Below are 288,358 nucleotides of genomic sequence, written 5' to 3'. Positions count from 1 at the left end.
TGTGAATATTGGTGATATGAACATGTATGTACAAATATTTCTTTGGGATCCTGCTTTCATTTCTTTCGGATATTTTGTCACTGTTCAGTTGTTGAGTCGTGTCCTACTCTTTAAGACCCCAAGGACAGTGGCTCACCAGGTCCTTCACTATCACCTGGTGTTTGCTCAAATTCATGTCTATTCAGTCAGTGATGCTATCTAAGCATCTCATCCTCTGCCTCCCCCTTCTCCTTTTGCCTTCAATCTTTCCCAGCATCAGAGTCTTTTCCAATGAATAGACTCTTTGGGGTATATACTCATGCTATAGGCTGAATGTTTGTACCCTCTAAAAATCATGTGATTAATTCTTAATATCCACTGATGATATTGCGGGGTGAGCCTTTTAGGGGGTGATTAGGTTATGAGGGCTCTGCCCCCATGAGTGAAATTAATATCCTTATAAAAGTGGTCCAAGAGAAATCCCATGTCCCTTATGCTGTATCCACATGTGTCTCTTTATTTCCATAAGTTTTATAATGAGAAAGGAACCATATTTTCATTGGATTTTTATGGCCTTTTGACAGCTACTTGTGACTAGTTATGACTGGCAAATAGAAATTACCTCTGGTAGTGTTAGGAGAAGTTGACATGGAAAGTGAATCTTTTTTTGTAGAGGAGGTTTTTGTTTTGTTTTGTTTTTTATGATTTACTGTATTATGCCCTTATAATAGTTGAGTTTGCTATTTCAACTCAAAGTATTTACATGATTGCATAGTACTTAAGTCACTTTCACCAGTGGAAATGAAAAATACTAAAGGCTTGCTATTGGTTGGAAAAGTTGGCATTGTATGAGGCAGGGCAACATATTTTTGCCACTCTGTTTCAGACCGTGCCTTCAAGGCATTTTAGACATGTCATCAACATTAATCTCCAAAGCAACCCTGTGAGAGGAGTGGTGCTAATTTCACCCTATATGTAAGGAAATCGATCAAGAGACATCAGACCTTCCTGCAAATTACCAGATCTGTTTCACCTGAAAGTCTGTGAATTTTCCACAACAAATTGCTGGCAGAAGTCCACTCATGAGATGTTGTCTCTGCCCTTCATGTGCTCGTGTCTTCAGGCCAGAAAGGATTTTTGGGGAAAATGAAACATGACCTCATATCTGATACAAAAAAACAGTGGGACTGCTTTGGCAAAATGTGGTGGACATATTTGTTTGATCCATTTGTAAGGTATCTTCATGCTCATCTGCTCATTTAACCTTAGGACACCCCTAGACCATGAACCAATCTGGTTAAATACAGTTTCTAAACCAGGCCTTAGTATTCAAATAAGTTGTTTCTATATACAATCTTTGGGTAGCAAAGAACACTTTTTTCTAATGCTCCAACTCTAATCCTACAAAAAGAGCCTTCTATAAATAAGGCCAATATTTCATTTCCACCATAACCTAAATGTTTTTCTAATAAAACAATACATAACCTATCATAGAAACTAAAATCTACATATAGTATTACAATCAAAGCAGAAATAGAAACAAATTTTACTTTTACTTACATTTTTAGTTGTTTTATGTACTTTCTTTATGTAAAGTCTATATTTACACAGCTGAAAATTCAACTAGATTTTTATTGTCTTTTGTTTCCTTAGATTTGTGTGATAGGTATTTTTGCATGTTTATAAATTCTTTACAAACCTCAATTTAATGGCTACCTGGAATCCTTTAACATGGATATATGCAACTTCAGTTATTTATTCCTCAGTTATTGTGTATTTAATGATTTCTATTTTTGTGAATCTAAACAAAGTTGAAATAAGTGTCTTTTATATAAATATTTCTCCTGATTTCACAGTATGATTATATATATTATATCTATAGATAAAGTTTCTGAGTCAAGGGGAAACATGTTTTATTTGTTCATGGAAATTGTTCATTCTATAAAACTGTGGGTATAAATTTTAGTTTGGTATCTAAAAATTAAGCTTTGACATGTTGGAGAGTGGAGTGGTAAAAACTCAACAGAGAAAATGAGGTTCTCTGAGGAAGGGATAAATGGATAAGTGACACTGGTCTTCTCCATAACCTTGAAATCTGCAAACTTAGGCAGTCATCTGCCCTATCTTATGAAAGAGGTGAGGTTGCCCAGGACAGGTCCTGGTATATACTAAGAGTAAAATCTATTTGCTTTGATTTTTTCTTCCCTGTCCCAACAACTTGTATCAGACAACGCCATTGTCCCAGACAGCACCATTGTCCTGGCCTTCTGTTCTTAGCTCAGACCTCCCTTTCGCCTTCTAGAAGTGCATGCTGAGCCTCACTTTCTGTAGACAATCAACAACTGCCTTCTCTCCCTTTAGGGGAATTGCTTTGCTTTGCTTTGAAATTGCAGGAAAGCCTTCATTTAATGTTTGCATTTGGTTGAAAAGCCTGAGAAGACTCAGCAAGGACAAGCAAATGAATATAAAATAGGGAGGAGAAAGGGGACAGAATAAGAAATAGGATTCAGTGGCACTGCTTTTTCTTTTTTTCTTTTCTTTTTTTTTAAATTGGAGAAATAGACATGCCACCCACATGTGTAGGTCACAAACTCAGAAATTCAAAGATGATGATTCTGAATATCAAAGTAAAAGTTACTGAGACAGAATGCATATGTTTCTCATTTACATGGGTGATTTCTCTGACTTGAAATGCTGACTATCTTCAGGACAGTTCTGTCTTCAATTCTCTGTCCATAGGTGCAATTATAATGAAAAGGAAAACTAGGAGAGACTATTTGTTGTCACAATTTGCCATGACTTTCAGAGAAGATAACCCATTTAATCTTTATGAAATCCAGAATTTCTGTTCTCACCTTTAGGCAAAGAAATAGAACTATGTTAAGTAAGTCACCCCAAATTTTCATTACTGTCCCCGGTACTTTTAAAAATATTAGCCATGTAGTAATATCTAGCAAAAACATTACTTGTAGGCATATATTTAGAATAACATATCAGAGATGTGAGTTACAGCATTGTGTTTCATAACAAAAAGCAGAAAAAACAAATATACATTAGTTACTAGTAGGATATGGATTTTAATGTATGAGATATCCATTGACTAGAACCCTGTGCTGAAATTAGAATGTGTAAACTGAAATTATATGAACCAACTTCCTCAAATTATACTGTTTACCAAAAAGCAAGATACTGAATGATTTATGCTGTATGATAATGTTATGTGAAGTTTGAGTACATAAAGATGGTTGTAAACATAGATTGCTACTGCTGCTAAGTCGCTTCTAGCTACTTAAATAACACTAGTATAGCAAATATTTATAGGAATGGAACAGAAAAAAAATCAGGAAAGTGATTAATTTTGAGTAGGGAAATGTGAGTAGAATCAAGGAAAATTTACAAAGAAAATCTCTATTCTGTTTGAATAACCATGAAGCCAATGCTAAAATCTTGCAATTTTATTTACTTAGGCTGTGGCACTCAGACATTTATTGTATTATTATTTTCAAATAATTATTGAGTGCATAAATGCTTGGAAATAAAGCAATGAGGGAATGTAAGCAATATTTCTCAAATATAAAATAAACAATTTGAATCTGAATTATATTTTTTCCATTAAAATGCAGATATCTTGATTCCTACCCTACATAAAATAAGTTGTATCTGTGAGACTAAGCCTAAGAGAAAGAACTCTAATGTGCACACACACATCACATACACAACATCATCCCTGAGATGTGTTCTGCATGTTTGTATGTTGCATACTATGTTTTGAGAATCTTTGGTCTGGAAGAACATTTATTGAATTCTCTGGAGCCAAATAAAAATAAACATTTCCCCAAGGATATCTTGGATTATCTACTCAACCTAATTAATAAAACAAAGTGATATGAAGAGAACAAATAAAAACTAACAACATGGTTTTGATGCTAGCTTTGGCTTTAACTTGCTGTCCTGAGTAGACGCTTAAATTTTTCTCCCCAATTTCCTGTGCATAAAGTGATAGCAATGGAATAAACCAATATAACACTTTCTTTTAATGCTCTTCCAGCAAATCTGAATTATCCAGTTTCTTGTAATATTAAACAGTGATTATATCAGATCATTCATTTAATTGAATACCTTTGACTCTTGAACAACAGAGGATTTAGGGACACCCACCCTCCACACAGCCGATAATTAATAGTTGGACTGGCTATCCCTGGTTCCTCATATCCCTGGTTGTGCATGTGTGGATCTGGTAGTACATGGTATTGACTGTTGTAAAAAACTGCACATGAGTGCACACGTGGAGTTCAAACCCGTGTTATTTAAGGGTTAACTGGATTTATTGAGTACCTAACACACACCAAGCATTATTTTAAAGCTCAGTCCAGTCCTGACTTTAGGCCTGCCCTAGGGCCACAGGTGGGATTATGTGGTGCTGATCTTCTCAGCATTAAAGAAAGGCCAGAGTATATAAAAGTCCCATACATTATGTAAGACATAACCACAACAAATTATTGTAGTAATCTAGAAGACATAAACATGTATCTCTTCTTTATAGACAAGGCAGCTGAGGCTCAGTTATGTTAAATAACTGTTTAGTTATAAAGCCATAATATGGCAAAGCCAATATTTTAATTACATCCTGCAAGTTGTAAACCCAGGCCCTTTTTTTGTGGTTAATTAGGGGTGTAGTGGCCTTAATAATTTCTCCCAATCTGATACTGATGGATTCAACTGTCTGGCAGTTGTCATCCTCTGGTACCAGGCTGGGGCCTTAGTTAACCACAACGGAAATGCCATGCTCTTTGAAAATATTTCTGATATTTCCATTGTTTGACATTTTGAGTTTCTCCTCCCCCAAGAGTATCATGTTGGACTCTGATTCAGCGTTGGCTAAGATATCCTCTGTCTTTGTGGAATGAACACCTTGCCTCAGAATTCTTTATTAATCACTAGATTTGTATCCTTCAGTTACATTTGAAACAGAAAAATCCTAATTATGACCCCAAGTTGTCCTTTCAAAGTAACAAAATAAAACCCTAATCCTTGGAGCTCTCACTCTAATATGGGAGGGAATAGTATATAATTCCTGGCACAAGTCAGGGCATCAACGTGGTCTAAGGCACAGGGTCGGAGTTCCTTCCTTTTAGTCACCCAGGAAATTGCTCAGTATAGCTAGTTTGATCCTCTGTCCTACAGGGCATGCCAACATTGCCCTTTGTTCTCACCATTATAACATTCTTGAAAAGCTGTTGATTTCAACTTGGCCAGGAGAACTCAAGGACTCTTAATGGATCTGAGAAACCAGGGAGATTATGATTTTGAGGGAAAAAAAAAAATAGTGAAAAAAGCCACAGCCCTGTCCACACTGAGGGTTATTTCCTCATGCCTGGCCAGCATCTTAGTTCTCTCTTTCCTGTCAGCTGGCTACAGGATCTCAGCCCATCCTGGTAGTTGCTCCCATTCTCATCTATGTTATCTCCCTAATTATCAACTTAGATGTGGAGTCTCCATTATTTTCCAGGGGAGAAGAAAAGGAAGTGAGAGATTCTTCCCCCCCATACATAAAACATCTAAACATTCCAAAACTTCACCCAGATTTACACCAGACCAAATTCTACCCATTTTTTGCCCTCTTCAATAAATAGTAACTATCTGTGAAGATTTCCACTATCATGCTTAACCATATCTATTGCACCTTATTGTAATAATTGTGTTATTAAACAGTTTGTTTTGATGCCTCCTTTCTGAACTGCAAACATTTTGAAAACCAAGGACATGTCTTATGTACATTCATGACCTCAAAACTAAATATAATGCAAAAAAGATTATACATTTATTTTTGTTGAGGATTTCAAAGCAACCATCATCATTTTCTCACTTATAAAATATGCTTAATGGAAAATTCACACACATCCATTTATGTTGTGTAGACAATTAATGCTTATAACCTCGAAGAGACAAATTTCAAGCAGTAAAAGGATCATATATGGATTAGTTATACATTTTTAAAAATTTAACAAAGATGTTATAAGTGTATTCCCTGACTTCGTAGTAAAGAAAAAACCTTCAACTTCTGGCTTCTGCTTTTAGTTCTTGGGATGAATGCCATAATCCTTTAGTTTTGTTTCCAGGATACATTTCACCTATTTTCCCCCACTGATACTGTAACTCCTTCTATAATTCTGGCCAAGTCTGTTCTCATTATAAAGGGACCATTTGCAATTGGAGACATTTTTTGGTGACATTTCACTGGGGCTCTACCTCTCAGAATAAGCACACATTAGGGGATTTTAAAAAAAACAAACAAACTGCATCTAATAGTAGTAACTAAATAGATGTCTTAAGGCTTTCTCAAAATAGCATATTGAGGACATGAGAAATCACATAAAATCCTTCTGCTGTGCCAAAAATTGTGTAAAATACCACATACATTTTCTCTGTTTCTTGTAGAGCCTTATGATATGGGGCTTATTAAACTTACTCTACAAGTAAACTGAGATTCAGAGTCAGTTCAAGTGATACTCTAAGACTAGATGACAAAAAGTGGCAGAACTGTGAACATTGTTTGGTTTTCTTGCAGACTGAGGTTAAGTACTTTTTATTTCTCATTTAGGTCTAAGCTCCAGAAAAAGTCACTCTCCTAACCTTACAATGGTGGCAGTGTTGGTGGCCACAGTCCAATAATGACTGCTGGGGAACAATTATTGGCACCCTGAGACATAAGAGAAATGAGTAACAGAGCTTATGATGGGAAGCCACTCTGGTGTTTTGCTGCAAGCTGACTCTGGTACTTTCTTGGGTGACCTTTGTTGGCTATGCCAAGGGGGTTCCTTTTTAAGGCTGCTGCTAAATGCCATTAGTAGCAACAGCTGTGATTTTCTGTCACTCTCATTAACCTCAGGAGAGAAGTTTGCAAGGAACCTCTTCTAAGGAAGGTCACTGGCTCTTTCTGTCATCAAACTACCAGTGTGTGATTAGAATAGTAAGGTAGGAAGTCAAAGGAATGGTAAACTGAAAATTTGGAGAATTAAATTAGAATTAGGCTTCCAGACCATGAAATCATAAACACTATGGACCAGAAGGCAAGTGATGGGGGTGGGAGGGTGCCACACTAGTGGAGAAGAGGGAATGTTATTTGTTTCCCTTTTCCATGAGAGAGACAAATTAAATCCTACAGCGTTGTACCAGATATTTTTTGGTATTGATGTTGAAATCCGTGCTTGATGTTTAAAATGACAGAAAAGAGATAGGTGTAGGGGTGAGGAATCTAAGCCAGGTATATGGCAGAATGCTCTTTTATCAACAGTGATTTCAGAGATCTCCATGAAAGTGGCACACAGTGTGGATATTAAAGGTATTCTGATGTTTTGGGTCTTATATGCAGTATCTCAGACATTCTCACAAGTCACAGTGCATCTCACGAGGCATTAGTTCCTCACAGCGCCTGTGAGATTGCCAGCTCGCTGAAAGGGAAACATTTATGTTCCTGGAATTGATGCTGTGTGAGCTCCCTCTACTGCCCCTCCTTAATTTTAAAACCACAAAGATTTGTTCTGGGGAAAGCTGACACATTCAAACATGAAGTTCCTATGGGATTTTCCTGATGCAATAAAGTAAGAAAATATGTGGAAAGAATGGCTTCAATGAAAGGGCACTTTTTCATGGATAATATATTATTGTGACCATGGAAGGGGATGATGGAAGTGGGTGATGGAGTTACGTGTTAAGGTCTCACAAGGCTTAAGGACCTATGTTGCTAAAATTATGCTTCATTTTTAAAAAAGGTCACTGTTAAATATATATTTGCCTTTAAAATTCTTGCCAGTTCAAGCTATTCTTGGCATTTTGATCTCTTTAGGGGACTTCTAAAGCTGAGAGGAAGCTTTATATATTTCTAAGATTTCATAAAATTATGAGCAAAATTTCTAAAATGCAGCCCCCTGTCTAACAACTAAAGGAGAGACTTACATTTTTCATGTTCATCTGTTAAAATATTGTTTTATTGTGAGCCCTACTATGTGACAGACCCCTTAAAGCTAGAATCAAGAAATATTACTGATAAGCTTCTCTTCCCACCTTTCCTGTCTCTCCAGCAAGACTTTTCAGTCTTCTTTATGTTTCCATTGTCCACTGTTTATAACCTAAAATAGTATGTAACTAAATTTCTCTCACTGACTGCAATCTCTTAAAAGTCATTTCAGGAAGAGAGACACTGGTCCCTTCATAGACTTTGAGCCAAGAAAATCTACATCAGGAAGGACTTTGATATGATCAAGAATTGTTCAATTTCCCTTAAATACCAAAAGGGTGACAATGAGAAATGAGCTGCTACTGAAGAAGTAGACAGAAGATGACTCATACTGGTCCAAAAGTCTGTGTTCATTTTTAATTGAAAAGCAGTGTAAGGCCTTGGATAATATGGCCATTTTAACAATGTTAATTCTTGCAATCCAAGAAACAGAATATATCTTTCTGCTTGTGTTGTCTTCAATTTGTTTCATCAGTTCCCATAGGATATATAATAGAACACAAAGAATATAGCCAATACTTATAATAAGTATTAATGGAGTATAACCTTTAAAATTGTGAAGCACTATACACCCATAGCTTATATAATATTTCACATCAACTGTATTTAAATTAAAAAAAAAAAATCAACCCAGGATGAGAAGGGTAAATATCTTCCCTACTGTGATAATCTCAGACTTGTTATTGCTCCCAACAATAAAGACTTAATTTTTTTTAATGAATAATAATAAAAAGGAATGTAAGGCCAAGGAAGGCTTCTTTTCAAGATTCTTTGGTAGTTGTCAAGAGATGAAGGCAGACAAAAATTGGTGAAGGTTCTAAATAATGTTTCTAGTCTTGAAGACACTTTCATTCAGATAACTTAGAGATCATGTATAAAACCAAGTAAATATTAGATAATAAAAATTTTAATTAAGCATTTCATGTTGACATAGTTGTAGATAGATATGGAGTTATAAGTAATAGTATATGTTATTAAGGTTTTATAAGCAATCTCCATTGGGGAAACTATGTAAAGAATATGTGAGGTCTTCCTATAGTATTACCTAATTGCATACCAATCTACAGATGTGTCAAATGAAATGCTTAATTAAAAATTCTATTTTCTAACCACGATCAATATATTGTTAGTTACACAGACAGCATGGCTTCCTTGGTGGCTTGGTGATGAAGAATCCGCTTGCCAATGCAGGTGGGTTGAATCCCTGGATCAGGAAGGTTTTCTGGAGAAGAAAATGGCAACCTACTCCAGTATTCTTGCCTGGGAAATCCCATGGACAGAGGAGCCTGGCAGGCCAATCAGACACTACTTAGAACTGCACAATAACAACAATAGACAAGATACTGAACATTTGCTTCACCCCAAGGATCTCTCAAATTGCTCTTTTCAAGCCACATTCACTTACCCCCGCCTCATCCCTTATTTAAGCCCTGACATCTATTATTTTTCTTCTTCTCTATAGTTTTAAAATTGCTAGAATGTTATATAAATGCAATAATGCATATGTAAACTTCAAAAAGTAATTTTTGTCACTGAGCATAATTTTGGGGAGATTCATCTAGATTGCTGCATGTGTCACGATTTTAGTAACTTTTTATTATTATTTACTAGTATTCCATTGTGTGGATGCACAACAGTTAATGTCACCATTCAGGCATTGAAGGATATCTAGGTTATTTTCAATCTTGGGTCTGACAAATAAAGATGCTAAAAACATCCATGTATGCATTTCAGTGTGAACTGAAGGCTCCCTTTTTTGTATGTCCAAGATTATAACCATTAAGTCATGTGGTAGCTGCATCTTTAATTATTTAGGAAATTGTTTTCCAGAGTGGCTGTGCCATTTTAAATTTTCACAAACAAAATATGAGCAAATCAATTTCTCTGCACCCTCACCAGCATTTGCTGTGATCACTACTTTTTTTTTTTTTTTTATTTAGCCTCCTTTTTAGTATTCATTTAGGGATAACTCATGTTATTTTAATTTGTATTTCCCTAATATGTATACAATTTCAATTGATTTATGCACATTTACTTGTATCCTGCAAACTTATTGAACTTACTATTACTATTTAGATAACTTTTTTTTTAGTAGATTTCTTGGGATTATCTATGTCAATAATCATATTATCTGCATATTGCAAAGCTTTTATTTATGATCTGCATACCTTTAAATTTCTTTTCTTGCCTACTGTAGTGCCTAGAACTTTCAGCATTATGCTGAATAAAATGTAAGAGTGGACATCTTTCCCTTGTTCTTGCTTGTGGTAAGAATGTACTGTTGTAGTAAGTAGTATGTAATATTAGTTGCATTTTTATGCATGCTCCTTTTCAAGTTAAAGTGTGTTCATAATTCTTTGTTGGATCATTTTTATGATGTCACTTTCTAATCTTTGTCAGTTAATTCTAACATATCAATCTTCTCAGCATTGACATCTACTGATTCTGTTTTTGATTCAATTTGTGGAATTATTAATTCTTGGTATTACAAGTGATACCATGTGGCGGTGGTGTTGGCCTTGTTACCACTTGGTGATGCTGAAAGTGGTAAACTTCTGCTGGGTCTCCTTTGATAACATCCCTGCTGGGAGGGAATGGAATGCCTTGATACTGTTGGGAGACTAGGGTCTGAAAGTCTAGGTTGGTCACATTGTTTCCTTTGACACCATGTTGTGATGTGGGTATGAAAGTTACCATCTGTCAAGGGGAAATTCTAGACTTTACATGTCCTTCTTTGACATTACCCTGGTGAGGATGTTGGAACATTTCATTAAAGCCTGGAAAGAATGGAAGTCTAGACTGATCACTCAGCCATTCCTGGTATGGAAGGCAGTGAACCCCCCATTTTTGCTGTATGTTTGAGTAGAGTGGATGGATCGTTGTCTAATAGTTTTCTCTCTTGATAGGCTGACCTTTTGCTGGTCTCTGGTTGGACTTGCTGAGCAAGTTTATTGGTAAATTTTGGCTGTGCTCATTGATGTTTCTGTGGGGCTGACTTCTTCAGCTCCAAGTCTGGGTTATACAAGGCTAAAAGGGAGGGAACCCAAGGAACTCACCAACATGACATTCCTTGGGCCCTGAGTCCCCTAGCTCACCTGTCTTCTTGTCTCAATATTTGGTATAAAATATCCTAGGATTGTAGTTGTACTTAGGAGGAGAAATAGGAAAAAGTACGTCTACTTTGTCTTCCCAGAAGTAGAATTCTCAAGAATATACATTTTCATGAGGTACCAATTCATTAATGGGAACTATTTGAACACTGACCAATAAGGATGGTCAGTATTAGGATGCAAGAAAGTGAATAAAGGGATGTGTTTGGAAGAATTCCAAAACAGCAAACATTCTGAGAATCAAATATTAGTTTATAAATGTGCCATATTGATTACAAGCAATGTGTAAATTTCTGTGATAAAGTTTACCATGATTTCATAAACTTAATAATGTGGTTCTTGGTTTTGTTTGCTTGTTTGTTTTATCAAATCACTTTAGCCCTGATACTAAATATTACGCTGATTATTACACATTGATCATTTTGGAAACACCTTTGAAACAAAAGGGATTATAAAACCATGGACTTTACTGAGCTGATATTAAAAAAATAAGGATAAATAGCACAGTCAATAAATTAAAAAAAAAATAAAAGTCATCCCTTTAGGGAGTAATGCAATGATTGACAACATAGTCTATGGATATATTGCAATGCACAAGCATAAAAGTTTAACTCTAGTTGTGTTTACACATCAGTTTTATCACAATGGAATAATAATATATCACAGAGGACTAAATGTTAATACTCTGTGTTTTTCGTGAGCATATCGTGCAAATCTAGCTATTTTTAAAAGCCAGAGTTGCAGAGTCAATATAGTGCTGTGCTGGTTGATTCTAAGGGAGGTGAGACTTGTCAAGGTAACTCCCAAAGAAGACCTAATAACTGTACTTAATCAAGCCAGATTTGACTTTTGGAAGGCTTTTGAATTCTGTTCACTCTCCAAGGTCTCTATCAACAAGTGAAAAAGGAAAAAAAAAAAACATAAAACAATTCAGAATGTAGAGAAAGTGTTTGGGGCCTTGAATAAATTTGTAACAGAATATGCTTTTTAAAATGTCCACAGTTATATTTCAGTGTCACATGCTCTTCTAGTACCTAGGGAATGGGAAGTTTATTTCTCTTCTTTAATGTTACCATGTTAACCAAGTTACTGTAGCAGAAGTGATGCTGTATGGTATTCACAGCTAGGTCACAAGAGGCACTGCACCTTGCTTCTCTCTCTCGCTTCCCTTGCTCAGCCCTCGATATCAGGAGATCATGTTGTAAGGAATCCCAGGCTACACCAGAAACTGTCTCTGTTCCAGTTAACAGATCCAGCTAAATTTTAAGGACACCACGAGAAAGTAGTCAAAAGAAACCATCAGGTCTGTGAGTGCATGAATCTGTAGATGATTTCCACCTTCAGCCCGCCAACCACTAGAGCCTATGCCGTGTGACAAGCTTGTGGGAACAGAATATCATTGGGGGTCAAAGCAGTCCTATGACAGGAGGGAAAATTATTTATTCTTGCCGAGCCTTTGTATTTAATACCTTCTACTAAAATGGGTATATCTGTCTCTGTTAGTTAAATAATATCTTTGGTTTAAAATCCTGTTAGAGGGCTGTGATTATGCTGGCTCTAACTAAACAAAGCTGATATTGCATCTTATTTATATACGTGAATATAGCCATGATGCTTGAAGTAATTTAAACATCCTGATGATTGAAAATGTGAATTTCATCGGGAGTACTTAGATAGTTCATATAAATAAGCTTAGGGTTCAGGCTTCATGGAAGGAAATAGTACATTTTTTACAAGTTTTGATGTTACTAAGAGAGAAAATGAAGTAAGAGACAAAATTCTTGGGTGGAAATGTTGCAGTAAATCAGGGAAAAAAGAGGCAAGAGAAAATTTTAAATTTTTAAGGAAATAAGAGAAAGAGAACAGAAACTTGGTTTCATCATGTAAGTCTGGATCTGCAAGACACATGATTTCTGTCCTGGGATTAGTGCCTGAAGAAAAAAAAATGCATTGAAAATCTCATTTTTAACAAAAATAGGTAAAGGATTGGTTGACCAATTCTAGGACCGCAGTGTTGATATCTTACCCCTACCCAACATACATACAGTGTGCTGAAACACTTAGACATCTTTTCCATTCTGGTTGTTACAAGTGTTTATTTTGGATTAGTATCCTCTTCCTAATCTCTGGAGCCACAAAAAAAAAAAAAAATGTCATTCTTTCTCATGAAAACTTTTGTGATTTTCTAAGAGAGTTACAATCCCTATCCAGTCTTTTTCTTGTTTCCAATAAAAAGGAAAAAAAAAATTTTTTTTGATGGTTGTTTTGTAGGACTCACTTGGAACTCTCCTCACATCATGATATCATTCCTTTGGACATGCTCTGTTTACTCCAAGCTAATTGAGTGACATGAAGCGCATGTGAGCTTTATAAGATATAAACAGCAGGAATTATAATTGTGATTTTCAAAATGTATTCAGTGTAGGTTGTATTTGTTATGCATAAAGTTTATATAGTTCAGATTTTGTGCTTTCAAAGTACAAATGGTGAAGACAGTTTTGTGATTCACTTATAAGTGTATAACAATTCTATTAAGTGTAAACAGAAATGAATATAAAATTACTATGGAATAGTTGGGAGAATTTATTTTTCTGATAAGTCTAGAATAATGAAAACTCTCCCTTTTCTACTAATGGACAATGACAAGAAAGGGCTCCTCTCGTGGTTCAGTTGGTAGAGAATCTGCCTGCAATGCAGGGGACCCAAGTTAAGTGGTTACCTGTGCATGAATCAGTGATGTAATTTTGAACATCGTTTCTTCAAAACTCATATGATTATTTTACAATAAAAACAAGGAAGAAATTAAGTTGCTAACAGTCAATTATTATTTGAGAGATGATCACTTGAGAAGCATCATTGCCATATCCTAGGACTTTACAAACCTTGAGAAGCTGATTGACTTAAATGAATCTTACAGTTGTAATTAAGAAATGAAACTTGCAGTTGTAACTAGGAAATGACTGTAATATAAGAAGATCTCACATTTTTATTGACTCATTTCCCCCATCAACACAGTTTGCTCATAAATGTTTCCTAATACAAATATGAGAAAAGAAAAGACTGCAGTCAAAATACAAAAGACACTTTTAAGGTGTTGCAAAAAAGGTAATTATCCAAGGTCTTTGCCAGACGAGTAGGCGAGCTGAGTTTTGTGAGGCACATCTAATATTAAACCTATTTTCCAGTATGCTGTTATGTTTAAACATGTCTGTTTCCTTACTGTAGGAAGATCAGTAATAAAAATGTGTTTGAATTGTTTTTATTTAAATGTCTATAATAAAGAAATCATCCTTTCTTTGGCCATTCAAATACCAGATTTCAGATAAACTACAAGTAAAAAATACAAAACAAAACAGAAATGTAAAAAGCTAAGAGTATTACTAAACACTGCTTATTCAGCCCCAGTGTGCTTTAGTCTCATAGTTGAAGGAGCTCATTTTTATGTACTACAACAGAAACAAAAGATAAGAACAGAAATATATGTTTTAGGATACTTCATATTTATTTTATTGCCACCACTGGACGGGTACACCATAATTATGGAAAAGAGAATATGTTTTGACTACAGATATCCCTGAATTAGAATTCAGACTTCATTTATTTATTAGCTAAATAAATTTAATTTATTAGCTGAATTGTTTATTATTTGGGGAACTTAATTCTCAGACTTTGTATTAGGCATAATAATGCCAGACACCTACCAAAAACAGATTCCTCTCACAGAAGAAATACAAATAAAATGTTGTTTTCCTAGAACTAGCATTTAAAGATTCTTTATAAAGTTTTGCTTAACACAGTATCAAATGAGAAGGGTGTTCATTCTCCTTTGTGCATTCTTTTCCATTTTGAATTGATAATAACACCGGCTTCTCTAAAAGGCACAAAGAAAGATTCTTATTGATGGAACAAAATGTAGAGAGGAGAGATACTGTGTTTTCATGGTGATCAGATCTGCCCTTTTGGCACCCTTAGATTATGAGCTATAGTTAGTGTTTAGAACTGAAACGTAACAGAGCCTACGTATATCATTTTCAAGCAAAGTAAAATGTAACCTGGCATTATATATCTATAATTTCAAGCCCTTGTATGTGGGGCCAGTCAATTTCATTAACATTTAACGCTAGGCAGTTTATTAGAGTTCTTCAGGCTTGTTCATTTTATTTGTTCACTTCAAAAACATTCCTTAAACACCTGATATACACGGACATTAGATGAATAACAAAAGATAACTACTGTGTGACAACTTCTAGAATGGCCCAATCTAATCCCCTATGAAATGGCTGACACTGGTGAAAACTATAAAAAGTAAACTTTTAAAGTATATAAATTTTGTCTTAGAATTGCGGCAAATGAAAAAAAAATATATTTAAGAACATTTTATAAAATCTTAGTGAGGTAACAAGAATCAATAAAGTTGAGCTGCGATTCACTGCCTCCTCATTTTCTTCCCAAGTCAAAACAATAGAAGCTCAGCTTCAGATAGTGTGGCCTAGAGGATAGGGTTTCTTCACCCAGCTCCCAGAATTGCTGAGAGGAATAGGTCACCCTCCCAGCTGCAGATGAAGAGGCTAAATTACAGGCGACTGCAGCCAGGAGTTCGCGGGCTCTCTTCCTTTACCTAGTCTCTTATGTGGTGAGGGTCTCTTCAAGAAATGGCAGAATGAGATTTCTGTAATAAAATGTGAAATGTATTACTCATGATGAAAAATATCCTCAGTTCAGTCAGTTCAGTTGCTCAGTTGTGTCAGACTCTTTGCAACCCCATGAACTGCAGCACTCCAGGCTTCCCTATCCATCACCAACTCCTGGAGGCTGCTCAAACTCATTTCCATAGAGTCAGTGATGCCATCCAATCATCTCACCCTCTGTCATCCCCTTCTCCTCCTGCCTTCAATCTTTCCCACCATCAGGGTTTTTTCCAGTGAGTCAGTTTTTCGCATCAAGCGGCCAATGTATTGGAGTTTCAGCCTCAGCATCAGTCCTTCCAATGAATATTCAGGACTGATTTCCTTTATGATGGACTGGTTGGATCTCCTTGCAGTCCAAGGGACTCTCAAGAGTCGTCTCCAACACCACAGTTCAAAAGCATCAGTTCTTTGGTGCTCAGCTTTCTTTATAGTCCAACTCCCACATCCATACATGACTACTAGAAAAACCATAGCTTTGACTAGACAGGACTTTGTTGGGGTTCAAAAGTGGATCTTAACTGAAGAAATACTCAGCAAACTTAAAAATAGATTAATAGGAAATATGCAATCAAAACAACCATAAGACAAGGAAAGACTAAGAGAAAAATCTTGAAATCAGTAAGGTATAACCAATTAATTATGTACAGTGGGACTCTGAGAAAATCAAGATTTGGCCTTGCATTACACAAAACAGAAGCCAAAAATAATGTTAAGGCATATTCAAACTACTATAAGGAATGGAAAAAAATCCACCCAGTAAAAATATCTTTTGAAATGAAGATTAAATATATTTCATAGTACAGAAAAACTGAATGTGTTGCTACAAGACGCAACTTATAAGATATACTAAAGAATAAAGGTAAAGGAAGTTGTTCCAGTTGAGATAAGGAATAGCAAACAGTAATTTAAATCCACATGAGCGAAAAAACAAAACCACAGCACTGATGAATGTAATTACATAATTGTGAAAGATTATTTACATGAATATCTTTCTTCTCTTAACTGATTTACATATTAAGTATATAAAATATTTATAAAATAATCTAGGACCTATGTAATATAAAAAATATAACATGTTATAGTAACAGCAAAACTTGATGGGTGGAAACAAAGATGTCCAGTGCAAGATATGATGTTCAATTTTAACTAAAATAAAGAGAACCTTTGAAGATAAATATAAAGACAACTTAGAGGTGAAAAAATAAAAATAATTTTAAAACTTTACAAATATATAAGCAAATAGCTAGTACCTTATATAGTAATGGGATACTGTCCAATCAAAATGTTCTCAGCTTTTATTAAAAAACAAGATTTTACTCTGTGTTGTCTTGCTTATAATTTCCATTGCTATGCAAAAAACTTTTAAGTTTCATTAGGTCCCATTTGTTTGTTTTTGTTTTTATTTTCAAGCAGTGTACTGCCTAAGTTTTCCTCTAAGACTTTTATAGTGTTTGGCCTTAAATTTAGGTTTCCAATCCAGCTTGAGTTTATTTTTGTATATGGTGTTAGGTAGGGTTCTAATTTCATTGTTTCACATGTAGCAGTCCAGTTTTCCCAGCACCACTTATTGAAGAGACAGTCTTCTGTTGTAAATTCTTCCCCCCTTTGACATAGATTATGTGACCGCAGGTGCATGGGTTTATCTCTGGGCATTCTCTCATGTTCCTTTGGTCAGTATTTCTGTTTTTGTGCCAGTATCATGCTGTCTTGATAACTCTAGGTTTGTAGTACAGTCTGAAGTCAGGGAGCCAGATTCCTCCAGCTCCATTTTTCTTCCTCAGCATTGTTTTGACTATCTGGGGTATTTCGTGTTTCCATAAAATTTATAAAAGTCTTTGTTCTAATTCTCTGAAAAAAAATCCATTAGTAATTTGATAGTGATTGCACTGAATCTGTAGATGTTTTAGGTAGTATAATCTTTTTTACAATATTAATTCTTCCAATCCAAGAACATATATGTGTGGAACCTTAAAAAAATGAACTCATAAAAGCAAAGAGTAGAATGGTGCTTACCAAGGGCTTGGAAGGGTGAGAAATGGGGAAATTTTGGTCAAAGAGGGCAAAATTGCATCTCTGTAAGACAAATGTCTACAGATCTTATCTACAGGCATGATAAATATAGTTAGTAATACTGAATTGAATACTGGAAATACGCTAAGAGAGTAGGTTTAAAATTTCTCACCACAAAAATGTAATGGTGACTATGTGATATGATAAGTTGATTAGCTTGACTATATCATTTCAGTTGTGTATATGCATATAAAATAATCATGCTGTATAAATATACATATATAACTTTTATTAAATCTATGTATTTACATATAAACATATAAGATTGGTAGCATATATGGATATCCTACAGATACACCCTTTCCCCCACTTGTTAGCTTCCCAAATTCCAGTCATTCTGAAAATGAGATTCTTAGATTTTCAATATAGAACACAGCATTACCTGGATTTTCATACTTATGAGTTTTCCTGTTTTGTCAGCCATGCATCCTTTCTTATTTTATATAGCCTGTGACATAAACACCAAGAGGATGAGGAACGTATTACTCCTGTCCTCTGCTGTCTATTCTAACATAGCAAACAGATACATAAACACACACACACACACACACACACACACACACACACACACACACACACACACACACACAGAGGCACACAATCTTTCTAGACCTTACCATGTTTTCTTCTGGATCACTAGGGATTTCTTAAGTAGCTATGTATGATTTTTAAAGTAAATATATAAGATCAGAGTTTAAAAATTGCGTTTTTAAAATATGCAATATTTTTTGTTTTTCTCACCCATCACACCCTGAGCTCTATCACAATTGCATAGCCAAGTACACTCCCACTGCTTTATATTTTCTATATCCCTGCTTGGATATGAGCATGTGGATGTCCAGACAGGCTGCTGCCCTTTCATATTCCTCTGTCACTTTCCTAGACCTGCATAATTCTGAAAGTCTTTTTTGGAGGAAAATATCAATACAGTGATTTTTGGAACACCCAGAGAATATATATGTTCAATATTTATGGACTTAACATCATGGAATAGTGATATATTCAAAACGTATCTCACCCTTACCCCTCTCAAATAACAAAAAATCTATAGCAATAACGCTCAAAATTCTGTAGTAAGCAGAATGTTTTGCAAAGAGAATTTATGAGCTATTGTTATCATTTCAAGATTGTGTATTATCCCCACAACTAGGACACCTGGACAAACTAAAACATGAAATATGTGTTTGTTTTTTAAGCTGAAATCATAGTGACTTAGGAATTCTCCAGGCAAAATACTGGAGTGGGTAACCATTCTCATCTCCAGGGAAATCTTCCCAACCCAGGGATCAAACCCCGGTCTCCCACATTGCAGGTAGATTCTTTACTGTCTGAGCTACCAGGAAAGTCCAAAGAAAGAAGTGATAACAAAGTAAATTCTTATGGTAAACACGAATATTTATCCAAACCAGTTTTTAAAAAGTGTATCAAAAGTCAGATTTACTCTACAGAATGTGTGAAATTTAATAGAAAAATTAAGCAACTTATTTTAACATATGTCTTTCTGGGAAACCATGTTGGTGAAGAATCAGTGTCATTTCAAAAAGGTCTTATAAAAAAACGTTCAATGTTAATCTTCGAGTTTTAGTGCCTGTAACACCTCAGGGTAATATTTGGATCCACAGCGCTCTGTTTGCTTCTCTCAACATTAGAAAATTTAATAGGCAGAGAAAAATCTAATTCTGCTTCTTGTTCATTAGCATGCCTGAACTTATGGATATTTGATTTTATTCTGGCAATTAAAATATGAATCAGACACATTGTCACCATGAGTTTCTCCATGGGAGACATATCCCTTACTCCCTTCTCTGAGAAGAACCATTTGCTATACCATCTCCTTCAGCTAGAATTTCATTTTGCATTTATTCAGGCATGAAGTGCATCAAGCTACCTGACACATGGCAGTAAAACATTTTGTCTACTGTCAGTTCCAACTTGTTGAACGGCTATTAAATATTTCAGATGGAAGAAGTTATCCAAATAGAGTGTTAGTTCCTACAGTGGAAAAATTGGCACCCAAATATACCGTATTTATCTCATATTCCCAAACTTTCCCAGATACTCCCTGAGGGCCTTAGTCTAACAAGCTCTCTATGAATGTTCTTGTCTGAACGTACCTGGGATGGTCAACTGTTTATATGAACAACTACCAAGTTTCAATATTGTTTAATAGTTTCCTCTCAGCTTCTTGAAAAGTGGCACAAAAGTGGCATATGGTTAGCCAGGCCTAAGTCCTCAGAGGAAACAGAAATCACCATCTGCTATCCTCAACTGAATTATTGCTATCTTGGTCCCAGAAATAGTAAGGCAGAGAACGACTCATGGATTTATATATCTAAGTTTTTATTCATCCATTCAACAACCTTTAATTGAGTACAGTGATATCAAAATTAGAATGAATGCTACATACAATCTTGTTTGTATATTTAAGGAGTTTAAATTTTTGTAAGGGAAACAGATAAGAGAATCAATGATAAAATATTAAATTAAAATCTCTGAATAGGTACAATGTTATGTGACGTGAAGGAATAAGATGAGGGAAAACTCCCATCCTAGTTAGGCTTTTCCCAAAAGGAGGCACTAAGATAAGGTCTTGAGTACAGATACTTCAGTTGGGAGGTGATCAAAAATTACAAGGGAGGGCGGGAGTAAAATGAGATAGAAAAGAAAGGTAATAAAAGGTTCGTTAGTTCCCGCTGTGGGTAACTGGAGCTCAAAGACACTGAGGACCTGTTGAGAATCAGCGTGAAGCATGCTCAGCATTATAAAACCAGAGAACTGGAGATTGAGCCATTTATTCAGCAATTCCCACTCCCTAAAGGCAGAGGGTTGCCCCCAGGTGTTGATTTCCCACATTTCAAAATAAGGAGCTGCTTTCAATTTAGCAAACCTCAGGGGTGCTGGAGAAAACTCTTGGAGAAGTAGAGCTGCAGATGCTTGAGTTAGGGAGCTATCAGTATTAATGCCTCTATTTTACAGGGAAAAAAATTATTTTTTCATTGTGTGAAGGCACATATCCCTACACACACACTCCAAATCACAAATCACGTCTTAACCCACCACTTTTGATTCTGAAAGGTTTTGAGTGGCAACCTACTTTAGAACTTTGCCATTGATCTGTGAGTACTACTAAAAAGAAGTCCTTATAATCACATATCTTTTACTGGTTGATAGATATCACTCTTCTTTTGTTTAGGACCATGACTAGACTCCTCCCCTCTGTTGCTCCTAAGCTGTCCCGTGTCCAAGTAAAGGGAAACCAACATGATCCTTCAGTGATGCATAAGTCCTTCCCTGTTAAGCTATGGAGTCAGTGCATCTAGCACTAGATTGTAAGACATGCTGAACTCTCTCTGACCTTGGGGTAAATGGGAAAAGACACTACATTTTTAACTGGATTCAGATAAGTAGCTAGGTTTGCTTCATCATCCAGTTCTGTGTTGACTCCTTTCTTCTTGAGGCAGAATTCCTCAGAGCCTGAAGCTGTGCCTGCCCCCACCCCCCTCAGCTTTTCCATCTCTGCTCTCTTAACAACCTTATGCCTGAGTAGAGAGGAGCTGGGACTCTGCATGCTGGGATTGTCCCTAATCATCCTTTGCTGGGTGACTTTGATACACAGGCCTTGGCTTAGCACCTACCTCGTAGTTTGTTAAATGGATGAATGAATGATCAGTGCTTTCCCAGATAACCACCTAGATATTGTCATCAGAACAACTTAAGAATAAAGTTGTATATTCCTTGCTTTGCCACACTTTGGTGATATAAAGATGAAACAAACAGGCACAGCCGAATTCTGTTTATCTAGAGGAAATGAATTTGAAATTGGCATTACCCCTCAAGACATACTCATGAATAAGCAAGTAATTGAACAAGACTGAAATATAGGGTTTTTTTTGAAAGGAAACAGACATATGTTAGGAAAGGCAGAACCTGAAGTGCTTTGTCTGGCTAAAAAGTAATAGGGAACTACTGATTTTTATCCGCCGGGATGAGATTTCAATCTGGCTGATCTGTAGTTGATAGATTTTGCTGTTTTTGGATGAAATGCATGTAATAGATTTAGCCCAACCCTTCGTTAAATCCTACTGGAGATACTTCTGAGATTAGGAACTTTTCTGGACTTTTCTGGTGAATTCAAGATTCTAAATATTTTCCTTTAGCCTAAATGATTCCCACTGGAAACAGGAGATATCTGTGAAGTGCTTAGACAAATGTGGTTAATACAGCCTATCATTAATTTGTCAGGTCTAATTAATGGTATCAGTTACCAGATGCAGAGAGAGACCATTACACTTCCTGGGAGTATAAAAAAGGCAGTCAAGGAGGCTTCTGAAACCTATACTCTCCTTGGATCACTGGAAGTAATGGGGTAAAAAATGGTTGAGCTAAATAGAATACTTAACAGACTTGAGGATGTATATAGTACTGACCCTCTGTTCAACTGCGATTCTGGCTGGGCTAAGGATAATCTCAGCAATGGATTTTCTAGACTGTGCCAAACTGAGGTTACAGATACTGTATTTGAATTTACCCTATCCTCTTGTATCTCCATCACATTGATGATTAGTTGAACTGATGGGGCACTAATACATATGTATACATGTAGGTATATAAATGCATATATATTAAAATCAGGGCTTCCCTGGTGGCTCAGATGCTAAAGAATCTGCCTGCAATGCAGGTGACCCAGGTTTGATCCCTGGGTCTTAAAGATCTCCTGGAAAAGGGAATGGCTAACCACTCCAGTATTCTTGCCTGGAGGATATTTAAACATATCGATTTAAATATACAACACACATATACACATGTATGTGTATTTGTATACATAATGCTTTACATATCTTAAACATGCAGGTTCAAGTTAACTTCGATGCTTCTGTGTCAGTCTTTCTTTCAGTGTTCCATGAAGCATTCCTCCTTTGCACACTTCTCCAGTGTCTTTTCCCAAGGTGGAACTAGCTAGACAAAGTGTAGCCCCATCTCCAATGACTTGTTGTAGTTTTTACAATTACAGTGCTGGTAACAAAGCAGGAACCCTGTTGACAGAAACACAGCAATCAGACAAAGAAAGGCTTGCTTTAAAGGCCACTTTTATCTCTTCCTGGTCAGATTTTTTACTATGCTTTTAGTCATACTGACTCATCAGTTTAATAAAGTGCAAATCGTAGTCAGGTCGGCTTTCTCCCACCTTTTCTTGTCCTTTCACTCCCATAATAATTTATATACTTGCTGTAGTCTCACTAATTGAACAATATTTTTCTGTAAATTTGCTACCTTAAATCTTGTTGTTTACACTACTGAATCTTGACATAGGTCCCTTCATAAATCCCTTAGTGATTGATATATGAACATATGCAGGCATGACTTTGATATATTTGTGTTTGTGTGTTTCCACTACTCGCATTTCTGCCCTTTCCTGTTGCTTTAAGCCACTACTATCTTGATTCAAGACTCTTATCATTGTTCAAATTCTTGGAGGTTTCTCTGGACTTTGTTTCCTCTTTCAATCCTTGCATTTTACGATCATTTGACAGACCATGAGTCAACTATTAAAAACATATTAACTAAAAAAAAAACAAAACATATTAACTCCCTGCCCAGCTGTCAAGATCTTTTAGTATGTGGAACAAATTTCACCTTGTTGGCCCCACCTGTCACTAGACCCTATTAGTGTTCTATAAGAGAGTTCCAGGAAAATATCTACTTCTACTTTATTGACTATGCCAAAGCCTTTAACAGTGTGTACCACAACAATCTCTGGAAAACCCTTAAAGAGATAGGAATACCAGACCACCTGACCTACCTCTTGAGAAATCTGTACGCAGGTCAGGAAGAGACAGTTAGAACTAGACATGAAACAACAGACTGATTCCAAATAGGGAAAGGAGTACATCAAGGCTGTATATTGTCATCCTGTTTATTTAACTTATATGCAGAGTACATCATGAGAAACCCTGGGCTGGATGAAGCACAAACTGGAATCAAGATTGCCTGGAGAAGTATCAATAACCTCAGATATGCAGATGACACCACCCTTATAGCAGAAAGTGAAGAACTAAAGAGCCTCTTGATGAAAGTAAAAGAGGAGATTGAAAAAGTTGGCAGAAAACTCAGCATTCAGAAAACAAAGATCATGGCATCTGGTCCCATCACTTCATGGCAAATAGATGGGGCAACAGTGGAAACAGTGGGAGACTTTATTTTTGGGGGCTCCAAAATCACTACAGATGGTGATTGCAGCCATGAAATTTAAAGACGCTTACTCCTTGGAAGAAAAGTTATGATGAACCTAACAGCACATTAAAAAACAGAGACATCACTTTGCCAACAAAGGTCTGTTTAGTCAAGGCTATGGTTTTTCCAGTAGTCATGTACGGAACATGTGAGTGTTGCGCTATAAAGAAAGCTGAGCACCAAAGAATTGATGCTTTTGAACTGTAGTGTTGGAGAAGACTCTTGAGAGCCCCTTGGACTGCAAGGAGAGCCATCCAGTCCATTTTAAAGGAAATCAGTCCTGAATATTCATTGGAAGGACTAATGCTGAAACTGAAGCTCCAATACTTTGGCCACCTGATGCAAAGAACTGACTCATTTGAAAAGACCCTGATGCTGGAAAGATGGAAGGCAGGAGAAGAAGGGGACGACAGAGGACAAGATGATTGGATGACATCACCGACTCAGTGGATATGAGTTGAGCAACCTGTGGAAGTTGGCAATGGACAGGGAGGCCTGGTGTGCTACAGTCTATGGGGTCACAAAGAGTCAGACGAGAATGAGCAACTGAACTGATCCACATGAAATTTCTAAACCTTTGTCTGGGATGTATCTAATTTTTTTTTCAGACTGAAGTACCCCCCTTTTTCATGTTCACTGATAGGAATTCTATTCATCTTTCAAGAATCACTGTAAATTTTCTCTGAAGTGCTCTCATATAATATCCTCCCAAAAACGTAACTGATCACTCAATTATATATTCCCAAATTAAACTTTGGTTGTCTACAACATTGCCTCTTAATTTTGTTTTCTAATTCTCTGATGTCCTGGCTTTATCTCATAACCCCTAAGTATTAGCTTCTTCTTTATCTTTTAGTATTCATCATTGAACAGGTCACAGTGTTTACACACATAAATCCTTTGTACAACGGCATTTACACAAACCCAGGCTGGTGAAAAAGGATCATCTATACTGTCTTTGCATGCCTTCTACTAGACAAACACATTGAAAGATTTTACACACATTTTCATAGTACATCCTCAAAACAGCCATATAAGTTTATCATGTTTATTGTCCAAACATGGATGTATTTTAGAATAGAAGGTAGCACTGTTAATAATATCACCAGAAAAACAGAGATGAACCGAGTATTTCCTGGGTAAACCAAGACATATAGGCATCCCACCTATAATCCTCTGATATGCAGTTTTACTCTTATAGAGGCAAAACGTCTTTCCTAAGATCTTGAATGTTCACCCAGGATAGTCTGAGTCCAAGTGTGTGGGTATGCATGCATATGTGCATGTAATGTACATATATGGGCTTCCCTGGTGGCTCAGCAGTAAAGAATCTGCCTGCTGATGCAAGAGACACGGGTTCAGTTCCTAGGTCGGGGAGATCCCCTGGAGAAGGAAATGGCAACCTGCTCCAGTATTCTTGCCTGGAGAATCCCATGAGCAGAGGAGCCTGGCAAACTACAGTAGATGGAATCACAGAAGAGCTGGACACGACTTAGCAACTAAACAACAACAATGATGTGTGTGTGTGTGTGTGTGTGTGTGTGTGTACACTTGTGTGTGTCTGTATATATATACCTTTTTTCATCAACCTGCATTTGTTCAAATGACATTGGGCAAAGAATTTATGTGATCAGTGATGAATAATAAAAGAAAACCCAATTCTTAAGACTCATGGCATACAGTTAGAACACCAGAAACTTAGAAAACAAAAATTGAGCCACAAGATATAAGTAAGTATATATACATGGCCATTCTGCTTCCCAATGAAAGACTATTCTGAAATTTCTGTTACATAAAGAACCTTTATTTGTATTTTTGAAGTTAGGTTTGATTCTAAGATGTCCCATAAAAGCCAGGCCTTTAGTGTGTGTGTGTGTGTGTGTGTGTGTGTGTTAATAATATTGCTTATTGAATCAAACACTAATCTAGGCACTGCTCTGAAGGAATAATGGAGCTGTGACTAAGGTCTGAAGTCAGTCGATCCTATGATAAGACTATGCTGACCTAAGTAGGTGAACCCTTCAAAAGCAGAACATCTCTTCCAGCTGGCCCCAGAGGAAGGCCTTAGAAATAAACACATTGCTGGCTTGAAAGAAAGCAAATGGTCTTATTGTGAACTTCTTTTAGAGACTATTTGGCAGGGAATTATGGGCAGCATTGGGCTCCCCCAATGTCTCAGTAGCAAAGAATCCACCTGTAATGCAGAAGACACAGGAGACACAGGTTCAATCCCTGGGTCAGGAAGATCCCCTGGAGGAGGACATGGAAACCCACTCAGTATTCTTGCCTGGAGTATCCCATGGATGGAGGAGCTTGGCAGGCTACAGTCCCTAGCATCACAAAAAGTCGGACATGACTGAAGCAACTGAGCATGCATACATGCTCAGGCGGTATTAGAAACTGGTCCCTGCTTAGCACCTAGGAAGAGAAAAGCTCCCTCAGTATCGCAACTGCAAGGAACTCAATTCTGCCAGCAACTTGAATGAACTCCTTTTAGGACCCTGAGCCTCTAAGATGAGCAGTGTTGTGGGCAACACTTAGACTGTAGTCTTCTGAAACCTTGAACAGAGAATTCAAGTACACCAAGCCTAGACTTCTGATATACAGAATACATGAGGTAATAAATACATAGTGACTTAAGCTGCTAAATTGATAGTAATTTGTTATATAGCAATAAACTAACACAATGTTTAAATTATCTGAATAAATGAATGGCGGAGTGCTTGAATATGGATGAGACCACATATTTTATTTGAAAGTGAAAGAAAGTGAAGTCGCTCAGTCATGTTCAACTCTTTGTGACCCCATGGACTGTAGCCTACAAGGCTCCTCCATCCATGGGACTTTCCAGGCAAGAATACTGGAACAGGGTGCCATTTCCTTCTCCAGGACATCTTCCCAACAGAGGGATTGAACCCTGGTCTTCCACATTACAGGCAGACGCTTTACTGTCTGAGCCAAAAGGGTAAATATTAATTTATTAATTAGCACATTATTCACTAAACTGACATCTAGAGGCTAGTCTTCAAAGTAGGGAATTCTGTTACCCAGACATTTAATATATGCCTACAAAAGTGTACTAAGTGGAAGATAAGAGTGGAAAGCACTTATTGGCTAATTCAAAGGCAAAGCACTTTATTATAGATTGGTGACAGAGGCTAAAAGTGATTATTTCTGAGGGGTTTGGGTCAAATGGCATGTCTATAAAGTTGGCTTTATTCTGCAATTTCGCTTGAACTGGTAAGCTGTAAAATTAATGAAAGAAATCTCAGATAATATCTATATATTGACCTTTCTTATTTTGAACAGCTTAATTCATGTTCCATCTAATTTCTTACACATCAAATGTCACTACGCCCAAAATAATAGGGTAAGAGTCACCTCATTCTACATGGAATGTATAAGCCTCCATTATACTCATTAACATTTCATTTCTAAAATCACTGTCAGCATATTATTTTCCAACTATTCTTTTCTTCTCTGACCCTATTTTATATACATTTTTATGAACTCCAGGGCCACCTTTTTTGTCATTCTAATTTTCAATTTCTATTCTAATTTTAATTGTAATCAGCACCATTATTTCAAGGGAGCAAATGTCAAAATTGCATTTGAATCTCTGGATAGCTCAAGGAAAAGTAGTTATTTTCCTGAAAATCACCTGAAGCAAGGAAAGGTATGACTCTCATAGATTTCCAAGTACTTTGAAACATGATCCTGAATAATAAATGGAAAACAGAGTCAAATTAAAGATGTGCCTTTCTGAGTGTGAAAGATATACTCCACTGTATTCAGTCAGTAGATATTTATTTATTTTACAAATAAAGACTCTAATCCATGAGCATAACTAATATTTTAAATAACACATTCTGTTTTTAATATACATGCAGTACATAAGGAGAAAACATTTAAATTGCTGCAACAGATGCTTGTTTTTATGTATTTAGTACCATTATAAAAAAAAAAAAAAAAAACAGCCTAGAGAATACACGACTGAAGTTTCTCATCTATATGCCCAGTGCTGAGGGAAATGGATTTTATTTCTGGTAATTTAAAGCATCTAATCACTGTCATTAAACAAATAAGGATTCATTACATGAACCAGGGGGAGATGCTTTGAACACAGTGCAACTTGGAAATAAATGTGGTCTAGAACCTAAATTTCTATGCATATCTTATTTAAGCACAATTTATGTGGGAGGTTTATGATCTGTGACTATTTTCCAATTTAAGATGACTAACTACTGCAAAGGTAGGTCTCAGCCACTTGCATAATTGGAATAGAGAGGGGTCAGCTGCAGAGAGAAAGAGGCATTGCCTTTAAAATTCCACATGGACACACTTACAGTTTGAGGTACTGACAGCTTTAAGAGAAGATGGTTCACAGATATAATGGCCCAGCAGCTTGAGACAGACAGAAGCCACCAGGGCGGGCTCTGGGACAAACAGCTGTTATAACTACCAGTTGTTACGCAGAAATGACTTTTCATTGGAAAAGCCCCTGATGCTGGGAAAGATTGCAGGCAGGAGGAGAAGGGGATGACAGAGGATAAGATGGTTGGATGGCATCACCGCTCAATGGACGTGAGTTTGAGTAACCTCTGGGAGATGGACAGGGAAGCCTGGCGTGCTGCAGTCCATGGGGTCGCAAAGAGTCAGACACGACCTAGAGACTGGACTGAACTGAGGTAGAAACCAGCCAGATGACAACCAATGGTTCCTCCAACTGTAAACAGCCCTCTCTTCTTCAGTCTGGTAGAAATAGTGAAGACTTTGGAAATGACAAATCTGAGGTAACCCTCAGCTCCATCATGTGTGAACTTCCTAGCCACAGGCACAAGCTAAGTCTTGTAGCCTAGTTTTATCTTCCTTGAAAGTGATTTCATGATTCTCCCCTCCAGATATTTCATGAGGATCGACATCTATGAAAATTGATGTTAAGTTACCGACAGTTTGTCTTTTTAATCCATAATTTTAATAATTAATGAATAACTCATTTTAATTAGTAAAGAAACCCTCAGAGGATATATCTAATAAGAATGTGTAGCTTACCTTATAACAGGTATATGGCAAACCTAAGATTATTCATAAAAATGATAACGACTTTTGTAGCCTACTTGAATGGATTATTATAGAATTTTAGAAAAGATTGAAAGTGTCCAGAAAGTTCATGAAAAGAAAAAAGTTATTTTAAAAAAAGTTATTTAAAAATAACCTAACAACAACAAAATAACAGTTTTGATAATTTTTTTTTTTCTGGCATATTTGTCATTGTTCTAGAATCTGTAGTTAAAATATGGTCTACTGCTGCTGCTAAGTCACTTCAGTCGTGTCCAACTCTGTGCAACCCCATAGACAGCAGACCACCAGGCTCCCCCATCCCTGGGATTCTCCAGGCAAGAGTACTGGAGTGGGTTGCCATTGCCTTCTCCGAAAATATGGTCTAAAGACCTAATAATATCTTCTGAGGGAGATATATGCATGTAGGAACCAAATTGCAATGAAATGATCTACTAGTAGCTAGAATCTAGCTAGTGTCTCTGAATATTAAATAAGGAAATGGGTGGATGGAAGGGCTGACAGATGGATGAATGACAGCTTTGGCCCCAAATCCCAATTTTAGACTTCTAATATGAGGGTTGTAGTGACTTGTGAGGAGAATTGTATTTCTCTATTCTGTTGCTATGTAGTTCCATGCCAAAGAAAAATTCAAAGCTGATTTCTCCATATGCTACTAGTGTACACTTCTGATTCTTAGATTCTCATATTTCTCTGTTCTTATATAAATATTTCCTCTAGCTTTAGAATTGCATTCTCTCTTTTTCTCTTTCTCTCTCATAGTTGTAAATAGAATGTAGATATAAATTTAAATAGATAAATAGATATATTTGCCATTAAGAACAGACGGCAAGAAAGAACATATTCCAGAGAACATGTGAATTACTTGACTGATAAAAGATTCATGTTTCTCTGAAGTGGCTATCTGAATGGAGAATAGTTGAAGTTTGCACAAATCCTTTGACATAGAAAATTTTTTAAAAAATGTAATACAGAGATCACCGTATATAATGAAATTGGAAATGAAAAGTGAAGGTGAAAGTGAAGGTCATCTGACTTCAAAAGAATTTTATGTAAACTAAAAGGTGCAAGAGAAAGAAAAGCACAAGCGCTTTCCCCACCATACTCCCTTCTTGTTCAGTTTAGTCGCTCAGTAGTGTCCGACTCTTTGCGATCCCATGGACTGCAGCATGTCTTCTTATAGGAGACATGTTCCCTTCATGTTCCTTTCTTTTAGGAGAACAAAAGAAAAAAAAAAAAAATGTGCTGCCAAGTATCACTCAATGAGAATCCAGGAGCAGAGAGAAAGACCAATGTGGTTACTATCTGGGGCAGAAGACTATCCCGGATTTCATCTGACCTTGGTTATACCTCCTTCCCATCATCTGGAAGAAGCAGAGCTTAAGTGTTTTATAAGAACTCTGAAAAACTAAGAAGGGATTGCTCTATCAGCACATCAAGAGCCACAGCTATTGTATCAAAAATATGTCAAGTGGTTTACAATGTTTTTGTGATTTGAATCTGCAATGTCCGACCTGAGACTTTTGACAAGTCAATGTTTGCCTGTTCTAAAAACCCTTCTATGTGATTCTGGACAGAAGGTGTCATCAGAGAATGGACCCAAGTGACTCTGTATCATCTTCTGTGGACACTGCTTAGTTCATTCAGTTAAATTCAACCCAAATTGTCTGACATATTCAAAATGGTGTCATCTCTGGTGGAAAATGAGGCTGAGAATTCCATCCTTTCAGAGGAATAATGAATGACACTACAAGTCAGAGAATAGAAAATGGGAAGGGAGCCCTCTTCTAAGCCTAAACCTTCTCATATGTAAAACAAGATTTACCACCCTTTGATTTGCTTATTAGATAATATATGAAGAAAAAATACAAAAATAAACCCACCAAGTAATATTTTACGACAAACTATCTCATGAAGATTAGTGTCGAATATTGCAGTCATGGTTGCTTAGTAATAAACATGAAATTTAAAGACAGTAATTATAACTTCTATAGACAAGATCCCCGAATTTTGAACTAGACTTATCTGTGTTCAAGCTGTGTCACCTTAGACAGCTTACTTTACCTTTCTCAACCTGTATGTCCTCATTGGGTTGTAACGGCCTAATATTTCAAGGGTTTTAGAAACTACGCTTGACAATACAGGTAAAACACTTAGCACAAACCTCATTATATGGCAGTTCTCTTCCTTCTCTGTTTTTCCAGTTTATTACACTCTGATTTCAGCGTTGTCTGTAAGGTCATTTTTTTTGTGGTGATATTTTGAAACAATCCCACTTTCTTCTATTTGTCTTGGGTGGCCAGAGTTGTCTTCACTAAACGCCTAGTATTTCCTGTTCCACTGGGTGGCTCTCATGTTCCATATTCATCACTTGGAATATATGAATATTCTTATATGATAATTCGGATTGTGCTTCTTACTTCAAATGGAAGTCAGAAATCTGAACACAGCATGATGGTACCCTAGGAGGACTGAATAAATATTCCTCTTCAGATGATAAACAGACAAATAAGTTCCAAACATCCCTTCAGTCATTAGTTTGTCCATGACTATACTGTACAACTAGAGCTTGTGCACTTGGCAGTGAGGAGGACTCTGCAGTGCATTACTGAGACCCACCCTGAGAACTGGGGCACCCATTCTCCTCGTAGCTGGAATTCTTGAGTGCTGAGTGCTACTGGTTGGGTAGTGTTGGTCACTCAGTCACGTCTGACTCATGCAATGCCACGGGCTGTAGCCCACCAGGCTCCTCTGTCCATGGAATTCTCCAGGCAAGAATACTGGAGTGGGTTGCCATTCCCTTCCCCAGGGGATCTTTCCAACCCAGGGATCAAACTTGGGTCTCCTGCATTGCATACAGATTCATTACCATCCGAGCCACAGGAAAGACCAAGTGATTGAGTACTTCCCATCTGTCTTCATCAGAAATAAATGCTGTTCACCTTCCCTGGGGGCAGCTCATTTTCACTAACTGCAAGGATATCAGAGCCTATTTTCTTTCCTCAGCCTGCAACATTTCTGAAAGACCATCCAAACAGTGACAGTGAGTTGCTTCTGTAGAATTTTCTGTGCCTTATTTTTGTTTTCTATTTAAGGTAATATTGGTTTCCACCTCTTGTACTTATTAGGCAAATTATACAAACTGCTACTTCTAAAATGTTTAACGTAGTTCCTAGAACATAAAAATTACTCACAAAATGTTAGCTAAAAATCAGTTAATTTTTATTATTGATAAACAGCTGAAGGGGGCACTTTATAAAGTTAATCATGTTTATGACTCCTTCAACTGTCGTTAAAGTGATATGGGTTATGGTTATTTTCCATGTTATTTAGTAAGAAAATACAAGGCAGAATTGGAGGAGGGTGTTATTCATCAGAAAGTATAATACCCTCTCTTCTTCACTGATAAAAAACACTTTGTAACCATTGGTTCTGGGTTCATTGTTTCAATCAATTTATGACTCCATGTGTAGTCTTCTGTTTCAGTCTTCAAAATTAACCTTGAGATTGTTCTTAGTAAGGAAGATGGCATTCTTAGATGTAATGATAACAGTCTCTGTAGTACCATCCAGGAGAAACACCCCAAGCCACAGTGACTTAGGGTGGCATATGGGAAAGTGCAGGGGGTTGTCTTTGCTACAATCAAGACAAACTCAGATTGGACTCTGGCCTCTTGAACCTCAGTGAGTGAGATGAGATGTCATTAAGGACTGTCTCTAAGGCTCTCCAAGTTTCCACTGTTGTTGTATCCCTATACCTTACCCCCACTTTTGTTTTAAAGAAATAAAGTCAACACTTATTTTCTTGCTCTGCTATGCTGGGGTTTTCAAATGTTGGACTAAATCTGTGTAATTTCTGTAGGACTCTCATGGGTTATATCCATTTCTCTGTGTTTGATCCTATATGATAGATACAAAATCTCAGACGTGAGAAACAAAATGTTTTCCAAGTAATTAGAAAGCGATACTCAATTTGATGTTTGGTTTTATAAAAGACAAGTTATAGTCACTGTCAATATCAGGCTTTGGGCACTGTACAAATGTAAATAAAATGAGAAATGCCTAGGAATATGTATCTTGTATATCAGGACAGCTAGCCTTAAGCATATACAGTTTTCTCCATTTAGAAAACACCATTATTCATCCCTGTTAGTATTCATAAGTAATTATTGATCAATCAAGCCCACTTAACATTTATTAACTGAAATCTAAGCCATTAAAAACAATAATTTTAAAACCTCACATAGATGTCCTATTAATGAAAAACAGGGGATAGAAATAGAAAAAATCTTTTTTTTCCCCAGCTTTACTGAAATATAATTGACATAAAGCATTGTGTAAATTTGAGGTGCACAATGTGTTGATTTGATACCTTTATTTATTGCAGAATGTTTACCACCATAGAAATAGGGCCATTTTCTATGTAATTTCTGAAACCAAATACAAACATGCATACAAGTGATTAGGTATCTAAGGCCCTTTACTATTGAAATACCCAAAAGTGTTCAAAATTTAATTGATGAATAAATGAATTGTTCCTTAAACATAGAAGGTATCTTAATGAATATGTATATTCTCTTATTGTTTAGCTTTTTATGATTATCATCATCTCTGGTCCACATTAACAGAATACATCAGTGTTGTTTTTAGTATTAAATTAGGTAAACTTAGAGGAAAAACAAAATAGGACTCGGAGGTTCTGAAATCATGATACTTAAGTGCAGCAAGTTTCTATAGACTGTGATCTATTTGAAAAATTGTGTAGTATTACAGTAAAAAGACTGACACCATTGGCTGTTGGACAACCAGAAGAATACAGCTTAACCTGGAGATTAAGTTTGGGAAAAGAAAGTATAAATTACATAATCTAACTGATCTAATAGGAATCTGGACTTCCTAATGTGCATAGCACTACCAACTTCCCCCCAAATGATGGGGACTAGAGCGAGAGAGGAGGTTGAAATAAACAATGTAATTACATAGCATTTAGATTTATATTTAGAAACCGGTGACTCCTGTACCCGTCACCTTTCTTCTCCCAAGAATCTTCTGTGAAGGAAGGATCATGTGACCTCTTGGCAGAGGGTGAGTTTAAGTGGCATGCTGTGGATCTCATCTGGTCTGCAGAGCAGTGTCCCTTGTGTGCTTGATTTTTCCTGTCATGACTGGCTGATTTTTAGTTGGTAGCTAATTTAATTCATGCTTTGATCTGGATATGGTCATCCTCTATTTGTCTCTTGCTAAGTTATAGAAATGCTCCGATTTCTGTAACACTTGTTCCTGAAGTTTTCCTCTGGGCTTTGCTGACTCCAAATGCAACATCCATACCAAAAGACACTCCAGAGAGACTGCAGATTTTGCAAACTTCTCTGAATTTCAGCTAAATCATCTACAAAATGATGTTTTTTCCTTCCAGAGTAGAAGTGAATATTAAAAAATAATAAATAGCATTTAAAATCACTTAAAACTGTACTGTTATACAGTTAAAATATATTAAACATGTTTATAACAAAATAATAAAATGACAAGGGAGATGAAGAGAAGGGGTCACTATTATTTATATCTTAATACTTTGAAAAGAAACAAAAGCAGATGAAAATGGGCATTAGAGGACTGAGTTCAGTTTATCTCATTCACACTGTATATCCTTCAACCAATTTTTCCCTCCTTTGGGGAAAATTTTCAGAATTTTCAACTTCCTTTAATACTGTCTCCAGTAAATTCTCCCTAAAGTCCTGATATCTATTTTGGCTAAAGAAGATCAAAACAGTGATTTTCTGCCATGCAAACTTTCAATGTCTCCTTGAGTGCTCAACAATACAACAATAGAATAACAAAAATTCCCTCATCAAGAACTTGTATAGAATATAGTTCGGGATATTAAACTCATTATCTTAATTAAGTCTTAATGGTCTCCCAATTCATTTTCATGGTTCCATGTGACGTAGAAGTTCTGCCCATCATGATATTCTTGATACTTTATTCAGACTTCTAGTTCCTCACAAAGTATGGCATTCTAAAGACTAGAAGCTAAAATTATCCCCACGAACATTACTGAGAGAAACTAATGTCACAGCCCTGCCGTGGATATGTTGGTAAGATTCAGGTTACTCATTTCTTCTTTGTGCCCTATTCTTTGTATCAGTTTGGCCCAGAACCAAGTAATTAAGAAGGTAACATCAGCTTTCAAAAATAGTAATTTTTAATAGCCCCTATTACTGCATTAAAAAAAGAAAACTCAGCTAAATGAATTTTGGCACCCAACATATCCTAATAAACATATTTGATATACTGTGGACTCCAAATACACTATGGAAGCATGTTTTTCTGCTCCTGAGAATGAATAGGCTGTGATGTGAAGCAATGGATTTAGTATCGCATTCTGGCTAATTAGAAATGACAGGTGACCAAATAGTTATCAATTGCTGTATCTCTCATTGACTAGCATTTCCACTAAGACATTATATCTCTGTGAATGAATAAATCTGTTAGTTCCTTGCTAACTGGGACATGGTCAATGCTGTGCTAGGCTTGGTGAGGATAAACAGATTTATACAATAGATTGGAGACTGCTAGGAGCATTCAATAATGCTTATCAGTTAAGACTATGATCTCTTAATCTTAGCTCCACTCTTACTTGTTCTATGACCTTGTGCCAAGTATTTGACTTTGGAAACCTAGTTTTTTCTATTTTGGAAATAAAGACAAACACTAATAGAATTAAGTGAAGTATTGTATGTTCTTCTAGGACAGCACACTGAGTCAAATATTTGTTGCTGTTCAGTCACTCAGTTGTGTATGACTTTTTGTGGTCCCACGGATTGCAGCATGCCAGGCTTCCCTGTCCTTCACCACCTTCTGGAGCTTGCTCAAATTCATGTCCATCGAGTCAGTGATTCAATCCAACTATCTCGTCCTCTGTTAGCCCATTCTTCTCCTGGAGAAAGACCCTTCAATCTTTCCCAACACAAGGGTCTTTTCTAATGAGTCAGTACTTGGTATCAGGTGGCCAAAGTATTGGAGCTTCAGCATCAGTCCTTCCAACGAATATTCTTAATTGATTTACTTTAGGACTGACTGTTTTGAACTCCTTGCAGTCATGCATGAAGTGGCTCAGTTATGTCTGACTCTTTGTGACCCCATGGACTGTAGCCTACCATGCTCCTTTGTCCATGGGATTTTCCAGGCAAGAGTACTGGAGTGGGTTGCCATTTCCTTTTCCAGAGGATCTTCCCAACTCAGGGATTGAACCCGGGTCTCCCACATTGTAGGCAGACACTTTACTGTCTGAGCCACCAGGGAAGTCATACATAGTCCATAATAATAAATACTAGTTGTTGTTATTATAATTATGAAATTTCTGGGTTGGAATGTTTAAAAGTTGAGATGTTCCCACTCACATCATTGATTTTACTTGATTTTCAGATCAGTTCTCTGAGTGATACTTTACTATTTCAATGTATATATGATGAATTCACAAAAAATCAAGACCACTATGATCATTTACAACATAATGAATTATTTTCTGTTATACAAACCATGTCATTTCTCAGCCATAATTGAGAGCATATGCTTTTTCACCACATGTATTTTTTGAAGTCATCAAAATTAGTCATAATTTTGTCTATCACTATGCTACAAAAGCCTCCTGTGGCCTTACCTGCTATACTCACTTTTTTTTAAGCACTTAGCAAAGAGACAGAAAGATGTTTATGAAGCATCAGATGAGGGATAGAACAATGAAGTTCTAGAGACTGCAAGGGTCACTGTGCACTGAAACTCTATGGGGTCGCCCCGGGGTGGTTGAAGGCTGAGCTGATATAAATGATAGACGGAAGTTGTAACAGTGAAATCTGTTCTCCCAGATTTTAAAATCTTAGGGGAAATGAAGTTATGAAAGAAGGATTAAAATAGACTATGTGAGTCCTTGAATGCCATTGTAAACAAACTAATAGACTATTTTACTTTCTAGGTCAGTGTTTCTAAAAATGGATTTTCATGCTATCACTTGGAGTTATGTATGTAAATACAGTGAAGAAAGGTTCTGTAGTTAAATATGATTGGAAAATTCTGGGTAAAATAAAATATCATTATTGAGGATTTATTTCTCAGAATTGTGAATGCTTAAAAAGAGAATATTTTGTTTCAGGGAGTATTTCCAAAATATAAGATGCAGGATAATGAATTATGGGAGGGTGGCCTAGTACTGCTCAGAATATAATTGGGGATCTATGTTCTGGTGAACACGGCATGATTACAGGATTTTGTATGAAATTCTTATGTGCTAGTTAAGTGAAGAGATAGTGGACAGAAATAGAAGATGACATAAGCCACCTTTCAAGTCCTTCTTTGCTTATGCTTTGATTGGGACAGAGATTCCTATTAGACCTCTGACAAACTCAAAGATTTCAGAGTTAAATGCAAAGTAAACATATGTGAAGGCATCACTGATAGGGCTCTGCAAAGGCTTGATATGCTTCGAGGAATTGTCATAACACTTGAGTGCAAACTGGCTCTTCTTTGTTGTTCAGTTGCTAAGTCGTATCCAACTCTTTGCAACCCCATTGACTGCAGCACGCCAGGCTTCCCTGTCATTCACTATCTCCTGGAGTTAGCACAAATTCATGTCCATTGAGTCCGTGATGCTATCTAACCATCTCATCCTATGCTGCCCTCTTCTGCTTTTGCCTTCAATTCCTTCCCAGCGTCAGGCCAACCAACTTTTCCAATGAGTTGGTCCTTCTCATCAGGTGGCCAAAGAATTGGAGCTTCAGCGTCAGTTCTTCCAATTAATATTCAGGGTTGATTTCCTTTAGGATTGACTGGTTTGATCTCCTTGCTGTCCAAGGGACTCTCAAGTCTTCTCCAGCACCACAGTTTCAGAGTATCAATTCTTCAGCACTCTGCCTTCTTTATGGTCTAATTCTCACAACTGTATATGACTACTGGAAAAACCATAGCTCTTACTATATGGACCTTTGTTGGAAAAGTGATGGCTCTGACAAAACTGTCTAGGTTTCTCATAGCCTTCTTTCCAAGGAGCAAGTGTCTTTTAACTGCATGGCTGCAGTCACACTATCCACAGTGATCTTAGAGTCCAAGAAAATAAAATCTGTAATTACTTATACTTTTTCCCCATTTATTTGCCATGAAGTAATGGTACTGGAGGCGACGATCTTAAGTTTTTGAATGCTGAGTTTTAAGTCAGCTTTTTCATCTCTCTTTTCACCTTCATCAAAAGGTTCTTTTGTTTCTCTTTGGTTTCTGCCATTAGAGTGGTATTATCTGCATATCTGAGGTTGTTGTTTCTCCTGGTAATCTTGATTCCAGTTTTGGATTCATCTAGCCCACCATTTTGTATGATGTACTCTGCATAGAAGTTAAATAAACAGGGTGACAGTATATAGCCTTGTACTCCTTTCCCAATTTGGAACAAGTCAGTTCTTCCATGTAAGGTTCTAAACTATTGCTTCTTGACCCGCAAACAGGTTTCTCAGGAGAAAGGTAAGATGGCCTGGTATTTCCATCTCTTTAGGAATCATCCACAATTGGTTGTGATCCACATAGTCAAAGGCTTTTGCAGTCAATGAAGCAGAAATAGATTTTTTTTTTTCTAGAATTTCCTTGCTTTCTCCATGATCCAACAGGTGTTGGCAATTTGATCTCTGATCCCTGTGCCTTTCCTAATCCCAGCTTATACATCTGGAAGGACAAGTAGTTTCTTGCCTTCTTGTTGAAAAGAAAAAAAAAATGTTGATTTCGGCCATTGAAATGTTTGTTCAACAACAAAGTACTACTACTGTGTGTGTATGTATTTCTACTAGTCTGCATTTCACAGAAATTTGTGCACATGCAATTGTATATGTATGTATGTGTATATACATGCAAGAGAAAGAATGAAAGATCATTTTGGAGTATTTAGAAATCTTATAATTCTTAATAATTATATTATTTTAAATATAATTATTTATATATGTATATATTATGTATGACATATGTCATACTTTGTATGACATGTGTCATACTTTTAGGATTATTTAAGGATATTATACACATGCATACAGACACATATGTAACACAAGAGGTTTCTACTGCTCATGGAAAAAATATACTCCCCAGGAATGAAAATTTTCAGGGTAACATCACAGTATATTAGAGGCAGTACATTCTTTTCACTCTATCCTTCTACCCACTGTACATCGCCTCAAGGAGACACTCTCTGTGACACATCAAGGGCAGATGTCACAATGAAGCCACTTTTGGAAACCTCCTCCCCATTCCTTCCTGCTCTTGTGTAATTTTTGATGGGATAAAAGTAGAGGGGCAAAATTTGTTTCTTTCTCAAATGCAATCTCTTTACTGTTCTTAAAAAAATTCATGGTGAATTTGAAAATAGTCTTAGGGAAGATCGTGTGAGAATATCTGTGTTCATATGACTCCAAACACACAGAACAAATATAGGAGGAGAGGAGAAAGCAAAGAACTGTGAGACCTCAGGTTCACAGGAAAGAAGAAGCGAAAGCACATCTGGATTTCAAATCTGCTACAATGAGTGCTCAAACATGCAAAATTAGTCTTGCCAGCTTCCTGTTTCAATGATTGAGGATAAAGGTCCAAACTCCTAATCACCGCACATGAGACCTTTCCTGGACCTTCCTTCATTTTCTTGGATAGTCTTCTTTTACCATCTTAAACTGTTCTCATGGGAGAGTTGAAAACGAATTCCCAGTACACTCCACTTTTGTCCACTTCCCTCTCAATCTGACCAGTTGTATCTGTATATTTTTTCAGGCAGCATGAACTATTTGGAATTGCACTTCCTGGTATGCTGTCTAACGCCCTCCTGTTATTCTGCTTGGCAAATGCCTACTTGTGCGCCAAGAGCCAACATCACAGTATGGTGATAATTTCTATGACCAGATCAAGTATCCTTCTATGGAATTCAATGATTTACTCCACTGTAATGCACTTGAGCCTTATTGTAACCAGAAGTAGGTTGTGAGCACATTTACAGAGTAGACTGATTTATTTTTGAATATCTTGTATCTCGTTTGTGTCCACAATATAGGCCCTTAGGAAATATTTACAGAACTAATAAATCATTATCTGTTTAATAAGTCAGAGAGATTTTGCCAAAGAGTATTCCTATAATGTATCCAAAATGTTTTATATTTCCCATGTATAAATATGTTATTTTTCTGAGAAAACTAGGATATCTGATTGAGTTAGAAGAAGCAATTCTGTAGACTTTTATTTAGCCCAGTCATTTAAAATACTCACCAGGGAAACATTTATAAAGTCTAACTAATACATGAATAGCTTTTACTATAGGCCAGTTCATTTCTTCTTTCTGTTTTCTCAAATTTAACTCAAATAGATTTTGATAATGCCGCTGTTAAATCAGTTTTAAGGCAGGGTATGGACTAAACTAATAAAGACATGAATCAGGAAAGCCATAAAGTTTTGGATGTGAAACAGGAACCAGGGTGGATATGTGGAAATTCCATATAGATTGCATTCTGTCTTTGTATCATATTTAATATGTCCATAAATCTTTCTAAATGCTGACAATAATGCTATTTCAGGCTGATGGAAATGGCAGTCATTAAATAACTGTGTCATTCAAAAATGTGTTCTAACATGTATTTTTTACTGTAATTATGAACAGGTCCCAAATCATCAAATTAAGCAGTCCGTAAATCCCTAAGAATTCTAGATGGGATATTAAGTTTACAATTATGGCCCCAACAGTGAACAATATTTTTCAAAGTTAAGTAAAAACTGCTTGAGGTTGAGAAATGCTTTCTCAGCAGGTAAAATTAGAGTTGGTGATAAAAATAAAATCTGTTTTAAGTCTGTGTGTATATATATGTATTTATATTATGATTAGCATTTATATATAATTATAACTGCTAAAAGGGAGACAGTTTTCCTTTGTAAACAAACAGCATATATAAAATTTAAAATTTTTAACAAGTGCAGTATTAATTGCTTATTAATAACAAACTTTATACTCTCTGATTAAAGGGATAATTTAGAAAGCATATCATGTACCATACTGTTTGTTTGATAAACTTAGATATGTGATCTCCTTGAATACCTTTGAAAACCTAGAAATGTGGACCTAACATTAATTTTTATGAGGGATTTGGAATTAACATGGACCTTGGGAGAATTTATCAAAACTCAAACAGTAGAAATCCAGTGTCCTGGATGGGTTGACTTGTCTATGTTATCAGCCTCAACATTGTTTTACATATCATGATTTATGTTTCATCTTATAGTCAATCAAATGAGTTATAACGAAGGTAAAAGTAAATGTTTTGAAGAACATTAATGAAGAGATATTAGATTATTTCAGGTTAATAACATTTCTATGCTTTATGAGATTAGATTGGAATATATAAAAGAAATTACTTTTTGAAGTGTTAAGTGCTATATAAACACTCAATACTTAACACACAGCCTGTATCCTGCTGAGTACCTGTTATCTTCCAGACACTATCCTAGGCTCGAAGGTTAGAGTAACAAAGTATACCTTGTTATGAAAGTATATTGTTCTGTTATGAAACTCCTATTTTAGAATGGAGAATCAGGATATAGGGAGACAATTAAGTGAATGGGATAATTCTTAGCCTGATGAATGCTATAAAAAAAATATGATGTAGTAAAAAGCAAGCTGCGGGAACAAGACTGGTGGGAAGCATGGTATCTCTAGACTGAATGGTCACCAAGGATCAAATGTTGGGGAACCATGACTTAGCCTCTGGGAATAGCATTACATAGAGAAACACACCCATGCACATGCACACAAGTATGCACACACACATATATAATGCAATGTGCACAGAGTGCTCAAATGGCAAGAATAACCTTGAAACTTTCAAGGGAGAAAAGGAAGGAGAAGTCACTTTGACTATATTCTGGTGGGAAAAAAGGAAAATGGAGTGAGACTTTTCTCACTGGAAATTCAAAGAGAGCTAGAGACAAGGTGAACCTCTTGGACTGAAAGATTTGGAGAGCAGTCAAGTCAGTGAGTCTCAAACTAGCTGGAGAGAAGGACAAGTTGTTTGTTCTGTTTTATCTTAATTTCTAACTCAGTGTTAGGCTGATTATCTTGTAAAATCCAATAAAAATTACAATGAGACTAGTATCAGTATCAGTCAGTCGCTAAGTCATGTCTGACTCATTGCGACCACATGAACTGGAGCACTGTCAGGCCTCCCTATCCATCACCAACTCTCAGAGTCCATCCAAACCCATGCCCATTCAGTCGGTGATGCCATCCAACCATCTCATCCTCTGTTGTTGCCTTCTCCTCCTGCCCTCAATCCTTCCCAGCATCAGGGTCTTTTCAAATGAGTCAGCTCTTCGAATAGGATGGCCAAAGTATCCGAGTTTCAGCTTCAACATCAGTCCTACCAGTGAACACCCAGGACTGATCTTCTTTAGGATGGATTGGTTGGATCTCCTTACAGTCCAAGGAACTCTCTCAAGAGTCTTATCCAACACCACAGTTCAAAAGCATCAATTCTTCAGTGCTCAGTTTTCTTTATAGTCCAACTCTCACATCCATACATGACCACTGGAAAAACCATAACCTTGACTAGACGAACCTTTTTTGACAAAGTAATATCTCTGCTTTTTAATATACTGTCTAGGTTGGTCATAAATTTTCTTCCAAGGAGTAAGCGTCTTTTAATTTCATGGCTGCAATCACCATCTGCAGTGATTTTGGAGCCCAGAAAAATAAAGTGTGACATTGTTTTCAATGTTTCCTCATCTATTTGCCATGAAGTGATGGGATCGGATGCCACGATCTTAGTTTTCTAATGTTGAGCTTTAAGCCAACTTTTTCACTCTCCTCTTTCTTTCAATTTCATCAAGAGGCTCTTTAGTTCTTCACTTTCTGCATAAAGGTGGTGTCCTCTGCATATCTGAGGTTATTGATATTTCTCCCAGCAATCCTGATTCCAGCTTGTGCTTCTTCCAGCCCAGCGCTTCTGATGATGTACTCTGCATAGAAGTTAAATAAGCAGGGTGACAATATACAGCCTTGAAGTACTCCTTTCCCTATTTGGAACCAGTCTGTTGTTCCATGTCCAGTTCTAACTGTTGCTTCTTGACCTGCATACAGGTTTCTCAAGAGGCAGGTCGGGTGGTCTGGTATGCCCATCTTTTTCAGAATTTTCCACAGTTTATTGTGACCCACACATTCAAAGGTGTTGGCATAGTCAATAAAGCAGAAATAGATGTTTTTCTGGAACTCTCTTGCTTTTTCAATGATCCAAAAGATGTTGGCAATTTGATCTCTGGTTCCTCTGCCTGTTCTAAATCCAGCTTGGACATCTGGAAGTTCACGGTTCACGTATTGCTGAAGCCTGGCTAGGAGAATTTTAAGCACTCCTTTACTAGCGTGTGAGATGAGCGCAATTGTGCGGTAGTTGAGCATTCTTTGGCATTGCCTTTCTTTGGGGTTGGAATGAAAACTGACCTTTTCCAGTGCTGTGGCCACTACTGAGTTTCCAAATTTGCTGGCATATTGAGTGCAGCATTTTCACAGCATCATCTTTCAGGATTTGAAATAGCTCAACTGGAATTCCATCACCTCCACTAGCTTTGTTCGTAGTGATGCTTCCTAAGGTCCACTTGACTTCACATTCCAGGATGTCTGACTCTAGGTGAGTGAACACACTATTGTATTTATCTGGGTCGTGGAGATATTTTTTTGTACAGTTCTTCTGTGTATTCTTGCCACCTCTTCTTAATATCTTCTGCTGTTGTTAGGTACCTACCATTTCTATCCTTTATTGAGCTCATCTTTGCATGAAATGTTCCATTGGTATCTCTAATTTTCTTGAAGAGATCTCTAGTCTTTCCCATTCTATTGCTTTCCTCTGTTTCTTTGCATTGATCTCTGAGGAAGGTTTTCTTATCTCTCCTGGCATTCTTTGGAACTCTGCATTCAAATGGGTTTATCTTTCCTTTTCTCCTTTACTTTTCACTTCCCTTCTTTTCACAGCTATTTGTAAGGCCTCTTCAGACAGCCATTTTGCTTTTTTGCATTTCATTTTCTTGGGAATGGTGTTGATCCCTGTCTCTTGTACAGTGTCACAAACCCCCATCCATAGTTATCGGGAACTCTGTCTATCAGATCTAGTCCCTTAAATCTACTTCTCACTTCCACTGTATAGTCATAAGGGATTTGATTTAGGTCATACCTAGAATTTGATTTAGGTCATACCTAGGATTTGATTTAGGTCTAGTGGTTTTCTCCACTTTCTTCAATTTCAGTCTGAATTTGGCAATAAGGAATTCATCATCTGAGCCACAGTCAGTTCCTGGTCTTGTTTTTGCAGACTGCATAGAGCTTCTCCATCTTTGGCTGCAAAGAAATCAATCTGATTTCGGTGTGTAGAGTCTGGTGATGTCCATGTGTAGAGTCTTTTCTTGTGTTGTTGGAAGAGGGTGTTTGCTATGACCAGTGCATTCTCTTGGCAAAACTCTGTTAGACTTTACCCTGCTTCATTCTGTACTCCAAGACCAAATTTGCCTGTTACTCCAGGTGTTTCTTGACTTCCTACTTTTGCATTCCAGTCCCCTATAATGAAAAGGACATCTCTTTTGGGTGTTAGTTCTAGAAGGCCTTGTAGATCTTCATAGAACCGCTCAACTTCAGCTTCTTCAGTGTTACTGGTTGGGCTATAGACTTGGATTACCGTGATATTGAATGGTTTGCCTTGGAAACAGAGATCATTCTGCTGTTTTTGAGATTGCATCTAAGTACTGCATTTCAGACTTTTTTGTTGACTATGAGGGCTACTCCATTTTTTCTAAGGGATTACTGCCCACAATAGTAGATATAATGGTCATCTGAGTTAAATTCACCCATTCCAGTACATTTTAGTTTGCCAATTCCTAGAATGTTGACATTCACTCTTGCCATCTCCTGTTTGACCACTTCCAATTTGCCTTGATTCATGGACCTAACATTCCAGGTTCCTATGCAATATTGCTCTTTACAGCATCGGACCTTGCTTCTATCACCAGTCCCATCCACATCTGGGTGTTGTTTTTGCTTTGGCTCCATCCCTTCATTCTTTCTGGAGTTATTTCTCCACTGATCTCCAGTAGCATATTGGGCACCTACCAACCTGGGGAGTTCATCTTTCAGTGTCCTATCTTTTTGCCTTTTCATACTGTTCATGGGGTTCTCAAGGAAAGAATACTGAAGGGGTTTGCCATTCCCTTCTCCAGTGGACCACGTTTTGTCAGAACTCTCCACCATGACCCGTCTGTCTTGGGTGGCCCTACATGGCATGGGTCATAATTTCATTGAATGAGACAAGACTGTGGTCCAGGTGATCAGATTGGTTAGTTTTCTGTTATTGTGGTTTTCAGTCTGTCTGCCCTCTCTCAGTGCGAATGTCTTACTTGGGTTTCTCTTACCTTGGACGCGGGGTATCTCTTCATGGTGCTCCAGCAAAGTGCAGCCGCCGGTCCTTACCTTGGACATGGGGTAGCTCCTCTCGGCACACTGAGCACCGTTGCAGCCATTATACTGATGGAAAAATACTATAAAACTGGTAAACACTTGCTCTCATTGATCTAGTTGTGGACTAGTAATAAAATGTTCATAGATTAGACATGTTTCGGAAATGGTATTTTTTAGCTCTCATTGAGAGGGTTTGAAACAGAATAGCAAGCCAATCATATATAAAATATAATATAAATATGTATGTATGTGTGTGCATATGTGTAGTGTCACCATTGAACCTTATAGCCTAGGTGATAAGAAATATATTTCCCTTTGGTTCCTGGACAGGATTTGTTACCACCCCCCCCAGGGGTATCAGAAACAGCTCACATTAAAGTTTGATTTTGTCTTGTAGTTAAATAATAACAAAATGAAACAAAACGTAATGATGAAGTCAGAGAAAACAGTGCTTCTACAACATTGCAGAGCTAAATTTTAAATTTAATAATGCATCTAAACATAGACTCCTATATGTAAATTAGTATTTTTAGAATCTGCTCACAATGAATCTATAATGATAATATTTGGATGAAAAACCTCTCTTGTTTTTGTCCATCAGACTATAGAAGAGATTAACTCATAACAAAGAAAATTTTACTTAAAAAAGAAAAGTCCTGAAGTGCAAAGAGGTTAATTCTGCCCAAGTTCTTGCACACAAGAAGAGGTAGAACTGAGAACAGGGTGGGTTAGTTTGTTTGGGTCTTACTTATTACATGTAATCCAATAGTTCATGATGTGAGCTTGATACTAGGTTAGAATAATGTAAGTTAACTTCTCTCTCTTTATATTTTAATTCATATTTCCTGAATTCATATATTTTTATGCTGTCAACATGTTGTAAGTACTATATCAAGCATATTTCAGTCAGATTTCTTAAAGAATCAAGTCATTTTTCTAAGAGATGTTAAAATCTACTGAACTTTAATCATGAATTTGGGGAGAAAAAGACACTTAAAAGTACAGATTATACTTGAGATCCTCAGATCTGACAGACCCTATTTTTTCACATCAAATGCTAGAACTGTCTACATCTTAATAAAAGTGGATTTTACAAATGAAATGCTTTAAAGGCATTAGAAAATATGCATTGAGTAACAAACGTGTGCCATGTTGTGCTTGCATTGAGCTTCCCCCTTGAAAGGATGACATAAATTATGAGAATATGCAGACAAATTATGAGGACACTCTCAGTGTGGCTAATAGAATCATTAATATGAATAGCAAGGAAGACAAACGGCACACAGCATACAATAGTCACATGCCAGTGCTCACAACCAAATGTCTAATCAATTAAAACCTCCTTTTGTTAATTAGTACTAAATTATACTTCACAAGAGAGCCGGATGATACAAGCAGATTTTTACAACTGTAAAATTATAAATAAATTGTTCATATCAAAAGTGGCCTGTATATTTAAATGCTTTATTTGATTTTGGGTACACAGGCCGTTTACCCAAATGTGTCCCATGCCCAGCCAAGACCTACACCTCGCCTTTCAGTCAAGGCTCCTCTCCATTTATGAAGCCCTGATGTCTGTCAATGACCATTTCTACCTTCCGCCTTAGGAAAGACTTGTCTCTAATGTACTTTTTATTTTTGTTGTTGTTATTGCTGTTCTTTATTTTTGCCTGTTCAGTCATTTTTCATTAGATATAAGGAACACAATGAATATGTATTTTTATTATTGAATATTTTGGAAATTTTGTTATGCTCTGGGAAGATGCTTCCTGTTCTCAATGAAATCCTAAGTTAGCATCTCACAGATTTCTTAAACATAAAAACACTAAAAGGCAGATGTTGTGAATCTAAGCATATTCTAAAATAAAATGTTTATCTAATAAAATAAAAATAGATACTGAAATACCATAGTATTAGTATCCCAAAGGTTAAGCACGAGGGTTTTGTTATATCCCAGCTCAGGCATTTAATAGCAATGAAAAAACTTTAACTTTAGAAACATTATATAAACCTCTGTTTCATTATTTCCAAAGTAAAAATGATAATAGCAGTGATGAAGAAGATTAAACTCCTACCCTCACTGAAATGGGAGTACTCTACAGTGACTGCAAAATACCACTGCTGCTTAATGTGTTAATATGTATAAAGCTTTTCAGCTCAACATGTAGCTCACAGTGCCTACTCAACAAATGTTGTTATTGGCACTACTAGTGGTTGTAGAAGTAGAAACAATAGTAATATATTGCTACTACCACTTCTTAATACTCTGTGATGGCAACATAATGAATGCTGAATAAATGAATGTATAAATCAATAAACAGTTTAAGCTTTGAACCTTTTTCAGAAAGGAGTAATATATATGACAGTGGAGAAGTAAAATTTGTACATGAATTCTCATTCCAAAGGATTTGGATCATACAACTTAAAGCTACTTAGATGATCAGCTGGTTCAATTCTCTCATCTGTGGAGAAATATACTAAGTTCAAGGGAAACCTAGTATTCTGTCAAAAGTCACTAGCTCTTGGCAGATTAAGACTCCCTTGGATTTAACTATGTGATGGATCAAACATTCACATGCATACCAGGATGTATAATATCTTTCTCATAGTGGTGAAAGTGGTTAATATATAAACTATAAATATATATGTATGTGTATATTAAACATATAGTGAGATTCTGTATAAACTCTGCTAAAGGTGTAATTGTCATGGAAAGGAAGATGAATATATATCCATTAAAATTTGTAAAGTTTGCTTTAAAAATAGAAATAGTAGTAATAAAACATTGTGTTATGACTCTGCGACTCCATGGACTGTAGCCTACCAGGCTCCTCTGTCCATAGACTTTTCCAGGCAAGGATACCGGAGTGGGTTGCCATTTCCTTCTCCAGGGGATCTTCCCAACGCAGGGATCAAACCCAGGTCTCCTCCATTCCAGGTGGATGCTTTACTGTCTGACCTACTAGGGGAAAATTTCATGTTGGTTAAAAAATCAGTGAAGTACAGGGAAGTAATCAGTTTCATTCATGCTTACATTGTCTCTAGTCTCAAACCCACATGCCAGTTTCCTCCAAGGGAGCCCAGGAGTATTGACATGACAGCTGCCTGTGGAGATTTTGCAATGCCTTGGCTTTAGTTCATCTCTTTCCATCAGAAACTTCATGACCATTAGAATAATTCCTGATCACTGGAATTACATTTTCCATTCAAATTTTCTTGATTGTTGGCTTTATGTTCTTATGAACAGACACTTTGCAAAAAATATAGAAATATTTTTGCCAGTACTAGCAGAGAAGAAGATTCCTGTCTTCTTTTTCTTCTAATTTACAATCCTTGTTAAGAAGAATGTATCAGGTCTTAACTTACCTGGCCAGATTCCTTAATTCTTTCATACATTCATTCCATAAATTCTCATTAAATGCTCTCTCTGTGTTTAAGGCACTAGGAATACAAAGGTTGATAAAGTTTCATACTATTCCTCATGGAATTTATGGTCTAATGGAGGATATAGGAAAGTGTCCAGTCATTGGTGATGAATGAATGTCATCACAGTGGTAGGTGCACTTTGAGAGCATAGAAAGACACCCACATCAGACTTGGAAGACTATGGAATGCCTCTTAGGAAAAAAACATGGCTTTGAAGGTGATAGCTGGAGTAGAAATGAGTAAAGTGAAGGGTATCCCAGGAAGAAGGATCAACATGGGGTAAAGTCAATTAGCAAAAAGAGCATGGGGTATTTCATAGAACTGAAAGGAAGAAAGAATAAAACAGGGGAAGCTGTGAGAGGTATTGCTGGAGAGAGAAAGAGGAATTCAATGACAAAAGATTTAAGACATAATAAGGACTCAGATTGTGAGAACTAGACACACGTGTGTGATGCACATGTACACACACACTCATACACTCCCTCAGACTCTGTGAACATATAGCACCTGCTAGCTCATTAGCAGTTATATATACAGAAGCTCAATCATGGATTTCTCATGACAGATTTTATAATCATCTCCTCCTCTTCATGCACTGTCTTCATTTGAGTTTGAAAACACTTTTGAAGAATCTATTTTCCACAATGCTTTCTGGCTAGACCTTTAAATGTATTTCAGATGCATTTTTCACATTTAATCTTGAGAGAAACTGGCAAAATGGGGAATCAAGTGAAGACTACAATTATTGCTCATGAACTTTTGATAATATTATCTGCAAAGGTCTGTTCACATTCATATATGAGCACAAGCCTGCCAGAATATAGAGACATATTTTTCTTCCATTTCAAAATTGTATTTTTCAATGTCTGTTTCTAAGGTCAGATTAACTATGACAGCATGTTGGAGAGCATGCTTGTCTAACGTGTTTGCAATTCCATGAGTTGGAAGGCCCTTTGTTTCAACAACAATTATTTATGGAGAAATGCTTTCTTAGAATCAGACAGCACACAAGGTGTGTTTGTTAGAAAGAGATATAAAGACAACTTCACTCCGAATTAATAAATTCAGTTTGTATTTCTCTGTGCAACACTAATGGACAAAGTGTTGGGCAAAGTAATGGGCTATCTGCCAGTGTAGATGTAGAGAATGATAAGATGCAAACAGGGAGACAGATTTATGTTCATGTCATGCTTTAGTTTCTAACAGGCGTCACAGCTCTCCCCCACAAAGCTCTGTGTAGTTGTTAGGAAAGAAGTTCTCATCCCCATTTAACATATAAGGAAACATCATTTAAAATTGTTATGTATTTTACCAAAGACCAATTGAAAGTAAATTACATAGCCAGGGTTAGAACCCAGATCATCTGACTCCCATTCCAGACCTCTTTAAAATGATCTTGCCCTCTCTGTGGAACATGGTTCTTCCCATCTACTTAACTCATTGCAAAGCTCAATTTTTTCCCCCCCACATAACTGTCACAAAATTTCTCAAATGTGTGTACCTAAAATATGCTGATTAAGGAAAGGAAACATTAGTTTATAGATTCACCTATATAATATTGTAACTGACTAACCAAACCCAGCAGAAGTAACTTTATCACACTGTACATCATCTTTCAACTTTACTTCAAATCACATTAGGCTCATTGCCTAATGAGGGAACAGTAATATGGGTAATATGCTTTGTTTCTGAGTTAGAGTATCTCAGTGTAGGAAAGATCATGACTCACTATTCCTACCACTGCTCAAATACAATTCCTTGATTCTCACACATCATAAATGTGGATAGAAATGTGCTATCCACATGTGCTAAAAATGAAGTTATACACAAATATAAAGCCTATATGAGGATTTAATTCATTCTGTAAAAGTTTGAGATTAATAATAATTATACAATAAATTTATAGAACATATGTTGGTCTACTTTATGATAAATGCCATGTCAAGAAAAGATTTTTCACCTCTATGAAAAGTATATTGCTAATTTATGTTTCTTCCTTATTCTTTGTTGTATATATCTTGTTTATTCTTTATAACCAGAGTTTCCCTTATTTATTATTTAATTATTTCCATTTCCTTCCTACAATGCAGAAATTTTACTTTATTATAGCTCTTTTTGAAGAATAATATATATCTGCAGAGGTAATAAAAATTACAACTATGAAGTTATATTGTTCTACACACAGAAAATAGCAATTTCAAAATGTCACCCACTGGTTATGTTATAGTCTAGTATACGTGTTCATCACCTATATCATTTAAACTAGTAAACCTTTTTATACAGCAGTTTCATAGTCTGTAGCAATAACTATGATGATACTTTTAATTATCAATCAGGTTATTCCATTATTTTAATTCACCTAAATGTATAATTCAATGAAAGCAGAAGCTATGTACAGTAGTTTGAACAATGCCAATTCTTTGGCATTGCCCTTCTTTGGAATTGGAATGAAAACTCACTGTTTCCAGTTCTGTAGCCACTGCTGAGTTTTCCAAATTTGCTGACCTATTGAGTGCAGAACTTTAACAGCATCATCTTTTAGGGTTTAAATAGTTCAGCTCCACTAGCTTTGTTCATAGAAATGCTTCCTAAGGCCCACTTGACTTCATACTCCAGGATGTCTGACTCTAGGTGAGGGACCACACCATGGTGGTTATCTAGGTCATTAAAATCTTTTTTGTATAGTTTCTATGTATTCTAGCTACCTCTTAATCTCTTCTGCTTCTGTTGGATCCTTAACCATTTCTGTCCTTTATCATGCCCATCATTGCCTGAAGTGTCCTTTGATATCGCTAATTTTCTTGAAGAGATCTCTAGTCTTTCCCATTCTGTTGTCTTCTACTTCTTTGTGTTGTTCATTTAAGAAGGCCTTCTCATCTCTCCTTGCTCTTCTCTGAAACTCTGCACTCAGTTATCTTTCCCTTTCTCTCCTGCCTTTTGCTTCTCTTCTTTCCTCAGCTATTTGTGAAACCTCCTCAGACAACTACTTTGCCTTCTTTCATTTATTTTTCTTGGGATGGTTGTGGTTCATACATGATCTCTAACTCCATAATGCTTTCCCTCCCTTAAGTAAGTAAGACAGTTGCTTGCTCAGTTGTGTTTGACTCTTTGTGACCCCATGGACTGTAGCCCGCCAAGCTTCTCTAACCATGGAATTTTCCAGGCAAGAATATGGAGTGGGCTGCTACTTCCTTTGCCAGGGGATCTTCCCAAGCCAGGGATGGAACCCACATTTCTTGAGTCTCCTGAATTGGCAGGCAAATTCTTCACCATGTGCACCACCTGGGAAGCCCCTTCCTTCCATTAATTCCTTTATTATTTATTGTCCATGCCATCAGTCAAGAGAGCTCACATTCCCATGCAGTGTATGCTATTATTATGATGGTTAATTTTACAAGTCAATTTGACTGGATCACAGATGCCCAGGCATTTGGTCACAGAGTATTCTAACTGTGTCTGTGAAGGTGTTTCTGGGTGAGATTAACATTTGAATCAGTAGACTTGAGTAAACATGGGTGGCCCTCATCTAATTGATTGAAGGCTTGAGTAGAACAAGGAGGCTGACACTTTTGCCAGTAAGAGGGAACTCCTACCTGACTTCTGAGCTGGGATATTGGTCTTTCTCTGCCTTTCTATTTGAAATGAAACATTAGCTCATTTTGTGTCTTGATCCTCCTAGCTTTTAGATGGGGATTTACACTCTCCCAGGCCTTTGGACTTGGACTGGAATTACAGCTTACTGATTGCAGAGTTTGGGACTTCTTAACCTCAATCATCATCTGAGCTAATTCTTGATAATAAATATCTTCCTATGTAGATATATCATGTTTGCTCTATTTCTCTGGAGAACTCAGACTAACACAACTATGTATGCAAAAGTTTATATCCAACGGTTAGCCACATGAGTTCAAGGCCAATGACTTATGTGTTAATAAATCATATGTCAAAGTGTATAGACATTGTTTTTCTTAGAAGTAGTTTGTTGGATCCTTGATTGTTTTTCACTACCATTTGTTCATACAGTCTGTAGTCTTAGAAGTACTTGTGAGTTTGGTTAAATAAAATCTACAGCAAGTCCAGTGCAGAGGCACTGTAGTAATTGCTCTTTGTGGGCTTGATATAAAAATGTTAAAACAGAATTTCTCCTTCCAGACATTTCAAAATGTCTTTTAAATTTTTTAGTTTGCTAATTTGAGCTTTACTAATGTGCTCTTACAGAGGACATAATCACAGGTGACTTCCTTTTTCATTGAATATTATGAGAATAAGTTTACCCATTTTTTGTAACCTAGTTATTCTATGGTTGTATACTGACTCCACTGAGTCAGTATATCATAATTGAATCAACCATTTCTAAATATTTGTTTTATTCTAGCTCCTAACAATTATGAACAAAAATCTCTAAAGTTTTTACCTAGATATTTCATTGTAAGATCATAAATGATATAAATGCTAAAATTTGTGAAATAATACAAAAGCTTTTCTTAAAATGATTTTACCATTTTATACCACTCTATATTTTTTCATCCAACAATATTATCAGATTTCCACTTTTTACTGACCTATAGAGTGTGAAATTGATTGTAAGTTGCATTTTCCTAACACCTGTTAGGTAGTTAGAATAGGAAAAAGGAGTCCAAAATAGCGGTGGCTAAAAGACAAAAAAAGGAAAAACCCTGCAAAAATAGAAAAATGGAATGTCCCAGGACTGGAGTGAGAACCACAGGTGAAAAAAACAGCTCTTCTGGTTAGCCCAGTTTACATAGAGCAGGCTCAGGGGGAGGAGAGAAAACATATAAAAAGAGAAGCCAAAATTGAGTTATGTGAATTACTAAGGTAATCCTTTTACTTCCTAGAGACAATCTGAGTATTCTTCTATGTTTTATTGTAAGGGTTTTAGGTGTTTGGATTTATGTTTAATTTCTTGTTTCATTGTTGTGTGTGTGTGTGAGTGGGTTTGTGTGTGTTTCATGACATAGTGGTCCGGTTTAACTTTAAAATATGTGTAGCCTGTTCTTTCAGCACTTTTATTTTTAATTTAAAATCTTTATTAAAAAAAATGTCTCTTTATAAAAAAAGTTCCCACTGACCCAGCAATCCCACTTCTGGGCAGACACACTGAGGAAACCAGATCTGAAAGAGACACGTGCACCCCAATGTTCATCGCAGCACTGTTTATAATAGCCAGGACATGGAAGCAACCTAGATGCCCATCAGCAGATGAATGGATAAGGAAGCTGTGGTACATATACACCATGGAATATTACTCAGCCGTTAAAAAGAATTCATTTGAATCAGTTCTAATGAGATGGATGAAACTGGAGCCCATTATACAGAGTGAAGTAAGCCAGAAAGATAAAGACCAATACAGTATACTAACACATATATATGGAATCTCTCAGCACTTTATTAAGTGGTATCATCTTTCTCCAGTGATCGCTGTGCTACATCTATGACTTGCTAAGTTTACCTATCCCCCAAATAAGTGTCTATTGTATCTGTTGTCTTGCTTTGGTCACTTTATCAATCCTTGTGTCAATACTGTAGAATAACCTCTACTTCTATGTTTATGCTTTTTCATATACAATTTTGAACTACTTGTCAAACTCCTCAAAAAATCCCATACATTTTGAACTTAATTGCATTAAACCTATGATCAATTTGGTCACACTTCTCATTGGTATATTTAATCTGTCTACGAATATCTCTTTCTTTAAAGATTTTCTTTATCTGGGTATCAACAGTGCCTAAAACTATGACTGAAATGTTAATATTTGCATGTAAATATGGCTAAATGGAAATATTTGAATGTAAGTCTAATGGAAATATTTGCATGTAAACATTAATATTTGCATTTAAATATGTCTAAATGAAAAATATTAATGGCATTAGGACCGATGTTACCTAAAGAAAGAAATAAGTTAAACCATTAGCTGACTTTAAAATTCTCTTTGCAACATTCCATCAAAGGTTTGTCTTATCTCTACTTGGTACTACCATAGAGAGGGCACTTGCTACCTGCTGAGGAGGTTTCTGAAGAATGAATGCTTTTTGTTGCTGTTGTTTTTAAAATCAGTTTCTCAGCTTGCTCTAAAATTTCCCATTCAGTTCGACTTATTTATAAAATTTCACATATTTCCTTTCAGATTTTCATTTAACTAGCTCAGTTTTTCTTTTGAGCTGCCATTTCCTTAACCTCTTGACTTACTGATCCCAGGTTTGTTCTTCCTTTGTAATTTATAGAATCCTCTTACATGAAACAGAAGCACCGTTTATCAGAGGTTTCTGTGTGAGTCCATGCGTCCAGTTTTGTCGTTTGTATTTTCTCTCTCACCATTCATTGAGATACTGAGATCATCTTCTAAACCTGTATGTTTCATATTCCAAATTTTATGATATACACAGCCTTGCTACAAACCCATCAAAGCCTTCGTTATTCCCCATTTATATGACTCTGTAGGAAACATTTGCTGTCATTTATTAATATTTAAATAAGCCATTCTTTCCTACATTCTTGTATATTTTAATGCTATAACACTCTCTACTTTGTCTTTCCTTTTCCTTGGTAATTAAATTACTTCAAATTTCTCCCCATATACATGTGAAAAACTAAGGCTATGCTTATGATTTCACCTATGCCATAGGGGACTTTTCCAAGGCGATCGACAATTTTAATTAATCAAATGGGTGAGGATGGAATCTGCCTTTGAATCCCAGCTTCCCTCACTCAAGAAAAAAAAATTGTAGAATCATAATTTCATAGCTTTTAAATAAATTTAGGAGATGAAGAACTTGAGATCAGAAGAAGCCAGTTCATATCATGCTTTTGCTCATTTGCTTTAGAAAGTATTTCAACTTAAAAAGAATGAATGTCTTGAGTAAGGCCAGGAGTAGCTCTCCTGAGACATTCTGTATTTTCCATTCTTGTTACTTTGCTGAGTGCAATATAGATGCTCAATATATTTTTATCAAACACATTTACTGATAGAAGGTATTTTAGAAACAGGACTACCTGTCAGGTCTGATATTTCTTTTAGAAGAATTATAAATGTAAAAAAAAATGCAATTGGCAAATAAAAAGGTTCCATGATTTTTATTGCAGATGATTTTTAATAAAAAGGAGAATTACTGCATGAGAGGATCCAGCTCTATTAGCATACATTTAAACATTTTCCAATATTAGCACTGCATTCCATTGTGACCTGCCCCTGGTTCTGATCTCAGGCAGCGAGCTGAGACTTCTACCTTTGCTCAGCTAAGCCCTATGAACACACACTCTCTCTCACTCCTTCTCTCCCTCTCCCTCACCTTCGCTCTGTCCCTCTCTCTGTTTCACGTCTGAGTCCTGGACCCAATCTGTAATTTGCCCAGAGCAGCAGCCATTCTCATTCCCTTCCCAATAATTATACCAAGGACAGAAAATGCCCCTAAATTAATCCATCACACTGGCACAGATTCTAATGAGTGGGAAATGCCAAAAATGATCCATTATCACTGCAATTGGAAAATCATAATATCATAGTTCAGCTTGAGCAACCAGTAAAGGAAATCTCTGAAGCACACAGGGAAGGCTGGGTGTGGAAAGCAATCTCTGGTCCCGGAGCTGCCTCGGTGGGACACTAACTGATTTATATGTCCACACAGCTATGCCCATCCACATGTACAGACATTACCCCAGAGTACCCTTGTGTGCGCATCCTGGGTTTTGAAAAACTAGATTATTCTTCCCCAGTTGAGTTTTAAAAGGTCATTTGACCAAAATGCAATGCCACAGTGCCCTCCAGTGGCATAACATATTTAGAATAATTATTTCTCGGTGGCAGGATTCTTGCTTCACCATAAAATGTTTAAGAGAAGGTAAAAGATATGAACAATGGCAGCAACAAGCTATTTCTGCACCTACCCACTCTCATTTTTAAAAACTGCTCTCCTTTCTGCATTGTCTGATCTCACTTTTCTCTGCATCCTAACGTCCAATAGTTCTGTATTCCTCTAGTTCACCTTGCAAAGGTGGCAGACCAGCCACTCCAAGGTCTGTACTGTTAGTGTAGTACTCAGATGAGTCAGGGAAACCATTTTCTCCACTTCTCCTTCCGAATGGGGGAGGTAATATGAGCAAAGTGGCCAAGGAAAGATGACCCAACCCCTCAAATGTGAAGATAATAAAAATCTTTACATTGGCCTCTGGCGAATTTATACTTTGTGCATAACTAAATTTCAGGAATATTCCTATCAGTTCTGAGTTTTACTGTGGGCTGCACATACTAAAATGCAAATATCCTGAAATCGTTACTTTATTTGATTAATCAGTTTAGCAGTTATACATTAATAATTTAAAATTTTTTATTTCATCATAATTTATGTATTTCCCCCCCAATAACCAGGTCTCACAGATTCCAATATGAAAAATATGGTGACAATTTTATGCATGGCATTTGGGAAGTAAGAGTTAGGTGTACCATTTTTCTTTATTTGAATTTTAAACCATTGTGCAATTCCAATTAAGTGGGGAAGAATCATTTATCAAGAAGTTATTATCAAAAGGAAAAGTCTGAATGTCATGGTTGAATGGTAGCAATGAAATAAAATAAGTTGGGTTGGTAAATTTTTTTGTATGTGTAACATATACTCATGTAACCTGTTTTGTGAAACAAAAGAAAAAATAATAACTGCAGAAAATTTACATTGTAGTTACCACAAAAGTGAAATTCATGAGAACTGAATTTGACTAAATAGAACACAGAACCCAGGTGGAGATGAAGGCTGTTTGCAATATCCCCATTTACTGAGCCATGAAGCTTTCAACCGATGAGAATGATACTAAGAAAAAATAGCATGCAAACATTTAAGGAATATTTAAGCAGATATTACTCTTAGCCCTTATTTTCTTGGCTATTCTTCCAACAAAAAAGGAAAGAGTTGTTTTTATTCATGAGGTTAGGAAAGGAGGAAGTTATGCAGTGTTGTTACCTTTGAGCTGGGTTATGGAGACAGCCACCCTAAGTAGCATTTCAGAGCAAAAGCTTCAGCCGTTACACAAACCAGCTACAGAAGTCCAGACTCTGAGACCTTTTGTCCACGAGTTCCTGTATGACCATGAATGTTGTTTCTTTTTAAATCAGTCTGAGATTCTTCCTGCATAAAATGACGCTACTTAAGAATACCTATATCATAAGGTCATTGAAATAATTCAAGGACACAATATCTGTATTTGTATAAACATAAGAAAAAAAACCTAGCATATATCTAAGGCAATGTGCCCAGCATAGTAAATAACCAGCCAGCTTAATTTAAACTTAATTTATTTTTTCTTATTTATCAACCATTTCAGACTACAGAAAATGTGTAAGCAATCCACATACATTGTGAGCCTGGTTAAGTAGTTTCCAAAATGCTTCAATTACAGGAAAAAATCTGCAGTTTAGTTTTATTAGATCCAGGTCAGAGAAAATTTGAGTAGTGAAGAATTACTATTCTAAAATGACCCTAATTTCCACAAATAATTAATGATCTCATAGTTTACTTGGGTCTCAGTGCTGTCACCTTAAAAATGGGAAACATAAATTTTAGGTCATTTCAGTTACTAAAATATTCAATATATTAATTTAACATATACTAAAATATTTTAACATATATTAATACTATAATGTAGCAAAAATCTGTCACATTACAAAGAAAGAATTAGCTCAGAGTACAGCATTATGCTAAATAAGCAGATGTAAGATCTTGAAAATCTCATATTTTCCCTTCAATGAGGCCTGTAATTATAGTTACAGTAAGGTATGACCAGAAATCTTAAAAGGTACATATTATATGTGACAGATTCTCCTAATTTTATAAATAAACAGACAGTGATTGATGGTTGTGGGGAACTTCCCTGGGTTTTAAAGAGTTGTTTGGTCACAGGTTTTACTTAAGCGTGTTCTCTAAGCATGACGACGTGTCACCTGTACAGTCTTCCCTTAACCTCCAGCAGTGGGCAGATCTGAGAAGTGTGTTCGCAGACCACGCCAGGCACTGCACACTGGTTTCCCTCAGATCTCTTTAAATGCATCTCCCACCACTTCTGTCTCTGGCCCTATAGCCCAGCCACATCTCACATTTTATCTCTGTCTGACCTTGACGGGTCATTTAATGGCTCAAGTCGTTGCTCTTCCTGTCCTGTCACCCACATTGCCACGCTCTTTTCATACCCAGAAACATCCTGTTATTTGCAGCACTCATCCTAACTCTGATGTCGACTTTTCAAATCTCCTCCTTCAGAATTGATTGCTCCTCGCTTGCCTTCTTAGATCATTGGTGCTTTTTGCTAATAGTTATTTTGCTTGGACTTAATACAAATGACTTTATCCGTCCATGCATCTATCCATCATCCCAATCTAGTGCTGGAGATACATGACTGACAGTAGGTAGGAGAACAGTCTAAGGGTTAGGAATTTGATTTCAGAGAAATGTATCATGTGCTCTTTCTCTTCCACTTACAACCCTGGACAATTGAACAGCTTTCAGGCTCAGTTTATTCATCTGTACGATGTAGGCCAAAATCAGTGTACTGGCATTACAGGTCTTTGAGAAGATTGGTTGAAATGGGCTTAAAACACTTATCCTGGATCTAGTAAGCACTCAATACATGCAGTAGCTATTATGACTACTCTTATTACTATTATGTCTTTCTATGCCCAACTGCCAATTTTATATCTATCATCAAGGCCTCACTCCTGAACTTCAAACATGTACAGGCACCGTCCTCTAAACATCCCAGTTTTAGTATCTAAGTGACATGTAAAATTAACCTCTCAAAAGCTGAACTGCTGGTGAGCCCCCAAAACAAAACCTTTCTTATTCAGTTGCTTCATTTACATTTCTCTATATATATAATATGCATAATGTTATACATAAGTGCATGTCTGTAATGTTTATAACATATGTATCTAGATCTCCCCAACACGGTGATTGAGCCTGGGTCTCCTTCTGCAGATTCTTTACCATCTGAACCACAAGAGAAGACCATATAATATTATACACATATGTATTTCATATACACACACATATATATAGTTAATGCTCAAGTTATTTTGGAGTCCTTTCTCTCTTTCATACCCAATATCCAATCTATTAGAAAATCATACTGGCTCTTCTAACAAACACCTAGAATATTACCACTATGCTCTACCCCCCAGTGTTTCCATATTGATCTGAACCACTGTAATTCCTTACGTGTGCTACTGAATTTGCTTTTCTGGGTGGAATCCTTGCTTCAGCCTTTGTCTTCCTTAACATGTGCTCTCTGCTTAATTGCTCAGTTGTGTCTGACTAATTGTGACCCCATGGACTGTAACCCACCAGGCTCCTCTGCCCATGGGATTCTCTAGGCAACACTGGAGTGAGTTGCCATTTTCTTCTCCAGGGGATCTTCCCAACCCAGGGATTGAACCCAAGTCTCCTGTATTGCAGGCAGATTCTTTACTGTTTGAGCCACCAGGGAAACCCCATACATAATTAGGTATTTTAACATAAAAATACATTTGTAAAAGCATCACAAAAATCAGTAAATATACCCATCACCCTCAGAGGTTTCCACTTGGTATTCTCCTCTTTCCTTTCTTCCTTTTCCAACCAATCACTGAATTGATTTACATCCTCAGATCAGTTTGCATTTTGTAATATTCCATGCAAGTTGAATCATACAGTGGGTGATTTTGTATTCAAGTCTTCACATGAAGACATGCCATTGTTTCACTGAGTAAATATCAGAATGAGTGGAGAGGCTAAATCTTATGGTTGTGTACATACAGCTTTTTGAGAAAAGCTAAAAAGTTTCTAAGTTGGTTCTGTTGTTTGTTATGCCCACTGGTAGGCTTTGAAGGCTCCAGTTGCTAAATATCCTATGTAGCATTTGGTATAGCTAATCTTCCCAATTTTAGGCATTCTACTCTGCGTGCAGTTGTATTTCATTGTGGCTTAAATTTGCATTGCTATAATGATTAAGGAACATAATTTTTGTGTTTATTTGACATTTGTGTATTTTATTTGGAGAAGCCTCTTTTCAAATACTTGCCATTTTATTGTTTTCATGTTGTTGAGTTTTGAGTTTTACATATTTTTGCTTTCCTCGTAGCTTAGATGGTAAAGAATCTGCCCACAATGCAGGAGACCTAGGTTTGATCCCTGAGTTGGGAGGATCCCCTGGAGAAGAGAAACGCTACCCACTCCAATATTCTTGCCTGGAGAATTCCATGGACAGAGGAGCCTGGAGGGCCATAGTGCATGGGGTTACAAAGAGTTGGACACAACTGAATGACTAACACTTTTTCACATATTTTACATTCAGTTCCTTTATCAGATGTGGGCTTTCCATAGTTGTTCTCTCTGTCTGTTATTTGTCTTCTTATTCTCCTAATCGTGTTTTGAAGATAAGCTGCCCGATTTCCCAATTTCTTATTTTAAGAGCTGTGCTTTTGGCACCACATGTAAGACCAAAGTCCTACAGATATATCCTATTTTTTTTTTTTTTAAATCATGGTATATTTCTGTAAATTTAGCTTTTCTTCAATTTCTTATATTTTTTTATATTTCAACAATTGCTTATATCCTATAAACTTCCTAAACTCACTTATTTTTCCTACTGACATATTGTAGAGTTCATTAGTTTTTTCACATAGACAATCAGGTTGTCAGTGAATACTGACAATTTTAATTCTGTTTTCTTTTTTTTTTAATTGGTGGAAAATTCCTTTACAATGTTTTGTTGGTTTCTGTCGTTCAACAATGCAAATGATAGTTATCCCCTCCCTCTTGAGTCTCCCTCCTGTCTCCCATCCCACTCTCTTATGTCATCACAGAGAGTTTTAATTCTTCCTTTAAATTAATTTTATGTATTTATTTATGCTGTGCTGGGTCTTTGTTGCTGTGTGGGCTTTCTCTCTTTACAGGGAGCAGAGGCTACTCTCTAGTTGCAGCGTGCAGGCTTCTCATTGTGGTGGCTTCTCTTGTTGCAGAGCACGGGCTCTAGGCCACACGAGCTTAGTAGCTGCAGTTCTTGGGCTCCAGAGCACAGGTTCAGTGGTTGTGGTACAGAAGCTTAGTTGCTCCACAGCATGTGGGTTCTTCCCAGACCAGGGATCGAGCCCATGTCTCCTGCACTGGCAGGATTCTTGATGAGCCATGAGGGGAGCTCAGGAGTTTAAATTCTTATTAATTTAATGTTAATACTTTCCATTCTCAATCTTTTTTGTTTTATTTATTGCACTGAGTAGAAACTCTAGATCAATGTTGAATAGAATGGATAACATTTTTACCTTGTTCCTGATTTGTTGTTGTTGTTAAGTTGCTCCATCATGTCTGACTCTTTCCGACCCCATGGACTGCACCCCACTAGGCTTCCCTGTTCTTCACCATCTCCTGGAGCTTGCTCAATCTCATTGTCCATTGAGTCAGTGATGCCCTCCAACCATCTCATCTTCTGTCATCCCCTTCTCCTTCTGCGCTCAATCTTTCCCAGCATCAGGGTCTTTTCTAATGAGTTGGATCTCTGCATCAGGTGACCAAAGTATTGGGGTTTCAACTCCAGGATCAGTCCTTCCAATGAATATTCAGGGTTGATTTCCTTTAGGATTGACTGGCTTGATTTCCTTGCAGTCGAAGGGACTCTCAAGAGTCTTCTCCAACACCACAGCTCAAAAGCATCAATTCTTTGGTGCTCAGCCTTCGTTATGGTCCAACTCTCACATCCATACGTGACTACTGGAAAAACCATAGGTTTGACTAGATGGACCTTTGTTGGGAAAGTGATGTCTCTGCTTTTTAATATGCTGCCTAGGTTTTTCATAGTTTTTCTTCTAAGGAGCAAGTGTCTTTTAATTTTGTGGCTGCAGTCACCATCTGCAGTGATTTTGGAGCCCAAGAAAATAAAGCCTGTCACTGTTTCCATTATTTTCTCATCTATTTGCCATGAAATACTGGGACTGGATGCCATGATCTTCATTTTTTGAATGCTGAGTTTTAAGCCAGCTTTTTCACTCTCCTCTTTCACCTTCATTAAGAACCTCTCTAGCTCCTCTTCACTTTCTGTCATAAGGGTGATGTCATCTGCATATCTGAGGTTATTGATATTTCTCATGGCAATTAGAGGAAAATAATGAAATTGTTATTTTTCCAAAATAAGTAATTTAAGTGTTAACTTTGACTTAACACTAATCCTTCTTTAATAATTATTAAAATATCCTAAAAAGTAAAATAATTTAGTTTTAAGAATAATGTCACTTACAAATTACCTTTATCATAATTTTTTAAGAAGTTCATTTCTGTTCCTAATTTTCTGAGAGGATTTTTGTTGTTTTTTTTTTTTTAAGAAATTGATGTTGAATTTTGTCAACATTTTTCTGTATTAAGATGTTCTTTTATTGTTAGTTTTAATTATTAATGAATTAAAATGAATTACATTATTAATTTCCAAAGCACAACTCATCTTTGCATTTCACTTGATTATTATGTATTAGTCTTTTATAGATTATTGGATTCAATGTTCTTGTAATGAATTTGTTTGGTTTTAGTATCAGTGTAATTTCAAATGAGTTGGAAAAAAGTCACTTTGTTTAGATATCTGAAAAAGTTTTTGTAAATTTGATATCTTTCTTCCTTAAATGTTTATACATGTAGTTATCATTTCAATTGTCCTCATTCCTGTTCATAGATTTTTGCCTTCATCTGATGATACTTTCCTTCTATGTGAATGACTTTTTAAACAATGTTTGTAGTATAGGTCTGCCAGTAATGAATACTTATGTTTATCTGAAAAAGTCTTTTTATTGCTCACCTTTAGGAACTATATTAATATTTCAACTGGGTATAGAATTCTAGTTTATTTTTCATTATTCCAAGGTTAAAATATATTCTACTGTATCCTCATTTGAATTTTTTCTAGTGAAAAATTGGCTAATCAATTGCTATCTTAATCTTTGACTCTCTGTGCCTAATTATATCTGGATGTTTACAATTTTTAAATTTTCATTGGCTTCTAGAAAGTTGAAAACTATGTGTCAGTATAACATTTTATAACATTTCTCTCTTGGGTTTTACTGTGCTTCTTGGATTCATTGCATTCTACATTTTATCAAATTTGGAAACTGTAGGCTTTTTTGTTTTCTTGATTTTCATATCCCTTTTCCACTTTAGTGGAACACTTTACAAATATATTGGGTCTCCTGAATTTTGCCATAGCTCACTGATGCTTGGTCCAAGTTTCTCAATTCACTGAGCTATTGCAGTAGCAGGGCTCACCTCATTTGTTTTCCACTGTTTTCAGTGATCACTATTATTGCATTGTGTCTAGTGTTGTAAAGTTCTTTGTTTTATGTATTATGATGATGATTTGATAATGATTATCTACATTTTGGGGCAGTGGAAGGTAAACATGACCCCTTTTCTACCATATTGGTCCCAAATGCTAAGAGTATCCCTAGGTAAGAAAGGCAGTCAAAAAAAAAAAAAAAAAAGAAAGAAAGAAAGGCAGTCAAGCATTTCTCTAATCAAAATTGAGCAATGACTCACTTTCCTCATAGACAAAGTCAAGTTTGTAATAATGGCCTACCAAGCCTGTATAGTCTTCCCCTGCATTACCTCCCTGATCTTATTTCTTCCTATTCCTAAGTTTGGTCCAGCTACATTGATCTTTCTTATGTCACTCAAACATTTCAGTCACTCTGTATTCTTAAGGTCTTCATACTAGGTAATACCTCTATGTGGATGTTATATCCTTCCTCTCCAACTTGCTTGGCTCATACAACTCCATGAAAGGTTTTCTTATGTGTCACTTCTGTGAGGCTTACCTTCACACCATCTTATTTAAAATTGCAAACTACTTCTCTCTTGCTTTTCTGATTCATATTACCCCACCTCTACATTTATTTTTTCCATAATGTTTATCACATTGCAACACATTAATTAAAAACACTAATTACTTAGTCATTTCTCATCTTCACTCTCATGACCACTGTACTGTTGCCAGAAGGTAGGTTCTATCAGGGCAGGATTCTGGGTTTGTTTTTTTTTTTTTTTTTTTTTGGTCTGTATGATGAACACATTTGTTGCAGCTTCTTCTTGATAGTTACTGATTAAATTAGTAAAACCTACAATTTAACGGAGTCATTGCAGTTTATTACAAATGCAGAAGACTATCTTAACCATTGCTAGCAAAGATTTAAAATCCAGTGTAGGAAACTGAAAACTCAACCAACAATAAGATTACAGTGTAGGATATTTGTAAATTCTATTCCACAACTAGGATGTGTTTTTCTGTTTCTTTGAAAATCATTAAGTGAATATATTTCCCCTCAGGATTGGTGATTTGTATGAAATAAGTGCCTGGAAGACCTTCAGGTAGTCGATCAGTCATGTCGCTCAGTCTTTGCGACCCCATGGACTGCAGCACACCAGGCCTCCCTGTCCATCACCAACTCCCAGAGTTTATTCAAATTCATGTCCATTGAGTTGGTGATACCATCCAACTATCATCCCCTTCTCCTCCTCCTGCCTTCAATCCTTGCCAGCATCAGGGTCTTTTCAAATGAGTCAACTCTTCGTGCCAGGTAGCCAAAATACTGGAGTTTCAGCTTCAGAATGTTCCAATGAACATTCAGGACTGATTTCCATTAGGATGGACTAGTTGGACCTCCTTGCAGTCCAAGGGACCCTCAAGAGTCTTCTCCAACACCACAGTTCAAAAGCACCAATTATTCAGCACTCAGCTTTCTTTATAGTCCAGCTCTCACATCCATATATGACTACTGGAGAACGCATGGCCTTGACTAGACAGACCGTTGTTGGCAAAGTTATCTCTCTGCTTTTTAATATGCTGTCTAGGTTGGTCATAACTTTTCTGCCAAGGAGTAAGTGTCTTTTAATTTCATGGCTGCAGTCACCATCTGCAGTGATTTTTGGAGCCCAAGAAAATAAAGGCTGCCACTGTTTCCACTCTTTCTCCATCTATTTGCCATGAAGGGGTGGGACCAGAGGCCATGATCTTTGTTTTCTAAATGTTGAGCTTTAAGCCAACTTTTTCACTCTTCTCTTTCACTTTCATCAAGAGGCTCTTTAGTTCTTCTTCACTTTCTGCTGCAAGTGTCATCTGCATATCTGAGATTATTGATATTTCTTCCAGCAATCTTGATTCCAGCTTGTGCTTCATCCAGCCCAGCATTTTGCATGATGTTTTTGCACATAAGTTAAACAAGCAGGGTGACAATATACAGCCCTTTCCTATTTGGAACCAGTCTGTTGTTCCATGTCCAGTTCTAACTGTTGCTTCCTGACCTGCATACAGATTTCTCAAGAGGCAGGTCAGGTGATCTGGTATTCCCATCTCTTTCAGAATTCTCCACAGTTTACTGTGATCCACACATTCAAAGGCATTGGGATAGTCAATAAAGCAGAAATAGATGTTTTTTCTGGAACTCTCTAGCTTTTTCAGTGATCCAAAAGATGTTGGTAATTTGATCTCTGGTTCTTCTGCCTGTTCTAAATCCAGCTTGGACATCTGGAAGTTCATGGTTCACGTATTGCTGAAGCCTGGCTAGGAGAATTTTAAGCACTACTTTACTAGCATGTGAGATGAGTGCAATTGTGTGGTAGTTTGAGCATTATTTGGCATTGCCTTTCTTTGGGGTTGGAATGAAAACTGACCTTTTCCAGTGCTGTGGCCACTACTGAGTTTTCCAAACTTGCTGGCATATTGAGTGCAGCACTTTCACAGCATCATATTTCAAGATTTGAAATAGCTCAACTGGAATTCCATCACCTCCACTAGCTTTGTTCATAGTGGTGCTTTCCTAAGAAAAGGAAAGATACACCCATTTGAATGCAGAGTTCCAAAGAATAGCAGAGAGATATAAGAAAGCCTTCCTCAATATGTAAGACGTTAATGTACTTATTTTATCCAATGTCTTATAGTCTTTTTGCATTTTATGATTTCCATTCATTTATGAAGTTTCTTAGAGGAAGAGAGAAATACATAGGCATAAAATCTGATTTTTAGAAGTACAATTGGTATGAGTAGGGATTTAAGCAGTAAGCATTAAGTTCCAGGTATAATTAAGAATAAGTGGTTGAGGAAAGATTATAGCAATACAATCCTACCTCAAGAAATAAAAACATCAAACAGACAACCTAACTTTACACCTAAAGAAACTGGAAAAAGAAGGGGAAAAAAAACCACAAAGTTAGTAGAAGGAAAGAAATCATAAAGATCCAAGCAGAAATAAATGAAAAAGATATGAAAGAAACAATAGTAAAGATTAATAAAACTAAAAGCTGGTTCTTTGAAAAGAAACAGAATTGACAAACCCTTAGCCAGAATCATCAAGAAAAAAGAGAGAAGAACCAAATCAACAAAATTAGAAATGAAAAAGAAGAGGTATCAACACAGAATGCAGAAATACAAACGATTATAAGAGACTATTATGAACAGCTATATGGCAATAAAATCGATAACCTGGAAGAAATGGCCAGATTCTTAGAAAAGTTCAATGTTCCAAGACTGAACGAGGAAGAAACAGAAGTTATGAACAACCCAATTACAAGCACTGGAATTGAAGCTGTGATTAAGAAAAAAACAAAAGCCCAGGACCAGATGGCTTCACAGGAGAATTCTATTAAACATTTAGAGCAAAGGTAATGCCTATCCTTCTAAAACTCTTTCAAAAAATTGCAGAGGAAGGAACACTTGCAAACTCATTCTATGAAGCCACCATCACCCTGATACCAAAACCAGACAAAGATAACACGACAAAGGAGAAAACTTCAGGCCAATATCACTGATAAACATAGATGCAAAAATCCTCAACAAAAATTGAACAAACAGAATTCAGCAACACATCAAAAGGTTCACCCACCATGGTCAAGTTGGGCTTATTCCAGGGATGCAAGGATTCTTCAATATACATAAATCAATGTGATACCCCATATTAACGAATTAAAAGATAAAAACCGTATGATCATCTCAACAGAGGCAGAAAAAGCCTTTGACAAGGTTCAGCAACTATTTATGATGAAAACTCTTCAAAAAATGGGCATAGAAGGAACCTACCTCAACATAGAAAAGTCTATATATGATAAGCTTACAGCAAACATTATTCTCAATGGTGAAAAAATGAAAGCATTCCCCCTAAGATCAGGAACAAGACAAGGGTGTCCACTTTCACCACTATTATTCAACTTAGTTCTAAAAGTCCTTGCTTTCAGAGAAGAAGAAAAAAAAAAAAGGAATCCAGATCAGAAAAGAAGAAGTAAAGCTCTCACTGTTTACAGATGACATGATACTGTACATAGAAAACCCTAAAGATAGTATCAAAAAATTATGACAGATAATCAGTGAATTTAGTAAAGTTGCAGGATACAAAATCAATACACAGAAATCGCTTGCATTTCTCTATACTAACAATGAAAAATCTGAAAGAGGAATTAAGGAATCAATCCCATTCACCACTGCAACAAAAAGAATTAAATATCTAGTAATAAACTTACCTAAGGAGACAAAAGAACTCTACATAGAAAATTATAAGACACTAATGAAAAAAATCAAAGATGACATAAACAGATGGAGAGATATTCCAGGTTTCTGGGTAGGAAGAATCAATATTGTATAAACGACTATACTACCAAAAGCAATCTACATTCAGTGCAATGCCTATCAAATTACCAACAATATTTTTCCCAGAACTAGAACAAAAAAATTTACAATTCATATGGAAAAACAAAAGACCCTGCCAAAGCAGTCTTGAGAAAGAAGAATGGAGCTGGAGGAATCAACTTTCCTGACTTCAGATTATACTACAAAGCTACAGTCATCAAGACAGTGTGGTACTGGCACAAAAACAGAAATATAAACCAATGGAACAAGATAGAGAGCCAAGAAATAAACCCATGCACCTATGGGTACCTTCTTTTTGACAAAGGAGGCAAAAATGTACAATGGAGCAAAGACAACATCTTCAATAAATGGTCCTGGGAAAACTGGACAGTTCCATGTAAAAGAATGAAATTAGAACACTTCCTAACACCATACACAAAGATAAACTCAAAATGAATTTAAAACCTAAATGTAAGACCAGAAACTATAAAACTCTTAGAGGAAAACATAGGCAGAACACTTGATGGCATAAATCAAAGCAAGATCCTCTATGAGTAATGGAAATAAAAGCAAAAGTAAATAAGCAAGACCTGATTAAACTTCAAAGCTTTTGCACAGCAAAGGAAACTATAAGCAAGTTGAAAAGACAACCCTCAGAATAGGTAAAATAATAGCAAATGAAACAACTGACAAAGGATCAATTTCAAAATATACAAGCAGCTTATGCAACTCAATACCAGAAAAACAAACAACCCAATCAAAAAGTGGGGGAAAGACCTAAATAGACATTTCTCCAAAGAAGACATACAGATTGCTAACAAACACATGAAAAGATACTCAACATTGTTCATTATTAGAGAAATGCATATCAAAACTACAATGAGATATCCCCTCACACCATTCAGAATGACTCTAATAAAAAGTCTACAAACAATAAATGCTGGAAAGGGTGTGGGGAAAAGGGAACACTCTTGAACTGTTGGTGGGAGTGTAAATTGATACAGCCACTAGGGAAAACGGTATGTAGATTCCTTAAAAAACTAGGAATAAAACCACCATGTGACTCAACAATCCCAGTCCTAGGTATATACCCTGAGGAAACAAAAATTGAAAAAGAAACATGTATCCCATTGTTCACTGCAGCACTATTTACAATAGCTTGGAGAAATAAACGGCAACCCACTCCAATATTCTTGCCTGGAGAATCCCAGGGATGAAGGAGCCTGGTGGACTGCTCTCCATGGGGTCGCATGCATGCATTGGAGAAATAAATGGCAACCCACTCCAGTATTCTTGCCTGGAGAATTCCAGGGATGGAGGAGCCTGGTGGGCTGCCATATGGAAGCAACCTATATGTCCACCAACAGATGAATGGATGAAGAAGTTGTGTTACATATACACAATGGAATATTACTCAGCCATAAAAAGGAACACATTTTGAGTCAGTTCTAATGAGGTGGATGAACCTAGAACTTATTATACAGAGTGAAGTGGGTCAGAAATAGAAAGGTAAATACCATAGTCTAACACATATATAACAGAATCTAGAAAAATGGTACTGAAGATTTATTTACAGGGCAACAGTGGAGAAATAAAGAGAATAGACTTATAGACATGAGGAGGGGGGAGGAGAGGGTGAGATGAATGGAAAGAGTAACATGGAAACTTATATTACCATATGTAAAATAGATAGCCAATGGGAACATGCTGTTGGGCTCAGGAAACTCAAACAGGGGCTCTGTATCAACCTAGAGGAGTGGGTTGGGGAGGGAAATGGGAGGGAGGTCCAAAACGGAAGGGACATATGTATACCTATGTCTGATTCATGTTGAGGTTTGACAGAAAACAGCAAAATTCTGCAAAGCAATTATCCTTCAATAAAAAATAAATTAATTTTAAAAAGAATAAAAGGTCACAGTCACAATGAATTGGGGCCTCCTGACCAATGGCAAGCACCAATTTAACAGCCATCTTAGAATCAGACCCTCCATCCTCAGTCTGGCCTTCAGATGATAACAACCCAACTGGCATTGTAATTTCAATTCATGAGAGACTGTAGTTAAATCAGCCTAGTTAAGTTGCTTCCCAAATCCTGATAATATAGAAATCTATATTTGCTTTAGGACACTATGTTTTGAGGTAATTTGCTGCACAGCTATGAATAACTAATACATTTTAAAAAATGAAGAAGAATATTTGAACTACTAACTTCATTGTATTATATGAGCCTAGAAAATTCCATGGACAAAGGAGCCTGGTGGGCTGCAGTCCATGGGGTCGCTAAGAGTCGGACATGACTGAGCGACTTCACTTTGACTTTTCACTTTCATGCACTGGAGAAGGAAATGGCAACCCACTCCACTGTTCCTGCCTGGAGAATCCCAGGGACGGGGAGCCTGGTGGGCTGCCATCTATGGGGTCGCACAGAGTCAGACACGACTGAAGCGACTTAGCAGCAGCAGCAGCAGCATGGTAGGGGAGGATTACTCCTGTTATTGTTGCTTACTAGTTTCTACCCAAAGCCTAGATTGTTGAAGGACTAGAGTGAAGATAAATCCACTGAGATAGAAGTAAAATAAATGTATTAAAACCATATGCAGTAAGAAGTAGAGCTGGATATTGGATGGTACTTTTGATACCACAGGCAACAAGTGTACCAGGTACAAAGGGTTTTCACAGTGTTGTAGGTAGGTCAAAATATTTACAGCCATATTCTTAATAATGCACTTATTAATTGTGCAAGCATTCACAGAGTGTGTAACATGTGTTGGGCTCTCTAAAAAGCACCGAACAACGCGCTGTGATGTGAGAGGTGCACTATTCGTGACTAACAAACTGTCAAATCTGTACTCACCACGTTTTGAATAGTTGAAGAGACATAATATCTGCTTAACATGGCATGGGTTAACTTTCAGAGACTACCTTCATCTCTGCTTGCTTCTCCTGGGCTGAACCTGTATTTTAAAAAGAGAGAAAGGACATAGTTCCATGTTTATTGCTTTAACCAGGTTCTATTCCATATGCTTAGAAGAGAACATCTCATTTTCAGAGCACATGCAGATTGAAGACTCAGTCACATTGATCTGGTCTTGTGATTTTTGCTTTCCCCTACAATATGTTTTCTTTGATTGCCTTCTGGACTCAAGTATGAAAGAGGGGGCAAGTCTTCATAACTTACTCAAATAACTTTTCCAAAGTGTCATATACCATTTCATGATTCTCAGAAAAATGAGGGAAATGCGAGATGAGGAAGGCAAGTCAAAACCAAAACTCAAAATATTTAGTTTAAAAAAAGATAAAGTATCAAGAAAAGAAAGAACTGGCCAGATATTGTTCTGTTGTTCTGGGAATATAAAAGAATAGGTATCTTTTATAGAGACCTTAGCTTGGACTTTCAGGCATAATTCTCAGTGACTTTCATTTATTAAATCCTTTAGTCCTCACAACAGTTCTATGAAGTGAGATTTATTCTTATCCTTAATGCCCAGATGAGAAAACATAAGGAACCTGGAGGCTAAGTAATATTCCTGAGATTATATATATATATATATATATATATATATATGTATATATATATATATACATATATATATATATATATATAAATCTAATATATATAAGCCTGATATCTCAGGATATGTGTGTGTGTGTGTGTGTGTGTAAATCTCAGGACTATATATATATGATATATATATATATATAGGGCTTCCCTGGTGGTACAGCTGGTAAAGAATCCGCCTGCAATGCAGGAGACCTGGGTTGGATCCCTGGGTTGGGACAATCCCCTTGAGAAAGGAAAGACCACCCATTCCATTATTCTCACCTGGAGAATTCCATGGACGGTATAGTCCATGGGGTCGCAAAGTCCATGGGGTCCATGGAGAATTCCATGGGACCATATAGACCATGGGGTCACACACACACACACAATGCAGTACCTTCACAGTCTGATTGCAGAGTCGTCCTGCTTAACTTCATGTTTAAAGAAATCTGACATGCTAACTGTGTAGTTGTAGGAGTTTGCAGTGCGTGGAAAGGAGATAGATAAATCAGTATTTTGCTTCCAATGATTATAAATGGCATGAATGATGACATTTGTAGACATAAGTGTGTGTTTAAACTATCATTCACCTGTGACTATACCTCCTTTTTGTTTCCTCTTTCAAATGAAATATTTACTTTGGAGTAGGCTTTTAAATGTCATCTGTTTTATAATCTCTGCATTAGCCTTAAAATTCATGCTACTTGCGACTGAGCAAGGGATTCTGTGTTGGAAAGTTGAACAAGAATAGAATATTGAATTAATGAACTGGAAATTGGCATTACTGTTAGAAATAATTTGGTGTTTTGGTACTTTTGGTCATTTCCTACACAGTTAATCTATTTTTTTAAAAAAGATAACAGGCTCATTCTAGCATGGGAAATGAGATCAAGATAGCAAATAGGTACTTATCTGCTATGTTTCTGAATATATTTTGGGTAAAAGTTTCCATTTACCTTATTGTTATTATTTTTAAAACCAGCTGCAAATGAGACTCTTATTCTGCAGTGTTAGTATCAAGAATAGATAAAGAAGATAAAAGTTCTAGATTCAGTTTTTCCTCCAAAAAAATAATTTGCAGGGCTGAGTAGGTTACTTCCTTCTCAGTTTACTTATTTTTAAGTAGGCCAGCAGAGTATAGACTGGGGAGACATAACAGAATTCTAGCAACCCATGCAATAACCATCTAGTGGTAGACAGAACAATTCACTTAGTTGTTGCTAGAGACAGGTGATTAAAGAACTATTAGCCACCTTACTTTCCTGATTTAGGCTTCCCTGGTGGCCCAAATGAATCCTCCTTCAGTGTAGGAGATCTAGGTTCTATCCCTGGGTTGGGAAGATCCCCAGGAGAAGGGAATGGCTACCCACTCCAGTATTCTTGCCTGGAGAATCTCCATGGACCGAGGAACCTGGCAAGCTACAGTCCATGGAGTCACAAAGAATCAGACACAACTGAGCGACTAACACTTTCACTTTTTTTTTCAACTTCTATGGCAATATCTGAATAAATTTTAATGATGACGTTTATTGCATAGGATCCTTTCTAGTTTCTGGCATTACATTGTTAGTGCTTGTATTTCAAATTTAAGTGCCTTATTTTTATTAATTTTTTCCCTTTTAAATTTGGGAGACACTACTTTGGAGGTGAATCAGTTGCTTTGTTGAACCAGAAACCCATTATTTTGTTGCAATAATGAGTATTAATATTTTCAATATTATCTGATATTTTTATACTCTTGTGATATATGTATATACACACACACTCACTCACAGAAATTAGTGATATATTTTATGAACAAAGTCATGATCTGCTTTTTCTGCTTTGGCATTAACATTTATATCCCTTTTTTGACCAACATCCTGGGAGTTATCACATGACTCACAAATTTTAGAGAGACAAAAATGCTTTCTAATATTTCAATTCTGATAATGACCCTTTTCATGCGATAGGGGATTGTATATTTCAAAGCCATTGACAGGTGCCTTATATCTGATTATCTTTAAAACAATTCTGCACTAAGGGCAACACTTGTGATATTGTGTTCACTTTACAGTGCGGGGGAAGCAGACTCAGAAATAACTAAAACGTTCCCTAGGTTGCTGAAAACAGGCTAGGGTTCCTGAACCCAAACTTGGTCTTCCTCCAGTGTGCTGTCGAGCCATTGTTGAATGGTTTCAAACTTGGAAAAAATAAGAAATTTAGTGTTAATAAACTTCTATTTTCAGATACTCCTGCTATGGAAGGCATATGAAGAGATGACAAAAAATAAAACCAATATTCTGCAAAATTCCAATTTAATATGAAATAGCTCTTATAGCCTAATAGAGATAAGAGCTCATTTAGTGCTTCTAAATTATGGAAGGAAAAAAGTAGAATAAGATTTGTACTTCTTATGAGTCAACAGTAGGCATAAGTTAATCACATTAATATGTTTTGATTATAAATGAAGGCTATTTGTTTACTGGTTGGTGACAGCATTCCCCTCTAACTCTGTCTCTATTCACACGAAGGAAGTTTGAAAAAGTATGAAAATATAAAGTCAAACAGTTTGAAGCTCTATTTTATGGCAAAAATATACACATTGTTTTTTGCATAGAATTTAGAAGCTTGCTTGAATTGTTCCTTATAAATATGTATCTATTTTAGAAAGCATGTTTAACATTCAGATAGTATACAATGAGGAGTTTAATTTGTACCCTAAATGATGGAAATATCATTTTCTACTATTAGTTTTCAACTGTATCAAATCACTTAAAAGCGCCAGTTGTCTTTTTCCTTTGTCACTTTATGCCAAAATTCCACAGAAGATTTTTCCCTTAATGCTTTTTTGAATGTGTACTACCCTCCACTTAACACTAATCTAACCGTCTCAAAAGACTTCTCAAATTCCATATAAAAAGAAATGCTTGCAAGGGCATAACACTGTAAGGATATCAGACTTTAGAAAAGTCTAATTTTGTGGTGCTAAAAAATGTAATCAACATAGAGTATTGGGTAAAATTATTAAAAATCAAAAGTGTGAAAAATGTAGAGTATCCTAATTAAAGAAGCACAGATGTTGATTTATATGAAGATAAGAATGCAAAATAAGGAACATCTACACAATTATGCACAGATCAGTTCAAGGAACCACAGGCAGAGAAGAATTAACTCTTGGATTTCAATTACAGTCTTTTTAGATCTTGTTATATGTTAAGTGTCTGAAATTAATAAATGTGCCTGGTAGCAATTTCTATTTCATAGATATGCCTCCTTGACTATACCCCAAATATATTTTCATTTGGATTAAAATTTTAATATAATTTAGGAGTTGAATTGTTAGGTAATTTTATCAGTAGTTGCAATATCCATTTTAATTGGAAAGGTAAAGAGAATGACCAAAACATTATAAGATTAAAAAATTTTAACGTACAACTTTAGTTAATGATTTGGTGCATTGAACAAAATCATTTGGTCATGTCTGTGTGTGTGTGTGTGTGTGTGTGTGTGTGTGTGTGTGTGTGTGTGCGCATCGAGGCACAGTGAATATGTATTATCTGGGGAGCCTTGGTTCAAGTCCTAGGAAGAAAGAAATCCATCAAGCACAATCGCCTATGACTGTAGCATCATCAGATAGCTCAAAAGCTATGTCACCCAATCAGAGCACAGAGGATGGTCTCTCTATAAAGCCTATGATGTTTATTGTGTGTCCTCAGTCATATCTGACTGTTTGCAACCCCATGGTCCATAGCCCACCAGGCTCCTCTATCCATGAAATTTTCCAAGCAAGAATACTGGAGTGGGTTGCCATTTCCTTCTCCAGGGGATCTTCCCAACCCAGGGATTGCACCCACATCTCTTGCATCTCCTACATTGGCAGAAAGACTCTTTACCACTGTGTCACCTGGGAAGCTCATGATGTTTGTTAAATGTTTGCTAAAGAAGATTATTCTTGAAAAAAATAAGAAGTCAGGAAAGGAGACAAATATGGAAGGACATTTATGGTAAAGAGACTATCATTCCTAAAAGTATGATTGTATGGTACAGTTTTTGGTGCATTCAGTGGCAGTGATTAAGATGGCATTCCTAGGGTCTGGGAATATATTACAAGCTCACTGTTGATGGTTAATTAATGCCAAGACCTATACAGAGTATAAACTAAGGACCATGCAAATACTTTCAAATACACTAAAAAGGAGATAAGAAGCCACAAAGGCATTTTATGCAGCAGAGGATCATGTTCACGTTTGTAATGGGTAGAACAGATTCAAGGGATGGAAACTGGGATCACACACACTGGTCAGTAGGTGAGTCAACAAGGATCCTTTCTCTGTTGCAATTGCCAGAAAAATCCACTTCATACTAGATTAAGGAATAAAAGGAATTTATTAATGAAAATAAAATGTCAAAGAGCAACTGGATTCAGAGATAAGCAATACCATTAAGAATATGATTTCTTTCCTGCTAAATTGGATAAGGTATCAGCTTTTAATACATGACAAACTACCCCAAAACTTAGTGGTAAGAAGAATAAACATTTGCACAGCTCATGATTATGTAGGCCAGTAATTGGTCTGGCTAGCTGAGGGGTTCTTATCTCAGCTAAAGTCATCTTTTGGTCATAGTTACATTGTGAATCTGCTGGGTACACCAGTTGCTGGCTGTCTGCTGAAGTTAAAGGAATGACTGAGCCATATGCTCAGCATCCAGCAAGCTAATCCTGGGCTTGATCACATGACTCTGGCAAGGTAGCAAGAAGAAATAGAAGTCATCTTGAGGCCTAGGATGAGTGTTGAAACTTGGTCCAGTGATACTCATACCACATTCTATTAATCAAAGAAGGTCACAAGACTAGCCTACATTGAAGGGGTTGGGGATCATTGAAACCTGTTGATTGTGGGAGTGGTAAAGTAAAATTACAAACAGGAATAGATACGGGGAGGAGCATAATTTTGGCCATTTCTGCAAATAAAGTGAAACAATAGTTTCACCTGGCACCTTCTGTGACTTTGTCTGATAATGGTAAGCTGGATGTTTTAAGTTCTGACTGCAGACCTTTTCATCTCTGAGTACTGGTCTATTTTTGCTAAATATCTTAATCTGCTTGAGCTGATAATAGCACAGATTGTGTCTCTTAATGAGAAATTTCTCTCTCACAGATCTGGAGACTGGGAAGTTTGAGATCAGGGTGTCAGAGTAGTCAGGTTCTGGTGAAAGCCCTCTTCCTGGTTTGTAAATGGATGTCTCCTTGCTGTGTCCTCATGTGGTTGCATGAATGAGAGAGAGGAAGCACACTCTCTCATGTATCTCTTTTTTTGTTTATATTTTTACTTTTCTATATTTTGTTTTCTTTTAATTACATCTTTAATTGGAGGACAATTGCTTTACAATATTGTGTTAGTTTCTGTCATACATCAACATGAATCAGTCGTTATTATACATATGTCCCCTTCCTCTTGAATTTCCCTCCCACTTCCCACTCCATCCCACCCCTCTAGGTAGTCACAGAGCACCAGGTTTGAGCTCCCTGAGTCATGCAGCAAATTGCCACTGGTTATCTATTTTGCATATGTTAATATATATGTTTCATTGTTATTCTTTTAATTCATTCTTCCCTCTCCTTCCTTCACTGTGTCTACAAGCCTATTCTATCTTTATGTCTGCGTCTCCATTGCTGCCCTGCAAATAGGTTCATCAGTACCATATTTCTAGAGTCTACACATAAGTGTTAATGTACAATATTTGTTTTTCTCTTTCTGACTTATTTCACTCCTTATAATAGGCTCTAGGTTCATCTACCTCATTAGAATTCAACTGTGTTCTTTTTTATGGTTGAATAATATTCCATTGTATATCTGTACCACAATTTCATTATCCATGTCTTATAAGGATACCACACTTGTGACTTAATTGCCTTCCAAAGGCCCTACTTCTAAATATTATCATATTGAGGATTAGGACTTCAACATAGGGGGAAACAAAAATATTTAGCCAATAGCATTGGACTATTTCAGAACATATGTCTCTGCCTGAATCAGACTTTGATTCTCCAAATGTGGGTTGTGTGCTTCTCTTAACTGGAGTGGGGATGGCAAGGGGAGGAAAACTATCTCAGATTCCATGAACTGAGGGTAGATGAGTTGTTAGACTGGTAGTGATAAACAGGTCTTTTTCCAAATATAGCAGTATGAAAATCAGGTAAGTAGTTTTTTAAATATGCATCAAGTGATCTAATGGGGAAATTCTTAATTCCTGCATTTTTATGCCAGGTAATTTCTATTTCCTTGTTCAATTAGTAAGAATAATAGAGCATCCACTATAATCTAGCACCTGCAATTAGGAGATTTGTTCTAAGATTCTGTGTTGACATTTTGCTAATTCTAATCATATTTGTGTTGGACCTCTAATGTTTGCCTTGCTTTATACTGATAAATAGCAAATCTTTGAGCCTTAATCAGTTAACAACACATAGGAACACATTGGTAGGGATAAGGCTATAGTGCTTCATAAAGAGCCTGTGCTTCTTACCTGAAACGCAGCATGTATTTCATAATTTACTTTCTCTGGCTTTCTTGCCAACCCATGATTACTACACATCTCAGATGATCTGACATTTTAAGTCCATTTGTTGGTGAACCTCACTATCACCAAATTTTAATTTTGTGCTAATATATACTTGATCTGAGGGACATCTCTCCCTCCCTACCACCTGCACTTTATTCTTAGATAGCTATTTCTTTCTTACTGATGACATTTAAAAGGTATAAAACTATCAGAATTTTTCAGTATACCAGCATTTTTAGATTCACATTTAGAATTTTTCAGGTCTCTCATACCTGAGCTGGAGATAAATTTCAGTCACTATTGCTCTAGTCTTCAAATCAGACTAAATATTTAGTACTTAAAACAATGGACTCTGCCAAGTGGATGTTCAATAAATGTCTGAGGAATTGACTTGAACAAAGGATTATGGAATTATTAAAAAAATGGTTGTGCTCCATGAACTTAATAATTCTCTACTACTGAGGAGAGTGTATTCTGATCAGTCTTTAGCTATAATGTGCACAGAGAGAAGATAATGTTAAAATCCATTTCATTGTGAGCTAAGGTCTGTAATTAATGTGATATGGATTCAATATTGGCTGTTCATGTATTAAGATTTTTAGGGAAAATTTTAAGGTAATTTGTCTTAGCTCTATGATAAATATTTCTATCTAAAATGATGTGTATGTATTTTGACTTTGTTTTTACCCCACTAAGAGTACTTCATTTGATTTTACCCGAATATAACTAAGGTTTCATATACTATGTTTTTTTTTTTTTTTTTTTTTTTTAATATTATTTTATTAGTTGGAGGCCAATCACTTTACAACATTTCAGTGGGTTTTGTCATACATTGACATGAATCAGCCATATAGTTAAAAATAGATTTTCAATTAGAAAGTCATAGAGAAAATTTGCAAGAATTCCATTTTTAAAACAGTTATCAAAACATAGTATATGAAACCATATACTATGTTTTGATAACTGTTTTAAAAATGGAATTCTTGCAAATTTTCTCTATGACTTTCTAATTGAAAATCTATTTTTATTTTGTAAAGAAATCTTTTCTTGATATTTATTGTTCATCAATGATCCATTAATTTCATGAAACACATGCTGTATTTTCTGTGTTTTGATTATTTTGTATATATGTAATTATTGTTGCTCAGTTGCTAAGTCCCTATCATCCACTATCTCCCGGAGTTTGCTCAAATTCATGTCCATTGAGTCAATGATGCCATCCAACCATCTCATTCTCTGTCACCCTCTTTCTCTTTTTGCCTTCAGTCTTTCCCAGCATCAGGGTCTTTTCCAGTGAGTCATCTCTTCACATCAGTAATACACAACCTAATCTTCTCCTCAAGTATTTAATTTTTTATTGTGTCAGTATCTATGTTAAATGATGGGAAGAGAATCAAAAGCAAGTTAGTCATGGTCTTGGTTCTTGTATCTTTATAAGAAGACTAGTGTGACAAGGACTCTGTCATTGAATGAATGTACCATATTATGAAATTATAAAGCTAAATGCAAAGGTTCCAATATCACAAAGAAACAGTTTATTGTGAACCTGAAAAGGTCAAACAGGAGAGTTAAAAAAAAAAGTTTTTTTTGGATTGTTCTTATCTTGAAAATATGTGTAGACCTTGTCAAATAAGATAAGGCAGAGAAGAGCACCACAATAAAATGGATGCATATTTGTCATTCTCTGTATGTGTGAGGGAGTGAATATACTTTTAAGATTTAGTGAAATGAGATGGAACTAGTTATGTTTCTAAGTTTGTCAGCATTCCAATACTATAGAGCCTCACAAAATAATCAGTGAAGAATTTACCCTAAAGGTAATGAGACTTTGAAAGAAATATTTCTTTATCATACCAGAAACTGAGTAGATATTTCAAAGTTTACTCCCTTGATAAAGTCAATATTAGAGAACTGACAACCCCTTCTCCTTTCAGTTACACTTTTTTAGATAAAATGTTCTACATAAGGGGTTCCTATCAAGTAGAAGAAAAGTGATAATAAGTTCCCAAACAGTTGGTATAAACTCGAAGTGAAAGTGTTAGTTGCTCAGTCATGTCCAAATCTTTGCAACCCCAGGGACTGTAGCCCACCAGAATTCCTCTGTCCATGGAATTCTCCAGGCAAGTTAGTAGAGTAGGTAGCCATTTCCTTGTCCAGGGGATCTTCCTGACCCAGGGATTGAACCCAGCTCTCCTGCACTGTGGGAAACCCATTTGGTATAAAGAAGTAGCCATTACAAATGGAGAAAATGTTACTGGCAACAAATATCCTGATAACTATGAGTCACTTTAGATAGTTCATTATAAAAAACAAGAATAAATATCTACAGCAGACTAAGAAAATAGAATGACAAGTAATGAATTAATGATGGGTATAACTAGAAAAGGTCGAAATGAATCACTATGGTTAGTAAATGATAAAATGTGTAATACCTATTGATACTGAATCAATGCTCCTTGAATCATTAGTCTGTGAATTCCCAGATTTCTCCACCACTGAAATAAATGCTTTTACTACTTTGGAGCATCAAGTTCAAACCAATGGTCCATTAATAATGTCTGAATTTTAAATTGTATAAACAGATTTGTCTACAGTAAGTCTATTGTCTTGAAAGAAGGCTGTGGGAATAAATACCAGAGTTTTCAGTATTATGAAAATTTGCTTCATTAATCAAGAGAGAAGAGCAGTAGACTAAAGAAAAAGAGGATACAACACAAGGGATTTATAATCAAATAGCAGGAGTAAAGTCCTTATAGTTCTCTATCTTGAAAAATAGAAGAAAAGCGAGGAAATCAGAGTCTTGCTTATACCAACCATCCCTGAGGTCAATTCTGTACATACATAATTTGACTGTGCTCAGTTAGACAGTTTTTCTTATAATTGTGGCTGGATTGACTCATGTATTTGCCTTCATCCAATGATCAAAAGTCTCATTCAAGTATCTACAATTGACTGGCAAGTGGCGGGCTGCTGGCCAGGGAAGGAGAGAACTAGGTCATACATCACTCATGCTATAGCAGAATAGCGTGTTTCATGCAGAGTTCCCATGAGCATCAAGGCTGGAAGTTACAAGGTCTCTTGACACCTAAGAGTACCATCTATTCCTATTGACCAAAGTAAGTAACATAGCTAGCCCAGATTCAAGTTTAAGGAACACAGACTCCATTTCATACTGGAAAGAGGTAGAGAATACTGTGGCCATAGCTTTTACTGCCCTTTGCTATTTCATTTTGGAAGGCAACCTTGGAGGAGTCAGCAAGGACCAGAAGAGAACAATCAGTCTGGAGCCTCCTCCCTGCCTTCAGTGCAAGGAAAATATCAAACCTTGTCTAGTCCCTGATTAAATCAACACATACCAAGGCCAATCAGAAGGAAAGACATGCTCACAGTCATAAAGATGAAAAAACAATATTTACTTCAGTATCTACTGCCATATACCATATTCTTAAATTAAAAAATAAGATTATAGGCATATAAAATTATGAAAAACCTAACACAGGGCATCTAAAGCTAATATCATATTCAATAATGAAACACTGAATGTTTTTCTACCAAGTTTAGTAAATAGCAAATGAGTTCTCTCACTTCTCCTATTTAACATCACACTGGAAATCCTAGTCAGTATAATAAGGAAAGAAAAAGGAAAAACAGATTGGAAATGAAGAATAGAAACTGTCTCAATTTACAAATACCATGTTAGACTATGCAGAAAATCTGCCTTTGCAAGTCTACATAAAATGTTCCTAGAACTAAAGAAACAAAACAAAAACAAGTTTGTGCAACTGTGGTGGGAGCATCCAGGGTTTAATGCACACTGAAAAATGTATCTAATTTTATTACACAATAGATGCATACTTAGAGGTAAAGAAGATAGGCACTAACCTAAATAAATTTGAAGTAGTGTTTCCTCAAAATATAAGATTATTTACAAAAAGAACTTCACATCAACATTCTAATATACTTATTTATCTGTTTTTCACAGGGTACTATTTAAAAATTCTGAAATGGCTTTATAAAAAAGCCATTGTTTTTATACTATGTTTAAGAAGAGGAGTGAATATAATGTAGCTACTGAGTGCTAGATTTCCCACTGTCAGAAAAAGACATCATATAAGTAAGGAGACTGTTAGAGTAAATAATATGTTCATGAACGGTCATATATATATAAACTCATATTTAATAGATATACAAAGAAATGAAAAACTAATATTTGTGTGTGTGTATATATATACACACCTACACATTTTTCCTACATTTATTCTCTTAGAGGTCCTAGAAGGAGTGATACCTCAGAACCCTTGAGCATACCCAATGTCTAGATTGTGGCTTCTATATATGATTCTTTAATAAAAGAAACAAATACTCCACTTTGATCATAGACTTAGGACAAGAAAAATTACAAACTGAACTTAAGCCAGCATCTTCTTGCATTGTCAGTAAATAAAATGCTTTAAAAATGAGCTAGATTTAGAAAAGACTGAGGAACAAGAGATCAATGCCAACATCTGCTGGATCACTGAAAAAACAAGAGAGTTCCAGAAAAGCATCTACTTTTGTTTTATTGACCACACCAAAGCCTTTAACTGTGTGGATCACAACAAACTGCAGAAAATTCTTAAAGAGATGGGAATACCAGACCACCTGACCTGCCTCCTGAGAAATCTGTATGCAGGTCAAGAAGTTAACAGTTAGAATTGGACATGGAATAACAGACTGGTTCCAAATTGGGAAAGGAGTATGTCAAGGCTGTATATTGTCACCCTACTTATTTAACTTATATGCAAATTACATCATGCGAACTGCCAGGGTGGATTAAGCACAAGCCAGAATCAAGATTGCCGGGAGAAATATCAATAACTTCAGATATGCAGATAACACCACCCTTATGGCAGAAAGCGAAGAAAAACTAAAGAGTCTCTTGATGAAAGTGAAAGAGGAGAGTGAAAAAGTTGGCTTAAAACTCAACATTCAGAAAACTAAGATCATGGCATCTGGTCCCATCACTTCATGGGAAATAGATGGGGAAGCAATGGAAACAGTGAGATGCTTTATTTTGGGGGGCTGCAAAATCACTGCAGATGGTGACTGCAGCCATGAGATTAAAAGACACTCCTTGTAAGAAAAACTATGACCAACCTAGACAGCATATTAAAAAGCAGAGATATCACTTTACCGACAAATGTCGGTCTAGTCGAAGCTACGGTTTTTCCAGTAGTCATGTATGGATGGGAGAGTTGGACTATAAAGAAAGCTGAGCACCGAAGAACTGATGCTTTTGAACTGTGATGTTGGTGAAGATTCTTGAGAGTCCCTTGGACAGCAAGGAGATCCAGCCAGTCAATCCTAAAGGAAATTAGTCCTGAATATTCATTGGAAGGACTGATGTTGAAGCTGAAACTCCAATACTTTGGCCACCTGATGCGAAGAGCTGACTCATTTGAAAAGACCCTGATGCTGGGAAAGATTGAAGGTAGGAGGTGAAGTGAACGACAGAGGATGAGATGGTTGGGTGGCATCACTGACTCAATGGACATGAGTTTAAGTAGGCTCCAGGAGTTGGTGATGGACAGGGAAGCTTGGTGTGCTGCAGTCCATGGGGTCGCAGAGTCAGACATGACTGAGCAACTGAAATGATATTAATAAGACATAGGAGCTAACATGGAAGAGTCCCCAGTAAGCAGATCTAGGGAGTGAAACAGAGCAATGCAATAAAAATTTATGGTACTGAATTAAGAACAGAGAATAAATACTTATAAATCAGTAGTGATTTAAATAATTAGCTAAGTGATTAAATCAGTGATTGAGACAGAATAAAAAAAAATCAAAATAACAAAATTCTGAATATCCTGTAATTTTAAATTTCTCTGTACTTTTCCTGTCATCTCATACAGAAAAGAGATTGGGAGATATAGAGCAAGATGATAGCAAATATTCTTTGATATTTTTTTTTTTTTTTACATCTGAGTTGTGATATGTAAAATTTCTCCATACACCATAGAGTGACTGGGGCTTTAAAAAGATACATGAGGATATTTGTTGCTATAATACAAAAGATATTCCAAAAACATTTGACACTAAGCTTGCTTTTGGGAGAGTGTGCTTTTTCTTTTCTTTCTTTCTTCCTTTCTGTTTTGTGCTATAGGTAGAGATGATTTTATTGGTAGCACTCAAACTCAACAAGATAATAGACACTATGATACCTCTCAGAAAGCTATAGGGAATAGGTTTCTTGAGTAAAGTAAAAAAGCATGCATTTGTGTGTGTGTGTGTGTGTTCTCTAGGAACTAAATTCTGGAAAGAGGGAGAACTATTAAAAACCAGTAACTGTGTGATTTTTATTCCCCAAATGTTTATCTAACTATATCTGCAGGTTGATATGAGATGTACCAAATAATCTTTGTCAGGTACTATAGTGCCTGTAATTCCATGAAGGATACTGAAATTTTATATTGTATTTAAAAACATACTTTTGAGAATACAGCATTTGAAGATGCTGAAAACATTATGTAAAAATATATATCATTAGTTAATGTTTATACTGTTCTTTTCTACCAACACTCACTAAATACATTATAGTGTTATATGATGCCCATCTAATTTTAATAATTGGACTAGCATAAAATTACTGGTTTTAAATCATTCATGTAACATAATTAAAAGAGTTTATTGGAAATAACAAAAAGGAAGGGGTATTTGGGTGGGATTTCTTTCAAAAATAAGTGGACATTTCTTTTTAGAAAGCATGATAATATAATTTTCTGATTTAATCAAAATACCATACATGAAACCATCCATTTCTAATGTTATTATGTCTATATTTTAGTTGGTCTAAAGTCATTAGGGTATTGAATACCTCAGGCAACCTGTAAAAAGTGGTGTGTGTGATAGATACATTGTGTTATTTGAAAATAGCTCATCCATGCAAAATAGCAGGTGACATTAAAACTTACAGAATTCAAATAAAAGGATAAACTGCCTTTTCATGATGATTTTGAATATAAACCAGAAATGTGTATACCAGTTTGTGTATACAAGTTTAAAAGTTGATGATTTGATGTGATACACATTAATAAATTGAAAGATAAAAACCATATGATTATCTCAGTAGATGCAGGCAAACCATTTGACAAAATTCAACATACATTTATGATTTAAAAAAAAATCCCACCAGAAAGCAGGCATAGAAGGAACATACTTCAACATAATAAAAGCCATATATGATAAACCCACAGCAAACATTATCCTCAATGGTGAAAAATTGAAAGTATTTCCCCTAAAGTTAGGTACAAGACAAGGGTGCCCACTCTCACCATTATTATTTGACACAGTTTTGGAAGTTGTAGCCACAACAATCAAACAAGAAAACAAAATAAAAGAAATCCACATTTGAAAAGAAGAAGTAAAACTCTGTTTGTAGATGACATGATCCTCTAGACAGAAAACCCTAAAGACACCACTGGAAAACTAGTAGAGCTAATCAATGAATATAGTAAAGTTGCAGGATATAAAACTAACACACAGATATCACATGCATTCCTATACACTAACAATGAAAAAACAGAAAGAGAAATTAAGGAAACAATTCCATTCACCATTGCAACAAAAGAATAAAATACTTAGGGATATATCTACCTAAAGAAACAAAAGACCTATATATGGAAAACTATAAAACACTGGTGAAAGAAATCAAAGATGAGACAAATAGATGGAGAAATATACCATGTTCATAGGTCAGAGGAATCAATATAGTGAAAATGAGTATAATACCCAAAGCAATCTATAGATTCAATGTAATCCCTATCAAAATACCAATGGTATTTCCCACAGAACTAGAACAAATAATTTCACAATTTGTATGGAAATACAAAAAGCCTTGAATAGCCAAAGCAATCTTGAGAAAGAAGGATGGAACTGGAGAAATCAACCTGCCTGACTTCAGACTATACTACAAAGCTACAGTCATCAAAACATTGTGGTACTGGTACAAAGACAGAAATATAGATCAACGGAACAAAATAGAAAGCCCAGAGATAAACCCACACACCTGTGGACACTTTATCTTTAACAAAGGAGGCAAGAATATACAATGGAGAAAAGACAATCTCTTTACAAGTGGTTCTGGGAAAACTGGTCAACTACTTTGAAAAGAATGAAATTAGAACACTTTCTAACATACACAAAAGTAAATTCAAAATGGATTAAAGATCTAAATGTAAGACCAGAAACTATCAAACTCCTAGAGGAAAACATAAGCAAAACACTCTCTGACATAAATCACAGCAGGATCCTCTATGACCCACCTCCCAGAGTAATGGAAATAAAAGCAAAAATAAACAAATGGGATATAATTAAACTTAAAAGCTTTTGCACAATGAAGGAAACTATAAGCAAGGTGAAAAGACAGACTTCAGAATTTGGAGAAAATAATAGCAAACAAAGCAACTGACAATCTCAAAAATATATAAGCAGTTCTTGCAACTCAATACCAGATAAATAAACAACCCAATCAAAAAATGGGCCAAAGAACCAAACAGACATTTCTCCAAAGAAGACATACAGATGGAGAACAGACACATGAAAAGATGCTCAACATCACTCATTATCAGAGAAATGCAAATCAAAACCACAATGAGGTACCATCACATGCTGGTCACAATGTCTGCTATCAAAAAGTCTACAGGCAATAAATGCTGGAGAGGATGAGGAGAAAAGGGAACCCTCTTACTCTGTTGGTGGGAATGCAATCTAGTACAGCCACTATGGAGAACAGTGTGGAGATTCCTTAAAAAACTGGAAATAGAACTGCCATATGTCCCAGCAATTCTGCTGCTGGGTATATGCAACAAGGAAACCAGAATTGAAAGAGACATGTGTACCCCAATGTTCATCACAATGTTGTTTACAATAGCTAGGACATGGAAACAACCTAGATGTCCACTGGCAAATGGATGGATAAGAAAGCTGTGGTACATACACACAATGAAATATTACTCAGTTATTAAAAGGAATGCATTTGAATCTGTTCTAATGAGGTGGATGAAACTGGAGCCTATTATACAGAGTGAAGTAAGTCAGAAAGTAAAACACCAGTACAGTATATTAACACATATATATGGAATTTAGAAAGATGGTAACGATGACCCTATATGTGATACAGCAAAAGAGACACAGATATAAAGAACAGACTTTTGGACTCAGTGGAAGAAGGTGAGGGTGGGATGATTTGAGAGAATAGCATTGAAACATGTATATTACCATAGGTGAAATAGATCACCAGTCCAAGTTTGATGCATGAAACAGGGCACTCAAAGCCGGTGCACTGGGAAAACCCTGAAGGATGGGATAGGGAGGGAGGTGTAAGGGAGATTCAGGATGGCGGACACATGTACACCCATGGCTGATTCATTTGAATATATGGCAAAACCCACTACAATATTGTAAAGTAATTAGCCTCCAATCAAAATAATTATGTTTTTTTAATAAAAATAAATGGAAAAAATTGATTTGTTTGGTTTTCATACTATAATTATTTACCATTCTAACCTAGTTGGAATATATCATGGTTTAGCCCAAAGAGCTAAAATATAAATCTAATTCTAATGCAATAACCTTGCTATTGTTTGAATGTTTCTGCTCCCTCAGAATTCACATGTTGAAACGTAATCCCCAGTGAGATGATATTTGGAGGTGGAAAATTGGGGAGGTAATTTGGTCATGAGAATGAAACCCTCATGAAAGAATCAGTGCCTTGATAAAAGAGTTCACTCATCTCTTCCTCAGTGTGAAGACACAGTAAGTGGGCCCTCACCAGATAGTGAATCTGGATTTTGGACTTCTCAGCCTCCTGTACTGTGAGAAATAAATTTCAGTTGCTTAAACCACCCCAATCTATAGTATTCTGTTATAGCAGCCCAACTGAAAAAATGCAGTAGCTATTTGGACTAGAGAACTTCTCTGAGGTTCTGATTCCCCTTTGGTGAAATAGATAGGGAAACAAAAATGTCACACTATATTAGAGTAATAATTAGAAAAAATGTATGATGAAAAAGCACACCATAAAATGCAAACCATTCCTTCATAATAAAGGATAAAGGGATGCTATCTTAGTCTAAACTAAACTTTACAAAAGAACACAAATCTAACTTGGTGCTGAATACTACAAACTCCCAAAATAGAATAACAATGTAAATAACTACTCATAACCAATAAGCTAAACTAATTCTACAAATCTTTAATACTTTAATTGTTTTCACTTTTTTACTTGACAAGCATTAATTCACTCTTTACTAGGAACTGTGATAATCTCTCAGTATTTCAAAATAAATACAACAATCCTCTGTCTTTCAAAAATGATGATTTGGTAGGTCGAGAATTATAAAGTTTTCTTTTATCTGTAACATTGTTTTGAATCCACGTATGCAAAATAATACTTCTATACTTTTCTATGACCTCTCCATGATGAAAATGTATAGATATTTAATATTTGTTTAATTTACAAAATATACATTTCCTGTGTTTTCTTGTTGCTGTTCAGTTATCACTACTAAGTTGTACTGATAGTTGAGCAAACTCTCTCTCAGAGTTGCTCAAATCCATGTCTGTTGAGCTGGTGATGCTATCTAACCATCTCATCCTCTGCCGCCCCTTTCTCCTCTTGCCTTCAATCTTTCCCAGCATCAGGGTCTTTTCCGATAAGTTAGTTCTTAGCATCAGGTGGCCAAAGTATTGGACTTTCAGCATCAGCACCAGTCCTTCTAGTGACTATTCAGGCCTGATTTCCTTTAGGATTGACTAGTTTGATCTCCTTGCTGTCCAAAAGACTCTCCAAGAGTTTCTCCAACATCACATTTCTAAAACATCAATTCTTTGGCACTTAGACTTATGATTCAACTTTCACATCATACATGACTACTGGAAAACCATAGCTTTGACTATATGAACGTTTGTCAGCATTTTTAACATTTCCTATGTTAAAATATTTTTAAAGATTATGCTTATATCCAAGGTAGACTTCCTCATATCTAAATTATTTAAAAGTACTATAGTAATTATGTTATTAGTAGTTGATGTAGAATAGTAGGGATAATTTTTTAAATACTTCTATATGGAATGGAGATTTAAAAAAAAAAAGAGGAAGGAAGGAAATGAGAGAAGGGAGGGTCAGAGGGAGGGAATGTGTCTTTATCAAAAATAGGTTGATTGTATTTATGTGACTTCATATTCTGTTAATCTATGTGTGTGTGTTTTCACTAATACCACACTCTCTTGATTACTGAGTCTAAAATAAGTCTCACAGTTGTGGAATACGAGTCCTCCAACTTGGATTTTCTAGTTCAGTATTTGTTGAGTAATAATAGATTTTTGCCTTTTCATATACATTTTAGAATCATTTAGTCAATGTATACAGAACAACTTGCTGGCATTTTAATTGGGATTTCATTAAATCTGTGTATGAACCTAGGAATAACTGGCATTTTAACAGTATGGACTCTTCCATTGCATGAACATGGAATACCTCTCCATTTTTTATCTCTCCATTGTGTGAATTTTGGTAGACTGTTGAGAAATTGATCAGCTTCATCTAAACTATAAAGGTTTTAAATACAGAGTTCATAGAATTTCCATTTTCATTCTTTTAGCATCTAAAGCATAAGTAGTGATGACCTCCTCATTCATTTCTAACATGAGTAAATTGTGTCTTCTGTATTTTTTGTTGTTGTTAGCTTGGGTAACAATTGGCCAATTTTACTGAGTTTTTCAGAGATTAATCAGGCTTTGGTTTCACTGATTTATTTTTCTCTACAGTTTTCTAATTTTCAATTTCATTGATTTCTCCTCTAATTTTAATCTGTCTTCAGCTTGATTTAAAATTATTAGCTCTTTCTTTAGATTCATAAGGTTTGTTGCTTATTCATTTGAGATAGTTATTTTCTTCTAATATAGTAGTTCAGTGCTCTAAATTTCCCTCTCAACACCACTTTTACTGCATCTTACATTTGAAAAGGTGTGTTTTCCTTTTTTATTAAATGTAGAATAACTTTTAATTTCTCTTGAGACTTTTTCTTTGACCCAAGAGTTATTTCAAAGAGTGTTAACTTTCCGATATTTGAGGTTTTTCTAGCTATCTTTCTTTTATAGATTTTGTTTTTTGTTTAATTTCATTGTGATCTTTGAACATACTTTGTTTGATTTCTATTATCTTGAACTTGTACAGGTGGTTTTATGGCACAGAATGCAGTTTTATCTTGGTGATTGATCCATGTAAGATTGAGAAGAATGTGTATTTTACTGTTACTGGATGGAATATTCTGTAAACATTAATTAGATAAATTTGACTGACAGTGCTGTTCAGGTTTCTACATTCTTACAGATTTTCTGATTTATCTATAAATTATTGACAGACAGCAGTTAATACTCCAACTAGTTTCAATTCACTAGTTTAGTGAATTTTTCTATTTCTCTTTTAAATTCTACTCATTTTTGCTTTATATGTTTGACACTCTGTTGTTGGGTGCATATACCCGTGGACTCATCATGTCTTCTTAGAGAATTGACCTCTATTGTCATGGCAATGCTCCTTTTTGTGTTTAATAATCTTCTTTGTTCTAAAATCTGTTTTTTGTTTCTTTTTTTTCTGACATTAGTATAGCTACTCTTTTGATTAAGGCACACCTGATACATCTTTCTCCATATGCCTTTATCTTATCTGAATATTTACATTAAGTAGATTTTTACTTGGACTTTATTTTTGTTCTCATTTTTGTAATCCAATAGGACAATCTGTCTTTTAATTTGTGTTTTTAGGACTATTTGTGTTTAAAGTCATTGTTGATATAGTTAGATTAATGTCTATGTTTCTAGTTGCTTTCTAAATGTGTCCATGAGCTTATTCTCCCTTCTCTTTCTTCTTTCTCTTATTTTAACTGAGCATTTTATATGCTTCCATTTTAACTTATGTTTGCTGTATTAACTCTACTTGTTTTATTTATTTATCTACTTTTTAAGGAACTGCTGATGGCTTACAAAGAAAGTTTTATCAAACCTAAGTGTACCTTTAAATATTACTCTACTGCCTCACATTTTGTAGAGGATCCTTATAACAGAGCATCTCCTATTCTTCCCTCCTGCCCCTTGTGAAATACAGTTTCCGAAACTGTATCTGAATACAGTTCTGATGATTGCTTTGTCTCTTCATACACTGTTTGTGTTGTTTTTCTCTCTGCCACTCAGCAAGCCATACACTGTTCATGTTCAGTTGTTTGGTGCAGTTTGAGGTGCTGGAGCCTTTGCATTCCTGTAGTTTCTGCTATTAATCTTGTTGCTTGCTCTGTGTTTTGGCAGGGAGTGGGGAGTCTCCTCCTTTGCCTTTGGAATTCTCCAAGTACTCCTCCTTAGTGAGAGTCTGTGGCCTTCAGCTCTTTCATCTGTAAACCACCCTTATCACTTTGGAACCCCATTGGTGTGGTGGTGTCATGGGGAAAGAATGAGAGCACTCTACAACCTTATGATTTTCAGTATTTTAGACAACCTGTGTTTTGGGGTTGTGATTTTCACAAGTGTTTCCCTAGAGATATGGCCTCAGGTGGGCTAATGCTGTGGAAAAGACTGTATTCAGAAGAGTGGACCCTTATTAAGAAGACTTAATATATTTCACAGTGATTATTCTTACTCTTTCTTTGGTAGATCCAGGAGGGAACTATTCTAGAATCTCCATGGTGAGAATTTGATGATATTCCTAGGTGTAAAGTCTAGGAAAGTGTCAGTTCAATTCAGTCGCTCAGTCGTGTCCAACTCTTTGCGACCCCATGGACTGCAGCATGCCAGGCCTCCCTGTCCATCACCAACTCCTGGAGTCTACTCAAACTTATTCCCATTGAGTCAGTAATGCCATCCAACCATCCCATCCTCTGTTGTCCCATTCTCCTCCCACCTTCAATCTTTCCCAGCATCAGGATCTTTTCAAATGAGTTGGCTCTCTGCATCAGGTGACCAAAGTATTGGGGTTTAAACTTCAACATCAGTCCTTCCAATGAATATTCAGGACTGATTTCCTTTAGGATGGACTGGTTGGATCTCCTTGCAGTTCAAGGGGCACTCAAGAGTCTTCTCCAACATCACAGTTCAAAAGCACCAATTCTTTGGTGCTCAGCTTTCTTTATAGTCCAACCCTCACATCCATACATGACTACTGGAAAAAACCATAGCCTTGACTAGAAAGACCTTTGTTGGCAAAGTAATGTGTAGAGGTCCTCTTAATACTGAATTCCCCAGGAGTCTCTCTTTGTCTCATACTAGTTCACATTTAGCCCCAGAAATTCATCAAAATAATTACATGTCTTTCTGTCGTTGTCCAGTCTCTAAGTTGTGTCTAAGTCTTTGTGGTCCCATGTACTGTAGCCCCCCAGGCTCCTTTGTCTGTATGTGAATCTATTAATTTTGACCTGATAGGCAGGGCTCTCTAGAGGTGCCTGTTTCTCCAGATTACATGAAGATGGTTTTCCCTGAAACTTTAGGTCTTTGTGGGTCTGAGAAAAGTTGTTGATTTTTCAGTTTGTCCAGCTTTTTCTTACTGTAAAAATGGGAGGTTCTTTACATGTTGGAGCTGCAACTTTAAATCCATTAATTATTTTTTAAGCATACAATGTTACCTATAGTTATAGCTCAAAAGTTATAGATACAGGACTGCTGTGGAATTGGAGGCGGGACATTTGGGAGGTAATTAGGATTAGATGAGGTCGTGAGGGTGGAACCCTCATGAATGATGTTAGTGCCCTTTTAAGAGTTTTAAGAAAGCTTGATTTCAACCTTTGTTTTTCTACCATGTGAGAATACAACTAGAAATCAGCAGTCTGCAGCCTGTAAGAGGGCAGTCACCAAATTCCAAATATGATGGCACACTGATCTTCGATTTCTAGCCTCCAGAATCGTGATAAATAAAATTTCATTGTTTGTAAACCACCCAGTCACTGGTAAGTTGTTATCGCAATCCAAACTGACTAAGACAATGGCCCATTGCTTTCTCTCCTAAGTATCCATTTACTGGAAAATAATTATGCCTTTATAGATTTCAATGAACCACAGAGATTATGGAATCAAATTGTTTTTGCTATAGGAACATGAGCTCTCAAACATTTCCAAGTACTTGCAGATTTAGAAACAAGATTTAACTTTTTCAAGTTGTCTACTTTGAATGGATATATAATTATACCATTTTTTGAAAGAATGCATATATTTAGTCTGAGGACTTGGGTATCTTTTCCTACTTAAAAAAAACAAACAAAAAACAAACAAAAAAACCCTCTGTGATATTGATTATTTTTTCATACATGGGCTCCCGAACATAGGAAAAAAATATTCTCATAAATAAATGCTGACAATGAATTATTTCTAATGGGTCCTGCAAGGACAGTATTTCATGTTTCTCTAGCTCTTCTGTATTTTTCTTCTTGCTTTTAGGAATGTACAGATTTAGTTTATTTCAGGATGTAGACACTGGGCAGGGTTACTCACCAATCTTCTTCACAGGTTCAGAGGAAGATGATATATCCCATTCTTCACTGAAACTAGTTTGGGGCCATGTTATATATATTATTTATATATAACATACATGTATAACATATATATCTATATATTATATATCTATATATATAATATATATATATATATATGTTATATATTTTGACCAGAAAATAGTTTCTGGCCAAAAAACAACAGTAGAAAGAGTGTGCATAACTGCCATGCATGTCACATTTTTAATAGGGTGTCTTGGTACGCTATAAATGCTAACAATTATATTACTATAGCAGAATAAAAGATATGTGAATACATAAATGTATGTGTGTATATATGTGTGTGTGTGTGTGTGTATGTGCATATTAATAATTTCTTCCAATTCAGTAGTACTTTAAAACATGTGTGTTTCCTCAAAGTATAGCTTTAGGGACATCTTTGTCAAATTCACCTTGAGAGATGATTTTGAAAGATGACTACTTCTGAAGTTGGTGGATCAGAATCTGAAATTCTGATTTTATGTGAATGGAATTCCAAACTGCATTTAAACAATCCATCTACTTGCTAAATTTGGAGAAAGAGTACTTTAATTTTGCAGGCTCTTTAAGAAGAACTATTTTATTTAATCTACATGTAAACTGACTTGATTTACCAGGAGTTTTTTAAATGCTTTATTTATTTGCACTTATTTATGTCCTTCCTTATTCTAATACACACAGGGGAAAAGGGAGGATATCAAAATTTATTTAACAAAATTAATTTTGTCAAGAAAAGTTAGTTAAATAGGTCCAATAAAAAAGTATGATGAAGTCAATTAAAAGGTTAATACTTAAAATGTATGGCAGATGGAAAGCCCTTTCAGCCCACCTCAGGGTTCCCCCCCCCCTCAGGTTTTAACAGGACTGACTGTGAGCTTTAGCTCTGACCAGCTGCAGATCTTCAGATGCCATGTTATAACACTCCAAGGCCTTTGATTTAACCTTAGGATACAGTCCTTTGTAAATCCATTCAGTTTCAAAAATTGAAATTTCTATGTGAGTTTCTAGAGACTCACCCCTTACCTTAGGGGCCCCATGCCTTTAAAGAGAACAGATTATGGTTCCCCTTTCAAACCAAGAATCAGCCTGTGCAATGGTCCCCTGGAGGAGTGTGGCTTAAAAAAAAATACTCATGCTTCTGTTGCCTGCTTTGCTAATAAATAGCAGATTACATTCTCTGGGGCCATGCTAAATTTATAAAGAACACGTTATGCCAGACAAACTTGATTGCTTTTTTGATAAACTCACTAAATTAGTGGATAGAGGAATAGAGTGGATGGAAAATATCTTGATTGTAATAAAACAAGTTGATAGCAATTTACAAACACACATACAAAAAAGATCTTGCTGAAAATTTAATTCAAATTACCTTAGCTGCAAGGACTGTCACATAGATTGAAAATTGAATGAAGAATGACCGCAAAGAAAGGGAATGAAAATTGCTAACAAAGAAATCTATCATGGGCATTTAAAATTTTAATGAATATTATATAAAAGAGGCTAGAGCCAAGACTTTAATTTCTCACATCGTCTACTCAATTGAGAAGCTTTGTGGATAAAAACCCAAGGAGCTGTTTTACTTTACTACTTGAAAGCATGTCATATCTAGAAAACCTGTAATTGGCTCATGCAACTTTACTTGATTTTAGATATTAATTTTCTTACTCCAGAATTTTAGCCAAAGTTCAAGTCTAAGAAAATCCTGACAAGTGCAAGGGACAGTTTATTAATTCCTTTTACACTGCTGCATATAGGGGCAGGTGAAAGTGAGTGAAGTGTCTAGAATTGAAATCATTGTCTTGGTACAGTATCTTGAACCCTCATTTAAGATAGGCCAGCAAAACCACACAATTATTCACATAACTCACTATGCGGAACCTCGTCCACAGGATTCAGGTGCTGCTGCTCTTGTTTATAGCTGAAGTCTCTAGTTCCTTGTGTCAAGTGGCAGTTGTGCATTAGATAAGAACAGAGCTCTGAGTCCTGATTCACCTCTTAGAAGCTGAAGACACTTGAAAATGTTACATAACCATTTTTTTTTCATTTATTTTTATTAGTTGGAGGCTAATTACTTTACAGTATTGTAGTGGTTTTTGTCATACATTGACATGAATCAGCCATGGATTTACATGTATTCCCCATCCTGACCCCCCCTCCCACCCATAACCATTCTTAACTTCTGTCATCTTAACTGCAACTTGATGATGTAACACATAGTTACCTACCTCATTGAGTCTATGACATAGGTGTACAAAACATAAGCTGTGGAAAATGTTGAAGGATATTAGAAGTTAACATGTAGATGGTTGGAGGTATTAAAGGGTTTGTGGTATGTATAGTTATGTATATAGTTCAAAGATACTATTCTTTATCATCAGATTAGTGATGATAGTGGTCATGGTTCAGATGATGTTACTGAAACTGAAATTAGCCTACCTGGCTAGGATCCTGATATTCTTTTTTTCTTTCAACAGAAAGTTGGAATCTGTTTCCCTTTCCTCTATTAGCTCCATATGGTCACGGTACCAAAATCTGTCTGATTTTGTGTGTCACAGGTCCTGTGTTCAACCTACTTAATTAGACATTTGTGAATTCTACACATTAGTCATTTTCCTTAGGGTTATACACATCTCCTTTCCCACGGCCATTGACAATTCTGACTTTTCACTCTTAATCACTGAACTCTACTGGTGAGGATTAATCAGTCCTTCCCAGTATGAAACAATAGTCATAGATACAAAAAGCCAGCTACAGGAATGCCAATAAGCAATAATACACTAATTGACCACCTTTCTAATGCTCAATGTATGGCGGTAATGCATACAACTATTATTTGGAATATACTGAATAAAATTTCAAGATATTCAATGTATTTATACTCTTCTATTCTTTGACAGGTACTCTAGCTTATATCAGTATCCATTTCACCTGTAAAATGGCAATAATGTTCCCTACATTTCCCACCACATAAGATTGTTATGAGAGTCAAATTATTATATGAAAGTTCTTTGAAACCCCTAAAGTGCTGTAGAAGATTGAGGAGGTTGTTAAGTGATCCACTTATTGAGCGAGGAAGAAGAAACTCCAGCTCTCATTAGTCTCTTTATGAGACCTAAGGAGGGATTTTTTGGGCTCTGGTAAAATTTTTATTTGCATCATAATTAGTTTCATTTTGGAATGCTAATGAGCAAACAAGAAATAGGATAATTATGAGACAAATATAAGGGGCTACATTTATGTTAGATACCATCAAATTTGGAACATTAACTCGTTATTTCAAGTTCTTACCTTTCATAATATTTGTAATGTTAGAGAATTTTCATCTTGTAAAGAAAATAATAAAAATCAATATTGAGAACAGCTTTTCTAACAGTTGGGGTCAAATGTTGTCATGGTTGATTCCAGGAAATAAATGTTCAAAGCCTGCAAAGAGCACAGGATTTGGGCAGATAAACTGAACATTTGAATGAACATACTACATGTTCTTTCCTTCTATGTAAGTTACTAGCAATGGAGGCCTTCAAATCACTTAACTTCTTTTTGGTTTGCAATAATTTATGTACTAATTGAGATGATTAATATTTTATATATAATAGGCTATGTGATGATATATTAGTAATTTCATTCAGTGCTAAGTTTTAAGTAGGAATCTAACTAAAGATATCCTAATATGTGTAAAGACAAGCTTTCTATAGGAGCTGTTGGAACAATAACATATATGACCTACTCCTACCAATATGAGGAATCATAGAATGATTGTGCATGTTTATATTTTTCTGGAAGTGGGGGATGAGAGAGTTAATTTTAATTTTAATTTATTTTTTTAAGTCAAGGCCTTGTATTAATACAGTTTTTTAAAAGAGGTATAATTGCAGATTAAGAAAATCTACTGGCTGAGTAGTAGATATATTTCCACCTGAGACAATTCAGGAAATTCAGACAATGCAGGAAAATGCTAGTTTAAAGTCAGAAGGATCAGCTACATAATAATCATGGTCTTTGAGAAACACTGCTCTCTTTAAGTTTCAATTCCTAAATTTGATAAGTAGGAACAATAATTTTACCTCATAATAATGTGAAAATTTAATAATGCATATAAAATTTAAAAAGAATATGAGGACCAAATTAGTTCCTATTGCATGTTAGTCCTTCTCCCTCGCTGCCATAGACTTGGTTACCCCTTAGAAAGAAGAACCTGAGTCAAAGAAAGCTATGCCAGGAAAGGAGATTGAGTGACTGGAAAATATGAGTCAGGAATAAGAGCCAAAATAAAGAGGCATGAAGGAGGTTGTTTGGTGCTGTTGGTGACTGGAATCTCATCCCTTTGAAACCTTTTGAAGAGCAATAAAAAGAAATAGTTTATGAGATTCAAAACTTTTCTCCTGATAGAGGAGAATTATATTTATTCAAAAATTGATATCTCTTTTGTCCAGGGATGTCATATTCATTATCCAATGCCCTGTGTTTCCACTTTGTGAAAACTTCAGTGCCAAGTGAGAACCTAGAAAACATGTGTCCAAAATTTCAGTACCAAACAAAGATGCTCTGGACTGGAGAGCCCTGGCTGCAGTTACAGTGCTAAGGTTACCTTGAGCAAAGCCAATTGCCTTAGCGATCTCAAAAGTAATCTGTGATCCAAGATGATGTCAAGTAGGAATGTGATTGGGCACCATGGAAGTAAACAATCTTAAACTGAATATGTCCTTGAATACATAACCACTTGGCACCACTCACCCTCTTCCTCTATTGTTCTTTATTGCTTTATTTAAGGATACATTACTGAGGTATAGGGGCTGCTCAGGTGTTCCTAGTGGCAAAGAATCTGTCTGACAAGAGATGCAGGTTCAATCCCTAGGTCAGAAAGATATCCTGGAGTATGAAATGGCACTTCACTCCAGTATTCTTGCCTGGAAAATTCCATGGGCAGATAAACCTGGCGGGCTACAGTCCATTGGGCCGCAAAGACTTGGATACGCCTGAGTGACCAAGCGCACACACACACTGAGGTATAATTTACATATACTAAAACTCACCTTTCCGGTGTTTTGACAAATACCTGAAGTATTGTTCTTGCCACCAGTCTCTTTGTCCCTCAACGAAGTGCTTTTATTGTTAGATCAACATGATGACACCCAGGATAAATTCCTTGCCATTTTATGTCTTTTCTTTGATTATAAACTAATAGCCTTAAAGAGAAAGGGGATAGAAAAACATTTTGTTTCTGGAAATAAGCAGCAAAATGTATAGTGAATTGGCAAATATTCTTCTTTAAATTTTTTTATGGAAGTAAAGTTGATTTATGATACTAGTTTCAGGCATACAATGTAGTAATTCAAAGTTTTATAGATTATGTTACATTTAAAGTTATTATCAAGTATTGTCTATATCCTCTGTGCTATACAATATATGTTTATAGCTTATTTATTTTATACATAGTAGTTTATACCTCTTAATCTCCTACCACTATCTTGTCCCTCCCCTATTCCTTCTCCCTGCTGGTAACCACTGTTCTTTTCTCTATATATGTAGTTCTGTTTCTGTTTTGCTATCATCCTTTGTTTATTATTTAGATTAAATATATGTGATAACATACAGTATTTACCTCTCTCTGCTGATTTATTTTTCTAAGCATAATACCTCTCAGGTATTATGCAATAACCATGTTATTGCACATGACAAAATTTCATTCTCTTGTATGGCTGAGTAATACTCCATTGTGTGCACACATACATATGTACATAGAACCCACATCATCCACTGAGGGGCATTTGGGTCGTTTCCATGTCTTGGTTATTTTAAAGACTGCTGCTATGAACATTAGGGCACATAAATCATTTTGAATTAGTGTTTTCATTTTTTCCAAATATATTCGCAGAAGTGGAATTGCTAGATCATATGATGATTCTATTCTTATTTTGTTGAGAAACCTCCATGCTGTTTTCCATTGTGGCCCCACCAATTTACATTCCCACCAACAGTGTATACTATGGTTCCCTTTTCTCCACATCCTTACCAGCATTTGTTATTTGTGGTCTCTTGGATGACAGCCATTCTGATGTATGTGACGTGATATCTCATTGTGGTTTTGCTTTGTATTTTTCTTATTAGTGATATTGAGCATCCTTTCATTCACCTATTGGCCATCTCTATATCTTCTTTGAAAAAAAATGTCTGTTTAGGTCATCTGCCCATTTTCTAATTTTTTTTAATATGGAATTGTATGGACTATTTATATATTGCATATATTAAACACTTGTCTTTGATATCATTTGCAAATATTTAGCCCCATTCAGTAGGTTCTCTATGCATTTTATAGAATGTTTCCTTTGTTGTGTAAAAGCTTTTAAATTTAGCCGAGGTGTCACTTAGTTAGTTTTACTTTTGTTTTGCTTTAGGAGACAGATCAAAAGAATTTTTTTGCTATAATTTATGTCAAAGAGTGTTCTGCCTATGTTTTCTTCTAGGAGTTTTATGATTTCTGGTCTTATATTTAGGCCTTTAAACCATGTTGAGTTTATTGTTGTATATGGTGTAACAAAATGTTATAATTTAAATCTTTTACATGTCATTTTCCAGTTTTCCCAGCACTGTTTATTTGAAGAGACTCTCCTCCATTTAAGTTCTTGGCTTAGCAAAATACTTTTCAGCATTGAAGTAGCATTAGGGCTCCATGTGTTTTCTTTGAACTCTTCTGTCTATGTTTATATATGATTAAATACATACACACAAAGACATCTCCATCATCTTAGATCCTACCTATAAAAATCTCTGTGCATATTCACTAAAATATTTAACAAAATACTCACATCTACAAAGTAGAAAGTCTGTGACCATAGGATACCCGACAATATGCGAGAGTGAAGGAAAAGTCACTGAAAAAATAGTAGCCTAAATGCAACCAATTCAGAATTATTTTTTATCCTACTTTTATGAAGAGCTTATAGCTGAAAATGTTTTTCAAATGGTGACATTAGTACCTTATGCAAAGATGTACCCATTTATTTGGGCCAATCTAGATTTTAAGGCAATTAATAATCTAGGTATAACAATGAACAGATACAGTTCTCTTAACAGACAGATTTTGGGGAGTTCATTGAGGAAAAAAAGATGAAGATTAAAAAGACAAATGGTCATAGCCTACAGGGCTTGCATTTTGTAAGGGTCCAAAAGTAAATTTACTTAGTAGTAGCCACCTTCTAAAGAACTTTTGGCTTTATTTATTTATTTTTTAACTTTTATTTGTTGGAAGAAAAAGGACCCCCAATTTTGGACGACAACAGGATGCTGTCGCTTGTACACAATGCAAGGAAATCTGAAAAGTTTTGAGTTACTATGTATGAAGGAGACTCCTAATTTTCAATTGATAAAAATTCCATTTTTGCAGTGTTGTTTTTTGTTTAACTTAATCTCATACAATTCTGAAACAACCCTAAGAAGTCATAGGGGTATGCAAGTTAAAACACAAGAGCTCAAGAAAATTCATGAACCCATTACCTCTCTTTTTAGAGAAACTGAGGATCGATAGTTTTGACTTGACCGTGTTCAGTCAGTTACTAAGAAGCAAGCAAAACACTCAGGCCTCATAGATCCCAGTCTCGAACTCTTTCAGCTACATATAGGATAGATGTAAATATAGAGCCACATTTAATACCTTTTAAACATTCTCTGTATATATTTAGATAGAGGGAGAGGGTCAGAAAATTTGTTCATTCAAAAATGACTGAGTCATTGTGTTCTGTCATATGCACTCACTTGATGGAGACTATGAAGTCTCTAGCATCCTTTTCTTCTCTTTCCCATATAACATATTTGACACTCCTACAAAGAGTTATGCTTCAAATAAAAAGGGGAAGACTTGTATTGTTACTTGATGAATGTAGAGAATAATAGTGGATGAATAAAATCTTTCTCTCCATTTGGAAAAGAAAGAAATGATCTGAGATTACCAAAAGCAAGTAGCCACATTACAAATATGATTCATAAAAGCAAACAACAGATGAGTAAACACAAACTAGATCTGTTCCTAATGGTTGACTAATTTTGAAACAGATGAGCTAATTAGAGACTCTAAAAGAACAAGAAATACCCATGTCCCAAAGGGGAAATAAGACACATTTTGTTCGACCAAAAATAAGATTTAAAGCTAGAGAAACAACTATTACTCTGAAAGGACAGTGAACTTAAAAGAAATCTGCTTAAACTGAAATGGGAAATGAAAGTTCCCACTAAGAATTAAATTATTTCAGACTATAAGCATAGCTTGAATAAAATAGGACCTCTGTTGCCAGCCAGAAAGGTCTTATGGCCAGTCAAAAGTGTCTTTTCTTTTTAAAAGAATCTGAACAAAATTTAGCAAAACTGAGTCAAGGCAGAGATATAATCTTAGAACTCTTACAATGACCATGATATCAAAAGTTTTGTGAGATATCCATGTTGTCTTCATATTGCTATTGTAAGAAATAGAACTGGCAATAATAAAGAAATCAAAGTTTCTCAAAGAAGCTGACATAAACTGAAAGAGGTTGAAACACAAGTCAGTGAATTGACTGTCACTGGAGCATTCAAATATGTGTATGGTAAGAATTTAAATTTCATAGAGGAATTGGAGTCATTGACTTCCAATTTCCCTTCTAAATGCTTGGATAGCATGACTTGACTATATTGAGCCCTCTTTTCAAAAAAATAAACACAAAAGTTATAAAAGAATATAATCTTATAAATATTCTCCAGATGGTACACATAAAACATTTACTTTTCCTAAGTTAACACATCCATGATTCATCCCATGAGGAAAAAATGGTATTTTTCATGAAATACTTGCCAAGTTGTATGACAGTTTTCTCAGAAATGTCATTCTACCTGTTCTAGTTATTACCACTGACAGGTTATATTTGGAGGCAATATGTGAAGACATTGTTTCTGTAACTGGGTATGAATAAATAATGAGGCATTTAAGTAATGTCAATATAAAGGCTATTACAAGTCTTAGTAACTTTTTATTTAATTGTTCTAAACTTCCATTTTTAACATCTATTTAGTGCTTTCTCATAACAGATATTTAAGATGTATTGATGAATTAACAAAGGAATAAATTAATGTACATGTAATCCTTGGTAGATGCACATTTATTTACTTATTTTTTGAGATATTATTGGGATTCCACTTGTTCCATGCCCTAAGATGGAGGGACATGAAATGATTTTTTAAAATATATAATAAAGAAAGATATAAGATTTTCCCTAAAAGAAATACTCGTCAAGCAGGCATTCAGAGAAAAGTGAAAGTAAGACAACATTAACAAGAATAGTTAGAATACAAAGCGGAAATAGTAAGTGCCGCTAGAGAAATTTTTGGAAAAAGTGAGAAGTCAAGAAATAGATGATAACCCCACCTCTGAAATAAATTGTGCTATATGGTGACTATTCTGATTATAGTGTTGATTATTGTATGATTGTTTTTCCAGTTTTTTTTTTTTTCATCTTAAGTTTTTATTTAGAAATGGGGTCATAATTCTAGTCTTTCCCTTTACTTTCTCAGCAATAATATATGATTTCTTAGAAAACAGCTATTTGGTACTGGACTAGCATTTTAAAAATTATGTTAAAAGTGTGTTAACTGTGCAACTTGCATATATACAATTTCTGCCAGATATCAGGGGGATCAAATTCTATCTGCTGAACTAAATTACACACAGAGGCAAGAAGGTCTGGGTGTTTTTTTGTTTTTTTGTTTTTCTCTTGTCACTACACACAAGTCCTAAAATAGCCTCTCTTTCAGGTCAAAATAGTCACAATGGAGGTTTTCCAGTTGCTTTTCAGGCACGTATCACAGTTACAGAAGATTTTCACGTAATCAAAGTTGGGTATTTCTAGAGAGACCAGAAGAGACGGTGAAGTGGAGAGCAGGTGCACTAGTCTTCTTAGAGGATCTGAGAATGCAATTAATCAGAAAATGAGCCCTTGTAGAACCAGGCTTCCCGAACAGATGAGCACAACAAAAGCCAATGAGAAATGATGTGGCCAAGGGCCACTCATGAATGGAATGTGCACATGGGCATCTGCCCCTGCTCTTTAACTTTAGGATGAGAGGGAGGATTCAATAGAGACAGCAGAGTCAAAACAATTATGCAAATGCAGGAAACTCAAGGAGATGAAAGATAAGACTGCTTTCACAAAGGCTCTTGTAACAGTACAAATTTTCTCTTTCTTTCTCAATAGCACCAACCTAGGGCTGAAAAAGATGGAGAGCAACAGGAGCAACTCAAGCAAAGTTAAAAAGCATCATGGCTTAGTCACTTGACATTAATATGGCAAATTCAAAAGCTACTTCAGTGGGGGATAAAGTTACAGTCACGCAATTTTCTTAGCTTTGTCAATTATTTGTCAGTGTGTGTGAGAACCAGGTACTTAAACTCTCTGACCTTGTAATCACTTTTAAAATGCCAATAATAATAATAGTTGTAGTAGTGGTAGCAGTAACGATAGTAGTAAAACATATATTCTTAAAAATACACTTTCTTTATCGAGCTATTATGAGGATTAGTGATGAGTGGATTAACCACCTGGCTCATGCAATGGATTTATTATGTAATAGCTGCCATCAAAAATCCATGTAATAATTTATTCACCAAATATGTGTTAAGCCACTGAGTATGCACAGGATTTACAAGGGTGTCATAACCTCTGCTCTCAAGGAATTTATATCTTGCAGGAAAGGCCAGATAAGTTAACGGGAAACACAGGTAGGTAGAACAGGTAGCCCAGTCCTATGGCTACTTGAGACATCTATTACAAGTAGCGCTTGGATTGCTGGTGGGAATGAAAGGTGAAGGGGGTGGAAAAGACATTAAGTAGCACAAAGTTTGTAAAACATCATGTGCTGACTCCTGGAGATAAGAGTATGGCTAAACCATACCACTGTAGAACAAGCTACTAAGCCTGTTTTCTAGACCTTGATAAATATTTGTTAGCTGCATGTCTTTGGGAGAGTAATTTTGGGGCATAGTTTTACTATCATTGAAAGGGGTATATTAATCCTAAATTAAAGAGTTATTGAGATATTAAAAGAGACATTTTATATAGTGTCCCTAGTAAAATGTTAGTTATATTATTATTGATATTTTACCACTATTAGCACTGTTACTATTAGCATATCATTATCATCATCATACAGGGAACTATATCACATTTTGGCTGACAAGGAGAGTGCTTAATACAAAATCTCCATACTGACTTGACACTCCACATTTGTTCATTATGGAAATGGCATTCATCAACCTTACTTGCAGAAAAGGTCAGATTGAGTCCTGATTCTAAGACCTTTGCAAAACTCAAAACTATATATATGTGTGTGTGTATCTATATATGTGTATGTAACACATATGTGTATATGTGTGCATGTATATGTGCGTGTGTGCATATATAATTCCCCACTACTCAAGTGCTGGGAGGGAATATGTGAGAAGTCTGATGACACTGCTTAGGACTCCTGGCACCTCTCACATACACCACAGTGATGTTTGCACTTACAAGAATCAATCACATAACTCTCTACTGTCAAGACCAGGCACTGATCCCAGGCCTCAAGTTAAATGGGGGATTTTCTACTCAGGCTCCAAAGATCTGCAAATAACACTTTCACACATTGAACAACATAGCAAGTAGCTAAAAGTCTACTTATTTAAATCAGAGAGAGAAACAAATTAAAAATGAACTTGATCATTTTGAGACAGAGATGGAAGGGCATAAGCATTTCAATTCTGTGGACTGCTTTTGAAAACTAGTCATTATTCTTGAACCGTTGTTTAGTTCTCAAAGAATTTGGGTACTTTAAGAGCCATTATATATATTATCTCTTTGAGCGTAATTTCTATCCATCCATAAAGATCAGTTCAGTTCAGTAGCTAAGTCGTGTCTTACTGATTGTGACCCCATGGACTGCAGCACCCCAGGCTTCCCTGTCCATCACCAACTCCCAGAGCTTGCTCAAACTCATGCCATTGAGTGGGTGATGTTGTCCAACCAACTCATCCTCTGTCATCCCCGTCTGCTCTGCCTTCAATTTTTCTCAGCATCAGGGTTTTTTTCCAATAAGTCAGTTCTTCAAATCAGGTGGCCAGAGTATTGGAATTTCAGCTTCAGCATCAGTCCTTCAAATGAATATTCAGGACTGATTACCCATAGAGTTGACTGGTTTGATCTCCTTCAGTCCAAGGGACTCTCAAGCGTCTTCTCCAATACCACAGTTCAAAAGCATCAATTCTTCGGCGCTCAGCTTTCTTTATAGTCAAACTCTCACATCCATACATCACTACTGGAAAAACCATAGCCTTGACTAGATGGACCTTTGTTGGCAAAATAATGCTTCTTCTTTTTAATATGCTGTCTAGGTCATAGCTTTTCTTCCAAGGAGCAAGCATCTTTTAATTTCATGGCCTCAATCATCATCTACAGTGATTTTAGAGCCCAAGAAAATAAAGTCTGTGACAGTTTCCACAGTTTCCCCATTTATTTGACATGAAGTGATGGGACCAGATGCCATGAACTTCGTTTTTTGAATGTTGAGTTTTAAACCAGCTTTTTCACTTTCCTTTTTCACTTTTATCAAGAGGCTCTTTACTTCTTCTTCGCTTTCTGCCATAAGGGTGGTCTCATCTGCATATCTGAGGTTATTGATATTTCTCCCAGCAGTCTTGATTCCAGCTTGTGCTTCATCCAGTCCAGCATTTAGCATGATGTACTCTGCATAGAAGTTAAATAAGCAGGGTGACAGCATACAGCTTTGACATACTCCTTTCCCAAGTTGGAAGCAGTCTGTTGCTCCATGTCCAGTTCTAACTGTTGCTTTCTGACCTGAATACAGATTTCTCAGGAGGCAGGTAACGTGGTCTGGTATTCCCATCTCTTGAAGAATTTTCCAGTTTGTTGTGATCCACACAGTCAAAGGTTTTGGTGTAGTCAACAAAGCAGAAGTAGATTCTTTTCTAGAACTCTCTTGCTCTTTTAATAATCCAACAGATATTGGCAATTTGATCTCTGTTTCCTCTGCCTTTTCTAAACCCAGCGTGAACACTGGAAGTTCACATTTCAAGTACTGTTGAAACCTGGCTTGCAGAATTTTGAGCATCACTTTGCTAGCATATGAGATGAGTGCAATTTTGGAGTAGTCTGAACATTCTTTGTCATTTATTGTACCCATCTTTGCATGAAATATTCCCTTGATATCTCTTAATTTTTTGAAGAGATCTCTAGTCTTTCTCATTTTATTTTCCTCTATTTCTTTGCATTGTTCACTGAGGAAGTCTTTCTTATCTCTCCTTGTTATTCTTAACTCTGCACTCATATAGGCTTACCTTTCCTTTTCTCATGCTCTTTACTTTCTCTTCTTTTCTCAGCTATTTTTAATTCCTCCTCAGAAAACCATTTTGGTTTTCTACATTTCTTTTTCTTGGGGATGGTGCTGGTCACTGCCTCCTGTACAATGTCACGAACCTCTATCCATAGTTCATCAGGCACTCCTGTCTATGAAATATAATCCCTTGAATTTATTTGTCACTTCCACTGTATAACCATAAGGAATTTGATTTAGGTCTCATACCTTAATCATCTAGTGGTTTTCTCTACTTTCCTCAATTTAAGTCTGAGTTTGACAATAAGGAGTTCATGATCTGAGCCACAGTCAGCTCCCAGTCTTGTTTTTGCAGACTGTACAGAGCTTCTCCATCTTTGGCTGCAAAGAACATAATCAATCTGATTTTGTTGTTAACCATCTGGTGATGTCGATGTGTAGAGTCTTCTCTTGTGTTGTTGGAAGAGGGTGTTTGCTATGACAATTGCGTTCTTTTGGGAAAATTCTGTTAGCCTTTTCCGCTTCATTTTTGTACTCCAAGGCCAAATTTGCCTGTTACTTCAGGTATCTCTCGACTTCCTTCCTTTGCATTCCAGCCTCCTATGATGAAAAGGACATCTTTTTTAGATGATAGTTCTAGAAGGTTTGTAGGTCTTCATAAAACCATTCAACTTCACTTTCGTTAGTATTACTGGTTGGGGCAGACTTGGATTACTGTGATAATGAATGGTTTGCCTTGGAAATGAACAGAGATCATTCTGTCTTTTTTGAGATTGCATCCAAGTACTGCATTTCGTACTCTTTTGTTGACTATGAGGGCTACTCCATTTCTTCTAAGGGATTCTCACCCACAGTAGTAGATATAATGTTCATCTGAATTAAATTCACCCATTCCAGTCCATTTTAGGTCACTGATTCATAAAATGATGATGTTCACTCTTGCCATTTCCTGTTTGAGCACTTCCAGTTTCCCTTGATTAATGGATCTAATATTTTAGGTTCCTATGCAATATTGCTCTTTACAGCATCGGACTTTGCTTCTATCACCAGTCACATCCACAGCTGGGTGTTGTTTTTGCTTTAGCTCTGTCTCTCCATTCTTTCTGGAGATATTTCTCCAGTGATCTCCAGTAGCATATTGGGCACCTCCCAACCTGGGGGGTTCATCTTTCAGTGTCCTATCTTTTTACCTTTTCATACTGTTCATGGGGTTCTCAAGGCAAGAATACTGAAGTGGCTTGCCATTCCCTTCTCCAGTGGACCACGTTTTGTCAGAACTCTCCACCATGACTCGTCCGTCTTGGGTGGCCCTACATGGCATGCATCATAATTTCATTGAGCCATGCCATGTAGGCTAACTCAATGAAACTATGAGCCATGCTGTGTACATAAACACAACCAATTGAAAATTACCTCTAGTCCCTGGCAACTTGTTCCTCCCTGCTTGGTTTTCAGTAAGATAAATATTTGGAACTTGACTAATCTACCTTCATGTTATATTTACAAACTTATATTTTGTGAACCTGTGGTTCACTCATTTGCTGAATAATCCTGGACCTGGCACATACTACCTCTGTGCCTTAATTTTTTTTTCCTTAAATTTTTACAAGTGTTTTGTATTGCACTGTCATGTTTATAATATTTTGGTAGCTTCAGATATACAGCAAAATGACATACACATACATATATATAGAGAGATATATATATTCCTTTTCAGATTTTTTTCCATTATAGGTTATTATATTGAATATAGTTCTCTGTGCTATACAATAAATCCAAGTTTTTTATCTTTTTATATTTAATCATGTATATTTGTTAATCCCATACTTTTAATTTATCCTTTACCCCACTCCACCTTTGGTAACCCTAAATTGTTTTCTGTTTCTGTAAATCTGTTTCTGGTTTATAAATAAGTTTATTTGTATTATTTTTCAGAATCCACATATAAGTGAAATAACATAGTATTTGTCTTTCTCTGTCTGACTTAATTCACTGCATATACTCATCGCTAGGTCCACCCATTTCTTTACCAAATGGGGAGAATAATGATTCTTGACTTAAAAAAGAGCTCAAACATTGAGTTAGTTCATGTCAAATATTTATACCATTCCCTAGCACGTGGTGAGCTAAATATGATTATTCTATTTCTCTGGATAGGTTATTCGAAACTATTTTCCCCCATCGTAAAAAGAGCAGTAAAATATCTGCCTGCAGAGTTATTGGGAAGAATGCAAATTATCTGCAGTTAGTGTCATTTACATCTGTGAGTACATATAGTCAATGAATGTTAGTTTGCTTTATGAGCCACGTCAATATTCTTGGCTAAAGTGATATTTAATCTGAAAGTCATAGTTGATAAAGTTCCAGATTTGGATGTTAAATACTACTTAAAGAAAACCACACTATTCTCAAAACTTAATGGGATACTATTAATACAAAGTGAGGAGATACCCCACGTCCAAGGAAAGGGAAAAGCCCCACCAAGACCATGAAAGAAAATGAAGTCGCTCAGTCATGTCTGACTCTTTGCGACCCCATGGACTGTAGCCTACCAGGCTCCTCTGTCCATGGAATTTTCCAGGGAAGAGTATTGAAGTGGGTTGCCATTTCCTTCTCCAGGGGATCTTCCCGACCCAGGGATTGAACTCGGATCTCCTGTATTGCAGGCAGATGCTTTACCATCTGAGCCACCAGAGAAGCCCAAGACGGTAGGAGGGGCAAATTCGAATTTAGAATCAAAGCCAGTTCCCACCACGGGCGCTCAGGGGGCGCAAAGGAACCTTGTGCGCACCAGGACCCAGGGACCCCACAGAGACCGAGACAGAGCCGTGTCTGAGCATCGCCTGTGGAGGCTCAGGTCGGCAGTGGACCGCCACAGGGACGGGGGCTCTGCGTGCAGCAGACCTGGGTGTGGCATGGCGCTCTTGGAGGAGGTCGCCGTTAGCCCCACCACGGAGCTGCCAGAACTTACACATGACTGGGAATAGACTCTTGGAGGCACAGAAAGGACCTTGTGTGCACCGGGAAGGATCCAGGGAAAAGGAGCAGTGATCCCAAACGAGACTGACCCAGCCTTGCCTGGGAGTGTCCAGGAGCCTCCAGCAGAGGCGTGGATTGGTGGCTGTTGGTGCAGGGCTGGGGGCGCTGAATGCAGCAGTGCATGCCTGGGACCTCTTGACAGAGGTCACCATTGTCTTCTTACCTCCACCAAAGTCTGGCCCCAGGTAACTAGCAGGGAGGGAACACAGCTCCACCCATCAACAGAAAATTGAATTAAAGATTCACTGAGCATGGCCCTGCCCATCAGAACAAGATCCAGTTTCCTGCTCAGTCAGTCTCTCCCATCAGGAAGCTTTCATAAGCCTTCTCTTCTCCATCAGAGGGCAGACAGACTGAAAAGCACAATAACAGAAAACCAACCAATCTGATCACCTGGACCACAGCCTTGTCCAACTCAATGAAATTATGATCTGTGCTATGTAGGGCCACCCAAGATGGATGGGTCATTGTGGAGAGTTCTGACAAAATGTGGTCCACTAGAGAAGGGAATGGTAAGCCACTTCAGTATTCTTGCCTTGAGAACCCCATGAACAGTATGAAAAGGCAAAAAGATAGGACACTGAAAGATGAACTCCCCAAGTTGGGAGGTACCCAATATGCTACTGGAGATCACTGGAGAAATAACTCCAGACAGAATGAAGGGACAGAGCTAAAGCAAAAACGACACCCAGCTGTGGATGTGACTGGTGATAGAAGCAAAGTCCGATGCTGTAAAGAGCAATATTGCATAGGAACCTAGAATCCATGAATAAAGGCAAATTGGAAGTGGTCAAACAGAAGATGGCAAGAGTGAACATCGATATTTTAGAAATCAGCGAACTAAAATGGACTGGAATAGGTGAATTTAACTCAGATGACCATTATATCTACTAGCTGTGTTCCCTCCCTGCTAGTTACCCTTAGAAGAAATGGAGTAGCCCTCATAGTCAACAAAAGAGTCCGAAATGCAGTACTTGGATGCAGTCTCAAAAATGACAGAATGAACTCTGTTCGTTTCCAAGGCAAATCATTCAATATCACGGTAATCCAAGTCTATGGCCCAACCAGTAAAGCTGAACTTGAATGGTTCTATGAAGACCTACAAGACACTCCAAAAATATGTCCTTTTTATTATAGAGGACTGGAATGCAAAAGTGGAAGTCAAGAAACACCTGGAGTAACAGGCAAATTTGGTCTTGGAATACAGAATGAAGCAGGGCAAAAACTAGTAGAGTTTTGCCAAGAGAATGCATAGGTCATAGAAAACACCCTCTTCCAACAACACAAGAGAAGACTCTATGCATTGACATCACCAGACTCTACACACTGAAATCAGATTGATTATATTCTTTACAGCCAAAGATGGAGAAGCTCTATACAGTCAGCATAAAGAAGACCAGAAATTGACTGCGGCTCAGATCATGAACTCCTTATTGCCAAATCCAGACTTAAATTGAAGAAAGTAGGGAAAACCACTAGATCATTCAGGTATGACCTAAATCAAATCCCTTATGATTATTATACAGTGGAAGTGAGAAATAGATTCAAGGGATTAGATTTGATAGACAGAGGGCCTGAAGAACTATGGATGGAGGTTCGTGACATTGTACAGGAGACAGAAAAAGAAATGCAAAAAAGCAAAGTGGCTGTCTGAGGAGGCCTTACAAATAGCTGTGAAGAGAAGTGAAAAGCAAAGGAGAAAAGGAAAGATATTCCCATTTGAATGCAGAGTTCCAAAGCATAGCAAGGAGAGATAAGAAAGCCTGCCTCAGTGATCAGTGCAAAGAAATAGAGGAAAAATAAAGAATGGGGAAGACTAGAGATCTCTTCCAAAAATTAGAGTACCAAGGGAACATTTCACTGAAAGATGGGCTTAATAAAGGACAGAAATGGTATGGACCTAATAGAAGTAGAATATGTTAAGAAGAGATGGCAAGAATACACAGAAGAACTGTACAAAAAAAGATCTTCATGACCCAGATAATCACGATGGTATGATAACTCACCTAGAGCCAGACATCTTGGAATGCAAAGTCAAGTGGACCATAGGAAGCATCACTATGAACAAAGCTAGTGGAGGTGATGGAATTCTAGCCAAGCTATTTCAAATCCTAAAAGATGATGCTGTGAAAGTGCTACACTCAATACCCGAGCAAATTTGCAAAACTCAACAGTGACTACAGCACTGGAAAATGTCAGTTTTCATTCCAATCCCAAAGAAAGGAAATGCCAAATAATGCTTAAGCTATCGCACAATTGCACTCCTCTCATATTTTAGTAAAGTAATGATCAAAATTCTCCAAGCCAGGCTTCAATAGAATGTGATATGTGAACTTCCAGATGTTCAAGCTGGTTTTATAAAAGACAGAGGAACCAGAGATCAAATTGCAAATATCTGTTGGATCATCAAAAAAGCAAGAGAGTTCCAGAAAAACATCAACTTCTGCTTTATTGACTGTGCCAATGTCTTTGACTGTGTGAATCACCACATACTGTGGAAAATTCTTCAAAAGATGGGAATACCAGACCACCTGACCTGCCTCCTGAGAAATCTGTATGCATGTCAAGAAGCAACAGTTAGAACTGGACATGGAACAACAGACTGGTTCCAAATTTTAAAAGGAATACAAGTCTGTATATTGTCACCCTGCTTATTTAACTTCTATGCAGAATACATCATGAAAAACACTGGGCTGGATGAAGCACAAGCTGGAATCGAGATTGCCTGGAGAAATATCAGTAACCTCAGATAAGCAGATGACACCACCCTTATGGCAGAAAGGAAAGAAGAGCTAAAGAACCTCTTGATGAAATTGAAATAAGAGAGTAAAAATGTTGGCTTAAAGCTCAACATTCAGAAAATGAAGTTCATGGCATTTGGTCCCATCATTCATGACAAATAGAAGGGGAAACATTGGAAACAGTGACAGACTTTATTTTTGGGGCTCCAAAATCACTGCAGATGGTGACTGCAACAGGAAATTAGAAGACACTTCCTCCTTGGAAGAAAAGTTGTGACCAAACTAGACAGCATGTTAAAAAGCAGAGACATTGCTTTGCCAACAAATGTTCATCTAGTCAGGGCTATGGTTTTTCCAGTAGTCATATATGGATGTGAGAGTTGGACTATAAAGAAACCTGAGCACCAAAGAATTAATGCTTTTGAACTGTGGCATTGGAGAGGACTCTTGAGAGTTCCTTGGATTGCAAGGAGATCCAACCAGTCCGTCCTAAATCAGTTCTGAACATTCATTGGAAGGACTGATGTTAAAGCTGAAACTCTAATACTTTCGCCACCTGATGCGAAGAGCTGACTCATTTGAAAAGACCTTGATGCTGGGAATGACTGAGGGCAGGAGAAGAAGGGAACGACAGAGGATGAGATTGTCGGATGGCATCACTGACTCAATGGACATGAATTTGATTAAACTCCAGGTGTTGGTGATGGACAGGGAGGTCTGACATGCTGCAGTCCATGGGTCACAAAGAGTCAGAAGGACTGAGTGACTGAACAGAACTGATCAAACAATAATGTCCTTCTTTATCCATATAGATTTAATTATCAGACTCAAGTTCTCAAGTTTCATTAGTAATTTTATAAATTCACACCCTTGCCATGGTCTCATGGTACAGAATACACATACCACCCTGAGAGTCTGTGCTCAGCCATGTGAATTGTTTATCAAATTGAATGTTAGCAAAAGCAGGAAGTTTATCTACACATTTTGACTTGCTTTCTTGAGCCTTTAATATATTCCTTTTAAAAATATCATGAGTAGCTACTTCTCCTCTTACCTGATCCTGACAGTTAAACACATGGAGCATAGCTACGCAGGGTGTCCTTTACACCTATGAACATGTAACAAATTGTATGGTACTGAGTATGTCTTTATTGTGCAGCATTTTCTGACAATGATTAACACTTCCACATCACTAACAATGTGTATTGCTTCAACTTCCCAGTGAGTTGTGTATACATTTTTACTAAGATTACACTCCTTCATATTATATATTAAAGACTGCACTCTGAATCAATTTCCACATGCAATTTTGCCCTCAAAATCATAAAGAGAAGCTAACTCATAATTCTCTCAGGGTAGCAAAGAAACTAAAGAGCAGAGTGAAATGTTTCAAAATGTTGTAAACCAAAATAACAACCCATTGTCACTAGAGGCAATATTGAAATTGAGGTACACTGAAAGCTGGGGAGAGATTTTCTTTCGACTTCAGGTCATTGGCAATCAGATGTATATATCGGGAAATTTAGAAGGGAATGTGCCTACTCACAGCAAGACACATGCATAGAGAAGACCTGAGAAGTTAAAGAGCTTTGACCTCTGGTTGGTCTTAGAGTAAGACCAGTAAGGGAATAAGCAGCAAGGGAAGGCTAAGACTGAGTTTAAAATGGTCTTTGAAGTACTGAAGTAGTGTCCAGATTCACAGTCAATCTACAAAGACCATGAAAGACGGATGGGTGGATGTATCTATGCAGGAATCTATTTGACTATTCTCTTTGACTCTCTCCTTCTTTGTTTTTTGACCCCCGATATACAGAAAATTCTCTGTCAAAACACCAGCCAAACACAAACTAGAGGAAGAGAAGCTTTAAAGACCACATATAGGAAGGAGCCAAGATGGCGGAGGAGTAGGGCGGGGAGACCACTTTCTCTCCTAGAAATTCATCAAAAGAATAACTGAACGCAGAGCAAACTTCACAAAACAACTTCTGATCACTAGCTGAGGTCACCAGGGGCCCAGAAAAGCAGTCCATTGTCTTCAAAAGGAGGTAGGACAAAATATAAAAGATAAAAAGTGAGACAAAAGAGCTAAGGACGGAGATCCGTCCCGGGAAGGGTCTTAATAGAGGACGTTCCCAGACACCGGGAAACCCTCGCACTGGCGGGCCTGGGGGAAGTGTTTGAATCTCAGAGGGCAACCTGACTGGGAGAGAAACAATAAATAAAACCCACAGATTACGAGCCTAAAAGCAACTCCCAGCAGAAAAGTACCCCAGACACCCGCATCCGCCACCAGCAAGTGTGGGCAGAACGGAGAGGAGCGGGCAGCATTGCTTGGGGTAGGGTCTGGGGTCTGAGTGCCCTGAGGACAATCAGAGGGAGCTTTTGTGAGTTCCCAGCTTGAACTGTGGGAGAGCAAAAGAGAGAGAAAATTAACCGGCCCGAACACACTGTCGGCTGTTCGCAGAACAAAGGGACTGAGATTCCAGATGGTCGACATCCGCCGGAAGGGTCGCGGCGAGACACAGGGCGCAGGCACCCGACCGGCGCGGGCGGGCGGGGACTGCGGCTGGGGACGCGGAGGGCAGAAGGCGCACGCACCGGACTGGCGCCGGCGGAATCTGAGACTGGGACCGCGGAGGGGAGTGGGCGCGCGCACCCGGGGAGAGTGCGACCGCCAAGCCCCTGGCTGCCTGGACCGCTCTGACGGGGAGGGCACAAAGAGCAGGCGCAGCTTTCCGTTCCGACCTTTTGTGGAACACCCGAGGGCTGGAACCGCTCGCAGTGTGGGCGCACTCCATATAGAGCAGCCAGAGCCTGAACAGCGCCGGCCTTGTCCCGCAGCGCCAGCCCCACCCTGCAGCTCTACGGAACTAGCTACCTGAATAAGACTCCACCTCCGCCCGCCTATGTCAGGGCGGAAATGAGGCCCTGAAGAGACCGGCAAACAGAAGCCAAATAAACAAAGGGAACCGCGTCAGAAGGAACTGGTGCAACAGATTAAAATCCCTGTAGGAAACACTGACCACACCGCAAGGGGCCTGTAGATATCGAGAAGTGTAAGCTGGAACGAGGAGCTATCTGAAACTGAGCCGAACCCACACTGACCGCAACAGCTCCAGAGAAATTCCTACATATATTTTTACTTTTTTTTTTTTTTTAGTAAGAAAAAAAAATTAATTTTATTTTATTTTTTATTTTTTCTCTTTTATTTTCCTTTAAAATTCCCTATTACTCCCCCATTACTCCTTAACTTTCATTTTCATAAATTCTTACGATTTTTTTAGTTAGGGAAAATTTTTTTTTTCCTCTTTTTTTCTCTCTCTTTTTTTTTTTCCTTCTTCTCTTCTATTTTCCATTTTTCTTTTTCTCTTATTTCTTTTAAAGTCCTCTAGTACTCCTCTACTGCTCCTTAATTATTCATTTTCAATACAATATAACCTTACAAAGAAAAAGAATAAAAAAGAAGAGAAGCCCTATTTTTAAACCGAACCTCATATATATTTCTAAAATTTTGGTGGGGGGGGTGTTTTTGTTTTTAATATAGTATTTTTAAGAGTCTAACCTCTACTCTAGATTTTTAATTTTTGTTCTTCAGTATATGATATAAACTGTGAACATTTAAGAATCCAATATTCAATTTCCATTTTTATTCAGGAGTGAGAGATTATTCTCTCCCAATCTTGACTCTCTGTTTTCTACCTCAGAACACCTCTATTTCCTCCTTTCCTCCTATTTCTGTTTTTGTTTTTAATATAGTATTTTTAAGAGTCTAACCTCTACTCTAGATTTTTAATTTCTGTTCTTCAGTATATGATATAAACTGTGAACATTTAAGAATCCAATATTCAGTTTCCATTTTTATTCAGGAGGAGAGATTATTCTCTCCCAATCTTGGCTCATTGTTTTCTACCTCAGAACACCTCTATTTCCTCCTTCCCCCTTCTCTTCCCAATCCAATTCTGTGAATCTTTGTGGGTGTCTGGGCTACGGAGAACACTCTAGGAACAGACGACTGCGTAGATCTGTCTCTCTCCTCTTGAGTCCCCCTTTTTCTCCTCCTGCTCATCTCTATTTCCCTCCTCCCTGTCCTCTTCTTCATGTAACTCTGTGAACATATTTGGGAGCCCCTAACGGGGGAGAATCTTTTCGCCATTAACCTAGAAGTTTTACTATCAGTGCTGTATAGTTGGAGAAGTCCTGAGACTACAGGAAGAATAAAACTGAAATCCAGAGGCAGGAGATTTAAGCCCCAAACCTGAGAACACCAGAAAACTCCTGACTACATGGAACTTTAAGTAATCAGAGACCGTCCAAAACCCTCCGTACCTACACTGAAACCAACCACCACCCAAGAACCAACAAGTTTTAAAGCAAGACATACCACAAAAATTCCCCAGCAATGCAGGAACATAGCCCTGAAAGTCAACATACAGACTGCCCAAAGTCACACCTAACACATAGACCCATCTCAAGACTCATTACTGGGCACTCCATTGCTCTTCAAAGAGAAGAAATCAAGTTCCACGCTCCAGAACACTGACACAGGCTTCCTTAACCAGGAAACCTTGACAAGCCAACCGTCCAACCCCACCCACTGGGTAAAAAGTCCACAATAAAAAGGAACCACAGACCTCCAGAATACAGAAAGCCCATTCCAAACACAGCAATCTAAACAAGATGAAAAGGCAGAAAAATACCCAACAGGTAAAGGAACATGACAAGTGCCCACCAAGTTAAACAAAAGAGGAAGAGATAGGGAATCTATCTGAAAAAGAATTTAGAATAATGATAATAAAAATGATCCAAAATCTTGAAAACAAAATGGAGTTACAGATAAATAGCTTGGAGACAAATATTGAAAAGATGCAAGAAATGTTTAATAAAGACCTAGAAGAAATAAGAGAGTCAATTAAAAATGAATAATGCAATGAATGAGATCAAAAACACTTTGGAGGGAACCAAGAGTAGAATAACGGAGACAGAAGATAGGATAAGTGAGGTAGAAGATAGAATGGTGGAAATAAATGAAGCAGAGAGGAAAAAGGAAAAAAGGATCAAAAGAAATGAGGACAACCTCAGGGACCTCTGGGACAATGTGAAACGCCCCAACATTCGAATCATAGGAGTCCCAGAAGAAGAAGACAAAAAGAAAGGCCATGAGAAAATACTCGAGGAGATAATAGCTGAAAACTTCCCTAAAATGGGGAAGGAAATAGCCACCCAAGTCCAAGAAACCCAGAGAGTCCCAAACAGGATAAACCCAAGGCGAAACACTCCGAGACACATATTAATCAAATTAACAAAGATCAAACACAAAGAACAAATACTAAAAGCAGCAAGGGAGAAACAACAAATAACACACAAAGGGATTCCCATAAGGATAACAGCTGATCTATCAATAGAAACCCTCCAGGCCAGAAGGGAATGGCAGGACATACTGAAAGTAATGAAAGAGAATAACCTACAACCTAGATTACTGTACCCAGCAAGGATCTCATTCAGATATGAAGGAGAATTCAAAAGCTTTACAGACAAGCAAAAGCTGAGAGAATTCAGCACCACCAAACCAGCTCTTCAACAAATGCTAAAGGATCTTCTCTAGACAGGAAATGCAGAAAGGTTGTATAAACGTGAACCCAAAACAACAAAGTAAATGGCAACGGGACCACACCTATCAATAATTACCTTAAATGTAAATGGGTTGAATGCCCCAACCAAAAGACAAAGATTGGCTGAATGGATACAAAAACTAGACCCCTATATATGCTGTCTGCAAGAGACCCACCTCAAAACCAGGGACATATACAGACTAAAAGTGAAGGGCTGGAAAAAAATATTTCACGCAAATGGAGACCAAAAGAAAGCAGGAGTCGCAATACTCATATCAGATAAAATAGACTTCCAAATAAAGGATGTGAAAAGAGACAAAGAAGGACACTACATAATGATCAAAGGATCAATCCAAGAAGATATAACAATTATAAATATATATGCACCCAACACAGGAGCACCGCAATATGTACGACAAATGCTAATGAGTATGAAAGAGGAAATTAATAGTAACACAATAATAGTGGGAGACTTTAATACCCCACTCACAACTATGGATAGATCAACTAAACAGAAAATCAACAAGGAAACACAAACCTTAAATGATACAATGGACCAGCTAGACCTAATTGATATCTATAGGACATTTCACCCCAAAACAATCAATTTCACCTTTTTCTCAAATGCACACGGAATCTTCTCCAGAATAGATCACATCCTGGGCCATAAATCTGGCCTTGGAAAATTCAGAAAAATTGAAATCATTCCAGTCATCTTTTCTGACCACAGTGCAGTAAGATTAGATCTCAATTATAGGAAAAAAATTGTTAAAAATTCAAACATATGGAGGCTAAATAACACGCTTCTGAATAACCAACAAATCATAGAAGAAATCAAAAAGGAAATCAAAATATGTATAGAAATGAATGAAAATGAAAACAAAACAACCCAAAACCTATGGGACACTGTAAAAGCAGTCCTAAGGGGAAGGTTCATAGCATTACAGGCTTACATCAAGAAACAAGAAAAAGCCAAATAAATAACCTAACTCTACACCTAAAACAATTAGAGAAGGAAGAAATGAAGAACCCCAGGGTTAGCAGAAGAAAAGAAATCTTAAAAATTAGGGCAGAAATAAATGCAAAAGAAACTAAAGAGACCATAGCAAAAATCAACAAAGCTAAAAGCTGGTTTTTTGAAAAAATAAACAAAATTGACAAACCATTAGCAAGACTCATTAAGAAACAAAGAGAGAAGAACCAAATTAACAAAATAAGAAATGAAAAGGGTGACATCACAACAGACAACACTGAAATCCAAAGGATCATAAGCGACTACTACCAGCAGCTCTATGCCAATAAAACGGACAACTTGGATGAAATGGACAAATTCTTAGAAAAGTATAACTTTCCAAAACTGAACCAGGAAGAAATAGAAGATCTTAACAGAACCATCACAAGCAAGGAAATCGAAACTGTAATCAAAAATCTTCCAGGAAACAAAAGCCCAGGACCAGATGGCTTCACAGCTGAATTCTACCAAAAATTCAGAGAAGAGCTAACACCTATATTACTCAAACTCTTCCAGAAAATTGCAGAAGAAGGTAAACTTCCAAACTCATTCTATGAGGCCACCATCACCCTAATTCCAAAACCAGACAAAGATGCCACAAAAAAAGAAAACTACAGGCCAATATCACTGATGAACATAGACGCAAAAATCCTTAACAAAATTCTAGCAAACAGAATCCAACAACATAATAAAAAAATCATACACCATGACCAAGTGGGCTTTATCCCAGGAATGCAAGGATTCTTTAATATCCGCAAGTCAATCAATGTAATACACCACATTAACAAATTGAAAGATAAAAACCATATGATTATCTCAATAGATGCAGAGAAAGCCTTTGACAAAATTCAACACTCATTTATGATTAAAACTCTCCAGAAAGCAGGAATAGAGGGAACATACCTCAACATAATAAAAGCTATATATGACAAACCCACAGCAAGCATCACCTTCAATGGTGAAAAATTGAAAGCATTTCCCCTGAAATCAGGAATAAGACAAGGGTGCCCACTCTCACCACTACTATTCAACATAGTGTTGGAAGTTTTGGCCACAGCAATCAGAGCAGAAAAAGAAGTAAAAGGAATCCAGATAGGAAAAGAAGAATTGAAACTCTCGCTGTTTGCAGATGACATGATCCTCTACATAGAAAACCCTAAAGACTCTTCCAGAAAATTACTAGAGCTAATCAATGAATATAGTAAAGTTGCAGGATATAAAATTAACACACAGAAATCCCTTGCATTCCTATATACTAACAATGAAAAAACAGAAAGAGAAATTAAGGAAACAATACCATTCACCATTGCAACAAAAAGAATAAAATACTTAGGAGTATACCTACCTAAAGAAACAAAAGACCTGTACATAGAAAACTATAAAACACTGATGAAAGAAATCAAAGAGGACACAAACAGATGGAGAAACATACCGTGTTCATGGATTGGAAGAATCAATATTGTCAAAATGGCTATTCTACCCAAAGCAATCTATAGATTCAATGCAATCCCTATCAAGCTACCAACGGTATTTTTCACAGAACTAGAACAAATAATTTCACAATTTGTATGGAAATACAAAAAACCTCGAATAGCCAAAGTAATCTTGAGAAAGAGGAATGGAACTGGAGGAATCAACCTGCCTGACTTCAGACTCTACTACAAAGCCACAGTCCTCAAGACAGTATGGTACTGGCATAAAGACAGAAATATAGATCAATGGAGCAGAATAGAATGCCCAGAGATAAATCCACGCACCTATGGACACCTTATCTTTGACAAAGGAGTCAAGGATATACAATGGAAAAAAGACAACCTCTTTAACAAGTGGTGCTGGGAAAACTGGTCAACCACTTGTAAAAGAATGAAACTAGAACACTTTCTAACACCATACACAAAAATAAACTCAAAATGGATTAAAGATCTAAATGTAAGACCAGAAACTATAAAACTCCTAGAGGAGAACATAGGCAAAACACTCTCCGACATAAATCTCAGCGGGGGCCTCTATGACCCACCTCCCAGAATATTGGAAATAAAAGCAAAACTAAACAAATGGGACCTAATGAAACTTAAAAGCTTCTGCACTACAAAGGAAACTATAAGTAAGGTGAAAAGACAGCCCTCAGATTGGGAGAAAATAATAGCAAATGAAGAAACAGACAAAGGATTAATCTCAAAATTATACAAGCAACTCCTGAAGCTCAATTCCAGAAAAATAAATGACCCAATCCAAAAATGGGCCAAAGAACTAAACAGACATTTCTCCAAAGAAGACATACAGATGGCTAACAAACACATGAAAAGATGCTCAACATCTCTCATTATTAGAGAAATGCAAATCAAAACCACAATGAGGTACCATTACACGCCAGTCAGGATGACTGCTATCCAAAAGTCTACAAGCAATAAATGCTGGAGAGGGTGTGGAGAAAAGGGAACCCTCTTACACTGTTGGTGGGAATGCAAACTAGTACAGCCACTATTGAAAACAGTGTGGAGATTTCTTAAAAAACTGGAAATAGAACTGTCATATGACCCAGCAATACCGCTTCTGGGCATACACACCGAGGAAACCAGATCTGAAAGAGACACGTGTACCCCAATGTTCATCGCAGCACTGTTTATAATAGCCAGGACATGGAAACAGCCTAGATGCCCATCAGCAGATGAATGGATAAGGAAGCTGTGGTACATATACACCATGGAATATTACTCAGCCATTAAAAAGAAATCATTTGAATCAGTTCTAATGAGATGGATGAAACTGGAGCCCATTATACAGAGTGAAGTAAGCCAGAAAGATAAAGAACATTACAGTATACTAACACATATATATGGAATTTAGAATGATGTTAATGATAACCCTATATACAAAACAGAAAAAGAGACACAGAAGTACAGAACAGACTTTTGAACTCTGGGGGAGAACGTGAGGGTGGGATGTTTCAAAAGAACAGCATGTATATTATCTATGGTGAAACAGATCACTAGCCCAGGTGAGATGAGATGCATGAGACGAGTGCTCAGGCCTGGTGCACTGGGAGGACCCAGAGGAGTCGGGTGGAGAGGGAGGTGGGAGGGGGGATCGGGATGGGGAATACGTGTAACTCTATGGCTGATTCGAGTCAATGTATGACAAAACCCACTGAAATGTTGTGAAGTAATTGGCCTCCAACTAATAAAATAAAATTTAAAAAAATGAAAAAAAAAAATAAATAAAGACCACATATAGTAAAAGGCTTCCCTGGTGGCTCAGATGTTAAAGAATCTGCCTGCAGTGCGGAGACCTGGGTTCGATCACTGGATTGGGAAGATCCCCTGGAGAAGGGAACAGCTACCCACTCAAGTATTCTTGCTTAGAGAATTCCATGGACTGTATAGTCCATGGAGTCACAAAGGGTTGGACACGACTGAGTGACTTTCTCTTTTCTTTCACTGAAATTAAATAAAACTTTTTTTTCAAAAATCATACACACACAGACCAAAAAAATAAAACAGTAAGCCACAAAAAGACAAACCCTGAGGAAGGAGAAGTATATGTTTTGCACAGTTAACACATTATAACACTTTAAAGTTTGTTTTCAACAGCTAGTTATGAAGTATGCAAAGACAACAAAGTATGGCCCAATCACAGAATAAAGAAATAGAAATGGTCCCTGAGGAAGTAATGGAATTAGACTTATTAAAAAAATACTTTGAAACTAGTATCTGAAAAATGCTGAAACAGCTAAAGGAAATCATAGACAAAGAGCTAAATGAAACAAGGAGAATGACAGCCCAATAAATAGGGACTGCCAGTAAAGACATGGAAATGATGGAAAGAAATTTAAATTCTGGAGATATAAACGTACAATAATGAAATGAAAATTCACTATTCACTTGAAGGTTTAAATAGCATATTTTAGCAGGCAAAGGATAGAATTTGTGCGCATAAAAATAGGCCACTTGGAAAGATCAAGTCTGAGGAGTAGAATGAAAGAATGATGAAAAGTTAATAGAATCTGAGACCAACAATATAAGATCGTGTGTACTAATGTACACATAATAGGAGTCCCAGGAGGGGAGACTGAAAGAGACAAGATGAATATTTGCCAAAATAATGGCTAGAGATGTCCTAAACTTTATAAACTACACAAAATTATATACCTAAGGAACTCAATGAAATTGAAATACTTTGATATAAATCTAACAATATAGATATAAGATCTGTATGAGAAAAAAACTATCATATTTGATGAAAAAAGTTAAAGAATTAAGTAAATGGAGAGATATTCCATGTTCACACATAGACTCAGTATGGTCTGATGCAATCTCAATCAAAATCTCAACAACTCATATTGTGGATATCAATGAACTGATTCTAAAGTTTAAATGGAGAGACAGAAGACCCAGAATAGCCAACACAATATAGAAACAAAAGACCAAAATCAGATAGCTGATGCTACTGGACTTCAAGTCTTACTATAAAGCCACAGGAATCAAACTTTGTGGAAGTGGTGATATAGACAAATAGATCAGTGGAACATAATAATACAAAGGCCAGAAACAGACTCATATAAAAATAAACTGACTTTTGACAAAGACACAAAAACGAATCTAAAGATTCTTAAAGAATTTATAAAAATGTTAACACTAAAATACTCAGCAAAGTTGAAGGATACAAGATCAGCACATAAAAATCATTTATATTTCTGTATACTAGCAATGAACAATCTAAAAAAGATATTAAGAAATTAATTTCACTTATAGTTGCATCCAAGAGAATAACATACCTAGGAATAAATGTAACCAAAGGGATGAAGGATTTATACACTGAAAACTAAGAACATTACTGAAAGAAATTAAGGGAGACCTAAGTGAATGGAAAGACATATTGTTAAGATAGCATTACTAGCCATCTACACATTCAAAACAATTCCTATTACAAATTAAATGACTATTTTATAGCAGAAATGGAAAAACCTATTATCAAATTCATATGGAATTTCAAGGGGGCCCAAATAATCAAAATAATACTGAAGAAGTAGAACAACATTGGATGATGCACAGTTCTTGATTTCAAAACTTATTACTACAAAGCAAGAGTAATCAAAACAAAAATAGCCACATAGATAAATGTGAAAGAACTAGGAGTCCAGAAATAAACCCAGAGCTCTGTGGCCTACTGATTTTCTACAAGGGTACCAAGAGCATTCAATGGAAAAGGAATAATCTCATCAACAAACAATTCTAGGACAGCTGGATTTCCACATGCAAGAGAGTGAATTTGGAGCTCTACTTTTCATCATATATCGAAATGAATTCAGAATGGATCAATGACCTAATTGTAAGAGCTAAAATTTAAAACTCTTAGGAGAAAACCTAAGGGCAAACTCTGTGACCTTTGTCACATTGTTAGATGTAACACCAAAAGCACAAGCAAAAGCAAGAACAAAAACATAGATAAATAGGGCTTCATAAAAATTATTTAAAAATATGCAGTAAAAGACATTATCAAGAAAACAAAAAGGCAACTTTGAGAATGGGGAAAATAAGGTGCAAATGTTTGATTTACTTTTCTAATATCTAGATCTTCAGATCTTTGGGCTTCTCTGGTGGCTAGGTTGATAAAGAATCCACCTGTAATGCAGGAGATCTGGATTTGATCCCTGGGTCAGTAATTATCCCCTGGAAAAGGCAATAGCAACCCACCCCAGTATTCTTGCCTTGGAAATCCCATAGACAGAGGAGTTTTTCATGCTACAGTCCATGAGGTTGCAGAAAGTTAGACATGACTTAGAGACTAAACCACAACCACAATATCTAGAATATATAAAGAATTCCTACATTTCAACAATAAAAACACAAACAACTCAATTATAATTTTACCAGTGTACTTGAAGAGCCATTTCTCAAAAGGTCTATTAAAGGGTAGAAATCACAGGAAAACATGCTTAACCACTAGAGGTGTACAAACCAAAAGCCCAATGAGCTGTCAATGTATACCCACTAAAATGTCTATCATTTAAAGAAATCGAAAATAAGAAGTGTTGTCAAGGATGTGGAAGAATTGGAACACCCCTGGTTGGAATATAAAATGTTGCAGCCGCTGTTAAAAAAAAAAAAGTTTGACCATTTTTTGAAAAAATGTACAATTACTGTATAACCCACAACCCAGGAATTCCATTCTAAGGTATATACCAAATGAGTGAAAACAGGTACTCAAACAAATACTTGTTCACAGATATTCATAGTAGCACTATTTACAGTAGGCAAAAGGTGAGGATGACTCAAATGTTCATTAACAGATAAACATATAAACAAAATGTGGCACATACATGGAAGGGAAATAACTGAGTCTCAGAAGGAACACATTCTTTCTCTATGCCACAAGTTGACTGAATCTAAAACATAGTGCTAAGTGAAAGGAGCCAGACCCAAAAGGTCATATGTAGTATGATTCCACTTACTTGAAATATCCAGAATATAGGCAAATGTGTATAGAGACAGAAAGCATACGGGTGATTGCCAGTTATTGGAGCATCAGGGGCATGGGGTTGATATGTATGGGGTTTACTTTGGGGTGATATAAATATTTTGAAACATTTAACAGTGCTAATGTCTCACAACATTGTATTAAATTCTGGTGGAATATGTCTTATCTGAATATGAATTTCATCTCCATTGAAAAACAGTCCAAATTGGGGGGGGGGGGCATTTTGTAGCAATACATACTAGATTTTTGTAGATTTAAACTGAATTTTACTCTCTCAGTCTCGATCTCTCTCCACAACACATTCTCTCTATCTGGGAAAACATCTTTTCTGTTTTCACTGATAACTGCTGCTCATTTAAGTCTATTTATAATTTTATGAGTTTCTTCCATGTCAGTTATCATTTTTTTCAATAATTTACCCAGTAAAATTACAGTATTTGTTTAATGAGCACAAACATGATACTTCTATGTGTCTGTGCCTATAAATTAGAAATTCTGGGTCCTTGTATTTTTTCACCTATACCATAAAGCAGATAATTTTGGCCAAATTGTTTCATTTATTTAGGTCTAATTTATTTCAAATTCTAAATTCATTTTATTATTACTTAAAAAACACCCTAAGGCTATTATTTAACATCTAATTGCTTTATGTGGGTTTTGATTATTAAAACACTATAAAATCAATAAAACTGCAACTGCCAGCATTAAAGTAGAGATGTTATAATAGTCATGTTTCATTCACTCATTCAACAAATACTCTGAGCACTTATTCTGTACTGTCCCTAGAGATGTAAATATGTATAATCATTAATGATTAATCCACTGAGTCTATGTGAAACTCACAGATAATGATGATGATTATGGTGATGATGAAAATATTTATTACTATATTTTAGAAACCCTCTGGAAAAAAATACCAAGAGATAAAGATAAATTTTCCTATTTTAATATCATTTTTCATTTGAAGAGGTCTAATTAAAACTGATGTAAAACATTTGTAAATCAATTATTTGATGCAAAATTGTATAGATGACATCTATATGTTTGGTGATAATAAGTAAGATTTTCTGAAGAGATAATTCTATTGCTGCATTTAAATTACTCATCAGCACACTATCTTCCATGTAATAGTCAAAGTGTTAGTCACTCAGTTGTGTCTGACCCTTTGCGATCCCATGGACTGTAGCCTGCCAGGCACCTCTGTCCATGGAATTCTCCAGGCAAGAATACTGGAGTGGGTAGCCACTCCCTTCTTCAGGGGATCTTCCTGACCCAGGGATCAAACCCAGGTGTCCTGAATTGCAGACAGATTCTTTATCATTTGAGCTACCAGGAAAGCCCAATAGAGTGTGTATACCTTGAATTTCTTATAACTCGGAAGTCATCCCTCCACATACCTCTAAAGCAGTCAGATAAGGGGATGATTGCCCTCAGCCTATGAAACATTAGTTATTAATTATTGTAAATTGCAAAATAGATATCTAGGGTATGAGACCAGCACTATAATTCCAAGAAGAGCTGTCCCCCCAATTTTGGTATTGCAGACAGCATTAGAAGTAGAATATTATAATGTAGAGAAAGAAATACTTAGATGTGATGAGACCACAACTAGATCATTGACTATCAGTAATGAGCTGTATGATATTTAGTGAGTTATTATTATGGTGATAGATGGAATATAGTCTTATTGTGGTGATCATTTTATAATGTGTAAAAAATCACAAAACTAGGCCATACAACTGAAACTAATATAATATTGGATGTTAATTATAACTCAACAAAAAGTAGGTATGAGACCCAGTTTAGATACCTAAAAATAAAAGCAAGGCAAAAAAAAAAAAAAAAAAAAACCCATGTATTTTGATATAGGATTTGTGCTGGACCATGTGAAAGTAGATCACAGGACAGAAATGGTATGGACCTAACAGAAGCAGAAGATATTAAGAAGAGGTGGCAAGAATACACAGAACTATACAAGAAAGATCTTCATGACCAAGATAACCACAGTGGTGTGATCACTCACCTAGAGCTAGACATCCTGGAATGTGAAGGCAAGTGGGCCTTAGAAAGCATCACTACGAATGAAGCTAGTGGAGGTAATGGAATTCCAGTTGATCTATTTCAAATCCTAAAAGATGATGCTGTGAAAGTGTTGCATTCAATATGCCAGCAAATTTACAAAACTCAGCAGTGGCCATAGGACTGGAAAATGTCAGTCTTCATTCCAATCCTGAAGAAAAGCAATGCCAAAGAATGTTCAAACCATGGTACAATTGAACTCATCTCATGCTAGCAAGATAATACTCTAAATTCAGCTACCCAGGCTTCAACAGTATGTGATCTATGAACTTCCAGATGTAGAAGCTGGATTTAGAAAAAACAAAGTAACAAGAGATCAAATTGCCAACATCTGCTGGATCATAGAAAAGGCAAGAAAATTCCAGAAAAACATCTATTTCTGCTTTATTGATTATGCCAAAGACTTTGACTGTGTAGGTCACAACACAAGCTGTGGAAAATTCTTCAAGAGATGGGAATACCAGACCACCTTACCTGCCTCTTGAGAAATCTGTATGCAGGTCAAGAAGCAACAGTTAGAATCGGACATGGAACAACGGACTGGTTCCAAATTAGGAAAGGAGCATGTCAAGGATGTATATTGTCACCCTGCTTATTTAACTTCTATGCAGAGTATATCACATGAAATGCTGGGCTGATGTACCACAAATTGGAATCAACGTTGCTGGGAGAAATATCAATAACCTCAGATAAGCAAATGAAACCACCCTTATGGCAGAAAGTGAAGAAGAACTAAAGAGCCTCTTGATGAAAGTGAAAGAGGAGAATGAAAAAGTTGACTTAAAACTCAACATTTAGAAAACTAAGATCATGTCATCTGGTCCCATTACTTCATGGGAAATAGATGAAGAAACAATGGAAACAGTGACAGACTATTTTCTTGGGCTCCAAAGTCACTGCAGATGGTGACTGCAGCCATGAAATTAAAAGATGCTTGCTCCTTGGAAGAAAAACTATGATCAACCTAGACAGCATATTGAAAAGCAGAGACATTACTTTGCCAACAAAGGTCCATCTAGTCAAGGCTATGGTTTACCCAGTAGTCATGTATAGATGTGACGGTTGGGCTATAAAAAAGCTGAGTGATGAAGATTAATGCTTTTGAACTGTGGTGTTGGAGAAGACTCTTGAGAGTTCCTTGGACTGCAAGGAGATCCAACCAGTCAATCCTAAAGGGAGTCAGTCCTGAATATTCATTGGAAGGACTGATGCTGAAGCTGAAACTCCAATACTTTGGCCACCTGATGCAAAGAACTTACTCATTGGAAAAGACCCTGATGCTGGGAAAGATTGAAGGCAGGAGCAGAAGGGGACGACAGAGAATGAGATGATTGGATGGCATCACTGACTTGATAGACATGAGTTTGAACAAGCTCTAGGTGTTGCTGATGGACTGAGGAGCCTGGGGTGCTGCTGTCCATGGAGTTGCAAAGAGTTAGACATAACTGAGCGACTGTACTAACTGAAGTGATGTTAAAGTTACTGGCATTCTAAAAATGTGCTAGACGTGTACCTATCTTCAAAGAACTCATGACCATTTATATCAGTTACCTATTGGAACATTAAAACTACCCCAGCTCGTTGACATAAAATAAAACCCACTTATCATTTCCCATGATGTACTTGGTTGATAGGGTGATTATTCTGGTTTGAATTGACTTTTCTGGAGCTAGATTCTCAGACACCCTGTTTCTCAGCAGAAACATCTGGGATGACTTGGGTAGCTAGGGCCTTTCTTCATGCGGTTTCTCATTCTGCAGAAATTCAGTCTGGGCTTGTTCACAAGATAGCATGAGGATACAGACAACAGAGGGAAAGTTCCAAGATGCAAACATTTTCAAGGTTTTTGCTTGCCTCTCATTTTCAAATATACCATCTTCCAGTGAGAGTCATATAGCAAAACACAGATTCAAGGGCTAAATAAATACATTCCAACTCCAGATGAAAGGAGAAAGACTATCACAAGGTCATAAATATAGCGACGTAAAGGGTTATTTGTCCCTTTTTAACATAATGTTCCACATTGCACTAATGGATAAATCCCCTTCTCATTTTAGATCTTGAGGTTAAAATATCTCCTCACTCCAAAAGGAAGTCACAATCCAACACAAAATTGGGAGCCCTGAATGGAGGATTTAGAGTGCAACAATTATTAACAAACCCAATGTGAATTTGCAGGATTCTTTTACTGCTAGCATCTTTTGTTTCTCTAATGATCTGGATTTCTGTCAACTTTCTCAATTGGCAGAGGGGGAAACCTGATCCTATTATGTAGCCAGTAATGTCATAGTAGTTTATTTATAGGAATCTTAATTATTCATTACAGCCTTCCTTAAGATAGGATAATATTCCCCAGAAAGTGTTTAGAAAATGATCATTTAAGTTCTTGTGGTAGAACAGGTTTGTGGATTACTGGGTTAAATTTTTGTAAAATCTATTAGTGCAGGAATTTTTAAAATACTTCAATATGCTGATAAGTATTGCATTTTTAAATAAGGGAATATATATTGTATATTGTCTTCTAAACTTAATTCCATTTTTTAGATGAAATAAGGGCTCAATGACTACACTTAAAAAGAGCTTCTTCTGATCCAGGCATTTACATGTCCACAATTTCATTCAATGTTTACGACTGATACAGGTGTTGTTATATATCCGAAAACACGAAACAGAAGAAAAGAGAAGTGAGCTAACTTGTCAGATTCCACATATCTTGGAAGTGACAGGTTTGTGTACCAAACCTATTTTGACTCAGGACACAACCTAACTCTAACAAGCTACCAATTTCAGGTTATGCTTCTTCCAACCTCTACCCCTAGAAGTCAAGGGGATCTTTGTTAGCCTCTCCCAGGGCCATAATTCTGTTCTGGTCCCAAACGGGGCACTCATGCTCTGAACAGGCATGTGATGCTTTCCGGCCAGGATCACTCAAAGCACAGTATTAAGCACACATTCTACCCCCCAGATCAATTCCCGTATTGCTCTCCAAGAACACTCTGCACAGCTAGTCAGTGAGGCTTCATATTAATCATGTTTTCTAATTATTTATTTATTAGAACAAGGGAGTTGAACACCTGGCAGCATTTACATTTGCAAATTAGGGAAGTGGCCTCATTCCAGCAGAAATCTGATTTTATTATTTGCCTTATATAATCAAGTTGACTCAGTGGTGGAGAAAGTTATGTTAATATAAACAAGGATGAAATGCTGGAAATAAACTCTTGTCCCACTTTCAGGTTTGATATATGTTGCATAAATTTGTACACTTGAAACCTTATTCATGAAGTAATTGTTAGGGTGAAATAAATAGGGTATATCAATATTTCTCTTTTTTTTTTTTTTTTACTAATTTTTATTGGAGAATAGTTGCTTTACAATTTTGTGCTAGTTTCTACTGTACAACAAAGTGAAACAGCTCTACATAAACCTGTACCCCCTTGTTTGGATTTCCGCAGAGCAATGACTGGGGCTCCCTGAGCTATACCGTAGTTTCTCATCAGTTATCTATTTTACACACAGTAGTGGGTATATGTCAGTTCCAACCTCCCAGTTTATCCTCTCCTTCCTTGCTGTACATATGTTTGTTCTCTAAAGCCATGTCTCTGTTTCTGTTTTGCAGATATGATCATCTACACCATTTTTTCTTGGTTCCATATATATTTCTTAATATTCTCTTTCTGACTAAAGTCACTCTGTATGACCATCTCTAGATCCATCCATGTCTCTGAAAAACAACCCAATTTTTTTTTCCTTTTAATGGCTGAGTAATATTCTACTGCGTATATATATATATATATATACACACACACACCACATCTTTATCCATTCCTCAGTTGATGGATATTTAGTTTGCTTTCCCTAGCTATTTTAAATAGTGCTGCAATGAAAATTGAGGTGCATGTGTCTTTTTCAATTATGGTTTTCCCCGGGTATGTGCTGGGTTTTAGGATTGCTGGGTCCATTTTTTCAAAAAATCTTTGTTCAACACTTGCTATATTCATGCCACTGCATTTGGCCCTAGTGTCATAATTTAAGGACATGAGTTGAAACATACATGTTGTCAACTGCTAAACTACACTAAATACATAGAGTCTCCATGTCTTTATTAGATATGGTGATTATATTTTAGGTGCTTATGAGGCTAAAAATGGATATAAGTACAACACTTAACTCATATAATAAATAATTATAAATAGGAATAAATAGAAATGGATGTAAGTAAAGCACTTAACTCATAGGTGAGTCATACCGAGTATTAGTTGGCTACTCATGGTCCCCATCCCACTTAAGCATGGTGATCATAAAGATAAAAAGACATAGTCCATAGTTACACAGGCCATATTTCAGTCATTAAGGAAGATCAATTAGTTTTTGAAAAATAATATGATCAGCATCACAAAAAATATCAAATATATGCGAGTGAAAGGTAATGTTGGATATAACATGAAGATCACAAGTTCTCTAAATACATAGCACATTTGACCATTGAACAAGCGGGTTAGAAATGCAGACCCTCTGTACAGTAGAAAATCTGCATGTAACTTTGCAGTTGACCCTCTGAATCCTTGGTTCGATGTCCTCAGATTCAACCAACTGAGGATCGTGTGGTACTATAGTATTTACAATTGGAAAAAAAATCCACATACATGGACCCATGCATTCAAATCTGTATTGTTCAATGGTCAACTAGTATCTAAGAAAGAGAGAAGGGAGCTAGGATTAGAAGATGTTTACATGATGAATAGATTCAGAATGAGCCTTGGGTGACATAAAATTTATCCTGTAGCCAAATTATTCCACTGACAGCCAAGAGTCACGCTTCATGGACTTTAATTTAGCCATTGTGTACCTTGTGGGAGGGAAATTGAGAATGGAGATGAGAGAGCCAATTGGAGTACTACATAACTGTAATTTCTTAGATGATGCCAAATCCTCCAACTTTCTGGATTCACTCTCTAAAACACAAGTTCCCCAAAAGAATATTTCTCTCCTTTGCAAGAAAATTTCAAACCTCCTAGACACAGCAGTCCAATTGCATCAGATGTTAAAATTAGAACATCTCTGTCTGCTGAGGCACTTCAGGCTAGAGATAATGATGACCCAAACAAGGGCAATGAATATGAAATTAAGAAAACACATGGAAGACTCCCTCTCCTATTCGGTGAAGAGTTCTCAGATAGGGCCCTGTGTGCAAATTAAGAATTGTATATCTGAATTCTTTAAAAAACAAACATGTGGTAAACTACCTTCCAAAGGAATGTGTAACACTGAAGGACATTTCTGAAATGACTGGTAAATATGCTGAACATGGAGCAAGTTGAAATAAAAGAGCAGAGTGAGAACTTGGCAGCGTCACACTGGCCAAACAACTTCACACTTCATTTCTATGAGGGATATTATTAAACTGTGAACACCATATGTATCACAAAATATTTGAGGTTATCAGCATATTACTAGGCATATAATACATTTTCAATTAGATTATAAATTCATGACATAACATACAAAATATAATGGTATGAAAGATTTCTGTTGGTCAGAAAAAATTTCTTCAGTAGAAAGAAAGGATTAATGGAAAAGTAATTTGAGATAAATACTCTGTGTATTAATCCATGCTAGAGCCCAGAAAAATAAAAAGAGAAGAAATAAAGTTTACTTATAGGAAATGAGAAGTAAGCACATTTATTTATACATATCACCAAGATTTGAATAACGATGCACCTAGAAAAGAGAAAGCAGGCAGCTGAATTGCTCACCTGGTGGGGATCCAATTGCCCTACATGGGAAGTGCTAGCTACCTGCATGAAAAACAGATGTTACCACTTCTACTTTATGGGGTAGCAAGAAGCTGGTGAGGTAAAAATTTTGTGTTAACTTCAGTGCTGTGATTTTTACTGTTTAGTAACTTTTCAAATCTCTGTATAGCAGGAGGAGATACAAACATTTATTCACTTTTTTTTCCTTTGCTGTATTATATTTTTTCTTTCTTTGTGTATTATATCACATTTGCTTGTCTTGGGGATTAGCTAACCTTTGCTCTACAGAGATGCTTCTTTTTCCTGTGGGGTATTGATGCTGTAATAGGTGGCCTTCGGTTTTTCCTTGGTCCAAGTGAGCTGGTGGCCCAGTGACAGCTGAGTCACCACTCTGGACTTCGAGCTAGGAGACCAGGTGACCTAGGAGTAGCTGAAGAGCCAGTGTCTCCAAGGGCAATAAGCATTCTGAAGAACTGACTTCCAAGAGAACATCACTAGTAAAATAGGAGACTTTTATTTTAGGAGAATATCTGCATGGTATTCAGACCTCTTCACTGCATTCTCTCTCTTCTCTGAGTTTGCAGTGAACTCAGGTTACGCTGTTCTGCTGGATGTGAGCGAGCAAGCTCTGGCCTTTAGCAATCCCAGGACAGCTGCTAAACTTAAGAAAGATATATGTACATATGGCACCTTCTGCAATAATACAATGCAGAATATCGTCAATACTGTTATCAGAATGTCTGAGACATATGTGGGTATACATGTGTGTATGTCTATATTCAAAAATATTGGGTAAAGAACACTTCAGTGATACCTAAATTATGGATTCTAATTTCTCCTCCTTTACATTATATAACTGATTCTTTCTACACTGAATGTGAATTATGTATACAATCAGAAACAATGTGAACAAAAGCATTATACACAATAAAACTCTTAACGTTAACATTAAATATGTAAATTGATCAATAATTCTGTTTGGAGAATAGTTTGATATTTGAAATTAGGGAAAACCAATGGTGTACTCTGGAGAAATATACTATTCAAAATAAGTCAAAAAGAAATTATAAGAGAAAAAATCCATCATGAAGCCTTTATACTCATCTACAAAGAACTTTGACATAGAAAATAGTAGTAAAATAAATTTTTCAGTGAAAGGAAATATATTTATGTAAGTGGGGTTTTGAGTCTGCCAGTTAAACTGCCACTCATGCTCTCATGTGATGCTTTCAGTAATGTTGTAATGTGGTTATTATTGTCCTGTTTTGCATATTAAGTGGTCTTTGCAAAGACATTCAGCTGTTAAGTGTGAACTAGAGCTGAAACTGAGGTTTCCTGCCTAGAAATCTACTCCTAGTGAACTCAAAAAAAAAAAAAAAAAGTGTGAGAGAGAAACGAGATAAAAATCACATTTGGGAACTCTGTATTTGTGATGTGAACAAGAAAATATCCTTAACAGATATACAGATCCCTAAAAAAGACAGAAAAATCACTATACAGAGTTTTGATCTTTTTTGTTGGAGGATAATTGCTTTACAAAGTTGTGGTGGTCTCTGCCATACATAAACATGAATCAGTCATACTTATATACATAACCCCTCTCAGTGGGCCTCCCTCCTCTACCCCATTCAGTTCAGTTCAGTTCAGTCGCTCAGTCATGTCTGACTCTTTGCGACCCCATGAACAGCAGCACACCAGGCCTCCCTGTCCATCACCATCTCCCGGAGTTTACCCAAACTCATGTCCACTGAGTCGGTGATGCCATTTAACCATCTCATCCTCTGTCATCCCCTTCTCCTCCTACCCTCAATCTTTCCCAGCATCAGGGTCTTTTCCAAATGAGTCAGCTCTTCGCATCAGGTGCCCAAAGTATTGGCGTTTCAGCTTCAACATCAGTCCTTCCAATGAATACCCAGGACTGATTTCCTTTAGGATGAACTGATTGGATCTCCTTGCAGTTCAAGGGACTCTCAAGAGTCTTCTCCAACACCACAATTCAAAAGCATCCATTCTTTAGCGCTCAGCTTTCTTTATAGTCCAACTCTCACATCCATACATGACCACTGGAAAAACCATAGCCTTGACTAGACGGACCTTTGTTGACAAAGTAATATCTCTGCTTTTTAATACTCTGTCTAGGTTGGTCATAACTTTTCTTCCAAGGAGTAAGCGTCCTTTAATTTCATGGCTGCAATCACCATCTGCAGTGATTTTGGAGCCCCCCCAAAATAAAGTCAGCCACTGTTTCCACTGTTTCCCCATCTATTTGCCATGAAGTGATGGGACCAGACCATCACACCGCTCTAGGTCATCACAGAGTGCCAGGCTGAGCTCCCTGTGGCAGTAGAGCCGCTGCCCACTAGTCATCTATCTTACACATGAGAGTGTACACACGTCAAAGCTACTCTCTCAATTTGTCCTACCCTCTCCTCCTCCTCTGTGTTCACGAATCTGTTCTCTACATCTACATCTCCATGTCTTCTCTGTAAGGCAGGTTTACCAGTATTTTTTTCTAGATTCCACATATATGCATTAATATACAATATTTATTTTTCTCTTTCTGACTTACTTTATAGGGTATAACAGGCTCAAGGTTCACCTACCTCATAAAAATGACTCAAACTTGTGCATTTTCACAGCAGAGTAATATTCCATTTCATGTATATGCCACAGCTTCTTGATCCATTCATCTGTTGATGGACATCTAGGTTGCTTCCATGTCCTGGCTATATATTTCTTTATCTTTCTGTCAAAATTAATCTAACATGTTGTCCAAGTCACATGGAATTGGAGCAGGCACCAAGAGTAAAATGGGATATAAAGAAACACAGGCTTCTTCTCATGCTCAGCACTACCCATTATACAAGACACTGTATTAGGCTTTACATTCATTAGACCAATTAACTCTTAGAAATATCTTATGTGTATAGATCATCTATATGTATATATTCCATTTATATGATGGAATATTACTTGGTCATAAAAAAGAATGGACTCTTGGCATTTGCAATAGCATGAATGGACCTGAAGGGTATTATGCTAAACAAGTGGGACAGAGAAAGCCATGTACCGTATGATTCCACTCATATATAGAGTCTAAAAAATCAAAATCAATGAACAAATGAAACAAAAACAGATTCAGACACAGAGAACAAATTAGTAGTTGTTGGGGGGTGGAGGGTGTGGGGGAGGAGGAGGCAAAATAGGTACAAAGGATTAAGAGGTACAAATGCCCAGTTATAAGTCACAGGGTGTAATGTACAGCACAGTGAACAGAGACAGTATTTCATAATAACTTTTCAATGTGTAATGTATAGAAAGATTGAAGCACTGTTCTCCTGAAACTAATAAAATTGTATCCTTGAAACAAATATAATGCTGTAAGTCAACTATATTTCAATTTTTAAAAAAAATTTAAAAATCTTCTGAGAGCAACCCCCCATCTCCCATTTAAAGATGAGCTAAAGGGGGAAAGTTGGAAAAAGTTGAATAACTTTACCAGCGATTTCTTAGGTCATAAGCATAACTTTGGAATTTGAAGTTGGGTTTCTGTGGTTCCAAAGTCATCATGTGTGTGTATGTGTGTGTGTTTATTTCTCTGTTTGTTCTGGTTTGTTTTATCTATGCAGTATAGACAAACGACTCAAAATTTTTCATAGCTTCAATTTTAGAACAGGCATCAAGGAAAGGTTCTTGAACTTAGAAATAATTTTGTAACTAGGAAATCCCAGGAAACATAGGCGATAAAGTGATGTCATCTCTAAGTCTGGTGTTGTTAATCTGGATTCACTGTGACACTGTTTGCACACATACACACAACTATGTACTTACAACTAGTTACACAAACCATCATTCTACCTTTGATTAAGCCAAGATAATTTCTCATTAATCACTGAGTCACAGCTTTGGCAACTTCACCATGCCATTTTAAAATAAGGACACCTAATTCAAGCTGAAACACATCTCAGAGGCTCAATACAGTATGCTTATTTCTCAAATTCAAATCATCACATTGTATACTTTTATTATATACAAACTTACTGGTCAATTATTGGGGTCAAGAGTCAGACATGACTAAGTGACTGAACAACATACCTCTGTAGGATTGGAAAATGCAATAATTATATATTTTTTGCATAATTTTTCTTGCCATTATTTCATCAAAATCATTTCAATCTGAATTGTTTTTTTATAAGGTTATTCATTTTACTAATCTTTAAGTTGTAGCAATATACTTGTAGCAATCATACTCTTGTATGATTCTTTTTTACAATAAAAACAAAATTTTTAAAATTTAAATTGCAAGGGAAGTGGAGAAATGTAGCTTCACATGGATTTTTGGGGAGCATTAACTTTCTCTGCCACAGTTGTGAAGTCACCTTCCAACTTAGTTTTGGAGCAGTCTCAGTTCTCATCAAATAAAACAAAGAAAGATATTGTAATCTCAACCCTCTCAGTAGGCAATTTGAAAAGGAAATAAGACAAATCACCAGTGAGAATATGGAAGGCATTCATTATTAATACCTAACAAAATAATGCAAAGGGAAACATTTAAAATATTTCGTTAATGTTTTAAATCCTCCCTGCTTATTAGGTTGTGGGAATATAGTTCTCAGGTGTTTCTGGTGAAAATGTAAATTGATATAGCTTTTAGAAAAAAATCTGGCTATATGAAATAAAATGTAAATGTATAAACCTTGGGATTAGCACATTCTGTTTCAGGCTTTTCTCTTAAAGTAGTTATCAAACAAGTGCACCAAGATATATGTGTTTGTGAAAATATTCACTGTGACAATGTGAATACACACACACACACACACACACAAAGTAACTTGGTTGTTTATTAATTAGGATTCACTATGGTGACCCATAAATTTTAGGCTTTTAAAACAATAAGAACTTTATAGATGGATGAGTAGATAGACTGACAGATAGGCAGACAGACAGCAGCTATATCTGGGATACTTTATTAATAAATAGTGTGATTAAAAAATCAAGTTAGTATCAGTTAAGAAAAGAGTGAATCAGGTATTATTTCTTGCTAATTATACACCACAGTCATATATAATCCTTACAGCAACTCTTTGACTTGGATGTTAAAATCTATACTTTAAAGCAGCAGCAAAGACTTCAACTCACAGAAGACTGAAAGTGGTACATTTGGGATTTCAACTCAGGTCCAAATCTGGTTCCAAATCCGATGCTCTCCCTACTGCACCAGGCTGTTTCCACAGCAGTCGGAACTCGTCTGCACCTGTTCCATACTTGTTTGCATTTTTCCATTTTAAAGCAGCAGCCACCCCCTGCCCCACCAGACTCAGCAACACTTCGGTTCCCTTTCCCATGACTGAGGCAGATCCACTCACCTCCCTGGCATGCACGCGCAGCTCTGCGGTGTACCCGAGCATCTGGCAATCCACCCAGCGAGAGAGACTGGGAAGCACAGAAAATTCCTCAGAGAGCTGGCAACATCTGTTTGATAGGCAATGAAAAATAAACGTGTAATAAACCCATTTCAGGAGCAAAAAAAAAAAAAGAGAGAGAGAAAGAAAGGCTCCTCAAAGTGCTGATTATTCATTTTGTGCAAGTGTAGTAATGCTGGTCTACTTGACAGGTAGAAAAACAGCTTGTCTGGAAGCAAATGATCACAGCCAGAGGGTGAGGCTGCTCACACCAGGAGCGAGCGCAGGCAAGGGCAGATGAGGAAGCATTTAGAAAGATTGCCTAGAAAGCCTGCACCACCTGTGGCTGACTTCTGGCATAGAGGAGTGACCCAGGTGGTGGAGTGAGGAGCAGACGTGTCAGGAATGAGTTTCAACCCAGGAGCAGTGACTTCCTCACCGCTGCCAGGCTGCTCCCCGTTCATTCAGCCATCAAAGCATTCTTCCCTTTATCCGTCCATTCACTGTCTCACTTATTCAAATATTTATTACATACTCTAATGAAAACATCTTTTTATTATGGATATCATAGCTATTATAATTTATGGTGACTTTCCTACAGATAAGTAAAATTATAAAAGAATGGCAGATGAACACTTATTAAGTTTAAATCTGATAAGACATAGATGAATATGACAAAATGGACTGAAGAAGGAAAGAACATATTTGAAAGATAAAATCATCCTTGGTAATAACTACACTCGCTACAAGCTAGTCCATGGCTATAAATGTAATTGTGGATGTAGATGAAAGGAAAGAGAATTCAGTGAATCTAAAAGAGTGATTTAGTGTTTTTCTCAGGCAAAGTCATTATTATACCATGTGGAGACAAAACAGGGTGGAGAGGGAGATGGGAGGGGGGATCGGGATGGGGAATACGTGTAACTCTATGGCTGATTCATGTCAATGTATGACAAAACCCACTGAAATGTTGTGAAGTAATTGGCCTCCAACTAATAAAATAAAAATTAAAAAAAAAAAAAAAAACAGAAAATAAAAAAAAAAAAGAAAGAAACTAGGCTAAAAACGATCTGTGGGTTAGCATACCATAGCAGCCAGATAAAGCTCTGTTATTATTCTCTTCATTTCTTCTCTACTCATATAAATTTTCTTCTTTAACTTCTCACATGTATGCTCTCTTAACCTAAAGGTCCAGGTCAGAAATATGAAAGAGTGAGGGTGGAACAAGGGGAGGGAGAGAGAGAGAAAGAATATACTAGAGAACAGAATCTCCTGGACATCAACAGGCAATGACAGCAAAGATCAGAATATTTCCAAGAAAATGGCTGAATCTATGAGATTGAAGTGTAACAGCGTGGACCACCTAGCCCTCAAAGCTTTCCACAGCTAACTTTGAAGATCTGGCATTGTTATTTATTAAGGATGCAGAAACGTCCTACCTCTCTGGCACTAATATAAAGACAGATGCAAATCTGGTCCCCATTCCCTTCTCCCAGCATCAGGAAGGTACCATGTGGTAGGGCAAGAGGAGTAGCCCTTGGAGGGAGAAGGCCTTGGGTTTGGCTCTGCGCTTCATCGTTTGCTAGTTCTCTCTCCCTGGACTGTTTACATGGACAGCATCTTCATCTACAAAATAGGTATCACACTGTTTGGTTGATGTGATTGTGCTAAGTATTAATGAGATAATATTTATGAATTAGAATAGTGGATAATACATACTAATTATTCAATAAGCAGTAGCTATTATTCCTACCATTATGACTGTGATTATTTTCTCTGAGTCTGCTTCCTCATTTAGTTAAATTTGAATAATGATACGCAAGGTTGGAGTGAACAATAAATGATGTGCATTTTATGCATTCTAGATGATAACACTATTCAATCTAGCTTCAGAGAGAGACATGGAGGCACACTGCTTACCTAGATATGTTTATAAAATAGTATATATTCAAAGAGCAATACTCTTTGAATTAATTAACTCTTTGGGCATTTAATTAAATTCTTACAGCAGGGGAAATTCCCATGTGAAGCTCCTGAGCTCAATTCCATGTTCAAAATAAAAGAGGATCAATATCCGTCAGGGTGAAGTGAAGCTTCATATATAGGAAAACAAATAGCAATTCAAATTTTCAAACACAAGTTTAGATGTTCAATAACTTAATGTTCATCTTAGGGCTGGTTACCAAAAAAAGTCATGAAAATTAAGCCGTGCCCTGCCACAAAATGCTTACGTTATAGGTCTGAAAAGGTGCTGGACTTCTCACAAATAATGTTCTATTAAATTTAATACGACTGTGTTTAGAGCTCCTCATTCTACACTGGGAGAGAATTTATGCCCCATTTAATACTTGCCAGTCCCATATCTTGGAGTGTCTTTATCATTTCCATCTACTCAACTCTTTCACATTCTTCATAATTCAGCTTCTTCAGGAAACTTCCCCATACCCCCGTTATCCAACAACTAGTCTATGTTATTCTAATTTGCTTTTCATAGCATTCTATAGTTACTTTCCAGTTACACTGTATTTCATTTAGTTAGGTTTTACTAATAAATCTGCTTCCCTCATTGCACTGTGAGATCTTTGAGAAAAACTCATTTTACTGAGATTTTATTTCTTCATTGCATGTATTACTATCTATTATATTTTTATTTGCTTCTAATCTTAAGAGAAGGGTGTTTGTATGATGGGCTGGTGTTTGTGTTCTATACCATAACCTCAGAATCTAGAATTTTTTGTCACAGAGTAGGCACTCAGTACATATTTGTGGAATAAATGAAAGAATGAGGGGATCATATTTACAGACATTAGCATAGTACCTGGTTATGTTATTCAGAAAATTGTACTGAATTTAACTGTGATGCAATCATATTAGTTATAGCTTAAAACTATACAGTTTGCAATGATACTCAATATTACTTATCATTCAGAAGTATCATGCATGGGCAAAGCTCAGAGATGGTAAATACAGTAAAGGAAGTTCACAAGAAAGAATGATCTTTCCTAAAGGCACAATGGCATGGAAGAGCTGGGCGTGGGTAGGAACCTACAGAAAATGATGTCAGATGAAGATAGACTTACTAGAAAACCCTGGAGAATTCAGAGGCAGTGAGAAAGGGCGGCTGAGCCACATTAACAAGTCTGCATTTAGGACTACAAAACACTATGGAGCCACAGAAAATTTTAATCTGTCAATTAAGGGGATTATTTATGCTCTGAGCAGGGAACTAGTGGAGCTAGTTTATCTGTGATCTGGGCGCCGTCTCTCTGATAAGAAAAGCCAGCCTCTCTGAACTCTGTGCCTGGAATATAGCCCAATATAGCTCACGGTCTAGGGCCGAGCTGCAAGGGCACCTAGGGCATCACGCACGCGTGCACGCATGTGCGTGTGGGTGTGTGCAAGCGCGCACGCATGTGTGCCGTCGTGTCCCACTCTGCGACCTCATGGACTGTAGGCCACTGGGCTCCTCTGTCCATGGGATTTCTCAGGCAATAACACTGGAGTGGGTTGCCATTTCCTATTCCCGGGGATCTTCCCAAACCAGGGATCAAACCCATGTCTCTTGAGTCTCCTGCAGTGGCAGGCGTATTCTTTATCACTGCTCTACCTGGGAAGCCTGCACTTAGGGCATACTGGATGGAGAAATAAAGGAAGCAGGTCTTCTGAGTGACCTTAAAAGGAGTCACATGTGTTGCTACTTTCTGGGTACTTGGGACCACCTAAATGCCATCTGATGGTGTTCTTTATTTCAGCAAGAAGAAATTTTTTTATATATTCATGCAGGTCCTGTGCCTCAGAAGCAAAAAGCAAAAGAATTCCCCTCAGCAACTCTAATAAAGACAAATGAAAGACCACTAAAACTTTTAGTTGCATGAGGTCTTAACAAGTAGGGTAGAATAAATATGATTTTCTAGGCAAATGAATCTGAAATAGTTTGCTATCACTCAGCCATAACTGACTAAAAGAGATTACTAGAAGAGTTTCCAGTTCATTTCCAGGAACTTATCTGACAAGCTCTAATTTGTACATTACTGTGAAGGTGCAGGAAGATGAGTGAGGGATTAGTTATCTGATGACGTACATAGCTAAATATATATGTGTGTATGTGCATTTACATAAGTGTATTTATATTATACATCGATATATCTATGTCAATACATATGTATTTATATTTATGTTAACATATAAAACAACATATACAATTTATTATATAAATTATAGATTAGAATATTCTGGTGACATGACTAAGGGTATAAAAATATTAAAATAGCAATATTCAGAATTTATAGTTCCATCAGAACAGCATTCATCTCCACATCAAAACAATTCTGATACCCACAACAAATACTATAGAAAATATACAAATAATATACCTAAGGATTATGAGGAAAACACAAAAGCAGGCTGTATGCTGTGAGGGGAGGGAGGCTGAAATAGTGACTAGCATGAGTCCAACCACCCTTGGACAGACTGCAACAAAATAGTTGAAAATCAAAAGTAAGGAAAAAATCTTGGAAAGCATCCACATAAAAATAACACGTTATATATAAGGGAACCATGATTTGAATATGGTAGATTTCTCATCAAAAACCATGAAGGCCAGAAGAGCAAAGGACAGCGGAACTATATTTTTTAATTAAACTTTATTTAAATTTCGATTTTATTTTTCATTTCAGAGCTGTAGACTTATAAGATCATGCCTTTTACATGAGGTTTTTTTTTTAATTGTAGGAAAATTTCTGTACAATGTGTTGATTTCATTTTGAGATAATTTCATCGCCTGTAGTTGCAAAATAGAATGCTCAAGATCCCATGAAATCTTCTCCCAGCATTCCCTCATGGTAACATTGCAAATGTTGTAGTCTAGAGGCAGAATGTTTCCATCTCCGTAAGAATTCTTCATGTCCTTTTTCAGCCACACCCACTTGCCTCCCTGCCTCACATCCTGACTAAAAGCTAACAACCATTCATTGTTCATAGTTCCGTCATTTCAAGAATATTACAAATGGAATCAGAGAGGTGACCTTTGAGATTGGCTTTTTTTACTCTGTATAATTCTGAGATCACCCAGACTGTTTCATATATCAGTAGTATACTCCTTTTTATTGCTGACTAGTAGTGTATGGTATGGATGTACCAGGTTTTATATAATCATTCACACAGTGAAGAACATAAAATTATTTCCAGTTTAGGGTGGTTACAAATAAAGCTACTCTAAACATTCACATACAGGCTTTCTTGTGACCGTAACTTTTCATTTCTCTGGGATAAATGCCTACTAGTGCAGTTGCTGGATCATATGGTATTTGCATGTTTTCTTTTCGAAAGAAACTGGCAAACTTGTGTCCAGAGTTGCTATGCCATTTTATATCCCCACTAGCAAGACATGTGTGATCCAATTTCTCTGTCCCTTCACCAGTATTCATTGTGGATTGTCTCTTTCTTTTTTGCTGTTCTGCTGCTGCTGCTAAGTCGCTTCAGTCGTGTCCGACTCTATGCGCCCCCATAGAGGGCAGCCCACCAGGCTCTGCCGTCCCTGGGATTCTCCAGGCAAGAACACTGGAGTGGGTTGCCATTTCCTTCTCCAATTCAGGAAAGTGAAAGTGAAGTCGCTCGGTCGTGTCCGACCCTTCGCGACCCCATGGACTGCAGGGGGCTCTTCCGTTCATGAGATTTTCCAGGCAAGAATACTGAAGTGGGTTGCCATGGCCTCGCCGCTGTTCTGATGAGGATAGAGTAATGACTAATTGTGGTTTTGAAAAGGAAATGGCAACCCACTCCAGTATTCTTGCCTGGAGAATCCCATGGACAGAGGAGCCTGGTGGGCTACAGTCAGCGGGGTCATAAAGATAAAGAGTTGACACGACTGAGCGACCTCACTTCACAATGGATGATACCTCTGAATATTTTTTGATTATTCACTATTTGTTTATTCTCTTCAGTGAAATGCATTTTCATATTTTTTGCCTGTTTTCTAAATGGACTATTTTGCTATTAAGTTTGGATGTTTCTTTACATAGTCTACATATTAGTTTTTGGCTAGATGACTTGTGGGCTAGCTGTGTGGCTCAGCTGGTAAAGAATCTGCCTGCCATGTGGGAGACCTGGGTTCAATCCCTGGGTTGGGAAGATCCCCTGGAGAAGGCAACAGCTACCCACTCCAGTATTCTGGACTGGAGAATTCCATGGACTGTATAGTCTGTAGGGTCGCAAAGAGTCAGATATGACTGACTTTCACTTTACTTCACTTCACCTCATGTGATTTCTAAATACATTCTCCAACCCTGTAGGTTGTTTTGAAAAGAAAAATGAATAGGTTTCTCCTGCTCCCTTTTTTTAAATATTAAAAAAAAGCCCTGAGACTTAGGGAAGTGAGATATCTTTTCAGTGATGTCCTCTTATACAAAAAACAAGTGGCTGAGATGTGATTTGAATTTAATTCATTGTTTATTGCATCTCATAGCCTTTTCTTACACAGAAGTCTTCTGTCAAGTGATAGATGGGGAGAGTCTACTTTCCATCACAATTCTAACTACACCTATAAAAATCACGCCCCACTCACAATCTGAGTAAAGTCATACCAAGAATATTGGAAGCCCAAACCTGTGTGCTTGGTTGAAGTGTGTTCTTCGTTTTCATTGGTTTTTAAATATCTAAATTAAGATCTGATAAATACATCCTACAAACCATTAATTGCTAATAAGATATAAATTTTTCTGAAAGAAAAAGCTGTTTTCCTAAATATTTTATATCAAAATCAAGATGCAGAATAGTGTACACTATATGAGTAATATAAATACATACATATGTACACACTGCACCATGACTCACTTTTCTTGCAGAAGAAATTTTAGGAAACTTTTAAAAATGCTTGCTCTGGGTGAAAGGGAGAACTTCGTTTCTGTTCCTCTGTTATTTTTTTCAAACTTCATTCATGAATGACAATTATTTTTAAAATATTAAGAACATAAATAAAAGATAAAACACTGCATATGTAATGAGCAATAAAGAGAATTTTCATTTCTTAGCTTCAGAAATTTTTAGTATAATTTTCCCTAAAATATATGCTTCTGTTGGGTGAACTTTTCCATGATTGTTCAGACAGAGGGTAGTGACAAGATCCATAGGAACTGATATGTGTGAGAAAAACTAAACATTCAGTTTATAAAGAAACAGACTGAGTGATCAGTGAGTTGTCCTAATTCACACATCTATTAAATTTCAGAGCTAGAAACTATACCTTGATCTGAATGATTCCAAAGCCCCAAGTCTTTCATATGCACCCATGTTCCATGAACCTTTAACCTGAGGTGATCTGGTTCTTTTCAGGAAACTTCACCAGTGACTCAATTCTCCAGGTGTCTACAACTATAACTATACTTACATAAGTCTTACCAGTTCTTTTAAAAATGTGCCCAAATTCAGTCTTTTAACACCTCCCTTTTCTTAACTAAAATTGTATCTTGTAAATGTGTAATTTCATGAATTTATTCCTCTCCAAAGTTCATCTTGTTCTGATGTAGTTTCAATGTATTTCTTCTTTCTATAGTAATGCAGACAGGAGATCAGTATATTCACTGCACATTAGATGGAAAATGCAAAACTTCTGCATTGAGTTTACCTGCAAGAACTCCCCTACTGCTTATAGGCAATGGCTCTAACCTCTCTTCATTTTCAAACCTTTCTCAGTGTAGAGGATAAAACCCTGACCTCTCTGCCTCACTGTGGTTTCCATACTTACCAGTTTTATCTTAGATTATATGGGAGAGCCTTTAACACTGCTTTTGTTCAAAATTTATAATTGTGAAATTGATATTTATCATTTTTTTCAATATATAAAAGAGTCAATTCAGAAGGACTCTGTGGCTTTTCTGAAATAGGTAGTAGGACTTGAAATCTCTCTCAATTCTAGTGATTGCACATTCAATTTCCCCCAAATATATCATTCAAACTTAATTTAAAATTAAAAATTGAAAACAAAGTAATGCAATCGCTGGACTACATATAACATATGTGGAATTATTTCTTTAGACTTCATGGTGTGGAATTTATCTTTGCCTCAACTAGCAGATCGTTTTATCATAAAACTTTTTTTTTTAATGTAGGAAGTCAGAGGTTCAGATTCAGCAAAATTCTGCAACCTACCTCTGTTTATAAGTTTAACCTATGATAACCTTTGAAGCTAAATTCATTCTTTAAAGCAAAGTAAATCTTAAATTATATAGCTTTTCGTTTACGTTCAAGTTCTTTGATGTACCTGCATCCCAAGTAATCAGATTCAGTTTATTATCTTCAACTTCAGTTTATTTTCTCTCTACCTTTACCAGATGGAAATGTCACCAGATAAATATGTTAATCACATGTGATGCTAGTGTGAGAATGACAGGTAATTACTGCTTTAACTCAAGTGCTCACACACTAATGGATTATTGAAAATCACTGATATCATTATCATAGACCACCAGGGGAAAAAAAATGATTCAGAAATCCTGTATTAGACTGGCTGGGATAAGATACGCAATTACCTCCAAGGATGAAATATATATCATTGTCACTCCAGCCCCTTAGAGTGTGAACTAAGGGAACAACACAAACGAAGGGAAAGTAAGACATAACACTGGCATTTGAAATGCATGTACAGTTTCTGTGTGCTAAGGGGACTGAAGTGGAAGATTTCTTGATAAAATACTATCACCTGTGCTTCCATTTCTGTGTGAAGCATGGCCCTCCACATGCATGTTGAAACAATTACTTTGTATACAACTCACCCTGTGAACTTCAGTTCACAAAACTGAATTCACAGATACCTGGAATTAGAAGGAAATTTACAAATATGTTCTTTCAATTATGTCATATGATGAATGACCCTACTCTGTAGCCCCATCCTTAAAGCAATCTGAATTTAGAGCAGTGTATGGCAGTTTCAAGAACTCAATCCCAAATTCTTTGTTTTTTTTACATATTTGCCAGAGTTCCTTCATCAACCCCCCTGTGTCTATTTGGTATTTTTGTAGACTTTTCATTTTTGTCTTCAGTGTTTTATTTCCTTCAGATCTCCCTTCCCTTATTAGCTCTTTCTTAAGGAAGGGGATTACAAATGGGAAAGCATCTAATTAGATTGTACAGTACTTATTAGGACACATTTGCTAATGAATCAGCACACAATGCTATTTCCTTCCATCTGCCTCTTCTGGCAATTCTACGATCCACTTATTTAGATACTGTCCTGGTCTGTGCTTAGTCACCCAGTCATGTCCAACTCTTTGCCACCCTATGGACTGGAGCCTGCCTGACTCCTCTGTCCATGGGGATTCTCCAGACAAGAATACTGGAATGGGTTGTCATGCCCTCCTCCAGGGCATCTTCCCAACTTAGGGATCAAACCCAGGTCTCCCTCATTGCTGGCAGATTCTTTACCATCTGAGCCACCAGGACAACCCATTTAGATATTATCAGAGGAAATCTGGTACCAGTTTTATTTTCTAGGCTTTGTGTTAAAGATTTGCTAATTATGTTAACGCACATTTATTCTAAGAGAAATTACCTAAAATGATGCTGAATTGGAATTTGTTTTAAACTCCCAGTATAAAAATGAAGGGCTTCCCTGGTGACTCAGATGGTAAAGAATCCACTTGCAATTCAGGAGACCAAGGTTCAATTCTTGGGTCAGGAAGATCCCCTACAGAAGGGAACGGCTAAGTAAAAATGAAAACAGGATGATGTTTCACAAAGAAATGACCCCCCAGACTTAGACCCCCAAATTTAGCAGTATTAAACAGCAATTTATTTATGCTCACAAATTCTGTGAGTCAGGAATTTGGCAAGAGCACAATGAAGGTCAACTTTTCTCTGCTTCCAATTGTCCACAAATGACTAGGAGTGACTCAACCGCTAGAGGGCTGGAACAGTGGGGATGGTGGGTCCATTTCTGTGTAGGTTCTTTACCAATATGTCTGGTGTCTGAATGTGGTGGCTGGATAATAGACTCAGGAGGCTTAGCAACTCTCTGCTGCTCCTGGCAGGGTGGACTCAAAGTAGTTGTATTAATAATTCCTACTTGGCAGCTTGTCGCATTTCAAAGACCAAGTGTAATAGTAGACAATGTGAAAACTGTATGACTTCTTTATGGTCTAGGGTTGGAATTCATTTGCTATATTTTATGAGCTGAGGCAGTGATCAGTTCAGTTGCTCAGTCATGTATGACTCTTTGCGACCCCATGAACCACAGCACGCCAGGCCTCCCTGTCCATCACCAACTCCCATAGTCCATCCAAACCCATGTCCATTGTGTCGGTGATGCCATCCAACCGTCTTATCCTCTGTTGTCCCCTTCTCCTCCTGCCTTCAGCCTTTCCCAGCATCAGGATCTTTTCCAATCAGTCAGCTCTTCGCATCAGGTGGCCAAAGTATTGGAGTTTCAGCTTCAACATCAGTCCTTCCAATGAACACCCAGAACCGATCTCCTTTAGGATGGACTGGTTGGATCTCCTTGCAGTCCAAGGGACCCTCAAGAATCTTCTCCAACACCACAGTTCAAAAGCATCAATTCTTCAGCCCTCAGGTTTCTTTATAGTCCAACTCTCACATTCATACATGACCACTGGAAAAACCATAGCCTTGACCAGACGGACCTTTGCTGACAAAGTAATGTCTCTTCTTTTTAGTGTGCTATCTAGGTTGGTCATAACTTCCCTTCCAAGGAGTAAGCGTCTTTTAATTTCGTGGCTGCAGTCACCATCTGCAGTGATTTTGGAGCCCAGAAAAATAAAGTCAGCTACTATTTCCACTCTTTCCCCAGGTCCTCCCAGATTCAAGGATATGGGGCACACACTCTATCCTTCCATTGAAGAATGCCTAAGAATTTGTTTAGGTGTTTTGAAACCTTCACAGGCGTATAGGTCTTATTCACAAAAGAAGAAATTCTAAAGGGAGTATGCATATATATCTGTGCATGTGTGTGTATATATACCCATCTATTTAGACATTCAAATACTAGCAACACAAAAAAAGTGACAAATTATACTTGTTCCTATATGATTATATTGTCAACTATAGGAGGATAAATACCAGACAGTTAAAATATGGTTACTTAACTGGTATAAGGGATGGAAAAAACTTTTAAAATCACTATAATCAAAAATGAATACTACATCTTATTTATTAAATTAGTTGTTTCAAAGTGGGATAATGAATGTTTAAGTATGGCCATTCACATGAACTGAGTGCTTGTGAAAGTGCTCATTAGTGAAACTCATTTATAAAGCAAGTTTTTCAGATAGTAAGCACCGTGAAACAATTCTACATTTTATCTTGATAATTCTATTCTAATTTTTAAAATACAGAAATTCTTTTAAGTACATAAAATACATTCTTGGCACATTATTTCTATTTTTTAAAAATAGTAATATTTCAGATTCAGAAGAATGGTTAATAATATCGGTTATTAGTAGATAACATGTCATTAAACCTGATAATTAAGTTTTTTTAATTTGAGCAAATTTCCATGCTGTAATGTTAATTAGATAAGATATAATTATAAATGCTTGTGTGTATATCACTAACACATTAATATATGCATGGGTGGATCCTGAATAGATATGTAGAAATAGATGCATCTGTCTGTGTGTGCTCTGTCATGTCCGATTCTTTGAGGCCTCGTGGACTGTAGCTCACCAGGTTCCTCTGTCCATAGAATTTTCTTGGCAAGAATGCTGGAGTGGATTGCCATTTTCTACTCCAGGGAATTTGACCCCTATCCTGACCCAGGGACCGAACCCGCACCTCTTGATTCTCCTGCACTGGCAAGCAGATTCTTTAAGCCTGTGCCACCTGGGAACCCCCAATACAGAGATAGCTTTAGTTAGATACGTTTATGGGGGAGGATGCTGATGGCTACTAGTGATAAGAATAGTTACATATTCACCAGAGCGTCAGTGCTGAAACACACCATGTTCCTGATAGTAAGGTTGAAATAAGATTTACCTAAGAGGATTTTTTAAATCAAAAATTCCATGAATTCTAGTTTGTGTGGTGAGGTCAGTAGGATATTATATCCATGATAATAATTCTGGTTGTAATATGGGGGTGGTATATTCCAAAGGTGACCTAACTATTTTAACAACAACAAATCTTTGAGTTCATTAAATTTCAGAAGTAAGAGCATCTCACAAGTATAATGTCTTCTATATTCAGCAAACTTTGTGGAGAGTTGTTATTATTAGACTATGAGTTAAGGGAGCAAAAAAACAATCCCTAGATTCATAAATAATCAATGTTTGCACCAATGGGCAATCTATAGGCCATTATGGATCTTTCCTTGAAGTGCCCACCATCACATACTAATCTGGTGTGCCATGTAATCACGAAGGCAAATATACTGTAAAACTTTCCTTAAATTCAGAGCAGGTTTGAGCTTCTATCAATACTAGAATGTTATTTCCACTACAATATTAGTCTTTCTAAATATCACTCAATGATTGGTTTATTTACTTTTCTTTTTAGGTCTCTATTTACAAATATGTGATTAGTAAGAAAGTAATGGGAAAAAAGATGACAGTGTGCTCTTGGTAATGATTGAGATAATATAAGAAAATTGTCAGAATCAATTTATACCTAAAGAATCTCCTATATCTCAATCTATTATCCATGGGGTTTCCCCCCAGTCATTTAAATTGTTATTTGCCTCCTGGAACCAAGAATATTTTAATATACTGGTGGAACAGACACACATTTTGAAGAATCTTTAATATTTGTCCTGGAAAATAAAAATAGAAAGGAGATACTTGGCAATATGTATGGGTTTGCAAACAGAAAGGAAGTAGTCACCACTTGGTATCCATGTTAACTTGGATCCAGGACCCCCCAAATACCAGATGGATGCTCAACTCTGCTATATAAAATGGCATGGTATTTTAATGTTACCTATGCACATCCTCACCTATACTTTAAGACATCTCTTAAATCCGTCCATGGGATTTTGCAGGCAAGAGTACTGGAGTGGGTTGCCGTTTCCTTCTCCAGGGGATCATCCCAACCTAAGGATTGAACCCGGGTCTCCTGCATTATAGGCAGCCGCTTTTACAGTCTGAGCCACCAGGGAAGTCAAGTCATCTCTAGTTTACTTGTAATACGCAATATAATGTAAATAGTTGTACATACAGTCTAAATCCTATATAAATAATTGCTGGTGCAAGCAAATGTTAGTTTTTAGAACTCCCTGGATTTCCCCCTACTCACCAAAATGATTTTCATTTCCTAACTGGTTAAATCTATGAATGAGGAACCCATGGATTCAGAGGGATGACTGCATAGTATAGCTCCAAGACAGAATAAGAAGAGAAAAGAGCCTAAGTCCTGAACTCTAGGTGGGTAAGTTGGCTTAATAAGCAGATGCTTCAGTTCAGTTCAGTTCAGTTGCTCAGTCATGTCCAAAGCTTTGCAACCCCATAGACTGTAGCACGCCAGGCCTCCCTGTCCATCACCAACTTGCGGAGTTTACTCAAACTCATGTCTATCGAGTCAGTGATGCCATCCAACCATCTCAGCTTCTGTCATCCCCTTCTCTGCCTTCCTTCAATCTTTCCCAGCATTAGGATCTTTTCCAGTGAGTCAGTTCTTCACATCAGGTGGCCAAAGTATTGGAGTTTCAGCTTCAGCATCAGTCCTTTCAGTGAATATTCAGGACTGATTTCCTTTAGGATGGACTGGCTGGATCTCTTTGCAGTCCAAGGGACTCTCAAGAGCCTATCCAACACCACAGTTCAAAATCATCAATTCTTCGGTATTCAGCTTTATTTATAGTCCAAGTCTCCCATCCATACACGACTACTGGGGAAAAAAAAAAAAAAAAAACCTTGACTAGATGGAACTTTGTTGGCAAAGTAATGTCTCTGCTTTTTAATATGTTGTCTAGGTTGGTCACAACTTTTCTTCCAAGGAGTAAGTGTCTTTTTATTTCATGGCTGTAGTCACCATCTGCAGTGATTCTAGAGCCCCCAAAAATAGTCAGCCACTGTTGCCCCATCTATTTGGCATGAAGTGATGGGACCGGATGCCATGATCTTAGTTTTCTGAATGTTGAACTTTAAGCCAACTTTTTCACTCTCCTCTTTCACTTTCATCAAGACACTCTTTAGTTCTTCACTTTCTGCCATAAGGATGGTGTCATCTGCATATCTGAGGTTATTGATAATTCTCCTGGCAATCTTGATTCCAGCTTGTGCTTCCTCCAGCCCAACGTTTCTCATGATGTACTCTGCATTTAAGTTAAATAAGCAGGGTGGCAATATACAGCCTTGACGTACTCCTTTCACAATTTGGAATCAGTCTGTTCCATGTTCAGCTCTAACTGTTGCTTCCTGACCTGCATACAGATATCTCAAGAGGCAGGTCAGGTGGTCTGGTACTCCCAACTCTTGAAGAATTTTCCAGTTTGTTGTGGTCCACACAGTCAAAGGCTTTGGCATAGTCAATAAAGCAGAAGTACATGTTTCTCTGGAACTCTCTTGCTTTTTTGATGATCCAACAGATGTTGGCAATTTTATATCTGGTTCCTCTTCCTTTTCTAAATCCAGCTTGAACATCTAGAAGTTCACGGTTCATGTACTGTTAAAGCCTGGCTTGGAGAATTTTAAGCATTACTTCGCTACTGTGTGAGATGAGTATGATTGTGTGGTAGTTTGATCATTCTTTGACATTGCCCTGCTTTGGGACTGGAATGAAAACTGACCTTTTCCAGTCCTGTGGCCACTGCTGAGTTTTCCAAATTTGCTGGCATATTGAGTGCAGCACTTTCACAGCATCATCTTTTAGGATTTGAAATAGCTCAACTGGAATTCCATCACCTCCACTAGCTTTGTTCGTAGTGATGCTTCCTAAGGCCCACTTGACTTCACATTCCAGGATGTTTGGCTCTAGGCTGGTGATCACACCATCGTGATTATCTGGGTCATGAAGATGCTTACAGCCAGTTGAATGCTAGGTCTGTTGAATATCTGATGGAAAAGGTGACTGTGAGAAAAGCAGAGAGTAACCAGGGAGGAATATATGTGTTGGTACATTCCAGTCTATCTTGCTAAATTTTTCTTTTTTTAGGAGCAGTGGAAAACCAATCAGGCATTTTATGGGAATATTTTAACATAATTTGCATATGTTATTATCACATCTGAGCAATGTTTTGTCTGGTTCAGAGATCACCATGAGAGAGCAAGCCCAAGGGTTGGACAGGAATTAAATGAGTTTTCAATTCCATCAGTTCATGTTATCCTAGTTTAGAATCTCAATGCCTTCTCAACACTTAAATTAAAAAACCAAATTCTACTACTAGCCTCAAGACCCTAACCCTCCATTGCTCTTCAATCTTGCCTTTAGCACACATTTCATCGCCTCATCACCCCAATCTGTCTTCTTAAAATGTACCATGACACTTTCCAACCATTGTATGACATAGGTTTTTCTCTGTCTGGGAAACTTATCTGCATATTTCCTAAGCATTCTTTACATTTCAGTGTTACACTTTCCATTCCTGGAGAAAGCCTTTCTTGTACTTTACAGGGTCAAACTCCACCTCTGATATGTTCTGAAAGGAACACCCACACATACTGTCGGAGTTATCACAACTGCAATTATATTTCATCATATGTATGGTCTGAGGCAGGTATGAATTTTTGCTTATATAGTTTTTTAGGGACAATGGAAGTAAGGGAGGCAAGACATTTTAAAAGGAAGAAAATAAAAGTCAAAAATGTAGACTCAGCTGGAGACAAGCTTTAATTTCTTCTGTACGTTCTGAGTACAAAGTTCACCACAGAGTTAGTCCTACCTTGTACTCGGGAAGCAGCTTTTTACAACATTCTTTATCATTGAAACCTTGGTGGTTGACCAGTCATGTCTGAAAGAGGCTGTACTAGACCCTGGAGCTAACCAGCTCCTTATGGCCTCAGTCAACTCTGAGAGGAGGGCACCTTGTTCTCAAAAGCCTCAGGAGAGAGGATGGATGATTGCACCAGCTGGTAAAGGTGAGCATCGACAGTACACAGTATATTTGCATCCAGCTATCCTTTTGGACTGAATATCTTTCTAAATCTAAAGTAATGACCAACCTAGACAGCATATTGAAAAGCAGAGACATTTGTCAACAAAGATCCATCTAGTCAAGGCTGTGGTTTTTCCAGTGGTCATATGGATGTGAGAGTTGGACTATAAAGAAAACTGAGCGCCGAAGGATTGATGCTTTTGAACTGTAATGTTGGAGAAGACTCTTGAGAGTCACTTGGACAGCAAGGAGATCCAACCAGTCCTTCTGAAAGGAGATCAGTCCTGAATGTCCATTAGAAGGACTGATGCTGAAGATGAAACTCCAATACTTTGGAACTGACTCATTAGTAAAGACCCTGATGCTGAGAAAGATTGAGGGCAGGAGGAGAAGGGGATGACAGAGGATGAGATTGTCAGATGGCATCACCGACTCAGTGGACATGGGTTTGGATGGACTATGGGAGTTGGTGATGGACAGGGAGGCCTGGCGTGCTGCAGTTCATGGGATCGCAAAGAGTCGGACATGACTGAGTGACTGAACTGATTCCTTTTAGTCATAAATACCTTTCTAAATCTACAGAATACAAACTCCATGAAAGTAAAGATGGTATCTGTTTTTATCTGCCACTGTACTCCGGGCATATAACAATATAACAGATACTCAAGAATAAGGTATTTAAAGAAGGGATAGGTCAGTTGTTCCCTTGATGTGGAAAGCCTACAAAACTATGAAATTGTAGGAAATAAATTATGAAATTGTATAAAACCCTTAGTATATTGAAAATGACTGCTCCAGAGAAAACCATTGCCTAGAAACCCAGCAACACATAAATAGTGACCTCCTCACCTGGATAGGTATGTTTAACCATAGAACCTCGTAGTTGAAAGGTACATTTGCAGTATTGAGTCCAGTTCTTATTGGAACTTTTATATTTTTCTACTATGTCTGTTATAAACAAAAATGTCCATCTTAACTCATGCGGATAAAATAGTCATTGGAAGTAATGGGATAGCCATTACTTTACTGAGGTCTGTTGGACAAATACAATATTTAGTTCTAAGTCCAAAAACAAGTAAAATCCAAGCTCTCAACATTTTGAAAGTTTTTATTATAGCACATTTGTAATTCAGATAGCAAATAGTGAATTTATCTTGAATTTTTAGCTTAGGGCAAAATTCTATGAATTTTATCTAATATAATTAGCTTACTTAGCCAGTGCCATATCACCCTGTACATAGAAGAAATAGAAAGTGGAAAACTTAAAGATAATTTAGCCCAACAGTTAGAAATATTTGGGTAAATGTATTTGTTCCCAGAAAGAGATGTAGAATCATGTCATTTGGGATGGACATATAGAGCATATGTCTGACTCTTCTCCTGCATAAATGGGAGACATTACTTATAATATTTCATGGCATTTCCTGATCTGCTCACATATCACAGAATCTCCCTTGGAAAAGCATGCCACTCAACTACTACCAGTTAATCACCACTGGCAACTATGATGGACCCACATACTGACTGTCTTTGCTGAAGGTGAAAGGCATTGAAGTTTACCTTGTCCTGTTGGTACCTGAGAGGAATGTTACCCTTTCTTCCTGGGCTGCAGGTTCTTCAAAGACCAGGTGACAAAGCTAGTTTAGGTGTTTTCTCAGATACTTTTTAGAAAAGCAAAAGAAAGCATCACTACCAGCACCACTATCACCGATATAATAATAGAATAATACATATGAAATAGATGTTTAAAAGAAGCAAACAAAACCAAGAACACCAAAGTTCCACATTCTACTAATTCTTGTCAAGTAATTCAGAATAGGGTCACAGGAACCTCCCTGCTGTGGTCTACGCAGGCTCATTTATTTGTTTCTTTTTAAAAGTCTATTCTGAAGTGTTTTTTTGTGTTTTTTTTCATTTATTTTTATTAGTTGGAGGCTAATTACTTTACAATATTGTAGTGGTTTTTGTCATACATTGACATGAATCAGCCATGGGTTTACATGTATTCTGAAGTGTTTTTGTTTTTTGTTTTTTTCACTCACTGACAACCTTTGATTTTCAATTCATTAAATAAGTGCTTATCTGTAAATCACAAAATAAAATAATTCCTCAGAAAGATAAGCAGGCTCTAAAGAAACAAACACACTGAAGACAAATAAACATGATTGGATGCCCAAGGCCAGACTTTTTATTGGGAATACTGCCCAGAAAATAAAACTATATAGGTTGATAATGGTTCATCTTCTTCCTGCATTTCTAAATCAATAGGTAAATTACATGAGATTATTAAGAGCAACAAAGGCCAAATTAATGGTCACTCGTAGTTTTCAAATGTGATAGAAGAGAATCCCCATAATGTTTTATTGAACTGCCTCAAGACATCTCTGTAACTTTATTCAAGTGGAATATGTGTCCAGTTTGAATCCTTTAGAATGTGGTCCCCCATCATACTAAAAGTTTCCAAATTTTCAGACCTGAGCTCTACAGTGTATTTCAGTTTTGTCAGTATTATCAAAATATTTCCCTAATCACATAGCAGAATAGCTAAAATTTTTCAAGGCATCTTTGGTAAAATAACTGGGGAGTGAACAGTATTTTTATATGTTATGATCATCATCTGGAGTGTCTCAGTAACCACTGTCTGCAGCAAGTTTAAGTTCAGTTCAGTCACTCAGTCATGTCCGACTCTTTGTGACCCCATGGACTGCAGCATGCCAGGCTTCCCTGTCCATCATCGATTCACAGAACTTGCTCAAACTTATGCCCATTGAGTCTGTGATGCCATTCAACCATCCCATCCTCTGTTGTCTCCTTTTCCTCCTGCATTCAATCTTTCCCAGCATCAGGGTCTTTTCCAATGAGTCAATTTTTTTGCATCAGGTGGCCAAAGTATTGGAGTTTCATCTTCAGCATCAGTCCTTCCAATGAATATTCAGGACTAATTTCCTTTAGAATTGACTGGTTTGATCTCCTGCAGTCCAAGGGACTCTCAAGAGTCTTCTCCAACATCACAGTTCAAAAGCATCAGTTCGTCGGCACTCAGCTTTCTTTATAGTCCAACATTCACATCCATACATGACTATTGGAAAAACCATAGCTTTGACTAGATGGACCATTGTCAGTAATCTCTGCTTTTTAATATACTGCCTAGGTTGCTCATAGCTTTTCTTCCAAGGAGCAAGCATCTTTTAATTTCATGGCTACAGTCACCATATGTAGTGATTTTGGAGCCCCCCAAAATAAAATCTCTCACTCTTTCCATTGTTTTCCCATCTGTTTGCCATGAAGTAATGGGACCAGATGCCATGATCTTCATTTTTGTAATGCTGAGTGTTAAGCCAGCTTTTCACTCTCCTCTTTTACTTTTATCAAGAGGCTCTTTAGTTCCTCTTCACTTTCTGCCATAAGTGTGGTGTCATCTGCATATCTGAGGTTATTGATATTTCTCCCAGCAATCTTGATTCCAGCTTGTGCTTCCTCCAGCCCAGCGTTTCTCATGAGGTACTCTGCATATAAGTTAAATAAGCAGGGTGACAATATACAGTCTTGATTTACTCCTTTCCCAATTTGGAACCAGTCCGTTGTTCCATGTCCAGTTCTAACTGTTGCTTCTTAACTTGCATACAGATTTCTGAAGGAAGCAGGTCAGGTGGTCTGGTATTCCCATCTCTTTCAGAATTTTCCACAGTTTGTTGTGATCCACAGAGTCAGAGCATTTGGCGTAGTCAATAAAGCGGAAGTAGATGTCTTTCTGGATCTCTCTTGCTTTTCCTATGATCCAACAGATTTTGGCAATTTGATCTCTGGTTCCTCTGCCTTTTTTCTAAATCCAGTTTGAACATCTGGAAGTTCTCGGTTCACATACTGTTGAAGCCCGGCTTGGAGAATTTTGAGCATTACTTTGCTAGCGTGTGAGATGAGTGCAATTGTGCGGCAGTTTGCATATTCTTTGGTATTACCTTTCTTTGGGACTGGAATGAAAACTGAAAACTGACCCCAAAAGCTTAAATTCTCGTTTCTAGTGGGTAATTTAAAAGTTGACTGTCTTTTCCATTACTTACATACAAAATTTTCCATTTATCTTTAGGCAGGGAATATTCTTCCCTCTACCTTTTCTCAAATGAAGAAAACAGTGAAGAAAGTTCTGAGAATCCTGATGCTATTAAACTTTAGAACCAGAATATAAAATCTGGTCCTCCAAAACAAGCACAATGAGGTTTTTCTGCCTAAGATATAAGCATTTTCTTGAAAGCATTTTAAAATATGAATAATTACTGTAGGGTTCTTGAATAAATGAAAATGGCATTTTTGTTTGCTGCTGAACTTTCAAGAAAAAGTAGAATTGATTCTTGTTAACAAAATGGCTAAAAGAGGTCAACAGAATGTGGCAAGCTCATCATCCACTACTGTGTTCTCTCCCCTTTTATTTACATTTTAAATGGTGAAAGGGAACTATTATTTTCTACTAGAAGTCTTCTGTGAGATTTCTACTAACATTGCCATTTTAAAATTCCAATTGTCTCTTTACTGATCATAAGGTTAACTATCTTGTCTTATATGCCAAGTGAGTTGGAAAGATAGAAAAATAGATTTGAGGATAGACAAGACCCCTTGTTTCTTTCTTTGCTTTTCATTCAGATGCAGACATTTCAATTTATTTTGTTCTGGTGACTCATTTTACCTACAACTCTTATTATATCATCTGTAAAAGGGAAATGATAATACCTTCTGTGAAAATTTGGCATTCAGATTAATTTAAAAGTACACATAGAGAGCCTAGAATGTTACATGAAACATACTTTAAATCCAACAAATGTCATCTCCCATCTCTCCCTTAGAAAATATATTAATCTCCGAAAAACACCAAATGCTAATTGATTTTTTAAATTTTTAATTAATTAATTTTTGGCTTTGCTGAGTTTTTGTTGCTGCACAGCCTTCTCTCTGGTTGTGGCGAGTGGGGGATGCTCTCTAGTCGTGGTGCACGGGCTTCGGGCTTCTCGTTGTGGCGGCCTCTCTTGCTGCGGAACACAGGCTCTAGGGTGCTCAGGCTTCAGTAGTTTCAGCTCCCGGACTCTAGAGCACAGGCTCAGCAGTTATGGTACACAGGCCTACTTGCTCTGTGGCATGTGGGCTCTTCCTAGATCCGTGATCAGACCTGTGTCTCCTGCATTGGTAGGTGGGTTCTTTACCACTGAGCCACCAGGGAAGCCCCTGCTAATTGATTTTTTTAAATGATTTCTAAAAAAATATGAAATTCCCTATATTTCAAGTCATTGTACAGTGTACCAACTTCATGATACATTTAAAAATTATCAATCCATTCATTCATTTCTTTGCTTACATTCACTTATTTGCTTAGTGAAATCTTATAAACTACTGACTACTACTTGTGACCCAGGGATAAAATTGAGTTAGTTAGCGTATTAATTTTCTAGAGTTAGCACCACAAACTGAGTGTCTAAAACAACAGAAATTTGTTGTCTTACAGTTCTGGTGGTGAGAAATGTGAAATCAAATTGTTGGCAGAGTTAGTTTCTTTTGAAAGCTGTGAGGAAAGATTCTGTTCCAGACATCTCTCATTTGGCTTGCAGATCTCTGTCTTTATCTTCATATGACATTCTCCTTGTCTATATGTCTCCCTCCTGTTTTTCCCCCATCATGAAAGGAAAACCAGTCATATTAGATTAAGGCTCACCCTAATGATCTTATTGTGTCTGTAAGGAAGGTCATATTATGAGTTATTAGGCATTAGGATGTCAATAAAAATTTCTTGGAAGGCAGAATTCACTCATAACAGAATTAAGAACTTGTACTCTATTGAGAGATCCAAAAATATATGTTTTTTTTTAATGTCACTGAAATATTTGGTGAAAACAAAGTTCTCTCACAGATTACTATAATTTTATATAGTTCCAATTTCAACTACAAAACAATCAAATACGCACACTGACATATACCACAGTATTCTTTTACACTCACTAATTGTAATAAAAAGAAAAATAAAAGCCCCCCAATCAATTTTATTTTCCGTAACCATTTTCTGCATTTCGTCAGTGTACATAGTTTAGTATTTTTTTTTCTTCTGCTTCTTTTAAAAATATTTATGTGTATTTATTTATTTTTGGTTGCACTGGATCTTCACTGCTGCATTCAGACTTTCTCTACATGCAGCAAGTGGGGTGCATGACTCTCCGGTGCGGTGCGCAGGCTACTCTGAGATGGCTTGCCTTGTTGCAGAGCACGGGCTCAAGGTCTTCAGGCTTCAGTAGCTGCAGTGTGTGGGCTCAGCAGTTTTGACACAGGAGCTTTGTTGCCTTGCGGCATGTGGGATCTTCCTGGACCAGGGATCAAATCTGTGTCCCCTGAACTGACAGGCAGATTCTTAACCACTGGACAACATGAGAAGTCCATTTTTCTTCTCTTTTTGCCTGCAGATCTTAGTACTATTTTTCTTTTATATGTACAATATGATAACTTTTTTGAATCTTAATAAACACTTGAACACTATCCAGCATGGACTCTGTTCAAAGGAGTTACATATGGGCAGAAAGAAGAGGTTGGATATATAACAATTTATTGTTTTCTATCATTAAAAAAAAGGCTGGATTTCTTTTTACAAGACAGATAAAGTAAAATTTGCTCTATTCTGCTCAAATCCTCCAGGCACTGGCTGTCTGATCACACTCATGGGTCCTGAGCTGTTTATTCTGGTTATTTTGTCATGGAAGAACAAAACCAACTCTGGAAACTTTTTACCTCAAAAATGCATGTAACATTTTATTTAAAGCACCAGAATTGCCAGTATTTTCTAAGAATTATTTGTCTATTTGGACTAACCTTATTTTAAAAGGATAAAATGCCTATTTTTTTTTAAGCACTAAAATCAAGCAAAATGAACAGCAATCTGCAGGAGACTTGTAAATCATATATTTGGTTGAACAAATCAGTCTGTATGATAATTTAATAAAACCAATTGTGTAGACTAGTCTTTATGAATTTTTAGAGAAGTACACTAGATACTTGATATTTTAATCACATGAACAATGTTCATTATTTCCTCTATTCTGGTGGAGGTTCACAGTAATGCAACTGTATAATAATGCAGTTTAACTTACAATACAAATTTGAGCTTTTCAACTCTAGAGATATATTTTTAAAACTCAGCAACATAAGCCAAAACATGACCCTGCAGAATTTGGAAGGAATTTTGTTTTATGTTTCCTTTGTTTGTTTAGTCATACTCATAAATATGTGGTGCTCCTTTCATGAGGCATAAAACAGGGTTTTACTCCCACCAGTCTTCTATTTCAAGATGTTCATCATGAATTAAATATAATTGAAAGATGTTCTTCTCGTCACTCCACCAATGCCGCAATACCTGAAGATATGCTGAAATCCTAAAAGTCACTATGTATTCAACATCCTCTTTTGTAGATTCCTTCCTTCAGTTTCTTTTCCTGACATTTTTCAAGAAATAGATCATATTTTGGACACACACTAAAATTTAGCTCCAGGCATCTAAGTGCCTCTTCCTAACCTCATTTTCCCCTAGCTGGTATTCATTTTTATCTCCAAAGTAAAGGACATTTCTTCATTCCCACCAACATTCTGAATAAATAGTCCTTGAGATCTGTTATAAAAGTCTTTTTTTTTTTAAAAAAAAAAAGCATACATATATATATATATATACACACACACACACATACATATATATATTGATTTCAACCAGTCACACTCATACCCAATTTATAAGTTTTATTACTGTTTCCTTGAATTACGGGAACTCTGTCCTTTAGAAGCATGCTATCAGTACTTAACGAACAAACAGCCAAGAGCTGAAAATATGCAACCTCAAAAGCCTAGCAATGCCACTAATAATCACTCAATGAAAATTCATGAACATGATTACCAAAACACATATACCAGGTACATGGATATATTCAGTTAGTAAGCAAGCACTTTTTAAGCTGCATATTTAGCGTTATTGAATCTTTCCATGTGTAACTATTAAGGTGAGGTTGAGAAAACTTTATAGGGAAACAGGAAAGTCTACCTCTTAAAGGACATCTATGTATTTAATCTGTTGATTCACCATCTATCTATAGTGTGCATATGTATGTAAAGGGATGGGAATTATAGTATTTCTTTCATCGCTGCTCTTCATTTTTTAAAAGACAAATGTTTGCAATGCATTATGCACTTTCTGCATCTTCCATTCTTAGAAGCAGCCAAACCAGGATTTTCTGCCCTGCATAGTGTTTTAGCCTAAAGTAGGTCAATATCACAACTGAGAAAAACTAGGCAGGATTAGAAGTTCTGGTTCAACTTGAAACGATCATCTCCAAAACTCTGAAACACATTTATCACTAAAGCCCCACATAGGAATACATACTATATAGAAGAGAGACTTTGGGATGTTAGAGGGATGTAAATAATATTTTATATTCATTTTCATGAATTCAGGAAATAATATGCATGCCTAATTTTACACACACACTGTGTAGTCTATAAATTCGGTGGAGAAACAAAGATGGGTATGGTTTGTAGTTTCTGCTCTTGCATAGCTCTTTCTTTTAACAGGAGAGACAGACAGGTAAAGAGATAATTACCATATCACAGAGAATCTTAATCTGATGTTTACTGACCCTTAAGTGGTAAAGGAGACTGTAGCTAACATCTGTGTTTCTATCAAAATAGCATATTAGCTTTCTAAGGGGTCATGCTATACTGCAAGTACATCATCTGTTTAGGTAATAAATATTTTGCCTTTTCTTCTTACCCTCTTAGCTGTCACTCTCTCTCACACACACACACACACTGTATACACACGAGTGAAATGGATTTGGAAAAAAGTTGGTTTAAATAGGAAAGCATTGCTGTAGATAAATCACAGTAGTCCCAAAGAGTAACTCAGATAATTGGAATGTTTTATCTGTAACTGGCCTACTTCTAAAATGCTTGTCCAGGCTACTGCTATTCAAACATCTCAGCTATCTAAATACTGCTGATATTCCATTAATTTGGTGAACGTAAAGTCTATTTATTGGCAATCTTCTTATCAGTACCCTTGGTGAATATTGCTAATGATCAAGAAACTGTTAGTTAGCCTTAATATATCTGTGAAATCTTTATACTGTAGCCGGGCTCAACCAATTGATCCATGTTGGTTCGTAATACGCTACCTGTGGGTCACTGCTTTTCAATTCTAAGTTTAGAAAAAGGAAATCACACATTCAGGAATTGAGTATGGACTTCAGAATAAATTACAAATAGATTGTCAAGTAAGCATATTCTTTCTATAGTAAAAATAAAAATAAAACAGGGTCCATGAATTTGGGGACATTTTTATCTTAGAGGAATGCATTCTGTAAGCACTACCTGTTCTTTATCATTTCCAAAACCTCCACTACGTGTCAGCACTGTGTCAGTTCCTGGAGAAATGAAGGTGAATATGGATATGCCCATGACCTTGAAGACCTTGCAATCTCATAACTGAGACAAAAAAACCCAACAGTTGTGAGACAGTGATATGGGTACCTGGCTATTGGTAGGTACAAGACACTATGGGGGTGCTTACCTCTGTCAAGGGGTGAAGATTTTATTGGAATTGCTAACAGATATTTTATAGAAGTGACCCTTAAACTCTCTTGAAAGACATTTCAGAGTTAGATAAGAGGAAAAAAAAAAAAGGAAAAGGAGTCCAGGTTAGGCCTGGAGGCACAAAGGGAATAAGGCCAGCCATGCATTCAGGTCTTTTTGGATGCAGAATACTTGTTTGAGCCCAAAGATTTATATTCAGCAAAAAACTTGAGATAAGTCACTTAAAGTTCTGAGTCCATGTCAAAAATCGTATTCCAACTTCCTTCTCCTGGACAAGTTGCCTTGTCTCCAGTTGCTGAAAAATTACATTCTGCAGCTTTCTTTCTCCAGTATTGACAAATGGTTAAATGGAAAGGGAGGTCAAAAAAGGAAATCAATGTGATTTTACACAGTCCTCATTACTAGGTCAACCATGTCTTCTGTGTGCATACTCAAGCTGGTTTCCTTGCTCTAAGTCAGGCTTTTAAAAGGTTGCTTGCTGGCTGAACTGTCAGCTCAGGGAGAGAAAAAAATTAGTTTTCAAAATCTGTCTCCAATAAAAAAAAGTAACGGAAAATCTCACACACCACATCTATGACTCTATTTTTAATTATCATCATTAAAGCAAAACCAAGGAGGAACCACTAATTGTCTGGCCCTTTCCATTTAAAATAAAGAACCATAAAGATTTGCAGCTGGAAGGGTCTTTAGGGATCATCCATGTCAAATATCCTTTCCCCCTTTATTTTATAAAAATGGAAATTGGTGCACAGAAAAGTCAAGTGGCTTGCCCAAGGTGACAAATTAAGCTAATGGCTGAACCTGAGCTGGGTCCCAGTAGAATGTGTTCAGCAGCCTAGGAATTTGAATCTGGAGAGTCAGGGAGAACAGTTTATTTTGAATGACAATTTATTTCTTTAAAAACAAAGCTTTATATTTAACGTAAAAATTTTATGTGATATTACCTGGTAGCCATTGATCTGCGGCTTTCTCTGAGTCTGTGTGTGGGGGGTGAGGAGGACATTACTCTTTATTCTTTAGCATCTCCTACCCAGTGTTTCTCAGAACTGGCTGCACATTAAGATCACTTTAAAAAATCAGTATCCAGTCTCCCCTCCATAGCAATTCTAATTTAATTGGCCTAGGGTGGTATCCTAACATCTGTATATTTAAAGTTCCCTACATGACTCTAACACAAAGTCAGTAAACAATTGCTTTGACCCAGCATCATGATGAGGATTCAGTTATTCACAAACCTGCCCATATTCACATACCACGTTACTGCTAATTATTTACTATTTTCTTCTTACTGACTAATATTTAACTTATGTAAATTTATTTTAATCTTAGGTCACTCTGGCAAATGATAAATACCTATTTTAAAATGAAATAAACATGATATAACCAAAATATGATTATTAAATATTAGATAGATAACATTGCTTATCTGAAATTTTGAGCCTAAAACCTTTCTTTGCCAAACATAGAGATACCATATATAAGGAAAATGGTTAAGATGATCATGTGACGCCAAGACCTTCTTCTTGCTGTGAGTGGGTAGACTGACATAAAAGTGTGACAGGCTTATTTTTCAAAACGTATCTGTTCTCTTACACTGCCACCTCACAGTACGAGTGGTGAATGTCCCATGCTTTGATCACCTGTGATTTAACATACAGGAGGATGCATGGGATTTTGTCTTCATTTCGCACACCTGCAGACATATCAAGGCACTCACCTTTTGTCTCGGTTTTTCCTGTTGCTCTTAGTGAGCTATGAACCACACTGCACTGTCTAAAGTTGATGATTTCTAACTACATTTAGCTCCCTGGGTATCTTGTTGCTTCTTTCATGAGGAACCTATAAAAAAAATGGGGTATGGTAGGTCCACTCCTCTTATTTCCCTCTTCCTTCCAAAATTCCAGAGACAGCCCACTAGACTAGTCAGGTATAGGCAAACTGTTTATCATTGGGTTTGAGAAATTTCAGGGAATAATCAAACACAGGAAGTGAGAAGTCAAGTTTAAGTCGACTATATTCTGCAGTCTCTGATGAAGACATTTGATAAAATAGGCCCCCACTAAGGAGGAGACCTAGAAATATGTCCCTACTAGAAAACGGACACCAATGAATTGGTCATCACATCCTGAAGAGGACAGTGGTGGAGGTGATAAGGGAAGGACAGTGGCAGACGCCACACAGAGCATGGGTCACATACATACTCATCACAGTTACGGTCCCCAAATTTGTCTTTTGGAGAAAGTTTTACACTTGGAGACCCCTAGCCAGCCTTCTCAAGGCAGATGATCAGACTCACCTCCTTGTGTCTGCAGCTAATCAGTTTACAAGGCAAACCATTTCCATACTGTCTCTGAGTTGTTCTTTACTTTTTTGTCTGTTTATCTGTATTCTTCCCCTCTCTCACCTTCCCCTTCTCTGTTTTTGCTTTTTATTATTTGTCCAGACTCCAAGGCCATCTCCCTCATATACAAATAATTAACATTTGAAGTAATCCTTTGAAAAAACATATGTATATCCTTACCCTCAAAGCCCCCAGTTTCCCCACGCCCACTCTCCACGGAGTGATGAGTTTCCCTAAACCCTTCTCCCTTTACTCCCCTGGGAGCTGATCTGCACTGTGAGTGGTGTTCACATTGCTGCAGGATGGATGTGCAGGTCTGAGGTCTCAGATCCCGGGAAGTGAGGTGGAGAAGTCAGGGCTGCCTCTCGCTCACAAGGGCAGGTGTGCCACCCACAGCTGTGTCTCCCTTACAGCCTCAGCTCCAGGCTGAACTGCAGGCTTGCCAGTTCCTCTCACTGTTCGGTTTAAGTACATGCCTCACGAGGATACACACTGAACTCATCTCAAGGAAGGAGTCATTCTTAGTTAGCAAGGTGCTTGCATCTTCCTTGGATCAGTGGTTCTCAACCTTAGTTACAAGTTCTAATCATCTGAGAACAACAGTACCAATAACTTAGCCCTACTAGAGATATATGTGCATACTCAGGACAGAGATTAGCTTAACATTTTTAAGCCATCATGTGATTTAAATGCCTAACAACTTTTATCCCATTATGCTTTGGAATTAGGTGTCTCTATTATTACTTATTAAGAATCATTTAATTTACTGTATTTATTTGCTTTCCTTAATTTTTTATTTTGGTTGTGGGCAATGCATGGAGCTATATTGGCTTTTAATGTTCTCCAATACATTGGCTACCTGATGCGAAGAGCCAGCTCATTGGAAAGGACCATGGTGCCAGGAAAGACTGAAGGCAGGAGGAAAAGTGTGGCAGAGGAGGAGGCGGTTGGATGGCATCACTGACTCACGGACATGGATCTACCAAACCCTGGGGGACAGCGAAGGGTAGGGAAGCCTGGCGTTTTGTAGTCCATGGGGTCACAGAGTCAGAGATGACCTGGCAACTGAACGAGAGCAACAATGCTCTCCAGGCTCCCAAGGAAGTGCTCAAGGCATTATATGCCATGCATGTACACAGACGTATAGACATAAACACACATACACCTTCATTCTACAATCCGACAGGGTCCCCTGTTGCTTTTAAAGGCCAGTGATCTTACGTGATCTGCTTCTTTAAACTCAACTTACATTCTCTCTCCCTTCCTTCTTAGGCTCCAGACATCCCTAATCCATTTCATATTGTGGAAAAAGCAAAGCTCCAAACAGTTTTAAAGATTGTGCTCATGTAGCCCCAAAGGCCTGAATAGTCACACAAGTTTAGCCTCCTCAGACATACACAGACACACACACACACACACCCTTTTAACAATCAGAGTCATTCTTCAAATCTCATTTTAAATATTACTTTCTCAAAAAGTCCACCAATATCATGTTTCTCCACCACAAAACTAAATGTAAGGTTGATATGAATAACAACCCCTCGCAGTATTGCGTCTCAGTGTCACAAACTTCCAGCACACAACAGTTTTATCCATGTTTTTTATAAGAAAGATAAAGAGGGAGGAAAGGTGGGTGGGAGAAAGGATGAACAGATGGAAGGAAGGAAATGAGGAAGGAGGGGCAGTGAGAGAATGAAGGAAGGGAAGCAAGCATATTCTTGGAATAAGGCACCTCTCCTCTAGACAGGAAATCCAACATGTCTTCTTAAAACACAAAAATAACCAAAATAACAGTTTATTCTTAGAAAGTCATCTATCTTGAGAACAGAATGTCTTTGATAGGCAATAGGTATAGTCTGTATAAACCCCTATACTCTCAGACATTTCAATAATGAAGAGTTTCATTTATATCCATTATGAACTTAAACTAATTTTGAATTATTTTTAATTGACTTGATCCTTAATTTTTGGTGGTTACTTGACAATGGCCATCACTTCTCTTTCCATTCATAAATCCATTCTATAAAAATCAACTTACACTATCTCATGTGCTACTTATATATAACAGATATTTTGATAACTGTAGCTAACAGCAGTACAATCTGTTGGCACATTTGAAGAGATATGGACAGAGAGCAGAAGTATTTGGCTTCCTTTTAGGTGAAATGAAGGTGGTTGTATTTTTGCAACACAGGCAAAGGGCAAGCTATTTATTGAAAATCTGGTTATCTTATGGCTCAAATAAAGACGAGAATTTCGACACTGGCCAAATAGTCATCATTGTAATGAATGTTACTGTAAATGAATGGAAAGTATTTATTGGTTTGCAGCAGAGCATGTCTACATTGTATAAAATTTTTAACTAAAATCAGAGTATTCTCACTAGTAAAATGAAAACACAAAACACAAATGATACCACTTTCAAATATTTTTATCTGAGCAGGGGAAGTGAGGGGGCTTGCCCTATAAGGACATGTCTCTGCTAAGGGGTACACAGCTATTAAACACAGCCCTGCAGTGATGAGAAAATATTTTCACTTCAAGAAAAAGATGAGTAAGTGTGTGACATACAGAAAAGCAGCTCTGTCTTTTGTTTCTTATAAAGAAATTTACCACTAATGCTCTTTCCACTTGCCGTCTGCCTCTGAGATCCCCTTATCCTCTTCTGATAGACAGACACAAACTGAATTACCAAACAAGCTTAAAAAAAAAAAACAACAACAAAACACCTAGGGGCAACCAATAACCTCTGTTATCAAACACTGTCTCGCCACTGCCATCTTGTGGGCAGGATGCTACCATGCACTTCTTTTGGCCAAATCTGGGAAACCACGCTGGCATCTTCCCAGGAGTGAGAGAAACTGCAAACGAGTAGACACTCAAAAGGAACAGAGGGGAAGCCTCTTCTACTGAGTTTCTGCTGAATGATACCAGCTGAACTATTACCATATAAAGTTTAGATGCTTTTATATATATATATATATATATATAGTTTTTTTCCCCCAATCAACTGCTGTTACAGTTAAAGGTTAGAAGAAAAGGCTGCCATTGTTTCTTTTTAGTTTGTATATGTTTATATGTAAATATACATATGTGTGAGTGTGTATATAAAGTGTATATATATATATATATATATAAAATATTTGTTTATTTGGCTGTGCCAGTCTTAGTTGAGGCATACAAAATCTTTAGTTGCAGCATTGCAGCCTATGGGATCTAGTTCTCTGACAAGGGACTGAATCCAGGGTCTGCATTGGGAGTGTAGTCTTAACCACTGGATCACCAGGGAAGTCCTTATATCTATATAACATATGTAAGTTATATATATATGCTTATAAGTGTGTGTGTGTGTGTGTGTGTGTGTATGACTTTTAGTAAATAAGTATTTACTGCAGATTATAAAATAAGACATGAGGCAGCGTCCCCAGGTATATTAAATTTATTATAAACACTTTAATAAGATAATAGAAAGCAATATCATATTATTTTTAAAATTCTGGGAGGCTATACACCCAAACATTCCTTGTAGTTTGATAAGAATATGGGTGACTAATATTTGTCATTATAACTGACTACCCTCCTCTTATCTCATCACCTGTCGTTGAACAGGAAAAGCAGTTCCATTTACAATGCAAGACCAGTTTTCAACTGCAACTGCAGTGTGCAAAGGTGATAATGAAGTCAGAGATGGCCTGGAAAAAGAGAAGAGACAGGATATGAAATGACTGAAGGCATTTGACTTTGTCCACAATGTAAAAATGAAAAAATTTCCAGATCAAAATGTAGTGGAAAAAGAGCTGGGTCAGGTGTCCAAATAACTTGTTTATAATTAAAAGTCTGCTTAAGTATGGGTTAATATTGGGAAAACATTTTACTTTTCTGGGAGAGTTTCACCATCTGTAACATGAAGAGGTTAGAACAGTTAACTCAAACTTTTCTGAGCTTTTACACTGCTTGATGGTAAAACTGATGCTGGGATGGGATGATGGGAGCATAGTTGGCCCAAATGACTTTGTCCTTTGTCTTGGTTGGGTTTTCAGTCACGCGGTTATTCTGCACTTGCAGGAGGTTAACCACTGGAATTAAATGGAGGGCTACTGTAGGCAAACATTTGAGGAAAGGGCTGTGGATGGAAGGAGTCATGAGGGCTGTGGTACCTACAGATGCTGGGGTAACTAGGAAGGTAGATATGCAGCAAGTTTGAGAAGCAGCTCGTTTTGTCTTCCAAGGCCCCGTCTCTCCATTTAGATGTACAACCTCTATTCCTTATCAATACTTGATCTCAAAAAGGCATGTTGAGCTAATAATATTAAAGAACAAGTCACTAATGCTACCTTAAAGGGAGGCTTCTTAAGTCAAATTAAAGCTAAAATTTCAAGTCAGGGGAAAAAAGACCACATCTTGTCGATTCTCCAACAAATCAGGAAAAATATTTTTTGAGGTAGGAAAATTCTATTCCACCTACTCAGACTGGTAGTTATGAGAGGAAATGTCTGTATATCTTCTGTTTATTTTAGATGGAACCCTTGTCTGTATTCCCACCCAGGGATTTAGAAAATAGGACACAATACATCGATGGTGTCACACGCAATTAGTACCCTGGTGCATTGCTAATGAGGAGACTCCAGCTCCAAAGAGGCATTTTAAATAAGCCCAAGAATATCTCATATCTTCACAAATTGCTCTTATAAATTAATAAGTACACACACATAGCATACAAAAATGAAAATTAATTCTGGAAACAAGCGCCATGTGCATACTGAGTTAGGTGCTAAGAACGAGGCAAGCGGGAAGTCCCGTGGCCGTAGGGGTCACAGAGTGTATCAGGGCAGGATCAGATACAGGACATCTCACTGGGACATGGGGTAAGGGAAAAACAAGGCCTGTTTTACAGAGTCAGGCTCAGAGTCAGGACAGGAAGGATCAGAAGCAGGTGTGATCAGATCTCACAGATGTGTCAAGCTGGTTTTTGAGGGAGCACAGAATTTTCCTGCCTAAAAGAAATAGTTGGTGCAAAGGCAGGCAGGTATAAAAGAAAACTGGGGCAAAAGAGAACCACTTCTTGAGGACATAAAATACTAGAACATAATTCATAAAAGGTGGAGCTAGAAAGAAAGTTTTGGCCTGAAAATAATTTTGAAGGAAATTTTACAACTTAATGAGAGGCCCATAGGCTTTTGTAATCAGTTATAAACTGAGATCCCAACTTGAACCAGTTCCAACATAAGGAAAGGGAAATCACACAAAACAAGCTACCTCGTAAAGTTTTAATGCTGAGAATCCCTTTGGATCAGACCTCATTTCAGAGCTGTACCAAATTAAACGGAAACTTTAGAACTTGTGCAGTCCAATGGATATATGTGAACCAGATAAAAGCAAAAAACAATGAAATTAAAACCAAATTTAATCTATGAAATGTATCTAAAATAAACTTTTCTATACAATTATTAGTAGAATATTTTACATTATTTTCTTAAACTAAGTTATTGGGATCCATTGTATATTTTACACTAACTGCACATCTTAATTCCAGCTACTGATATTGCAAATACTCAGTAGTTACAAGTGGCTAATGATTACCTTATTGGACAATACTTGCTCCTGCTAGTAGAGGAAAAGTGATCAAAAATCAGTTAATTATGATGTTGGCTATGTACAAAGTTCCCTTTTAGAAGTTTTGATAAAGTTTCTCTCTTCTTGAGTCTGAAAACTTTGTCATAAATGAGTGTTGAATTCTTTCAAATGCTTTTATTTACATTTGTGGACTGGGAAGTTCTTCACTCTCTCTTTGCTCTCTCAAATGTTAGATAAAATTCAGCAGTGAGTTATCAGAAATACAAGTAATAAAATGTTTGGTTAAGATTAGTATGCTTTATCTATAAATATTTGACTTGGATTGCATATTACTCTAATCTGGGACTAGAGTTTGCTTTGTGAGGTTTATCATTAGAAATTTAAGGTTGTTAGTCCTCCTATTACTCCTTTTATTTTGCATTAGTCTTGTTAAATCATGTTTTTATGAATGCGTCGTTTTCTGGTTTCTGGAAGCAACAGCCATGGCCTGTTCTTTGCTACAGGCACCAGATGCTCCCCCTTTACTTCTCATCACCACTTCCCTTCTTGGGAGATCACCTATCCATCAATATCTTCAGACTCAACCACCTCGGACTGAGCCCATCAAAGGCTCTGTTGGCAATGTCATCGGGGCTATTTGCAGCCTAATTAATCTATCTTTGTGGTGCCTCAAAACAGCACACACACCGCCTTAATTGCTACAGCCTCACACCCACTGGGGACCACAAACAGAGAATAAGCAGACTGCATGCACCCTGCAAGTCCTGTATTTGCATCATTTACTGCAAGATTGATGAGAGCAGCGGAAAAGCCAGAAGTGTGGAGTAAAAACCATAGGCTTGGGTTTTAGAAAGCCTCCCATGCCATTTAAATAGAGTAATAACTTTACCCATAATAGCACAGTCTCTTGGGTAACATTAAGGCTTTTATTTTTGCATTACATCCTTTAAACACATTACTTACTGTCAATGAAAGCTTGAAACCTGAAAATAATATTGATTAAAAGGAAACCTCAAAATGGAAAGTAATGTTTCTTTAAATGTTTAAAATGCAATTTCATATGGAGTAATCAAATTTAAAGTGCATATGAGTGTGTGTGTGTGTGTGTACATATATATATGTATATATGTGTCAGATAGAGTAATTCTGAAAGAAGGAATATTTCGATCTTAAACATTTCTGAAAATAACCATAGTAATAAATGACATGGCACAGAAGAAAATTATTAACTACCCAATAAAATCAACCAGAAAATACAAATCAACAATAAGAAAGTAAAGTGAAAGTTGCTCAGTCATGTCTGTCTCTTTGTGACTCCATGGACTATACAGTCCATGAAATTCTCCAGTCCATAATACTGGAGTGGGTAGCCTATCCCTCTCCAGTGGATCATTCCGACCCTGGAATCAAACAGGGGTCTCCTGCATTGCAGGCAGATTCTTTACCAACTGAGTTATCAGGGAAGTCCTACAACAAGAAAACCCTCACTGAAAAGCAACAAAATCCTTGTGTACTTGACATTAACTCCAGACTCCTTGAATATGAAGCACTGCTGTATCAGTATTTCAGTCTTGTGAAGCAAGCTGCAATGTGTTTCAGTTATTCCAATGATCAAAAAATGGATATTTGCATTACTTAAAGATGTACCAATTTCTTCCTTGAAATAAAATAATCCCTTATTGTAGCATGATTCAATTTTACTTGTGAAAATTCCATTGACTGTCTAAAGTGGTATACATGTGGAGTAAAGCTGAATCCACGTGCAGATTGTGGTTTTTTGGTAGAATCTGATGAACACAAAATATGATGTTTGGAATGATGACATGAATCTAACTTAGGCTTCAACTCCTGATGTTAGGAAGTAGGTTTGAGGAGAGGAATCTTGGCCTGTCTCAACACCAATATCATTATAAGGATCATATGGAGAATGGATGCCAGTGTTACTTGAAACCATCAGGTCTTTAAAAGATGGCCATTTATTTTATTTAAAAATTTTAATAGAGTATAGTTGCTTTACAGTGTTGGTTTCTATTGTGTAGCGAGCTGATTCACATCGCCCCTCTTTTCTGGATTTCCCTCCCATTAGGTCACCCTGAGCAGCAAGTAGGGTACCCTGTGCTATATAATAGGTTCTCATCTATTTTATACATAGCACTGTATATTTGTCAATTCCAGTCTCCCAATTCATCCCAACCCCCTGTTCCTCCTTGGTATTCATACATTTGTTCCTTACATCTGCATCTAAACTTCTGCTTTGCAAATATCAGATCTGTATCTTTTCTCTAAATTCCACATATGTATGTTAACGTATTTTTCTTATTCTGACGTACTTGGCTCAGTATGACAATCTCTAGGTCCATCCATGTCTTTACAAATGATTCAATTTCATTCCTTTTTATGGATGAGTAATATTCCATGGTATATATGTAGCACACCTTCTTTATCTATTTTCCTGTTGGTAGACATTTGTTTCCATGTCCTAGCTATTGTAAACAGTGCTTCAATGAACACTGAGGTGCATCTTTTTCAATTGTAGTTTTCTCTGAGTGTATGACCAGTAATGGGTTTGCTGGCTTATATGGTAGTTTTATTTGTAGTTTTTTAAGGAACCTCCATATTGTTCTCCACAGTGACTGTACCAATTTACATTTTCACCAACAGTGCATGAGGGTGAAAATGTAAAATTTCCATTTTTCCTCACACTCTCTCCAGCATTTATTCTATATTGAATTTTGGTGATGGCCATTCTGATCAACATGAAATGATACCTCATTGCAGTTTTGATTTGCATTTCTCTAATAATTAGTGATGTTGAACACATTCTCATGTCTGTTGGCCATCTGTATGTCTTCTTTGAAGAAGTGTCTATTTGGTTTTCTGCACATTTTTTTATTTTTTATTGAGCTGCTTGTATATTTTGGAGACTAATCCTTTGTCAGTTGCTTCATTTGCAAATATTTTCTCCCTTTCTGATGGCTATCTTTTCGTCTTTTTCCTGGTTTCCTTTGCTGTGAAAAGGTTTTAAGTTCAATTAGGTCCCATTTGTTTATTTCTGTTTTTATCCTCATTTCTTTAGGAGTTGGGTCAAAAAAGATCTTGCTGTGGTTTATGTCAAAGAGTGTTCTGCCTATGTTTTCCCCTTAAGATTTTTATAATGTCTGCCCTTTCGTTTACATCTTCAATCCATTTTGAGTTTATTTTTGTGTATGTTGTTAGGAAGTGCTCTAATTTCCTTCTTTTACATGTGGCTGTCCAATTTTCCCTGCACCACTTATTGAAGAGGCTGTCTTTTCTCCATTGTATATTCTTGTCTCCTTTGTCATAGATTAGGTGTCCATAGGTTGTGGGTTTATTACTGGGCTTTCTATCCCGTTTCATTGATCTATATTTCTGTTTTCGTGCCAGTAGACGGCCATTTATTTTTAAAACTACTTGATGCTTCCAATGTACACAGAAATAGATCAGCTACCATCTATATCAAAAGCACAAGATTACATAGGTGAAATGATCCTAATCAGAAAATAAGCTAAGATGGTTCCAGGGTAATTTCCAAAATGTTTATCATTTTTCCATTGTATTATCATGATTGATTATATGATATATATTTAAAGCACTTAAGTAGATTTTCAGTTTTCCAATTTTGTGACCAAGAGAGCAAATAATTGGATGCAAAATACCATACCATGGAAATCTTAGTTTGTGGAAGTTCCAAGATTTGTGGAGAATAAAGTAAAGCAGATTAGAAGTATCAAGGAAATAACCAGCTAGTATAAAAGCATTTATAGTATTTGAAATGTGTTTACACACATACACATAAAATTACTAATAAAACCAACTATGTATTAGTCTTTATGAAGTTTAAGTACTCTGGAGAGAGAACAGAAAAACAAACAAATGATTATGATTTTAGGTGCTTTAAAAATATGAAGCCCCAAAGGGTAATATCCTCTAAATTTTAGTGATCTAAAAAGAGAGGTGCCATGCAAAAGGTAGAGCATGCTTCAGTGGGTGGGGTTATGCTAGTAATACACTTTGAAAAATTCATGATGTGTTTTAGGGTAGGCAAGGAATTTGATGAGATAGGGATGAAGGGCCTGAAGGAAGGATTAAGACAAGGCAAGTAATGATGTACTAGGTCTTATGTGGTATTCTATAAGGTTAGTATTCCTACTGTGGTCACAAGAAGCCACTAAGTAACCTCAAGCAGTGGAGTGTCATACCAGCTTCATGTTTGGTAACATGATTTTACCTACCCTATAGGGCGGCTTCCCTGATGGCTCAGGTGGTGAAGAATCTGCCTACAATGCAGGAGACCCCGGTTCAATTCCTGGGTTGGGAAGATCCCCTGGAGAAGGGAAAGGCTACCCACTCCAGCATTCTGGCCTGGAGAATTCCATGGACTGTATAGTCCATGGGGTCACAAGAGTCAGACACAACTGAGCACTTTCACTTTCATTTTACCACGTGGGGAAGGGATTTGGGGGTAATTAGATGGGAGATACAAGACCATGCAGTGCCTATTTCGTGCAGTTTGGACAAGAAATGATGTTTCTAAAACTGATCTCATACAGTAGAATAGAGGGTTGTAAGTATAGATGAATTAAAATGACTCCAATAACCTGAACAATTGGATATAGGGTGAGAGAGAGATTTTTAAAGATAACACTTCTACCCTTTTGCTAAAAGAGATTTATTGGATGTTCTATGTGACTACAGGTGCATATTAGATTTGGTGATACACTAGCATAATATCATCTGCTAAACAAACACATTCTCTTTGAATTATAGCAAGAATTTTACAATAGTCTTGTGCAAACCTGTATTCTCATATTGGCTAGAAAGGCAATTTCCTCTCTTAGAACTACAGAATTCAAGGCATTTTTCATTGAAATTACTGACCTTTGCCATAAAATGTTTCAGGAAATAATTGACACTCTTAAAGACAGAGGTTTTTCTTTATTTTTTAATGTAACATCTTCTAAGCACCGGCACAAAAATTATATGTCCCATATAATGTGGGTGTTCTGACAGTGCAGTCAAGTTAGATTAATTGTAATAAAAATTGTCACTAAAGCTCTCAGCTTATGCCATCTAATATTGTGTGAATACATTTTATTTCCTAACATTATGAAACAGCCAAGAGTATAATAAATTACTTACCTAAGCCCTTTGAGGATTTTTGCATAATTTACCAAAACAAATTGATTTTAGCGGAAAAGCTGCTAATTTACATGGGTAGGAAGTGTTTTCCTTGGTGTGATGAATTTAATTTCAATTTCCCTGTTTGCATGAATTCACTCCAGTAATTCATCACTGTTAGATTAAACTACAACTATGTTTTACTTGAGTAAGTCTCTAACATTCAATATATATGAATGAAAATGAATTGCCTTTATAGCATGGCTATATATGTGTGTGTGTGTATATGTGTGTGTGTATGTATATGTGTATATATATATATGTGTTATATATATATATAATACATTATTGATAGCTTTTAAATAAAGTAATTTTAAAATGGATATACAATGACAATGATTTTTAAATATGAACAAAGTAGTTTAGTACTCTTATTAAGTTGCATTTCAAGGTTTGTTCTTATAGAAGGAGATATACATTTATAGGGTACTGGATATGTACCAATTTATGACCTGGATATTTTATATTTGTCATGTTATTATACTTTCTAACGTCTTCATGAAATAGGATTTTTGGCCTCTTCTGAAAATAAAGGACCCTGAAACCAAGCAAGGAAAAACTCCTCACCTCTCTTTGTATTATAACTGGAGCCTCATTGAGTCAAGGCATTTGCCTCCAGTTATGTGGCCTTTCTTTTCTCACATAAAGTATCTGTCACTTAAGGTCCATAGATTGCCACTACACTTATGCCTGCATGCTGATGAATACACACATATATATGTGTATATGTATGTATATACATACCTTTAAAAAAAACAATTACTCAGATTTCATAGAACATTCTTGGGGAATTGGCAACCTTGAACACATTCTTGTGACATACCACGTAAGACTGATGCCTTCGATTTTTACTGTACTATAACTAGATAACTCTTCTTATCTACTGCTAAAAAAAAAAACTAAACTAAAAGTTAATAGCTTGTGTGTGTGTGTGCATGCTCAGTTCTGCCCAACTCTTTGCAGCCTCTTGGACTGTATGTAGCCCACCAGGCTCTTCTGCCCTTGGAATTTTCCAGGCAGGAATACTGGAGTGGGTTGCCATGCCTCCTCCAGGGGAGCTTCCTGACTCAGGGATAAAACCTGTGTTTTTATGTCTCCTACATTGGCAGGCAGATTCTTTACCACTAGCGCCACCTGGGAATCCAAAAAGTTAGTAGCTTAAAACAACATATTTATTATCTCAGACAGGGTTTTAGGGTCAGAATCTTAGAGTGGCTTAACTGAGTGGCTCTGGTCTAGAGTCTCTCACAAGGTTACAGTAAGCTGCTGGCTTGGCCCAGCTGCAGTCACCTCGGGGTTTAACTGAGGCTGAAGAATTTACTGTCAAGCTCACCCCTGTGGTTGCCATGCCTCGTTTCCTCACTGGCTTCTGACCATCGACTCTGTCCCCTGCCAAGGGAGGCTCTCCACAGGAAGCCTAAGTGTCCTCAGGACATGCAACTCGCTCTGCCCACAGTGGGGGATCTGAAAGAGCTGGCTAGGAAGAGAACATCCTCGATAGAAGCTGCAGTCTTTTATAACCTAATCCGAAGTGACACACAATCACTGCTCTCTGTGCTGTTGATCACGCAGACAAACACTGGTAGAATGTGGGTGGAATCCTTGCAAGGTCTGAGTACTGGGGGGAGTCGGGGAGGCTGACTACCACAAGTATCAATGTGTACATTTCCACTGCAAAGTAAAAATGTCATAGCTAATATCAAATAGTCTATACAAAGACGCTCTGTCTCTAAAACTGCCAAGGAATTCTTCAGGGGCTTAGAAATAATATTGCTCTCTCCACATGTAAGATCTGGACAATTAACTTAATGCCACAGTGAAAATGTGTGATGAGACATAATGCTAACTGAGGGACAAGCTCTTTTGACCTGAAAAGATCTAATTGTTTCAGAAGCTATGTGTGAAACACTTCATAAAATGTGCTCCATCTTTTGATCCTTTAGAGAAGCAGAGAACATTTTACATAACTCTGGCAGTAAGAAAACTTAGCTATCAGATCAGATCCACCAGCATCTCAGTGAAAAAAAGGCTGTGCATTTCAGCTAATGTAAAACTTGATTACAGCGGTTTAAACACCCAAAAGGAAGGATGTTGCTGTTGGTCTGAGTTCAAATTTTGCTTATCTCTAATTTTCTTGAGCTTTTCCCCATTGCTTACATTTTCATAATGTCCACCCATCTGTTCCAGATGCAGGTATCATTTCCAGTTTCATGACTGGCATTAGGGAGGCAGTACAGTGCCAGCTACAACTTTTGATTTTATTAGGAAAGTAAAAGCTTTCCAAAAACAGCAGATTTCCAATTTACCTTCTTTGCCAAGATTAACAAGAACATGGTGAGTAATAATAATAGCTTATACACATATAGCACTTACTATATACTACAGGCCATTCTAAGTATATTTTACATAATAACTCATTCAAATATCTACCTCACTGTAACCAGATGAGGTAGATGCTCTGGTTATCTCTTATTCCACAGAAGAAAGAGGAGTCATGTTTTGCGCAGTCACACAGCTTAGTGAGTGGGTGAGATGGGATTAAAACTCAAAGATTTGTTTCTAGAATGCATCCTGTTAATTATAATTCTAGAGAAATATGTCACCCTTCTCTGACTTGTAGAGAGGGAGGGGTTGTGCATGAGCAGCTTTTTCCAGCCATTTAAGTGGCGGTAGCATTAGAGGGAGAAAAGCATTAGAGAATGGGAGTTAGATCTGCAAACAATCTTGTCTGCTGTGATATGTTACCATCATGTGTCTATTAACCCTGTTTAAGGTTAGATTTTTTTCATATATATGATGGTGGAAAAATGGATGCTTTACTCATTTTAGGTCACACAACATTAGCCATTTTTGGGTCAACTAGGAGCTGCAAACTCTATTTTGCTAACTGTAATAACAGATGTAATTTTTCTAAGGTGCTATTCTAAAGAGAGAGTATAAATGATAGATGACTATAATTCCTTAATTACTTGGCAAATTAAGATACAAGTACTTACAGTTGCATCAGTTTTTACATTTTAAGTTCAGTAAGTATTGATTCTTAGGTCCTTTAACTTTCTTACTACATAGAATGCCTCTTCTTTCTAATGTCAAGCATTTGGTGTCCACTGGGAAACAACTGGACTAGGGAATCTTAAGGGACATTTTTCCCTCCAGAAGGCTTTTGTCATGGGTGCCAGTAGTGGTCCAACCACTTTCTTGCTGAGCTCTCATTTTAAACATTAGAATGGACATCCCCCTGCTTTCCAAACAAGCATAGTGTCACTCCTGCCCATGAAGGACAAATTTTGAGGCATCTTCAATATCTTCCAAATATTAATTGAATGACATTTGCTCTTATTATTAATTACTGGAGCAAGAGATAAATTATGGGAAGAGGTATTAACAATAGAAACCAAGCTATTGGGACCTGCACATATATACTTGCTCACTGACCCATGTTGTCCACATTAATAGTCATGCCCTAACACTGAACAGAGGGCCTTACTTTCTCAGAACTGACATCATTAGGACTGAACTGTGATTAAATACTCAATGGGAGGTGCCCAGAACTCAAAAACAGTGACAGGCAACAGCCTTACCAGTTATTCTACTCATTCATATGTTTACAGCATGCAGCCAAATTCAGAGTGGCCTTTAACTAAATAAAGAATATTTAGTAAGCTCCAAATTTATGCAGAATACTATATTGCAAGAAGATTTAAAACATATTTCCAATTCTATCTGGACCCCTCAGAATTGTGGAGTTGACCAAATCTTTACTGGTCAATGGACGGAGAGTGAGATTAAACAAATGCAAGCTTCTCTGGGCACCGGTTTAGTAAAAAAAATTGACTGATTGCCTTCTTTCTCAGGACTTAGGTGTTCAGGATGCAATATAAGATGCAGCCTCCATTCCAGGATAGAGTACAGAATCTGACAGGGCAGACAAACACAATTAATACTGTTTGAAACATGTTATGTGAGAGAAACCCTAAACCGGACTGAACATCTGGAAAGACATCATGGGAGCTGTCATCCACCAGTGAACCCTCAGTTCCAAACATAAAGGGGGTTCTCAGTAAATATTTGTTGAATGGAAGCATTAATAACTGAATGAAATCAGGGAGTGAAGAGCGTATTACTGGGGCATAGATTAAAAGCATTCATTCTGACATTTGGGGCAGGCAGGGAAGATAGATAAGAGTGACAGCTGCCATGCCTTGATAGACGATGGAGTCACCCAGGTGGAGAAGTGTGGGAAGATCAACTGAGGCTGAGAGAAGGCACACAGCAGAGAACACAGATGAGACAGCCCCTTCTGGATTCAAGAAACTGGTTCCATTCCAGAAAAGAGTATTTCTATCTCAGTCTGAAAATAATGGAATGGGTATTCTCATTGTATAGCAACAAGAAAAATAAATAATTTCACAAATGACTTACATTCACTATTAACAGAGGGGTTTGCTTTTATATGAGGTTATAGATAGAGATATTTTTTAAATCAGAGAGTAAATAATTTCTACTTTTCTTTCAGTTAACCTTTATTAGATTCACACAGAATGCAGCATTTCAGGATGAAGGAAAGGTTAGGTAATTATGAATAGTACGGTTAGAAATGTTTTAAATTGCAAGCAACTATTTAAAATAGTGAAGGTCAGAGCATATTTCTTTATTCTTTAGTCCTCTGCATACTTAGAAAATCACTTTAATCCCGTTTAAGAGATTGCTCCGTAAATATCTGAATATTTCCCCCAAAGAATACCTATAACAATCTTTATCAAAAATATGTCTTAGACATTTACCAATAAATGTGTCACACAAAGAAACTTTAAATTGCCAACAATGCCTATTAGGTTTCCATGGGACTGGGGACAATGAACCATGAAATGACAAATAACAATAGGTTCAGAATGGCAAGGAAACAACAATTTTGCAGTGGGTGTGAAGAGGTTGAAGATGGCATCACAAAACCAATTAATGGCAACAGATAAGTGTAAAGGGCTAAAAATAGCACAAACAGGTGATCACTGAGGGGAAGCTTTCAGAGAAGACAGGGTATTTAAATTACATGGAAAAATACAATGTCCAGAGGAAGAGAAAGGAAAAGACATTATTAATTAAAGATGATTGCAAATGCTTAGGATAAAAGCAGAGAAAAACAACATTGAAGAAAAGTTAGTGGTATGGCTTAAGTGGAGTGTAGGGTGTTTGAGAGCAACCAGAAGACAGGCACTGGAGTCTGCAACATGAATCTGCCATGATGGTTTAGGCAGATCAACTCTTTAGAAGTTTAACAAGGTATTTTTTTTTAAGTCTTCATAGTCTGTCAGTATCTCACAGGTCTTCTTAAATTCTAGAAGGATATGATACATTCATTTCTGCAAGTTTCAATCAAGCATGCTTAGACTGATGCTCAAGGAGAGATAGAAAGGCATCTTGATCTATTCCTCAAAGTTCCCTTCTGGCTTCTATGATCACAAACATGGAATATGCTTATCATTGGAATTCATCATATTCATTTTCTCTAAGAGTACTGCATGATAATACTGAAAAAAATGCAAACTTGCTAGTATTTTTATGCAGATCCCTAAGCATGAAAATGTTCGGAATAACTTTCTAGGTTAAAAAGAAACACCTATAATAACTTAATCTGCACAGGACTTCTGCATAGACATATAATGAGATGGGTATTGGCAGAGTGCTATGCTTATTTAGCTGTGGCCTTATAAAAAAAAAAAACAATCATTTGCATATTTCTCTCAGTTAAGTATTATACTGACATACTTAATTAAAACCATAAAGGGCACTGACAATATTTCATTCTTTTAATGAAAGAGGAAACATATTATACAGTTCAGACTGTCTCTGTAGTTAATTTTTCCCGACTTTTTACTGCTCAAACTGTGCTCCTTCTATGAATGTTGTCAATTAGGATGAAAAGAAGGAAAATTAAAGTCGCTCTTGAAAATGCACTTGTGTTTGTTTGTGGAATCTGTGTATATTCAGAAAGTTGTGATTTGCATATTTCATGTATAATTAAGCCCAGGAAAAGTGAACACTGGAGAGACTAGGGTAGTTTCACACTCTACAAGCATCTTCCTTGTCATTGTTGGGAATTCATGTTTGAAGACGTGGTTCCTTCTTCAAAATATTACCTATCTTTTTTTCTGAGAAAAGTACCATAAGGAATATCAAAAATTTTCTATTGTGTATATCTAAAAACATTTATGGATATATATTATGAGACAGTACTAGGGTATCATGTGTTGAGATAAATTAAGCGTACCCAAATGTACACTGGACATGGAAACTTGACTTGAAATCACAACCCTTCCATTATATTTATGAAAGGCTTCTACAAGTCACAGCTATGTCATCAATAAAATGTAAGTTATGGCACATAGTCCATTGACTGAAATAAATGGAGAATGTCATCAGTCACCTAAGGTACATGTAAGCACTTGGTAAACTGGTACACACCAAACAATATAACATAAAAGGTATACACCACCAATATAACAGTATTTTTCTGATATTGCAATCTTATTAAATCAAGGAAGGGACAAAATAAAGACTGCTGCCCAAAAGAGGCTTACAAGTCTAGTGAGAAACACTAGACAGTGTATTTCAAGTAGAATGAAATATGTAATATAGAGGAATAAAGCAAGTATATAAATATGGTCAACCTGCTTATAGCTCATTTTGCTTCTGTGAATGGGCCTCTTTGGAATAAGACCATTGAGGGTAGATCAAGACCAGAGGAAGTAAAATTTCATTCACAAGGAAGAACTCAGGACTTTTTTCATTTGAACTCAAGATCGAAGAAATGGAATTTTAATATTTTCAGAAAAGTAAATTTGTAGTCTGTCATCCAGCTATATTAGCAGCAAGTTTCTACATGGCTGCTTCTGGTTTTGTGTTGGCTCCCTTTTGAACTTCTGTGAATAGTTTACTGTGAAACACCTGTAGTGAGCTCCACTAGGAAAGAAAAGGGTATATATATATACCTTTATATATATATTATATATATTAATATTATATACATTAAGATATATATATATTATATATATATATGTCTTCCTCCCACCCCCAACCTTTGTCTCTTTATTATCTCACTGACACGCACACGTATACCTACACCAAAATTTTTTTAGGTATTATGTGTGTGTGTGTGCTCGGTCGCTAAGTCATGTCCAACTCTGTGACTCCATGGACTATAGCCCACCAGGTTCCCCTGTACATAGGATTTCCCAGGTAAGAACACTGGAGCAGATTGCCATTTCCTCCTCCAGGGGATCTTCCCAACCCAGGGATCAAACCTGTGTCTCCTGCATTGGCAGGTATATTCTTTACCACTGCACTACCTAGGAAGTATACATTCTCTATTTTATTGACTTTTTGAAATTCAATATTGACTTTTTGAAATTGAAATCTGAAAGACAATTATTGACTTACTTGTATGTTTAAAGCAATTTCTTAAGGCAACAGGTTCTGAGTACAATATCTTTCAGCTAATCAATACCTGCAGGGGATTTACTTTAATAGCTTAGCACACATTCTCTTTTCTCCTTACTGGGCATATGTGGGTGCAGTTGACAGGCTTTCTTAAACTGAATTGAACTTTGGCCTGCTGACCAATGTGGTTCCTTCCAAATAAGACTATATGATGCTACCCATCATGTCTGGCTCATCATTGTGTGTGTGTGTGTGTAATGACAACATGGCATGTTGTCATATCCTTCAAATGATGAGTCCTGATTGGGTCTAGAGATGGCCTCTGACTAAGGCAGTAGACAAGAAAAGGCTGCCCTACTCTGTAATCTGAGAGCTAAAGTTGACATATGACATCCCAGGCAAGAAGACAAGCAACAGCACACACAAACAAATCCATTAGGTGATCATCTAATACATGGGATTAAGAACATGATCAATTGCTGAAATTCATAAGACCTGAAGTCAATACTTGAGACAAAGCTAATAGACAAGTATGATGAATACACTCAATTATCTATAATTTTAAACTGCATGTAGAATTGCAGTTTGAGGTTAGCTGGACCATGTCTATTTTTTGCAGCACCTTATCTGCTCTGGGGAAACAGCCAGAGCTGCTTATCTGCCATAACTGAAACAGCTGGAATTTTCAAGCAACGTTTAAATGGTTTTCAGCAACACTGAGGTCAAGTTGCTCCAGATGTGGGTAAGGGGACAACTTCCCCAAAGTATCTAGAATTTGTTCTTCTTACCTAGACTAATTTTGCCTCTATTCCAGGTGAAGGTACTGTCAGTTCTAGGGAAAGAGTCTAACAGATATTAGTGGTTGGAGTGTGAAAGGGATTGGGCTCCTAAGACACAGGTATTGTGGAAAGTACTTTAAAGAAATAGCTTACATAATACTCCCAAAAAATTCATGAAGGAGTGAGTGTCTACAACTAGTCTCATTTCATATGTGAGAAAACATAGGATTTCAGATCTCTTCCTATAGCCAAACAATTAAGATTTTATTGAAAGAGAATACAGAACAGATTCTATATTCTACAATGCTATATAGTTAATATTTGGTTATTTGATAACTTTGAAGGCTTTGGTCTGAAAATGTAGAAAGGATTTTGATACAACACAGACTGACTTTGTGAGCTACTTCAGATTCTATATAACCTATCCTGAGTTCATAAGATGCCACCTGCTTCCTTTGCTATTGCTGACAACTGAGATTCGCATACCACACAAAGGTGTTCTGGAGTGCTATGAAGCTACACAGGGGTTCTATAGGATATTTTACAATTTTAACCAATGGTTGGCATTTGTTAGATATTTACCCCAAACTATAAATCCTAGGTTTATGGGTTTCATGATTTAAACATTATTCTTTTTTTTTCCCTCTATACTGTCCTGTACAATGAGGAAAGCCCCAGAGAGAGTGGGAATGCCAAGAGAGTGGGCCCTGGAGGAGAGAATGGAAAGATTTCCCAGTGGAGGGGAGGTTATGTGATATATATCTTTTGGTGACATCTTATTGCTGCAAAAGCAGCATGAAAATCAATGTGAATAATAAATGAGAATGATGATATGCAGTTCAATTCCAAGGCTTGAAAACTGTACAGCACACATCATATTAGTAACTGTAATTAGTTAAGGATGAAATTATACTGTTATATCTTCTTTCGATTTACATGTATTTTTAAAAATGGCCACTAATCTATCAGGACATACTTACTACACTGTTTGATCTATCCATGCAATAATAGAATCGTTAGATATTTCTTCTGCACAAGGGCACCATGGAAAGATTTCTGAGACAAGCCACTGAAACAGAAATGTTGGCAACCTCTGAATGGTCCTCATTTTGAATTTCCCAAATCTGAAACTTTGGGCCCCACATGTCAAGTCCTATCCATATAGAACTGCCTTTATTACTTTCAGTGAAAACCGTTAGTTGCTCAATCATGTCCAGCTCTTAGCAACCCCATGGTTTGTAGCCCAGCAGGCTCTTCTGTCCATGGAATTCTCCAGGCAAAAATTCTGGAGTGGCCAGCCATTCCCTTCTTCAGGGGATCTTTGGACACAGGGATTGAACCTGGGTCTCCTGCATTGCAGGAGGATTCTTTATCATCTGAGCTACCAGGGAGTCAGTTGTAAGTAGCCACCAAAGCTCATATGCCACAATTTAGTGCAGTGGAGTCCATTCCCTGTGGGGTAAACCTTAGCCAGTGTTAAGTGGCAGTTTGGGATAGGCTATACACAAATTTCTGCTCCTTTCTCTCTTCATGGACCCTACAAGATATGTTTTTTCACGTAGCCCTTCAAAAGATATGCAAGCCATATTAAACTGCTGTGTATCCTTCAAACTCACCGTTAGGAGGTGACCAGAACACAAAGTTTGACACTGCAGAGATTCTCATCTCGTATTGACTCAGTTTTCTCTCTCATCATGCTTCCTGTCCTGGTTTTGAACCTTTCCAATATAGTGTTCAGTTCAGTTCAGCTCAGTTCAGTCACAAAGTCGTGTCCAACTCTTTGCGACACCATGAATCGCAGCACGCCAGGCCTCCCTGTTCATCACCAACTCCCGGAGTTTACTCAAACCCATGTCCATCAAGTTGGTGATGCCATCCAACCATCTCACCCTCTGTCGTCCCCTTCTCCTCCTGCCTGCAATCCGTCCCAGCATCAGGGTCTTTTCCAATGAGTCAACTCTTCACATCAGGTGGCCAAAGTACTGGAGTTTCAGCTTCAGCATCAGTCCTTCCAATGAATACCCAGGACTGATCTCCTTTAGGATGAACTGGTTGGATCTCCTTGGAGTCCAAGGGACTCTCAAGAGTCTTCTCCAACACCACAGTTCAAAAGCATCCATTTTTCGGCAATCAGCTTTCTTCACAGTCCAACTCTCACATCCATACACGACCACTGGAAAAACCATAGCCTTGACCAGACGGACCTTTGTTGGCAAAGTAATGTCTCTGCTTTTTAATATGCTATCCAGGTTGGTCATAACTTTTCTTCCAAGGGGTAAGCGTCTTTTAATTTCATGGTTGCAATCACCATCTACAGTGATTTTGGAGCCCCAAAAGTTAAAGTCTGACACTGTTTCCACTGAATACAGTGTTAGCACTCTAGTATTTCCCCCAGTCTTGCTGTCTCAATGACCCAGCCTAACATAGTATCATTGTTCACTGCAACCAACAAAAGAACCGTGTGAGTTAATTGATAGCCATGAGATTATGTAGCTGCCCAAATATTAAGACCAGAAAACAAGTTTGGCTGTTTCCCCAAAATTTTATTTGGGAAAATTCCCAAATGCAATCTTTTATCCGTCCTTGGAATTGTTCCTAGAACATCCACACTCACATAGATACATCAACACATTTAAGTAACATCAAGCTGACCACATTCTAAGATATCTCCATTTTAGTTTTTTGAGAACTTTAACAATACAATCACTCTATGGTTATTTGTCTTAAAATTAGTGCATTTGAAACAATTGAATGGATCAAGTTTCAACTTACTTTATTCTTCTGACTTTAAAGAACATTTTACTTTTGCTAGTAATGTCAGATTGAATCCAAAAAGAAAGCATACAGCATCTGTTTAGCTATCTTTTCACACTGGTAACCAATGTAGGCACTATAAGTACATTATCACATTGATACTCAGGACTATCTTATAAAAAGTGTGTTAGTCGCTCAGCTGTGTCCAACTCTTTGTGGCCCTATGGACTGTAGCCCACCAGGATCCTCTGTCCATGGGATTCTCTGGGCAAGAACTGGAGTGGGTAGCCATTCCCTTCTCCAGGGGATCTTCCTGATGTAGGGATCGAACTCGAGTCTCCTGCACTGCAGATAGATTCTTTACTGTCTGAGCCAATCTTATGAAGTAGGTAATATTTTATGCTGGGCAGCACTGGGGTCAGAGCTTATATGTACATGAGGCTTCAAAGTAGGAAATGAACAAATTGGTTTCATACCCTAGTTTTATCTGACTGTTTCAAGACAGGGTTATATAATGAGCACTTTTGGAGTTATTGAAAGGTTGGAAACTTTGAATTATTAATAATCTGCTTACACAATGCTTTCTGATAATGAGCCCCAAATGATAAATTAGCTCATTCATTATGCGGGAATTCAGTCTGCCACCCAGGACAGAAAAGATACAGATGCACTCTCCTTATTCATTGCCCCTACTGAGTTCCTCCACACAGAGCATTCCCACAGACTTCTGAGGCAGTGAACACAGAGAGCATTAAAAGGCCACAATCTGATCTTGCTTTAACCCCCTGTTGTGCTAATCTGAACTCCCTTGAAGCTCCTGTGAATTCAATATGAGCTCAAAGTTGAGTTCAGCTTCTCCAAGGGAAAGTCTCTGCTTAGAATCTGGAGCCCCATCAATGGTTCTTTCTGTACGTCTCCCCAGTGGAGTTCATCTACTTAAAAGTTTGAAGTCAATATTTTTGAGCTTGAATTCTTCAATCATTAATTGATGTTCGTTTTTTTCCAGTATAAGCACCCTTCTAAACTGACGTGCTACTGCAGCAGCATTTATACTCAGTTCTTTCAGAAACCAGTTTGGTTAATGATCTTGATTTAAAAATCATCCCTGTTAATAACCACTGATGTTTTACTCTTCACATTTCAGCTTTCATGTGAGTTTAAACATTTTGATCATGCTGTTGGTAATAAAAGTTCTCATTACAGAGAGAGATTGGATTCTCAGATTTCTCTATGCTGATCTACTCTGGTTTGTCACCAAAGTCATTAAGACAGTGCTTAAAGTTCATTCTCCTGATTGTCAAATTTGATAAAAATGGAATTTTTGTAGGTAATATTCACTGGACTGACACATTCTTGTTTGTAATTGAAAAATAGTTGGTTTACAACATTGTGTTAGTTTTCAGGTGTACAGAGAGGTGATTGTTATCTATCCTTTCTTAGTTTTTTTCCATTATGGGGTAATACAAGATATTGAATATAGTTCCCCTTGCTATAAAATAGGTTTTTGTTGTTCATCTATTTTATATACAGTAGTATGTATCTGTTGATTCTAAACTCATAATTTATGTCTCCCCCACCTCTGCTATCCCCTTTGGTAAAGACAAGTTTGTTTTCTATGTCTGTGAGTCTATTTCTATTTTATAAATAAGTTCATTTGTCTCATTTTCTTTTAGATTTCACATATAAGTGATAACATATATTTGTCTGACTGACTTCATTTAGAATGATAATTTCTAGGTCCAACAATGTGCTGCAAATGGCATTATTTCATCCTTTATTATGGCTGAGTACTAGTCCATTTTATATATATGTATACCTATATATGTATATATATGTATAGGTATATGTATATATATATGTATAGGTATATGCGTATATATGTATATATATGTATAGGTATATGTATATATATAGGTATATGTATATATATGTATATATATGTATAGGTATATGTATATATATGTATAGGTATATGTATAGGTATATGTATATATATGTATATGTATATGTATAGGTATATGTGTATATATGTATATATAGGTATAGGTATATGTGTATATATGTATATATAGGTATAGGTATATGTGTATATATGTATATATATAGGTATAGGTATATGTATATATATGTATATATATAGGTATAGGTATATGTGTATATATGTATATATATATATAGGTATAGGTATATGTATATATATGTATATATAGGTATAGGTATATATGTATATATATAGGTATAGGTATATGTATATATATGTATATATATAGGTATAGGTATATGTATATGTATGTATATATAGGTATAGGTATATGTATATATATGTATATATATAGGTATAGGTATATGTATATATATGTATATGTATAGGTATAGGTATATGTATAGGTATATGTATATATATGTGTATAGGTATATGTATATATATGTATAAGTATATGTATATATGTGTATATATATGTATGTATAGGTATACGTATATATATATATAATGTTCATACACACACACTACATCCTCTTTATCCATTCATCTCTGACACATTTTCTTTTTCACCATCTGGTAAATCGCATTGACCATCTTCACTAATGGGTGTATGCTGTCACTATTCCTCTCTCATGTTCTCTAAGTATGAATATTGCTTTTTTCTGCTTTTGGATCCAGAATAGGATGACATTAAGACAAAATAGATTAATTTATTCTATGATCAGCACACTAATATATGGTAGCTAAAAGTGTCTTGCGTGAAGTATCTTCCACATACACGCAGGTGTCATAATTATCATGCCTAGTATTGTTCCTTTTATTTGCTTATTTTTTTTCTCCAAAGGTAAACATTTTGCAGGGCCCAACCAGCAAGAGGATAAAACAGCTACAGCAGGAAAATGTCTATGTAGCAGCTATGAAAGAAAAAGTCTACATTTAAAATAAAATGAAACAAAATAACAACCTCCTCACCCTATCACTACCATGAAGAATTATAAAAATGACCCACAGGATTTAAAAGAAAAGTGATGTTACTGAAATCACCACCATATGAGTTGCACTCTTTTGAATGTACATTAGTTCAGATGTGGTCAGCTTGATCGTTCAGCCATTATGGAAACCAGGTGCTTTGGACTTAATGTCTGCGTCCTCTGAAATCCATATGTTGAAGCCCTAAGCCCCAATGAGATGCTATCTGGGGTGGGTGCAATTATACAGAGATGAGGTCATGAAGGGGAGGGGCATGTTGGGACTAGTGTCCACATGGGAAGACAAAGATACCAGAGTTTGCTCTCTGTCAAGTGAAGACACAAAAGACAGCTGTCTGCAAGCTGGAAGAGGACCTTCATCCGAATCTGACCAGTTGGGACTTGCCTGCCAGTGCAGGGGACATAGGTTTGATCCCTGGTCCAGGAAGACCCCACATGTCCGCGGGGCAAGTAAGCCTCTGCACACAACTTACTGAGCCTGTACTCTAGGGCCTAGAAGCCACAACTACTAAAGCCCACATGCCTAGAACCCATGTTCTGCCACAAGAGAAGCCACCACGAAGAGAAACCTGTGCTCCACAAGGAACAGTAGGCCCTGCTTGCAGCAAGTAGAGAAAACCCACGTGTAGCAACTGAGATTCAGAGGTTCCAGACATAGGAGAAATAGATTTCTGTTGTTCAAGCCACCTAGTCAATGGCACTTTCTCAGGGCAGCTGGAGCTGACTAAAACATAAGGGACTGAGGGTGAGAAAACACAGTGTGGGCTCGTAGAAACCAAACATGTTAGCCACTGTGCTCCTTTTCCAATGACTCCTGGCTCCAGCAACCTCAGGAGCAGATGCATATTTCTCCTAAACTAGACATTAAAAATATGGGTTCTAGACTGGACTCCCAGAGTTGAATCCTGCCTCTTCCACTGTCCAGATCTGCAAATGAAGTAAGTTATTTAATGTTTCTGATCTTCAATTTCCTCAATGTTAACTTTATTGTTTTTGTGAAACAGATTTTATTTATATCTGCTTTTCCCTATATTTTTGTCTTCCTTTCTCTTGTTCGAGAAAGTCTTCCTTTGAGTCTAGCATACAGAATAGTACAGGAAAAAAAAATACTTCTGGTTAATTTTGTTAGGTTTTATATAGAATATTTCCACTGGGCAGATTTTGAGTACAGATCACCCCATTGGCTATCAACCTATATGTCCAATATATTAATCATTTTGTTATAAAACATGGTCCACCAAGTTGAATTCATGATGGCAGGGCCACACGGCAAAAAGCATTATGTTCTACACATGAGGTATTGCCTCTGAACATTTTCTTTAGGAATTACACCGGAAGTTAGAACTTCACAGCTGCCTCCCTGGTACAATCATCAAACCCACTGGATGATTATAATCACTGCAGATTTTTAACATTCTGATTACAGTAGTGAGGAGAAGTTACACAGTCTCCTAGTATTGGGCTTCCCTGGTGGCTCAGCAGTAAATAATCCTCCAGCCAATGCAGGAGACACAGGTTTGATCCCTAGATCAGGGAGATCCCCTGCAGGAGGGCATGACAACCCACTCCAGTATTCTTGCCTGGAGAATCCTACGGACAGAGGAGCCTGACAGGCTACAGTCCATAGTGTTGTAAGAGAGTCAGTCATGACTTAGTCACTAAAGAACAAAACAAACTCCCAGTATTATTTGCCAAACTTAATTTAAAGAAATCTGTGTTAAGAATTAAGAACTATGGGACAGAATCTAGATGCATTTTGAAAAGGAAGGCATGGAGAAAAATGATGGTTTAGGAGAAGGAAATCGTAACAAAGATAAAGGTTACTTACTCTTGAAAACTTAAAATATGATAGGGCTAAGCACAAAGCAAGGAGACAAATATCCAAACAGCCATGTCAACCCATCAATCAGTGACTCTCCTGGGACCAGATCGGTATCAGGCAAAATATTTATTTGTGAGAGAGACAAAGACTGTGTGTGTGTGTGTGTGTGTGTGTGTGTGTGTGTGCGCACGCGTGCGCACACACACATGTGAGACAGAAAGGAGTAAAAAAAAGTCAGTTTGCCTCTGGTGCTACCCATAGAAACTCAAAAGAGTTCAATCACTTTAGGTCTTATATTTGCTTCCTGGCTTGGAAATCACTTTTAAGAAGATAGAAAGAGATAGCATCTAAGAGCTATGTTAAAAATGAGCATCTTTATAACTTAAATAAGTCATGGGGATTTAAGTTACAACCTGGTGACCACAGTTATTAACACTATATTGTATATTTGAAAGGTACTAAGAGAGTAGATCTTAAAAGTTCTCATCACAAGAATATAATTGTAACTATGTGTAATGACAAATGTTAACTAGACTTATTGTGGCAATCATTTTACAATATATATATAAATACCCAATCATTATACTATACACCTGAAACTAACATAAGATTAAATGTCACTTATAATTCAGATAAACACAGGCACGGACTAAAATCTAATGCCTCCATTAAAAAAATAAGTTTGCTTAAACGCTAAAAAGCAAAAATGAATATCAACATATTCCATGCTAACTCCAACCATTTGTCATACTTGAGCCAGACATTTATTTTCTATCTCCATTCATCAAATACTTTGTAGCTACAAATGTCAGATAAACACAGAGATAAAGATGAGTAAGGCATTATTTCATAACTCATGTTGCCAAAAATGATCTTATAAGGAATGTAGACTTGGGGTGATTTAAAGTAATTTGAGGAATATACAGGATGCTATGGGACATGACACAAAAGATACCCTACATGTTGATGACATGATTGCACAGATTAAGTTTCCTAAGGCAATTTATTTTCCCTGTAGTTGCCTGGTTCTGGTTGGATCACATTAGTTTGGATGATCAAAATGAACAGGTTAGTAATCATTTCAGGCATAAATAAATACACTAAAATAGACTTCAGCAGTTTTAATACATAGATACTGAAGACAGGAAGTATGTATTTCCTCCACTTTAACATATCTATGTTAAATAGATAACTAGTTGGGGTTAACAATGGCCATCTTAGTGAATTGCACAGGTTTTCTTTTAGGGTGTGAAAATTAGAGCAACAGAGAGGTATCCAGAGAGGAGAGAGAGAGAGAAGCAGGGTAGAGAAAAAGATGTTTGTACCATACCAAGTCTAATTTGAGAAGACTCATGATAGCTCCATTTCCCTTGTACACTAAGCTGAGCCTCAGATACTTTCAATCACAAGAGTCCTAGCTGATACAACATCAGAATGTTATCATAAACTGCATCCCAGACTTCATATGTATGTACTAGTTACCCACTAGTATCATTTCCCATTCCCGGATTCAATCCAGAATACCATACTGTATTTATTTATTGGACTTTTAAAAAACACTATCAAATATGTCAAAGCATTCAGAAATAAGATATCATAGTCAAATTATTATTATTATTCTTGACCCTACTCTTATTCATGCTCTCAGATTCCTTTTAATCACAGCAAAATGAGATTTCAGTGCCAAATTCTTTGATGTTCTTTGTCAAACTTATAAACAAATACATACAATTTCAAATATAATTAGCTACTTCAAATAGTTAGTTAATTATTAACAACAAAAGTTGTTCCTTGTTAGAAATACTTGTTTGGGCTTCGCTGGTGGCTCAAGTGATAAAGAATCTACCCGCTCGTGTAAGGAGACGCAGGTTCCGTCCCTGGTCGGGGAAGAGCCCACATGCTTCAGAGCAGCTAAGCCCATGCACCCAACTATCGAGTCTCTGCCCTAGAGCCCAAGAGCCACAGCTACTGAATCCAGAGCACCCTGGAGCCTGTGTTCTGCGACAAGAGAAGCCACCACAAGAAGCCAGCACACAGCAATTAGAGAGTAACACCTGCTCTCTGCAACTAGAAAAAAGCCCATGCAGCAACAAAGATCCAGCATAGCCAAAAATAATTAATTTTTAAAAAATACTTCCTTGAAGAGTTAACATCACTATACCAGGAAAGAAGTAATGTGAGAAACCACTCTCCAAACTTTATTCTACTTCTGATAGAACTCTGTAACTCAGTTCTTAACATAGGATTGGATTTAAATTTGCAGCCATTAAGGCATGTCTCCATTTTATATTAGGATTTTAATTTAATATTTGTCACTAAGGAAACTGATTTGCATTTTAATGAGAAAACTCACTATGCAAACTTTTGAAACAGTTCGCCTAGAGGTTGACAGCAAAGTCAAAAGAAGTAACTTCATAACTAAAAAACTCAGTTATATTTTAAAAATGGGAATTATTTTATTCTTCAAATTAGATATTCTATTGGGAATTGAACCTATGTTTTCAATTTTCTAAATGGGGTAGAGGACTTACTTTCCCATTGAAAAAAGATGTATATACTTCATTCATATTTGAAACATGTATAGATCTCTATCAGAACTGTAAACTATTAATCTTTGTTCTACATAATTATTTATGTCTTGGTTTTATCAACCATATCTTTTTATTAAGGGTCCAAGAGAATGCCTGATGTGTAAGTACACATTTATATAGAACAGTATATTTCTCTGTACAGTGACATAGATTTCAGCAAAACAATATAACAAAAGTAGTTATAAGTGAGCCAAATATAAAGTTGTGAACCAGTTTTCTAAGAGAGATCTATACCACTTAAAATACTGGGTTTTAAATTTTTTACTTTTAGCAGAAACATAGTTATCAGTTTAAATCTAGAAACTAAAAATTATTTTAAATATCTAAAGCAACATGTCTTTCAAAGAACCTTGGGTACTGGATAAATGATTTCTCTTTTCTGAGCATCAATTGCTCTTAATGTCTATATCTCAACTCAATCATTAAGATTATCCAGAATAATAGGTATAAAGCACATAGCATGGTTCCTGAAAAGCAATTAAAAGGGGTCACGTTCCCATTTTTCCACCATAGTATTACCCATTATGTCAACTTCACCTAATGTATCCATTTCAGATGGTGTACAAGACTTTTAAGCTCAATATAGGTGTGATAATTTATGTTCTTTCTACTTGTTTGTTAGCTATGCACTTCTCCAATAATATTTTATTGTAGCATTGCCTCTTTAATATAGGGTTTTTGTTTGTTTGTTTGTTTTTGTTTTTTTGTTTTGTTTTCATTTATTTTTATTAGTTGGAGTCTAATTACTTTACAATATTGTAGTTCTAATTTGGGGCCATGCTTCACCAGGAGTTGCTCCTGTCTTAAGCCTTTATTTATTTTGAAATTGATTCAGCATTAACTTCATTTTTCATGTAATTGACATTTTGAAAAATACACACCCCTTATCTTGTAGATTATTCCTCAGTTTGTGGTTTAGTGCTCCCAGAGATTACAGTCAAGTTATGTATTCCTTGCTAGATAATGGCACAGTAAAAACAGAATCACTTTTTTTCTCGTGTATCAAATACATCCAGTCACATCTGACTATCCTTCATGGTGATGTTTATGATCTTCTAGTATAGGTATTAATCCAGTTTCTCAACTCTGTATGGTTGAGACTGTTTGGGATGATACAAAAAGAATCTGAGAATGAATAGGTATATGTTTAACAATTACTTTGCTTTACATCTGAAACTACCACAACATTGCTAATCAACTGTACTCCAAAATAAAAATAAAGTTTAAAAAGAGGATCATATACTATGATCAACTAGGATTCAATCTAGGGTTTCAGGGATTTTTCAATATCCACAAATCAATCAATGTGAAACACTACATTAACAAGTTGACTAAAAACCATATGATCATCTCAACAGATGCAGAAAAAGCTTTTTACAAAATCCAACACCCATTTATGATAAAAATTTTCCAGAAAGTAGGTATATAGGGAATATAACATAGCAAGCCCATGTATGACAAGCCCACAGCTAACATCATACTCAGTGGTGAAAAGCTGAAAGCATTTCCTTGACCAGGATCAAGACAATGGTGTTTAGTCTCATCACTTCTAGTCAACAAAATTTTGGAAGTCCTATCCATGGTGATCAGAGAAGAAAAAGAAATAAAAGGAATCTAAATTGGAAAAGAAGTAAGACTATCACTATTTGCAGATGATATGGTTCTATACATATAGAAAATCCTAACGATGCTATCAGAAAATTACTAGAGCTCAATGAATTCAGTAAAGTTGCAGGATACAAAATTAATATACATAAATCTGGTGCATTTCTATACACTAACAATGAAAAATCAGAAAAAGAAATTAAAGCAATAATTCCATTTACCATCACATCAAGAAGAATAAAATACCAGTCCCTAGACATGGCTGCCTAAATAGAGGTTCTGGAACACTAGAAGAGAATTTAGAAACTCTCTCAAAAGCTTTCTGGCAGAACAGAGCTAGGATCTAAATACATGCAGTGTGCAACTACTCCTCTTTTATCTTACTGTGTGAGTGAAAGAAGTGTTTTTTTTTTTTTTTTTTTCCCAGTGAGTCCCTACTGCAAAACAGGGGACAGAAAATAATTGTATCTGTATCACTCGATTTAGTAACATCCAGATGTCAACACTGTCCTCATAGTCTTCAACAGTGTTATTTAGGTAAAAGTCCTCTTTCCAGTGTGTATTGTTTTTCTGGCCTTCGGTTTTAAAGGTTAAACATTCTATATTTAAGTGTGAGTTTAGGAAATTGTTGTCCAGACATCCTCAGATTGTTATTGTTAAAAGCATTGCCTTGTGTAATAATGTTCCCACTCAATACAATGGTAATGATTGAAAGCGATCTTCAGAACATAAAATAGAAAGACAGCAGCCAATACACTGTCAAACTGCAATTGGCGGCCATGGAAAGGAGGTATCCAGTTTTTCTTTAATTCAGAGACATCTGTCCCAGTGGAGGCCAAGTGGGTTTTAGAGGATCCCACAGGAAGCAAGATGCTGGTTAGAGCCTACTGAGACAGAGGCTTTCCCTTTTGTGAGCTTCATGAGTTCTTTTTACAGTTGTAAAAAGACAACCATTATGCTTTAAAATATAAATGAAGACTGAAATTGTAAATACCTTGTAAATATAATCATTTGTACTTGAATAGTAGGGGTCTAAAAGGCACTGACATTCCACCAAACAAACAGTATAATAAATTGACCCGTTTTCTAAAGAAAAAAAACGAATAAAATACCTTGAAATAAACCTACCTAAGAAGACAAAAGACCTATACTCCTATAATTGATTTCTTTCACCACTGTCTTATAAAGATCACACAAACAGATGGAATGATATATCATGTTCTTGAATTGGAAGAATCAGTATTTTCAATGACTATACTAATCAAGATAATCTATAGATTCAGTGTTATCCCTATCAAATAACCAATGGCATTTTTTGCTGATCTAGAATAAGAAATCTTACAGTTTGTACGGAAACACAAAAGACCCCAAATAGGCAAAGCAATCTTGAGAAAGCACCATGGAGCTGGAGGAATCAGGTTCCCTGACTTCAGAATAAACTATATAGTTACAGTAATCAAAACAGTATGGTACTGGCACAAAGACAGACTTATAGACCAATGGAATAGGACAGAAAGCCCAGAAATAAACACATACACCTATGGTCAATTAATCTACAACAAAGAGGCAAATCTTTACAATGGAAAAAGACAGTCCTTTCAACAAACAGTGACTGGAAAACAGGACAGCTATATGTAAAATAATGAAGTTAGAACATTCTCTAACACCATACACAAAATAAACTCGAATTAAAGACCTAAATATATGATCAGATACTATAAAAATCTTAGAGGAAAATATAAATCATAAATAAATAAATAAACATAAATAAAACTGATTTATTTACTGACATAAATCAAAGCAGTAAATGGGAATAAATCCAAAAATAAACAAACTAGAGACAATTAGACTTAAATGCATTTGCATAGCAAAGGAAACCATAAACAAAATGAAAAGACAACCCACAGAATTGGAGAAAATATCTTCAAAGTGACCCACAAAGGATTAATTTCCAAAATGTACAAACTGTTCATGCTACTCAATATCAAAAACAACCCAATAAAACAAATGGGCAGAATATATAAATAAGCATTTCTCCTAAGAAGACATACAGATGGCCAAAAAGCACATGAAAAGATGCTCAACATCATTAATTACTAGAGAAATACAAATCAAAACTACAATGAGGTATCACCTCATACCAATGGGAAAGGCCATCGTTAAAAAGTCTACAAGCAATAAATGCTGGAGAAGGTGTAGAGAAAAAGGAACCCACCTGCACTGTTGGTGGGAGTGTAAACTGGAACAGCCACTATGGAGGACAGTATGGTGATCCCTTAGAAAACTAAAAATAAAGCTACATTAGGATTTGGCAATCTGACTCCTATGCATACATCTGAAGAAAAACATGATTCTAAAAAATGCATGCACCCCAGTGTTCATTGCAACGCTACTTACAATACCAAGACATGGAGGCAACCTAAATGTCCACTGAGAGGAAGGGATAAAGATGTGTCACTTATACACAGTGGAATATTACTCAGACATAAAAATAGAATGAAATAGTGCCATTTGTAGCAACATGGGTGGACGTAGAAATTATCATACTAAGTGAAATAAATCATACGGAAAAAGACAAATATCATATGATATCATTTATATGTGGAATAAAAAAAAAATAGTAAAAATGAACTTACTTTTTCACAAACAGAAACCAGACTCATAGACTTAGAAAACAAACTTATGGCTACAAAAGGGGAAAGTTTGGGGAGCAGGATAAAGTAGGAGCTTGGGATTAATATATACAGACTATTATATATAAAATAATCAATAAGGACCTACTGTATGGTACAGAGAACTCTACTCTGTACTCTGTAACAACCTAATGGGAAAAGAATCTGAAAAAAGCAGATATATGTATATATGTATAACTAAATCACTTTGATGTACACCTGAACTTAACACAACACTCTAAATCAAATATACTCCAATATTAAAAAAAAAAAAAACCCAAAATTTATAAATATACATTTTGTTAAACATTTAAAAATAAATAAAATTTATTTTTGTATACAGTGTGAGTAGATCAAATATAATCATATTCCTAAATGTTACCCATTTCTCCACTATCATCTATTTTTAAAAGGCCAACTTTGCATTAGTGTTCTGAGATATTTAACTTATACTCAACTTCATATGTATTTATGTTACCAAACTCAGGTTCACCTGTCTCTGATCAGAAGTGAATACTTGAGAGATAAGTGTTTGTGGGAAAGGAAACTTTCCTTTATTCTGGAGGCCAGTGACCTGGGGAAAAGGAAGACTCATGTCCAAGAACCAGCTCTGAAGATTCTGCTGGACCATGAGAGTTTTTAAAGGGAGAAAGGGGAAAGCAGATAGACTCCTCCTGCAGCAGGAGACTCCAGTTCGATTCCTGGGTCAAGTTCCCCTGGAGAAGGGATAGACTACCCACTCCAGGATTCTTGGGCTTCTCTGGTGGCTCAGACTGTAAAGAATCTGCCTGCAGTGCAGGACACCTGGGTTCTATGTCTCTTTTGGGAATATCCCCTGGAGGGGAGCATGGCAACCCACCCTTGCCTGGAGAATCCCATGGGCAGAGGAGCTTGGCAGGCTACAATCAGTGGGATTGCAAAGAGTTCGACACATCTGGATGAAAAAGCACAAGCAGAGCACAATTATCTGGGGAGGAGGGCAGAGTGGCATCTTTCACTGTGTGCAGACTGTCTTCTGCCTGGTTGGTGGTGAGATAACAGCCTGGTGCTTCAGGGCTCTTGTGCTCAGTCTGAGTTATTGCCCTCCACCAGGGTGGGGGCCTGAGTTCCTACAGAGGAACTCAAAGATACCACTATGTATATTCTTTGAGGAGGAGGAACCAGGACTCTGCCTCATAATTCAGATGATAAAGACTATTAGTATAACTGCTCTTAAAGAGATAAATGAGCCTATACATGAGATGGTGTTTCACATTTCTCTTTGAACTCCTCTTTTCTTCCAGCATTCCCTCTCTTCCCTGATTAGCAACAGTTTGAATCTGCCCTTTAGAACTCAGGGAAGGTCAAGGAGGCTGAAGAAAGCCTATTTCCTACAAACAAGAAATGGGGAACACAGAAAAGATTTGTATCCAAGAGCACCCCACAGGGTCCTGCTCTGTTTCAATATGCCTGCCTCCCTTTTTTGATACTTCTCACTATTTAAGAGAACAGGTATTAGACAAGAAAGAGAATAATGTTTTGGGCAGACAGGTGAATCATAAACTTGGCAGCAAAACCTGGTTTTAAAGGTAGTTCATTTCAATCCCCACTACTTTTCAACACTACTTCCTCAAATTTTTCCAGGTTCAGTTCAGTCGCTCAGTCGTGTCCGACTCTTTGCAACCCCATGAACCACAGCACGCCAGGCCTACCTGTCCATCACCAAGTCCCGGAGTCCGCCCAAACCCATGTCCATTGTGTTGGTGATGCCATCCAACCATCTCATCCTCTGTCATCCCCTTCTCCTCCTGCCCTCAATCTATCCCAGCATCAGGGTCTTTTCCAGTGAGTCAGCTCTTCGCATCAGGTGGCCAAAGTATTGGGAGTTTCCGCTTCAACATCAGTCCTTCCAATGAACACCCAGGACTGATCTCCTTTAGGATGGACTGGTTGGATCTCCTTGCAATCCAAGGGACTCTCAAGAGTCTTCTCCAACACCATAGTTCAAAAGCATCAATTCTTCGGTGCTCAACTTTCTTTATAGTCCAACTGTCACATCCATACATGATTACTGGAAAAACCACAGCCTTGACTAGACGGACCTTTGTTGGCAAGGTAATGTCTTTGCTTTTTAATATGCTGTCTAGGTTGGTCACAACTTTCCTTCCAAGGAGCGTCTTTTAATTTCATGGCTGCAATCACCTTATGCAGTGATTTTGGAGCCCAGAAAAATAAAGTCAGCCACTGTTTCCACTGTTTCCCCATCTATGTGCCATGAAGTGATGGGACTGGATGCCACGATCTTAGTTTTCTGAATGTTGAGCTTTAAGCCAACTTTTTCACTCTCCTGTTTCACTTTCTTCAAGAGGCCCTTTAGTTCTTCTTCACTTTCTGCCATAAGGGTGGTATCATCTGCATATCTGAGATTATTGATATTTGCTCATGATGGTGCTCAGAATTTTTTATTGGCATAAAAAACTCAATTGGCATGAGTTTGAGTAAGCTCCGGGAATTGGTGATGAACAGGCCTGGTGTGCTGTAGTCCATGGGGTTGCAAAGAGTGGGACAGGACTGAGTGACTTAACTGAACTGAAAGTTTAGTAACTGGAGGGAAAGGGGCAGGGCACCGTTTTTTAAAGAATGACATAGCCCAAGGACACAACATAAACTGAACACAATCGAATGGGTCCAACATGGCAGATAAGTCAACTTTGATTAGACCTTGATCCTCAGTCAGCAAGGTAAATGACACACCCAGAGGTGCCATGACAGTTCCAAGGCACTCTCAAAAGACCAAGGAGTGGGTGGTGGCCCAGTTCCTGGAAATCTCCACCATATCCCAAAAATAGTTGAAATAATCCTCCCACTCATTAGCAAATGAAATTACCCAGCCTATAAAAATTAACCAAGCCACCTTCTGCTGTCTCACTCGCCCTCGATGATGGCCCTCACTCTGTCTGTGGACCGTGCTTCTCTCTGCATCTGAATAAATCCACTTCTTACCTATCACTTTGTCTCTCACTGAATTCTTTCTGTGCTAAATTCTTTCTGACTTACTGATCCTCAGTAAGTCAAGATATTAGGTAAGTGATTCCAATTAAAAGATTGTGGGTTCAGGTTCCAAACTGGGCCTTGACTGGGTTCCAGTCCCGGCTGTGTGGGTTAGAGTCCCAAAGTGAGTTTTGCTTGGGTTCCAGTCCTGGCCACGTGGGTTCAAGTCACAAACTGGATTTTGGCCGGGTTTGAGTCCCACCCATGTAAGTTAGAGTCCCAGACTGGATTTTGACCTGGTTGGAGTCCTGGCCATGTGGGTTCTATTCCCAACCTGAGGGAAACAGTGTCAGTTTCATATACTAAGTTACTTTCCTTGAAGAAAAATTTGAAAAAGATATAATAAGGTCTTATCTCACTTCTAGTAAACCTAGGTAAAATAAAAGTATTATACTTAATACTGACGATTCTAAAGACATGTCTATATTAATCAAACCAACAATCTTAAAATAGCTTTAATACCCAATATTCAGTACTATTACCCAAATCATGTGAACCTGAAATTAGTCCCAGGTAGTTTCTTTTATATTTACAAGTATTTAATTTCTAAGTGTTTACTTTCAAGTCAATTAAATAGAGCACATTCACAAGTTAATTTTTACATAAAGACAGAACCAGAAATCTCACAGTTTTTCTGCTTGAGCTTAAAAAGGCCTTTCTCTCCCCGCCCCCCTTTTTTTCTTTCAGTTTCAAAGACTACAAAATAACAGATAAGTTCCTGAGCACTAAGGCAGAATATTTACATTTTAAGGACTTGGGGCAGGGGGCGCATGGCAGGGGGAATGCAACTTTCTCCTAAAAGGACTTGTTTACTCACAGTCAGAATTATCAAGACTGGTTTTATCAAGCTATCTTCTTTTAACTGCATACGCAAAAGGAAGCAGTTTTGGAATTTCAAAATTCATTCATCTCAACCAATTTTTTTTCTTTTTTCTTCAGCCTAAAGAATACTGTGGCCACACAGTGTTATTAAAAAAAATTTTTTTTTTTTTGGCCATATAATCATAGCTAAAATCCTTCCAAACACCCAAAATACACCCCAAGAAGCTGTGAGCTGGAACTGAATCAGAGCTTCACATTTTACAAAAAGGCACCAAGAATATCCATCATACAACATGGAATGCACACTCACAAACCAAAAGACAGATCCATCACAAATCCGCCAAGGGGGTGACCAAAACAGGGTCCTAAACAAAGGCTTCCTCAACAAAACAGACTTCAGTTGGCAGACACATCAAAAGCAATTGGCAAAGTGCCAAAATAGCACAGAGGGAAGACAGCCCGCATGCACACTGGTGGACTTACCAGTGGTCCTAAAGAAGGAATTCATAGGCCTGGACTCCCTCTGAGGCCTGTCCATGCTGATCGTGCCCGGCCACCTCTCCAGTGGACTCTGAACTCTGTGTTTAGTGTCTATGGAAATGACAACAGAACGATAAGACCCCCCTCCCAATAGGGGAACCTTGAAGATCGTTTCCAAGTTACTCCTCGCCTAAGAGAACACATACACTAATCACCCCTTCCTCCAGACAGGCCATAAATTTTCTGTACCTGTCGGAGTGTAACCTCGGGCTTATTGATTATTGGCTAATTGTTTTAACTGTCTGAGCACATGGCACATGAATGATGGGGTTATTGGGATTGTATTTGCTCTTCCTTTGTTCATGTAAGTCTCAAGGAATTTGGGGTGGTGGGTTTGTTATAGCCACGCTTTCCAGGAAACAAACTCACTCAGAAGGACAATGCAGATAGTGGAGTGCAGTTTATTACACTGGCGGGCCCAAGGCAGAGTCTCCTCTTAGTCAAGGACCCCGACCAGCATTTGTGAAAATCTTTTATACCCAATGTGTATGTGTCTGAAACCGCCACCCCAAATTCCTTAAGACTTACAAAGGAAGGGTAAATACAATCACAATAACCCCATCATTCACATGTTATGTGTTCAAACAGTTAATAATCAATAAGCCCGTGGTTACATTCCAACCAGTTAATAACCGATAAGCCTGTGGTTACATTCCAATAGATACTGTCTGGAGGCAGGGGTGATTAGTATATGTGTTCTCTTAGGGGATGAGTAACCTGGATACGATCTTCAAGGTTCCCCTGTCCAGAGGGGGTCGTATCCTTCCATTGTTGTTCCCATAGGTACTAAGCAGAGTTCAGAGTCCACTGGAGATGTGGCCAGTCACGATCAGCACGGGCAGGCCTCAGATGGAGCCCAGGCCCTACGAATTCCTTCTTCAGGTTCAGACATGTACACATGGGGTATAAAAGACTTTCACAAATGCTGGTCGGGGTCCTTGGCTAAGAGGAGACTCTGCCTTGGGCCCGCTGGTGTAATAAACTGCACTCCACTATCTGCATTGTCCTTCTGAGTGAGTTTGATTCCCGTAATGCGTGGCTACAACAGTCCTAGAGCTCATCAGTTCATTTAAGATGCACAGTTACATTTCCACCAACCAAAAGCAAAAATTCACAGCCAGTGCCAAGCAGGGGAGAAACAGAGAGAATCCCTGAAACTAACAGTTTTAGCAGATGCCGAGATATCCCTGAAAATACCGCTCTCAGGGCCAGCTGGCCACGATCAGCTGAATTGTCTCTGAGACTGTCCTGGAACACTCTGTGGCCAGTTGACTACTCTGGGGAACCCAGAGGAGCAAGACTCTACGAGAGAGCAACCCCATGCTGGGGGCCAGAATCTGTTACCAATCCCAGGTTTGGCTGATGGCTGCTCGAAAGCCCATACTTGAGAAACAAAGTGTTTGTGGGAAATTAAAGTTTCCTTTATTCAGGAGGCCAGCAACCTGGGGAGAAGGCACACTCACAGTCAAGAGCCATATCTGAAGATCCTGCTGGACCATAAAAGCATTTAAAGAGAGAAAGGGGAAGTTATCTGGGGAGAAGGGTCAGGGTATTTGTTATCTTTCACTGCATGCAGACTTTCTAGACCTGTTGATGCTGAGGTAACTGAGTGGTGCTCCAGGTCTCTTGTTCTCAGCCTTTAGTTACTGTCCTCCACCTGGGTGGGGGCCTGAGTTCCTGCAGAGGAACTCAAAGATAGTGCTCCGTATATTCTTTGAGGAGGAACCAGGACCCTGCTCCATAGCCTCACTATTGTTTCTTGACTGCTCCTTTGTTTCCACATTTCCTGCCTTTCATGTTAGCAACAGTTTGAATCTACCCTTTGGAATTCAAGGCAGGTCAAGAATTCTGAATGGAGCCTACTTCCTACAAACAAGAAATGGGAGACACAGAAAGAATCTGTAGCAAGGAGGGACCCACTGCATCTTGCTCAGTTTCACTTAGGAATTCTTAGGGAATCTATTCTGTTTCACTGTTTCCTCTACTTATGTGAGAGTATTACATTGTTTTCTGGAGGTTTTTTTTTTTGTTTGTTTGTTTTTTGGTTTTTTTTAAAGAAGAAGCTGTGAAGTATGTTTTGGCTTCCCAGGTAGCTCAGTGGTAAAGAATCTGCCTGCAATGCAGGAGACACAGGTTCAATCCCTGGGTCACAAAGATCCCATGGAGAAGGAAATGGCAACCCACTCCATGGGGGGTTGGGAAATCTGCCTGGGAAATCTCATGGTAGAGGAGCCTGGCAGGTTACAGTCCATGGGGTCCCGAAGGGTCCAGCACGACTGAGCACACATGAGGTATGTTTGATATATGATTAGATGCCTCCGCCTTACTTACTATTCTTTCTACACATGGTTTTCCTAGCAACTTTTACATGTTTATTCTTATTCTATGTTATATTTATCATCCCTTAGAAAATAAATGTTTGTGTTTATAGTAAAATCATAATAAATTAATAAATGAAATTAGTGAGACTTGAAATTGTGATGTGTTGATACATTCTAACAAAGAGCAAGGGATATATTCTTCCATTAGATCAAGTTTGAAAATGTTGTACACACGCACACACACACGAGATGGGATATGTGAACAAAGCTCTTCCTCCTCTCTCTCTCTCATCCACGTCATATAGATATTTCCGTTACAGGCACCTGCTGTTGTAATGGGCAGCACTGTTGGACAAAGTCTCACAAGGGTCTTAAAATCATATGGTATTGATACAGTATCTACAACAAGCCCCAGACATTTCTACATTCGAATCAGGAGTCTCTGTTTTTGCAAACTGGACAGATGATTTCTAAAATTAGGATGTCATACCGTATAATATGAGAGAGAATTTCCAGCCCCAGTGGCTGTTTCCAAGGTTCTGTGTGAGAAATATTCAACACCACGATTCTGGGTTATATTTCATTTCATTCGTTATTTAGTTAATTTTCTAAGACTGTGGACTAAGAGGCATTCAGTATTAGAAAGAACTGTTCCAAATGTTAAGCTAGTGTCTATTTTGCTACTGAAATTAGCAGTTTTCAAATATGTGTTTTCCTTTAATTTACTAAGAAAGTGGATGGCATCTTTCTCAAATTCATAAAGATAGCCTGCAGGGAAATAGCTAATTATCCTAAATATATTTTAAAACTCCCAAGAGGAGATACAGGAAGAACTATTTCAAATGGGCCTGTTAGAACAGCTTCGAAGTCCTTTGATAAACTCTTGGATCATGACAATGATGGGATTTATCAGGACCCTTTCTGTATGTGCAGCACAAAGAAAGAGGAGTATTATCCTATGCAGAAACCTGTAGCTGCAAGGGGGAAATAGACCATTTAAATGCAAATCTTCTAATCCAAGAGATTCACTCTCTAAATAGAAGTGGGTCTTCAGGGTGACTCATGAAGTTAGCAACATACAGCCATTCCTGTGGGATTACTTATTTTAGGAAATCTAATAACCTGCTTTATTATGTGAGGATACAACGTTCTGCCACGTACCCCCTAGACTTTCCCTAGTTACTGTTGCTCATAATGTGTGGGCTCCCTGGTTGTTTAAAGTTTCAGCAGTTCCTTAAGTTATGAATCAGGTGCCAAAAAAGCTGCAGCTTTCGCTGAAGTATTAAATCGTCTATAGTAATTACACAGTATATATTCTCCAGTCACAATTATTGGAAAAGTGTTGAAGAAAAATACGTTAAAAAGACAGAATGGTATATATATTTGAGGGGCAACAATATTTCATAAGAACCGTTCCACTGCAAGATACACATCTCTGAGCTGTCTCTCCACAAATCACACTGAATATTCATTTAAATTTCTTTCTCCTATGTTCTATAGCACAGTAAACTATTCGTTAGCTGTATTTATCATGCTGAAAAACACAAAGACAGACTTATACCCATGAGATCTGGTATCTCAGTTTCAACCTTATTTCCAGAATTTTGGTTTATAAAAAGTAACCATCCTCCATATTCAATATTCTCTGGTAAGTAAACAGTAATTCAAGCAGATTCCTGGTGATTGTGGAGAAATGGGCAGAATTGCAAGCTTTAAATAAAATCCACTGATTAATAAAAGCTTTTTTTCCTGGTCACATAATCAGGATTAGAAGGGCTAAGACTAATTCATTTCCTTTGCTAAAACAAAGAGCAGGCTTCAAATCTCTAAAATGCAGGGATGCAGGCAAGAGTTCACAAAGAAATTTGCACTTGAACTTGACTTTGAAGAAAACAGGCCTGCTTCTGAAAAGATAGTGGGAAGTTTCAGGGATGTAGGGGAGAAAAGCATCTGACTTTAGAAGTGTGGCACATAGAGATCAGGAGAGGTTTAAAAATCAGATACAATTAAAGGAAAGGACTTACAGGGCAGAGGAGACGCAGGCAGAGAGAGATCAGAAATATGTGCTAGACACAGAACTCTACTCAACGTTATGTCGCGGCCTGGATGGCTGGATGGGATGGGAGTTTGGGGAGAATGGATGCTTGTATGTGTATGGCTGAGTCCCTTTGCTGCTCACCTGAAACTATCACAACGTTGTAATCTGCTATACCCCAATGCAAAATAAAAAAAAATTTTTAATAAATATAACAACAACAACAACAAAAACTAAGCGCTAGATTCAAACTGTGTAAGAAACTGTATTTACTACCTTAAGGAGTCTAAAATTTTTAGCAGTCTTCTTTGAAAGAACTCTGTTTTGTTTTGTCTTTACCCAGTGTATTTATAAAACAGAGGATAACATGATGTGTGTTACAGGGAGATAAGTTTGCTCTGGGAGTACCAAGTAAATTGGAGAGGGGGGAAGGAAAGTCTTTAGGATGCCAATACCGTCACCAGATCATACGCTATGACATCTCATTATAGCTGTTGAGTTGGAGAAAAATGACCTTAAAAATAAATACAGACAGTGAGATCGACAGACTTTCTGAGTAATTTAATGTACACAGGGAGAACACAGAACATTCGTTTCTATTTTTGAAGACTGGGTAGAGTATTGTTTGCCAAATTGCTGTATCAATGACTTGATATTGAGGACTGTATAAGCAGTCTGCAAGGATGTGGGGTGAGGCTTGGTGTGTAAGGGTCAGAGTTCACCTGAATAGAGAGAGCCAACCAGTAAGAGGCTATCAGAGACTCTAGGTCAGCACAAATGTCAGGCCCCTGTCCAAACCGGATTATCATGAGTTTGCAAAGTAGAAGACCTCAGATCTAGCCACTATATATACTAGAATTACCTAGAAGTTTACAAATATACCAGTTCCATTGATCCCATTTCCAGTGATCCTAAGTTTGCCCTTGTATGGTTCACAGCCTTTGACATTGTCCCTATAAGTTCATAGATTCTAACATGCAAGGAGGATGAGAATCACTGCTATAAATGGTAACTAAGGAGAATGGAAATGTTTTATTTATTGTCTTATGTGACCTTCACCTGGATCATAGTTTGTCACATACCTGTCTCCTTCATGCCACATGGTAATAACAGCCAGATCTGTTTCATTCACAGTTTCATTTCTCAGGATTCATTCCTGTGACTTTGCACAGTCATGTCAACTGTTCACTTTCTCACTCACCAATATCTATCTACTGAACCAGGCTATTTGAGGGGTGCTAGGAATAGAATGGAAAGAAAAATACTACCCCATCCTTCACTTCATGGAGTTTACAGCAGTGTAGAAAGAAGCAAGAAATGAAAGGAGAAATAAGAGAACGAACTTAAAGTCCATATCTCCTCTGGACTTTATATTCAAGGTTATATTCACTTTTATGTCATTCCTAATTAATGATAAATGAAATTTCAAGCATCATTAAATAAAGAAGCATTTGGGTGACAAAACACATGTGTCTGTTATTATAAAATCTGTCTATGAGCACTCCATCATTTTTTTTTCTTTTTTATAAGGCTGACCAAACAAATCCTAATATTCTAAATAAGAGGATAATGCTAAGATGCATATGTTTATTTTTAACAGGTAAAAATAACTTCTACTAAGGACACTGATGGTTCATGTTGTTCATTGTCCCCTAGAAGAAGCAGATTATTATGAAATAGAGCAGAATTCCTTCCCTTCAGAAGAACTAAATAATAATACTTAAATTATCATAATCTTCTTAAGGTATAGACCTCCACAGCTCATCTTAGAAAGTGTAAATGTGTCAAAATCTTAGGAATTATATCACTTAGAGGACAAGAAAGATTCAGTAGGGTCTAAAATTTATCTCTAATTTTTCTGTTCAGTGGAAGCTTATTTGGTTGGAATAAACTGTATGATATATAGTAAGATGAGGACGATGAGCATTTTTAGACCTCAGTAGAAAGACAATAAAAAAACACCACACAAACAGTTTGCACATTTTTCAGAGCAAGAGATAGAAACATCTTTGTTGAGGGCAGATCCTTAAATAGAGATAGCTCAATTTCATTTAAACATTAAAGAAAAAAATACAGAAAAGTGAAATTCAAGAAAATCATACTTGGAATCATAGAATCAGAGGACTTCAGAGCTAGAAAGGCCTTCAGGAATTTATCCCCAGGTGATCAAATTTTCTATTTTTTGATAGTAGTTTCACTGAGTTTCAATTTACATCATAAGATCCACCCATTTTAATTGTCAAATAATTTCAGTAAATTTAAAGATTTGTGCAATCATCATAACAAATCAGTTTTAGAAGCTTTCATTCATCCCGGATATTCCTTATACATATTTGCAACAATCTTTGTTCCCATTCCCAACCCTAGGTAACAACTCTTCACTTCCTCTCTCTACATATCTCCCTATTATGGGCCCTTCAGACAAGCAGAATCACACAACATGTTATCCCTTGTGCTGGCTTCTTTTACTTGACACAGTAACTTGAGGTTTGTTCATGCTGTAGCATATGTGGGTAGTTTGTTTCCTTTTCACTGCTGAATAATATTCACTTGCACTGACCCTTTGCATTTAAAGATGAAGAAATTGAGATAAAGTGAGGCAGCATCACTATTTCAAGTTCCTACAACATGTGTGGCCTCTCTGGATGTGAAATCAGACTTTGACACTGGACAATAAATGTCCTGACCTCATCCTAGCTGTTTCTGTTCACTAGGGAGACAATTATCAGTGTATTACCTGTGAGTGATTTTGTGTGTGTGTGTGTTTGTGACTTATATTAAGTTCAGAGCAACTGCCACTTAGCTAAACAATACAGTTTGACCCTAGCTATTTCCCAGACATTTATGAAACCAAGTCCCCCTAAAACCAAGTTCCTTGGAGTGTTTATAATTAACCTCTCTATTTATATATCTTTCCTCTCCAACTAGTTGTAATCACCGTCAAGGAGGAAGAAATTTTCTTCTACTCTTCCAGGTTCTTCTGGCTGGTCTAAGAATTCAACTGTGAGGATACAGGTCAACAGCAGAAAATCAGACAAAGTTTTAATAACATGTATACATACATGGGAGAGACCCTGGAGAACTAGGTAACTTGCCAAAATGGCGAAAAGCCTCACCTTCATCAAAAAGACAAAAGAGAAAGATGGGGCAGTGGTTTGGGTCTTCAAAGAGGAAGAAGGCAATTCTCATGGAGATGGAGATGAAAAAAGCAAATGTTTGGTAAACACATGTTTGTTGGGCCTTACAGAGACAGTGGGACACAGAGATGGATTTTAACAAGCAGACTCTGCTGGGTTCATCCCTGTTGGCACACCTAACTAACTATACTATAGCTGTCTATGGTGACGGCTCCCTGCCTGAAACAGATCCTTTAATTACATTCTTTAGGCTGTTAGAGGGAAGGTCAAAGTTTCATCCTGAGTCTTGTGAGCCTGACAGTTTCTAGCTCGAAATGATCCACATGAAAAGGAAACATTTTGGGGTGGCAGAGTTTGCTCCCCTGCAGCACTCTGACATGAGGGAGCCCTCCAAGGCGTAGGGCCATAACTGCCACACAGAACTCTGGCTACAAACCTATTTTACATTGCAGTGTGGTGCTTTGTAAATAGAGAATCCCATCCAGTGTAACTATTCTGAGATCCCATAGGTAATGAGTACCAGAGAAAAGTAAATAATTCAGATTTTGTTTACTTCTATACTTGGAACATTTCGTGACAAAAGATAAGCTCCAAGTTTTATATTTTCTTGGATATTCAGGAAAATTAGTCATAGTATTCTGCAATCTCCAAGGAATCTAAGGAAGCCTATCACTCTCTCTAATTAATCCCGTTTGATTTTATTTATTAAGAACAACATGGTGACGCATGTTTGCCCTCTCACCTGATTTTAATTAGGTCTCATGAAACACAATTTAGAGAATCTGGCCATTCACCTCATTATAAAAGAAACAAGTTATTCTAAACCAAGTTTCTGATGAAAATCCTACTTTCCAACCAATAGGCATGGTCTGCTCCTAGATATTAAATATTCGCAAAATAGACATAAGCCATCAATATCCAAGGTCATGTTAATATAAATATCCTTAATTTCAGATTTTTGACAATAATTTTCATTTATACACTGATAGGTTGATCAAATAATACATTCAGGCTATTAAAAGAGGTAAGCTCAGGAGGAGGTAATGTTGTGGGTAGTAAAACACAGGATCTGTCAAACTTACGGGTTTCAAATTAGCTCACTTTCTCTTACCATATTTGTAGCCATGGGCATATTGCATTGCAACTGAACTCTCACTTGCAAGAGTAATAATTGTTGTTGGGGCTTCCCTCATAGCTCAGTTGGTAAAGAATCTGCTTGTAAGGCAGGAGACCCTGGTTCAATTCCTGGGTCGGGGAGATCTGCTGGAGAAGGGATAGGCTACCCACTCCAGTCTTCTTGGGCTTCGCTTGTAGCACAGCTGGTAAAGAATCGCCTGGCAATGTGGGTAGACCTGAGTTTGACCCCTGGGTTGGGAAGAATCTCCTGGAGAAGGGAAAGGCTACCCACTCCAGTATTCTGGCCTGGAGAATTCCATGGACTAAGTCTGTTGTGTCGCAGAGTCCGACACAACTGAGTGACTTTCACTTTCACTATACTTTCACTTTAGTTGCTCAGTGGTGTCTGACTCTTTGTGACCTCATTGGACTATACTCACAAGGCTCCTCTGTCCATGGAATTTTCCAGGGAAGAATAGTGGAGTGGGTTGCCATTTTCTTCCTCGGGGGATCTTCCAGACCCAGAGATTGAACCCTGTCTCCTGCATTGGCAGGCAGGTTCTTTACCACAGAGCCACTTGGGAAACCCACAGATTAAAAGCCATATTACCAATTAAATATGTAAGATAGTTACTGAGACAGTAAATTATCATGCATCACTATAGCTGTTATTGAATTGAAGTTGTTCTTTGGATTTATTTTCTATTACTACTTTTAGAAATTTTCACAAGACCTGGAATTCCTGAGATATTATATTCTAAATATCCTATCCTTGGTCCATCAACACAAAATATTCCAAAATTTCAATCAGATTGCTACTGCTTTCTGAAGAAGCATACAGTCCTATCATCCATGTGACCGGAATTTCAGATTAGATAATATGATAAGTAAGGTGTTCAATCTTACAATGCAATTTGAGCCTTCAAAACTATATTGTGTCTCATGGTATTTCTAATTGGTACAAAAGAAAACTGGATGGTTTCATACTATTCCCTAAATACAATTATATTTTAATTAATATCATCATGTGTCTTACCATAAATTTTAATTCATGAAAAAGTGAAAAATTCAAATGGGAATGCAATACAGATTAGAAAGTACTGGGGAGAACAGGAGAGAGAATGTATATACTTACAGGTATAGGTAGAAGTGGTAGAAGGAATATTTATTCAATCTAATGAAACACCATCAAAATTGTAATTTCATTGAGGAATACATAAAAGTTCAAGATAAAAATTATGATAATGCTTCAAAATGTACGAAATTCTAAAAAAAACTAAGAACTAAGGCAACCTTGGGACTTTCCCAGTGGTCCAGTGGCTAAAACTCTTGAGTTTCCCATGCAGGAGCCCTGGGTTCAATCGCTGATCTGGGAACTAGATCCCCCTGAGCCACGACTGAAGATCCCACATGCCACAATGAAAATCAAAGATTCCGAATGCCACAACTAAGAGCCAGCACAACCAAATAAATAAATAAATATTCAAAAAGGCAACCTATGGAATAGAATGAAATATTTGCAAACTATATATCTGTTAAGGGGTTAATACCCAGAATATGTTTAAAAAAAAAACACAAAAAACCTGCAAGTCAATAACAACCAAAATAACCTAATTCAAAAATGAACAAAGGACATTAACAGACATTTCTCCGAAGAATATACACAAATGGACAACACACATATGAAAAGATACTCAACACCACTAAACAATGGGGAAATGCAAATCAAAACCACAATGATATATCATCTCACACCCATTAGGTTGATCACTATTAAAAACAAATGAACATTCAGAAAATAATAAATATTTGCAGGATACAAGAGAAAAGGGAACCCCTGTATGCTGTTGGTGAAAATATTAAAAGGTGCATCTGCTGTGGAAAACAGTATGTGGTTTCTTAAAAATTAAAAAGAGAATTATCACACATGCTAGCAATTCCACTTTTGGGCATATATCCAAAATAATTCAAAACAGGATCTTAAAGATATAAATATATGCACATCCATACTCAATGTAATATTATTCAAAATAGCTGAAAGATTAAAGCAACCTAAATATCCACCAACAAATGAATCAATAAAATTCATTATATTTACATACAATGGAATATTATTCAGCCTTTAAAAGAAAATCCTGTTATAGAATACAACTTTCATTAACTTTGAGGATATTATGCTAAATGAAATAAGTCAGTCACAAAATGACAAATACTGCATGATTCTACTTATATAAGATATCTCTAACAGCCAAACTCTTTGAAACAGAAAGTAGAATGGTGATTGTCAAGGGCTGAGAGAGGGAGAAATGGGGAACTGATGTTCAGTGAATTTGGAGTTTCAGTTTTGCACAATGAAAAATGTTTTAGAGACTTATTGCCAACAATGTGCATATATTTAACAATACCATACACTTTAAAATGGTTAAGAATGAATTATAAGTTTTTATTTTTTAACTGCAAAAACAATATATACATTTTGACCAAGAGGTATCTAACTGTATGGAAACAAGTATACTATTATAAGTTTCACAGATTGGAAATGTGATTTATTAATTGGCCAAATCATTCTGGAATACAGATCCTGCCACACAAATATTCCTGAAGGAACTGTAGTATTTAAGAGCATTAAGTTTGTATAGCCCATATCTTATCTCTTCTCCAACAATATAGATAATAGATAGCAAAGGGAGTACATAAGCATACTCTCCGGTTTACTTATCAGGAAGTTAGGAAAAAAATTATCCATTTCTGTTACTCACTTTATGTGGAATTTCAGAAGACTCAAATGATTTGTATTTTTCCCTAAACACCAAGTTAAGGATTTGAGAAAAAATATTATCTGTGAAGCAGCCCTTGTTATACCTTCAAAGAGTTCTGGGACTGTAGCTTGTTTCTATGTGTAAACAAATGTAATGTAAATGTGCTCTCTCTGTGGATTATTTAGAGGTACTGAGAGGTGTCACATTCCAAAGCATTATCAGGAAGCAATGGAATTTGTTGTTTCAAACCAAGTCTGATTATACCCTGACTACTCTCTAGTTCTTGTCTCTTTCTGAATTCCCCATGTCCCCTCTTTGGTATGCTCATTAATCTACCTGGAATATAGCTTTCAGGTTCAGTCATACAGTGATTTACTTGGGGAGTTTAGTGCAGGGTCCACAATGGAGATTTACATTTCAATTCAATGCAGAAAGAATTTCATATTAAGTGTTTTCCAGCCATGAATGAAAAGTTTCTGCAAAGGATACTGTAAAAATCTTCTTTCAGCAGTCCAAGTAAGATGCAAAGAAATCTCTTAGGAAAGGTGAAATGTTTGGAGAAATGTTTCTCTCATCTTGCAAACCATATTTTACAACTGGGTAGTTTTCCTCTGGTGAGAACAAGTTTCTCTCACAGGAGGTTGATGACCTCTTAAAAAAAAAAATCAGAGAGGAAAAAGCCAAAGATATAACAATACAGAAAAAGATACACAGAAAACAGTACAATTTTGGTTTTTTCTTCTACACACACACATATGTGAGAACACACACATAAATTATCATTGACATTTCAAACACTATATACCTAAGTGCATTTTAAATAAGTCAAACTCTTAATCATTCATCTTTTTGCTTACTCTATTACTTATCCATGCTTTAATCTATCACAAAGATCAATATTTTTTAAATTATTGTGCAGTTGCCCCAAATTTCAACTTGTTAAAAAGATGTTTCTTGTACTTGTTTACTACATATTAAATTATACTTCATTTAGATACCTAGTAACCAGTTAATGACTTTAGAATACATCTTCAATATTAAATGCTGGCAATTTTATGCACAATAAGAAACTCAATCATCTGCCACAGCTGTGAAAAATGTAGTCATACACATCCAGTCATTATAAACTGGTGTCCTGTCATTCAACACGGCTACCCAGAGGTCGTTTCATATTTCATAAAGTGATATAGTGATTTATTAATCCTGTGGGGAAAAAATAATACAAATTCTGTACCATCCACATCTCCAACAACACAAAATCCTCTAATTTCCTACAGTGGATTTGCATACAGCGACACTATCTTTTGGCTAAAAAAGATGTATATAAACACCTTACCAGAGTAGGGATCTCAGTAAGTGTTACTTTTATTTTCCCTCATACAAACAGGTTGGACTCTTCAGCAGGCTCCCTTCTTCCTCTTGTCAAGCTTTCTCTGAGCATCTGTCATTATTTCAACATCTGGAGGGGCAGATAAGCTGCTCCAATTGGAACATTGCAGTCAGCAAATTTCTTCAGGAAAAGAAATTTGTCACTTCGGCAAAGCATCCGTCTTCTGCCAGCTTTTGACTTCCTATCCTCGGGCCAAACTCAAAAATCAGGCCTCCCAGTTTGTAGGGCTGCTGTGTTATGGATTAATTCAGCTATGGAGAAAAGGATGACAAAGGGTGGGAAGATCATGATTAACTCAAATTAATTTCTGGAACAGCAGGAAGCCCACCTCAATATGATATAAAGATTTAATCTTAACCTGATATCTCTCCAGACATTATACATGACTTCCTTCTTAAAGAAATATTGAACGTTCCTTTGCATTTTCCTCTGGCAATAGCTTGTACTGTCATCGAGCTGCTTTGATCAGAGGGAAAGGTCATCTTTTTAGATTAACCAGAAAGTTAACTGTTGCTAATTTAAGGTATGACATGAAAAAATTTCACAAATCACCAATTCCTTATCGTAGTCATTCAATTAAAGTGACAGTAGAGCTACACACACAAATTGTATTTTAAAGGCAAATCTGTTTAGATTCTTTCTCTGTTTAAAACCATTCACTGACTCTTTTTCCCCAGAGTGTGTCTGGTTGCTTTTATGAGCTTGTCAAGGGATGCTGTCTCCTGGCTCTTGTTTGATTGTCCTATCCTTGCTGTAGTGAATTTCTCTGTCATGTCCCCCTGCCAATGTGCATCTTTTTTCTAATTCTAGGAGGGCTTTCTGACAAAAGAATGCTTCTCAAAGTCAATGTGCATTCAAATCATTGAGAAATCTTGATAAAATGAAGGTTTTGATTCAATTTATCTGGAACAGGGTCTTAGACTGTGTATTTATAACAAGTATCCAGGTGATGGTTATATTGTTGAGACTTGTAGGACACTCTGAGTACCATGGTCTTAGGGCACTTATTTTCAACTCAGGAATGATTTTGCTCCCCAGGGCCATTTGGAACCCTTTGGAGACTTTTTTCTTTGTCATGCCTTGGGTAGAGGGAGGGGAGTACTGGCATCTAGTAGTTAAAAACCAAGAATATTACTAAACATTGTACAATCCCCAAGACCGTCTATCATGACAAAGGTTTACTTAGGCCAAAAGGTCACCATGAAGCTGAAAAAATCTTCATCTAGAGGGCATCTAGTCTTCAGGAACCAGCTCAGTTATCACCTGTTCTCTGAATACATGCCTTCTTGTTGTTCAGTTGCTAAGTCATGTCTGACTCTTTGCAGTCCCATGGACTGTAGTACACCAGGCTTCCCTGTCCTTCACTATCTCCCAAAGTTTGCTCAAACTAAGGTCCATAGAGTTGGTGATGCCATCCAACCGTTTCATCCTATATTACCCCTTATCATCCTGCCCTCAATCTTTCCCAGCATCAGGGCCTTGTCTCATGAGTCAGCTCTTCACATCAAGTGGCCAAGTCGCTAATCATACTTAACTGATTTTGGCTTCCCCATCCATCCAACCCTATCGCACTCTCACAGACCTGATAAAGTATACATGTGGTTTAGCTGCTATTTTATCAATTACTTCTTTACATGCCTAATTTCACTTGAATTTGAGCATCTTAAATGCAATTATCATATCTGTGCCACAGTTCAGTTCAGTTCAGTCACTTAGTTGTGTCTGACTCTATGACCCCTTGGACTGCAGCATGCCAGGCTTTCCTGTCTATCACCAGCTCCCGGAACTTACTTAAACTCATGTCCATCGAGTCAGTGATGCCATCCAACCATCTCATCCTCCGTCATCCCCTTCTCCTCCCGCCTTCAATCTTTCCTAGCATCAGGGTCTTTTCCACTGAGTCAACTCTTCACATCAGGTGGCCAAAGTATTGGAGTTTCAGCTTCAGCATCAGCATCAGTCCTTCCAATGAATATTCAGGACTGATTTCCTTTAGGATGGACTGGTTGGATCTCCTTGCAGTCCAAGGGACTCTCAAGAGTCTTCTCCAACACCACAGTGCAAAAGCATCAGTTCTTCAGCACTCAGCTTTCTTTATAGTCCAACTCTCACACCCATACATGACTACTGGAAAAACCAGAGCTTTGACTAGATGGATCTTTGTTGGAAAAGTAATGTCTCTGCTTTTTAATATGCTGTCTAGGTTGGTAATAACTTTTCTTCCAAGGAGAAAGTGTCTTTTAATTTCATGGATGTAGCCACCATCTGCAGGGGATTTTGGAGCCCCCAAAAATAGTCTGTCACTATTTCCATTGTTTCCCCATCTATTTGCCTTGAAGTGATGGGACCAGATGCCATGATCTTAGTTTTCTGAATGTTGAGTTTTAAGCCAAAATTTTCACAGTACACAGTACCTATTTTGTTGTTGCTGATTTTAGGGTACTTTTCCATGTGACTAATATGATATATTGAAAGAAAATGAGATCATTAAAGTTTGCAAAATTCAATTTAGCCATCATAAACAAAAGGTAAAACAAGAAGGTGCCATTTAGTTGAATCTATCAAGAATTTACTGTTCTGATAAGAGTTGAGGAAAACGTATTCCACTTGCTTATAAAAATGTGATAGATTCATGTTACTCAGAGATAAATAATTGATAGTCTTTAAAATATACCTGTTCTTTGATAATCTCTAAGAGACGACTTTTCACCAGTTGATCTGGAGTTGAATGAGTCCATAAACAGAGAAGGAATTCTTATCCATGGGTGTATAATAGAATTTAGGAGGTCTGTGAATTCTGAGGGGAAAACACACCTAATTTAGTATTTTTTATGTTTAATGAAGGAAACAAAGCACAGAGTCTTTAATACACTGTCATTCATTGCCACCACAAATGTCTTATCTTATTACTGAGTTTCAAACACCTTGAAATATTGTTTATAATAATGCTACTTAAAAATCATAGCACTTAAGAAATTACTTAATATATTAATGAGGAAGCTCTTACATTTCTACACCATGACTAAAACACTTTGATAATTTTATTTCTTTTTTTAAATTAATTATTTTTTTTTTATTTTTCAGTGGGTTTTGTCATACATTGATATGAATCAGCCACAGAGTTACATGTATTCCCCATCCCGATCCCCCCTCCCACCACCCTCTCCACCCGATTCCTCTGGGTCTTCCCAGCGCACCAGGCCCGAGCACTTGACTCATGCATCCCACCTGGGCTGGTGATCTGTTTCACCATAGATAATATACATGATGTTCTTTCGAAACATCCCACCCTCACCTTCTCTCACAGAGTTCAAAAGTCTGTTCTGTACTTCTGTGTCTCTTTTTCTGTTTTGCATATAGGGTTATCGTTACCATCTTTCTAAATTCCATATATATGTGTTAGTATGCTGTAATGTTCTTTATCTTTCTGGCTTACCTCACTCTGTATAATGGGCTCCAGTTTCATCCATCTCATTAGAACTGATTCAAATGAATTCTTTTTAATGGCTGAGTAATATTCCATGGTGTATATGTACCACAGCTTCCTTATCCATTCATCTGCTGATGGGCATCTAGGTTGCTTCCATGTCCTGGCTATTATAAACAGTGCTGTGATGAACATTGGGGTACACGTGTCTCTTTCAGATCTGGATTCCTCAGTGTGTATGCCCAGAAGTGGTATTGCTGGGTCACATGGCAGTTCTATTTCCAGTTTTTTAAGAAATCTCCACACTGTTTTCCATAGTGGCTGTACTAGTTTGCATTCCCACCAACAGTGTAAGAGGGTTCCCTTTTCTCCACACGCTCTCCAGCATTTATTTCTTGTAGACTTTTGGATAGCAGCCATCCTGACTGGCATGTAATGGTACCTCATTGTGGTTTTGATTTGCATTTCTCTGATAATGAGTGATGTTGAGCATCTTTTCATGTGTTTGTTCGTCATCTGTATGTCTTCTTTGGAGAAATGTCTGTTTAGTTCTTTGGCCCATTTTTTGATTGGGTCATTTATTTTTCTGGAATTGAGCTTCAGGAGTTGCTTATATATTTTTGAGGTTAATCCTTTGTCTGTTTCCTCATTTGCTATTATTTTCTCCCAATCTGAGGGCTGTCTTTTCACCTTACTTATAGTTTCCTTTGTTGTCCAAAAGCTTTTAATTTTAATTAGGTCCCATTTGTTTAGTTTTGCTTTTATTTCCAATATTCTGGGAGGTGGGTCATAGAAGATCTTGCTGTGATTTATGTCGGAGAGTGTTTTGCCTATGTTCTCCTCTAGGAGTTTTATAGTTTCTGGTCTTACATTTAGATCTTTAATCCATTTTGAGTTTATTTTTGTGTATGGTGTTAGAAAGTGTTCTAGTTTCATTCTTTTACAAGTGGTTGACCAGTTTTCCCAGCACCACTTGTTAAAGAGATTGTCTTTTTTCCATTGTATATCCTTGACTCCTTTGTCAAAGATAAGGTGTCCATAGGTTCGTGGATTTACCTCTGGGCTTTCTATTCTGTTCCATTGATCTATATTTCTGTCTTTGTGCCAGTACCACACTGTCTTGATGACTGTGGCTTTGTAGTAGAGTCTGAAGTCAGGCAGGTTGATTCCTCCAGTTCCATTCTTCTTTCTCAAGATTACTTTGGCTATTCGAGGTTTTTTGTATTTCCATTCAAATTGTGCAATTATTTGTTCTAGTTCTGTGAAAAATACCATTGGTAGCTTGATAGGGATTGCATTGAATCTATAGATTGCTTTGGGTAGAATAGCCATTTTGACAATATTGATTCTTCCAATCCATGAACACGGAATGTTTCTCCATCTGTTTGTGTCCTCTTTGATTTCTTTCATCAGTGTTTTATAGTTTTCTATGTATAGGTCTTTTGTTTCTTTAGGTAGATATAATCCTAAGTATTTTATTCTTTTTGTTACAATGGTGAATGGTATTGTTTCCTTAATTTCTCTTTCTGTTTTTGCATTGTTAGTATATAGGAATGCAAGGGATTTCTGTGTGTTAATTTTATATCCTGCAACTTTACTATATTCACTGATTAGCTCTAGTAATTTTCTGGAAGAGTCTTTAGGGTTTTCTATGTAGAGGATCATGTCATCTGCAAACAGCGAGAGTTTCACTTCTTCTTTTCCTATCTGGATTCCTTTTACTTCTTTTTCTGCTCTGATCACTGTGACCAAAACTTCCAAGACTATGTTGAATAGTAGTGGTGAGAGTGGGCATCCTTGTCTTGTTCCTGATTTCAGAGGAAATGCTTTCAATTTTTCACCATTGAGGGTGATGCATGGTTAACTTTGTAATCCTGTTTCTTTATCTAAAAATATTATTTTAATAGTTATTCCATCCACTGCATGGAACACCAAGAAAAGAATGAAAATTCTAACCCCATCCTCAAGACTCTGCTTCAAACCCTGTTTGACTAATTCATATGTAGGAGAATATTTGATGACTATAGTTTCACTGTAGAACCTTAAGTTCTTTTTCAATGGGTATTCAGAAAACTCTCTGTAAAGGACACTCTGCAAAAGACAAATGACTCTATAACATACTGTATTAGTTATCTATTGCTGCATAAGAGATTCCCCAAAATTTACAAGCTTAAGACAACACAAATATATTATCTTACAGTTCGGTAAGTCTGAAATCTGAAACAAATTTCATTAGGTTAAAATTGAAGTGTCAGCAAATTATATTCCCATCACAAAGGCTTGATGGGTTGTTAGCATAATTCAGCTCCTTGGAGTTGCAGGAATGAGGTCCCTGTTTTACTTGCTGTTTATAAGATGAGGGTTATTCATTCCTTTCATTAGCTAATGACCCCATCCTATATCTTCAAAACCACCAAGAGTCAGTCTAGTATATCTTATATCACATCTCTCTTCTTCCATTATTTTTTCAGTTTTGAGAACTCATGTGATTCAGATAAAGCTCCCTATTTCAAGACCTGTAACCTTACCCTCATCTGAAAAGTTTCTTTTGCCATATAAATAATATATTTACAGATACTGGGGATTAGGATGTGACCTCTCTATTCCAGATGCCTACAAGTATCTCTAGAGACACTCTGTCTTTCAGTTTCATTAATATTTCATCATTATTAAATGAGGGTGCCTGAATCTTAGGCCAACCAATGAAAATTAAATTAATTTTATTATTAAAGTGATATATGTGTGTGTGCTCAGTTGCTTAGTCATGTCTGACTCTTTGTGACCCCATGGACTGTAGCCCACCAGGTTCTTCTATCCATGGGATTTCCCAGGCAAGAATACCTGAGTGGTTGCAGTTTTGCTCTAGGGGATCTTCATAGCCCAGAGATCGAAGCTGCATCTCCTGTGTCTCCTGCATTGCATGCAGATTCTTTACCCACTGAGCCATCAGGTAATACATGGAGAACAATTACAATCAGTTCTGAGATAATATTCTTAGTAAAAAGAGGATAAAAATCTTTGCTAATATGCTTCTTTCAAGTTTTTTTTCCTAAATCCTCTTTTCCTAAATTCTATTAATCCACAGATATGTATGGTTTTATAGCTCTCAATATTGTTTGAATATTGTGCTTGTTGTCATTTTAAAATATTTGGTGTCTATGTACAGTGTTAGAACATGACATTTTCAGAAGTAAAATTTTGGGAATTACCTGATGAAAAGTAGGGTTTTTTTTTTTTCAAATTTGGACTGTGTTTATAGGGAGAATCCTATAAAAGTAGAGAGATAAATGAACATGTAGTTCAGTGATTAATTATCCTTCTCAAAAATTATCTATTTTTTTTAAATCATCTATGTTTATGGGATGACAATTACGCCCCCCAAATTTAAAGAACATACCTACTGAATACATAGGACATATAAATTCATGATATTAGTAAAACCCTAGTTTTTGCATTTTTGAATACTATCCTAATCTGACAAAGTAGCTTATTCAGTAAGTTAACAAGGTCTTCAGCATATTTGTGTCAGAGTGTTCACTGGCCACAACTTAAGACGGGCGCAACAACAACAAAAACCTGTCACGGGAGAGAGATTCAATTTGTAGAAGAGCTCCTTCTTGGGGGACCACAGGTAAAAGTAGAAAATGAAATAAAATACTAGTTACAAAAACGGAATGCCGAAAGCAGTTCATGACATCCTGTAGAAAATAACCCTTTAGCCACTGCGCAAATCACTGTCTTTCTCTTTACTGCTTTTTAAACCAGCAAAGAGGACAGGTAAAGGATCTTTGGAACTGAGAGCAAGTTTCACTAATGAGTCTCCTGATGCTGTCCCAGTGATGGGCACGTCAGAATTCCATCAATAAAACATTAAGATAAAGCAGCCACAGCCCTTTAGGTAGCAGCCAGATCTCATTCCAGGGACTTGCATTTTGTGTCAATTAAGGAGCAAATTTCAATGAAACTGACTTTGCTCAGGCTCGTAGGACACCTCTGGCAAACATTAGCACAACAGTCACCATCATATTTTTTGTGCCTCTCAGGTCCATGTGCAATGACTATCTCTCTTATTTTCCATTGGCATTCTGTTGCTCTAATGGACTCACAAAGACTTGCATTTAAGTCCCAATTGAGCTTGTTGGACACTGAAATGGAGTAACAGGCACAAGTCTTTTCCAAATGAAGTCTTTTCTTCATTTATTAGTAAATCTCTCAACTCTTTTTTTCTTTGCTTCCATCAGGAGAGTTTCAAGACAACTCTGTAAGGCAAGATAAAAATGTTCTTATTTATTAAACTAATGCCTCTATAAATAAATTTGAATTCCAGGTGCCTTCTGGGGCATCTCTTTCTCCTGTTTGGTTCTTGAATTCCGGAAAAAGCAATAGTGAAAGAATTGCTATTAACACTAACTCAGTCTGTTTCTTTATTTGTTCCAGCAGCAAATATTCCATAATGTAAATATTAGGATTGAATTTACACTGAAAATCAGTATATTTTTATGTTTCTTATCACACCTAAATTAACTAAAGGGTTTTTGTTGAAGGGATCTCTTCTTCTGATTAAATTGTAGTTAGAATCATAAAATTATATGGTTTTGTATTTGGGGATCTCATTCACTTAATTTGCATAAACTGCCATTTTGATATCTCTAAAGAATAAACAAATTTATATTTTTTTCATGTAACGTGCCTCATCAAAAAAAAGCTTTGGATATTCAGGTAAGCATAATTTGCCTTTGCTGTCACATTAGTTTACGGTGTGATTTACCTGCCTTTTCTACGATATCTGAGTATGCCCTGATTAAATAAACATGAAAGTGACAGACCAAGCAAACATTTTAATCTCACAAAGAGAACAGGTATGCAGAAGTTAGACAGCACCCCCACTCCCATCCACCCCACAGTGTACTGAATTCAAATACTGCCCATGAAAAGATTCAAGCTCAACCTCCTCCCCAGAGACACGGCACTGCCATCAGCAACCTCTCACTAGCAATAGGTCCTTTACCTCTGACACTTCCTAAGGCTCTGTCACCATCAGCAAAAACTCTCCACACACGCTCCTTTTCCCTCTCCCATGATTGCTCCAGTTACAAAACAATCTGAAATTTGGGAAATTCAGACCAAGAAACAGTGTCTTTGATATCACATCCCATTCTACATACAACAGAAACACATTTTACTTAAGGACTGAAGATGCCCAGTTGTTTACTGATCTGAAGAGTGACCTGGGGACAGAATTAAATTCAGGGATTCTGTTTAGAATGTCTTCTAAATGCACTATTATGCAGTTTTGGGATTCAAAAGAATATGATATGAGAAGATTGTGTTGTTACTGAATTACAAACATGAATAGGTTGAAAATGGGCAATAATGAAGGAAGGTAACCTGTTTCAGACCAAAAATTGTTCTGCACAAATCAGAAGACTTTGCCTCTGTAAGACGGAACAAGGGGAATCATCCTGAGTCCATAGGAGTGCCTTTCCCAAGTCAACCTTCAAAGAATGTTTTTACTGATTACCTCTCAGGGTCTTGCATGTACCATATCACTCAGTACTTCAGGAACCAGAGATATGACTGCCTACTCTGAGCTTTTTGGGCATTCAGCTCTGAGCAAAGCAGAAATAATTGTTGTGTTCACAGTCTTTTCAGTCAAATGAAAGGAGAAAAAAATTAAAGATATGAGTACATAGCTAATTATACATTTTAACTGTACTAAGCCCTTTTTTGAAATGAATTGCAAGTTGAAATGAGATAAGAAGAGAGTGGCTGGAATAGGTCAAAGAAAGTCCATTTTGAGGAATGAGAATTTAAAACCTAAAAGTTAAACAGAATTAGACCAAATCCTCTTCCCCAAAAAGGGGAAGGATAGGAAAATGATCTAAGCAGATAGAGTAACCAATGTAAAGTCTTGTAAGGAAGTAAGGTGGACAGTATATCTGAAGATTTATATGGAGACCAAGAGGTCTTAAGAGTTTCAAGAGATGTGGGAAATATTACAATAGATTGGTGACTCCTGAAAAACCTGTCTATGGAAGACCATACTTCAAAAATCAGTCCTCTAATCCCAATTCCATTGCTATGGTTTGTTAACTCCTAAAATCATTTCCCATTTGTATGCAATATGACACAGAAAACACTTGGAACTCAGAGGCACTTTACATTTCCACAATCTCTACACATAAATTTGGTGCTTTTCTTGAAAACTTCCATTTTGATTGTATAATCAAAACCACTGGCAGATATTGCCAGTTAAGTAGAATTAAGCAAATTAAGCTGCATTCCATCAAAACACTACGCTCTCAGCCAGCATACAATCCCCTATCATCAAACAGTTTGCAGTGAGCATGTATTTTGCAAGTTTCACTATCTCAATCTGTATTTGCCCTCAAACCTTCCTCAGGGCTCTGTCTACATTGTCAAATGAGGAGTTGAGCCATCACCATGGGAAGGGTATTGATGGAGACAGTTCAGGTCAAATGAGTCCCCTTTTCCCAGATTTGGCTCTATAATAGCCCTGTGTCTCCTCTTCAATTTGCTTGCATAAACAGAGCCTGAGGGCAACTGTGAGACTAGTAGATACTCCAAATATGTCTCAAATAGTATTACAGATATAAGGTCTGGTCTACAAAGCACATTTGATCCATAACATTTCAGTATTGAAATGAGAGGGTAGAGAGATTCTGCTGTAAATTGTTTGTTGTTATATTTAAAGAAACTGAGGCTCAAAATTTTTCATTCATTAGTGCTATTGTATGGTGCCATAAAGACACTCTCTGGTGGGAACAGAAGTGACATACACATATCTTGACTCCAGTTCAGACTTTTCCTTGAGCATCCATATATTATGACTGGAATTCATTCATCCAACAACTATTAGCAAACTCTCAGTATTTATCAACCCTTATAGGACTCTTGGAAGACAAATAACCATAGCTAACCACAGCTTACTCTGTGGTGGGAGTTATGCTCAGAGATTCACATGTATTACTAATTCTCCTCACTGTCATACTAGGCTTAGGAGGGAGATGTGATTATTAACCCAAGTGTATATAAGAGGAGACTGAAAATTTTAAGTCTGAGTAGCTTCTCCCCCAAATCACACAGCTGTTAGGTGGTTAACAGAATTTCACCCTCAGCCTGAAGTCTTAAGCATTATGCAATTCTGCCCATGCATCATGCAAGTATGATTTGGCTATTCTTCTGTGAGGGGGGAAAAAAAAACAAACAACTTTGACATATTTGATAAACATTCATGAATTTCTACCATGTGTCTGGAATTGTGTTTCCTGCTGAAGATACAGAGGGAACACAATACACATATTTCTTACAAAGCTTATAGCTCAGCAGGTGAATGGGATATTAAGCAAAAAATGACACCAAAGTAGTTAGGTACTAAGAGTACTTTTTATAGTACCTTAAATGTACTAAAGATTAATAGGAGGTACTGTAAAACAATGTAAGAGTAGCTGTCCATTGATATCACAGGGAGGTGGCTGTCAAGATAAGCCTTAAAGGAAGTAAGAGAATTTACACCAAGAAAAGAGAAGACAAGAAAAGAAGGAGAAGGAGAAAGAATAGTGGGTGTACAGGTGCTGGGTTGGAAAAGAGCTTGCATATGAAGCACAGAGATACCAGTGTGACCATGATGTACCAAACACTGGGATAAATGTACAAAATAGAGCTAAAGAGAAAAGTGAAGTGTGCCAAGAGCATGCAGATCCTTTTAGGGCTAATGAAAGATTCTGATCTTTTCCTATAATGTGTTACATGGCTATTGGGAGTTTTAGTAAGAGGGTATCCTCATAAGATTTATGCTTCAAGAATAACTTGATTGCCATGAAGTAAAGGGATTACAGAGGGGCAAGAGTGTAACTTTTCAGGCACTGACATTTCATTTTTTACTAGCATGTTAGCAACCTGGAACACAAACAGAGAAGGACAAGAACATTTGGCAAAGTCTCTAGAAATCATGCCATTTAAATATTGTGGAAAGAATTGGGCATGCTTACTTCCTTTGAGAAAGAGAGTTAAGAGAAAGTGGGTCTTTTATGGGAGGAAGGAGATGGAAACAATGAGCTGCATATCTAAGGAGACATATTTCAGCTCAGTAGAGTCATTTTTATACTCAGACAGCGTCAATAAAATGATGGGCAGCTCTGTGACACTGTCAGTTCTCTGGCCCTAAAGACATTCAAGGAGTCATGATGTGTTTCTGCTTCTCGGGATGTTGTATAACTGGTTCCATAACTGGCATGAACTTTTGGACAAGGTGTCCTCCTCCAAAATTGGTTCAGATGCTAAGATTTTTAATTTACAAATCTGAATGTTCAACAGCAACCTACTACTAGAGAAAAAAATAACATAATTTCTATGTATGTGGAATTCAGATGGAATTTTTACCTTATTTACAAAGTGAGGACCATTTTGCTGAAAGACACTCTGATAGATTTTCCTACACAAAAGTCTTGACTTCCTAGATTCAGCTTGGTCCCTGCCTAGAACTGGCAACAAGCCACAGAATTAGCATAAAGATAGAGCTTCGATTTAAGATATGTCTTATTCCTTTTCTGCTTATATCCTACCAGTGAAAATGCAAATACTATAATTAATAATGCTTTCTATTATTACCTTTATAAACATTAGATATTTAAATCCAAAGTAAAATTTTCTTTGGTTCAGTTCATTACCTGTAACTTATTTCATTCTTTCTCTACTTTTCCTTCTTTCTTCCACACTCACTATACTTCTTCCATGACACTGCTGGAGTCCTCTTTCTTATGTACACATCCTTTTGCACCACTCCCATGTTTAAGACACACATACATAGAAATTTTCTTCCCAGTGCTTACAATGTAAAATAAATTACCCTTTGTAATTTTATCTAATGTGTCTGATAACTCTCACATACATCCCTTCTGTTTTAATTCAGTACAATGCATTCACACTATTGTGAACTACTTTTCATTTATTTTCAAGCAAAAAAAGCAGTAGTAATTATTATAGTAAGTGTTAGTATTTTAGTATTAAAGAAGTTTTAGTTATAGTAAAAGCCATGGCTGCCATTTGAGGACCTCATATGAACCAGACATTTTAATGTGACTTTTCCTTTATTTTTTTTTTTTTTTCATTTATTCAACATATACTCATTAAAGACCACTCTCTGGCAGCTGATCCCAGAAGCTGAGCTAATGCAGTGAACAAAACAGGTGATGTCCCTGTTATATGGAGTTTATATTCCAGTGAATCATGATATCACATTTTACAGAGATAAGTATTATTCAGTATTTTCTCTTCCCTTTTCAATTTCTTTTCTAGCCTAAGCATCTATACATATATAATATCCCTTGAAAAAGTATAGATAAACTTTTTCCATATGCCCCCTAAATCAAAATACTAATTGCTTAAATAAGGGACACACATTAATATGCCTGTTAAGAACAATTACTGCTGCCAGAATAGAAATATGGGCTTTTAAACTTGTTCTGATTGAATAACCTATATTGTCAAGGAAGTCTGCAGACTGGACTGTGTCTTTGAAGCCTCACCTCTACCACCCTTATTCATTTGAATGTCATGCCATCATGTGTCTCTCCTTCAAGTGGAGATCATTTCATTCTTAATATAGTCAGGTAGCACAGAGTGCTTGTCACCCTGGGAAATGGGAAAAGTACAGAACTGGGTGGGAAATTTCTGGGTTGAGGAACAAAGTCCGAGGGAAACCTCCAGTGAGATTGTCAAAGGCAGCAGGTGAGGAGGAGTGAGAAGGGTCACATGTTATCCAAAAGGAGGAAGAGTGATTGGCAAGGTCAGGTTATTTGCAGAGATAGCATTTGAGGCCAGTTTCGATTGAGACTTAAAAGCTTAGATAAGTCAAAGGGCTGTGAGAGGGGGGTAAGAATGAGTCAAGCTTTTCCTTATGGGAAACTTGGTAAGAAAAAGAACTTCCTGTACTGAGGAATTATATAAATAGAGAGGATATTGCAAAAGGAACCCAGTGTATAGCATTCAGAAAACATTTTTAAAAGACACAAATTGTACAAGATTTACAAAAGGATTAATTATGGGTATGCATAGGGAGGGGCACAGCTTTGGAATATTCAAAGGGAGTAAAACCAGCTAATATTAACAACTGCTCTTTTAAAAGCCTCATAAGGCAGTACTTTTCAAACATGATCCTCAAGTCAGAATCACCTGGTAAATTCATTTTTGTTTTTTTGGTTGTTTTTTTTTTTTTAAAGAAAATTTTCCTGCCCATCTCTCTTGTATAAAGAACTGTGAGGGTGGGTATAGTTGTTGAGCAAACTTTTTTAGCAGTAGGAGTTTTGCCTTTTCTCATTGGTACAGAGCATCTTTGGTTCTTTGTGATCTGTCCTGTGCCTACATTATTCCTCAGCTGCATGCCCTATCTCAGGGTATTTTTCCAGTGTGGACTCCATACTAAAGGCACACACACACATGCTGGTAGCAAACTCCAGATTATCCATTCTTGACGAAGTTCCATTTTTGCCTTTCTACCTGCAATATATTTTTTAGTCTACTTTTTACTGAAGGATAACTGCTCTACAGAATTTTGCTGTTTTCTGTCAAACCTTGAATTAATCAGCCATAGGTATGTGTATATACATAGATATCTCCTCCTTTTTGAAACTCCCTCCCAATCCCACTCCTCTAGGTTGATACAGAGCCCCTGTTTGTGTTTCCTGAGCCATACAGCAATTTCTCATTGGCTATCTATTTTACATATGGTAGTGCAAGTTTCCACGTTCCTCTTTCCATACACCTCACCCTCTCCTCATGTCCGTAAGTCTATTCTCTATGTCTCTTTCTCCATTCTTGCCCTGTAAATAAATTCTTCAGTACATTTTTCTAGATTTCATATATATGCGTTAGAATACAATATTTATCTTTCACTTTCTGATTTAGTTCACTCTGTATGATAGGTTTTAGGTTCATCCACTTCATTAGAACTGACTCAAGTGCATTCCTTTTTATGGCTGAATAATATTCCATTGTGTATATATACCACAACTTACTTATCCATTCATCTGTCAATGGACATCGAGGTTGCTTCCATGTTCTAGCTATTGTAAAGAGTGCAGCAATGAACAATGGGATACATGTGTCTTTTTCAATTTTGGTTTCCTCAGGGTATATGCCTAGGAGTGAGATTGCTGGGGCATATGGTGGAGGAAGAAATGGCAACCCACTTCAGTATTCTTGCCTGGAAAATTCCATGGATGGATGAGCCTGGTAGGTTACAGTCCATGGGATCGCAAAGAGTCGGACACAACTGAGTGATTTCAATTTCTTTCTTTCCATAGTTCCTGTTGGAGAAGGAAATGGCAACTCACTCCAATGTCCTTGCCTGGAGAATCCCATAGATGGAGGGGCCTGGTGGGCTGCAGGCTATATGGGGTTCCAAAGAATTGGACACGAGTAAGCAACCAACACACACAAACATGGTGGTTTTATTCCTTATTTTTTAAGGAATCTCCATACTGTCTTCCATTGTTGCTGTATCAATTTACATTCCCACCAACAATGCAGGAGTGTTTCCTATTCTCCACACCCTCTCCAGCATTTATTGTTTGTAGACTTTTTGATGAGGGCCATTCTGAACTGTGTGAGGTGATATCTCATTATAGTTGTAATTTGCATTTCTCTAATAATAAGCAATGTTGAGCATCTTTTCATGTGTTTGTTAGCCATCTGTGTGTCTTCTTTGGAGAAATGTCTGTTTAGGTTTTTTCCCCACTTTTTGATTGGGTTGTTTGTTTTTCTGGTATTGAGTTGCATGAGCTGCTTGTATATTTTGGAAATTAATTTGTCAGTTGTTTCATTTGCTATTATTTTCTTCCATTCTGAGGGTTGTCTTTTCAACTTGCTCATAGTTTCCTTTACTGTGCAAAAGCTTTTCAGTTTAATCAGGTCCCACTTGTTTACTTTTATTTTTGTTTCCGTTACTCATAGAGGATCTTGCTTTGATTTATGTCATTGAGTGTTCTGCCTATGTTTTCCTCTAAGAGTTTTATAGTTTCTGGTCTTACATTTAGGTCTTTAATGCATTTTGAGCATATCTTTGTGGATGGTGTTAGGAAGTGTTCTAATTTCATTCTTTTATAAGCAGCTGTCCCATGTTCCCAGTACTATTTACTGAAGAGGCTGTCTTTGCCCCATTGTCTTGCCTTTGTCTAAAATAAGGTACCCATAGGTGCATGGGGTTATTTCTGGGCTTTCTATCTTGTTCCATTGTTCTATATTTCTGTTTTTGTGCCAGTACCATACTGTCTTGATGACTGTAGCTTTATAGGATAATCTGAAGTCAGGAAGGTTGATTCCTTCAGCTCCATTCTTCTTTCTCAAGACTGCTTTGGCTATTCGGGGTCTTTTGTGTTTCCATATGAATTGTGAAACTTTTTGTTCTAGACCTGTGAAAAATGCCATTGGTAATTTGATAGAGATCACGTTGAATCTGTAGATTGCAGTTGGTAGTACTGCCATTTTCACAATATTGATTCTTCCTCCACAGGAACATGGAATATCTCTCCATCTGTTTATGTCATCTTTGATATCTTTCATAGTGTCTCATAATTTTCTGTGTAGAGTTATTTTGTCTCCTTAGGTAAGTTTATTCGTAGATATTTAATTCTTTTTGTTGCGATGGAGAATGGGATTGTTTCATAAATTTCTATTTCTGATTTTTCATTGTTAGTATATAGAAATGTAAATAACTTTTGTGTACTGATTTTGTATCCTTCAACTTTGCTAAAATCACTTATTAGCTCTTATAATTTTCTGATACTATCTTTAGGGTTTTCTATGTACAGTATCATGTCATCTGCAAACAGTGAGCTTTACTTCTTTTCTGATCTGGATTCATTTATTTCTTTTTCTTCTCTGATTGCAGTAGCTAGGACTTCCAGAACTATGTTGAATAACAGTGATGAAAGTGGACACCCTTGTCTTATTCCTGATCTTAGGGGGAATACTTTTCAGTTTTTCACCATTGAGAATAATGTTTGCTGTAGGCTTATCATATATGGCCTTTGAGGTAGATTCCTTCTACACCCGTTGTTTGAAGAGTTTAAATCATAAATGAGTGCCAAATTTTATCAAAGTCTTTTTCTGCATCTATTGCAATTATCATATAGTTTTTATCTAAAGAATCCTTGCATCTCTGGAATGAATCCAACTTGATCATGGTGTGTGAGCTTTTTGATATGTTGTTGAATTCTGTTTTCTAAAACTTTGTCGAGGATTTTTGCATCTATGTTCATCAGTGATATTGACCTGAAGTTTTCTTTTTTTCTGCTGTATTTGTCTGGTTTTGGTATCAGGGTTATGGTGGCCTCATAGGATGAGTTTGGAAGTGTTCCTTCCTCTGCAGTTTTTTGGGAGAGTTTAGAAGGATAGGCATTCACTCTTCTCTAAATGTTTGATAGAATTCTCTTGTGAAGCCATCTGGTCCTGGGTTTTTGTTTTTTGGGAGATTTTTGATCACAGCTTCAATTTCATTGCTTGTAATTGGGTTGTTCAAAATTTCTATTTCTTCCTGGTTCAGTCTTGGAAGACTGAACTTTCTAAGAATCTGTCCTTTTCTTCAAGGTTATCGATTTTATTGCCATATAGTTGTTCATAATAGTCTTTTATAATCCTTTGTATTTCTGCATTGTCTGTTGTAACTTCTCCTTTTTCATTTCTAATTTTGTTGATTAGATTTTTCTCTCTTTTTTTCTTGATGAGTCTCACTAAAAGCTTGTCAATTATGTTTACCTTCTCAAAGAACCAGATTGTTGTTTTATTAATCTTTAATATTGCTTCTTTCACTTCTTTTAAATTTCTGCTTGAATCTTGATGATTTCTTTCCTTCTACTAATTTTTTTTTTTTGTTGTTCTTTTTCCAATTGTTTTAGGTGCAAAGTTAGGTTGCCTATTTGATGTTTTTCTTGCTTCTTGAGGTAGGATTGTATTGCTGTAAACTTCCTTCTTAGAACTGTTTTTGCTGCACCCCATAGGTTTTGAGTTGCCGTGTTTTCATTGTCATTTGTTTCTAGAAATTTTTTGATTTCCCATTGATTTCTTCATTAACCTGTTCTGTATTTAGATGTGTTGTTTAATCTCCATGTGTTTGTGTTTCTTACAGTTTTTTTCTTTTTCTTTTAATTGATATCTAGTCTCATAGCGTTGTGGTCAGAGAAGATGCTTGATATGATTTCAATTTTCCTAAATTTACTGAGGTTTGATTTGTGATGCAAGATGTGGTCTGTCCTGGAGAATGTTCCATGTGCATTTGAGAAGGTGTATTCTTTTGCATTTTGATGGAATGTCCTGAAGATGTCAATGAGATACATCTCAACTAATGTATCATTTAAGAATTGTGTTTCCTTATTAGTTTTCTGTTTTGATGATCTGTCCATTGGTGTGAGAGGAGTGTTAAAGTCTCCTACTATTATTGTGTTACTGTCAATTTCTTCTTTTATGTCTGTGTTTGTCTTATGTATAGAGGTGCTTCTGTGTTGGGTGCATAGAATCTTACCTTTGTTATGCCTCCCTCTGAGATTGATCCCCTGGTCATTTGCAGTGTCCTTCCTTATCTCTTGTAATCTTCTTTATTGTAAGGTCTATTTTGTCTGATATGAGGATTGCTACTCCAGCTTTCTTTTGCTTCCCATTTGCATGGAATATATTTTACCATCCTCTCACTTTCAGTCTATATGTGTCTCGAGGTCTGAAGTGGGTTTCTTATAGACACCATATATATGCATCTTGTTTTTGTATCCCTTCAGCCAGTCTGTGTCTTTTGGTTGAAGCATTTAACCCATTTACATTTAAAGTAACAATTGGGAAAAAAAATAAAGTAACTATTTATATCTATATATCTATATATCTATATATCTATATATATATATATATATATATATATTTTCCTATTGCCATTTTCTTAATTATTTGGGGTTGATTTTGTAGATCTTTTTCCTTCTCTTGTATTTCTTGTCTATATAAGCCCATTTAACATTTGTTGTAAAGCTGGTTTGGTGGTACTGAATCCTCTTAACTTTTAATTGTCTTAAAAACTTTTAATTTCTCCATCAGTTTTGAAGGAGATCCTTGCCAGGTACAGTAATCTTGGTAGTAGATTTTTTCCTTTCAGTACTTTAAATATATCCTGCCATTCCCTTCTGGCCTGCAGAGTTTCTGCTGAAAGATCAGTTGTTAAGTGTATGGGGTTTCCTTTGTATGTTACTTGTTGCTTCTCCCTTGCTGATTTTAATATTCTTTCTTTGTGTGTAGTCCTTGTTAGTTTGATTAGTATGTGACTTGGCATGTTTCTCTTTGGGTTTATCCTATATGGCACTCTTTGTGCCTCTTGGACTTGATTGGCTGTTTCCTTTTCCATGTTGGGGAAATTTTAAACTTCAAAAATTTTCTCACACACTTTCTTTTTCTCTTCTTCTTCTGGGACCCCTATAATTCAAATGTTGGTGTGTTTAATTATGGTCCCAGATGTCTCTGAGATGGTCCTCAGTTCTTTTGATTCTTTTTACTTTATTCTGCTCTTCAGAAGTTATTGCCACCATTTTATCTTTCACCTCACGGATTTGTTTTTCTGCTTCAGATATTCTGCTATTGATTCCTTCTAGAGTATTTTTAATTTAAGTAATTGTGTAGTTTGTCTCTATGCTTATTCTTTAATTTTTCTTGGTCTTTGTTAATTGATTTTTCCATTTTCTCTTTTTATTTAAGGTTTCTGATCATCTTTATTATCATTATTCTGAATTCTTTTTCAGGTAGTGTGCCTATTTCCTCCTCATTTATTTGGACTTCTATATTTCTAGTTTGTTCCTTCATTTGTGTGGTATTTCCTTGCCTTTTCATTATTATTATTTTTTAATTTATTGTGTTTGAGGTCTCCTTTTCCCAGATTTCAAGGAAAGTTGAATTCTTTCCTTGAAGAAGTTTGAATTCTTTCTTCCTTTTGGTTTCTGCCTTCCTCAGGTTGTTCCAGTGGTTTGTAGGGTGAGATCTATGCTGAGTTTTTGTTTGTTTTTCTTCTGATGGGCAAGGCTGAGTGAGTTGGTAATCCTGTTTGCTGATGTTTTGGCGTGTATTTTTGTTTTGTTTGCTGTTTAGATGAGAGGTCCTGTATAGGGTGCTACTGGTGGTTGGGTGATGCTGGGTCTTGTATTCAAGTGGTTTCCTTTGTGTGAGTTTTAACTATTTGATACTCCCTAGGGTTAGTTCTCTGGTAGTTTAGGGTCTTGGAGTCAATGCTCCCACTCCAAAGGCTCAGGGCTTGATGTCTGGTCAGGAATGAAGATTCCACAAGTGGTTTTTTATGGCATTAAATGAGATTAAAACAAATAACCAAAATGAGAAACCAAAGATGAACCCCAGACAAATGGCAGTTACAAAATCAGGCAAATAATAATTAAAATAATGGAATATACACATACACATATATACCCATGAGCAAAGTGAAAACAGTCCAACAAAAATACAGCAGATTGATCTGGTGAACAAAGTAAATAAAAAATTATATTTAACAGTTAAGAACAAAACTAACTAAAGCACAAACTGGAAACAAAACCAAAGCAAGGTGCCAAGTGGGGAATAAAGCAATGAAAACAAAACAAGTGTGTTGAGAGGAAAGAAAAGAAAGAAAATAGATATGCAAAGTTAAATAGAGGTAGATGAAGAAGATTTATATACATCAAAGATTAACTGCAAGGGGAAAAGAACAGTAGGAAAGGCAAACAAAGGAATTCATGTAGAAAAAATATAATAGGATTAAAAAATTTAAAATTAAAATTATAAAAAAGAGAAAATGAAAAAAAAATATGGAAGAAAGAAAGAAAAAAGAAAAGAAAAAAAAAAAAAAAAGGAAACCACCACAGAACTGCAAAAGCCCAATGTAGAGGCAGGGGTTTATAACAAAAATAAAAAGTATGACTGAATATACACATACACATATACACCCATAAGCAAAATTAAAATAGTCCAACAAAAATAAAGTACAATAAATTGACCCAGTGAATGAAGGGAACCAAAAATTATAACTGCCAGAACAAAACTAACTAAAGCACAAACTGGAAAACAATACACTAAAGTGAGGTACCAATTGGGAAATAAAGCAATGAAAATAAAACCAACAAATAAGTTGAGAGGAAAGTAGAGAAAGAAAAGAAAGAAAGAATAGATATGCAAAGTTAATTAGCAGTAGATAAAGAAGATTTATATATGCTAAAGATTAACTGCAAGGGGAAAAGAACAGTAGAAAAAGAAAACAAAGGAACAAATGTAGAAAAAATAATAATAGGTTTAAAAAATAAAAAATTAAAATTAAAAAAAAAAAAAGAAAAAAATGGAAAACTCCACAGAACTGCAAAAACCCAATGTAGAGACAGAGATATATAACAACAATAAAAAATGTGACTGAGGAAAAAAAAAAAAGCTCAAAAGTTTAATTGGGTTTCTTAGTGCCAATAAAATCAACAACTACAACAGAGGGGAGGAAAAGAAAATGAAAAATAATCCAAAAGAAACTACAGAACAGGTCAAAAAATAAGAATAATAAATGCTTTTCTTGAGTCACTGCTGTCAGAGTCCTTTGCCTCGCTGGAAGTCACAGTCTATCTTATCTCCCTAGGATGCCCGCCAGCACTGTGCTGATCTCTGGACCTGCTCTGGGGGCAGCTCAGATCCTAATCTGGTCCTACTTCTGTGTGTTCTTGCCTCCAATGTATACAGCTGTCAGAACTAGTGTGTTTTCTTTTGTCAAATCTCTCAATGGCCTTTTATATATCCCATAGACACAGAGTCTGCCTAGTTGATCATGTGGATTTAATCTGCAGCTTGTACAGCTGGTGGAAAGGTTCTGGGTTTTCTTCCTTAGCCACACTGCCCCTGGGTTTCAATTGTGGCTTTATCTCCACCTCTGCATGTGGGTCGTCCACTGGGGTTTGCTCCTGAGGCTGCCCTGGAGGACTCGGGTTTGCCCCTGTGAGGGCCAGGTGTGGAGGTGATGCACCTGCTTGGGCCACAGGGGTTCTGGCAGCACCAGGTACTCAGGGGGATTGGCAGCTAGGGCAGCAGGAAATATAGTGCTCTAGAAGGGTATGACAACCAGAATTGACCAAAACGCTCTAGTATTCTTGCCTGGAGAACCCCTTCTCTGACAGAGAAGCTTGGCAGGCCAGTCTACAGGGTCGCAGAGTCAGACACGACCGAAGTGACCCGGCATGCATTGACACAAGACTTTTTTTCCTGTGGCAGCTCTGCCCCAGTGAGTGTTGAGGTGAAGGTGGCACAGCTGCTTGGCTTGTGGGGACCCTGGAGGCACCAACTGTGCAGGGACACGGACTGCCTCCACAGCAGGAGTTATGCCTTAACAGAGCCTTTATTCGAGCCTCTTGTAGCTGGTGATCAGAAGGCCAGTCTTTCTCCATATCTCCACCTGTTCAGGCACATAGAGGGGCCCCTGGCTGGAGTCCTAGTCTGTACATCGGGCGCATCAGGCACTTAAAGGGGAGCCCTGGGTGGAGTCCTACTCTATAGTTCAGTGCATCAGGCGTTTGATGGGCTGCCTCTCTACTGTTCAACTGCTGATGCTGGTGTGTGGGGAGAGAGAGGCTATGGTGATGGGTCCACCCTCTACACATGACTCAGCAGTATTGCCTTGTTTCCATGACTGCCTGGCTTTCCTCCACAGGCATTTCCCACAACAATTTCCTCCTTCACATCCCCTCAATCCATCTCTCCACAGTCAACAGCAGCTCTCACCCTGGGATCACTCCACACTCCACACTCCCCAAACTCCAGCTCCCAACCGCTGCGCCTTCCAGGGGACCAGTATTCCTGTCTGGGATATGTATAGCTGTGGCAAGGACTGTCTGATTCTCATGCCCTTTAGGTTGTCACAGATCAGCTGTTTAACTCTCAGCCTTAAATGTTTCTCCTCTGACTCAGACAATTACCCCAATGTGGGGATCAGACTCCTGCTTCAGTTCCCCCACCTGCTGAGGGCAGGTCCAGTCCTACTAACACTCCTGTTTCTCCCCCTAGTTCCTTCATCCTACTGAGTTTTGCATGGTTCTATATATTCTTTTCCAGTGTTCAGGTACTCCTGTCCACTCTCAGCTAGTGTTCTGCATGCACTTCTGGGTCTCAGGGTGGATTTCTTGTGTATCTGTGGAGAGAGATGTACTCCATGTCCACCTACTCCAATGCCATCTTCATATGTCCTGCTTGCAATATCTTCCAAACCTCTCTTCTCCTTTCAAAAATCAACTGAGGGGCTTCATCCAATGGCTAAGACTCCACACTTGTTCGGAGTGTGGAATGCCCCGGTTTGATCCCTGATGAAGGAACTAGATCCCACATGCCACAGTAAAGCCCTGGCACAGCCAAATAAATACTTAAAAAAATTCAACTAAGAATCACCTTCTCTGGAAAGTCTCTAATGAATACCAGGTGCCATGTTGGGCAGGCTTTCCACCTGCCACCATGACTCCTAATGCAAGACATAGAAAGGTCTCAGCAGTGCTTCTCAACCTAAGCTCTACTAGTCCACTGGCAAGTGTGTCTTTCATCTATTTGGTAAATTATTAAAATGTCAGCTTGCTTCCAGTCAATATGCAAGCCAGTAACTACACATAGCGTCTAGTGAGGGAGAGGAAAAGGCAGTTGCAGTAAAGTGGAATAATTGCTATGATAGGTGTGACACAGAATGCCACAGGACAATGCCACAGCACTCCACACCTGTTAGACTTCTCCCCTACACACTCAAGGCTTAGGTGACTGCTCCCCTCCAGAAGCCATCACTTGGTTGTCTATATGCCTCTACATATGGACTTAACTGAACTTTGACAGTAAACTCTACAGCCATTTCTATAGCAGTATCTTTTCCAACTGTAGACATTTTCACATCCATTTATTTTATACTTACCATGTCTATATGCTTTGTTAAGAATGGAGAATAAGGGGCTTTTCTGGTGGCTCAGTGGTAAAGAATCTGCCTGCCAACGCAGGAGACCTGGGTTCAATCTCTGATCCAGGAAGCCCCCACATGCTACGGAGCAACTAAGCCCATGTGCTACAACTATAGAGCCTGTGCTCCAGAGCCCGCGAAGCGCACTACTAGCGCACTGCTAGCCTGCATGGCATACAGCCTGTGCTCTGCAACGAAAGACGCCACCACAATGAGAAGCCTGCGCACTGCAAGTAGAGAGTAGCCCCTACTTTCCACAGCTAGAGAAAAGACTGTGCAGCAGCAAAGACCCAGCACAGCCAGAGTTAAATAAAATTTTTAAAAAGAGTCACCTGTTTAAAAAAAAAGAGAGAATCCTTGCATTCCTGGGATAAAGCCCACTTGGTCATGGTGTATGATTTTTTTAATATGTTGTTGGATTCTGTTTGCTAGAATTTTGTTAAGGATTTTTGCATCTATGTTCATCAGTGATATTGGCCTGTAGTTTTCTTTTTTTGTGGCATCTTTGTCTGGTTTTGGAATTAGGGTGATGGTGGCCTCATAGAATGAGTTTGGAAGTTTACCTTCTTCTGCAATTTTCTGGAAGAGTTTGAGTAAGATAGGTGTTAGCTCTTCTCTAAATTTTTGGTAGAATTCAGCTGTGAAGCCATCTGGTCCTGGGCTTTTGTTTGCTGGAAGATTTCTGATTACAGTTTCGATTTCCTTGCTTGTGATGACTCTGTTAAGATCTTCTATTTCTTCCTGGTTCAGTTTTGGAAAGTTATACTTTTCTAAGAATTTGTCCATTTCATCCAAGTTGTCCATTTTATTGGCATAGAGCTGCTGGTAGTAGTCTCTTATGATCCTTTGGATTTCAGTGTTGTCTGTTGTGATCTCACCCTTTTCATTTCTTATTTTGTTAATTTGGTTCTTCTCTCTTTGTTTCTTAATGAGTCTTGCTAATGGTTTGTCAATTTTGTTTATTTTTTCAAAAAACCAGCTTTTAGCTTTGTTGATTTTTGCTATGGTCTCTTTAGTTTCTTTCGCATTTATTTCTGCCCTAATTTTTAAGATTTCTTTCCTTCTGCTAACCCTGGGGTTCTTCATTTCTTCCTTCTCTAATTGCTTTAGGTGTAGAGTTACGTTATTTATTTGGCTTTTTTCTTGTTTCTTGATGTGTGCCTGTAATGCTATGAACCTTCCCCTTAGCACTGCTTTTACAGTGTCCCATAGGTTTTGGGTTGTTGTGTTTTCATTTTAAAAAAATCATACACCATGACCAAGTGGGCTTTATCCCAGGAATGCAAGGATTCTTTAATATCCGCAAATCAATCAACGTAATACACCACATTAACAAATTGAAAGATAAAAACCATATGATTATCTCAATAGATGCAGAGAAAGCCTTTGACAAAATTCAACACTCATTTATGATTAAAACTCTCCAGAAAGCAGGAATAGAAGGAACATACCTCAACATAATAAAAGCTATATATGACAAACCCACAGCAAGCATCACCCTCAATGGTGAAAAATTGAAAGCATTTCCTCTGAAATCAGGAACAAGACAAGGATGCCCACTCTCACCACTACTATTCAACATAGTGTTCGAAGTTTTGGCCACAGCAATCAGAGCAGAAAAAGACATAAAAGGAATCCAGATAGGAAAAGAAGAAGTGAAACTCTCGCTCTTTGCAGATGACATGATCCTCTACATAGAAAACCCTAAAGACTCTTCCAGAAAATTACTAGAGCTAATCAATGAATATAGTAAAGTTGCAGGATATAAAATTAACACACAGAAATCCCTTGCATTCCTATACACTAACAATGAAAAAACAGAAAGAGAAATTAAGGAAACAATACCATTCACCATTGCAACAAAAAGAATAAAATACTTAGGAGTATATCTACCTAAAGAAACAAAAGACCTATACATAGAAAACTATAAAACACTGATGAAAGAAATCAAGGAGGACACAAACAGATGGAGAAACATACCGTGTTCATGGATTGGAAGAATCAATATTGTCAAAATGGCTATTCTACCCAAAGCAATCTATAGATTCAATGCAATCCCTATCAAGCTACCAACGGTATTTTTCACAGAACTAGAACAAATAATTTCACAATTTGTATGGAAATACAAAAAACCTCGAATAGCCAAAGTAATCTTGAGAAAGAAGAAAGGAACTGGAGGAATCAACCTGCCTGACTTCAGACTCTACTACAAAGCCACAGTCATCAAGACAGTATGGTACTGGCACAAAGACAGAAATATAGATCAATGGAACAGAATAGAAAGCCCAGAGATAAATCCACGAACCTATGGACACCTCATCTTTGACAAAGGAGGCAAGGATATACAATGGAAAAAAGACAATCTCTTTAACAAGTGGTGCTGGGAAAACTGGTCAACCACTTGTAAAAGAATGAAACTAGATCACTTTCTAACACCATACACAAAAATAAACTCAAAATGGATTAAAGATCTAAATGTAAGACCAGAAACTATAAAACTCCTAGAGGAGAACATAGGCAAAACACTCTCCGACATAAATCACAGCAACATCTTCTATGACCCACCTCCCAGAATATTGGAAATAAAAGCAAAAATAAACAAATGGGACCTAATGAAAATTAAAAGCTTTTGCACAACAAAGGAAACTATAAGTAAGGTGAAAAGACAGCCCTCAGATTGGGAGAAAATAATAACAAATGAGGAAACAGACAAAGGATTAATCTCAAAAATATACAAGCAACTCCTGAAGCTCAATTGCAGAAAAATAAACGACCCAATCAAAAAATGGGCCAAAGAACTAAACAGACATTTCTCCAAAGAAGACATACAGATGGCTAACAAACACATGAAAAGATGCTCAACATCACTCATCATCAGAGAAATGCAAATCAAAACCACAATGAGGTACCATTACACGCCAGTCAGGATGGCTGCTATCCAAAAGTCTACAAGCAATAAATGCTGGAGAGGGTGTGGAGAAAAGGGAACCCTCTTACACTGTTGGTGGGAATGCAAACTAGTACAGCCACTATGGAAAACAGTGTGGAGATTTCTTAAAAAACTGGAAATAGAACTGCCATATGACCCAGCAATACCACTTCTGGGCATACAAACTGAGGAATCCAGATCTGAAAGAGACACGTGCACCCCAATGTTCATCGCAGCACTGTTTATAATAGCCAGGACATGGAAGCAACCCAGATGCCCATCAACAGATGAATGGATAAGGAAGCTGTGGTACATATACACCATGGAATATTACTCAGCCGTTAAAAAGAATTCATTTGAATCAGTTCTAATGAGATGGATGAAACTGGAGCCCATTATACAGAGTGAAGTAAGCCAGAAAGATAAAGAACATTACAGTATACTAACACATATATACGGAATTTAGATAGATGGTGGCGATAACCCTATATGCAAAACAGAAAAAGAGACACAGAAGTACAGAACAGACTTTTGAACTCTGGGGGAGAACGTGAGGGTGGGATGTTTTGAAAGAACAGCATGTATACTATCTATGGTGAAACGGACCACCAGCCCAGGTGGGATGCATGAGTCAGGTGCTCTTGCCTGGTGCACTGGGAGGACCCTGAGGAGTCGGGTGGGGAGGGAGGTGGGAGGGGGGATCGGGATGGGGAATACGTGTAACTATATGGCTGATTCATGTCAATGTATGACAAAACCCACTGAAATGTTATAAAGTGATTGGCCTCCAACTAATAAAATAATATTTAAAAAAAAAAAAAAAAAAAAAAAAAACCAAAAAAAAAAAAAATAAAAAAAAAAAAAATAAAAATAAAAAAAAAGAGAGAAGAAGAAGAAAGTGTGGAAAATAAATAACCACATTGCCTCTAGCCTCAGGTTAATTGCATGTGTTAAGCTCATCATGATAATATTTGTTGAAACACACCCATCATTTATGTCAGCTATTAATGTGGATTATATCACCCAGTCTTCATATCATTCTTATACAGTCATCACTATTTTACAGATGAGGAAACTACAGTTGCAAAAAATAGTCCCATTGGTCCAAAGTCACACATAAGTAGCCCCTTGATTGCAAACCTGTGTAGTCTGACTCCAGAGTGCACACTTGTATCCATTAAGCTATCTTTCCTGCAGTTTTATTTCACTGTGACATTCTACTGTGTCTTAGACTGAAGTTTTATTGTAAGCCCATCATTTCTGGAGAGGTAACATATCAGAGGTTCTAGGATCAAAATGCTTGGCTTTGAATCCTGCTATAAATAAATCTAGGTAGATTTGCATATTTCATTCAAACTCCTTGTGCTTTTGCTTAGTCACTGGCACCATGGGAATAATAACCACATGTAACTTAAGTTGCTAACAGGGCTTAGCAAATATTAAGCACTCTCCTCTGGTTATCATCACTACTACTGCTATGATTATTACTATACAATTATTACTTCTACTAACAGAACACTGCAGCCACCATGACTGATTCGTGAGCCTTCAGTAAACCAATTAGGAACAGTTTTCAAATTGTTAAAATGTGCATTTAAATCCTCCATGTTTTCCTTTTAAGGTTTCTATGAGGATGAAAATAAACGATGAATATAATATTACTTCAAGTTCTCAGAATCTACACTAACAAAGTACCTGTATCATTCCATTTTTCATTTCTATTGATGTACATCTCTTTTCTTATTTTTTGAGATTCTGAAAGATACCTCGTGAGACAGTATTATCATGCCAAACTCGGAAGGAAAAATCCTCAACTAATTCCATTCATGTATCCATGACATCAGGTTACCATAAGAAAGGCACATACAATAAAATAAAGGAAATAGAACAGTATCTCCCAAGAATCAGGATCTGGAATATATTTAAATTGCTATTATTATTTAATGCCTGCTCCCTGCCTGGTTATGGAAAAATGCCCTGGATCCTAAATATACACTGGGCCCAACTAGCAAGGGGATATAATTTTCATTGATTGATGAAAGATTTCTTCTATGCCACGAACTTTTATCTGTGTTCACTTTTTTTCTTAACCCAGTCTTCTTTATAACCCCTTTTATAATTCCTGATGTGTTGCCCCCCTTTTCATCTGATAAACTTCCAGCTCTATGAGATGAAACAAGTATTATAAAGACATCTTAACAAATGGCAAAGTTTGGCAAAAACAATGCCTAATGAATGGTTCAAAACAGGTATGTGGTGTTAATACATATAACAAATAGGTGTTAATACATATAACAAAATAGGTGTTAATACATATAAATAGGTAGGTAGACAGATCAGTTTATCAATAGATCTTAAAATCCTTCTAAGTTCTAGGACACAACATCCAAATATGATGTTAACTTGAATGCTATGATCCTACAACAGCAAAATGTCTAAAGCCATATCACTCTGTATGTTGGTTTCTTAGTCGTGCTTACTTTGTTTCCTTTCAATCATTAGAAGGATAATAAATGTTCATTATAGAAAATGTGGGTAGGTAAGCATTGTCATATTCTTCAGCACTATTTTACAAGTTGCTGGTATCTATTCTACTCTATTATATTTGTGTGCTATATTCTATTCTTGTTAAATTAAGATACTCCTACACCTTGTCTCCTTTTCTCCAGTTTACTTTGGCAATTTTATGACAAATTTTTTATAGACAAGATTCTAGTAACTTTATAGCTTTCTACTCTGAGAATTGATAATTATTTAATACACCATTACTCTTTCATTGTTTCCAATTTATAAACTGTTTTATAACTTAAACTGTCATTCAAGTCTCTGTTATTCAAAGATTTTCCTGTATCCATATTATTTGGGGCTTCCTTTGTGGCTCAGATGGTAAAGAATCTGCCTGCAGTGCAGGAAACCCTGAGTTTGATTCCCTGGGTTGGGAAGATCCCATGGAGAAGGGAATGGCAACCCACTCCAGTATTCTTTTCCTGGGAAATTCAATGGACAGGGGAGTATGGCAGGCTATAGTCTATGGGGTCGCAGAGTCAGACAACACTGAGCGATGAACACTTTTACCTCATATTATAAAAGAATAGATTCCTGAGAATTAAAAATGAGAAGCATTTGAACATTTTTAATGTCTTCATATATATTGTCAAATTGTTTTTCTATAAACACAGTAATCATTGATCAGGAGGATCAATGGATAGAAGGTACATTTCAGAGAGAGGGGTAAGGTGGAAAAGGTGAGGACAAAATAAAAGAGGATAAATTCTGAGAAATCTGACAGTGTATTTAGGACCAAAGTATGGGAAGTCAGGGAGAAATATTAGAAAATTTCAATTAACATTAGTTTCAAATTCACAGCCAAAAGGAATCTCAAGAATATAAAATATACAATGTTGTCAACTTTGAGTCATATATCATGAAAGAAAGTGAGTGAAGGGATTATCACCACTGTGTTCTCTCCAAATCTATCAGAGGGGAGACACTGGGAAGTTCAAGTTTTACATCATATGCTCATATTGGTTTTGATTGATAGGATTCATCTTTCAGTATAAAGATGGCTTGCCTGCTTTACTGACCTGCATTTGAGCCAGGGCTTATTCAACTGATGAAATGGCAGCTCTCTCACAAAACATATGAAAATAACAATATCAATATTATGACTAGTTTTGTTAACCCAGAGTGATCAAATATTCTAACAAGCGAAACTTGACACCAGCAAGATAGTGATTTCTTTGCAGTTCCAAATTATACCAATAAAGATAAAAATTGTATTTGTTTCAAAACTTAAGAAATGACTAATAAACAACAATGTGCTAATTCTACAAGAGTTTTCTAATATTTCTCTGAAAGTAAAGTATCTTCCATCCATTACAATTCCAGAACTTCCCTGAGACTTTCCCCTCTCCCCAGGCTTGTATTAATATTTCTGGAACTTGATGTTTTAAGAATAACTATAGTTAAGAGTCAGAGATGACATTATTTGATTAACAAATGTGACCCTATAGAAAATCATCTCAATCGCTTCAGGATGGAAACTGAGGTACATGGTAAATGGAGGTAAATAGGAGCATTCATGAATGTGTTAAACATATATGCACTGAGATCAAAATTACAGAATATAAAATTATGGATATTCTCTGCTTTGGATGAACTCACATTTTAATGATAATTACAGGTAAGACTTATAAACCCTGTGGTTTTTAAGACTATTAGAATTAAGCACCTCATCTGTTTCTTATATGCTATGCATCTCTCATGGTAGAATCTATAGGTTTCTAAAAAACCCAAGAGAAGGGACATCTAACACAGCCTGAGCAGTTGAGAAAGCTTTTCCAGAGGGCAGGTAATGGCTGAGCTGATTATCCTGGCAACAATCACAAACCACAATCCAGGAAGTACAATGTGCAAAGTCATAGAGGTGTCAAGGGTTTATAGGAGGTAACGAATTCAGCACTTTTGAAAAGTTTGAGGTGAGAAGCATGAGGTCAAATGACAAATGAGTGCTGCCAATTTGGAATTTGTTTTGAAGTCAGTGCTGTGCTATGGAAAGATTTTATATAAGTGATAATCATAATAATATGATTACAGTCATGCAGGTGCATGCTTAGTCATGTCCAGCTGTTTGCGACCCCATGGAGTGCAGCCCACCAGGCTCCTCTATCCATGGAACTCTCCAGGCAAGAATACTGGAATGGGTTGCCATTTCCTCCTCCTGGGGCGGATCTTTCCACCCCAGGGATTGGACCCATGTCTCCTGCCTCTCCTGCATTGGCAGGTAGATTCTTTCACTACTTGAGCCACCTGGGACACAATCATATTGACATGTAAAAAGTTCTCCACAGTGGAGCTGTAGACATTAAATTTGGAATGTTTGGCGATCTGAGAATGTCATCAGGGTAATTCACTACTAGGCTAGTTTAATGGTTCAAATGAGATATAATGGGACGTTTTCCCATGAGAATAAAAGGAAGTGCAAAGGAGAGGAGATACATGAAAGATATTTATTATCACAGGCATTTTACAAGTTTCTTTCAAAAAGCTTAGTTGTTTAAATCCCATAGATTTACATTTGGGCATCTTTCAAAACAGGGGCTGTCAACATGAGAAAGAGTGAAAGCTAAATTGCCTTCAACTTAGAAGGAATTTTTTTTCCCCCCAGCTCTAATTTGCCTATGTTTGGTGTGGAATTAGGTATTGAAATCCACTCAGGTTTCTAATTTTCAGCTTCCTTGCACCCACACAGTCTCACAGCTGTGAGTTTGCTAATATAATGGATTTCCGGTTAAATCTAACAAGGGGCTCACTACACAAATATTCTCAGATGTTATGTTTCTAGATAAATAAAACCTAGATCAAAATGTGGATACAGTAAACTTAAAAGCCTATATTTTAATAGAATGATTCTTAAAATTATTCTAATATGTTGTTCAGTCACCCAGTTGTGTCTGACTCTTTGCAACCTCAGGGACTCCAGCACTTCAGGCTTCCCTGCCCCTCACCATATCGCTGAGCTTGTCCAAACTCATGTCCATTGAGCCGGTGATGCCATCCAACCATCTCATCCTCTGTTGTCCCCTTCTCCTTTTGCCTTCTATCTTCCCCAGCATCAGGGTCTTTTCTAATGAGTTGGCTCTTCGCATCAGGTGGCCAAAGTATTGAAGCTACAGGATCAGTCCTTCTGATGAATATTCTGTATTGATTTCCTTTAGGATTGACTGACTTGATTTCCTTGCAGTCCAAGGGACTCTCAAGAGTCTTCTCCAACACCACAGTTCAAAAGCATCAGTTCTTTGGTGCTCAGCCTTCTTTATGGGCCAGCTCTCATATCCATACATGACTACTGGAAAAACCATAGCTTTGACTATACAGACCTTTGTCGGCAAAGTAATGCCTCTGATTTTTAATATGCTGTCTAGGTTTGTCATAGCTTCTCTTCCAAGCAGCAAGCAAACTTAAAGGTCTATATTTTAATAGAATGATTCTTAAAATTATTTTAATATGTAGCCATGGCCAAGTTGTTACAAAGTTAATGCATTTGACATATAGAGAATGGATTGGGTCTTCCCTGGTGGTCCCGTGGTTGAGAACCCACCTCACAATGCCAGGGACGTGGGTTTGATCCCTAGTGGGGGAACTAGGACCCCACATGCCATGGGGCAACTAGGCCCATGCATCACAACTATGGAGCCTGTGTGCTGCAACAAAAGACCCAAAGCAGCCAAATAAAAAAACAAAGAGAAAGACAAGACGGGAATGGTAAATTAATCACTTGGCACTACCAGACTCTAGTAGTGTGGTCCTTAGGTGTTATCTAGTCTAAACAATAAACAGAGGTAGGTTAAACAAATGTGGAAACAATTTTAAAAAGACACTTCTGACTGATGATCCTGGAATCAGCTCCCCTGTGTGTCAAAGTTAGAGCGTTTCTCTCTGAAAGCCTGATTTAGAAACCAGATAAACATTCAAATCTAATTAATCATTCCGGGCCATACCACATGTTGACAATATGAGAATATCTGGGGCTCGATGTCTACAACCCTGGACTATAATTAAACGTGTACTAGGGAGTTCTCCCGTACACCAGAGTTTGATACCCTGCAATGCAGGAGACCCAGGTTCAATCCTTGGGTCAGGAAAATCCTCTGGAGAAGGGAATGCAAATTGCCTGGTCAATGCCACAGAAGGAGAAGCCTGGCAGGCTATAGTCCATGGAGTCGAAAAGAGTCGGACACAACTGAGCGATTTTCACTTTCACTCTAAGGCCATAAGGAACCCTCATCTCTCTAAATTTATTTGAATTTATGATTTCATTGTAAAAGTTCTTGGTGGTTTTATACAGAACATATATTTTTTAAATTGAATGAATGCTTTGAAAGATTCCCACTCCTACTACTCAAAAACTGCTTAAAAGGATAAGACAGAAGATTTATCCATGTGGTTAGGTGTGGATGTGTGGCTAGGTGTATAGAGGGGCAGCCAGTAATGTATTCGTGTCTGTGTTTCCCTAGTGCCTAGCACAAAGCCCGAGGCATGGCAGGTATCCAGTAAATGTGTGAAATGAATTAACTGATTTGACAGTCAGTTACTTTCCTCTCAATAGGGAAGTTGTGAAGGGAAGTTTCAGCTTCTGAAATGAAGCCTTGAATGTTCCCAATAATGAACACTGCAGTCATCTCTTGATGGGAATGGGAAGATATTTGTTTACAGGCATTCTGTAAGGCTTTATATATACATATCTTGGGCGGGGGGAGGAAAATGAAGTAATGGTTTGGCCATTGCTCTATTTAAATAGCTGGGCTCCATTATTTTGTGTGCAGGATTGCTGTATACCTCTAGATGGTGCTGCTGGTTCACAACTAAGTTGTCACAATATCCAAACCCAAGGCAGAAGAAAGTGTTCTGACCTCTGAGGAGCTGTCTCTACATCTGTGACTGTGCCTCTTGTTGATTTGCAGGAAGTTGTATTTGAAAATGCTTCCACCCGGCCAATTCTGGTAACCTCTCCTTCCTACTCTCTCCTCATTATCTTTGTTTTCAAATTAAGGAATCTGTTTTAAGATATTCTTAATAGAATTTCTAATTATGTTTATGCTCTTTTTGTTGATGGCATGCAGAATGAAAGAGTAGAGATAACTGATCCATGCTAGGAAAAAGCTGTTTCTACCTGCAAATATTCCATGTTGAACTTGATACATATGGAACTCCATACTTACACATGCTATACACAACTTTGTATAAGCTATATGATCCTTCTGAGTTCAACTGGAATCATTTTTTAAAAGAAACATTGTAACACTGGAAACACAGCATTACTGAAATAGAAACACTTAGGACTGAAAAGGATGTAGCATATGCAGACTGCTCTGTTCTCTCACTCTCTGGATAGGCAGCAGTGTTTTTGTTGTGGTACTCTTCCTGGGTCAGCTACATCTGGGATCAGAATTCATTCCCAACACAGACATGAAGAGGGATAACTGTTTGAATATACTGTAAACTATTCACTAAACCTAACCTCACATAATACAATTTTTTATGGTAGTTGTTTGAAATCTGAAGAATGTAAGAGTCTTACCCATATTTTCATGAAACAAGGAGCAGAACTTAAAAAATAGATATACTGATCCCTTTTTAAGAGCTTATAAGTCATGCTGTCTATAGTCTGTTTTATCTTTAAAATTCCAAGACCTGTTAATGCATGATCTAGGAAACAGGTAGCAATTCATTCACTGATCAATACGGACTTATTCAGCATCTACTGTGAGCTCAAAACTACATCAAATAAACTGTGCTAAAGAGATAAAGGGAATGACTCTTTCTTCCATAAGTTATTACTATTGCAGAAAAGAATGACCATAAAAAGTTTTCCTGTGGACATAACTATTTCTCACCTATTGCTAGAAGGGACATGCAATAGAAAATGTGCACTGGGTACAGTGGGAGACCATGTGATACGATAGGAATATGTACCAGATGCTTAATTAATGCTGCTTTGATGGGGAATAAAGGCAAGACTTAGATTCAGTTCAATGAAACTAAAAGATTATATGGATTGTTATTGTTTTTCAAGAATGAGGATGAAGTTACTGGACACACAGGAGGTAGATGAGTACATATATTTAGGCCTTAAAAATGTAAAAATAATAATAACTGCAGCACACATGCACCCGGTGTATCCGTGTGATGTGTATTTCATTTAATTCTAACAAAACTACCGCTGTGACTACCAGTATGCCAACTACTTCCCATTTTAGAGATCTGAACATCAAGACTCAGCAACACAAAGAGGTTTACTCAAGATCACATAACCATCTGCAGAGATAGTTTCAAAACTCATGCCTTCAGCCTCTGCATTAGACTGTCTGATTGCCTTTCAATCAGAATCAAGGAGGCGAGTGATGAAACACCTGAGCTAGTCCATGACAAATTTCATGTTTCAGTTTCACAAATAGGACTTGGGATGTGTCCTTGAATCAGAGAGCAGGGAATACCCTTGAAAGAAGTGAAGGAAGTCACAAAGTTCAGAGGGACATTGAACTTCCCAGTACAGCAATGCCAACATCACTTATAGCTTCAGTAAGTTTGGTGGCTGAAGAAAAGCAGGAGATATCTCATCATTGATACAAACTCATGGAATTAGAAATTCAAACTTCGGTTTCAGAAAAAAAAGAATCAATAGGAAGGGAAGGAGCCTAAGCATATGAGTAGCTGGGTGCAAAACGTTAACAATCCCAGAACCAACACTAAAAAGTAGCTAATTCTAGAAAATTTACTCCACGTTTTAGGGGCAGAGTAGGTTCAATCTGCAGGTGCCAGTAGGCAGAGACCAATGCCTTCATTTTAGATCTTTCTATGGTTCTAAAATATTCAAAAGCTATGCAATCTTAGCACAATGTCATGAAGGAAAGGGGAAAAGAACATGGGTAAAGAGATCTACCTACAAGGATTGTATGTAGAGCTAGTGTGGATTCTCCATATGGTATACTGAAGCCAAGCTAATGTCTCTGTTAACTTTCTTTAAGCTTCTCATCTCTTTCCACATCTGCAGCAATTACAACTATGCCTGGAACAAAGAAAAGTGCCCACCAGGTAAGTGTTGAATGTGTGACATAGTCAGTTTGCAATCCTTCATCTATTCAATAAATATGTAGTCAGCATCTTTCATAGCGAATACACTGTTATAGTCACTGGGGCTTAAAGAGTACTGCTCAGGAGGCTTAAATATACATGGACATTTTCACAGAAATAAAAAAAAAAAAGTACTGTCAATAAACAGAAAGCAAAAAATCAAAGGATTTTGAGTATGGGGGAAGGGGAAAATGTGACTTCCTGAATCTAGAAAAATTCTGAAGTTCAACAAGAGATTAGAGTCTTAAGGAAAAGACTGAGTATGTACCAGTCAAGGCACATGAAAGAATGAGTTAGAGGAGGAATCGTTCGTGGTGGGTGGTGGGAGGACACATGGTTTCCTCTCACTCAGATTATTTACCTGGGGTAACTAGGAGCAGAGTCACTCCTTAGCAATACTATTCCTAGAGTCTCTTACTCTAAAAGACCATCATAATCCAATGATGCAACACAGTGTCTTATATATTTTTTAAAGAAGTCGTCTTGCTTCTCTTGCTCCCCTTTCTGTTCTCTGGACTAAAGAATAAAAGCTAGAGTGTATTTACATATGAATTAACACTGTAAGTGCCTTTACATACTAAAGCATATCAACAGGCAATAGACACCCCAGCCAGAGCATCCTGAAACCACGGGGACATCACAGCCATTGGTTCCTTGAGATCCAGCCACTCCATCAATGTCATGCCCTGTGGGTCTCAGTAACATCACTGATTATTCATCCCACAGACCTGCTTGTCCCATCACTACTCTACACTGGGCACAGTTGCTCATTGTTCTCCACTGATTAGAATGGGTGATTTATAAATGGATGAGTAGGAGAAAAACAGACCGAGGCCATTACTCGCCGGTGGATTTTTCCAGTTACTTGACTCTTGGGTAATCAATCCGCTGTGGAGTCTCTCTTGTCCGCTTACTATTGGGATTTCTTTAAAGTGACTTTCTACACTGATAACTGGAACAAACTCTCTGTATATCCAATTCTAAAAGACAGCTGAAATACCACAATTTCTGTGGTAGTATATGTCTCTAAATTTACTCTTAAACTGTCCTTTATGTGAAAACTATAACGTTTGATTCTAAGACTCTAAATTGACAGACTGAAAGGGCTGTTTGTAAAGTATGGGTATTATCAGATCAAGTATGTTACCTCTGAAACACTCAAACTAGCTCATGCCCATTAATTGCTGATGGGCAAAAATTCAGAGAGTGAAAATGCTGTTAAATTTAATGGGACAGGGGCTTCACTGGCGACCCAGAGGCTCAGACTCGCTGCTCTCAATGCAGGGGTCCTGGGTTTGCTTCCTGGTCAGGGAACTAGATCCCACAAGCCACAGCTAAGACCTAGCACAGGCAAAGATATAAATATAATTTAAAAAAAAAGTCTATGGTATATCTGTGGATTAGTTTTCTGAGTTAAAACTGTCTTTAAACAGTGCCTTATATAAGCAACTCCTCTTAATAAGCCAAGAAGACAGAATGGGAAAGGAGAAGGTATATGGTATAATAGAGGAAGAAAAACAAAAATGTGTGTTAATTTCCATTGTCAGTTTGACCCAAATAATTCTCAGATGGTCCCAGGGACTGGGACCTTTTATGTGGCCCCTGGTTTCTCACGTAGCACATGACATAGGGCCGTGAACAGGGCAAGTGTTCATATGTAATAGTTGTAACAGTCACAGCATGCATGTCACCCCAGATTAAAGCCTAAAGAGAAGTGGGAATTGCAGAGGAAGTAAAAATTGCATTGATGAATATAGATTCCTAACGTCTATTTATTTCATTTGGTACAAGCCTATCAGTCTAACATCTCATAACCCTGAGATTTAGCAGATGAACTCTTCCAAGGTATCTACAGATAAATATATCCATTTTAATTCAATAATGGAAAAGAGAAACCATAGTTTATTATTTTACAAATAATTTAAAAGTTCCATCACAGAAACTACTGTAAGTTCAGCAAAACATGAGGCTACTTTGTAAGATTCATTATTTTTTTTTTTTTAAATCTTCCTTCTTACAAAAAAAGGAGTATTACTTTTCTGTATTTTTAAAACTTGGAATTTTTCTTTTGTAATTAGCAGCATGTATCTGCAGATAGGTATGTAACATACACCTATATATTAACTTCTGCATGTAGTTTATAGTTTCAACATCGTTTGAAAACTGTTTACATATAAATATGCTTTGCCCTTTCTTTCTCAGTATTGTCTGGAAAAATTACATTGGAGTAAGATATGTACCTTCCCATAGATATGCATTCTTCACAATCATGACAGTTTTGTAGACTTGCAGAAACCACAAGTTAACGAGTGAGATGTCAGATCCAATGAACTTGTTTAGAAACCTGATCACCTCTGCCCCCTGAAATAGGGACAGTTGTGGAAAAAACTAGTTATCTGTAAAAAGACTATAAAAGTTGATCTGAAGGACAAAATGGATAAAGGGACTAGACAGATTTCTATAGGTTTTTTCTTTTCCTTTTAAAAAAAATCTTTTGGCCATACCACATAGCATGTGGAATCCTGGTTCCCGAGCAGGGATTGAATCCACATCCCCTTTATTGGCAGTGGACCACCAGGGAAGTCCTTGTCTAGGTTCTTGTTATAAATGAAACTCTAAGTTCAATTAAAAAGCAACAGAAGCTTGAATTTCCAGAAACTGACCTGTTACAAGCATTGTTATAAAAAAGGTTCTGTTCTATTTGGTTTTTATTTTTGTTTTGCTTTTTTATTTTAGGAGAAAAGGGTAAAATGGCAAGAGGAGTGGTTCTGGGGGAAAGTAATGAACCATTCTCTTAAATATTAAAATATGAAAAAATTCCACTCATTAACCCATTTTTCATCTTGCTTTCCTATATGCTAATCACTAATGTTCATAATGATTACAGGCCTACCAGAAGACCCGAGGATCACAGGAGATTAAATTTTACTCATTAGATTGTAGCTAACAAGGCAGGAGAATGTCCTGATACATGTAACAATGATTTCCAATAACCTGCTCTGTGACCTTGGACAATTCACTTAACTGCTCTGAACCTCACTTTTAATATTTGTCAAATTAAGTGATTGAAGGGGATAATCTGAAATTCTTCAGATAACTAAAAGTCAATGATTTTTAAGATGTAGCCAAAAAAAAAAAAATACACTTCAGTTCAAAAATGTCCTTCCAGCCAGAAAATTAAATTACTAAAGCACTTCTCACAGCCATCAGCAGCTCCCAAAAGCCTATACAGATGACTCTGAAGCATAGCCAGATTTGGGTATCACTAGTAACACCCATAATCTCATCAGGAAAGCACTGCCCAGGAGTCGGACACGGCAGAGGAAGGGCAAACTTCCCAAAGATTTTTTCTTCAGCTTATGCCATGTGCTAGCTAGAGCACGCCAATTGCAGGGCTCTGGGTTTATAGAAAGTTTTGTCTTTGAAGATATGGAAAATATACTAAAATCTAAGTACTTAATCAGGGGAAGCAGGGAGGGGTATAAAACGGGAGATAATCACATCAGGAACAAGAACCTGTATTTTTTTTTTTTAAGAACCTGTATTTTTAAAGATTCAAGTAATATAGAATATGGACTAAAATCTAAGTACCTTGAAATCTTTTGGACCCCTAGCCCTGGTGCATTTGACTAATCATGCTATAAGTAACTATAAGTAACTACTTATGCTGTAAGTAACTATGCTATAAGTAACTAATGTTGTGAAAAAAAGACAAAACAAACAAACAAAACTTCTAGGGATTTCCCTTGGAGTCCTGTGGTTAAAACTCCACCTTCCAGTGCAGGGAACATGGGTTCAATCCCTGGTGGGGGAATTAAGATCCCACATGTCATGCAGAATGGCCAAAATAAAAACTAAGATTAAAAACAAAAACTTCTACTCATGAATAAGTATAGAAACAGTAAGACATACACACAAATCCAGTACATCAACAAGATCACATGCTCAGCTCATCAGATGACCTGCATTTCTTTGAGATGTACAATAGTGTGTGTACAGATCTACCTCTTTACTTGAAATGCTAGCAACAAAATTCCACAGTATGAATGTACTTGAATGAACTATTCCTCTAAAAATTCCTTGAATTAAATAGTTTTAATGTTTGACTATTTTACAACCCATATCCCTCATATTTATAGTTTACAAATAGTTTCTCACACTTTTTGGAACTAGATAGGGCATGACTTTTGAATAAATAAAGAGTAACATCCCCTCCCTGGAAATATTATATATTATAGAAGGAAAGCCCATTCTTTGTCTTAGGCTTTAAGACGGTGGCCTACACTTCAGTCTTGTTTTTTTTTTTTTTTTCATTACTGGCTGTGACACATTAGAGAATTACTTCCTCTTGCTGTCCATTCCCTTATCTGCAAAATGGTTCAATAGTTTTATAGGCATTAAGAAAACATAGCAATGTGTAAATCGCTCTTCCAAAATAGCGAAAAATATAATAAAGTGAGTTAAATACTGAAAAAAATTAAGTATTTTCTTAAAAGTATAAGTAAAAGCCACCCAATTCTTCTCTTTGGAATCTTTTCAGTGAGTGTTATGGCAGCTGCCAAGCTGTCCCTTTTGCTGACTTTAGTCAGCATAACTGACTTTATGCTGCCTTTATGCAGTCTATGACTTTAGTCAGTCACAGACCCTGTGATGCGCCTCACGGTCTGGTGGTTGCTGCTGCCCAATCTCTCAGTCGTGTCTGACTCTGTGACCCCATGGACTGCAGCTTCCCTCTCCTTCACCATCTCCCCGAGTTTGCGCAAACTCATGTCCACTGAGTCAATGATGCCATCCAACCATTTCATCCTCTGTCACTCCCTTCTCTTCTTGCCCTCAATCTGTCCCAACATCAGGTTCTTTTCTAATGAGTCAGTTCTTTGGCCACTCTCCAGGTGGCCAAAATATTGGAGCTTCAGCATCGGTCCTTCCAATGAATATTCAGGGTTTCTATCTGGTGGTCAAAAGCAAAAGAATCATTCCTATCTTGCTCTAGAGTCAGGGCATTTCAGAAGTTTTCCAGGGTCCATCAACAGCATTAAACTTCTATATCCTACCAGTCATAGAATCCCAAAGAAATATGCTGAAATTCCTTCAGAAATAAGCTGAAAAGTGTTTACTCCTCCAATTTTAAAATGGTGGTAGAATTTCCAGAAGAGATTTGGTAGAAGCATTTCAAGGACTCAAAAAGAAATTGTATCTAACTCATAGAACATGTACGTCCTTTGTGGCTCAGCTGGTAAGGAATCCACCAGCAATGTGGGAGACCTGGGTTCAATCCCTGGGTTGGGAAGATCCCCTGGAGAAGGGAAAGGCTACCCACTCCAGTATTCTGGCCTGGAGAATTCCATGGGCTGTATAGTCCATGGGGTCACAAAGAGTTGAACATGACTTTCACTTTTACAGAACTTGCCCAAATCAATTTTCATCAGAAGAATCAGTGTGGTGTTGTGATTTAAGAACACGATACCTGATATAATTCATTAATGCCCCAGAAAGCAATAAAATAAAAATAAGTAAACAAAGCCATGCTTACGGAAAATACTTTCATTACATTGACTGTGTTTGTTTTTTGATCTTAACTGTACTTATTTTGATGGGAAGTAGTTTTGGTAGAGAAACACAGCTTGAAGCATATACTAGCCACTTAAATTATTTCTCCATAAAGGTGTTAAAATGTTACTGATATGAATAAATTTTAAATTTAGACCTTCAGAGATAATTCTGACTGCTAACTTGGACCTTTTCACTAATCTTATATGCATGGTATAGAAATTCTATTATTTTCTGCTTCTCATAGCAACTTGGAAATCGTACAACCTACTTTAGCATTCTTTAGTCTTTAACAAGTAAGACTGGGAATTGTGAAATAATCAGTAATGGTTATCTGCCTTTTCCTATTTAAGAACAATAATGGTGCTCACTCATCCCGAACAAGACCGTTAATTAATCATTGTAGCTATGCAGGTTGAAGTCCCAATGTTATCACCATTGAAGCATAGCAGTAATATAAACTCCTGCTTAAGTGCTTTTGTTCTGTGAAATAAATCTTTGCATTACAACCGTTCCTAATCATTTATTAAAAGTATAACACTTTGCCATTATCATACTTGATTGTAATGTTTTTAAGCCATTTGTTTATCTTCTAACTTGCACAAATTTAATTTTCTAGCATTTTAAAGCATAGAATGGATTTGGTTGGCAGGGGCGGAGGTGTTGGGATGAAGGCAAGAAAGCTCTCTAGGAGAATATGCTCCTAAACAAAAATAAAAGTAGAAGTAAAAACAAAAAGAAGTAGGATAGAAAACTAACCTAAATGCTCAAACTGACTGGTTATGCAATGGATATTTGCCATAAAATACAAACGCTGTGACTACTGGATACAGTTATAAAACACACCCAAAAACACCGAGGCAACCGTATTATCTCAAACAGAACTTTCTATTGACTTGAATGGTTGTCTCTAATTTGGAAGTTGAGATAATAGCCTAATTTGCTTAAATGTTCGTGTCTGTGAATACTTTAAGAGAAATTACTGCTTTATAGCCTGGTGGGACCCACCTCCCCTAGGAAAGACAACTTTTTTTTAAGAGTCTTTATCTAAAAAGATACAAAGTTTCTTTTTTATTCATGCAACAAAAATCAAAAAGTCTTATCAGAATTATTAAGAAGCACCACATAAATACTAAGACCTAGGAGGAAGCTGGGTGACCCTCCCACCCCAAAAGTAGCACTGGAATAGCACAGTCTCCCCACACTCTGCTTTAAGCACATGCTGATTACATGCTTGAATGGGGTCTAATACAGGTTATGAGAAAATGTAATGTCACTAATTGTTCACAAATAGACCAGAACTTACACAGCCAAATGCAAGTGAGTTTTGGAAACAGGTACCCAGGGAGGCTGCAGACTTACTCCAATATAGAACCTGATCTCAAACTCGGGAGTGTCCCTTTAATGGCGCCTCAGTAGCCCAATCAATCAGATCATTCTATTCTCACCCATGAGATTAGAAACTTTTTCCAAAGCTGAGATAGTTTGGGATGGATTCACCACCACATTCTGGAACTGAATTGCAGTTTTAATGAAATGTGAGCTCAATCATCAGTGTTATCCTTTACTGCCTGAAAGACTGGGAGCTATTACCATAAGTGACTGAATGTGTATTTGAATAATTTGTGTGTTCAGTCACAATGTCATGTCCAACCCATTGTGACCCCATGGACTGTAGCCCACCAGTCTTCTCTGTCCATGGGATTTTCCAGACAAGAATACTGGAGTGGGTTGCCATTTCCTTCTCCACTGAATAATTTAATACGTGATAATTTTACTCCTTAATCAGAAAATCTGTCCCAAGCAATGATGATCCCAAGTTTTGATGCAATATTGATGAATATACATGAAAAACTGGCTAATACATGACAATACTTTTGTCACCAAGAAAACTTGTTCCTCCCTTGCCATATTTAAATATGCATTGAGTGCCTGCTATGTGTCATGCACTGCACTGGGTCAAGAGGATACAAAAATAGATACATTTCAAGTCCTTTCCAGCCTCATAGACGAACAGAGAAGACAAACAATAACCAAATAAGAGGATACTATTTGATTAGAGTTACAACAGAGGGAAGCAAAGAATATATGAGACTAACAGGAGAAGGGAGTTTAAGGAGGGCTTCTTGGAGAAGAATTTGTGGATCTGGAAAGACACACAGAAGTAATCATGCTACCAACAATAGACAGAATGTTTGAGTCCCCACACAATTAAAATGTCAATATCCTACGCCCCCAATCCCTTTAATATAGGGCCTTTGGGAGGTAATTGGGTCAAGAGTGTGGAGCCCTCATGGATGGTATTAGTGACCTTTAGAAAAGGAACCTCAGACATTTCTCTAGCATTCTTTCCACCATATGAGGATACAATGAGAAGTCAACCGTCCACAAGCCAGAAGAGGGATCTCACCAGAACCAAATCACGCTGGCACTCAGATCTTAGACTCCAGCATCAAGGACTGTGGGATATACTTCTCTGTGGTTTATAAGCCACCCAGCCTGTTGTATTTTGTTACAGCAGCTCAAACCAGCACCACTGCCCTCTTTGTCACGAGAGGTCTAAATAGAAAAATTAATAGAAGATTGGATGTCCTCTTACAGATTTTAACTAAGTTTTTTCTTAAACACAGATTACGGGTCCAGTGCTCTGTCACTAGTCCATGTGAAGACAATCTAGAAAGATCCAGCTTATGCTTGTTGTCCTGAAGTGACTTTGACAATCCCCGACTTTCACTCTGGATAGGGTAGAGCCCGTATAGTTTGGCCTCTTAGAGAACTGGATGTGTGGTCTCTGAGACACATGTCGAAGATTCATTCACTGAAGTATAGAATTACAAATACTGGCTTCAAAGATGGAGTTGTGGGACAGATAAATGTCTCTCAGATTTACCGATTGTTGACAAGTTATTTAACCTCTACACCTCAGTTACCTCATCTGTGTAACGGTTTGGCAGGCAGCAGTCTGATATTTACCTCCCAGGTATGTTTTAAGGATTGAATGTGTTAGTGTTGGTACAGTCTTTAGTACAGTGCCTGGCTTACATACCGACTAGAAATATGTTAGCTACTATTATATTGTTAACTATTTTTCACCTATTTTTCCCTACATTTATATTTACCAAAGGAAGCAAAGCATGATTTAAAGACATGCTCTGGAATCAGACTATGTATGTCTGAATCCAATTTCTGCCAAGTTCTCATTCAAAAGTTGTGAAGCCTTGGGCAAATTGTAAATCCTTTTTTGTACTTTAGTTTTCTCATCAGTGAAATGGACATATCAATCATAGGAAATACCCCCTAGGGTGGTTGATGGTATCAAATGTTATACAGAGAATATTTGGACAGCTTCTGTAGTACAGAAAGTGCTGTCACAATTATCATCATTATCATTGTCTTTCTCTTTAGGTCTCTGGTATGCTAATCTTTGAGTCTATTACAAAAGTCTCTGACCCTAAAAAGCCTACATATTCTTACCCCAAATTGCTAGTGACATTTTTTGCAAAGTTTCCCATTTGGTATGAATATCCAATAAATGTTATCTAATTTTAAAATTAAAATTTTGTCTTTCATTACACTGGATCTTTGCTAAATATTTCTGAGACTCAGCTTTGTGACGAAAACTTGATTTTTTTTTTAACATCCATCCCTTTCATATTTCACTCCAGTGCTCTTAGGAATTATTCACAATTAAGATGACTGTTGAATAATAAAGTGCCAAGAAGCACCCACTCGATTCATTAATGGTATTTGACTTCCAGCAAATGCTCACAAGTACTGAGAGAAACAGAAGCCGTCTGTTTTTGAGTCTCTCAGTTTTTAATTCATTAATCAAAGCCACGTAATGATTCAAGTACTCTAAAACATACACATCACCGCACAAACATTCTACTACCATGAAAGTTTAACCAAGGAATCCATGAATGAAAACACAACAACAGTAATTTTTTAAAGTAAAATTCCAAAGACACACTGTCCTTACCTCAAAAATATAGATGGATACCAACACAGCCTCCCTGTTTGCAAAGTAATTTTATTACATCCTTTGAGTACAGAAACACAATAAAACTTCATAGTTTTTATTTTCTGGTGCAGACCTCTTCTAAATAATTTTAGTGCCATCTTCTCTAGTAAATTTCTTCACAACCTAGGCATAGGGCACACTAGTTTGCCTATTAGGCTTCCCTGGTAGCCCAGACTGTAAAGAATTTGCCTGCAATGCAGGAGACCCGGGCTTAACCCCTGCACTGGGAAGATCCCCTAGAGAAGGTAATGGCAACCCACTCCAGTATTCTTGCCTGGAGAATTCCATGGACAGACTCTGAGGTCACTGAGAGTCAGACACGATTGAGCAACTAACACTGACTTTGCAAACACAACAGTATTTGTCCTAAAAATGGAACTGTTTTCAATTCTGTTTCTTTCTCTCTTTTACACACATGTGCACACATATTCACTCACTCACTCACACACACGCTGAAGTGGTCAATAACATTACTGCAGTATTGCTTTTGAAAGAAAGACACCCCCATTAAATTGCTTTTTAAAGAAAGGCACACGGTGAGTTAGGTATGCTGAACAGGTATGTATCAAAAGCAGGCTTCCCCCTGCTGCCATTAACTACATGAAAGCTTTGGGGACTTATTCCTTTGCTCATTTTAGTGGTCTGTATAATGAGATTAGAAGACAGAAACCCTGGCAACTCTTGGATCTATTTGTAGCTGCTAGACACAGAGAGACTCTGCCGTGGAATGATGGTTCTGTTTGAAAACACCAAACATCCAGGTGCCTGAAGTGGCCAATAATCATCCCTGTCTTGTCTGGGTATCATCCATTGCCTTGCCTTATGCAGTGGACTTTTCACTTTTTTTTTTCTTTTCAGCCTTATGACCATGAAAAAGCTTTCTCAGTGTGCTCATTTGGCTCATTAGGAAATATAGTGTTGAGAGCAGAGAAACACAGTTATACCTGATAAGAAATAATGCCGGAAACTAATTACACACATAGACACACAAATCTGTGTACATATGATGTAAACAACTTCTACCAGGCAGGGAATCTGGCCAGCTCATTCAGGAGTGTCTCCTGAATGCTAACTTGATTTTGTACTTTTATGCTTGCATATGCCTACTTCCTTTGCCTTTCCTTTGGCATCCCAAGTAAACACGATCTGACTTCAAACCTCATGCCAGGATTGGCTTCACTCCTGGTGCTTTCCATAAACAGTTTCCTGTTACCCCCCAACTGCATCAATTTCCCACTAGTATGGATAACTAATACAGTATTAGAACTGATGTCCATACCTGGATAATCCTCTTTTTGAATGAGACTGGATCATGAAAAAGGATGAAAGAAAACAGTTTGTAAGTAGCCTGTTTATACTTCAGTGTTTTGGAGTTGGGCGGAACATGGAATCAAGAGAGAAACAGTTTCAAAAAGACAGCAAAGGGTTATAATTGGGGGGAGGCATTCACTTTCTCAGATTGAGTGCCAATAAGGAGATTGAATTCCCTGAAATACTAGGTAGGATTTTGGAAGTGCTGATCTATTATAGGTTGTTCTTGGGTTTTGTACCCCTTGATCTTTAAACATACCTTTAAAATGTGTATTTTTCATATGTGTTCAAATTGGCATCACTGAATGAATTCCCCTACATTACTTGCTGCTTCTGATTCAACATCTTTCCTAAATAAGAATGTTTAATAGTTACATAAATTCCTGACTCTGGGTCAAATCAGTCTTCTAAGTTTGCCAGCTCAACTGGCTTCCATAAAACTCAGCCCAAGAAAATAAACTTCTAGAGATCTTGCATACAAATGACTTGCTGAGATAGTCAAGAGCTGTGTATCATCATTCCTCTTGACTTACTGATACATTGTCACTTTTAGGGTGTCTACATCCCCCCACAATAAATCAAGTCTAGATTTATGCCTGCTTTGTAGTCATACTTATCAAAGTCCCTGTTTACACCTAAAAGTGTCCCCTATTTGACAATACATTATATGGTCATTTTAGATCCCCTAAAACTATACCTTTCACAGAGTAGACCACAGATTACTACATCTACATAGCCTGGGGCAGTTGATTAGGAAGCAATTCGCTAAATATCAGTCACAGAGATGCTGATTTGATTAGGTCTATCTGGTGGCCATGAATTTGTACACATGTTTATTGTGGGTGTGTGCCCACTCATTCAGTTGTGCTCGACTCTTTATAACCCCATGGACTGTAGCCAGCCAGGTTCCTTTGTCTATAGAATTTTCCAAGCAAGAATACTGGAATGGGTTGCCATTTCCTATTCCAAGGGATCTTTCCAACCCAGGAATCAAACTCACGTCTCCTGCACAGGCAGATAGATTCTTTACCACTGCACCACCTGGGAAACCTAATATTTATTGTACATATCGCCTGATGCTGTTTTCAGTGATAAAAATCAGTAGTAAACAAGACAAATTCTTATGTACTTTCAATGATCTGATCTAAAAATGGATTTTTAAGAAATCCACAAAGGAAGTATCACTACAAATAAAGCTAGTGGATGTGATGGAATTTCAGCTGAGCTAATTCAAATCCTAAAAGATGATGCTGGGAAAGTGCTGCATTCAATAAACTAGCAAATTTGGAAAACTTAGCAGGGTCCACAGGACTGGAAAAGGTCAGTTTTCATTCCAATCCCAAAGAAAGGCAATGCCAAAGAATGTTTAAACTATCGCACATTGCATTCATCTTAGAGGGAAGCGAAGTCATGCTGAAAATTCTCCAATCCAGGCTTCAACAGTACATGAACCATGAGCTTCCAGATGTTCAAGTTGGATTTAGAAAAGGTAGAGGAACCAGAAGTCAAATTCCTAACATCCTCTGGATAATAGAAAAAGCAAGAGAGTTCCAGAAAAACCTCTACTTCTGCTTCGTTGACTACACTAAAGCCTTTGACTGTGTGGATCACAACAACCTGTGGAAAATTCTTACAGGAATACTGACCACTTTACCTGCCTCCTAAGAAATCTGTATGCAGGTCAAGAAGCAACAGTTAGAACTGGACATGGAACAAAGGACTCATTTCAAATTGGGAAAAGAGTACAGCAAGGCTGTATATTGTTACCCTGTTTATTTAACTTATATGCAGAGTAACTCATGTGAAATGCTGGGCTGGATGAAGCACAAGCTGGAATCAAAATTTCTGGGAGAAATATCAATAACCTCAGATACGCAGATAATACCACCCTTATGGCAGAAAGTGAAGAGGCACTAAAGAGCCTCTTGATAAAAGTAAAAGAGGAGAATGAAAAAAAACGTGCTTAAAACTCAACATTCAAAAAACTAAGATTAAGGCATCTGGTCCTATCACTTCATGGCGAATAGATGGTTGAAACATTGGAAACAGTGACAGACTTTATTTCCATGGGCTCCAAAATCAATACAGATTGTGACTGTAGCCATGACATTAAAAGACACTTGCTCCTTGGAAGAAAAGCTATGTCCAATCTAGACAGCATATTAAAAAGCAGAGATATTACTTGACAAAAATTGTCCATCTAGTCAAAGCTATGGTTTCTCCAGTAACCATGTATGGATGAGAGTTGGTCCACAAAGAAAGCTAGGTGCTGAAGAATCAATGCTTTTAAACTGTGGTATTGGAGAAGACTCATGAGAGTCACTTGGATTGCAAGGAGATCCAACCAGTCAATCCTAAAGGAAATCAGTCCTGAATATTCATTTGAAAGACTGATGCTGCAGCTGAAGCTCCAATACTCTGACCACCTGATGCAAAGAACTGACTCATTAGAAAAGACACTGATGCTGAGAAAAACTGAAGGTAGAGGAGAAGGGGACAACAGAGGATGAGATGGTTGGATGCATCACCAACTCGATGGACATGGGTTTGCCAGGAATTGGTGATGGACAGGGAAGCCTGGCCTGCTGCAGTCCACGGGGTCATAAAGACTTGGACTTGACTCAGTGACTGAACTGAACTGAAAGAAAAAAATAAAAAAATCATCGTATGTGACAGTTTAAAATGCTATTAGATCTGTGAAAAATACCGTTGGTAGCTTGATAGGGATTGCATTGAATCTATAGATTGCTTTGGGTAGAACAAATAATTTCACAATTTGTATGGAAATACAAAAAACCTCGAATAGCCAAAGTAATCTTGAGAAAGAAGAATGGAACTGGAGGAATCAACCTGCCTGACTTCAGACTCTACTACAAAGCCACAGTCATCAAGACAGTATGGTACTGGCACAAAGACAGAAATATAGATCAATGGAACAGAATAGAAAGCCCAGAGGTAAATCCACGAACCTATGGACACCTCATCTTTGACAAAGGAGGCAAGGATATACAATGGAAAAAAGACAATCTCTTTAACAAGTGGTGCTGGGAAAACTGGTCAACCACTTGTAAAAGAATGAAACTAGAATACTTTCTAACACCATACACAAAAATAAACTCAAAATGGATTAAAGATCTAAATGTAAGACCAGAAACTATAAAACTCCTAGAGGAGAACATAGGCAAAACACTCTCCAACATAAATCACAGCAAGATCTTCTATGACCCACCTCCCAGAATATTGGAAATAAAAGCAAAAATAAACAAATGGGACCTAATGAAAATTAAAAGCTTTTGCACAACAAAGGAAACTATAAGTAAGGTGAAAAGACAGCCCTCAGATTGGGAGAAAATAATAACAAATGAGGAAACAGACAAAGGATTAATCTCAAAAATATACAAGCAACTCCTGAAGCTCAATTCCAGAAAAATAAACGACCCAATCAAAAAATGGGCCAAAGAACTAAACAGACATTTCTCCAAAGAAGACATACAGATGGCTAACAAACACATGAAAAGATGCTCAACATCACTCATCATCAGAGAAATGCAAATCAAAACCACAATGAGGTACCATTACACGCCAGTCAGGATGGCTGCTATCCAAAAGTCTACAAGCAATAAATGCTGGAGAGGGTGTGGAGAAAAGGGAACCCTCTTACACTGCTGGTGGGAATGCAAACTAGTACAGCCACTATGGAAAACAGTGTGGAGATTTCTTAAAAAACTGGAAATAGAACTGCCATATGACCCAGCAATACCACTTCTAGGCATACACACTGAGGAATCCAGATCTGAAAGAGACACGTGCACCCCAATGTTCATCGCAGCACTGTTTATAATAGCCAGGACATGGAAGCAACCCAGATGCCCATCAACAGATGAATGGATAAGGAAGCTGTGGTACATATACACCATGGAATATTACTCAGCCGTTAAAAAGAATTCATTTGAATCAGTTCTAATGAGATGGATGAAACTGGAGCCCATTATACAGAGTGAAGTAAGCCAGAAAGATAAAGAACATTACAGCATACTAACACATATATACGGAATTTAGATAGATGGTGGCGATAACCCTATATGCAAAACAGAAAAAGAGACACAGAAGTACAGAACAGACTTTTGAACTCTGGGGGAGAACGTGAGGGTGGGGTGTTTTGAAAGAACAGCATGTATACTATCTATGGTGAAACGGACCACCAGCCCAGGTGGGATGCATGAGTCAGGTGCTCTTGCCTGGTGCACTGGGAGGACCCTGAGGAGTCGGGTGGGGAGGGAGGTGGGAGGGGGGATCGGGATGGGGAATACGTGTAACTATATGGCTGATTCATGTCAATGTATGACAAAACCCACTGAAATGTTATAAAGTGATTGGCCTCCAACTAATAAAATAATATTTTAAAAAAAAATAAAATAAAATGCTATTAGAGGTCACTATCCCTGTTCTCTCATATCTTATGAAAGAAAATAGAGTTCAAATATGTTAATAACAACAACAACATGAACTCTTACTTACAGAGTGAGTCCATTGCTCCAAGCACTTTCCTGAGTTTTTTATATCTAGTATTGCCTATGTTTTCACACACACACACACACACTGGAGAAGATATTACCACTATCCTCATTTTGTAGACAGGGAAGCTGAACTCAGATATATCAAGAAATCTGTTCAAGGTCATAGAATAATGAAAGATTCAAGCTGCATTTTTCTAAGCATCCTGATTGCAAAGCTGGTGATTTTTGCCAGTATGTGCAAGTCCACTTTTATCCTTTGCCCTCATCACTCAGTCAACTATGTTAGGATAAGAACCCAGGGCTCTTGACTCTCAAGACTATATTCTTTCTGGTCTATCATGTTTCCTGAAGTGAAACATCAAAGTTATTGCCATGTCTCATGCCACAGAACTTCTCACTTATCAAGGCAAAGAATAAATTCTAACACCTCTGTCAACAACAGTTAACCAATTTATTTAAATCCATCTCTTAAATTCATTGATATCCCAAGGTAACTGCTTCAAGAAATATACAGTGAGTGTTATGGTGGATTTGAAAAACATTAACCTGTTTTATGGGTATAGTTCTATACATAAATTTAAAAAGCAAAAGGAAGATATATAGCCAGCAAGTGTTGGTGAGGCTTTTACATGCTATGTGTCTCCCTCAGGACAAGGGAAATCTGTCCAAAATCCATACAGAAGTAGCAGCTGAACAACTCCTGTTGGAGTAGAGGTGATTTCTAGTTTCGGCATAATTGTATCTTTAGATTTGTTACCTTCATGCTGGCAGCATTTCTGCATTAAGAGACAATTCATCTTGCCAAACATATATGCAGGATTTAAATGAGGTGACTATGAAGTAACCGAAAGTTAGATGTATGAGATGACGGAAAGGCCAATAATTTTTAGACAGCACTTGCCGTATATGTCAGACACTACATTTGTTGTTGTCTGATTTCTTTGCTTTTAAATATAGCAAATAACCACCCATTAACCCTAAATACAAATTAGCAATATTTGGTAGTTTTCAAATATGAGAAAACTGAAGATCACTCTTGTAAAACACAAAAATCATAAATGATGTTTCAGGATTTGAACTCAGGGTTTCAATAATTCTGTACCATGGGCTTAATTCTCTATTAACTCTTCATTCTTTAATAAGCTTCTAATTGTAGACTGAGGTGGCTTGGTGGTAAAGAATCCACCTGCCAATGCAGCAGATGCAGGTTTTGTTTCTGAGTCAGGAAGATCCACTAGAGAAGGAAATGGTAACCCACTCCATTATTCTTGACTGGAAAATCCCATGGACAGAGGAACCTAGTGGGCTACAGTCTATGGGGTCTCAAAAGAGTCAGAAACAACTTAGTGACTAAACTGCTGAGGATGGATGCACAGTTTATCTGCTTAATATTTTTTAATTGCCACATAGAGAGTAGGAAACAGTAACATAACATCACCAGCATACAAACAGAAAACAGTATCTCTGAAAATACAGCTGTGATATCTAAGGATATGGGATCACTTTAGAATTCTGATATAATGTTTTAACATTCGTGCCTATATCCTTCAGAATTTCCTTTTGTTATCTTCTTTATTGTCTAAATGATACTGACCTAGGTATGTTAATACATATTGGTTGCTCTTCCTGAGTTCAAGAAAAGCCTATTTTTTTCTCAATTTAAATCTAAATTTTATATCTTAAAATCTGTGTAACTGTATATAAGGTATTCAATTCTGAGCTTAGTTTTCTCATTTGTAAAGTGGAAAATAATCATACTTCATACAGAATTATGGAAATGAAGTGAAATATTTTATATAACATACTCAGCAGTACCAGGCAAGTAGTAAGTATCCAAAAAAGTGAACTCATAATTTTGAAAATATTTAATATATCTCTGTTTATTAAAAATCACATATGTATATGCAAAGATGGACTCAATAACGGACAGAAATGGTAGGGTCCTAACTGAAGCAGAAGATATTAAGAAGAGGTGGCAAGAATACACAGAAGAACTGTATAAAAAAGATCTTCACGACCCAGATAATCACGATGGTGTGATCACTCACCTAGAGCCAGACATCCTGGAATGTGAAGTCAAGCGGGCCTTAGGAAGCATCACTACGAACAAAGCTAGTGGAGGCGATGGAATTCCAGTTGACCTATTTCAAATCCTGAAAGATGATGCTGTGAAAATGCTGCACTCAATATGACAGCAAATTTGGAAAACTCAGCAGTGACCATAGGACTGGAAAAGATCAGTTTTCATTCCAATCCCTAAGAAAGGCAATCCCAAAGAATGCTCAAGCTATCGCACAATTGCACTCATCTCACACACTAGTAAAGCTCACAATTCTCCAAGCCAGGCTTCAGCAATATGTGAACCGTGAACTTCCAGATGTTCAAGCTGGTTTTAGAAAAGGCAGAGGAACCAGAGATCAAATTGGCAACATCCGCTGGATCATCGAAAAAGCAAGAGAGTTCCAGAAAAAACATCTATTTCTGCTTTATTGACTATGCCAAAGCCTTTGACTGTGTGGATCACAAGAAACTGTGGAAAATTCTTCAAGAGATGGGAATACCAGACCACCTGATCTGCCTCTTGAGAAATCTGTATGCAGATCAGGAAGCAACAGTCAGACCTGGACATGGAACAAAGGAAAAGGAGTACATCAAGGCTGTATATTGTCACCCTGCTTATTTAACTTATATGCAGAGTACATCATGAGAAACACTGGGCTGGAGGAAGCACAAGCTGGAATCAAGATTGCCGGGAAAAATAACAATAACCTCAGATATGCAGATGACACCACTTATGGCACAAAGTTAAGAAGAACTAAAGAGCCTCTTGATGAAAGTGAAAGAGGAGAGTGGAAAAGTTGGCTTAAAGCTCAACATTCAGAAAACTAAGATCATGGCATCCGGTCCCATCACTTCATGGCAAATAGATGGGGAAACAGTGGAAATGGCTGACTTTATTTTTCAGGGCTCCAAAATCACTGCAGATGGTGACTGCAGCCATGAAATTAAAAGACGCTTATTCCTTGGAAGGGAAGTTATGACCAACATAGACAGCATATTAAAAAGCAGAGACATTAATTTGTCAACAAAGGTCCTTCTAGTCAAGGCTATGGTTTTTCTAGTGGTCATGTATGGATGTGAGAGTTGGACTATAAAGAAAACTGAGCGCCAAAGAATTGATGCTTTTAACGGTGGTGTTGGAGAATACTCTTGAGAGTCCCTTGGGCTGCAAGGAGATCCAACCAGTCCATCCTTAAGGAGATCAGTCCTGGGTGTTCATTGGAAGGACTGATGTTGAAGCTGAAACTCCAATACTTTGGTTACCTGATGTGAAGAGCTGACTCACTTGAAAAGACCCTGATGCTGGGAAAGGTTGAGGGCAGGAGGTGAAGGGGATGACAGAGGATAAGATGGTTGGATGGCATCACTGACTCAGTGAACATAGGTTTGGGTGGACCCCGGGAGTTAGTGATGGACAGGGAGGCCTGGCATTATTGGTTCATGGGATCGCAGAGTTGGACACAACTGAGCGACTGAACTGAACTGATAAATACAGAAATAATTCTATTTCTAGATATTGCTAGGTATACTACATTTAAATTATTCATTAAGTGTGGCTAAGATTCCACATTCCCTGAATCCAGGGGGCCAGGGTTTGATCCTTGGTAGAGAACTAGATTTCAAAAGCCACAACTAAAGATCCCGTGTGCTGCAACTAAGACACAGTGCAGTCAATAAATAATTTTTAAAGTCCTTAAAATAAATTATTAAGAACAATATAAACTAAATAGTCTGTTGACTTCAGGATGATTTGCATTATACACCTGAAAAAGTCTTAGATACATTTATTTCTTATTTTTTTTTCTAGTAGTACTAATATGTGGAAGTCTTTCAGTGGCATTACTGGCTGGAAAGTCCTAAGGAATGTATCCAAATATTAAGGGATATTGTCTCTCTTAATTAAGAGACATGGGAGGTATGAAGGCACATGGCTTATAAAACAAGAAATTTTTAATGAGCAGCACTGGAGCACCCAGTGGGATCACAAACCAACCATCTGTTAGAGAGAGAAAAATAGATGAAAGGAAAGGACATGACCACCAGTTCAATGATATTTTCCTCAACAATCTAAGTCACGATTTAAATGTGCAAAACCTAACCAAAATTTATATGTATCTTTATTCACAAAAGCAAGTGTTCCAAGGCACCACTTCAATGTAACTGAAAATTACTGAAAATCAAGAAAATGTATGATAGTCTTATACTGTATAATTTGTCTCAACCTATGTCAGATTCTAGGCTTCTCTTTCTACCATCTCCATCATGCAGATGTTAAATCTTGATTTTACAGAGGAAATAAGTGAGGAAGCTTAACCTGAGCATTACTTCATGTATTAACTCACTGATTAATTGAATAATTTATTCTCTCTTCATACCAAAGACTTGAGACAAACAGATAAATAAGTCCTAGTTCTCTAGAAGCTGGCAGTCTATGATGTCTAACATAATTGAAATAATAAAGTATATCAGGCTACACCTGTCTTGCACATGTATCATCTCATCCCAATTTCTCTTATAAACAAAGAAAAAGGTTATAAAACAAGAAACCTGAGCACATTTTACAAGGAACCATGTTTTCAATGTCTCCAATTCTGTACTGATATTTTATTACATGGCACAGAGAATGGTTTTTAAATTCATACAAACTTGGGATCTAGTTGTTCTCCATCATTCTGTTCTCTCTACATCACAGTTTCTCAACCTCACCACTACTGAAATTCTGAACCAAATGATTATTTGTCCTGGAGGTAGTTCTGTGCATCACAAGTTATTTAACAGTTTCTATGACTTCAGCCTATGAGAAGCTATTAGCACAACTGTCCACACCTGCAAGTCATGACAGCCAAAAATGTCTCCTAATATTCCTAAGGGAACAAAATCACTTCTAGTTGAGCATCACTGGTCTATAATTACTGAGAAACTATAATTTGCATCCACAATTAAGAAGATGTTGATAGAGGCAGTTGTATTCCCATTAGGACTACTTATTCGGACTGTACATAATTATTCTTTTCAATACTAGTATCATTCAAAAGTAGTTGAGGCCACAGACTGCCTTGTTTACATTTGTGTCTTAAGTCCCAAGACACTCTGGCTTCTGTAAATGAAGAATACACCAATAACTCTTAAGGAGGGATTAGAAATCAGTAAGGAAGCATCAGTTCAAATTGTAACTCTCCTGCTCTGATTAAATTTTGACCACTCTATAGGCCAGCTCAGGCTGCCATAACAAAAATACCACCCACTATGTGGCTTAAAAACAGGTATTTCTTTGATCTGGAAGCTAAAAATTTGAAATCAGGTGTTAGTAGGTTTAGTTTTTCTGAACCTCCCTCCTTGGCTTTAAGATGGCCACCTTCTCACTCTGTCCTTACATGACTTTTCATCTGTGTGTCCACACTATGATGCTCACTCTTCTTAGAAGAACCCTAGCAAGACTAGACTAGGGGCCCCCCAATCCTCACTTAAACCATCTCATTTAACCATTACTGCTTCTTTAAAGGTCCTATTAATATTTCCAAATACAGTCATCATATTCTTAGGAAGTGAGGGCTAGGGCTTCACCAAATAAATTTGGAGAGGACACAATTCAGTCCATAACAACTTTGTTTACTCAAAAATTCAGTCCTTGGGACTTCCTCGGTGGCCCAATGGATGTGTTTCCAATGAGGAGGCCTGGGTTTGATCCCTGGTCAGAGAACTAAGATCCCACAAAGCACAACTAAGTCCGCCCATCTTAACTATTAATCCCTTGTGCTCTAAGGCCTGCACACCACAGCTAGAGAAGTCTGAGCACTACAACTAAGACCCAGCGCAGCCAAAAAACAAAAACAACACTGAAAAACACCGAAATTCTGTCCTCCAACTGTAAAATCAGTGTTGTGACTTGGACACTTTTCACATATTATCTTTACTATTTGTTGATATTTTTAAATCAAATTGCTATTTCAATTATAAATATATTTAAAAGGAAAGTTTTTATCATAATCAATTAAAAATGAAAAATCACCATATTCACTTACCTTAAATATAAGATTACAAAATTTTTCAAATAACAAATATACACCTTTATCCTGCTCTACTTCCAGGCTTTGAGATTAAGGTCCAGTCTTGGCTATAATGGCAAGTGTTGAAGGTGTGTTAAAGACACATTAGCAACATTCTGATTCATTCTCCTTGATGTATCCAGAGGGAATGAAAGAAGGCTGAGATGGGAATAACTTTCTCACTGTAAGACTCAAGGTTAATTATTGCCTTGCCAGCATGTCATCTAAAACCATCTTGTGTTCCACTAAAATTCACCCGACTTATACCCTTGTTTCACATCCTCCACTCTGGCAAACCCTGTACTACTTGATTTCTAATTCTATTTCAAAGATCCTACCAATCTTTTAGGATATGTAAGTGTCAAATATTAAAAGAAGTGGAAAGTAAAGTTAATAGTGAAAGTTGTGGGGTTAACTGTAAGTCAGATGGATTGAGCACAGCCACTGAATAATGTCTTTATAATTGACATGAGAGTGCTTCACAGTTCAACTCTAATGCAATTGTCTTAAAAAGTTCAAAGACAAGACTAGTCTTCCCTTTTTGGTACACATATCAAAGAGTTTTGTAATAATTCATGTGATGATGGACTGAGATTGTTCTATGATTGATAAACTCAAGGGATATAATGTATCATTTTTGAAGTAGCTGTTATGGTGATTGGTTTAATAATGATACAAGGTGTCAAAGATTAAAAATATCAGGGGAAATGTCTATATAATATGCAAATGACTGCTAAGTGCAAGCATTTTTAACTTGATAAAGATAGAAAGCACATGTGCCATAAAGACTTGAACATCATTCTGTCTGGAACCCTTCTATCTCACAGATACTTGCAACACCTTCAAGTTCATTGCTGGAGCAAGTGTATCAATCTCACAGAGCATCCTACTCTCTCAGAGTTCAGAAATGTGTATACCACATACAAAGCTGAAAAATCATGTGAAAAAGTAGTGAGTGGAAAGAATGTTGTTATTTAGCAAGAGCTATTCTTAAAAAAAAGAGAGATTGCCTAAATTGTTTAATCCTATATCATCCCTTTCTCTGTAGGACAATGTTGAAGTGGCTAATTATAATGTCTAGTATCAAAGAGCTAGTCATTGGATACATCTAAAGAAATATACTGCCACCTGCATGAGATAGCCACATGTATGGAAGAGGATTCTTTATTCATGAAACTGTAAGCCCACAGGCCTAACAGATGACACATCAACCCTACCTCACCTCCTAGTGCCTCATCTACAGTTTTGGCTTCTTCTGATATACTTGTTTTATTGAAATACAGTGTATTGACAATGTTGGGTTTCAGCAAAGTGATTCAGATATATATGTGTGTGTGTGTGTGTGTGTGTGTGTGGATCTTCAGATTCTTAAGGACTGTATTATAAAAGCATTATTTCATGAAATATGTACATTAACACTGACAGTCTAGGGGGTGGGGGAAGAATATATCAGGAGCCTGGAAAGAACACACAGACACCCTACTATACATAAGGCAGATCACCAACAGAGATCTACTGTATAATGCAGGGAACTCGATATTCTGTGATAACCTGTATGAGAAAGGAATCTAATGAAGAATGAACATGCATGCATAACTGAATCACTTTGCTGTGCATCTGAAACACAGCATGATAAAGCAACCATACTCTAGTAAATATTTTTTAAAAAACAATGACAATCTGAATCTTCCTATTTTTTAAAGAGTGAATAACTTGAATTTAAGAACATGATTCTCACAAAACAGTCTATACCAAGCATTGAAGTATGTCACACTTGCCTGCTCAGAATTCATGACACCTAAGAGCATTGACTTGCTTTACAGAGATACCATCTGCAAAAGGCATCCCCCACCCCCCGTGCCTTATAACTATCATCCCAGCTCAAGAACAGGCATGCTTTCTGTCTCTCCAAACCTTCTAAATAGTGTCTTCAAACATCATAGTCCCTCCATTAGAGAAAAGGCTAGAATGCTCAAAGTAAACCACACTACCCTCTGGGAAAAGGGAATCTGCAAATGCCTTGTTTCCTTTTCCAGTGGGAGATATACATTTCAAGCCACTGTTCCTGAGTCTGCCTTCAATTAAGCACAGGAAGACAGAATCAGCTCTCAGCCCTCCATTAATTCATGGAATTTCTTTTTTCTATAGAGAGTATGTAGGAGCTTCACTCCTCACTCAGAAAATCTGCTAACTACATAGATGCCCCTGTAACCAAGACTCCATAGCATTTTAAGTTGTTTGCCATTCTTGTATCCTACCTTGTACAAGAACCCTACCCATTCTTGTACCTGTAATAATCACCCTTAAATGCCTATTTCATGTCTTAGGGCTCTGGAATCAAAGGTTGGTATTTTCCCAGGTTGTAAGGAGGAGCGTTAGGAGGACCATGCACCCAGGAGTGAAACTTCAGAATGGATCTTTCAGATTCTGAGCCTCAAACTAGGCACAAACCACCCAGCTAGAATCATAACAGATAAGACCGTGGGACTAGTCTGCAGAGATGGCCCAATGCCATAATATACATTCTTTGTGAAAACAGTGTGCCTGTATGGTGCTGTATAACAATGAACCTAACTGAAGTCAATGGATAGCAAACAACTGCAATATAAAACAATCTGTCTCTTTGCACAGGATCTAGCAACCTGGATTTTATAGGAAACCACCCTTGTTTCATCTCTCAGGGAGAAAGGAAATTTAAGATGCTTAGATCTTGAATTCTAGTCATTTGAAAACAGACTATGAGAATTCCTAAGCTCTCTTTAATTATTAGCAGCTTTGTGACAATAAATGTATAAAATTCATTTTTTTATAAGTTAGGAAAATCCAAGAATAGCAAAGAGAGACTAGAAAGTCTTCCTAAGTGATCAATGCAAAGAAATAGAGGAAAACAACAGAATAGGAAACACTAGAGATTTCTTCAAGAAAATTAGGCATATCAAGGGAACATTTCATGCAAGGATGGGCTCAATAAAGGACAGAAACAGCAGGGACCTAGAAAAAGCAGAAGATATTAAAAAGAGGTGGCAAGAATCCATAGACGAACTATACAAAAGAGATCATAATGACTCAGATAAGCATGATAGTGTGATCACTCACCTAGAGCCAGACATCCTGGAGTGCAAAGTCAAGTGGGCTGTAGGAAGCATTACTATGAACAAAGCTAATGGAGGTGATGGAGTTACAGTTGAGCCATTTCATATCCTAAAAGATGGTATGAAAGTGCTGTACTCAATAAGCTAGCAAATTTGGAAAACTCAGCAGGGGCAACAGGACTGGAAAAGGTCAGCTTTCATTCCAATCCCAAAGAAAGGCAACGCCAAAGATTGTTCAAACTACTGCACAATTGTACTTATCTCACACACTAGCAAAGTAATGCTCAAAATTCTCCAGGCTAGGCTTCAACAGTATGTAAAACCAAGAATTTCTAGAAGTTCAAGTTGGATTTAGAAAAGGTAAAGGAACCAGAGATCAAATTGCCAACATCCATTGAATCATAGAAAAAGTAAGAGAATTCCAGAAAAAAAGCATCTACTTCTGCTTCATTGACTAGCTGAAACCTTTAAAAGTGTAGATCAAAACAAACTGTGAAAAATTCTTAAAGAGATGGGCATACCAGACCACTTTACCTACCTCCCGAGAAATCTATACGCAGGTCAAGAAGTGACAGTTAGAACCGGACATGGAACAAGGGACAAGTTTAAAATAGGGAAAAGAGTACAACAAAGCTGTTTATTGTCACCTTGCTTTTTTAACTTATATGCAGAGTACCTCATGCAAAATGCTGGGCTGGATGAAGCACAAGTTGGAATCAAGACTGCTGGAAGAAATATCAATAACCTCAGTTTTGCAGATGACATCACCCTTACAGCAGAGAGCAAGGAGGCACTAAAGAGCTTCTTGATGAAAGTGAAAGAGAAGAGTGAAAAAGCTGACTTGAAACTCAACACTCAAAAAATGAAGATCATGTCATCAGGTCCTATCACTTCGTGGAAAATAGATGGGGAAACAATGGAAAGAGTGACAGACTTTATTTTCTTGCACTCCAAAATCACTGCAGATGGTGACTGCAGCCATATTTTTAAAAAACTTGCTCCTCGGAAGAAAAGCTATGACAAACCAGGACAGCATATTAAGAAGAAGAGACATTACTTTACTGACAAAAGTTCATCTAGTCAAAGCTATGGTTTTTCCAGTAGTTATATATGGATGTGAGAGTCGGACCACAAAGAAAGTTGAGTACCAAAGAATTGATGCTTTTGAACTGTGGTGTTGGAGAAGCCTCTTGAGAGTCCCTTGGCCTGCAAGGGGATCAAACCAGTCAATCCTAAAGAAAATTAGTCCTGAATATTCATTGGAAGGACTGATAAAGAAGCTGAAACTCCAACATTTTGGCCACCTGATGTGAAGAAATGACTCTTTGGAAAAGACCCTGATGCTGGGAAAGATTGAAGGCAAGAGGAGAAGGGGACAAAGGAGGATGAGATGGCTGGATGGCATCGCCAACTCGATGGACGTCAGAAAGAACAAGCTCCAGGAGTTGGTGAAAGACACGGAAGCCTGGTGTGTTGCAGTCCATGGGATCGCAAAGAATCAGACAAGAGTGAGTGACTGAACTGAACCCGAGAAACTGAGGAAAACCCAAGAATATCTCCTCCCAGACCAGAAAGTGATTCTAGCTCCCCTGCTGCTGTTTCAGCAATTGTTACTAGAACTAACCATTCTAAACTTTGGTTTACTGAAATAGTAACTTAATCACAATGGGAAAGGTGAGAGGAAACCCTTAATTATTTATTTGATTAATTCAGAATAAGATACACAAGATAGGACTGTCTCAACTAAAGAAAAATGGGCTATGGTAGACTTACACCTCTAGCTGACTGGGTAGCTTTAGACGATTTGCTACACTTTGTGATCTTTTATTTTCTCCCCTTAAAATAAGAATTAGGAATAGATTATTTCTCAGCCATACTGAGTGATGAAGTTCTATATTTCACCTAATGGAGGAGAAAAGAAATCTTACTATAATCATACTTGAATCAGGGTAAGATGAAAGATGGCTAATACATAATTTAACTTACATTATCCTAACACTGTAAATTATGTGAAAAGGATGTAAAATACAAAGATGAAAAGTGAAAGTGTGAGTCACTCAGTCTTGTCCAACTCTTTCTGACCCTATGGACTGTATAGTCTACCAGTCCTCTGTCCATGGAGTTCTCCAGGCAAGAATATTGGCGTGGGTAGCCATTCCCTTCTCAAGGGATTAAGCAGAGAAAGAGGTCAAACATCAATATTGGCAGTTGTGTGATAATCTTTTCACAAGATGCAACTTAACGTGAAACTGATTAAGAAATGAAATTCCGACAGTTTAGGGAATATGCATAAAGATACTCAGTTGGTAAAGAATCTGCCCGCAAACTAGGAGACTCAGGTTCGATTCCTGGGTTGGGAAGATCCCCCGGAGAAGGAAATGGCAAGCCACTCCAGTCCACGGGGTTGCAAATAGCTGGACACCACTTAGCAACTAAGCCTCCCCGACTATATCGATAAAGCATGTCTCCTATGTATTCACAAGAGCTGGTTAGAAACCATAGCAAACATTTCATCTGCAAAAGTAAAATGTGGATTAAAAATAACAAGCAATATGTAGAGCACACATAAAGTACATATTACATTTGTTTAGGGGCCTTACAATTTTTAATAATTGAGATACATACTATAGTCCTTGCTAGATTCAGGGGTAATTAATACCCATAAAATTTTGATTCTTCACAAATTGATAAATGGATTTAATATAATTCCAATTATAATCACAGTGGGGTTAATGGGATTTAGAAACAACTTTAATAAATAGTATACATTGTATGTACAAAAAAAAAAAGTGAAATAGAATACTTGTTTTTTTTAAACAGTGTGACATTGCTAAAGTAAAGCTTTGCCATGCCAGATATTAAAATACATAATACTGTTAATAATATTTTATATTATTCATCATTCTCTGTAAGGTTGGTCTTCAAAGAGCTCTGTGTATACTAATTTGTTTCTTTAGCACAAATCTTGAAAGGTATTTTCAGTTTGTAAATGAAGAAACTAAGGCAAAAAGAGAAATAAGTAATGTGCTGTAATATATATACAACAGGGGGCTTACGGATGACTAGGACCCAGATCATCTGACATCAGAATTTATGCCACTGACGACTACGGTATACACCGAGAGCCAGAAACAGCCTGAGGTTGTGAGGCAGACCAATAAACAGACCGGATGAAAAAAGGATAGGAGCTAGAGAGAACACAGCACACGAGAGGCACACACACATCAGTGAGCAGCATCACCGAAGTGGACCTTCAGGCCTCCAGGTCTCCAGAGAGCCAGAAACACTCATGATTACCTACATCCTGGCGTTTATTTTCAGTGCCAAGCCACATGAAGTACCACTGATTTCATCTAACAATTAGCCAAATCACTTTCATTTTTTTTCCTCAAGGAGGTTATATCTAGGACTTTAAATTTTGTAAAAGATGACCAAGACTGTAGCTTTCTGATTTCTGCATATTGTGATTTTTAAGAACAGGTTATTAACTAATTTGATAATGTTTATATCATATCTAAGTGTGCATGCACACACGTATACTGCAAGGAGATAAACTTGTTTGAAATGACTGGTAAAATTCAAATGAAAATTCATACTATTTGGTATGCAAATAAGCATTCAAATGGGAATATTTCATATCCATAAAAATTATAGCTTCTATTTAATGAGATTTTGCTGCATCAGGTGATTTGCTAAGAAGGTTACATGTATCATCTCATGCAAACATCTCACTAAACTCCCACGATATAAGCAGTGCCATTAGCCCTATATTATGTATAAGCAGACAGGTCACCTGCCCCATTTATAGTCACTTTGATACAGAATTGAAAACAAGTTTTCAGAAACAGAATTTGAACTTAGGTTTCTATAATTTTAAAAACCATGTTTTTAAATTCAATATTATATGAGTTTCAGGTATAGAACATAGGGGGTTGTTTTTTTTTTTTTAATAAATTTTCTAAAGTCCCTATAAATTCATTAGAAAATGCTGGCTATATTCCCTGTGCTGAACATTGCATGCTTATAACAATTATTTTACATCAGCAGTTTGAACCTCTTAATCCCTGTCACCTATCTTGCCCCTCCTGTGAGCCCTGTCCCATCTGGTGCCCACTAACTTGTTCTCTATATCCATCAGTCTGTTTCTGTTTTGTTATATTTGTTCATTTATCTTTCAGATCCCATATATGAGGAAAAACATTATCTGACATTTCACTAAGCAGTATATCTTAAGCACTGTACTTACAGAGCCCTTGAAACTAGAGAATATACAAATGCAAGAGAAGAGAATGCCCACATATGTATGAAGGTGGTGGACAGTGGTCTTTGAAATGTGCTGGTGGTGTAAAAGTTAGGATGGACTGGACACTGGGCATGGAAGGGAATTCTTATTGGAAGCCAGTTTTCCAGCACAGGTGATCAGTAACTGGAGTTTTCTACGTACTGTGTCTCAAACATTTGCTCTTCACTTTAAGAGTTTTGTTACCTCATGTGAGACTGAAGAAACAAAATAAGGCCAGAACAGTAAAACTGACTCTTTTAAGTACGTTGTTTAGGAGGTGGACACTCATCTAAGGAAAAACCTCTGACAGAAACTGTGCTCATGTGTAAATAAAAACTAACCACACATAAAATTATTGTCTGCCTCCTGAAAAGAAAATCATAGACCAAGGTAGATCCTACACATGTACTAACCAAAAAGGAAAAAATGCCCCCTCCAAAAAAAATTTAAAAACAGACAAAATTATCTAAGGCAAAACTGATTTTTAAGTGCTTTCAGCTAAGAAAAAGAGAAATTAAAAATATTTTTTTTTTTAGTTTACAAAGAGGAAATTAAAAAAAAAAAAAAAAACTTTCAATTTTAATGGTATATAGTGATGTGTCCTGAAATAGGAGAGGAATTTAGTTTCCCAACAATGATCTGTGTCTTCATTCATTGACCAAACATTTACTGAGTGATGACTTTTAGGCTTCCCAGGTGATGCTAGTGGTAAAGAATCCACCTGCCTATGCAGGAGATGCAAGAGATGTGGGTTTGAAGAGATGCGGGTTTGATCCCTGGGCTGAGAAGATCCCCTGGAATGGGAAGTGGCAACACATTCCAGCATTCTTGCCTGGGAAATTCCATGGACAGAGGGGCCTGGAAGGTTGCAGTCCATGGGGTCACAAAGAGTCGGACATGACTGAGCACACACAGTGATGTGTCCTGAAATAGGAGAGGAATTTACAGTTTCCCAACAGTGACATATAGCTTCATTCATTGAGAAAACACTTACTGAGTGACTGCTGTGAGCAAAGAACTGTCCCAGGTGCTTGGATCCCTCAGTGAAAAATAAAGACAGAAATCATGTTCTGTTTTTTACTTAAATTCTACTGGCAATGTGGGTGATGGCTGAAAATACACATAATAAACAAATGAATAAATTGTGTGCTTACTTAAAAGTAAGTCATAATACTGGGGAAAAAAGAAAAGATGAACAGAAATAGAGAAATGTACAGACGAGGGGTGAGGCAGGAACACGTAGGGAAGGTAATTGATGTGGGTGGAGAAATTAGGGGGAAAAAGACAATTAGATGGACAGGTAACCTGATGATTGGGGCCATCTGTTTCCTACGGATTTCTATAATCAGAAATGCTATGATAACACTAGTATGATAATACTAACATATTGGAATATTTTATCTTATTCGTGTGTGTGTGTGTGTGTTACTGGGTTTTGAGGATGTGATTTTGATATCTTCTCCAGAATGCTTTTTTGGTCATCCCAAATGGCTGGTGGGATCCCAGTTCCCTGACCAGGGACTGAATCCAAGCCCTAGCAGTGAAAACACCAGGGAATCCCCCAGAAGAAATCTTCACAATCCACACTTGAGCAAAGCAAAAAATACATTTGCATTTGTTTTGTTGTTGATGTTTTCTGTGTCGTTACTGCTTCTTCTGTTGACTGTGGAAATCATGGCAAGGGCACGGATTCCACCTTTAGATCAACAAGATAGCAATAGAGGAGAGCCTAAAGATATAAAGCCAGTCCTTAAGAGTTGAATCAAGTTAGGAAATGAGAGGCCTTTGGTAATGAGAACATAAGGCTGCTGGGAACACACAGGCAGTCTTGGGGAGGATATCAGAGGTACAGGATCTGCAAGCACTTTTTGCTGATATTTTGTAGGGAAATCTGACCTCCATTAGTGTCTCTGTTGACTAACGTGCAGAGAGAAAGTGACTGCCAAAGCATAACCCATCTACTTACTGGCTGAGCCCAAACAAAACTTTAATGTCACCTTCACCCAAGGCTGACTTGCTTCCCACTTCTCGTCATTGGCTCTTATTGACCTCTCCCTGGTCACTGTGCATACACCATCCCAATCCGGTCTCTGCCTTCCAAGGACACAGAGTTATGTGGCATAATATAAGATTCTTTGGCAAAATGATTCTGAACAGGCAGGAGAAAACAATATACTAAACACTAGAACAGAAAGCAAAAAGGATAAATGGGCATCTTGACCAAAATATATTTACCATTTTGCAATGTGAGTGTAATCTTCAGTGAGTAATTTATATTCAATCTAATAAAAGTATGTCAGAAAGTTTATGATCAAATGTAACACAAATCATGAATGAGGGCTGCAGTGAGTACAAAAGAATTATGCCTGTCATCCACATAACATAGGCGAAGGCAATACGACACTTTTAGACCTATGAAAGTTTCAAACTGCGACTAAAAAGTTCTTGCTAAAGTACATGCATTTTCCCAGCGGCTGCATATGTTTGCCTGACAAAACCCACAGCTGGGCAATGGGTCCCAGGGTGTTAACATTAAATTCCCACTCACACACTAAGTTCTTCAATTCATGCGGCTGAGTTGACAGCTCTGTAGAATGCTTTTCCATAAACAAATTCCATTCGATAGCCTGTTTTCCCCTTTAGTTGCTGAAAAGAATTGTAATGGCTAGCTAAGATTCTTAGAAAAAACGAGAGAAAAATCTTCAAGTAAATAGGACCTTCAGACAACAGAAAATTATTCTTTATTATGTTCTGCTTCCTGAGAGCAAACCACAAATGTTCCTTTTTTTCCCCACTAATTGTTGAAAAGTTTGTGTAAACGTCCTTTCATTCCACAATAATGAGAGTAGAAAGAACATGCTCTTGTCTAATCTTATTTAATAGGTCTGCCTAGTATTTAGGCACAGAAGGTCTGGATTTTGGCAGACCTCAGTTTATATCTCAGATGAATCTATGTAAAATTGGTCACATTAAAGGAAGTACAGCCAAAAAGAGCTACCCCATGTCCAAGGTCAGGGGCAGCAGCCGGGAGGAGCTACCGCACATCCAAGGTAAGGAGCAGCAGCTGCGCGTTGCTAGACAGGCATGAAGAGATACCCCACATCCAAGGTAAGAGAAACCGAAGTAAGACAGTTGGCACTGAGAGAGGGCATCAGAGGGCAGACACTGAAACCACAATCACAGACAACTAGTCAACGGATCACACGGACCACAGCCTTGTCTAACTCAATGAAACTAAGCCATGCTGTGTGGGGCCATCCAAGACATGCGGAACATGGTGGAGAAGTCTGCCAGAATGTGGTCTACTGGAGAAGAAAATGGCAAACCTCTTCAGTATTCTGGCCTTTAGAACCCCATGAACAGTATGAAAAGGCAAAAAGATAGGACACTGAAAGATGAACTCCCCAGGTCGGTAGGTGCCCAATATGCTACTGGAGATCAGTGGAGAAATAACTAAAAAAAGAATGAAGGGATGGAGCCAAAGCAAAAACAACACCCAGTTGTGGATGGGACTGGTGACAGAAGCAAGGTTCAATGCTGTAAAGAGCAATATTGCATAAGAACCTCTGGAATGTTAGATCCATGAATCAAGGCAAATTGGAAGTGGTCAAACAGGAGATGACAAGAGTGAACACCAACATTCTAGGAATCAGTGAACTAAGATGGACTGGAATGGGTGAATTTAAATCAGATGACCAATATATCTACTACTGTGGGCAGGAATCCCTTAGCAGAAATGGAGTAGCCATTACAGTCAACAAAAAAGTCTGAAACGCAGTACTTGGATGCAATCTCTAAAATGACAGAATGATCTCTCTTCATTTCCAAGGCAAACCATTCAATATCACGGTAATCCAAGTCTATGTCCTGACCAGTAACAATGAAGAAGCTGAAGCTGAACAGTTATATGAAGACCTACAAGACCTTCTAGAACTAACACCCAAAAGAGATGTCCTTTTCATTATAGGGGACTGGACTGCAAAAGTAGGAAGTCAAGAAGCACCTGGAATAACAGGCAAACTTGGCCTTGGAGTATGGAATGAAGCAGGGGAAAGGCTAATAGAGTTCTGCCAAGAGAATGCACTGGTCATAGCAAACACCCTCTCCCACAACACAAGAGAAGACTCTACACATGGACATCACCAGAGGGTCGACACCAAAATCAGAATGATTATATTCTTTGCAGCCAAAGATGGCGAAGCTCTATACAGTCAGTAAAAACAAGACTGGGAGCTGACTGTGGCTCAGATCATGAACTCCTTATTGCCAAATTCAGACTGAAATTGAAGAAAGTGGAGAAAACCACTAGACCATTCAGGTATGACCTAAATCAAATCCCTTATGACTATACAGTGGAAGTGAGAAATAGATTTAAGGGACTAGATCTGATAGAGTGCCTGACGAACTATGGACTGAGGTTCATGACATTGTACAGGAGACAGGAATCAAGACCATCCCCAAGAAAAAGAAATGCAAAAAAGTAAAATGGGTGTCGGAAGGGGCCTTACAAATAGCTGTGAAAAGAAGGGAAGTGAAAAGTAAAGGAGAAAAGGAAAGATATATCCATTTGAATGCAGAGTTCCAAAGAATAGCCAGGAGAGATAAGAAAGCCTTCCTCAGAAATCAATGCAAAGAAATAGTGGAAAACAACAGAATGGGAAAGACTAGCAATCTCTTCAAGAAAATTAGAGATACCAAGGGAACATTTCATGCAAAGATGGGCTCACTAAAGGACAGAAATGGTAGGGACCTAACAGAAGCAGAAGATATTAAGAAGAAGTGGCAAGAATACACAGAAGACTGTACAAAAAAGATCTTCACGACCCAGATAATCATGATGGTGTGATCACTCACCTAGAGCCAGACATCCTGGAATGTGAAGTCAAATGGGCCTTAGGAAGCATCACTACGAACAAAGCTAGTGGAGGTGATGGAATTCCAGTTGAGTTATTTCAAATTCTGAAAGATGATGCTGTGAAAATGCTGCACTCAATATGACAGCAAATTTGGAAAACTCAGCAGTGACCATAGGACTGGAAAAGGTCAGTTTTCATTCCAATCCCTAAGAAAGGCAATCCCAAAGAATGCTCAAACATCGCACAATTGCACTCATCTCACATGCTTATAAAGTAATGTTTAAAATTTTCCAAG

The sequence above is a fragment of the Muntiacus reevesi genome, chromosome 2 (genome assembly GCF_963930625.1).
Source record: "Muntiacus reevesi chromosome 2, mMunRee1.1, whole genome shotgun sequence".
Taxonomy (NCBI): domain Eukaryota; kingdom Metazoa; phylum Chordata; class Mammalia; order Artiodactyla; family Cervidae; genus Muntiacus; species Muntiacus reevesi.
This window is presented reverse-complemented; position numbering follows the sequence as displayed.